Source organism: Rattus norvegicus, chromosome X (genome assembly GCF_021556685.1).
Source record: "Rattus norvegicus strain SHRSP/BbbUtx chromosome X, alternate assembly SHRSP_T2T, whole genome shotgun sequence".
In the NCBI taxonomy this organism is placed as follows: Eukaryota; Metazoa; Chordata; class Mammalia; order Rodentia; family Muridae; genus Rattus; species Rattus norvegicus.
The window spans coordinates 15983535-16271892 of NC_141554.1; the positions used below are offsets into that span (position 1 = coordinate 15983535).

At 40.7% G+C, this 288358-nt stretch overlaps 3 protein-coding genes, 1 long non-coding RNA gene and 2 pseudogenes across 14 annotated transcripts; 3 read left to right on the plus strand and 3 right to left on the minus strand.

Moving 5' to 3' along the window:
• Nucleotides 1-3570: 3570 nt before the first annotated feature.
• On the minus strand, nt 3571-17102 carry Ddx3x (DEAD-box helicase 3, X-linked). Of its 2 annotated transcripts, none has more exons than NM_001398751.1 (17): nt 16966-17102; nt 13741-13798; nt 12896-12940; nt 11632-11764; nt 10619-10777; nt 10443-10542; nt 10086-10221; nt 9660-9745; nt 9280-9378; nt 9010-9170; nt 8450-8594; nt 7788-7932; nt 7405-7586; nt 7199-7316; nt 6704-6857; nt 6356-6495; nt 3571-6211 (listed from the first exon to the last, which is right to left on the minus strand). In NM_001398751.1, exons 1-17 carry the CDS (start codon nt 17008-17010, stop codon nt 6132-6134), a joined length of 1986 nt encoding a protein of 661 aa, NP_001385680.1. In that variant the 5' UTR covers nt 17011-17102; the 3' UTR covers nt 3571-6131. The 2 variants fall into 2 exon arrangements, with proteins under 2 accessions (NP_001385680.1, NP_001385681.1); NM_001398752.1 differs by having other exon boundaries at nt 12896-12943.
• LOC102547042 (uncharacterized) lies at nt 16721-61648 on the plus strand. Of its 9 annotated transcripts, none has more exons than XR_015646893.1 (8): nt 53746-54187; nt 54892-55111; nt 55702-55876; nt 56507-56650; nt 57709-57858; nt 60787-60866; nt 61072-61193; nt 61334-61648. It is a non-coding gene; the product is annotated as an uncharacterized LOC102547042 (long non-coding RNA). The 9 variants fall into 9 exon arrangements; XR_015646894.1 differs by having other exon boundaries at nt 54892-55057; XR_015646895.1 differs by having other exon boundaries at nt 53746-53989.
• LOC134484054 (large ribosomal subunit protein eL21) lies at nt 34129-34661 on the plus strand. The gene has a single exon (XM_087601153.1). It carries the CDS (start codon nt 34169-34171, stop codon nt 34649-34651), a length of 483 nt encoding a protein of 160 aa, XP_087457279.1. The 5' UTR covers nt 34129-34168; the 3' UTR covers nt 34652-34661.
• Nucleotides 56718-57289, minus strand: LOC147998144 (ATP-binding cassette sub-family F member 2 pseudogene; annotated as a pseudogene).
• A 51332-nt stretch (nt 61649-112980) lies between the features above and the next one.
• On the minus strand, nt 112981-220509 carry Usp9x (ubiquitin specific peptidase 9, X-linked). Of its 2 annotated transcripts, none has more exon segments than NM_001135923.2 (45): nt 112981-117094; nt 118338-118433; nt 119192-119404; nt 119798-119954; nt 122702-122790; nt 122878-123098; nt 123453-123638; nt 125498-125627; nt 126359-126584; nt 127583-127706; nt 128451-129204; nt 130019-130160; nt 132062-132235; nt 135226-135416; nt 138170-138390; nt 140537-140759; nt 141589-141735; nt 142511-142657; nt 142854-142962; nt 145021-145187; nt 147175-147300; nt 148536-148661; nt 150916-151194; nt 151371-151501; nt 154367-154487; nt 155267-155416; nt 155895-156135; nt 158596-158807; nt 159345-159440; nt 160691-161033; nt 162434-162521; nt 173173-173306; nt 174926-175062; nt 175796-176002; nt 177797-177901; nt 179376-179528; nt 181472-181610; nt 181685-181936; nt 182274-182389; nt 186253-186471; nt 187586-187698; nt 193001-193080; nt 195141-195286; nt 197682-197935; nt 220296-220509. In NM_001135923.2, coding segments are annotated over 44 exon segments (7665 nt in total). In that variant the 5' UTR covers nt 197778-197935; nt 220296-220509; the 3' UTR covers nt 112981-116956.
• Nucleotides 201026-201466, plus strand: Rps19-ps3 (ribosomal protein S19, pseudogene 3; annotated as a pseudogene).
• Nucleotides 220510-288358: the final 67849 nt, after the last annotated feature.

Consider the following 288358-nt stretch of genomic DNA (forward strand, 5'->3'; position numbering starts at 1 on the left):
CAACAACCATATTTTAAAAACCTCAATCTAAGCTTTCTACCATTGTAACAGATTCCAAAGTAAACTGGAGGTGGTGACAAACACTGCTAATCCCAGGACTCAAGAGGTTGGTGAAGGATCAGGAGCTGCATAGTGAGACTTGTCTTAAACACAGCCTGGCCAGATTAGTCGTGCATGCTGTGTGAGCATGAGGGCCTGAGTTTGGTACCCCAGAACCCATGTAAAAAGGCTCTGTGTGGCCAGGCATGTGCTGTGGCGGTTGTGGGGACAGACAGGAAGATTCTGCCATTTGCTAGCCAGTCAGTCTAGATGAACCGGCAAGCTCCAGGTTCACTGAGCTTACCCTGTCCATAGGATGGCTCAGGGGTAAAGGCGCCTGCCCCCATGACAGACGACCTGAGTTTGATTCCTGGGACCTATATGGTAGAAGGAGAAAACTTCGTCGTTGTGTGACCTCCACACATGCATTGGCTGGCAAGCCCATACACATATATAAACAATAAATGTAGCACATTTTGTTTCTTGTTTGTTATGTTGTTCTTGAGACAGGGTTTCTCTATGTACCCCTGGCTGTCCTGGAACTTGCTGTGTAGGCCAAGTTGGCCTCAAACTCAGACAGCCACCAGCCTCTGCCATTAATCCCAAGTGCATGGCATTAAAGGCATGCACCACTATGCCTGGCATACACAACTTGTTTAATATTAATTTTTTTAAAGGTGGAGAGTAACTGAGAAAGACACCTGATGGCAATGTCTGGTGTCCAAATGCCAGTGTACACATGTGTATGCATACCCATATACATACATACATATACAAAGCACACACACCGGGTAAATGGAGAGGGGAAAGTACCTGGGAACTTCAAATCATAGATTTCCACGTAAAACTACAAAATTAGAGGCAAAAATAGACAATCTTTATGACCTAGAGCTAAAGCTGTTAGATGTGACACTGGTGAAATATTGACAAATTAGACTGCAGGAGAGACTGGATTTCCTCCACATATACGCTGAGAAAAAGCCAGATGTCCAGCCTAGGAAATAGCTCTGCTATTTCTTCTTGCTCTTTAAGGCGTCACACACACACTCCAGGACCCACAAAAAACCATTCGTAAATTCATATGCAGCTCAATGAAGAGACCTTTTATTTGCCCGTTAAAAATTGGAAAGAAGCCGAGTGCCTCCCTCTCACAGGCTGAACAAATACCGAAGCTTTAAAGACCTGCATCACTCAGCAGGGAAAGCAAAAAGGAACAATTTGTAACGATCTGATGAAGGATATCAGCCAAGGCTCACATATTTCGTTATGTAACACTTGTGAGACTTGTAAACAAATGAGAGGATGTCAGAAGTTAGGGACAAGGCAGACAAACAGGGCGAGTAGGCAGTTGTGGCTCTAAATACAAGAGATAGAGCACAAGACTGTAAGACCGTGCCATGTAGCCATCCTGTGGGTCACACAAATGTACATGTGACTGTACAGCTCCACACACAAGTACAGGTAACACATGCAAAATTGAAGCCAAGGGTCTTAGGACAGGCTGCCCTGCAGTCTTTACCCAGGTCCTCCTCTTAGACCATAAAGTTGATAACCAAAAAAAGGAAAGTTAAGCTCTTGGAATTGATGGATTAATCTGAATTCATACTTTCGCCACTGGGCCAGGTGAAATCAATAGACTGGATCCCCTCAACTGGAGGTTCTCAACCTATGCATCTTGACCCCTTTGAGGGTTGAATGACTCTTCACAGGGGACTTGTGTCAGCTACCCTGCACATATTTACAACTCAGAACAGTAACAGAATTAGTTATGAAGTAGCAACAAAAATAATCTACAGCAGGGAGTCACCACAGCATGAGGAACCATATTAAAGGGTGGAAACATAGAGAAGCTCTGCCCTAAGTGACTCTTAGGTGCTTGGGATGAGAACAGAAGTTTATCCACAGAACACTATAGGCAGGGTAAGTGTCACAGTAGTCATGCCACATGCCCACATAAGATCCTTTAAAAAGAAGGGATTGAGGACATAGCTTGGTCCCTCAGGATAGAATTCATCTACTTGCTTCAGTTTGGGACAATCAATAGTGCTGCTATCACACAAACATCCTATGTGTTTTCACCTTACCTGAGGAGCAGCTCAGAATTGGGAGTTAGTTACATGGCAGATAACTCTTAAAACTCCTCAGACATTTTCGGGCTCCCAAATCTTGTTTTTTTCTACAGTGAACATCTTTCCAGGTCACAAAAATACCCTTTTCCACACTATGTAACACCAACCACAAACGGAAATAAGGGCAAGAAATGGAAACGTGCTTAATCAGTTGTGTTGTCAGAAATGGAACAAAGCCAACTCATGTGGCCAGCACTTCATAGGGGAGGTGGCCTACAAGATAAAGGCAAAAAGGAAACACACAATGTTGGTGCCCACAAGGACACACCTATTAACACACGCTTTGAGCCTCTGCCTGACAATCTCGGGAGGCTACTCTTGGTTCAAGGCTAAGGCAGTTAGATGGTGACCTTAAAGATCAGGTCTTGAGTGAATAACTCCTACACTCCAGCTTGTTACACAAGTGTGAAGTGCATGACGGGATGCAGAATCCAACGATGACCAGATGGGGCCAAGCAAAATCGGTGGTCTATCCTTGCCAGCTTTGAAGAAATCTGAAATAGTCATGTTGGCCAAACTTGGGGTCCACTGCAGTGGAAGTGACACTGAATTGAACAGAGTATACAAAAACAAAAAACAAAAAACACTCGTCTGCACTCCAGGCATCCTTGACCCAGGTGATTCTGATAATAGACGCATGTCAGAATAGACTGGTGGGGAGTAAAGCAGGCAAGTTCCTACTATAATTTGTTACAGCTTAAACAGGAAGGTAGTTCTCACACCTGTAACTCAAAAGTCCTGAGGCTGAAAAGTCCAGTGGCGGCAGCTCCACTTTCACTCCCAGCAGACTTTGTCTAGAGTTCTAACCACAGCAATATTACAATTTTCTCCAGAAAATTCCCGGCTATACCAAATTACCTTTGTACCTAACCCTCAGAATCACAGAAATGCTTTTCAACTTTTCTCACTTTATGCATTTTTTCAAACTACAATTTCATTCTTTTTTCATAAATCAAAAGCCTTGGAATCATTAAGCACTAATACTGTGAGAACTGGACTATTAACAAACTTCTCACCACTTTTTGGATCTTCTTTAAAACACGAATACACCTTTTACCCAACTGTTCCTTGCACTGTTCAGCTACGTTTCCTACCAAATATTTCAATATTCAAATTAAGATTCCTAACAGCCCCCGGTGGTTGGTGCATGCCTTTAATCCCAGCACTCGGGGACACAGAAGCTGATGAGGGGGTTCTCTACAAATCTGAGGCTGGCCAAGTCTACAAAGCAAAACTAGAAACCTTTTTCCCAAAAGGCAAACTATAAAAACACGTTTTCTTTCAACACCCATTTAGCACAAAAAATGGAATTGCACTGTATCCCAACACTGCTTTAGCCAGGGCACTCATTCTGCCTACGAGAGGCATTTTTAAAAATGGACAATCAAATGACACGTTGCAATTCAGGCAAGAGCACAACTTTATTTTCACCTCTAAAAGTAAACCACAATTGACAACAACAAAGGAGACTGTGCAGTTCAACTTTTTATTTTAATAAAACCAGAATATGCAGAGCACATGCGGTGCTAGCATCTAAACTAATACAATAAGCAAGTACTAAAGCTACAGTGACTTGAGGGTCAATCTTTACGTTCAGCAAGTTTAAACCCATTCTTAACTTTGAAACATAACTGAAAACATTGCTTGCTGATAAGACTTGCTCCAATGCTATCGCTGAATGTCCAAGTCACTGAATATGCCAATACAACAAAGATAACCACATGTTTGAGGATTGCAATGTGCCAGACATTCACTGAAAAAAAATACAACTAAACAAAACTCACACAACAAACATCTGAGAATCTGGACACTTTGTATCAGTGTTTTTGAAGTGTTTCATTAATATCTTAAGACAAGTGTATCAAAACCTTGGCATGATTTAGTTTCAAGTCGCCAATTTTGTTTTTACTAACATCAGAAAGTTATGGCTACACCGCCAATGCCGGGTCTGCTTAATTTGACTTAAGAGTTTATTATGACTTAACATTAAAAGCTCACACTACCCCGAAATATATAATTTCACGCATACGGTGACATTCAACATTCAAGTGCCAGTGTTTTTGTACTGTCTTTTGGTCAAGTTTCTTTAAACTTTCAAAGAATCACTTTTAGGCTTACAAAAATAAATATTTGTCAAAATGTTCAATAAATATTACATAAAACTAGCAGCAAAAAGTATCTAGAAATCTGTCGTGTGCAAAGTTTTCTTCCCAACTATCATTCCCATGGTCCCAAATAAATTTTAGAATCTAGTCCCATCCCTTTCCTAGACAAGCTGCGTTCAACAATCTCCAAGAGACAAAATAAGATTGGAAGTTTAAGGACACGCACACAAGACATATATATAAAATTCTCTGAATGTGCAATAAAAGAAGTACTTTGTAAAAAGTTATGGGCAAAATGTACAAGGGCCTAAACCTAGACTAATTGAAATAGCACCATAACAAATGACCTCAATACTGTCAAGTGCACCTACTTAATAAAAGTTTTAGAACAAGGCACAATACACTTGAAAATCTATTGCACTTTAGGAAATTTTTGCCGTCTTCCTATGCCACTGTAAAAAGATTGAGCGTTTTGATCACTGCATTCTGGTCACAAAATTAGCCCAGAATTCCAAGTGGCATAGGCATTTTAGTGGTGGACAATGCTCATCTTTGGCCAGATTTAGCATAAACAGACTATAAATACAATGGAAACCTATGCAACTAAAACTGACTAAACTGCACTGTAGAGCAGAACTGACACCTTGTGCAGTTATGTACATATTTCCAACCTGTGTGATCTCAGATTTCAGTTTGGTATTCTTCTGGAGCCATTTGTTTTTGTTTTTTACAAAGTCTATAGTAAGCCAGTTTAACATCTCAACGCAGCTTGAACAGAGTAATGTGAATCGGCATTTAAAATAAAGCCTGCTGCATAATTCTTCCTGTTCATCCCCATCTTGACCAAAAAACATCAACACTAGCATGCGTTATTAGACCAAAAAATCATCCAGAGCCCTGAGTGAGGGCTGGTCATTGCTGTGGTCAGCCATTCTACCATTTCAATTTCTTGTATGGCAGGCATTTAAAAAGTCTAAGTAGATGAATTCTCCTAAAAACCTATTTCAAGTTATCAGACCTTTAAACTTTCCCTGTAATAACATGCCCACATTTGGCTAGCTCATAGTTAACGATCTGCCTAAACATTGAAAGAGGAATTGCTGTATTTACTTGCATTAACTTTGAGAACAGTGCTTTGAATGTATGCATGTATTCATACATCACCTCATCATGACTGGAATGGCTTGTTTAAAGACTATTATCAGGTTCTAAATACCTATCCAGGATAGAGTGAGCAAATCAGAACTTTAACTTAATACAGTTTGCCACATTAGAAACTAATTCCATTAATATGCTTCAAGACGTTTGTTGTTTGATTTCCCCAATCTGCAAGTATCAAAAGCCCTTAGGCAGGCTACCACTTGAGTTTTTCCTTATATTAGTTATGGATGAATCGATGATTCCTGTTAAGTTGTATCACACCTGTGTGCCAAGGTTTGATTTTAGCCCAAGTTCAGTAAATTTATTTTGTCAAAAACAATTGGAATCTTGAGCATTACTGAGCCAACAGGACATCAAAATAAAAAGTTGTCTAAAGTTAAAGGCACAGTACATTAACAAACAAATGATCCTCAGTCACAAAATTATAAATGCAGTTTGGGATAGGGGTAGGCGGGAGGGGAGTTAATCCAAACTACAGCAATGAAGTCTTCAAACCACCTTCAGAACAGGGCTGCTGATTGTTCCTTTCATCTTTACTTGTGACCTTGAGCTCCCTTAAAAAAAAAAAAATTTCAGTGGAGAATCACAGCTGGTAATGTACTGCGAGTTCTTGAAGCTACACAAGGTATAGTCTGGCTAAGTTACATGTGGTTTCCATATTAGCTTGTTTGGCAGGGTGACCTACTACAAAGCAGGCTCAGTTTCCCCACCAGTCAACCCCCTGGGAGTTGTAATTTCCTCCGTATCCATCACTGTTGTAAAAGCCTCCATAGCCACCTAGTGAGAGATTTAAAAATAAAAGAAATTAATTAAGTCATCCATTGTTAGCAACAATCTTATAAGCTGCTATACAGTGTTGAATTTCCCCAAATCGTCTTATCTGTGTTTAAGGCGGAAAGGTTTAGAACAAATGAACACTACCTCCACCAAATCCTCTGCTGCTGCCATGGCCACCTCCACCACTCCGGCTGCTGCTTGCGCGGCTGCTGCTGAAGCTGGAACTGCTGGCGCCGCTACTCTGTCGATAGTCTCTGGCACCAAACCCTCCACTAAATCGACTGCTGCAAGGGGCAGAGGAAAGTCATGCTGCTTTACAAGACGGAAGATATTCAACTCAACTATTAAAAACCAATTTCTATCTTTATCATTTATACTTTTTCCAAGTGTCTTCAAAGGTATAAGCATTGATAGGCCAACACTAACTAATTTTAAGCAATAAATAAGTAAGTTCTCATGCCCCAATCATGCATCATGTGTATACCTCCTTACCTCTTAGAACGTCCACGGCTGCTACCCTTATAGTGGTGTTCAAAAGCCATGTTTTCCAACCAAGATGGCACTTCTTGTTTTGCTTCAACAAGAAGATCCAGTAAATCCTTAGTAATATTTATATTTCTTTCATTAAAGAATGAGGTGGCAAGACCTGAAACAGTTCACACACAAAAAACCACGCATAAACAAAAAGTACTCCAGAAAAGTAGCTTATCATTCTTAGATAATAAAAATATTACCATCAGCTATTTAATCAAAAAGTCCTGACTGTATTATATGAAAATAGGAATCATAATATTTAAGGTACTATAAATTGTAGGCGGGCATGCACGGTCGTTAATCCAGCACTCTGGAGGCAGAGATAGCCAGATTCTATTGAGGTCAAGGCCAACCTGATCTAAAGCAAAAAGCTATAAAGTTCTTTCCTGTGCTGTCACAGTAAAACAAAAAACCCAATCAGGATATCCGGTAACTAAGTAACTAAACACTCACCAAGGTTTCCTACACGCCCTGTACGGCCTATGCGATGCACATATTCTTCGATATCACTAGGCAGGTCAAAATTAATAACATGCTTCACATTTGAAATATCCAGTCCTCTTGCTGCTACCTGAAATACAACTTTTGTTATAGATGGCCCACTAAAAGCAAGTATTTAAATGAAATAAAAGAGAAAATATACAAAGTATTATACATACTGCTGTAGCTACTAGAATTGGGCTTTTTCCTGAGCGGAACTGGTGAAGGGCCTCTTCCCTATCTCTCTGAGAACGGTCTCCATGGATACTGGTACAGGCATATCCTTCATGGTATAAGAAATCCTCCAGCGAATCTGCACCCTTTTTGGTCTCCACAAACACTAGAGTCAGGGAATCCTTGCCTGAATTTGAAAATAAGGTTAACCACTATTAGTAAACAATACTTTGTAAGTACGTATGTAGACAATTAAAATGGACATATGACAATGTTTTAAATAGGGCAGTAAATAATGACAATACAAACAATTCTCTTTACATAGTCAGAGAGCTAATGACTATTCTCATTACATACCCATTACATAGTCGGAGAGAGCTAGTTTTACCTGTTGCATTTAGGAGGTCAAGCAGAAATGATCTTTTGTCTATCTCCTCCACCCAAACCACTTTTTGTGTGATGTTCTCTGAAGTAGACCCAACTCTTCCTACAGCCAGAAATATGTACTCATCTAAGAAATCACGGGCCAGCATCTAAGGAAAAAAGTCATTCCTTCTTTAATCTTGCAGTTTTATTACTTGTGTGGATCTCAAAAAGAATACTGTTGAGAAGTTGGTTCTCCTTTCTCATCATATAGGTTCTAGGGACTAAATTCAGGTAGCAAGCAATTATATTCATCGGACCATTTTGCCAGCCCCCCATTCCCCACTATTTCTGGTCAAGTGTGGTAGCAGTAGAACATCTTTTTTTTTTAAAAGATTAATTTATGTGAGTACACCATCACTGTCTTCAGACACACCAGAAAAGGGCGGCAGATCTCATTACAGATGGTTGTGAGCCACCATGTGGTTGCTGGGAATTGAACTCAGGACCTCTGGAAGAGCAGTCAGTGCTCTTAACCACTGAGCCACCTCTGCAGCCCCAGCATACTCCTTTAAGCCTAGCACCAGGAGGGTCAGAGGGCAGCCTGATTAACATAACAAAACCCTGACAAAAAACATGTACCGAAATAAGGAAATCTTTAAATAAGTTGAAGTTGCATATTAGTACCTGTATTTCCTTAGGAAAAGTAGCACTAAACATCATAGTGTGGCGGACACCTTTTGGAGGCATAGTGTCTTGTTCAACTATTCTACGTATCTGAGGTTCAAACCCCATATCTAACATCCGGTCAGCTTCATCTAACACCAGGTATCTGTCATGAAAAAAATTTAGTTAAGATTTTGAGAGAAAAAAGAAGGCAATTTATGGTTTTATCTGCTAATTAATTTAAATGATAATCAATGTAGTTAACACTGTTTAACAGTTACATAGGGGGAAAAAAAAACCAAAGAATTCTTGCTCCAAAGAATTCTCATCCAAGACCACAGCGCCAACTAGCTTACTTTTTAAATTAATGGTTAAGTTTTGTGTGTATGTGCACATGTACAAGGCAGGCAGGACCAATCTGCAAAAGTAAATTTCCCTCCATCATGATGTTCGGGCAATAGAATGAGTCGTGCCATCAGGTCATCTTGCTGAGTGAAGTGGGTTACAAAATATTTAACATTATTCCAATCAACATTGAAAAAAGTCAGCTAATGCTTTAGTAGAGGAGAGCTAACACGTACTTGCAGAAGTCTAGCCCGATCTTCCCTCTCTCCATCATGTCCACTAGACGTCCTGGAGTGGCTACTAACAAGTGGCATCCACGTTCTAAGTCTCGAATCTGCTGACCAATTTCAGCACCACCATAAACCACGCAAGGACGGACTCTAGACCGGTATGAGAACTATAAACAAAGAGCCTCCATCAAATTCAATGTCAAGATTCTTTACATGGCTATAAAATAATTTATTAGAATCAATGGACAAGATAATCAATCACTGAAATGGACTTACTTTTCTGGCTTCCTCATAGATCTGCACTGCCAATTCTCTCGTTGGTGCCAGTACCAAGGAGATTGGATACTGTTTACGACGCCCATATCTTCCATTTTCCTAAGAAATAGAAATTTTTGTTAATTAATTAATTAATCTGCATGTCAAGTTATATCAAATTAATATATAAAAATTCATTTCCCTTTGCAATTTATATACTATACCATAAAACTTCATTAGACTAGTCTTAGCACCACTTGGAATGCTCTTGATCGCTTCCTACAAGCTTCATAAACTGCTTTATAAGCAAACCACTGCAATGAGCATACAGCTCAATGACAGGAGCACCTGCTTAGCATACAGAAGCCCTAGGCCTCATTCCCAGCACCAATGAAAATCACCTTCATGGCCCTCAGAGCCTCTCCGGGACCATCAGCATAAATCTGACTCAAGATGGGCAAGAGAAATGCTGCAGTTTTTCCAGAGCCTGTTAAGAGAAATATGTTCATCAGTAGACCATAATAAAACCCTCCTTTTTACTTCTGAATTAACACTGCTAGCTAATTAGTACTTTTACTTTATGCCCAAACTTCCCAGAAATTTCACATAACCTCTTTCCACTGACTAAAACAAGAATTAACAAATTTAGGAACAAGCTACTATTTTTAAATAAAAATAAGGGTTTATAGAATACAGCCATATTTATGTATCATCTATGGCCTCCAACAACAGAATTCAGTATTGCCAAATGTTCATTGTATATAAACCCATAAATATCTAGTGTTTCTTTACTAGAAAAAAAATAACATTTACTCAAATGAGCTTACCTGTTTGAGCACAAGCCATCAAGTCTCTTTTCTCTTTGATAATAGGAATAGCATGCTTCTGCACTGGAGTTGGACGAGTATAACGAGTAAGCTCAATGTTTCCCATAATAATTTCTCCCATCTCAACATCACTGAACTGTCAAATTCAATGACATGAAATAAGTAGAAATGTTACGGAAGCTGTTTTATATTAATTTGTGAATGATAATAGCAAAGTTTTAACATGATTACTAAGTTGGGCTTTTACATTGGACCTATTTCCTATTTCAAAAAGCAAATTACTTAATGCAACCAATGTCTCCCTTCCCAAACTCTAATGGTTATATTATATTCTTCTGTAGTTTAATAAGTACTTACACTTTCAATATGTGGAGGACAGTTGTTGCCTGTTGCTTCAACTGGAATGTCATCATATTTCTCAAAGTTAATCCCAGTATTGCCTCCAGAAAAGAGTTCCCTGAAATAGATCGGTAAGTTCACATGGAATACCAATAAGAAAGATTTCACCGCAAATAGCATACTTCAAAACTTACTGTTCCAAGCGTTCACTTGGTGGGAGTGGCTTTGACCAGTCATCTTCATCTGATTTATCACACCAGCGACTATTTCCACCTCTTTCAAATTTGCCAAAGCCACTCCTATCTCCACGGCCACCAATGCCATCATAGTCTCCCCGTCCACGATCATCAAACCTGAGTAGCATAAGTAATAAATTAAAATCTTAACCATCATTATCAGTCCAGCAAACTACCTCTCAGAGGAATGAATCAACTACAAGATGTGAACAGTTCAAGCTACAGATTGTAACATCTAAAATCAGTATCTTTTATTTCTAAAGTCATATAACAAAGTCTTGTCATACATTCTACCGTTAAAAAAAAATTAAAGCTTTAAAAAAAATTTAAATGGGCACAAGCCCATGCCTTCAAAGTGTTTGTCAAAATATATGATTAAAAGCAATAGCACCTCCCAAACACCAATTATTCAGATTATAGTCATTTAGGAAAGATTCATGTGACTTTTTAAAAAAGTTTTGTTTTGTTTTTTTAAAAATCCTTACCCGAATAAATAATTTTAGTTTTAAGTCTGTTTGCCAAAAATCTGGGCACAGACTAACCATAGCTATTAAGCACATGAGGTCAATTTACCACATTTGTATAATTACTATAAAGCATTTACTTATTTTGCCTAAGAGTTTATAAAGATCTCAAGCAAATTAGGCCAATCACTGTATGAAATTACTTCTAAAAGATATTAAAACTAGAAAAATAGAAAAAAATGACTTCATATTTACTTTTCTGGGCTTTTTTAGAACAGGACTTCTGTTTTGGTTGTCCTAGAACTCAAGGATCTACCTGCCTCTGACTCCCGAGAGTACTGGGATTAAATACAAACAATGCACTTTCATCTGACTTCTATGTAATAGGATCAGCTAAGAAAATGTAGTGAGTTACGTAGATATAATAGCTGACATCCACTTTATCCTGATAGTCAGGATAGAAATGTTTAAAGTACTATTGTAAATGTGTAAAATGGTTTCATTTACCTTCCCCTTGATCCACTTCCACGATCACCAAAGAAGCTAGACTTCCCTCGTGAGTCACCCCGGGATCCAAAGCTGCTGTATGCATCTTTATCTTTACTAGAACTCCACCCTGAACTGTCTTTGTCATAGAATCCTAGAAAGAAAAAACAAATAACCAAACTGTAAAGAATCCTAACACATGCTATTAACCTTTTTAAATGTTAAGCCTACTGAGCTCTCATCTCTCTGGTATCAAATGTCAATGCAAATATTCTAAAGATGACCCTAAAAGACTCCAAAAAAGTCTCCAATTCTCCCCACTAGAAAATACTGTATAGCAGATCATGCAATCTGACAGGCTAAGAATATTCTGAATGAACATCTCTAAGGTCAATAACTTTGCCTTTAGCAAGATGACTGTGGTACTGTCTCCTATCACTTAACTATGTTCTGCCATTCACTTTGTAGATGTCAATGATTTTACAAGGAAATAGTCACTTAGCACCTCGGACTATTTGATTTAGTATTTTTTTCAGTTCCAATAGCAAAACTACAATGACTTGTACATGTGAATCATAGTTCAAATGGTATTTTAGTAGTTTATTTACAAGCTTAGTGTCAAAAATATTAAAAAAAAACAAACTCCCCTAATATGCTCCCAATGCAAAGTCAAATACAAATATTTAACAAACAGGGATCACCAATGACAGTTACATTTAAGACAAGATTGAAGTGGTGTCAATGACATCCTATTAGTCAGAGACCTTTACAAGCTACTTTCCTTCTTTACTCAGTCATGTGCTTTCCCTAGCAAACCAGAACTTAATTGCTTCTCCAGATCTTTCTTCTAGCAGTAAAAGGTCCTGCCTCTTTTAATTTCTTTTTAACAAAGAATTCTTGTTTATCCTGCATCAGAGAACCACTTCCAATTCACTAGAATGTATGTGCCTGATAGCTTAACTTATCCTGTGCTAAGTCCATCTTCTTGTTATATGTTAAGACAAAAACGATCTATTTTCAAATAGTTTGTACTACACACCATGGTATCCACCCATTTTCAAATTAAAAGCAAGATGTAATTAAGAGACTAATAAATCATCCAAAAACCATGACACCGAAGGAAGGCAACTGTCCGTGGTGTGGCACCAGTCAAGGTTTTTCCCGGTACTAAATCCATCATGGTAGAAATGTGTGGGTTTCCCAAGCTGCTTTGCCTCCCCTAGGCTTTGACTTATTTCTAAATGGATCAAGAATTAGATTTACCAAATTGGTATTAAGGACTTACCTTTAGTAGCTTCTCTGTTCCTTAAATGAGGAGGGATATAGCGCCCTTCTAAAAGAACACAAAATTAATAAAAAATGCCATATATCTTCACAGTAAAGCTTTCATCAAAATCCCTATTAAAAAATTAAATACAACGTTAAAGGGCCAGTGAACAAGATAGATACCTTTAAGGTAGGCATTATGCCTGTGATCCTAGCTAAACAGGGGACATCACCTCTAGGCTCAAGACCAGCCTAGGCTACATTAGAAACAGCCAACTTTAAGCCTGGTTAGGCTGGGTATGGTGGTACTTTCCTTTAATTCCAGCAAAGGCAGGCGAATCTGATTTGAAAGATTTATTACAATGATGGGTTAAAAAGACTCTCAGACTGGCAAAAACCATGAAATTTAAAGAAAGTACCAAAGTAAACTTGTGGCTTTGCTTTAAAATGTCTATGTAAAAAAAACCTTATTTATGGGTAGGAATAAGTATACACACACACACCCCTAAGTATCAAAGGGCATCCCTGTACACATACATACAATGTTCTGAGGCAACTAAAACTTTCTAGCAGTGATAGATGGAACCAGGGCTTTGCATATACCATTCAAGGACTTCACTGACCTATATGACCAGCATTTCTAACTTCTCGCCAGTGAAAGTGCATTCTAATGTGTTCATTAAATTCTTTTTTCTTTTTTGGTTCTTTTTTTCGGAGCTGGGGACCGAACCCTGGGCCTTGCACTTCCTAGGTAAGCGCTCTACCACTGAGCTAAATCCCCAGCCCATTAAATTCTTAACATTCAAGGAAATATTAAGCTATCTACTTCTGATACTCAATAGATCTATAAAATGTTTTACTTACTGCTTGCTGTACTTCCTCCAGTCTGATTATCTGAAGAGTTCAGGTCTAGGCCAGCAAACTAGAAGGAAATCAGATTGTTTTTAGTTTCAGTGTTGAATGAAATGAAAGAAAATATGCCTGCTTCCTGGTCCCACATTCAAATAGTTGTCTCTCAGAGCCCACACAGCGATTAATAAAATTTAGAATGTGGCCGAGAATGCACTAAACTGTAGAGTTCTAGCACAAAGTAGTGCCATTATACATACCACAGAAAGCAAGTTACAAAATCAGGAACTGGATCCAAATTCAATTCCATCTTTCAAAATATTTATTCTGTAAACATTTTCCATAGTAAAGTTCCTTATTTGAGAAACTAAAACCTAGTTATGTTAAATTAGATCTCAGAATTTTAGCCAGACATGGTGTAATCCAAGTATTCAAGTGGCTAAAAACTGTACCCAACTCCAGTTCCAGATCGGCCGTTCTCTTCTGGCCTCCAAAGATATTATGGCACAACATACATACAAGGTATAAAAACATTTGAGGTGAGGGCAGCCAAAAAATTGTTTTAAAACATTAACTAGATTAGGTGCAAGAACTTCGGTAGAGTGGTAGAGTGCTAGCTAGCCCATGCTGAAGGATGAAGTCCTGAGTTCTAATCCCTAGTACCACATAATGTATGATGATTCACGGCTGTAGTCCCAGTTTTGGAGAGGTGGAGGCAGGAGGGGATCAGGAGTTTAAAGTCTTTCTCAGCAACATACCTGGGCTAAATCAGACCCTGTCTTAAAAACAAAAACCACATGTTATGAGTGTAGGATTCATTTTAGCCATTTAAAAAAAATTTTTATAAACGCCAACTTTATACTTGGGTGTTATTTTAAACCTAAAAGCATAAAGGCAAACTTTGAAACTATTGTTTAGTTCCTTTATTCTCAAATACAGCACAAGTATATTAAATTGGGGCAATACACTCACCACTTAGCTATCGAATAAAACGGAAATAATTCCTGTTCTCCATTTAACTGTAGATTCACAGAACTAGTCATGACTATCCTTTTATGTTCTTACTAAAGAACATTTCACTGGCTTTAACCTCCCGTCTACTCATCCCCTTATACAGTTAACAAGATGCTACAAAAATTAAGTTCTTAAAAATTTATTTATGTGTGTGCCTGCTCACGCGCCCTCACACAAGCTCTCGCTGTGTGTGTGTGTGTGTGTGTGTGTGTGTGTGTGTGTGTGTGTGTGTGCGCGCGATGGTTCTCACTATGTAGTCTTGTCTGGCCTCAAACTCATCCAAGACCAACCAAGCTGATCAAAAATTCAGGTAGCTGCTGCAGTCACCTCGCTTTATGGCGGATGCCTTTACACACTGAGCACTATTGTCAATATGGCTTATCTACTTAGGAGTATAAAGCACAAATGAAAAGGGGACCCCTCTCAAAAAAAGAAAAAACAGGAAAGATGAACTTATTACATTTTAAGGAAATGCTACTCTATAAATCTGTGCTTAAAGCTCCACAATCGCTGCGGTCCCCGAAAACAGAAAGCAGATCTAACCTCTTCGCCACTAGCTATTAATGTTGCCATGTTTGACACAATAGCTGCCATTTAAAGCTGCACTTCTTATAATCCGAATTTGGGTTTTTTTTTTAATGAGCGCTGGTAGTTTGCCTGCATGTATGTCTGTATGAGGGTGTCTGATCCCCTGGAACTGGAGTTACAGTGGAGTAGTCAGTCGTGAGCTGCCACGTGGTTGCTGGGAATTGAACCCAGTTCTTTGGAAGAGTAATCAGTGCTCTTATCCGCTGAGCAATCTCTCTAGCCCGCCGAGTTTTGTTTTCCAGTTGTTTTTCTGTTTGGCAACACTAAGAAGCAACAAAGTTGCCAAATGCACTGTTGGTATTTGTTACAAACTTAAAAGTTCAACTACCCCGAATTTCTAAGCTTTCGGAGTCAATCCATTTATGAAAGGCTCTTGGAAATTTAACTTCCAATATAATTCAACAATATCGTATCATTTGGTATAAATTAAGATCATTTAGATGAAAATGTAGCAGTGCCCTTTTAAGTTACAATGTTACAACATGGAATACTGTTGCGGGTCATTGAGGGGGAGGCCTGGCAGAAGACAACAGATCCTCATCTCCTCCTCACCTTGTAAACCTAGAAATGGAGTCTCGATTAAGGAATCAAAAACCAGGCCTGATCAATCTCCCAATTTTACTTCAACGGCAGCAACAAGTTATCTGTTGCCATATTCTGGGCATTTTGCCTCTAGACGATGCCAGAGTGGGGCGTCCCTCACAAGGCGCGTGGTCCTTCCTTGCGCCCAGGTAAAGGGCGGGTGTGCCGGGCTCGGGACCTCGGGCTGTTTCCTGGAGCCTCCTGGAGCCTAAGGCTGAGCAAGGGCCGCGCCGGGTGGCTCGCGTCACAGCCAAGCCCGGCGCTAGTGCGCACGCAGCAGCCCCGGCCTCCCTCCCCCCCCTCCCCCCGCCCGATCCGCCCTGAAATTTCTGCGTCACAAAACTTTCCACTCGGGAACCTCGGCCTCCCCTGCCGCAACACACCGGGCCCGCGGTGCCGAAGAAACCCGGCTGGCTTGCATAGGAGCCCGCTGGCCGGCAGGCCCGGGGGGATGGGGTGGGGGGGCGACCGCGCGGCACAGCTAGCCTGCGCCACACAAAGGAGGCCGCCGCCATTAGCCCGCGCTGAGGCCAGCCCCCATCCCGTGGCGCCCCCTCCCACATTCCAGCGCCGCGCGGCCACTCGGCTAGCCCGCGCGCCGCCGCTCACTCCCGGATTTAAAAAGCACAGCCACTGGAGCCATGGAGGCCCCAAGCCCCTGAAATCCGAGGCTAAAACCATCCATCCCGGCCCGCGCGCCGCCACGCGGGGCAATCTATCTACAACGCCCCCCCACCGCCGGTCACTAATCAACTAGGGTGCGCGCGCGTGCGCCCGAATGCGCGCGCCCCCTCCCCCTCGGCTCGCCTGCGCACAGACACAAAAGCCGCCATTGTGCTCGGGCCAGGGACAATACCGCGAACCGAGCCGAGCTGGAGGACCAACAGGCTCTAGCACTCCCCCTAAGCATCCAGTCCCTCCAGAACCCCTAGATACTGGCACCCGCCGGCCCGAGCCAACCGGGGAACCGGGAAGGAAAAAGCAGAACTTAAAGAGCTGCGCCACAAGGCAGGTTAGGCTAGGGGAGAAATTGATGCAGCGACCACTGCAGCTCACCTGCTGGTCCAGCCCGAGCGCATTTTCCACTGCCACATGACTCATCCCTGAAGAGTACCGAAAATTCGGAGTCTTCCGCTGCTGAGCAAGTGCTGGCTTTACCGCAAAGACCCTCTCACGGGAGAACTGCGGCTTTGAAGCGCACCGCGCGGCCACCGATCTTATATACCAACTCGGAGGACTGCTACGTCAGCACGTAAGACGTGTGCCCTCCTCTCCCAGGCGGCAGTCCCCTGCCGTTAGGATTTCTGCCTGCTTACGGTGCGTTGCTCGTCCTAGTCCCGTGAGATTTCCTAGTCAGTCCAGTTACCCACGTCGTTGTCTGCACATAGACAACTCCGCGTTATATGTGGTTCTGGTTCTCTTGGGTTTGTTTGTCCCCTGTTCTCCGCCAGTACCCGAGTCTTAGTGTTTTCTCGAGATCTCGCGAGAAGCATTTCCGTCTGTCCTCTAGCAATAAGGTCCTAGGATTTAAATTGGGCTTATTTGCTGCTGCTTCCCCTGTGCACCCAGTTTTCATCTTTCTAGCACTATTCCTTTTCTCTCCTTCCCCGGGCATGTAGTTGGCTTTGTCTGGCCTGATGAGCCCTGGCTTTCCGTGGAGGGCAGCGGGATCACGTGACCGTGGGTGTCCAGCAAGGTGGCCATTTTGTGAAAAGGGAAACTCGCTTGACTAGTGCTGGGAATGGGAGGGAGGGACGAGAAAACTGCGCGGGGGGGGGTCGAGGGGGAGAAAGGGGGAAGGGAGCTAGAACGGGGAAGGAGAAAAGTGGAAGGCTGGATGGTGGCCTGTGTCCACTTGAGCAGGGACTGTAGGGGATGTGCTGGTCGCTGGAGACTTCAGATCGCCGTTGCCTAGGTAGCGGACACGACACCCCCACACCCCCACTATGAAGGAATAATAAGACTATCTCCCGCGGATCTAGAGCCGGCAATCTAGGACCCTCCGGGGACCCTGGGCCTCCGCTGGTGTGTGAGTCATTGCAGGCCCCTGTGTCCTTCCGCGCAGTGTTTCTGACACCAGGCCGGTGGCTGCTGGCACAGCAAGGGACCCCGAATGTTTCTAGCAACTCTCCTAGGACCCCCGGGAGGCGAAGATGTGTGACTGGACACAACCTGTATCTCTGCTAGGACAGGGTTACCTGGCCGAGGTGACATGCCTCAAGCCTCTACACTAGACAGGAAATATGAAGGGAAAAGGATCTGTCATTAAAGGGGCCCATTCTGGTGGTCCCTGCTTCTAGGCGGACCACCCCAAGTGTCAGCTTCAAAAACACATACCCTTAAATAACAAAACCCAAAAGAATATATTGAGTCCTCGGCTTTTAGGCATTGGCAACACACACGTTACCTAAAAGGTACTACTCCTTTTTGACCCTCAGTTTCACAAATAAAACGCCGGACTCTCCACCCCACCGGCCACTCCAAGGGGCCTTCTGCTGCCAGAATTCAAACAATTAGCTCTCATCACGTACTTTACAATACAGCTCTTCCACTTTTCCAGTTTGTAAAATTGAAACCCAACTTTTAAAGAGATACGGAAATAATAAAACAGTCCCCGGGCAAGCTGCTTTTCGGCTTTTGTTCTCAACTTTTCTCATCTATAAAAGCGACTATTAACCTACAAAACCCTGTTGTTGCTTTTAATAGTCATTTGTGGAACAATTGGTTGTTGCTTTTCTTCTCGTTGAGGCTACATTGGCCATATTTTACTTAAAACAAATAAATATATTGTTTTGTTTCTTAATAAACCAAAAGTTTATTGGGTTTACTTAGAGGAACTGTTAACTTTTTTAACAGCCTTTTAAAACATACTAAAGTAACAAGTCAGAGATAACGCAGCCGTTTGTTACAGTTTCAAGAATCAGGAAGCTATAATAAGTATTTTTAACACTCTGTGCAACCATACTAAAATAACAAATCATAGATAATACAACTAATTTTTTTTCAGTTTCAAAAGCATGGCTAACTGTAATACCCAAACCAATGCATGTAATAAAACAATGTAATTAAAGCTGGGTGTGGTAGGTCACCCCTTTAATTCCAGCACTGGGAGACAGGCTAGTGGATCTCTGAGTTTGAGGCCGGCATGGTCTAAAATGGGAGGTCCAGTACAGTCAGAGCTGAGGAACAGACAGAGACACAGAGGCAGACAGAGGGAGAATGCAAGCTGAGCACCAGCCTTCAGAAAAACCCTGTTTTGGGGGAAAACCAAATCAAACGAAAAAGCAGTGTAATTAAAAGTTACATACTGGGCTGGAGAGATGGCTCAGCGGTTAAGAGCACTGACTGCTCTTCCAATGGTCCTGAGTTCAAATCCTAGCAACCACGTAGTGGCTCACAACCATATGTAATAGGATCTGATGCCTGCTTCTGGTGTGTCTGAAGACAGCTATAGTGTACCCATATACATTAAATAAATAATAAATAATTAAAAAAGAAAGGAATACACTTATTTTTTAGAGCTGGCTCAAGGGTTAAAGGCAGGTCTTCCATTCCTACCACATAGGTCAGGCCGGTCACAGCCCTTGCAGTTCCAGCTCCAGTATACCTCATGCCTTCTGGCCTCCTGGGCACCCACACCCTCATGCATATACCCCCACATGAACAGGCTTGCACAGGGTTTACTTTAAGTTACATATTAAAATATTTAAATTTGGGAGAGTGCTGGAGAGATGGCTCAGAGGTTAAAAGAACTGGATGCTCTTGCAGAGAACCTAAGTTTGATTCCCAACACCCACGTGGTAGTTCACAACCATTCATAAATCCAGTTCCTGGGGATCTACTGCCCTTTTCTGACCTCAGACATCAGACATGCATATAGTAGACATATACATGCAGGCAAAACACTCATACTTTTTTTTTTAATTAAAATCAGGCTGTAGTGGTATACAGCTTTAATCCCAGTTCTCGGGAGGCCTGGAGGCAAGATCATCTCTGTGAGTTCAAGGCCAGTCTAGTCTACATAGTAGACCAGGACTCAAAAGCTAAAATCAAATATAGAAATTCGGACTGCAGAGATGACTCAGCAGTTAAGAGCACTTAGACCCAGTTTGGGGGTCCCAGAACCTACATTCTGCTTCATATAACTTTATTTACAGGGGATCTAATGCTTTCTTCTGACTTTCAAGGGCACTACATGCATGTAGTACATGTCCAGGCAAGGAGCCACACACACACATACATAAATTAAAATTAAATATGTAAATTCTCCCACTCACCTACTGAGCAGCTACAAATGCAAACTAGATACACACGCTTGTTGCTTCCACACCTGAAGTACCATGAACAAACTACCACTAATGGCCTGATTTTCTCAAATAGTGAGCTCTTGGAAATATCTGAAATAAAGTAACAGTCTTCCTTTAGTTAATGAGAGCAGCTACATTTGAAGCCAACCTGGCGTGTATGGGAACAGCACATAGATGATGTGGTTTTGCATCTACATAGGTATCCCGTGGACCAATTCTCTCATCTAGGGAACTGATTAGCTTGCATCTAGCATGCCTGACTCTGATGATGACATAGCAGTAGTCCTCAGCAGTGGTTTGGCACCCCCAGGTACACACATTTCCATGGTGCCCCCTCTGAAGAGACTTAAGGATCCCTATGATCCTGTGGTGGTTTGAAGAATGACACCCACCCCCCACCCCCACCATGAGCTCAGGTTTGAATACTTGGTCATGAGTTGCTAGAACTATCTGGGGAGGATTAGGAAGTAAGGCCTTGTAGAAAGTGTGTCACTGGGAGAGGGCTTAAAAGTTTCAAAAGAATCTCCTCAATCCCAGACGTGTGTGTGTGTGTGTGTGTGTGTGTGTGTGTGTGTGTGTGTGTGTCTACCAGTGGTTCAAGATGTGAGCACTCAGCTGTCCCATAAACCCAACTGAATGCTTTCTTTTATAAGTTGCCTTGATCTTGGTGTTTTATCACAGCAAATCCAAAGAAACTAAGATGTGTCCCTTTCTCCTATGAGATTTGAGGATTCAAAAAGCATATAGAGATATGTCTAGTTTTGCTTTAGATTCCTTTTCACATAAATCTAGACAAATGGGAGCCAAAAGCTGTAGATTCTGCGCATTACTCCGATTGCTTGCAACACAGCGAGGTGAACTGACAGCCTGCTTCTGGGCTTTGTTCTACTTATGTAGAATATACCCACAGGGCATGTCAGGGGAATCCCTGCTCCCATCAAATACACAGCAGGTTCCTATCTTCAGCTAGCCCTGATTCACAGACTTAATTCAGACTTGTAGGGTGTTTTGTTAAGTTATTGTTGGAATAGCAAATGTACAGGAAATTGGGGGCTGGAGGAATGGCTTAGTGGTTAAAAGCATGTGGTGTTCTTTCAAAGGCCCCAAGTCCAGCACACACTTCAGACTGCTCACAACCTCCTGGAGCTGCAGCCCCAGGGGATCCGGAGCCCTGTTTTAGCCTCCATAGGTACCTATAGACATAATCATACATGCACACATAAATAAATAAATAAAAATCTTTTCTAAACGTACAAGAAATGGGAAAACACAAAAGATTTGTCTTCCAACATATTCGCTCTGAAAAGGAATGGTGTGCAGGCTTAGAGCCACCTTTTCCTGCTCCAAATGACTGCTCCATTAAGGAGCAATTTACATATCTTACTGTCAGTAGCTTTCTTAGTGTTCTATTGCTGTGAAGAAACACTGTGACCGTGGCAACTTTTATAAAAGAAAGCATTTACCCGGAGGCTTGCTTAAAGTCTCAGAGGCTTAGTGGATTATCATAATGGTAAGAAGCATGGTGGCACACAGGCAGGCATGTTGCTCGAGCAGTAGCTGAGAGTTCTGCAGTATGATGTTACATCTGAAGGCAGCAAGAAGAGGACTGAGCTTGACTTTTGAAACCTCAAATTGACACAAAGTTGCACGCTTCCTTCAACAAGGTCACACTTCCTTATCCTTCTAGTCTTGTCAACAAGTTCTACTCCCTGATGACTAAGCATTCAAATATATGAGCCTATCGGGTCATTCCAATAAGAATAATAGGCTAAAAATGGTCAGAAATTACTGAAACCAGACTTTATTTCCTACCGTCACAGGCATTTTAAGTTATCAGCCTGTATTAAAGCAAATATACTATCTGCATCAAGCCCCAGAAAGCTGGACCTGAAGGTATCCTGGAGGGACGAAGATGAGAAGGCTTGGGAGCTGCAGCTCCTAGAACTAGCAATTAGCTCCCTGCTCTAGGGCCTATAAACTGTGTGAGCGGAGGCAACTCATCTGACCTCTCGGTGCTTTCGGAGAATCTACAAAGTTGGAATAAAAGCAGCTGATAGGGGCTAGAAAGATGGCGCAGCCGTCAGGAGTGCTAGCTTCCCAAGGAGCCATGTTTGGTTCCTAGCACTCACATCGAAGATTCACTCTTGCTACAGGGGATCAAATGTCCTCTGCAGGCATGGACACACACATAGCATACAATAACACATAAATCCATACGCAGAAATATACATATTTTTAAAAAGCAGTTTCTACCTCTGCTGCAGAATCTCTTATTTGCCTGATGTAATTGTCATCTGTGGGGCTTACTGTCTCAGTGTGCTAACTTGGACCTACTCCTGGGAGCTTCTAGCTTCCATACAATCTAATCTAGGCCTGGAATGTTTCAGCCTCTGAGACTTGCGGCTAAATAAACTTGCCCTTTTTTGTTCTTTCTGAACTCTAGCTGGGTGGTTCAACTTAGCTGTTCTGCCTCTAAATGCCTCTCTAAACTGACCAATTCTATCTGTTTTCTCTGAGCTTCTCCTGAATTGTTCTGCTTGGCCTCAAGCTAACTCTGGCAATCTGTTCTAATCTTCTGGCTCCTTCTCATTCTCTGGATGGTTCTATCTCCACCTGCATCTACCTTTTCTCTCTACAGCCTGTTTCTCTATAACTGTCCTGGTAAAACTGCCTCCTCTTCCTCCTCTTCCTCCTCCTCTTCCTCCTCTTCCTCCTCCTCTTCCTCCTCCTCCTCCTTCTACACTGCCCCTAAAGTAGCTTCCCTTTCCTCTCTCTTGTGAGAGTTGAGCATGTCCTATTCTATCAGCTCTTTCGCTGATTTGTCTTTTTGTCTGCTACTCAATTAGACATTACTTTCAAAGATAGGTGTTTCCTTCTACAAACTAACTTTACCTTTGATGTTTTGGATTAAAGGTATATATTAAAGGTCTGTATTCCAGCCAGAGGGATTAAGGGGGTATGCTAAGGTCCAGCCACACCACAACTAGAAACAGGTTTTTTCCAGTAAGAAACATAATCTTGGGGTTCACAGTATGATCAGATATCCTGCAACACTCCTCAAGCAATTGGGTCTAACATGGGTCTCCCAAAATAAGGCCTCACATAGAAAAGGAGTCAAACAAAGCTTGGTCCAGGGTTCCTCTGAAAACATCTCTGTGACTGGCTTCCCATCATGTAGGCAGCACACAGAGACTCAAAACCCTGCACTGTAACAACCCTGCATGGCATGAGCATTCTCTGTGAATGGCCATGCTCACAAGGGCATGCACGCACACACAGACACAGACACAGACACACACAGACACACACAGGGACACATACATACACAGAGGCTGGAATTTGTTATATTTCCATGTGCCAGGTATAACACAGATGCCCAACAGATGTTGAATTATGGGTAGACTGTGCAAGTACCTGCCCTGGACCACTGATACTGTAGGGCACAGAGGGGGATACCCATGCATTGTGTTGCTTCCACTGACAGCCTTAAACTTTCTTGCCATTCTCTGAGGCCAAGTAACCTAAAACCAAGGGCAGAACTAACTGGACTTTGCACAGCTGGAAGTTAAGCAGTAATCAAGGGATTTCCGGAGACAGATACTTCAGGATCTTTCTGGAGTGGTCACTCTTCCTTTTATCTTGGATTGGGACAAAGTTCAAGGAGAGTGCTACATCCCTATAATTGAAGGAGTGAGCATGTGTGTTGCTGGGGGAGGGTCAACCCCAGAGCCTTGTATATGCTAGGCAAGGACCCTATCACTGACTTACTTCCCAACACCCGCCTTTTGTTTTGGCTTTTTGCTTATTTGTTTGTTTGTTTGTTTGGACATAGGCTCTCATTATGAAGCCTCAAACTTGAGGCTCTCTGTCTCTCAAGTGCAGATTATAGGCCTGAGCTACCACTCCTGGCTCAGAAGGATAATTAGAAGTGTGGAGGTAAAAGTAGTTGCCTACGTCAGTATCATTTTATGTAGTTTTTGAAACAAGGTCTTCTGTAGCCGAGGCTGGTCTTGAACTCCAATGGAATGGACCTGCCTCTGCCTTCCAAGTGCTAAGATTCCAGTATACTCGCCATGCCCACCTGATTATCCTCCTCTTAGTTGGTTTTTGTTATTGTTCAGTTATTTGGAGGTTTTATTTCATATTTCATTTTTTATTATGAGCCTGGCCTTTAATGGCTAAGCCATCTCCCAAGCCCATAAACAAACAAAAACAACAAAGGGAAAAAAACCCAGGGTCTCACTATGTAGACCTTGCTGACCTCTAATTCACAGAGATCTACTTACCACTGCCTTTCAAGAGCTGGGATTAAAGGCATGCACTAACATGCTCAGCCTTCTTGTATTTTAAAATTGTAATCATCTTTTGGGGTTTTGTTTGATTGGAGCTTCAAGAAAAACAGATTGGTTTCCAAAGCTGTTAGAATACTTAGGAGAATGTAACTTCAGAGGCTAGTAACAGTTCTAAAGAGGAAAGGAGATGTCAGGACCAGCAATTATCTAATCCTGACCCTCGGGAGGCGAAAGAAGGATCTTGAGTTTGAGGACAGCCTGGCATACATAATGAAATTGATGTGCTGGGAAGGTCTCAACCAGTAAAGCTCTTGCCACCAAAACTTGTCAACCTCAGTTTAATCCATGGAACCCAAGATAGAAGGAGCAAACCACTGCCACAAAACTGCCTTCTGACCTCCATATGTAGTCCATGGCACTCGTGCCTCCATATCATACAGAGCCACAACTAATAATAATTAATAATACTAATGATAATAGTAATAATACTTAATATCATATAAACATAAATCTTTTCTATATGACCTTAGTATTAGTAGTAGTAGTATTACTATTATTATTTAGGGAGACGGTGCTAGTATAGGCTAGCGCTTCTTCCTTCTTATTGAAGGATAAGGGCTGATAAATATAGAAGCAGGAATGTTGGAGGCAATTCCTAAAATACTGACCTGGAAGCTGCCTTCCTCCCGCAAACTTGGCAAGGCCAAAACAAAATTAGATTAAAGGGTGTCTTCTCTGCCATTTAAACTGCTAAAAATATTTTCAGACAGACTAACCCAGTGACTTCTCCCTTCCTACATACAAAGTCTGAAGAGTTACAATAGAAAAGCCATGGGCAGCAGGCAGCTCTGAAGCAAAGGGTAGCCTCTGAGACTTGGAAGTATAGCCCAGGAATTTACCTGCCTGTAGGACACCATGTTGCTTATTAACTCATGGGATCTTTTTTGGCAGATCTTTATGGGTGTTGTAGAACTTGAAAATTGGCTATGCCTAGACTGCCAGTTTTATGTTGGAATTACATAGTCTGTCCTTTGGTAAAAACTAATTCATTTCCCCCCCCCCCAGCGAATATTAATGGCATTGGCCAACAAACCTTGATGGCTAGTGGGGTCTAATCACTTTTAAATTTTTAAAAATGTATTCAATGTTTTAACTTTCAAGTCTTTGACTGCTTGTCTAAACCATTAGTGTCCCTTAAGACATACAGGATTTAGCGCACACACACACACACACACACACACACACACACACACACACACACAAACTGTCATGATCATATTGCCCTATATAGAGTTTGAGGTTAACCCCATTCAAAAAATAAGATTAAATCATCATAGTCTTGGTCTCTGTCACAGTGTATCTCTGTTCCTTCCCCCACTATATGTCTATGTGTGTGTGTGTGTGTGTGTGTGTGTGTGTGTGTGTGTGTGTGTGTGTGTTTATTCCTAGAAATGGTACTCAGGGCCTATACATGATACACAAGAACATCCCCAGCCCAACTGTTGTTCTTATTTTAGACTGATATATTTTATGTTTGTGTTTTGCCTCCATGTATGTATGTGCACCATATGCATGCTTTGTGCCCACAGAGGCCAGAAGAGTGTATTAGATCTCCTGGGACTGGAGTTATACACTGTTGATAGCTACCATATAAACTCTACCGTCTGAACCTGGATCCCCTGGAAGTGTTCTTAATTGCTGCTTGGCCCAAGGAGTGGCACTATTAGGAGGTGTGGCCTTGTTGCAGTAGGTGTGTCACTGTGGGAGTGGGCTTTAAGACCCTCACCCTAGCTGCCTGGAAGTCAGTATTCTGCTAGCAGCCTTCAGATGAAGATGTAGAACTCTCAGCTCCTCCTGCACCATGCCTGCCTGGATGCTACCATGTCCCCCACCATGATGATAATGGACTGAACCTCTGAACCTGTAAGCCAGCCCCAATTAAATGCTGTCCTTATAAGAGTTGCCTTGGTCATGGTGTCTCTTCACAGCAGTAAAACCCTAACTAACACTCCCCAAGTGTCAAAATTGTTTTAATGTTGTTATATTAAAAAATGGACTGGAGAGATGGCTTAGTAATTAGAGCACTGACTAATCTTCCAGAAAACCCGTATTCAATTCCCAGCACCCATATACCAGCTAACAACCAGGTATAGCTCCAGTTCTAGGGGATCCAACACCCTCCTCTGACCTCTGAGGTCACTCCATGCATGTGGTTCATGGACATACAAGCAGGCAAAATACCCATTCACATAAAAATAAATAAATCTAAATACCATTATTTTAATTTGATATATGACATATGGAAGTCAGAGAACAGCTTATAGGAATTGGTTGTCTCCTTATACTACGTGAGTCTCAGGGATCAGACTCAGGTTGTCAGGTTTGCTGGCAGATGCCTTTACCCACTGAGCTATCTCACCAGCATATATTATATTTATATTCATACTGCCACATCTCCTTTCATGTGGATTCAACATTAAGGTGGAAAATATAATTAGATATATCTAATATAGTCTACTTGTTTTTAATATTTCTGCTTATTTTATGTGTATGGGTGTTTTGTCTGCATGTATCTTTTCACACCATGTGTGTACCTAGTGTGTAAGAAGGTCAGAAGAAGGTGTCTAGTCCCCTGGAACTGCAGTTATTAATGGCTGTGAGTCCCCGTGTAGGACTTTTAACCACTGAGCCATCTCCCTGGCTCCCTTTTTTATTTATTTGGAGTGCATTTGTGTGTATGTGTCTTAGTGTGTCTGTGTGCCTCATGTGAAGGTCAGAAGACAAGTTCTAGGCACTAATTGTGTCTTTCTATCATATGCATTCTGGGGCTCAAACTCAGGCCCTCAGGCTTTGCCTCTGTCTGCACAGGACGAATATAACAGGCATGTGCCACCACCACATCAGAACTCTTAACTGTTAGCAGCCAATCCTGAATATTTCAAAGCACTGTGTGTATCTCCAGGCTTTGGGGCAACTAGAGCTGGTCTGTCTTTCAGAACTAGTTGATGGTGTATAAGTGTCTGTGCATTTTTCCTTATGATGTATTCTGTTGCTTTGAAGAGGCACCATGACTATGGCAACTCTTATAAAAGAAAACATTTAATTGGAGCTTGGGTACAGTTTCAGAGGTTTAGTTCAGTATCATCATGGTGGGGAACAGGCATGTAGAGTTGACAGTTCTACATCCAGATCCACAGGCAGCAAGAAGAAAGAGACTTTGAGCTTGGAATGGGCTTTGAAACCTCAAAGCCCACCCCAGTGACACACTTCCTCCAACATGACCATACCTACTCCAACAAGGCCACACCTCCTAGTCCTTTCAAATAGTGCCATTCCCTAGTGACCAAGCATTCAAATCTAGGAGCCTATGGGGCCATTCCAATTCAAACTGCCACAGTCGCTTTTCATGTGCATTCAACATTAAGCTGGAAAAATCTTTAAATCCTTTATGAATTCAAGTCTACTGTATGGTTCTTACAAAATAAATATAAATTTATGGCTGTACACTTTACACTTTCACTTGAATAATAATTTCATTAGTTAAGTGTTACTTTGTGCTAATATAGAAAAAGTCTGCGATGCTATTTCTTCCACAAGAATTGGTTTATGAAAGGAAAAATGCTTCAGTTTACCAGCTGCCACCTACTCTTTCTTCCCTGGAATGGTTTTGAGTTTATCTTAAATTACCTTTCATACAGCTTGACTTTAAACAGAATGAGAAACGTTTAGTTTGTGTGAACCAAATTCATACTTTATATATGTTCCACTTCAAAGATTTGATCATCATATCCAATAGCTTGTGTGCCAAAAGTTTAATCTCTACACTCATAATGTTAGTGATATTTGGAGGTGCGGCCCTTTGGAGGGAATTAGAATTAGATGAGGTCAAAAAAGTGGTCAGGCCCTCCATTGATGGCATTGTGACTTTCTAAGAAGAGAACTAATACATTTGTTCTGTTTCAGCATGTGGTACCTCTACCATGTTACCATGCAACAGAAGGCCCTCACTAGAGGCTCACCAGATGGGAGTATCTTGTCCTTGTCAGACTCTACAACTATGAGCCAACATATTTCTATTCTGAATGAATTACCCATTCTCCAGTATTTCAATACAGCAATACCAAACAATTATACTAGGGCGTGACTTAAGAAAGAACTAGAAATGTTGGCATTATGGACACATACTAGTCTTTGATTCCAAAGTTGTGCTACACACACACACACACACACACACACACACACACACACACATTTTGAAAATGGGGTCTCATGTAGCCAGGGGCTCAAATCAGACTGAGTCTGATTGTCCTGATTGTCCTGCCCCCACCTCTCAAGTGCTAGGATTACAGGCACACCACCACACCTGCTCTCTACTGTGTCTTAGATGACTCAACTGTGATTCACTTGTGGTCTAACCCAGGTTAGTTCACCACTCTGTGCCTCCATTTTTAATTTATAAAGTAAAAGGCATATATGTTGGTACATGCCTGTAATCCCGGCTCTCAAGGTGTGGAAATAGGAGTACTGGAAGTTCAAAGTCAACTTGGCCTACATTTGATATTGTATCTTGGAAAAAAACAAAACAGATATATTAGCACTCAAATGACAGAGGCAAAAAGATTAGGAGCTCAAGATCAACTTTGGCCACATACTGAGTTCCAGACAAGTCTTGACTACAGGAGGCTGTGTCTCAAAGAAAATTAAACATTAGGTGGGCAAAGTGGTGCATGCCTTTAATCCCAGCACTCAGGAGGCAGAAGCAGGCAGATCTCTGTGAGTTCGAGACCAGCATGATTACAAAGTGAGTTTCAGGACAGCCAGAGCTTCACAGAGAAACCCTGTTTCAGAACAACAACAAAAAATAATTAATTTAAAAATACAGTATAGGAACTAGATAGATAGATAGATAGATAGATAGATAGATAGATAGATAGATAGATAGATAAGATGAGATTCCCCTCTAAGTTGAGACATTATTAGTTGAATGACGTACTAAGTCAGGGCTAGAAGACAAATAAGCTTAAAAGATGATTTGTGCTATCACAGAACTGGAGAGATAAGACACACAAATACACACGGAGATTACAACCAGCATGAAGCACTATGGGATATTTTCTATCTAGACCATGAGTTCCTCTAAAGCAGAGCCTGGGCCCTGTTTATGTCTTTAAATGTGGAGAGAATGAATGAATGCTACCAAAAATGCAATAGCTGTCCCAAGGAGGAACACATATGGTGATCTTAGAAATTCAGAAAGCTAGGGCAGGAGCAATAGCTCATCTTGTTAAAAGCACTTTCTAGTTTTACAGATAATCTGAGTTCAGTTCCCAGGTTCACAACAGGAATTCCAGATGCAAGGGATGTGCTGCCGTCTTCTAACCTCTGTAGACTCCTGCATATATGTGGTACACACACATACACACAAGTACACACTTCAACACATAAAATAAATGTCTTTTGAAAAAGCTCAGGAAGCTTTCAGACTTAGAGTTTGAGTTTAAGCTGGAGATATGAACAGGACTTAGGAAAGAAAAGGAAAGGCTATTTCCAGTAAAGGTAGCTGTGGAAATGAGGAGGTAGATACCTCATCTCTAGAATCTTGATGGTCTGGGAGGTGCAAAAGGCTGCAGAGCTCTTGAAAGCAGTAACCTCAGGAGAAAGTACTTGAAGGGAATGAATTGTTTATTCACTTGTCAAAACCACAGAATACCACCCTGATAGTTGGGAACACAGCTCCTGTGGGAATGAGAATGAGAATACCTTCTTGAGGCTCACATGCTTGAATACTTAGTTCCCAATTGATGGAACTCTTTGGAAAGGACTAAGAGATGTAGCCTTGTTAGTGGAAATGTGTCACTGGGGGATAGGCTTGGAGGTTTGAAAAGTCCACACCACCATTCCCAGTTAGGGTCTCGCCTCCCTCTCCTCCCTCTCCCTCTCCCTCTCCCTCTCCCTCTCCCTCTCCCTCTCCCTCTCCCTCTCCCTCTCCCTCTCCCTCTCCCTCTCCCTCTCCCTCTCCCTCTCCCTCTCCCTCTCTCCCTCTCTCCCTCTCTCCCTCTCCCTATCCCTCCCTCTCTCCTTCTCTCCCTCTCTCCCTCTCTCCCTCTCTCCCTCTCCCTCTCCCTGCCTCATGACTATATCAGGATGCAAACTCTCAGTCATCTCTCCAGCATCATGTTTGCCTGCCTACTGCCATGCTCTCCTCCAGGATGATCATGGACTCTAACCCTCTAGAACCATGAGCCCAAATAAACATTTTATTTTATGTTATGTTGGTCATGGTGTCTTATTATGGCATTAGAAAAGTAACTGAGATGGTGACAAAGAAGAAGGAACATGTCTTTACCTCATAGGAATGACTGTCCATTGGCTATAGTGTTTATTTTATTGTATTTATTTACTGAGATGGAATCTCAGTATGTTGTCTACATTGTTTTTGAACTCCTGGACACAAGAAATCTTGCTACCCCAGCCTCACTTGTAGCTAGGGCTACAGTAGCAGCACTGGGCCTAGCTAGCTGTCGTATTTAGAAAAAATGTGGGAGCTAAAAAGGTTAAGTGAGTCTGACCTATGGGAATGAAGTGTTTGGGCTTTCTTTTGGAAATAGCAAGTGGGGAATAGGCAGGCATTCCCTGAAAGGGACAGAAGAGGGACACACATTAGACACAGGAACAAAAAGCAATGTCGTGTTAAGCCTGTGGTACAGGCCTATAATTGTATTTTTTCAGGAAAATGAAGCAGGAGGACCACAATTTCAAGTCTCACTTCGGTGACAGAACCAGGTCAAGCCCAGTCTAAGTAATTTAGCCAGGCCCTGTCTGAAAGTTAAAAAGAAACTTGGAACAGAACTTACCTACCATGTACAAGGCCCCAAGTTTCACCCCCAGCATGGGTGGGGAGGATTCTCACATGTTGGTATTTTTGAAAATAATACTTTATATTGTGCTAACCATGGAACCTATGGCTTCATACATGTTAGGCAAACACTCTACCACTGAACTACACCTCCAGCTTTTATAAATTAATTAATACATGCAGAAGTTTGAGTTTGCAGAAGTCAGTTCTCTCCTTCCCCCTAGAAATGGAACTCAGGTTATCCAGCTAGGCAGCAAGTGCTTTTACCCACTGAACCACCTCATCAGCCCCATCCCAAACCTTTAGGCAGCCTCTGAATAAGTCTGATCAGGCCTTACACTCTCAAAAATTCTTGGAAGACAATGGTGGCCTGCATCAAAGTTCAGGACTGCTTCTCAGTAATCCAGGGGCTCCTCCCAAAGGTGTCACTTGATAGACTTTCCTAGTTGCCTGGGTAGGGAGCAGCCTACTCTACTTGGAATATAGGCCACTGCATAGCAATCTCATCTTGCTTTCCTCGAAGAGTCAGTGTGAAAATGAGGCAGCTTGTCATGTGAGGTGAGTCCTTCAGGCGTCCCAGATGAATGCTGCTATATTAGGAGCAAGAACTCTTATGCAATGAGACGTAGCTATACCTTTTCTTCATGCCATCACTTTATAGCAAAGAGTACCCAGGAAGCTAATGGGTTTCAATGTAGATTGGAAAGGAATGATCATTTCTAGTGCTGAGTTCAGCTTTAATCTCATAGGGTCTGTATTTCAGTACTAGCTATTTAGGAATGTAGTAAAAGAATATTATAATTAAGATGAAAAAACTAAATGGAAATGTTTTTATAGAATGTGCCACATGTTCATGCACTGGTACACACACACACACACACACACACACACACACACACACACACACAGAGAGAGAGCTGTAATCATAGCATGGTCTAGGCTGAGGCAGAAAGATTGCTACTTCCAAACCAACCTGGGCTACGGCAGTGAACATGCACGCATGAAAAAGTCTCTTGGAATTCACTCTGACTTATATCTAGCTAGAATAATACTAGGGTTTGAACTCGTTCCCAACTGACAATGAACAATCTTCAGCAATAATTCAGGCACAGTAGGTGCTCTATTCTGGGCTTGATTGACATCCTTTACCATACTCCAATGGGAGGCAGATGCTTACACATCCCTGTCCCTACAGGATTCTGGATACTCTGAATGCAACTGTGGTATATTCATTTTCACATCACTAGCATCTAATACTAAACTCGGGCCATAGTCAATGGACTAAATGAATGAATGCACAGACGGATGGATGGATGGATGGATGGATGGATGGATGGATGGATGGATGGATGGATGGAATATGGACATGTCATGACAGTGGATTTCAGGACAAGCTAGGAGATCACTTTGACAGAACACCTGAGATAAACATCTAAAGGACAAAAGAGTTTGTTTTGGCTTCATTGTTTCTGGGCCATGACGAGACAGAACATCATGGCAGGAAACCTCTGGTGGATAACAGTTACTTGCCCTATGATAGCCAGGAGTAGAGAAAGCAAGGAGGAAACAGAATAAATATACCCTCCAGAAGCCAGCGACTTACTTCCTCCACCTAAGCCATACTTTCCAACAGTCCATTCATCTGTAAACTCATCAATGAAAGAAGCATCGAGCAACTAAGCACGCTTCGATCCAATCACCTCCCCAAAGCTTTGCCTCCGAATATTGCTGAGTGAAGGCCAAACCTTCAACACATGAGTCTTTGGGGGATACTTCATATTGAAATCAAAATTTTGCTTTGTCAAAGACCCTTTTAGAATGATGAAAAATGAAAACTGGGGAAAATATTTGAAAAAGAACTGATACCTAGAAAATATAAAGAACTCTCAAATTAGAGATGTATCAAAGCTCACCTGCCAAGCATGTACAAGGCTCCATCCCCAGCACCGTGGAAGAGAAGGAAGGGTCAAAACTCAACTGTAAAAACTCACTAATTAGAAAATGGCCAGCCAGGTTTACAAAGTGAGTTCTAGGCTACACAAAGAAACCGTGTCAAGAAAAAAACAAACACCAACCAAAAGCTTAGTGGTGTAGGCCTTTAAACCCAACATTTGGAGGCCCAGACACGCAAATACTTTGTGAGTTTGAGGCCAGCCTGGCCTACAGAGTAAATAGTAAATTCCAGGACAGCCAGAGCTGTACAGAGAAACCCTATCTCAAAATTAAAAAAGAAAGAAAGAAAAAAGAAAGAAAAGAAAATGGCCTGAAGTGATGCAATGAGCGCAGGTGTTCATCGACAGATGACTGGATAAAGAAAAGATGCCCTGTGGAAGTTTACTTCGCTAGAAAGAATGAAATACGTTGCTTACAGGAAAGTAGATGGAACTAGAGAGCACTGTGCTAAGTGAAGTAAATCCATCTCAGAGGCAAGTATCACATGTTTTCTGACATGCCTGGAAACTGGGTGGGGGGCAGAAGGGGGCGTGAAACTAGAAGGAATGGGAAACTAAGGGTGGGAAGCACGAAGAGGAAGGATTGAGGAGGAATAGAGTGTGCCAGATGTACTGGTGTATTCCTGGAATCCTAGCACTCAGGAGGTGCAGAAATGTAGGCAGATCTCTGAAATGGAAACTTTTGATTTAAAAAAATATATATAAGTTTACAGATCTCTAAGAGTTCTAGGCCAGCCCCCTCTACACTGGGAGTTCTAATCTAGCCAGGGCAACATAATTTGACCTTACTTAAAAATTTAAAAACTGGCTTTCCTTTCCGCCGGGGCAGCCATCTTCCAGTAACTCGCCAAAATGACGAACACAAAAGGAAAGAGGAGGGGTACTCGGTATATGTTCTCTAGACCTTTTAGGAAACATGGAGTCGTTCCTTTGGCCACATACATGCGAATCTACAAGAAGGGTGATATTGTAGACATCAAGGGAATGGGCACTGTTCAAAAAGGAATGCCCCATAAGTGTTACCATGGCAAAACCGGAAGAGTCTACAATGTCACCCAGCATGCCGTGGGCATCATTGTAAACAAGCAAGTTAAAGGCAAGATTCTGGCCAAGAGGATCAATGTGCGGATTGAGCACATCAAGCACTCAAAGAGCAGAGACAGCTTCCTGAAGCGGGTGAAGGAGAACGATCAGAAGAAAAAGGAAGCCAAAGAGAAGGGCACCTGGGTTCAGCTGAAGCGCCAGCCTGCGCCACCCAGAGAAGCCCACTTTGTGAGGACTAACGGAAAGGAGCCCGAGCTGCTGGAGCCCATTCCATACGAATTCATGGCCTAATGTATACAAAGGAAATAAAGAACCTGAACTGCAAAAAAAAAAAAAAAAAAAAAAAAAAAAAAAAAAAAAAAAAAAAAAAAAATTTAAAAACTGGACTGGAGAGATGGCTCAGTGGTTAAGAGCACTGACTGCTCTTCCAGAGGTCCTGAGTTCAAATCCCAGCAACCACATGGTGCCTCACAACCATCTGTAATGGGATCTGATGCCCTCTTCTGGTGTGTCTGAAGACAGGGGCAGTGTACTCTCATACATACAATAAATAAATCTTAAAAAAAAAGAATTATTTAAAAATTTAAAAACTATTCACAGCTGAGAAATGCCAAATGGCTGAGAAGCACCTAAAGAAATGTTCAACATCTTTAGTCATAAGGGAAATGCAAATCAAAACAACCCTGAGATTCCACCTCACACCAGTCAGAATGGCTAAGATCAAAAACTCAGGTGACAGCAGATGCTGGCGAGGATGTGGAGAAAGAGGAACACTCCTCCATTGTTGGTGGGATTGCAGACTGGTACAACCATTCTGGAAATCAGTCTGGAGGTTCCTCAGAAAATTGGACATTGAACTACCTGAGGACCCAGCTATACCTCTCTTGGGCATATACCCACAAGATGCCCCAACATATAAAAAAGACACGTGCTCCACTATGTTCATCGCAGCCTTATTTATAATAGCCAGAAGCTGGAAAGAACCCAGATGCCCTTCAACAGAGGAATGGATACAGAAAATGTGGTACATCTACACAATGGAATATTACTCAGCTAGCAAAACAATGACTTTATGAAATTCATAGGCAAATGGATGGAACTGGAAAATATCATCCTGAGAGAGGTAACCCAATCACAGAAAAACACACATGGTATGCACTCATTGATAAGTGGATACTAGCCCAAAAGCTCAAATTACCCTAGATGCACAGAACACATGAAACTCAAGAAGGATGACCAAAATGCGAATACTTCACTCCTTCTTTAAAAGGGGAACAAGAATACCCTTGGGAGGGAATAGGGAGACAAAGTTTAGAACAGAGGCAGAAGGAACTCCCATTCAGAGCTTGTCCCACATGTGGCCCATACATATACAGCCACCAAACTAGATAAGATGGATGAAGCAAAGAAGGGCAGGCTGACAGGAACCGGATGTAGCTCTCTCCTGAGAGACACAGCCAGAATACAGCAAATACAGAGGCGAATGCCAACAGCAAACCACTGAACTGAGAACGGGACCCCCGTTGAAGGAATCAGAGAAAGGACTGAAAGAACTTGAAGGGACTTGAGACCCCATATGAACAACAACGCCAACCAACCAGAGCTTCCAGGGACTAAGCCACTACCCAAAGACTACACATGGACTGACCCTGGACTCTGATCTCATAGGTAGCAATGAATAGCCTAGTAAGGGCTCCAGTGGAAGGGGAAGCCCTTGGTCCTGCCAAGACCGAACCCTCAGTGAATGTGATTCTTGGGAGGAGGGCGGTAATGGGGGGGGGGGGGATAGAGAGGAGAACACCCATATAGAAGGGGAGGGGGAGGGATTGGGGGATGTTGGACTGGAAACTGGGAAAGGGAATAACATTTGAAATGTAAATAAGAAATACCCAATTTAATAAAGATGGAGAAAAAATTAAAATAAAATTTAAAAACTAAAAACACTGAGGATACTTGTAGTCTAAGCACTTAGGAGGCAGGCCCAGGAGCCAGTCTCCGCTGTGTAAGACCCTGTCTCAAATATCAGACCAAACAACTACAATATGACGTCACGATCAACTCAGTAGACTGACAAAAATGAAAAATGCTGACACTACCAAATGCTACAGAGACTGTAGGGAAACTGGGTTACTTGCTGGAGGGAAGGGAAAACGATACTGACACTGGAAAAATTTGGCCGTTGAGTTAAGGCTGAAAATAGATTTATCCTATGACCCAGCATTTGTACTTTTTGGGCATTCGTCCCGGAGAAATAAAAACTTATTTTCACACAAATCCTCTTACACAAATGTTTGTAATGGTGTTATCTGTAATAGCCTGAAACTGCAAGTATCCTATAATGTCCTTCAGAGGACAAATGGTCACCCCCCACCACCCCACCTCTCACCCTCCCCACCACCCCACCTCTCACCCTCCCCCCACCCCACCTCTCACCCTCCCCACCACCCTACCTCTCACCCTCCCCACCACCACCTACCTGATATATTCAAAACATAGATGACTCAGCAATAAAAGGCAGACCTGTGGGGACTGAGAGTAGTGATTCTGTCTGTGATGCCAACACTTGAAAGGCTGAGGCAGGAGGATTGCCCCAAGTTGGAGGTCAGCCTGGGATACAGAGTGAAAAGGAGACCCAGGCTTTAAAAGGAAAGCCAGTGAGATGGCTTAGTAGGTAAAGATATTTGCCGACAGGGGTTGGGGATTTAGCTCAGTGGTAGAGCGCTTGCCTAGCAAGCACAAGGCCCTGGGTTCGGTCCCCAGCTCCGAAAAAAAAAAAAGATTTATTTAAAAAAAGATATTTGCCAACAATCCTGACTTGAGCCCCAGAACCCACATGGTAGAGGGAGAAAACCAATTCTCACACGTTATCCCCTGCCTCCAAACCCATGCCTGTGGAGTGCACTACCATATACATAAACACCAAAGAAACGAGAGAGAGAGAGAGAGAGAGAGAGAGAGAGAGAGAGAGAGAGAGAGATTGATTTAAAACTTTTGGTTTATTTATTTCATTTGCATAGTTATTTTGCCTGCATGTCTGTATGGGTACCATGTGGGTGCCTGGCATCTGTGGAGGTCAGAAAAGGGCATTGCTCCCTGGTACTGGACTTACAGATGGCTGTGAGGTACCACATAGGTTCTGGGAACTGAACCTTAGTCTTCTGCAAGAACAGCAAGTGTCTGGTCCTCAATTGTCTTAATATATACAACACTATGTATGGATGAGCCTCCAAGGAGTCATGCAGGGTGGGGAAAACCAGGCCCACCAGTCTCCAAGGGATACCCCACTTCTAGAAGGTTCACTGAACAATGTAGCTCTAGAAATGGAGGCCAGCCTCATAGGCCTGGGCTTAGGAGTAGGGAGCAGTCAGAAGGAAGGCTTGAAGGAACTTTGTGACAGATTTCCAGTTGCTACAAGCTACCGGACAAAATGACCTGGAGACAATCTTATCTCCCCAGGAGATAAACTTTACTTTGGGAAAGCTGGAAATTTAAAATTTTCAGAGGCCCCAACCAGCTTTCTAGAAGCAGCAAACAGCTACTGGGGGAGGAGACTGTGATGGGAGTTGGGGTGGGGGCTGCAGAGAAGAGACCTCTCAGACCTGTGGAGATAGATGTCTGCAAGTTGTATAGAGAGCACTATGGATACAGCTTGTATGAGTCATCTCTGGTGGACTTTTCCGTGATGCAGGTGCCTGCTCCTTCAGCCCCTCCCATACTCCTGTTAGTAACTCTAGTGAAAACTCACTGGGTAAACAAAATGTCCAGTTATTACTTTGGTCTGATCTGGGTTTTCTTTCTGGGTGAGTAGGTGTGTGTGTGTGTGTGTGTGTGTGTGTGTGTGTGTGTGTGTGTGTGTGTTGTGTTGCATCTTCCCAAAAAGCCTCTCACCACACATACACACACTAATTTTTTAAATTACGTTTGAAAAGATACCACACCAGTGTGGAGGTTAAAGGACAACTTTTGGGAGCCAGATCTCTCCTTCAGATCCCTGGGACTGAACTCAGTAGTCAGGCTTGGCAGCAAGCACTTCTGTCCACGACAGTCATCTCTCTGGCCCTGTATTTGTTTTCTACATACAATCTGTACTCCTTAAAAAACGTCTCACATCATGATTGGTGGGAACCTCAAGTGTCTTAGTCAGTGTTCTATTGTTATGAAAAGACACTATGACCATTTAATTAGGGGCTTGCTCACAGTTTCAGGGGTAAGTCCATTATCATGGTTCTGAACATTGTAGATAGGCAAGCATGGAGCTGGGAAAGTAGTTGACAGTTCTACATCCTGATCTGCAGGAGGGAGTGGGGGGGGGTGAGAGAGAGAAACCTCAAAGCCCACCCCCAGTAACATACTTCCTTTAAGAAGGCCACACTTACTACAACAAGACAACACCTTCTAAACTATCTAATCCTTTCAAAGAGTTCCAGTTGGGCAGTGGTGATACACATCAGTAATCTCAGCACTTGGGAGGCAGAGGCAAGCAGATCTCTGTGAGTTCAAGGCCAGCCTCGTCTACAGAGCAAGTTCTAGGACAGCAAAGGCCACACAGAGAATCCCTGTCTCAAAAAAAACAAAACGAAACAAAATAAAACTTCATATATATGAGCCTATAGGGCCATTCTTATTCAAGCCACCACATCAAGGCAATTAAGATCTCTCCGGGGGGCTAGAATGTATGTAGTTCCGTTGGTGGGATGGTTCCTTAGCATACAGAAAGCACAGTTCCATCCCTAGCACCTCACTGGCTAGAAGCAGCGGTGCATACCTAAAATAGAAGTGTAAACAAGAGGGTCAGAAGTTCAAAGTCATCCTCTGATACTCAGGGACTTGGAGGCCAGCCTGGGATAGGATATATTGTCTCAAAATTAAACATTATTCAGGCCTGGAGTGGTGGCCCACATCTTTAATCTTATCACCGGGAGGCAGAAACAGGAGGATCTCTGTGACCTTGAGGCCAGCCTGGTGTACAAAGCATAGGGAGTTCCAGGACAGCCAGGGCTACATGGAGAAATGTGGTCTTGAAAAAAAAAACTGAGGGGTTGGGGATTTAGCTCAGTGGTAGAGCGCTTGCCTAGCAAGCACAAGGCCCTGGGTTCGGTCCCCAGCTCCGAAAAAAAGAAAAGAAGAAAAAAAAAACCTGAATAGATAAATAACAAAAATTATCTAGAGCCTTTAAATGCAATGTACCTTTAAAATGCCTTCTGGGGTTTGTTTGTGAAGAGTAGTAGGAACAGATTTTTTATTTTAATTGTTTTTTATCTGTGTTTGTGTGCATTCACATAAGGAGTGACCTCCATGTGTATGTGTGGAGTGTGGAGGTCTTCGGTGTTGTTCCTCAGGAAAGCACCCATGTTGTTTCTTGAGCTAGGGACTGTCAGTTGGACCCGAATGTCGTCAATCACAGTAGGCTGGTTAGCAGTGAGCCCCAGGGCTCATCTGACTCACCATCCCAACTGTGCAATTGCAGACTCACACCACCAAACCCAGCCTTTCCATGTGTGTCAGGGATTGAACTCAGGCCTTCATGCTTGACCAGCAAGCACTTTACCAACTGAGCTACCTCCCTAGCCTCTAGAGTACTTTTAAAGGCTCAATACAATTCCTTCCTTTCTTCCTTTCTTCTTTCCTTCATTCACACATGCATTCCCTTCCTCCTATCCTTCCTTCCTTGGGCATGGAAATCATCATCACTATCTTCTGACCTGAATCAGATTCTAAGTTCAATGCCCAGCACTAAATAACAAAACCACTTGAGATGGCTAATCTTGGTGGTCAACTTGACTACAGCTGGAATTAACTAAAATCCAGGCGGCTAGGTACACCTGTGCCGGTTTGTTTGTTTTTGTTTGTTTTTCTTAACTAAATCACTTGAAGTGAGAAGACACTTTTAATCCAGATCTTTTGAGGTGGGGAAAAAATCTACCTTTAATCCAGGCCCCACCTTCTGCTTGCAGCCTATAGAAACAACAGGAAGGAGGCCTACTCTCTCTGCTCTCTCCTCACTGGCAAGTCCATTCCTTCAGTGGCATTAGAGCCCACTGCTTCAGTAGTCTGGTATATAATGAGATGCCCAGCCTCATGGACTAAACAACTGAATTCTTGGAGTTTCCATTGGTAGACAGTCATTGTTAGACTAGCTGACCACAGTCTGTGAGCCACACCAATAAATCCCCTTTCTAGACAGATGTTAGACAGACAGACAGACAGACAGATCTATCTCTATTCTTTCAGTTCTGAACCTCTAGAGAACTCTGACTAATATACACTTCTGACACGTGTTGGGGTGATGAGTTTTCTGAAGATCCTGGAACATTAGTGTGTCCAGAAGTGTAAACTATAAGTGGAGCACTATAAGTAGTAGCTCTCTTTTGTTGTGCTCTACAAAGGGTTACTGAACAATTATACTTTTTGTTAACCTGTTTTTATTTTTTCCAATAATTTATTTTTTATTCGCTTTATATCTGGATCACTGCCCCTGTCTCTCCTCTTTTCACAGTCCCATCTTTACAAATCCCCCCATTGCCTCCTCCCTTTCTCTCAGAGAAACGGAGCCCCCCCCCTTGGGTACCACCCCACCCTGGGGCATCTAGTTGCAGCAGGACTAGACACATCCTCTTCCACTAAGGCAGTCCAGGTAGAGGGAAGGAGATCCAGTGGTAGGGAACAGAGTCAGAGACAGCCCCCCTCCACTTGTTAGGGTACCCACTGGAAGACAAAGCTGCACATTTGTTATAAATGCGTGGAGGGGGCCTAGGTCCAGCTCCTGCATGCTTCCTGGTTGGTGGCCCAATCTCTGTGGGCCTGCATGTGCCCAGGTCAGTTGACTCTGTAGGTCTTCTTGTGGTGTCCTTAACCCCTCTGGCTCGCTCGCTTCCATCCTCCAGTCTTCCACAAGACTGCCTGAGCTCGGCCTGATGTTTGGTTGTGGTCTCTATCTGCCTCCATCCGCTGCTGAATGAAGCCTCTCAGGAGACAGTTACGCTAGGCCCCTGTCTGCAAGCAGAGCAGAGCATCAGTAATAGCGTCAGGGGTTGGCTCTCTCCCATGGGATGGGTCTCAAGTTGGGCCAGTCATTGGTTGGCTGTTCTCTCAGTCTCTGCTCCACCTTTATCCCTGCACATCTTGTAGGCAAGATAAATTTTGGGATGAAGGTTTGGTTGGTATAGTGATGTCCCCTTCCCTACTCTGGAAATCCTGCCTGGGTACAGGAGGTGGCCACATAAGGCTTTATATCTCCCTCTGGTAGAATCCAAGCTAGGGTCACCCCCATAGACTCCCAGTATCCCCTTCATCCTGGGGCTCCAGCTAGTCACCAAAGACTTCTCCTCTCCTGCCTGCTCATTTCCTAGCCCTCTCCTGCCCCTCTCTCCACCCAATCACCTTCCTTCTTCCCCTCGTCACTCCTTCTCCTACCCAGTTCCCTCCATCTACCCACCGCTGATAACTACTTCCTTTCCCCTTCTGGCTGAGATTCATACATCCGCCTTTGGGCCCTCTTTGGGTCTGTGGATTGTAGCATGGTTAACCTGCCTTTTAATGGCAGGAAAATCTTGCTTGGTAGTTAATTGAGTATCACAACCTCCTTGTCTTATTTCTTGAACTCATTACAAGGACAAGTAGAAAATATTCCTCCAAGGTCCTTCGGTTTTATTTGATATGCTAGCACCAAGATAGCTGTAAGCACCTTTGTCCCCTATAAGTTCTTCCCGTGTGGAACCCCTTAGCAACATGGACAGTAGAGTTGCTATTGTACATGATTTTACAGAAAACCTTGAAAAAATATTTTTATTTATTTATTTTTTTGGAAAAAAATTTATTTTTGTTTTTGAAACAGGGTTTTCCTTATCCCAGGCTGGTATTGAACTCCTGATCTCACCTGGACATATATGACAAGATACTCAGCCAAAAATATTTAGTTAGTTAGTCTGTTTTGGAGATGGGGGTCTCTCAGTGTGGTCCTGCTGGTGTACAATTTCTGATCTTTTACCTCAGCTTCCAGAGTGCTGGGTTGACAGGCTTCTGCCATTACTCCTGAGTATCAAAAACAATTTATTACATGCTCTGGGACCAACTGGAAACAGATCAGGAATCCTTGATATTAATGTCTAGGGTGTCAGTAAAGCCTAGAGGTACATATGGTGTCTGGTCCAGCCACTACCATGTCTGTTACTGGCATACTGTATTTTTTGCCTGGTTCCACACAAGGATGTGACACCCTATCTAGTTAGCTAAGGTGGAACTCAATACAACATGAATCTCATGAGCTTTTCAATCTCATGAGCTACCTGACTCCAGGCTACTCAGTTTCAGGGCTTCAAAGGCATAGCTCACCCATCAGGTAAGTTTTCTGAGTACTTTTGCTCAAGCTCAGGGTAAGAGAAGAAAACATCTCCTGTATCAGTCTTTAAGGAAGCCTTGACACCTGGACAGACTCTTTGTATCTTATCAGCTCTTCTAAGAAATCACCTGGTCTTTTCTTCTGAGAATCAGTAATAAACGGAACTCTGGAATGTCTTGTGTATATGAGTCTGTGACCCTGACTCATTTAACCTGTCTGATTATCCAGCCTCGAGCCAACACTGGCCCACTGAAAACTCACCAAGAACATGATGGCTCTGTTCCAGTCACCTTTGTAGCTCAAGGAATCTTAGGCAACAGGCCCAGAAGGTCTCTTTGCACAATTCTATAAGTGATACTCTCAAAAAACATGTGACTGTTCTAGGCCTCCAGAAGCAACTGATTCTTGGAAAGGAATTTTAACAACTAGCACTTTAAACTGTATAAAACACTGAGAAATGTCAGCTGTGGATCACTCACTAGTAGGGGCTTCTTCTGAGGTCCCATCAGTGCTGCCTTCTAGAATGCTCCAACTGCTCTGTCCCTTAGCTACCTTACAGGATGACTCTTTTTCAAGGGTCATGGTCCTTATCACTTCTTTCTGTATCACTTCTCTGTGTTCTATGGACCAAAGACCTTGTGCTGCTTTGAGTAAAAATGGCTCCTGTAGGCTGATATATTTCAATGTTAAATGAGTCAGGGTCACAGAGTCACACATACATAGATGGAACTGTTTGGGAAGGACTTGGGGAGGGGGTCTTGGAAGAGATATGTCACTATGAATGAGCTTTGAGGTTTCAAAAGACTAGCACCATTCCCAGAATAGCTGTCTGCCTCCTGCTTACAGCTCTAGATGTGAGCTCTCAGCTGCTCCTGCCACTGTGCCTTTGTTCTGCCATCATGGACATGGACTCTGACCCTCTGAAAGTGTAGACCCAGTTAAAAGCCCTACCACACGCCTTCTGTTTGTTTGTTTAGTTGGTTGGTTGGTTGATTGGTTGTTGATTGGTTTGGTCTTTGGGCTTTTGGGGTTTGGGGTTTTCAAGACAGGGTTGTGCTGTATAATAGCCTGGCTGTCCTGGAACTCACTCTGTAAACCAGACTGGCCTTGAATTCAAAGATCCACCTGTCTCTGCCTCTCAAATGCTGAGCCATCATACCTGGCTAAAGTGGTGTTTTATCACAGTGATAGAAAGTAACTAATACAGGCCTCAAGTTCTAAATGCCAAGCATGTTCAGAGGTTTTTGGGTTTTGGTAGTGGTGATGGTGGTGGTGATGGTGGTAGTAGTGGTGGGTTTTGTTTTGTTTTGTTTGTTTTTGTTTTTGTTTTGAGACAGAACCTTACTATGTAGCCCTGGCTGGCCTCAAACTAAGAGATCTGCCTGTCTCCACCTCCTGATGGCTGGAACTAAAAGCATGTCACTGTGCCTGTCCTATGTCCTTCACGCTAAGCATATTAAGAAGGATTAGCACATCCTCATGGGAAATATTCATTTGGAATTAAACTGTTGGTGTATTTGTAAGTAAGCACATCTGGGATTGTATTGAGTTCTGGGTATCTATTTCTAGGTAAAAATCCCTCTGTATTAATTGTTTGTATAATGGCCCAGGCAACTTAGAGAAGAAAAGGCTTTATTCAAGCTTATGGTTCAGTAGGAGTAGGAGTCCCTCACTATCACAGTGGGGAAGCATGGCAGCAGGCAGGCATAAAGGTTGGAGCAGCATGCTGACAACTCACATCTTAAATCACAAGCTCAAAACAGAAAGCTGACTAGGAATGACACATGGGTTTTAAAAACCTCTAAACCTGTTCTCAGAGACACACTTCCTCCAGCAAGGCCACATCTCCTACCCCTCTCCAGCCAGCACCACCAACTGAGAAAAAGTCTTCAAATGCCCGAGACTATAGGGGACATCTCATTTATACCACCATGCCCTCCAAAATTTAGCAGCTTAAAACAGTGTATTTACTGCTCTCCACAGTTTAAGGGATGCTAGCAGGCCCAGCTGAGCTCCTACATTTGCCTGCGGTGAGATGGTGGATAAGGCTAGAAGATGGTGGATGAGACTCTGTGGAAACCTTTTGTTGCCCAAGCTGCACTGGCTGGCAGACACCTGTAGGATTCCTTGTGCGCTAGAAGCGTTAGAGCAGTTGTGTTTCTCCCCCATCCTACTCCACCCCGCCCTCCTCCCCTCTTCCTTCCTCTTGATTTTTTTGTTTTTGTTTTGTAAGGCAAGCTATCACGGGGCTGGTCCCACATTCATAGCAATCCTCCTGCCTTAGTTCATAGTGATCACAGATGTGAGTACCATGCCCAGCTTGAAAATTTCTTCCCAGCCAGCATGTAGTTCTTCCCAAAAGTGTCCTCTTTTTTAAATCCATGGGTAAGCCCAATCCCAGCCTACCCTCAGTCATGCCCTGTCTTAAACTACAGTGACGTTAGTGCCATGGTTGTCTTTAAGAAGGCCACAGATTGTGAAGTCAACAAAACAAAAAGAGCCGCTGAGTACCAGCACAGAGTAACACCTATGACAGTCGCTCCAAACTGGCTATGTGGCAGCCGTGCCTGTATACACAGCATTTGGAAGGCTGAATGGCAACTGCAAATTCCAGGCCAGCCTGAGCCATACAAGACTCTGTCCCTATCCCCTAAGTCTGAGGGTTTTCCGTCCTAAAATTGTTTCATTTATTTATTTAGATTTAAATTATTTTATGTGTATGAGTATTCGGCCTGGATGTATGTGCATCACGTCAGTGCCTGGTGCCCTTAGGTTCAGGAGATGGCATTAGACCTCCTGAAACGGGAGTTATGGAAATGGAGGATTGTGAGCCACCATGTAGGTGCTGGGAAATGAACTCAGGTTCTCTGCAAAAATGAGTGCTCTTAACTGCAGAGCTATCTCTCAGGAGTCTATTTGTTTTTTAAAATTATTATTACTAAATGACATCTTGTTCCTGCTATTTTTTTTTTAATAAAAGAGAGCTAGGACTGGGGTGTAGTTCAGTGGGAAAGCACTTACCTAGCAAACAGAAAGTCCTAGTTCCATCCCCAGCACCACATACACTACATGCTGTGGTGCATGCGTCAAAAGTTCAAGGTCATCCTTGATTACATAATTAAATTTGAGACTAGTCTAGGCTGTTCAACACCCTGTATCAGAGAGAGGGAGGGGGAGGGAGGGACGGGGGGAGGGAGGGAGGGAGGGGGATGGTTCCGAAGATAAAAGCACTGGGTAAATCAATCCCTGGAACCCGCAAGGAGGAAGGAAAGAACTGACTCTCAAAAGTTGTCCTCTGACTTCTCCACAGGAATTCATCGCACACAAATAAACACATAAGTGTACTTTAAAATGATTTAAAGATTTAAAGAGAGAAAGCTAGATATGCTGGTACATAATATCTGTAATCCGTGCTGTTGGAAAGGAGGATTACTGGGAGTTCAAGGCTAATCACAGCTACACAGTGTGACCTTGACTCAAAAAAAAAAGAGAGGGGCGGCGGGAGAGTTAAGCATGCTATGAATTATAAAGAACTTTAAGATCTAGCTCACAAATACAACACTGTTTTAGCTTTCTCTGGCATGCGGGGGTGGAAGGGTTAGGGGACAGTCTGTGCTCCAAACAACATTCAAAGTATTATTTACAGACACACCCAGTATATAGCTGACTCTCGCCTATTTGTTGACTTCTTCTTCTGTTTGTTTTTATTTTATGTGTATGTGCATTTTGCCTGTATGTATGCCTGTGCATCACACATACATATATGTAGTGCCTGCAGAGGCCAGAAGATGTATTGGATCCTCTAGAACTGGAGTTAGAGATGGTTACCTGCCACATGGGTTCTGGACTTGAACCCCAGTCCTCCGGAAGAGCAGACAGTGCTCTTAACCAGTGAGCCGTCTCTTCAATCCTTCATTGGCATCTTTATATTGAATGATATCAAACTTGAATTGTGGTTGGTGAGATTGAAATATTGATGTTGATGTGGTTGGGGACCCAGAACATTCTGTGTGGGCTCAGGACTGTGCCGAGTACATCAGTTGAAACCTGTAGCCTGATGATCAGTAAGGCAAGGTAGGGATTTCCCTACAAGAAATGTTCTACTTAAAAAACAAAACCACCATCCCATCTGGGTGTGGTGGGACATGTTTCTAATCCCAACATTCAGGAGGCAGAAGCAGACAGACCTCTGAGTTCTGAGGTCAGCTTGATCAACAGAACAAGTTCTAGGACAGCCAGAGTTACACAGAGAAATCCTGTCTGAAAAAAACAAGGACAAAACAAATCACTGATCCACATCATGGCCAGTTTATCAGCACTGTTGACTGAGCCAGTAACCTCTGTGGTCATTGTCCACATATATCTGTTTTTTCTCTGTCCTTTCCTTTCAGAAGGTAGTACCCAAAGGCAATAGTGATGGCAGCTGTGCTCCTGCTAGGAAGGGAGGCAAGTGGACCACCCCGTGATGCCCTTTGGTCCACAGCATCATAGCAGAATGACTGCCAGGCCCCTGCCACACTCCTCAGTAAACCCCAGAGGGACTGAGACCCTTCCCTACCCAACCCTTATATGAAGCAAATTCTCTCCCATAGCCCCTAGCCTAAAGTCACATACCTTCTGTGAGGTAACAATATTAGGGAAGCAAATTAATGTTAGTGACTTCTAGCATTCCAACTGAGAAAATAGGGTCCACACATTTCTTTTCTTTTCCTTCCTTCCTTCCTTCCTTCCTTCCTTCCTTCCTGCCTGCCTGGAACAGAATCTAAAGCCTCACATATGGTAAGCAAGCACTGAACCAGCATCCTCCTTTTCTCTTCTTTATTATTATTGGTGGTGGGTGTGTATGTACACCATAGCACATGTGTTGAGGTCAGAGAACAACCTTATGAAGTCAGTTGTCTTCCTCCAGCTTATTTTTTTTTCTTTTTCTTTTTTTCGGAGCTGGGGACTGAACCCAGGGCCTTGCGCTTGCTAGGCAAGAGCTCTACCACTGAGCTAAATCCCCAGTCCTTTCCTCCAACTTATATTATTAAGCTTGCAGACCAAATGCCTTTACCTACAAAGACATTTCACAGACTCTCTTTCCTTTCTTAAAGAAAAGTATTTATTTATTATGTATAATAATAGATATTATTATATATAATAATATATTATAATATAATGTTAATATATAATATATACTTTATTATTATTATTATTATTATTATTATTATTATTATTATTATTATATAATAGATACTGTAGGTGTCTTCAGGCACACCAGAAGAGGGTATCAGATCCCACATGAGCCACCATGTGGTTGCTGGGATTTGAACTCAAGACCTACTGGAAGAATAGTCAGTGCTCTTAACCACTGAGCCAGCTCTCCAGCCCTCCTTTTCCTTTCCTTTCGTCTTCTTTTCTTTTCGAGACAGGGTTTCTCTGTGTAGCTTCCAGCTATCTTGGAACTCACTCTGTAGACCAGGCTGGCCTTGAACTCAGCTCCACCTGACTCTGCCTCCTGAGTGCTGGGATTAAAGGCATGTGTCACCACCACCCAGCTCAGGCTCTCTCTTTTTTCCTTTCTTTTCTATAACTAAAGTTGATGTGGGGATAAGCCTTTAATCCCAGCACTCCTAGGCAGAGGCGGGTGGATCTGTGTGAGTACCGGGCCAGTCTGGTCTACATGGCAAGTTCCAGACCAGCCAGAGCTATGTAGTAAGATCCTGTTTAAAGATAAATAAAAATATAGTAGCAAAAACAAAAAAGAAAACAAGTGTTTAAATGCTTAAATGCTACAAAGCCATTAAAATTGAAGAAGGCTATTTAATGGATTGGGAAAATTCCTGTGGTATCTTAAGTAAAAAGAAACAGATCACAAGGGAGCATTGCCTGCAGGTGCAGAGGGAACATGTGTGAATATTTGCACAGAAAATGTGCTGGAGGGATCCTGTCAACATGTCGGCATGTGACTCAGGACCTTTCCCTGACTAAAGTCCCCTTCCCTAGTCTGGGTGGTTTCTACCATGTGGACCTTACACCGTTTCTTACATATGTTCTTGTGGCACTGAGGTCCCCCAACCTTCTTTTCTGGCCCTTGGACCACTCTCAGAACAGGCAAGGACTGTTCCCAGTAGACAATGGACCCAAGCCAGTACTTTGAGCATGTCCTAGTTTAGTTTCTTAGAACATCACCAACTGAGAGGTATGGGTAGAGGAAGATCACAGTATTCTGGAATGCTCTCTTCAAAGCCAGAGTACTAAAGCTGAGCATATCTTCCCTGTGGTTCTGACCACTTGCTGCTCTATAGGAGACTGGGCATATATGCTCAAATGGCTGCTATTGAATGTGGCTAGCATGACCCTTGAGACTTTGAAAACTAATAGTCGGTCATCAGTGAGAACCTTGACTCACTGTAGGAATTAAGCAATATGATAAGAGCAGAATGCCCGGGGGCAGCAAAGCCTCGGTCATCAGGTCAGTATCAGAGATTAGAGTGCACAGCCTGGTAGTGAAAATGAAGGGTTTAACAGCTTCAAACCACAATTCCACTGGGCCCAAGAGGTTGGACTTCAGGGAAGATTCTGGCTATTTTTCATGTGCAGAGACTGAGCCTGAGAGAGGGAGTTGGGACCCATCTGTAAAGACGTGTGGCTCTTGGTCGTGCATTGAGAACTACTGGATCATTTGATTGGTGGAAGGACCACCAGCAGTACTAAACTGAAAAGTGGTAAGACCTGGGCTGGAAATGTGGCTCAATGGTAGAATGTTTGCTTGGCATATAGAAGACCCTGAGTTCTAGATCCAGCAAGGGGGTGGTGGTTAAGTGATGCTGTCTAAGTTGATGTAGAAGGCAGTAAGTAGGAGCAGGGAGTCCTGGGAGTCCCAGGGCTTCTGGAGTGATGGGCTAAGAACAGAGGCCATGGTTGAGTGGTAGGGAATGGTTAAGTGTTAGACATGGAATCTGGGGAGGGATGGGAGAGAGTAGGAAGAGTAGAGAAGCCTCAGAAAATGTCTGAGGTGGCCAGCCTGAGGGACTGGATGACTCCATTCACCAAGACCACAAATGCATGAGGAAGACCTCTGTGGGAGGACATAACAAGCTACTATGGGGCTTGCTAACCTGAGAAGCCTGAAGACATGGCAGTGGAAAAGTTCAGCAGGCATTAGGAAACGGGTAAGGAACAACTAACTAAGCACTTAGCTGCCAGATGATGTGGCTGCTGAAAGAGGTCCCAAAATCCATTCATAGCCGCATAGTATTTCACCAGAGGCATTTATTCATATCTTCTATCCTGAGGCTGGTACTAATAACTAAGCTCAATGGGTCCAAACGGGTCAGTGAGGGTGGTAGGAGAACTGGAAATCACAGTAGAAATACTTTTACCAAGCAAAACACTGGATATTACCATTCCCCAGAAAAGGGTTTGAACTCACAGTTCACAGTACGAAACTGGAAGGCAGGAGGATAGAGAAATGGCTCAGTCAGTAAAGCCTTTGCTGTGCAATCATGAGGACCTGAGTTCAGATCCTCAGGACCCAAATCAAGCCTGTGAGTGCCGAAGAAGGACAGTGGAGAAGCAGAGACAGGAAGATCCCTCAAACTCATGTGCTATCCAGCCTAGCTGAATTGATGATCTCCAGATTCAGTCATTGAGAGACCCAGTTTCAGAAAACAAAGTGACACTAAATGGGGAAAATATGACACTGACATCTGGCCTCCACATGAACACATACATAATACACAATAGTGTCTATGGAGACAGCAAGCCTTGGTGAAGAAGTGCCAAAGTGCCAGAGTGACATCATTTCAAAGTCAAGTTGCCAAGTAACTAGTTGCTAGATACAGACTTGCAAAAGTGGTGTGTAGGGTCTCACCAAATGAGAGTCAGGAATGAGCCGGAGAGTGAGAAGGGGAAGAAAAGTGAGGAGACTTGGGGCGGAGGGATTGTACCCCTGTGCAGGAAGGTGCAACCTCTAATCCAACACCTAATAAGGGCTCTGATGCCAAGGCCGTCTCCTCACTCCACAGCCTCTCCCAAATCCTCAAAGCAGGACCTGGTAAAAGGACGTCCTTAAAGGTACCTTATTTTGTGGACAGGTCCCATGAAATAGGAGTGAGGGACAAGAAAGAGTTCAACAGGGAAGGCGAAACAGGTCACCCCAGTGTGTAGGTAACTGGACACTCTGAGGCATCATATAAATATGCCTCGGAATTGTTGGCCTAGGTTAGGAATGAAATTGATGGCAGAGTAAATGCTAAGGACGCAGGAGGTCAGCTCCATCCCCTGTGAAGAAAACATAATTCCGTTCTATAGGGAAAAGGACAGTGTTTACCCAAGGCTCTGACAGCAGACCTGTCAAAGAGTGCCCTCAAGGCGTTTGCAAGTGTCAAAATGCTCCAGTGGGTCCTCACAGTTCTCCTAGAGAGATGTTCACTTGGGTGAGGGACGTGCTATAGTCCCCAGTTCCTCCACACCCACACTGGAGAAAGTGAAACCTACTCCAAGATGAAGCTTCTTTTTTTTTTTTTTTTTTTTGGTTCTTTTTTTCGGAGCTGGGGACCGAACCCAGGGCCTTGCGCTTCTTAGGTAAGCACTCTACCACTGAGCTAAATCCCCAGCCCCAAAGATGAAGCTTCTAAAGGGAGAAGACTATGATGGCCAAAAGAGAGTGCTGCTAACTGAGGTCAGGCTAACTCAGAAGCCACAAGACAAAAGATGCCTGAGTGCTCCCTCAGCCCCCTCAGGAGAGACACAGCCCACTCAGGGCCTTTTGAGAGACTGTCCAAGAGGACTTGCCAAGGTGGATGAGGAAGAGACCGAAAGATAAAGAGGCAGAATGGCTTCCCAGTCCTTGAAGATGATAAGATGCCATGCTTGTGCCTTTGTTGTTAAGATTTTGGGGGAGGGGGAACCCCAGGGATGGGAATCTCTGAAGAGTCCTTGGAAACTTCCTGATTCAGCTTCAGAGACCGGCCAGACTCAGAACCACTTTGTAAAAGATGCCTGGCCAGACCGACCCACCCTCCACCCACCTCTCCCTCAAGAACTTGGGGAGCAGGAAGTACAAGGTGGAGAAATTGATAGGAAGCTAGCTACACCCACTTCCTGCTGGATGATACCAAACCCAAGGGGGCCAGAGCTAGAGAGGGAAAGATAGGAAGAACGTCTTGGGCAGGCTGTTCTAATTATGGAAGAGGCTGAGTGTGGAACTTTCAGGGCCTATTAGAGTGTTTCATCGGGTTAGGGATGCAGCTAGCAGCATCTGGCTTCCATCCTCAGAACCACAAAATAAAGTACCCTCCCTGCAGAGCAAACTGAAAAAGCACGGTATCTGTTGGAGTATTTATTGAGGATCGGGTTTACTTATCCAATGTAGAGGCCACGATTCCTCAGAGACAGTAGAAGTACATGTGTGAGTTGGCTCATACACACAACTGTGCAGGCTGACAAGTCCCCAGATTTGCACTCTGCTTTGTGGGAGAGTCAGTGACATAGTTCTAACCCAAGTCCAAAGGTTTGAACTACAGGAGAGTCAGTGGCCTGGTTCCAGCCCCAGTCCAAAGGTCTGAGACCTAGAAGAGCAAATAGTGTAGTGCCAGTCCAAATGACAGCAAACCGGAGACCTAAGGTGAGCTGATGCTTCAGTGTGAGTGTGCAATCAGGAGCAAATAAGACAGATAGACTCCTCCCAGCTCAAAGATGGGAGAAGGAATTCCTTTTAAGGGTATGGGGTATGTCAGCTTTGTTTTTGCTGTAATAAAGCTCTCAGCTGATTGGATAAGGCCTGCGCACATTGTGAAGGCTAATTTGCTTAATTTAAATCTATTAATTTAAATGTTAATATTATCAAAAGATGCCTTCAGAGAAATACTTAGGATAATGTTCAGCCAAACATTTGGTTACTCTATGGCTCAGGCAAGTTTACACAAAATCATTACATCCATTTTAAGGCCACTGAGTGGATTTAACTTTATTTTTTTTATAACAGCTGTGTGTGGGGCGGGGGCAGAGACAGAGAAAGTGTGTGTGTGTGTGTGTGTGTGTGTGTGTGTGTGTGTGTGTGTGTGTGTGTGTGATGGTAAAAGTATGGCATCCAGGACAATTTGCAGAAGTAAATTGGTTCTCTCCTTCCGCCATGTGAGTTCTGAGAATCAAAGGGAAGCAGGTGGGTTTGGCAGCAAGCCCCTTTACCTGCTGAGCCATCTTACCGGCCCAACTGAATGGGCTTTAATGGGAACAGTGTCTTCATGTGTCCTCCTTCTTTACAGGTCAGGCATCGGCAGCATCCGGATCCTGTTACAGACTTACAAACTAGCACTCTTACTCTTACCCACCTTGCCCCTACCCTTCACTCTGTGGGCAGCCTTCTGCCTTCCATTTTCAGGGCAGTGTTTTTATAAGCCAGGCTAACATAGAACTCACAGCTCTCCTTCCTCAGCCTGCCAGTGCTGGGATTTCAAGTGTGCACCACCACATCCAGCTTCGTCTTCTATTTTGACACTTAGCGCTTTCCTAGTTCTTTGTCTGAGGCTCTGCCCTCTAATCTGCAGGCAGCCCTAGAGCAATGTCCCCATAGTCCTTAATGATTCTGGATGGCTGTGGTGTCAGCTCCAGCAACACTAACTCTCTTCCACTGACTGTGAGTGGTCATACCCTCTCCTAAAACAGCCCGTGATTACGTTAATGTTCAAGCAACAATCGCTCAGAGAGATCCCAGTCTGCATTCTAGTGGCTTAGCTGGCATGTGACAACCCAAGGGAACTAACTAGGTCATGTTTTTCGTTTTCCTACACAGCTTAAACCAAGATTCCAAAAGGCTTTCTTTGTACCCAGTAGCTCCAGCAGTTGCAAATCCTCTCCAGGAGTTCCTTCAAGCCAGAATCTTTTTGGCCTCATCCGTTTCAGGCTGGGGAGAGGAAAGAAATATTTATGAGACTTGGTCTCCGCCTTGGGGAGAAATAAACCCATAATCACTAGTCTGTGTTCTGAGACTTGATGATCGAGAGGAACAAAGGGCATGCGTGTGCGCATGTGCGCAGCTCCACCCCTGCCCCCAACATCCCCCCCCCCCCCAAGGGGGGCACAAATACAGCACAGCCCTCGATCTGAGATCTGCCTGAGTGACTGAGGGAGGTCTCTCTGCGACTGTTGGAGGCGGGAAAAACCAGGCAGGGACATGGTTTCTGCATCTAGACGCAGCCTGATTCCCACCAGGAGCTCAGGACTAGACCCTGCGTCCCAGCATCTACTCGACTCCATCTTAAGAGTTTCGGCGTGTTGCTGGCTCCAGAACCCAACTTTTTGATGTACTTAGAATTTTTTGGCTTTGTGCTTGCAAAGGAGTTCAGCCACTTTCTCTTTCTGATCTTGTTAGTGTGCTTGTCTCGTTTGCATTTGTGGGTTCTAATAGCGCCATCAAAATGAATTGGGCAGGAGAGGAACCCTGGGATATTCTGCCGCGCCGCAGCCGCAGCCGCAGCCGCAGCTGCACAGGAAAAGAAGTGGTGGGTAGCAAAGTCGAGCGAGACCTTGGCTGGAAACAAAGCAGGACAGGATGGAGGGAGACTAAAACAAGATCTCACTATATAGGCCAGGCTAACTTCAAACTCCTGTTCCTCCTGCCTGCCTTTGCGTCCGAGTGCTGGAATTACAGGCATGTACCGCCATGCCTGGCTTGTTACTCCATTTCTTTCTTTTAATTAAAAAAAAAAGCGCGTGTATCTCTTCCCCTGCGTGATGAGAGACTGGGTGGGGGAGGGCATGTGGAGATCAAAGAACACAGCTTTGTGCAGTTGGTTCTCTCATGTCGGTTTCAGGAATCGATTCAGGTCGTCTTTGCACTATGAGCGCTTTATCCACTGAGCTATCTGGCCGGCCCTTGATATTCTGTTTCTTATTGCTGTTATTTTACACCCAGAAGATTGTCCCTTTTATCTAATTTTCCAAATTCGCCAGCAGATTGTTCACAGCGATCACGTGCTTTCCCAGTGTCTTCTAAGTACCGCTTTCCTCCTCGCGTTGCTGCCTCCCATCCATCTTGTGGAGCTAGGGCTGCAGGGATGACTTACTGGCCATGCTTTGGAATGCTAGTCTAAATAAGCGTATTGTCCGTTTACTGATAAGATGGGAAGGGTTTACCAGATACAGGGAGGAAGCCACGGTTCTCACGGCTTGTAAAGGGCATTTAATTTAGTTCTTTCTCCGACAGGAAACAAGTCTGCAGAAAATACTGCCTGGTTTTGTCATCGCCTGGCTTAAAATGTCCCCCCAGCACTGAATCCAAATTACTTGGCCAGACTCTCAGGATCCTAAGGAATCGGCCATCCATAAATCAGCACCCGGTGTGAAACTTAGAGCTAGCAAGAATACCAGAGGCAAGGACACTTCACGGGAAGGATGCCACCAGTGAGCTTAGAAGTGAGAATAAGGCAAGCGAGGTGAACTGCATGCTAATCTGTAAAGCACAGCTGCAGACAAAGCAAGCAGGAGGGCTTTCAAAGGTGTTCTCAATCTGTGGGTCGAGACCCCTTAGTCAGATCTTATAAGAGTCGTCTAAGAGCTTCGGAAAACAGATATTTACATTACAATTCTTAACGGTAGCAACATTACAGTTACGAAGTAGCAACAAAAATAATGTTTTGGTTCTTGGTCACCACAACATGAGGAATGTATTGAAGGGTCTCAGCATTTGGAAGGCTGAGAACCACTAGTAGAGAAAGGACAGTTAGACCAGTTCCAGGAGCCAGACAAGAGGGGAGGGGAAGAGAGGATAGTGACTTTTAGGCAACAGAAACTGCTAAGTGGGGTGCAAACAGAGTAGCACAAAGGCTCCTCGGGCTAGAAGCACAGCAGGATCCCGAATAGGAGGGGCCATCCTAGAGGCCATTTTCTTATAGCTGAGAAGTGGGAAAAGAGGGGATGTGCCTGCTGGTCCCTCCTGCCTAACAGGAGTTAAATTCATCGGGAGTAAACTGGAAATTAGAAAGATTTAACAAAACTAACTGATGGTCTTTTGTAGAAGGATACCGTTGTGGGGGCTGAGGATGTAGCTCTAGTGTGAGGTTTGGTCTGCTGCTATGTATTGTAATGCTGAACACTGGCCCCCACCAAGCTCAGTTGCCTCAAGGATCAGAGAATCTTCCTGCTGACTCAGGTGACACTGTGTGACCTGCCCCCCAAGTTATCCCTGATTGGTGAGTAAAGATGCCTACAGCCTATAGCTGGGCAGAATTGAGATAGGCGGGGCTTGGGGTCGAAAGGGGAACCACAAGGAGGAGGAGGGGAGGAGAGTTAGGTGAGTCATAAAGAGCAGTCCAGGCAGAACATGGCAAATTATAATTTGGGGTTATAGATTCTAATAGCTTAGAGGGTAGGTATCTGCCCAGCTCTTGAGTTGGTTAAGGCTTTACTATAAATATAAAAGGTGTGTGCTTTTTTTTCTGGGAATTGATCAAAGGTGGGGTACAAACCCTAATTGAGATGAAATATTTTCTACAACAGTATAGTTGCGCATATTTTCTTTTGTGGTACTACCAACTAGTGAATCAATTCCAGGGCCCCACACACTAACCATACACTACCACTGAGATATACCCCAGCTTCAAGAATGTATTCTTTTTTGTCATTGTTTTTTTTTTGGGGGGGGGGGGATAGTGGCTTTCTCTATCTTTCACACCTCCCCCAAAACAGGGTTTCTCTGTGTAACAGCTCTGGCTGCCCTGGAACTTGCTTTGTAGACTAAGCTGGCTTTAAACTCACAGAGATTCCGTCTGCCTCTGCCTCCTGGGTGCCCCGCCATACCAGTACTTCCTCTTTCTTTACAGGTACCCTGGCTGTATCAGAGCAGAGTAAGCAGAAGATGGAGAACTCGGCTCCTCCAGCACCACGCCTGCCTAGATGCTGCCTGGATGCTGCCTGGATGCTGCCCTGCTCCCGCCTTGATGATAATGGACTGACCCTCTGAACCTGTAAGCCAGCCCCAATTCAATGTTGTCCTTTATAAGACTTGCCTTGGTCATTGTACCTGCTCACAGCAATGAAACCCTAAGTAAGACATTCATCCAGAAAAAGCATGTGAGGGTTCTGCCGGGCCAGCCAGGCCAGACACACTCTGCCCATGTGTCAGGTTCTAGATTGGGCTCATGTACATTTGCCCATGAGGCCATATCTCCCAATGGTCTTCCTCATCTCCTCTGTCTCCTTGATCTCTGGGTAGCACTGCATCATGTACTGCAATGGTGACAGGTCCAGGTCCAGCTGCTACAGTAAGTGGTGATGGTAACTAACACCCCATTGTGACATAAGAATGCTGCTGGATTATTCCCACTTTGGGCAGAAGCTCTCCAGTTAACAACTTCAGAACACAGGAGTCCCTGCACTGTTCTTCCTGTACTTCCAGAGCCACTCGTATGTCAAGGTCAATGCCAAATTCTAGATTATTGTAGGTATAATTACATACTGATCATAATTACCCATATGATATTTAAGTTTCTTGTTGTGTATGTGGATGATATTAGCACAGACCCATTCAGAAAGTCCTGGCAGTCTTTCAGCCACACACAAGCATCCTGGTCCAGGTGGTTAGTAGGCTCATCCAGAAGCAGCATGAAGAACCAAATAAGGAAGGCTCTGGCAGAGCTTCCAGGGACTAAGCCACTACCCAAAGACTATACATGGACTGACCCTGGACTCCAACCTCATAGGTAGCAATGAATATCCTAGTAAGAGCACCAGTGGAAGGGGAAGCCCTTGGTCCTGCTAAGACTGAACCCCCAGTGAACTAGACTATGGGGGGAGGGCAGCAATGGGGGGAGGGTTGGGAGGGGAACACCCATAAGGAAGGGGAGGGGGGAGGGGGATGTTTGCCCGGAAACTGGGAAAGGGAATAACAATCGAAATGTAAATAAGAAATACCCAAGTTAATAAAGATGAAAAAAAAAAAAAAAAAAAAAAAAAAGAAGGCTCTGGCAAGAGCAACTCTCTTCCTCCAGCCACCACTGAAGTCTTTCAGCTTCTTTCACTGCAGGGCAGGTGTGAAACCCAGTCTGTGAACAACCCTTGAGGTCCTCATCTTGGCTTTGCTGGCATCCAGCTCTTGCAGCTGCTCATCCAGTTCCATGAACATCTCACGCTCCAGATCCTCCCGACCTAACTAAGCGCTCTGCCCCCTCTCCAGGTGAGTGAGAGGTTGATACTGTCTGTACTGCTGGGGTGAGAGGCCAGGATGGCTGGCTCTGGAAGCAGTTTTCTTCAGCAAGTCCACTTCTCTACCACCCTGACACTGGCTTCCTCACTTTTCTCCTTTGTCACCTGAGGTTCTGTGACAGTATCTCCATCTTCTTCATGTCCCTTTCGGGACCACTCATCTCCAGACCTTTCTCATCTCAAACTGACACTGTCTCCACCATTTCCAATTCCTTTCTCCTCCATGACAACACTGTTCTCCATTCTGTCTTTATAAAACTGTCTATGTGAGGAGCCTCACTTAAGTCAATATTTTTCTTCAGTATATATTCATGCTATGGCAAACATGACTTTCCTTCCTTTTTTAAGGTTGGATAAAGTGGGGTGTAGTGGTGCACAGCTTTAATCCCAGCACTCGGGAGGCAGAGGCCAGCCTAGTCTACAGAGTGAGTTCCAGGACAGCCAGGGCTACACACACACACACACACACACACACACACACACACGAAACCCCTATCTCAAAAAACTACTACTACTACTACTACTACTACTAATAATAATAATAATAATAATAATAATAATAAAGTATTTAAAGACTGGAAATGTTTTTCAGTTGGTAGGGCATGTGGTCCACACCTGTAAAGCTAACACTTGGAAGCTGGGGGCAGGACAATCAGCAGTTCAAGATTAGCCTCCAGCTACATAATGACTTTGAGACTAGCATGGGTTACAAAAGACCCTATTCAAAAGGAAAAAAAAGCTAGACAGTTAGGCAGGTAAGGTAATACTAGCTACTCAGGACTCTGAGAAAGAAGAATGGGTGAATTGGAAATTCAAGAAATGTCTGGGTTATACGACAAGTTAAAAGCCAACCTATGTAACTTAGAAAGACAGAAAAGAATGGGGACAGGGGTGTGTGGTTCAGTGGTTGAGCACTTCCCTAGCATGCATATAAGAAACTGGGTTTGATCCCCCATACCACATACACAAAGACTAAAATGGAAATTTTCACATTTTAATAGTTTAAACAGTTGATAAAAGTTAAAAAAAATTAATATGTGTATTTTACCACAATAAGACACAACATTTAGGGTCATGACTAGAGTGGAGTGGCTAGTTCCTTGCTTAGCATGTGTGAGGCTAAGTTCAATTCCAACACAGGTACACAAACAAAGGGAAGTTTTAAACACTAGTTGTGGGCTGGAGAGAAGGCTCAGCGGTTAAGAGCACTGGCTGCTCTCCCAGAGGTCCTGAGTTCAATTCTCAGCAACCACATGGTGGCTCACAACCATCTGTAATGGGATCTGATGCCCTCTTCTGGTGTGTCTGAAGACAGCTACAGTGTACTTACATACATAAAATAAATAAATTTAAAAAAGACTTCCTTTAAACACTTGTTGTTTTTATTGAGAATATATTTACATATCCTGACAAATACATACTAGAGTGGGCTATGGTCATTTCCAGGTGGTAGAGGCAGAGAGAATAGTCTGTATTGGACATTTCCACCTTCGCAGACTGTATGATAATGAGCATGTAATCTTGTAATCATAAAATGATTAGAGATGGAAAAAAATCAGGCAGAGGGGGTACCAGGCAATGGATTAGCATGAGAAGTCATTGGGCTCTCCCTGTTCTGCAGGGTTTTCCTTCCTTATAGGAGAGATTTGCTTTCCCATTTGTCCTCTTGAGGACAGCCAGGGGTGAATGGGGAGCAGAGGGAAGGGTAGGGTTCTGGGGATGCTGAGTCCGAGGAGCCAATAGCAATTTTCTTTATTCGACCAAAGAGAACTTGGGGCTAGCAGACACTGGAGCAGGAATACCCAGTCTCCACTCTTCCTAACCCCCAACACCACCGCTACAGGCTGAAGGAGACTTGAAGCGGCTGAGGGCATTACAGCTAAGACTCACACAAACAGGGGCCCTGAGACACAGGCACCTGACTGGAAGGTGGCACCGTGGCCTCTCCACCCTATTATTGAGGACCCATCTAGACAGTCGATGTGTCTGCTGGGAAAAGCCAGCATGATGCAGGGGCTGAGAGGGAACTGGCATCGGAAATGTTTGTTCCTCTGCTTTGCTCCCAGGTTGCTAGGGTAAGATCCACAAACAATGCCTGGCTTCTGTACTTCATTACTGATTAATGAGAGCCAGCTTTATGCTTGACAATGGTTGGACAGGACCCAGGCAGCTTCCCTGTTTCTCCTAACAGAGGCCTCAAAGCTCTGCTGTACCCACACACAAAGTGCTTAATTGGGGCCTTTTCCTCTCCTGTGGCCTGGTGAATTGGCCTGGCCTTGTCACTCAGCTATCTCAAGTCATGAGTGTGTCCACCAAGTGTAGGTCCTTCCTGAAGCTGACATCTAAGTGGCAGTGTGCTTGTTGAGATCAGACTTCTGAGTCTGTCTCACTTTCTCCATTTCTTAGGCCTTTCTGTTGTTTGGTTTGGTTTCACTTTTCTGGTTTTGTTGTTTCATGTTTTGTTTTGTTTTATTTGTTCTATTTTGTTTTGGTTGCTTGGTTTTGTATGCTGTTGTTATTGTTTGTTTGTTTGTTTGTTTATTGAGACAGTTTCTCTGTGTAGTAGGCCTAGCTGGCTGTCCTGGACTTGCTTTGTAGGTCCCCCTGCCTCTGCTTCCCCCTCCCAAGTGCTAGGACTAAAGGCACCTGGCCTTTGACATTTGTTTGTGGGCTTTTTGTTGGTTTAGTTTATTGAAACAGGGTTTTATATGATGGTTCTGCTTCTACCTCTTGAATTCTAGGATTAAAAGTGTGCACTATTTCACCCAGTTTATGAGATACTAGGTCCCCAGGGTCTCTTTGTATCCTCCTCAACACCCTACTAACCCTAATGCACTCTGAGCCCCCTTAGGTCTTCCTAGATTTCCCTGATCTCTCATGTGTTCTCTCTCTCCCGCAGATGAGTCATCTTCAAAGACTGTGATCCATATTGGCTGTTCCTGAAAAACTCTTTGGCTGAGTGCTTTCCACATAGCTCAGGTTGGTCTCAAAGTCATGGCTATCCTCCTGCCTCAGATCCTCCAGTGACTGGATTACAGGCATGTGCCACATGGCACAACTTGGCCTGTTGTTTTGTTTTGTTTTGTTTTTGGTACTGGGGATTGAACCCAGACCTTTTTTGCACATGCTAGCCAAGCAATCTATTCTTTTCTTTTTTATGGATGTGTGTGGTTACCTACGTAAGGATGTGTGTGCAGGAGCGACAGAGGTCAGAAGAGAGCACCACATCCCCTGGAACTGGAGTTACAGGCAGATGCAAGCTGCCATCTTGGTGCTGGAAATAAATATGCAACTTCTATAAGAGCAGTACGTACTCTTAATGGCTGAGCTCTCTTGAGTCCCCTGCTTGGATTTTTTAAAAACTAATTTTATTAGAGAATACATTACTTCCTTTCAGACCTATGAGGATATGCCTTTTGCAAAGCATTTCCTTTATCCCTCTCCAGAAGAGAAAAGGAAACAGAAGTGGGGGCTGATACAGAACTCCAACTCCTATTAATGGATGCAAAGTACCCAGGATGTCATAAAATGAGCCCAGTCTTCGGCCATAAACAAAAGGCAGTCTTGTGTGTTGGCTGCTGCATTGCCCTGTCAGCCTACAGAAGGAAAAGGAAGGCTGGCCGTTCCGCAGGACACAGCACTAAAAGCACCCTGGTTCAAGATGAGTGGGAAGCCATCCCAGTAAACACATCATGAATTTAAAACAAAACAGCATTACTTCAAATGAGATAATTTTTAAATATATATTTTGATGAATTTGAGAGGTTTGTGGAGGTGGTGATTTGGTTTTAATTTTGATATGGAGCCTGAGTGTCAGAACATCAACCTAAAAACAAGGGCAAGGTCCTTTACACTGAACCTAAAAACAAGGGCAGGTTCCTTTCTATAGGCCGCAATACACTCCAACTAAAGGATCATGAAAGATCAAATGACTTCTGTGTGTGTGTGTGTGTGTGTGTGTGTGTGTGTGTGTGTGTGTGTGTGTGTGTAGGTGTGGTGTTAGGAATAGAACTCTGGACTCACGCATGTTAGACAAGTGTTCTACATGATCACCCTCCTCTCCGCCTTCCTCACTACCAGTACTGCAGCTTTGTGTTGAAAGAAATGGGTTTTACCAGCCTCCAACAGTTGGACATGACCACTGACATGTCAGTGAAAGTTGCTGGATGGTCCTTCTTGGACAGGCTTTCTACCATGTGTCGTGTACATTAATATGGTGAATTGATGAGGTGGCAGGAATGAAAACGCCCTCCACAGGTTCATATGTTTCAATGCTTGCTCTGCCCTTTGGGAAAAATTAGGAGGTATGGCCTTGTTGGAAGAGGTGTGTCACTGGGGCAGACTGACTTTGTGGTCCAAAAGACTTGAGTGGTCCTTAGTGTGGTTTCTGCCTCTGGTTTCTGTTTAAAGATGTGACTCGCCTGGTATTCCTACTCTGACATCACGAACTTCTGCATCAGGAAACCCCTGAAATCAGAAATCCCAAATAAATGATTTCTCCTTTTTTAAAAGATTTATTTATTATATATAAGTACACTGTAGCTGTCTTCAGACACACCAGAAGAGGGCATCAGATCTCATGACAGATGGTTGTGAGCCACCATGTGATTGCTGGGATTTGAACTCAGGACCTGTTGAAGAGCAGTCAGTGATGTAGACCTTGAACTCCCAGAGATTAGCCGGTCAGTACCTTCCATATGCTAGATTAAAGTCATGTGGTACAATACCTCCCTGAACTCATTCTTGGTTATGGTATCTTATCACAGCTTTTGGAGTCATGTATTGTTTGAGCTCACTAAGAAGCTGGCTCTGAAAGTGGGATTGAAGCTTCCATTGCAGACCCAAACAGATCCATTTCAGACCCATGTTATGTCAGGTGTTCTCCAAGAGCCCTTGTCTGGGGATTTAGCTTAGCCCCCTAAATCTGTGACAGGGAGGAAAGAGAACAGAAAAATAGTCCAAGAGTGAAATCAGCATGTCCTTGAAGACAGGTAGAAGGTAAGCCATTTCTATTGGAGGTTTGTCCATGGGAAGCTCATCCACATGAGAAATAACAGTTGGGAACCCCAGCTGGCTGTCTCCCTCCCAAAGAGGATTTCTGCTGGGGTTTGTTTTCCTGACTGATTATAAGGAGGAGAGGTGTCACTATATGGTTCTGACTGACTTAGAACTCTCTATGTAGAAGAGGCTGGCATAGAACTCACAGAGAGCTACCTCCTGCCTCCCAAGTGCAAGAATTAATGGCATGCACCACCACACTGGTTTGCTGGAAATCTTGATTACCCAGTTTTGTTTTGTTTTTTTCTTTTTTTTTTTGGAGCTGGGGACCGAACCCAGGGCCTTGCAGTTGCTAGGCAAGCGCTCTACCACTGAGCTAAATCCCCAACCCTTGATTACCCAGTTTAATGATGTTTTGCTCTCTGTCAATCAATCACCTATCACTCACTATTATTTTACTTTGGTTTGCTATATACTTCATAAACTCATCAAACCCAAAAGTATTAGCCTGGTGGTGGTGGCACACACCATTAATCCCAGAACTCTGGAGGTAGGCAGATCTCTTGAGTTCAAGGCCAGCTTAGTCTACAGAGTGAGTTCCAGGACAGCCAGGGCTACACAGAGAAATCTTGTTTTGAAAAGCCAAAAGGGGGTGGTGTTAGCATTTTGTCTAAGCTCCGCCCCACAGTTACCTGACTCCCACTTTTTGTTCCCTCCCCCTCCTCCACGTGCTCATGGCGGACCGACCTCTACTTTGCTGGCTCGCTCTCTCTCCCTCTCTCTCCCTCCCTCCCCCTCTCTCCCTCTCTCTACCCTCTGTCTCTACTACCTTCTCAGCTCCCCTCCCCATGCCCTGAATAAACTATTCTATACTATACTGTCATGTGGCTGGTCCGAAGGTAGTGACTTATCTCAGTTGATTGTTCACCGTCAGTTACAGATTAAACTCCTGTTCTACACTTTCCCCCCTTCTTACTACTGTACTTGACTAGTACACCAGCCCAGAGCTTAGCCCCCATGTGACAACCTGGTGATCTGGCCTGTCTGTCATTCTCTTGTTTCCTCAGGACGCTGGTAGGAGTGAGTAATAACCCTACTCTCACCCAATGGGTTGGTCTTTGCCGCCTCGTCCCTACTTTCTGAGGTGTCCCAGTCTAATTCACAGTGTGCAATAAGCAATATCTCTACATGGCCACTAAACTGGCACCTTAAAACAACTCTGACTAGCCGCCATAGTTTAGGCTTCCTTCTCCCCTGTCCCTCATTCTCCGGCCATTTGCTCCGCCCGGGTTTGCCTCCGAAAAAGCAGATCTGGCCCCACCCCTTGCATACTGCCGGGGTGGGGGGGAGTCTGCTGAGACACTGATTTCCTGTGCTTGCGCGACCATCCCTGCACTTGCGTTCTCTCGCGCGTGCACACACCTACATGCACAAGTCCGCCTGAGCTCTCCTCTCTCTCCCCCCCTCCTCTCTCTGCCCCGGGCTCATGAAATGAGGGCAAGCTCTGCTGCTGCGTCCGCTGCAGGAAAAGCGCGAACACAGCTCTGCGCCAGAGCTAGCACTGTTGGTCCCACATCTGAGGGGCAGCAGGACTGTTGCGGGCACACTGCAGAGCTCGCTCTCTCTCTCTCTCTCTCTCTCTCTCTCTCTCTCTCTCTCTCAGATTTATTTATTTATTATCAGTAAGTACACTGTAGCTGTCTTCAGACACACCAGAAGAGGGCATCTGATCCCATTACAGATGGTTGTGAGCCACCATGTGGTTGCTGGGATTTGAACTCAGGACCTCTGGAAGAGCAGTCGGTGCTCGAAACCTTTGGGCTACCTCTCCAGCCCCTGCAGAGCTCTCTTACGCCACCAGAGGAATTGCTAGGAATGTTACATGGACTCTGAAATGCCGGGAAGAGCAACAAGGGCCCTGGGCTGGGGCTTCGGGCTACTAGGAGGAAGCACTGGGCGGGGGCTTCCGGCTACTAGGAGGAAGCCCCGCCCCACTTGGTTTCGTCTGAGCCGCTTGCGGCTGCACTTCCCCACTCCTTGTCACTGTCGAGGCCTGTAGGTGCCATTATAGTGGCTCCATGCAGCCTGCATACATTTGTCTCCATCTCCTGCTCCCCCTTCTGCCCCACAACCACCGCTGGGTCCTCAGGCCACTGTCAGTTGCCGGGCTATCTGAGCCACTCTGACAGACTGGGAAATGGGCCTGTGCGCCTGCCCACTCAGTTAGTGTCACAGGCCTGAACCCCCCTGGACATACTTTCTGTCACCACCGTCCCATGCCACCGCATCAGCTCTCTGGTTCCTTTACATTCTGGTCTACGCCAACTCTAAGCTAAGTGTTCCTCTGCTAATGCAAAATGTGTTTTTCTCTGCTTATGCAGCCTGTCAAAGTTACTTAACAATTACGATTTTCATTCCTATCCTGCCTTGGTAAATGAATTTTACTACTACCACAAAGTTATAGTGTGCTCTATTTACTATATATGTTCTCAAACAAGTAATTTAAGAAACACAAGTTGTCTAACTCAGATATGACCAATAGATTCAGCTCTCAATTAAGTTTATGACAGACAAAATCTCCCAAAGCCTAATAGACACCCCCCAGACCCCACCCACCCACCCCCGCCAAGGTCTCGGGAAATTATGGACACAGCTTCAAGAGACTGCCTGGATTGTGGTATGAAAAGCACCACCATTGCCCTGTCTAGGCTTGGTCTACGCGGTAGACAAAACTGGATACCCTAAGAGTCAAATGACTCATACTGTCTAAATCAAGGTGAGTCATTGGTCTATTCCACAGAGAAAAAGGCTCTTCTTCTAGGCTTGAACGCCAGACTGACTGTGCCTGAGTGGCCATAGAAACCACAGGGACCTGTTTAGGTAGTGACTATAGATGAACTCTGTTATTTTTAGGTAATACATGGCTCCTAGATTATAATCTATTCTTCCCAGATTTTGACTATGTTGACAGCTAAGGTAACTAGCTTGACAGCTAGAAAACTGGCCAAGCTCCTTACCCTAAGGTAATCTACCACTACCTCTACTCATTAATTCCTTAACTAGCTAAGACTGCTACATTTCTTACAGACTTCACGATAAATGAGACACGAGTTTAGATATAAATTTTCACAGATGTAATCTGTTATTTCCTTAAACTCAGTTTCCAGCAACTAAATCAAGGTGAGTCATTGCTCTAGTCCACATTTCATATTTCCTCTTCTTTTTTTTTTTCTTTTTCTTTTTTTCAGAGCTGGGGACCGAACCCAGGGCCTTGTGCTTGCTAGGCAAGCGCTCTACCACTGAGCTAAATCCCCAACCCCCATATTTCCTCTTCTTGCTATGCCACTGTCCTAACATTATTCAAGTTCTTATAAATTTGCCTAACCCTAATGAAACATTCCACTATATGATCCAACTGTATAATCACAAATGAAATTTTTAAGTTTTCTTTAATTGTCTTTTAACTAAAATATCAACTGTATTCACAAAGTAAAGGCTTTGAATATCTTTTGTCTCTCAATTATAAACTTAAAATTGTTTCTTGGGGTTGGGGATTTAGCTCAGTGGTAGAGCGCTTGCCTAGCAAGTGCAAGGCCCTGGGTTTGGTCCCCAGCTCTGAAAAAAAGAAAAAAAATGTTTCTTGTTCATATATTTCAGTCTCCTAGACAGGAGGAAAATGCACTTCTTGCTCCTTCTGCTTCATGGTTTTTGTCCTCCATAAAGTCATCTTAAAGACTGTTCATGTTGTTAACAAATTTATCTCTTTTGTAAACTTATAAGCTACAGGAAACCCACTCAGATCTACTTCTCATGAACCAAATAGACTCCATCCAGATAAGTACATCTACCAATCAATAGCCTAAAGTTCCTCCTTAATACCTATTCCAGAGGGTGGGATTCCTGTCACCCCCAACCACCAAGACCTAAGGGTTTCAAATATATACCTAAAAAAAATTTATTCTCTCAAACGTACTTAACCTTATTCTCTACCTATAAAATGTGTGTGTGTGTGTGTGTGTGTGTGTGTGTGTGTGTGTGTGTGTGTGTGTGTGTGTGTTTCAGCATCTTGTCAAGTCCAGGCACTTATTACATCCAGGACAGCTCCAGAGAAGCAACCCCCAGATTCTCCAGTCTTCTCTCACAGACACAGATGCTTCTACTGGACCTGTTCCTTCTGACCTATCCACAGATGGTTCCACAGACCCCGGACAGCAAGGAAACAGCCAACTCTAAGACTGGACAACATTCCCAAATCCACTTTCCTAGGTTTCCTAGAGACACGTCACCCCAAAGTCAGCAGGAGGTAGCTAAAGATCACGATGACCCTATTCCTGCTCCACCACCACCTCTTTCTAATTTTTCTTTTTTAATTAAACCAAAATGGAGGAATGTTAGCATTTCGTCTAGGCTCCACCCCACAGTTACCTGACAACAGCCAGGTATGCCTGACTCACTATAAAAAGGGCTGTTTGCCCCTTCCACTGTCTCTGTCTTCTTGCTCCCACTCTGTCCTCTCATCCCCTCTTCCTCTGTCCCCATTTCCCTCCCCTTCTCTCTCCATGTGCTCTTGGCCAGCCTCTACTTCTCTGCTCTCTCTCTCTGCCTTTCTTTGTCTCTACTACTCTTTCAACTCTCCATCCCCAAGCCCTGAATAAACTCTATTCTATACTATACCTCAGGGGAATGCCTGAGCATGGGTCCACAGAGGCACCCGCTTCCCCCACACCTGCCTGCACATTCGCCACATTCCTTCTCTTCTTATTTTTTTAATAAAACACAACAGGTGGGGGTGGGGATAGTGTATTACTTCAGACATTAGTTTATTAAAGACATTGCAACCCCTTCCTGTTTTGTTCCCTCTCTGACTGCTTAGTCTAAGGAGATCCATCTGTGTGTCATAAGAAACTGAGGGCCAATCCACAGCCAGTACCATGAGATGGCCATCTTGGAAGTGGCTCCTTCAGCCTCTGTTCAGTTGTCAAGAGTATATATACATCTGTGTGTATACATATACATATGTGTATACATACACACATATATACATACACAGTCAAACTTTGAAAAGAAAAGGCAAAAATGGTTCCGGGGCTAGTGGGATAGCTTAGTTAGTAAGCTGCTTGCTATGTAATCGTGGGGATCTGAGTCTGAGCCCAGAATCTATTCAAAAGCCAGATGTAGTGGTGCACGTTTGGAGGACGGAACATGTAGATAGATCTATCCCTGGGACTTAGCAACAGTAAAATAAGAAACCCTAGCTCAAAAGCTAAGGTGGATTGTACTCCTGAGGAATGGCATGAACAGCTGGTGTCTGGCTTACACACACAGATGTGCACCCATACACATGACACACACACTCCAAATGAAAACGAAATTGAGTGTCCTTTCTACCTGGGGGATAGGTTCAGAGCAAGAGTGACTGCCTAGAAACTTTGAAACTGGAGCAATGGACAACAGAAAGAAACCATCAGGACTGCAGTGGACTCCTCTGAATGATAGAGTCGCAAGTACAACTGTTTTTGCTTGGGTAAAAGGATGAGCTCAAGTTAACAATATTCCTGTGCTTATGTGACATAGCAGCAGTGGTCTGCTTAAAGCACTATCCTTATTTTGAGACAGTTTCATAGTCCTAGCTGACCTTGAACTAACTTCTTTGAAAATAACATTGAATTCTAATTCTTCTGCCTGCACCCGCCATTTCTCCAGGGCTAATACTACAGGGCTCACCATCCCTCACTGGGTCTTTTTTTAGTCACCTTAATCTCTTTCCGCTGAGATCCTTTCTCCCCACAGGCATTTTTTTAGAGGGCTGAGGATCAGCACGGTGGCACGCACTTTACTACTGAGCTACACCCCTACTGAGCCACAGCCCTAACCCAATTTGGTGGTGATTGTTCTGAGGTGCTGAGATTAAACCCAGGACCTCCCCATGATACGTAAGCCCTTTACTGGTCCGCCCTATCCCTTATTTGTCACAGACAATCCATATGACCTCCAGTGGCCTGTGTCTCAGGCAGGGGATTCAGTTTCAGAGGTACCTGGTCCACAAAGATGAAAGGCTCACAGGTGCTTGAGCCTTTTATAGGAAATGATATAAAAACGACGTATGATTGTGCGTCTCTGTAACTGCCACACTTAAGAACTGGACACAGGAGGCTCGGGTGTTCAAGGGCACCCTGGGATACATGAAGCCTTGTTTCTAAATAAATAAGTAAACAAATAGAGGAAAATAGCATGATATTTGCTAATAACCTGTGACTATCCTCCTCGATACTTCGCTTTATTTCTAGAAATATAAAAAGAAGACAAGGTGAGGGCAGACACTATTTACTATACTGTTCAGGGAAGAATAAAAGAAGTCTCTGCATGGTCAGCAGAGATGAAATCCTTTTTTCACGAATTATTTTCAATTTTCAACGGGTTGAACCTGTAACCAGAGGCCATTGTGGTAAGGACAAAGCCCAAACAAGCTCAGCCTGAAAGACGGGAGGAAGATTTATTACTCACTGCAGGCAAGGAGAGTCGAGGGAGGGGAGTTACTGAAAAGAGGTCCTCGGGAACAAAGGAAGCCTGGGGACCGTATTCAGAGAGTCTATACATATTCATATAGGGGTTGTCCTATCATAAATATGCAGAGCAAGGAGCACAATTCCGAGCATGCCCAGTTGGGGAGTACACTCCTGAGCATGCTCAGAAGTGACCGCTGTCACTTCTGACACTTCTGAGCATGCTCAGTTAAGAAATACACGTTTAGGCATGCTCAGTGTAAGTTTCGGGACACCGCGTGTTAAAAGATTTTAAAGAGATAGGCAACAATGCCTCTGAGCATGCTCAGTTTACACCATGAAGTTTTAGCTGAAGAGAAAGGAAAGGGCGCGTTAGAAGCCCATTAATGCCGGAGTTGCCCTTGGAGTGCCTGCTAACAAATATGGATGCAATGCTTACAGCTACGGAGAGTGGATTTTATATCTGGCTCTTCGTAGGAGTGCCTGGAAAATGCATATTGTCACTTTGCATGAATTTTGCTCTACTTTGGTTTTTTTTTTTGTTTGTTTGTTTTTATTTTTTGAGTTAGGCTTGAAGCGGGGAGGCTTTTTCTGTGCTGCTGGGAATGGAACTTAGGACCCTGCACATGCTACCACTGAGCCACCGCCCTAGTCTTCTCTGTTGGTTTTTTTTTTTAACTTTAATGTAAATGTAAGAGCCATGGAATATACATCATACATGCATGGCTGATTTTCACTTCCTCCATGATGGACTGTGATCTGGAAGTGTAAGCCAAATGAACCCTTTCCTCTCCGACTTGTTCTTTGGTCGTAGGTTTTCATCACAGCAATAGAACCCCTAAGACAAAGCTTATTCTGAAAATCCCTCTGGCCCTCAGAAACTGCCCTTTTGATAGACATTGAGTCAAGTTAATAATATGCTTTGAGACCATTTAAAGCTATGTAGTCAATCTGCTACTCGGACTGTATACTCAACCTGTTTGTTTAATTTGCCTTTAAGAAAACAGTGTTGGGGTTGGAGATTTAGCTCAGTGGTAGAGTGCTTGCCTAGCAAGCCTAAGGCTCTGGGTTCAGCCCTCAACTCCAGGAAAAAAAAACAACCTAACAAAATAACGTCCCTTAAAGGGCTGTACAACCATGCCCAGCTCAACTTCTTTTGGTTTTTGAGACAGGGTCTTAGGTTAATTAATGTAGCCCAGGCCTGCCTTGAACTAATGGCAATCCTCCTGCCTTTTAGCCTTCTGAGTTCTGGGATTATAATGCTCACTACATTTGAATGAGACTTTACTGGGGCACATACAAACACTGTTCTCATGACTTCCCAGACTGCCTTGAGGAAGATTGGAGGTGGAGGCAAGAGGATTGAGAGCTTGAGTCCAGCCTGCCGAGGTGCACTACAGGGCCCATTTTTAAAAAGCACACAAGCAAGCCAGGCATGGCTGCATATGTCTTTAATCCCAGCACTTAGGAGACAGAGGCAGCCAGGACGGCCATATTGGCAGTTGGCCTTGACTTCCACCCACGCAGGTGGATTGGTGGCGGTAGTCTTTGGCTCAGGATTTCTTCAGAAGTCTCCTCAAAGGTGTTGGCATTTGACAGGTTGATTTGCTCATGAATTTGGGGTCATTTGTGTTTAGCTGGCAGGAAGATGGTGGAAGGGCTTCCGGTTGCCATGGCGAGAAGCCCATATAGCAATGGGAGCTGAACACTCTGTGCATCCGAAGCAGTGTGGGAAAGTCTGTCTACACTTATTCATTTATTGGCAGCACCTGGAATTGAACTCTGGACTTGGCGCATGATATGCAAGTGCTCTACCACTGAGCCATATCTCCAGTCCTCCTCTGTAACCATTGAATGAAGTAGGTGACAAGAGCTGACTCTCACTAAAGCTGGAAAGCAAGGCTGAAAACTTAGGCCTTTTAAAATTTTTAATAAGTCTCAAAGCAGGGTGTGTTTAATCCTCCCACTAATAAATTGTGACAGTAATACATGTGCCATACTATCTGCCAGAGCTCACTACTCAGTGTCCAGATTGTCGCTGGGGGCTGGTAGCATAGGCACTCTACCCATCAGCACAGTCCTCAGCAAGAAGCAGATGTTTAACTTTGTTTTAATCGGTTCTAGAACTGACAGGGATGTTCTCCAAATGCGTATTTCCAAACATAAGTCAGGGGCTGCTATGTCACTTGTCCTTGGGAGACATGAACAAATGTCTGTTCAACCCAATGGGGGCACCAGTGAAGACCTGTGAGGATGTCAAGTTAGGAGATGAGAAAGCATCTTTCTTTTGGAATAATTTAGGCCAAGAGTGAGTCCAAATTTGAATTCTCCACTTCTTTTCCTGCGTCTTCAGTTTGTTTGTATAGTTTTGTTATCTGTGGCCTGTCACCTATTGTGTATGTGATGTCTGTCTGTCCCTAACAAAGGACATTGTTCTGTATGGATTGAACAGCACAGAAAACTTAGTGTGAGAAAGGAATGAGGAATATGTTTATGCAGAGTTCTTTTTTGCCGTACATAGCCCTGACTATCCTGGAACCCAATATTTATGTAGCTCAGACTGATCTTGAACTGAGAGATCCAACCCCCCTTTGGCTCCTGAATGCATACAGTTCTTTCAAAGACCATACTGGGGAGGCAGAAGCAGGGGGATCTCTTGAGTTCCAGGACAGCCAGGGCTACACAGAGAAGGCCTGTCTCAGCAAACAGTTAACAAAGAAAGAAATCTCTTTACTGGTCCCCAACCAGCACTCAAAAGTAACAATATTAATGTTCCCAATGTCCACATGTTGCTTCTAATATTTATTGTGAGTGATTCTTTTGTTAATCTTTTGTCAATCTGTTAGCTGCTTTCACCTGATCATTAGCACATACACTCTTTTCAGGGTCAGGGACATGGAACTGCACAGTGCAAGTTAAAGTTATGCATTTAACTTAGGTTGTGAAAGCAGATTAATGGGAAGTACGATGCATAGAACGGTTGGTTACATTGTTTTCTTTCTTTCTAAAGAGTTTTTGTTTGTTTTCATGATAAAGGATTTCTCTGTGTCTAGTCCTAGCTGTCTGCAGCTGTGAAGACCAGGCTGGCCTCTCATTCAGAGATCCCCCTGCCTCTGCCTCCCCAGTGTGTCCTCTGAAAGAACAGTATGCATTTAGGAGGGAGAAACAGGTGGCTTTCTGAGTTCATGGTCAGCCTGGGCTACATGGATAGTGAACTCCAGGACAGCCTAGGCTATGTATAGAGACTCTGTCTCAACAAAACAAAACAACAAAAAAAAAACCCTCTAAAATAAAACTAAATAAATAAACGAAAATAAAAAACCAACCAACCAAAATCCAGACTGGAGAGATGGCTTAGAACTTAGATGGTTAAGACCTCATGCTATTCTTGCAGAAGACCCGAGTTCAGATCCTAGTACCTACATCAGGCTGCTCATAAGTGCTAATTGAGCGTGTGTGTGTGTGTGTGTGTGTGTGTGTGTGTGTGTGTGTGTCACCCCCCCCCAAAAAAAAACCTTTAAAATGCTCAGGGAACATCAAGAAGAAGGAAGAGAAAGAATGTGAGAGCCAGCAGATGGGGGCGGGGCATTCCAACTATCCTGGAATTCACACTCAGACCAAGCTGCTGCCCTTGAGCTCACAAGGGATCACCTACCTCTACCTCCCCAGTGCTGGGATTAAAGGTGCCTGCAACTATGCCTGCTTTGCTCGTTTGTCTAAAACAGGCTATGTAGTCTCACCTGGAGGCTAGACTCAAGCTCTCCATCCTCCTGTCTCTTCCCAAATCCTGGGATTACAGGTGTCTGTCACCATGCCCAACCCTGACAGACAGACAGACAGACATAATATTTGATATCTGGCTAGACTGTGGAGAAGCAGCATACACCCTACTCTAAAGGGCCGCTCTGATCCTAGTGCCCAATAACTTGGGACTCAGAACAAAAGACAGCTTTGCAACAGTTATGGCTTCAGGCCAAGTTTCTCTGCCACTTGGGAGGGTGGTACATGAAGAGTCTCTGGAATATATGGGTGTTACAGGCTAGGGAGTCCTGAAGACTTCTATGGTTTAGACAAGCTGCGCCTTCATCTACATCCAGCTGTCCTCCCACTTCACACTGGACGCCTGACCTGAGCCTAGGGAAGGGTCTCTGCTTGCTCTTAGGGACCGTTTCTACATCTGTGGCCTCAAGTTTCACCATTTTTAAATCATTATTGTAATATTTGTGTATATGTAAGAAAAGGCCTCACTATATAGCCCTGGCTGACCAGGAACTCACAGAAATCCTCCTACCTCTGCCTCCTGTACCACCTGCTGCGCTCAAGTTTCCTGCACTGACTTTGTATCTTATTCAGTAAGATGCATAGTCATTTGCCTTCTGAGTGAATCACTTGAGCTGCCTTTGTCTCCCAGATGGATGGTGTCATACAGAGCAAGTAATGAGAGTAGCAGAGCTGGTCAGGTGTGTGTGGTGTGTGTGTGTGTGTGTGTGTGGTGTGTGTGTGTGTGTATGTGTGTGTGTGTGTGTGTGTGTGTGTGTGTGTGTGTGGTGTGTTTTGCTGGGATACAATAATCCAGGCCACTGGACTGGACTGCCAGCCCTAGGCACACACCTTTGATTCCAGCAATCTGGGGGCAGAGGCAGGGAGACATCTGGTTTCAAAGCCAACCTGGTCTACAGAGTGAAAGTTCCAGGATAGCCAGAGCTACACAGAGAAACCCTGTCTCAACCCCTCCACACACACAAATAAAAACCCAATAGCAACAAAAAATTGGTGACACTGGAGCTGTAGAGATGGCTCAGTGTTAATAAGGGCATTCCAGAGGTCCTGAGTTCAATCCCCAGCAATCACGTGGTGGCTCACACGCATCTGTAATGGGATCTGATGCCCTCTTCTGGCGCACAGGCATAAACGCAGAGAAAGCACTTGAGCTTTAAGTCAAAACAAAACCATAGAAGTTGGTGAAGCCTGGTGTAGTGGATGTCTCAGGTCTTGTAGGCCTAGCACTTGGGAAGTAATCTTCTTCAGTTTCTCAACTATACAGCAAGTCTGAGGCTAGCCTGGGCTACATGAGACAGATCCACTTAGAATAGATGATTGTTATCTGGATGGATGGATAGATAGATAGATAGATAGATAGATAGATAGATAGATAGATAGATAGGAGACAGACAAAATAAAGAATAAAGCTGGGGCTAAAGAGATGGCTCAACCCCAAAAGCTCTTGCCAGATAAACCTTGTGACCTGAGTTTGATCATAGAAATCCAAGTAAGGGTAAAAAGAAAGAATTCCATGAAGTTGTTCTCTGATTACCACACCCCAGAACACACACACACACACACACACACACACACACACACACACACACACACCATAGACAGAAATACAGTTTTAATTTTTAATTTTATTAATGTATATGGGCATTTTGCTTGCATGTATGTTTGTATACTATATGTGTACCTGGTGCAGAAGCCAGAAGAGGGCTAGGATCTCCTGGGACTAGACAATTGTGAGCCACCATGTAATAATCCACCTCAGGACCTCTGGAAGAAGAGCTAGCGCTCTTAACTGCTGAGTCACTCTCCAGCCCCTAAGTAAATGTGTTTAAATTGATAGATTTTGTGTTCCGTATATCTTATTAGAAAAAAATATAGGGATAAAAAAATACACCAGGTGGTGGTAGCACAAGCCTTTAATCCCAGCCCTCAGGAGGTAAAGGCAGGAGGGTTCCTGAGTTCAAGGCTAGCCTGGTCTACAGAGTGAATTCCAGGACAGCCAGGGCTACACAGAGAAATCATGTGTCAGAAAGGGGAAAAAAGAAAGAAAAGAAAAAAGAACATAGGACCCAGGCCAGAGTAAAGACGGTTGTCACACCTCATAGACCCAACTCCACTCCCCTAAGAGCAGCAAGAACATTTTCTCTTTCTTTGGTGTCAGTCAATTAAAAATATTCCTGGAAGCATGACAACCATATGGTAGTGAAAGAAATGGAAATAATTTCTACAGAGTCATGTTCTAAATGAGTCCACATCTGTCTACAGTGCCTGGTAACTGTGTCACATACAGAGCAGGGCCTGTTGAGTGCTGACAAACACTTCCTTGAGCCTGGGTGCTTTTTTATTATTATCAGTCTGCAGGTCGTTTTTGTTTTTCTATTCATTTTTTAGTTGGTTTATTTTCCCTGTATGTGTTTGCCTGCATGTGTGTCTATATTCCCTGTATGTACAGTGCCTGACAAGGCCGGAAGAGGGCATCAGATCCACTAAGACTGGACTTACAGACAGTTGTGAGCAGCCATGCTGGTGACGGGAATTGCAAAAGCAGCCAGTACTCCTAACTGCACTGCCATCTCTGCAGCCCTCTACTTCATTTTTTTTGACACAATGTCTCTCACTGAACCTAGAGCTCATTAATTGGGTTAGCCTAGCTGGCCAGTGAGCCCCAGGGACCCTCCTATGGCCACCTCCCCCAAACTATGATTACAGACACCATAATGCCTAACCTTTTCGTGGGTAATCAAACCTAAGTCCTCAGGCTTTGAGACAAACAGCATAGCAACCTGAGCTACCTCTCTAGCTCCTAACCTTAAATTTTTGATCCTCCTGCCTTCCCAAGTGATGGGATTACACACGTGGGTCATCAGGTCCATTCTTTTTATGAGGTGCTGAGGACTGACTCCTGAGATGGGACTTTGCTCGTGCTCGGCCAGTCACAGCACCAGCCCAGTTTTTTTTTTTTTTTTTTGGTTCTTTTTTTTCGGAGCTGGAGACCGAACCCAGGGCCTTGCACTTCCTAGGTAAGCGCTCTACCACTGAGCTAAATCCCCAACCCCACCAGCCCAGTTTTGACTGGGGTCCCTGCCGAGAAGTGCAGACTAGCCTCACTGGATACCTGGTTATCAGTAAGGACCCAGGAGTCCTCTCCAGTGACAGCCACACCCCCCTGGGCTTCCTTATGTAAAGTAACCAAACTTTTTTTTTTTTTGGGGAGCTGGGAACCGAACCCAGGGCCTTGCACTTGCTAGGCAAGCGCTCTACCACTGAGCTAAATCCCCAACCCTAACCAAACTTTTCTAAGAGAATGCTGGACAATGACTCAAGCTTCTAGCTGTTAGGGGTGGGTGGTGAGATGCACTGCAGAGGGTGCACGAAGCAAGGCGGGAGGCATTAGCAGCCTTTAAACAACCTACATGTTCCACCAACATTACTTTTTTTTTTATATACAATTATTAGCGTATGGAAGTTTTCACTCTGGAGGCAAGAAGAGAATGTCAGAACGCCCGGAACTGACGTTATCTGGGAGGCGCCATGTGAGTGCAGGGAACTGAACCCAGATCCTCTGTGAGAGCCAGTGCAGCTGCTGAGCTGTCTCTCCGGTTCCTACACTCCTTTTAAAGGCACCTTATTTTTTTAGAGTAGCTTTGCTTCCCATCAGTATTGAGCAGGAAGTACAGCATTCTGCATAGCTGGTTGCTTCTCTCCTGTGCATGGCCTCCCTGTTCTTAGCAACCCTCACCAAGGGAGTGCATTGTGGCCACAAGGATCCCCCTATGAACCATTCTTATAACTCCCAGTCCACATCAGAACTCACTCACTCTCAGAGTTTCTCTGTGTAGCCTTAGCTGTCCTCAAACTCACTCTGTAGATCAGGCTGCCTTCGAACTCAGAGACACACCCGCCTCTGCCTCCCAAGTATATGCCACTACCATCCAGCCATCCACATATGATTCTTGACCTAGACTTTTAAATAAGGAATACTCTCAATGTTTGATACTCACCTGTAGTAGGTTGGCCTGATGCTGCTTGTATTTTAATGCTAATACTGGTTCCTCAAGACCTGGTTGTCCAATAATAATAATTGTTTTAATTATCAAAATGAAGGTGTTTATAAGTTTCGTGGTTATAGTGGCATTACAAATCTTCTATAAGAGAGGTCAAACTAGAGCAGACCTAAATTAAAAAGACTAGATTTCAGACATTGATGACTTCAGGTCCCTGAGCCAAACATATGCTATTTTGGGAGACAGGCTCTGTATTTGTTTTAACAGAAAAGAAAAAAAGGCTTTGGACTCCTTCCAAAGTAATAGGATAAGATTTGATGGAGGAAGACCCCCTGAAGATCTTGCCTGCAGACAAGAGCTAAAAAATAGAAAAGACCAAACAGGGCAGGTAACACGATTTGCTAATTCCTCTCCATGGGCACAACCTTGAAACAGGCTGAAACATGAAAATGTCTCTAGCCAGAACTTCAGTCATAGACAGTCTATAAATCCTGTTGGCTACAGGATCCTCAAAATTCATCATGCCATCCTTTCATGTGGCATGAAGGAAGGTTAACTACAATTTGGTCGTTCATCAAACTACCTCATTAAAAGACAATTGTCGGGCTGGAGAGTTGGCTCAGTGGTTAAGAGCACTGACTGCTCTTCCTGAGGTCCTGAGTTCAAATCCCAGCAACCACGTGGTGACTCACAACCATCTGTAAACAGCTCTGATGCCCTCTTCTGGTGTGTGAAGACAGCTACAGGGTACTTATATATAATAAATGAATAAATCTTTAAAAAAAAAAGACAGTTGTCTTTTACCTGCTCTTTTTCCAGACTGCTTCCAGAAAAACACCATGTGTCTATTCTCTTTTTTTTTTTTTTTTTTTTGGTTCTTTTTTTTCGGAGCTGGGGACCGAACCCAGGGCCTTGCACTTCCTAGGCAAGCGCTCTACCACTGAGCTAAATCCCCAACCCCCATGTGTCTATTCTCAACAAAACATCCTCTTGTAAGACAGTTTGCAGGAAAACATCACATGACACGACTGTGCTTCCAAATAAACCATAAAGGAACTTCTTTTTCTTTTCCTTTATTTGTTTATTTGAGACAGGGTTATTCTATGTAGCCCTGGTTGTCCTGAAACTCTGTAGACCAGGCTGGCCCAGAACTCAGAAATCTGCCTGCTACTGCCTCTTCGGTGCTAGGATTAAAGGCATGCACCAGCAAACCTGACTAGGAAAATCTTAATCCCAGTAAATATTTAATAATTTTTATTTTCTACCTACATTAGACAACCAAGCCTGACCACCTGAATTTGATCCCCAGAACTCACACAGTCCTTGTTAGCAAATACATACATTGATTCCTTTACTTTTGATTGTTTAAATTTATTATTATTATTATTATTATTATTAATACATACATGATTTGGAGAAAGGAGAACTGGTGGCAGCCTACATAAACAGGCATGGAAAAAGGAAGCTTTCAGGTTTTGCCTACTTGTTCTTATTCTTGCTGACAAATTCTTTTATCCTGCTATGAAGACATTAGAACCTACTTCTTCAATATTCTGGCATATACTGAACACCAGCTGAGATATTCAGTCAACTACTGGATTCTTATCCTTTCTATCAGGAGGTAGCATTGTTGGACTAGTCAGACCACAACCTGTAAGCTACTAAAATAAATCCTCTTTTTTTATTTAGAAGCATAGATTCATTCTGTTTGGTTCCTATAGAGAACCCTGACCAATATAGCAGGAGTGAGCCCAGGCTAACCTATAACTCACTGCATAGTCCATGTTGGCCTAGAACTTTCCACCTTTCTCCTGCTTCAGCCTGCCATTATTCTCCAGATCCCCAGACATAGTTGGCTGCCCACTCTCTGGCAACTGAGGTGATTGTGGATGTGACACACCACTGAAAGACCCCCGGAGAGGACCTTTCCCTCAGGAGGAGTCCCAAGCGCCCAATGACCGAGCCGAGTCCACTCGGATGCAATCAGCAAGAGGGTTTATTGGAAAACACAGGTACCTGCGGGCACACAGTCTCTTCGGAGGACTTGCGCGCCCAGCAGCTCCAGCATGGGGCTTTTATAGGTATTGGGGAAGCAGAAGCGGGCGTACAGAAGCAGATGCATAGTTACGGGGATTGGTGGATTCAAACGAGGCACATAGACATGTTCACATATGATTGGCTATTTCACATGATGAGGTAATAAGGTATAGCTACACACATTGGCAGGTTTGGGGCGTCCTGGATGTCGGGGGCTGGGGGCTTATCTCTTCCTGCCAGGTGGCCTGTGAGTCAGATCCGGTACTCCTGGTCTGTTCTGCATTCCTTTCCTTTTATGGTCTGTTAGTTCTAGCGGCAGGGCGGGGCTGCCTGGACTTGCTTTTCACAGTGTTTAGTCCTGAGTTGAAACATACTCTTTTAACTTCATATTTTTAAACCTTAAATCTGTATAATTTTCCTTTCATTCCCCTCTTCTTCTACTAAGTAATTCTAATCTTAGAATTTTGATATCAAGTCTCGTATTTGGTCTCACCAGTTGTCCTAACTGACTGGTACTGTTGTCTCAGAACCAACCACACAGCACTCACTCAATTTGTAACAAAAGCAATTAACCTGTTTGTCACGCAGGGTCCAAAAACTAAAACCAAGAAAATTATTAGTAATGGCCCATCCATATAGCAGAGAGTAGGGTAGTCATCCAGGGAGACCGAGTGAACCAAGACTCAAACCAACCTTGTTGAGCGTCTCTATCTTTTTGTAGGAGTCAAACCTATTAACTAGTTTCTCTAACACACATGGACCTATAATCAGAAGCAGAAGCAAAACTAAGAAGGGTCCCATAAGGGAAAATACCAGAGTAGTCATACAAGGAGATCTACTAAACCAGCTCTCAAACCATCCCTGATGCGCTTCTCTGTCTGCCTTTTGTCCAACCTTTCTCTAAGTTTATTCATGGAGTCTTTAATTACTCCTGAATGGCAGTTCTGAATTCTCTATAAGCCTTGCATTGCAACAGCAGATGTCCTTGTGCTGCCCGTGCAGCACCTAGATAGCCTTAGCCCTAAGTAATTCTCAACTCCTTTTTTTTTTTGTGTCTTACTAAGTCTTTAGCATCAGGATTCCAATCTGGACACTATCTAAACCTACACACCAAGGTCATGACTAGCTTTTAGAACTTCTAAACTTATACAGATTGTGATCCCTGAGGCACAGTCCCAAGAAGTGTTAGGAGTACTAACATATGCAATGTTACATCATTTGTAATAGAAATCAAGCCTATCCCCACACCTATCTTGATAAAACCCGGGGCAAACATGAAATTAAGTCTAGGGAGCTTTTTGAAGATCTGAGTTTCCCTCTAGGTCCCAGCTCTCAGCCCCAACAGCTAGTACACGGCTGGTGAGGGCTGAGAGTTGATGGCTGTCAGGGTGGTCAGCAGAACCAGGTACGGTCCTTTCCAGTGAGTATCTGGGTGCCATCGTATGTAGCCGAGTCTCTGACCTGGAACTGGTGAGATGTCTCAGGGGTCCCCAGGGCATAGGCTGCTGCCAGCTCTGAGCAGATTTCTTTCTGTATCACCTGTAGGTCTTTTAGCCTGGCACACAAATCAGTATTACTATGGCACTATGACATGTTGGTTCAGTAACATCATCTAATACAGTCAAGGGGGCTGAGGCCCCATTTAAGATCTCAAAGGGGGTAAGGCTGAATCTGGAAGGGGTATTTCTTGCTCTGAAGAGAGCAAGAGGGAAGGAGTGTCACCCAGTCTGTGCCAGTCTCCATGGTTAATTTGGTCAGGGTCTCTTTTAGAGTTCTATTTATTTACTCTACCTGTCCTGAACTTTGAGGTCTGTAAATACAATGTAATTTCCAATCGACCTCTAAATACTTGGCCACACCCTGGCTTACCTTGGCAACGAAAGTAGGGCCGTTGTCTGACCAGATTACCTTGGGCATTCCAAATCGGGGGAAGATTTCTTCCAGTATCTTCTTGATGATTGCAGAGGCCGTCTCTCGTTTGGTGAGGAAAGCTTCTATCTATTCCTGAAAAAGTATCTACAAGCACTAGGAGATACTTGTGATTATATTTTTCTGGTTTTATCTCAGTGAAGTTCACTTCGACTTTTCACCAAACTCTCTAGGTCTCTTTGCCCTGTTTGCTTGCTAAGCATTCACTTATTGACATACCTTTTACTTTCTACTGCCTCTCTGGCTAAAATCTTAAAGTCTATTACATACACTTAACTACTTGGACAAACTTTTTATCTCCTAAATGAGTCCATTTCTGTATTTGGCAAAGTGAGTCTTTTCTTTGTTCTCTGGGGGAGTATAGCTTTCCCTTCAAGTGTGCCATTGTCCTTTATCTTTTAAGCAATTTGGGCCTTTTCTAAGTGAGGCCATCCCTTAGTCCGATCCTAGTTCTCAGTGGCTGTCTCTTGCAGGCCTGCAACCAGGATAGGCTCCTGCATAGCCATTTCCCGAGCCACTTTATCTGCTTTGTTACTGCCCAATGCCACTGAATCTCTTCCCTCCTGATATCCTGAGCAATGAATAGTACTCACAGTTGTTGGCTTCACCAGGGCATCTAAGAGATGGCAAAGGCATCTGCGGCACTGATGTACTGGAGGGTTGAGGTTCAGCCATCCTAGATGACATTGTGTTGTCCACCATGGCAGCACCCACTTATCTCTGACCTTCATGAAGAGAACTGCTCCCGTCTGTGGACAAGGTAGCCTCGGCTTTCAGCAGGGGTCAATCAGCCAGTCGCAGAGGTCTTTCCTCCACCCATGGGCTTCTGCCAGTGCTTGACACTCGTGCTGTGGTGGCTCCAGGTCAGGATTGGGCAGCAAGGTGACCAGATTGCCCCCAACAGGTGGAGAATCTAGTCCATGGCAGCTGACCAGTGGTCCCATCTTTTGGGACACTCTATTCAAAGGCAAACATCAGCCACTCTATCACAGTTTAAGTCCTGGATTGGGTGATAATTGTTAGTGCCCGGCTGGCAGGAGTGATATGTTCCAAGTAGAACAGCGCTAAGCCATTCATCTCCCAGCATCAGGTACTGGTGCACTGAGACAGGTCTTAAGCTCCGCATACACAGTCTGTAGATATGCATACACATGGCCTCACCCAGCCATTTTAGCCTACGCAAGCCATTTTGGGGAGCAATTTTCTCATGAGCAAGGGATGGGGGCAGTCAGGGATGACTATGAACTAGTGGGTTACCCGGCCCACGCCAAGGTCCACTGTTCTTCGGGCAGTCCATAAGTATTGTTTGTTGCCAGTAGGCCCCTGTACCCAAGGTCTTTGGATACTGGCCCACTGGAGCATAGGAGCACAGAGCATTGGGTCCCTGTATCCATAAAACAACTGGGCAGGCTTCCCTCCTATTTCTGCACGTAGCCAGCACTCCAGGACCGAGAGGCTCTCCAGTGTCCCCTCTTGTTCTTTCTGGGGCAGTCCCTGACCCAGTGTCTTTTTTTTTCTTTGCATTAGGCACACTGATCTTTAGCCAGGAATTCTCTTCTGTTGCCAGGTACTGTCTTCCTAGATTCCCTAACTACTGTGGCCAGTATATGTTCCTCTCTTGTCTTTTATCTCTCTTTATCTCTCTAGCTTCCTCTTCTTTTTGTCTCTTTTCTTCCCTAGCTTTCTGCTCTTTTTACCTTCTTTTCTCTTTCTCTTTGTTTAACCTTACTTTCTCTGTAACTTATACTAACTCTCAGCAACTTAGCTTAACCCTTCACATTTCTGTAACTTTCTCTTCATACCCTTTCCTTATCTTAGCCAGATTGGTGGGGCATTTTCCAGCCCCTAGGAGACCCACCCTTGGAGCCTGGGGGCAGACCTGGAGCACTCCCTACCTTCAGGCGTATTGAAGTCAACAGTCAGGAGCCTTCCATCCATGTCTGGAACATTCTTTCTGGCCTCTAGCAGGATTCTGTCTTTCCTTGGTGGTAAAGAAGATCTGTAACAGTTACTAACAAGCATCTCACGTGGGATGGTGAGAAAACAAGAAGGGAATCTAGAGGAGAGAGGTCCACTGAAGAGGACAAATAGCATTTAGTCACACAGCTAAACCAGGAGGCCTTTTTTTGGACAAAAAGGCCACTGTAAATATAAGCACAAGCTTTGTCTATGAAACAGAAAGGCGAGCAGAGAGGCAGCCTAGCTGTTACCGGCTGTCTCTCTGGGCTTAGATTTTCCCTTAAGGAGTACCTACCTCCCTTCAGTGTCAGCTTGGTGGCTTTGCCTCTCAAGAGAACCAGCCTCCAAATGACACTAGGCTTCTAGTAACAACTAATAACAAAAGGATGGAGAGATGGTTAGAACCTGGGTGCTAGATACTAAGCAGCTGACAAAAGAATTGTAACCAGTTCACCTGGGGCTTTCAGGACTTTAGTAACAGCCCTTTACCAAACTGTCTCAGTGGGCTATAGGCCCATGGAAAAGAAAACATTAATCCTGACTGGCAAAACAAAGTTCTTCACAGTTGTAGATTCTTTGAAACTATTTTAGGGGCTCTTTTTGTCCCCCAACCTGGGGCATTTTAACCATAGGGGCAGGAACTGGCTGCTGTGGGGATAGGACCAAAGGCACTCTCCATGTTAATGATGATCAGCGAGAAAAGTAATTTAATGTTGGAGACTGACTCCTCCCTTGGAATAAGGACAGCAGATAAGGCAGGCTTCCTTAAAGAACTTCTCTTAATGAGCTCTCTCCTTCTGTGAGCAAATGTCAGAAATTCCTTCCTTGTTTTCCTTATAGTCCTCTCCCACCTTGCTCTCAGCCTTTTTAGATAGTTCTTCCCTTAGCATTTCTAACACCGCCTGTCCCTTTTTTTATAGCCTGTTGACAGCATTTCTGATCTTTTAGGCAGCTACGCACTAAGTGCCATACCGGCTGAAACTCCGCCTTTAAGATTCCTTACTCCCAAGGAAAATTTAAATCTTTCCCAGTTCATCACAGCTGGCTGCAAGCATAAGCACAGATAAAACACTATATGTTTTTGTTTTGTTTTTCTTTCCTTTTTTCAGAGCTGGGGACCGAACCTAGGGCCTTGCGCTTGCTAGGCAAGAGCTCTACCACTGAGCTAAATCCCCAACCCCCAAAACACTATGTTTTAAAAATTAACTTTGGCTATCAACCAACACACTGCCACTAGAGCGGGGTCTACAAAATTAAGTTTCTTACTCACTAAGCGTTAAGGGGACCAAGTAAAACTCTTCGACGAACAAAGCAAACAGTTTCATGATTTCAAACACAGTCGTCGGTCCAAGATTTTAAACACAGTCGTCAGTCCAAATTCAAACACGAAACAAAAGTCAAAAAGACACTAACAGACACAACACGTCCAGAAAACCACAGTCAGGTCACAAAGAAGACAAACAATTCCAACAGTCAAACAAGTAACAAGCAGACACGCCGCGCGGCTTCGGTACCAAACTGAAACCAAAAATTCAGACGGAGTCAGTGAGGGTCTTGGATCCTCTACTCCAATAAAATTCAGACGGAGTCATCAAGGGTGCGGATCCCTCCGAAAACGGACGGAGGTGCCACGGATCGGGATCTCCCTCTCCTCCAACCACCCTTGGAACGTCTTCCAGGGCTGCGGGGGAGAAGTCCGAGCTCATCAGCTCCTTCTCTGGCCCGCCCAGATAGTCCCCAGATCTGAGCCTATTGATCGATCGTTCACAGGACAAGACACAACAGACAAGACAAACGCCGGCCGGCTTACCTCCCGGTGGGTGGTCGGTGATCTCTGGGCGGAGGGTCTCCAAATCCCGGACGAGCCCCCATAATGAAAGACCCCCGGAGAGGACCTTTCCCTCAGGAGGAGTCCCAAGCGCCCAATGACCGAGCCGAGTCCACTCGGATGCAATCAGCAAGAGGGTTTATTGGAAAACACAGGTACCTGCGGGCACACAGTCTCTTCGGAGGACTTGCGCGCCCAGCAGCTCCAGCATGGGGCTTTTATAGGTATTGGGGAAGCAGAAGAGGGCGTACAGAAACAGATGCATAGTTACGGGGATTGGTGGATTCAAACGAGGCACATAGACATGTTCACATATGATTGGCTATTTCACATGATGAGGTAATAAGGTATAGCTACACACATTGGCAGGTTTGGGGCGTCCTGGATGTCGGGGGCTGGGGGCTTATCTCTTCCTGCCAGGTGGCCTGTGAGTCAGATCCGGTACTCCTGGTCTGTTCTGCATTCCTTTCCTTTTATGGTCTGTTAGTTCTAGCGGCAGGGCGGGGCTGCCTGGACTTGCTTTTCACAGTGTTTAGTCCTGAGTTGAAACATACTCTTTTAACTTCATATTTTTAAACCTTAAATCTGTATAATTTTCCTTTCAACCACCACCACCCCAGTAAGTAAATCTGATGGCTAGCCTTTCTGGTATGGCCTGAGGCCTACAGGAAATTAATTCCCTCTTACTGGGCCCCCTCTCCAAAGGGTTTCTTTGTTTTGTCTTGTTTATACTTTATTTTTATCTTATGTGCATTGGCATTTTGCTTATATCTACATCTGTATGAGGGTGTCAGATCCCCTGGACCTGGAGTTCCAGGCAGGTGTGAGCCACCATGTGGTTGCTGGGATTTGAACCTGGGTCTCTGGAAGAGCAGCCAGTGCTCTTAACCACTGAGCCATCTCTCTAAGCTCTTTAAATAACTTTTTTTTCTTTTCTTTTTTTTTTTTTTTTTTGGAGCTGGGGACCGAACCCAGGGCCTTGCTCTTGCTAGACAAGTGCTCTACCACTGAGCTAAATCCCCAACCCCTAAATAACTTTTAATGATTGCATTTATTTTTATTTTATGTGCATTCAAGATGGCCTTGAACTCACAGAGATCCTCCCACCTCAGTCTTCCCAGTGCTGGAATTAAAGATGTATGCCACCACCACTATTTTATCTTATTTGGTTGGTTTGGTTTGGTTTGGTTTTTTTGTTGTATTTCCTGGAACAGACTCTAAAGTCCAGGTTGGCCTTGAATTTAATAAAGTTGCTTGTTTAAGATAGGGGTGTCTGTACTGGCTGGATTTGTGTCAACTTGACACGAGCTGGAGTTATCACAGAGAAAGGAGTCTCAGTTGTGGAAATGCCTCCATGAGACCCAGCTGTAAGGCATTTTCTCAACTAGTGATCAAGGTGGGAGGACCCAGCCCATTGTGGGTGGTGCAGTCCCTGGGCTGGTGCTCCTGGGATCTACAAGAAAACAGGCTGAGCAAGCCAGGGGAAGCAAGCCAGTAAGAAACATCCCTCCATGGCCTTTGCATCAGCTCCTGCTTCCTGACCTGCTTGAGTTCCAGCCCTGACTTCCTTTGGTGATGAACAGCAATGTGGAAGTGTAAGCTGAATAAACCCTTTCCTCCACAACTTGCTTCTTGGTCATGGTGTTTATGCAGAAATAGAAACCCTGACTAAGACACTTTCTCTGCATAGACCTAGCTGTCCTGTAACTGACCAGGCTGACCTAGAACTGCACCTGCTTCCGCCTCCTGAGTGCTGGGATTAAAGGCAAGCACCACCATGCCTGGCACAAATGAATAGTTATTTAAAATTTGTTTTAAGATCTATTTTTAGACACATACAAAATAAATAAATAATTTTTTTTACCAGGGTCTCCCTATGTAGCCCTAACTGTCCTGGAACTCACCGTGTAGACCACAGTGACCTCAAACTCAATGGAGATCTTCCTGCCTCCCAAATGCTGGGACCAAAGGTGTGTACCACCATGCCCAGCTGTAAAAATAAATAAATCTTTTTCTATATTTTAAAAAAGCCAGGTGTGTGGGGTTGGGGATTTAGCTCAGTGGTAGAGCACTTGCCTAGCAAGTGCAAGGCCCTGGGTTCGGTCCCCAGCTCCAAAAAAAGAATTAAAAAAAAAAGCCAGGTGTGGTAGTACAATCATTTAATCCCAGCACTTGGGTGGTAGAGGCAGGTCTCTGGGTTCAAGGCCAGCCCCGCCTGTGTACTGAGTGGATTGCAGGCCAGCACAGGGCTACATCATGATAGCCTGTCTCAAAAAAAGTTCGTTTTTATTTATGTATGTCTAAATTTATGTCTAATTTATATATGTATGTCCAGATAAACATGGAGGTCCCTGTAAACAGCAGAAGAGGTCATCTGATCCCCTGCAAATGGAGCTATAATTAGGAGGTTATAAGATGCTTGACATGGGTGCTGGGAACTGAACTCAGGTCTACTGGAGAGCAGGAAGCTTTTTTTTTTCTGCCTTTATTTTATTTTATTTTATTTTTTTTATTAACTTGAGTATTTCTTATTTACATTTCGAATGTTATTCCCTTTCCCGGTTTCCAGGCAAACATCCCCCTAATCCCTCCCCCTCCCCTTCTTTATGGGTGTTCCCCTCCCCATCCTCCCCCCATTGCCGCCCTCCCCCCAACAATCTTATGTCGAGCAGGAAGCTCTTAAACAGTGAGCCACATCTCCAGCCCCAACTCAGGATGCTCCAGCAAGGCTTCTGGAGAGGCCTGAGAATCCTTGTCATCTTTTGTTGTTAGTGTTAAGAGCCAGCTGACTATTTTTTCTTCCTTTTCCTACTTAACCATAGTGTTAGATGTTGATTTATTTTTATATTGTTTCCTCTGGTGTTTTTTCTATGTCCCAAGCTAGAGTTAACTTGGTGTTTCTTCCTCTGTATGCTTGTGATTTCCACATTGTAAATTGTTTTCATTGTTTTGGGGTATGTTCCAAGGATTGGATGACCATAACCCTCTACAGGCAAGTGGGCTGTGTCACTAGACAGGCAAGTGGGCTGTGTCACCAGACAGGCAAGTGGGCTGTGTCACCAGACGGGCAGAGGAACTGCTGAGCTTGAATGAGCTCGAACCCCAGGAATCCGAGAGATTTGAGAACAGCAGGAGTGGAGCTGCTCCCTACCTGTCTTTGTACCTGCTCTAAACCGTAATAGCCCACTGAGAGGACCAGTCAGTCCCCTAATGTCCTTCCCCTGCAACTAGAGCATCAGCAACTTCTCCAACTCAGGCGACAGAACATTTACCCCCAAATCCCATCCCACTTCCCAAAGTTCATATACTCCCTGTCCTCGTGGATTTATGCACACAAGTTATATTTCACTGAGGATTATCTGACAATGTCTTTCTTTACTGAGCTGTAACACTTGGGGAAGAGGTCTCTCTCCCAAAGCAGTTATCACTGACTCTTGGACCCTCCAGGCTGGCCAGGGTCTCACTGCAGACCCAGGGCCTTTGTTACCTGTCCTGCAAAGACCGCTCAAACCTCTTCATTCCTCTTTATGAAGAGCTGTAATGGTAAATAAGAAGTGAACTATGGGGCTGGAGAGAAGGCTCAGTGGTTAAGAGCACTGGCTGCTCTCCTGAGGTCCTAAGCTCAAATCCCAGCAACCACATGGTGGCTCACAACCATCTGTAATGGGATCTGATGCCCTCTTCTGGTGTGTCTGAAGACAGCTACAGTGTACTTATATATAATAAATAAATAAATCTTTAAAAGAGAAGAGCTGTAATACTCCTGGCATTCCAGGCCAGACCAGAGTCTTGTGGAACCTATTGGTCCCAGGTTCTGCTTCATCCTCCTCAGTCTGGCATATAGAAACATCTGTCACATCTGAAGTGGGCAGACTGCAGACAACAGACACCCACAACATGTAGTTTTGTCATGTTCATAAAAATAAATCTACTTTTGTAATCAATTGCTATGTACCTCAGACTTGAGCTTGATTGTAAAAAGGCTGTCCTGCTTTTAGTCCTGGCTGCTTCTTTCTCCTACTTCAGAGGAGACCAAAAGTTTGGCCCAGTTTACCTTGCAACATTTTGGTTCCTGGTTTTTGACACCACAACAGAATCAAGTTCAGTGGATGCAAATGAGTTAGAGGGCTGAGAACTTCTGATGGGTTTTGATTTGTGTATTTAAAAAGGTCAAATCAAGCTGGCCCCTGTGGTGCAGGCCAACAGGACCAGACATCCTGAAAGGATCACCTTACCCTACATGAGTCAGCATCCATCAAGGCCTTCAGGCAGGCTAGTGGTCCACTGTGCTACAAGAGGACCAAGTGCCAGGATACAGACTAAATGTGGACACTCTTGTTTAGAGCTAGTTTTCTCGTCTTCTGGTATTTAACACTAGCTGACTTTTCCCATAAAGATAGCACTATTTTGGTACAAGAAACCTACTTTTCTCCATCTGGTATACACTTGTAGCTCATGTTTCTTCTTCTAGGACAACACAACTAAAAAGAGCCACCATACAGTAAAACCTTCCCACCATCATGACCTTCAAAAGGACAAGGGATCTCTCTTCAGGTTCTATTTGCTTAACTTTGAGCAACAGATTGGAGAAAACACACACACACACACACACACATACAAACACACACACACACACACACACACACACCTACCTCTCTTACAAATGTCTATAGAACACAACAAGTTAGCATATGAAACACTAATAAAAGGTGAAAGTTAAATATACTTTTCATACCAGATGACGAGTCCTTTTAAATACTCAAAAGACTAAAAAGGAAAAGACAAAAATCACCTCTTCTGTCAGACGCAATGGTGACCCAAAGCTGCCCTGTACAAATTCAAAGGCCAAAAGGTAATGTGGAAACCAACAGGAAAATTAGCTCATTAGTAAAATTAGCTTTACATAAAAACAGTTTTTCCCCAAATAAACTTTTAGCAACAAGTAATAAATCTGGGTTAAATCTGAGTCTGAATGTTCTGGAATATGTGCACATGAGAGGCTGCCTGCCTGCGTGTGTGCATATGCATGAATCCAGGCTTTGTAGTGCCTGAAGGTCTTACAATTTAGAGAACCCTTTATTAATGAATGAAGAGAAAGCCCAGCACAGTGGCCCACATCTTTAATCCCAGCACTCAGGAAGCAGAGGCAGGCAGATCTCCAAATTTGAGGTCAGCCTGGTCTCCAGAGAGAGTTTCAGGACAGCCAGGGATACATAGAGAAACCCTGTCTCCAAAAGCCAACAATCAAACAGAAAGCTGCAAAGGCTGACGATATAGTTCCTTGGGTAGAGCAGTGCTTGGCTCCATCCAACACCACATAAATCTCCGTGATGCACGCAGCTGTAACACTAGCACTCCAAAAGGAGACCATCAGGAAATCAAGGCCCCTAAACTACATGGGACTGCTTCGAAACAAAACAAAACAGGCTCCAAATTCAAGAACTGACCTTGTGCGATACTAGGGATGGACTCCAGGGCCTCCTTCCTATCAGTGTAGCATCCTACGGCTAAACTGTATCCACACCCCAGGGAGCAAACTAAAACGATTCCTTAACCAATTTGACCTTGTTATCTTTGCCAATGTCACTATTTTAGTCAAACCAGTATGAAATCAAAGTTTCCCCATTGTTCTGTCAGATAAACTATTAACCCAAAAGGCCCATATTTAAACTTTCTTTCCTCTTCACGGAGTGGTGGTTCATGTCTTTAATTCTCAGAAGGCAGAGACTGGAGGATATTGGTCAAAGTGACTAAACAGTGAGACCGTCTCTCTCTCTCTCTGTCTCTCTCTCTGTCTCTCTCTCTGTCTCTGTCTCTGTCTCTCTCTCTCTCTCTCTCTCTCTCTCTCTCTCTCTCACACACACACACACACACACACACACACACACACACACACACACACACACACACGTAGGGAGCCGTATTGGATTTGGGCCTGGCTGCTTTGTGACTATGGCTCGAAGTGGCTATGTGACTCTTGGCTGCATGGCCACAGAGGTTCAACCTTGAAATGATTGCCATAAGTCTTGAGATTGTTGGACAAAAGCCTCTCCCATGAATTTACGGCACAGAAAGATAACATTCACAGAATGTTTCAGTCTGAGCAAACACCAGACTCCCTGAGTCTCCATCACATGACCTCTTCACCTTCTGCTATCACTGCTGAAATGCCCTCCTCCCTCCATCCTTTGTGTTTCACAAAGGACACTCCCCCTACCTGAAAGCCTTAAAAGCTGTAATGCTCGCCCCATTAAACGAGACCTTGACAACAGAACTTTTGCTTGGTCTCCTTCACCCCCATTTGACCCACAGGTAGAAGGCCTCTTCGGGACCCTGAATAACTGGGTCCCCGCTGGCGGGGGCACACACACACACACACACACACACACACACACACACCCCTTTGGTCTGATCCAAAATATTGTCACAATTCATTTTTTAAATACAAAGTTTCTTTTGACAACTTACAGAAATATCTGAGGGTGTGTGTGATCTCAGCACTCAGGAGATTGAAGCACGATGGGCACTGGCACCAAGTCAGCGTGGGCTAAGCAGCAAGATCTGTCAAGAAAAACAATGATGTTGGAAAGACGGCTTAGCAGGTAAAGGCACTTGTTACCAAGTCTGATGATCTCAGTTCAGTCTCCAGGACCAGATGCTAAAAGGTGAGAACCAATTCTCAAAAGTTGTCCTCTGACCTCCACAAACTAGCTCTGTGGCACACATGCATGTGTACACAGACAAATAGATGTAATTTGTTTGCTTTAGGGTTTTTTGTTTTGTTTCGTTTTGTTTTTCTCCATCTTTATTAACTTGGGTATTTCTTATTTACATTTCCATTGTTATTCCCTTTCCTGGTTTCTGGGCAAACATCCCCCTAATCCCTCCCCCTCCCCTTCTTTATGGGTGTTCCCCTCCCCATCCTCCCCCCATTGCCGCCCTCCCCCCAACAATCTAGTTCACTGGGGGTTCAGTCTTAGCAGGACCCAGGGCTTCCCCTTCCACTGGTGATCTTACTAGAATATTCATTGCTACCTATGGGGTCAGAGTCCAGGGTCAGTCCATGTATAGTCTTTAGATAGTGGCTTAGTCCCTGGAAGCTCTGGTTGCCTGGCATTGTTGTTCATATGGGGTCTTGAGCCCCTTCAAGCTCTTCCAGTTCTTTCTCTGATTCCTTCAACGGGGGTCCTATTCTCAGTTCAGTGGTTTGCTGATGGCATTCGCCTCTGTATTTGCTGTATTCTGGCTGTGTCTCTCAGGAGCGATCTACATCCGGCTCCTGTCAGCCTGCACTTCTTTGCTTCATCCATCTTGTCTAAATGGGTGGTTGTATATGTATGGGCCACATGTGGGGCAGGCTCTGAATGGGTGTTCCTTCAGTCAGTCTCTGTTCTACACTTTGTCTCCCTACTCCCTCCCAAGGGTACTCTTGTTCCCCTTTTAAAAAAGGAGTGAAGCAGGGGTTGGTGATTTAGCTCAGTGGTAGAGCGCTTGCCTAGGAAGCACAAGGCCTTGGGTTCGGTCCCCAGCTCTGGGAAAAAAAAAAAGGAGTGAAGCATTCTCATTTTGGTCATCCTTTTTGAGTTTCATGTGTTCTGTGCATCTAGAGTAATTCAAGCATTTGGGCTAATAGCCACTTATCAATGAGTGCATACCATGTGTGTTTTTCTGTGATTGGGTTACCTCTCTCAGGATGATATTTTCCAGTTCCATCCATTTGCCTAGGAATTTCATGAAGTCATTGTTTTGATAGCTGAGTAATATTCCATTGTGTAGATGTACCACATTTTCTGTATCCATTCCTCTGTTGAAGGGCATCTGGGTTCTTTCCAGCTTCTGGCTATTATAAATAAGGCTGCGATGAACATAGTGGAGCTTGTGTCTTTTTTATATGTTGGGGCATCTTTTGGGTATATGCCCAAGAGGGATATAGCTGAGTCCTCAGGTAGTTCAATGTCCAATTTTCTGAGGAACCTCCAGACTGACTTCCAGAATGGTTGTACCAGTCTACAACCCCACCAACAATGGAGGAGTGTTCCTCTTTCTCCACATCCTCACCATCATTTGCTGTCACCTGAGTTTTTGGGGTTTTTTAGACAGGACTTCTCTGTATAACAGTCCTGGCTGCCCTGGAACTCTCTCTGTAGACCAGGTTGGCCTTGAACTCAGAGATCTGCCTGCCTCTGCCTCCCGAGTACTGGGAATAAAAGTCATGTGCCACCATGCCTGGCAATACATGTAACTTTTGAAAAAGAGAAGGCAAAACTGTTCCCCCAAATGAAAGGAAATGAGAATAAAAAGAAAAAAGGAAAAAAGTTAGATGTAAGCACTCTGATAGGGCAGAAAGGTTGCCCCAAGTTCAAGGTCAATGAGGACGGGGGTGGGGTGGGAGGGGGAGAGAGAGAGAGAGAGAGAGAGAGAGAGAGAGAGAGAGAGAGAGAGGATTTCATTGCATAGTCAGCAGCTATTATCGTATTGCATTGTTGATTTCTGCCGTGGGAGACTCTCCAGGGGAAAAAGCACACACACACAGCTCTACATACAGGGAATCCATGACAGACCGAAGTCTTTTGCACCAAAGTCCGACTTGATGAACTACTGACAACCCCGGATTTACTGGGGTTACTAACAGGAGTATGGGGGTGTTCCTTACAGGAGCAGGGGTGACTACAAATCAGATGCTTTCCAGAAAAGCCCACCCAAACACTGGTGACAATACCTGAAAGCCTAAACCCCGAAGTCCTCTTCATAATTGGACAACCGGAGAGGTCTGAGAGATCTCCTTGTAGCAGCTGCTCAGAGTTTCCTCCCCCAATAGTTGTTGGTTGCTTCTAGAAGCCGAGGAAAGAGAGCCCTTTAGAACCTTGCAAGTTTCAGCATTCAGCATATGAAGCTCACATTTCAAGTCTCCTAAGTTTCCCTGAGAGAATGTTTCCCAAGCCCTTCTGATAGTTTAAGTTTTGTTTGTTTAATTCTTATTTTATGTGTATGAGTGTCTCACCAGCATGTATGTGCACCATGTGTATGCTTGGTATCACTGAATTCCCTAAAACTGGAGTTAAAGGTGCCACATGGATCCTGGGAATCAAACCTGGGGCCTCTGCAAGAGCAGGCAGTGTTCTTGCCTGCTGAGCCATTGATGAACCATCCTGCCTCCATCCTATTTGTGGCTAAAACTGTTTCTCAAGGATTGGGCTCTGCCCCACCTGTAACCTTAACTTCAAATGGTTCTATACTGCTTGTTCCAGGAAACAGCAACTGTGCCTTTGTTCCAAAAGTTATGACCATGTTGCAACCCTATTTTTGTTTCAAAAGGTTATTATGACCACCTCACAACCATGTCTTTGTTTCAAACGTTAAGACCAATTTCATACGCTTATGCTCTGCCTGCTTGCCCATCCAATCACCCATTTGGAAACCCCTACCCCCAAGCTATAAAAACCTTGTCTCCCTCACATCCAAGGCTGACTTCTTGAACTCCACCTTAGAGGAGGCAACCTGTGTACATGAATAAAAAAAGAGCTGGCAGTGGGCTATGGTGGCCCTCACCTTTAATGCTAGTACTGGGGAGGCAGAGGCAGATAGTTCTCTGAGTTCAAAGTCAGCTTGATCTACAGAGTGAGTTCAAGGACAGTCGGGGCTGTTACACAGAAAAATTCTTTGGTGTGTGTGTTGGGGGGGGGTGCATAAGCTTGCTTTAATTAATTTGGCCGTGGTGATTTGGGTTGGTGGTCTCTCTTCAAATCTTAACACTATCCCTGGGTTTGGGGATTTAGCTCAGTGGTAGAGCGCTTGCCTAGCAAGCGCAAGGCCCTGGGTTCGGTCCCCAGCTCCGGAAAAAAAAAAAAAAACAAAACAAAAAAACCAAAAAGAATAGCCGGTACATTTAACACCATCCCTTCAGTCCTCTTTTCTTTGAATTTTTTGAGATTAGGTCTCATTGTGGATGGGTGTTTTGCCTGCACTTTCTGTCTGTGTACACGCAGATCTTGAGGAGGTCAGAAGATCCCCTGGATCCCCTGGAATTGGAGTTACAGATAGTTGTGAGTCACCATGTGGGGACCAGGAATTGAAGCCAAGTCCTTTGGAAGAGCAATTAGTACTCAAAACCACTGAGCCATCTCTCCAGTCCCCGCTCAGACAGTTTCATAACTAATAGTTGGGATCATTTTTCACAGACCCTCTTCTGGCTCTGCATACTTGAAACACTGTTTCTCTTCCACCACCCACTTCCCAACTGCTGTGGCTGACTGTGGCGCTGCCAGGTGGGCAGGCAGATTATTCCTGGAAAGCACCCCTGTCCTAAGATGGCCAGTAATTCCCATGTATGGAAATACAATGGCCCATTAGAGTCATCCCAACCGTATCTCCAACGCGACTTCTCAGGATCCAGAAGTCCCTTAGCCTGTGGGGATGGGACAAAGGGAGAGTCATAGTGCGTAGAGATAACAGTTTTGCTTTTAAACTGGGTATGTAGTCCAGGCTGGCTTCAAACTCACAGTGAACCCCCTGTCTGTGCCTCTGTGGTGTCAGGATTACAGAGGAACACCAGCCACCACTTAACCAATTAAGCCCATACCATTCCCTCTCTCCAATTTTACACACATGTATAGTATGACAGTAGCGTTCATTTCTGGGATCACTCCAAGGGTTTCCAGCAAACAAGGAGCCTGGTGCTTGAGCCTTATTTCTGGCTTCCAGCTCTGGATATGTGAGAGTGAGAAAGGTGTAGGTGGTTTTTTTTTTGTTTTTGTTTTTGTTTTTTGTTTTTGAGTTCTGGTTAACAAAGAGCAAAAAGAGCGGGGGGTGGGGGACAGCGCAGCAAAATCTGAGATGGCGTGGGTACAAAGCTCTTGACTCTGCGCAGCCGCCACAGTTCCCTTCCCCCATTCTCCTTGCCATTGAACAGACATTTTTCCCACCCCTATCCCTCGTGGTTCATGCTACCCTGGGGCCACTAGAGGGCAGCAGAACCTAACAAGCGAGGTCAGACACTAGAGCTGGGTTTCCAAGGGGATTTCCGAACCTGGCTCCCTTAGACTTCCGGTGACACCACCCATCTTTGGCAACAAAAAGTGTGCCCGCTTGGCCAGGCACAGAGCCGCAGAGTCCTGATAGATGCTATTCTGTTAAAGATCAGGTTCATGAAACATCATGGCTTCCTTGTCGCTCCTATGGGCAAAAGGTTCCTACAGGAAGGAGCACATCCTCTGTGTATCCATAACTAATCCTCGTCATCACTGAGCCCACACAGAAACATTGTGAGACCAGAGACTCCTATGGAGGTCAGGAAGAGGCCCCTGCTCCAGGCCTTTGGTGGGGACTCTTGGTTCTTTTTTTTTTTTTTTCCGGAGCTGGGGACCGAACCCAGGGCCTTGCGCTTCCTAGGTAAGCGCTCTACCGCTGAGCTAAATCCCCAGCCCCAGGTGGGGACTCTTTAATAGCAGTCAGACCCCAGGACTGAACAAATCACTCTTGCTGTTGGCTTAGTGAGTCTGGGACAGGGGGCAGGGGGACTGCGTGAGTAGATGATGCGGAGTCAGGGCTGGAGGCATCTTACTTGTGACCAGATGAGAGCATGCACCAGTGTGGGCACACCACCCCAGCCTGCAGGTCCGATACGTCTGCCAACAGATGTTTTCTGTGGCCAGTGCTGGTTGTTAGCCCCAGCCTGCCTTCAGGGCCTCAGCGCCAGCAGCTACCTGATTACCAGCTGCCGAATTCCACAAGCATACCCTTTAAAAGGCTCCCTCCATCACGGCATACTCTCCCACCCTGTCTCTCTGTCTCTTGTTCTCTGGGCCAGTCCACGTCCCCTCACCTAAGTAAACCTCGTTCAGGAGATCTATTGCATGAAGGTGCAATCTTTGTGACACACCTTAGCCCCAACCTGCCAAGGCACTCTGCTGGTTAACCCTAACACTGGTAATATGGGATCTAATGGGGACTCTTCCAAGCACTCTGCAACTGAGCTGCGCCCCCAGCTCTCTGAGGTGTATTTTTTTTTTGTTATTACTACTTTTATTTTCATTTCTGTGTATGTGGGCACATAAATACTGTGTCCTCAGAGGCATTGATAACCCTAGATCTAGAGTTAGGCTAGTCTCCTATCACCAAAATGTGCATTTTAAAGGTGGTTACGGGATAGTTCAAGACATGGCCCAGGTTCCACTCCCAGCACCCGCATAACCATTCAAAACTAGCTATAACTCCAGTTCTAGGGGATCCAACTTCCTCTTCTAATTCCAAGGCCGTACACACTCATGTGCATACATAGGTGCAAATGAAACATTTGTATCAATGAAATAAAAAAACCCAATGACTCCTGGGGTGGCAATCCTGTGATCTGTGTGATCCTGTGTTGTTTGTGGTGCTGTTTGGTTTTCCTCTTTTACAGGGTAGAAATGTAATCCAGACCTTTCAGAAGCAAACAGTCTCCCACTGAGCCACATCTCAGCTGAGGTCATCTCCTTGATTTACTTGGTTGGTTGGTTGGTTTTGAGTTATGTTCTGTATCGTTGTCTGTTTTTGTTTTGGAGACAGGATCTCACGTAGTCCAAGATGGCCCTGAACTCATTCTAATCCTCCTCCCTCCACATCCCAAGTTCTGAAATTACAGATATACGACACCACTCTCTCTTTCTCTTTCTCTTTCTCTTTCTCTTTCTCTTTCTCTTTCTCTTTCTCTTTCTCTTTCTCTTTCTCTGTCTCTTTCTCTTTCTCTGTCTCTTTCTCTTTCTCTGTCTCTGTCTCTCTCTCTGTCTCTCTCTCTGTCTCTCTCTCTCTCTATATATATATATATATATACATATATATATATGCTTATTACACTTCCTTTGTGAATACCTTTGACTTGGGGGTGGTGACTCTCCCCACATCAAAGGTACTCACAGGACTTTGATTAGAAATCACACTGCGTAAATTTCTGAGCCACTGCAGCTCACAAACTGCACAGCTACCATCAAAGGCCCTAGAAGTTGATTGGATTCCCATCCCCCTACCCCTCCCAGGGAGCTTCACTCAGATAAAACCAGCCAAATCCTTGATGTCTCAAGAAAAACTTTCAGGATGGCCCACAGTGAAAGAACTAGTGAGTTTCTTAATTATTTGGAGGAAGACATATGGGAAAAGGATAATAGAATACTCCTGACTGTTCCCACCCCAAGGGTGGATGTGGGTGTCTCAAGAGCTGTGTTTAGATGTCTTTATAGTGGCTCTGTGTGCAACTGTGGAGTTTACTAAATTGCTGTCTTCAAGGGATATCACTTACAACAAAGCTTAAAGACAAATGCGGCTTACATGTGAGTGACACTTAAAAGTTATGGAAGGACTGGATAAATGGCTTCAGAGGTTAAGAATGGATGTTGCTCTTGGACCCAAGTTAGGTTCCAATTTCCATGATAGGTGTCTTACAACTGCCTCTTAGATCTCCATGGGCACCTGAATTCATGTGCACGTGCATGAGTTTAAATATATGTTTAAGATTTATTTATTTACTTAATATATACACTGTCTTCATGCATACCAGAAGAGGGCATCAGATCCCATTACAGATGGTTGTGAGCCACCATGTGGTTGCTGGGAATTGAACTCAGGATCTCTGGAAGAGTATCCAGTGCTCTCCAGCCCAAATACATTTTTAAAAATAATTTTTAAAAAGTTATGTACAAAATATACAAGCTGGTTTACTTATTTTTTTAAAGAAATATTAATTTTTAAGTGTGTGTGTATGTCTTTGTACATGTGAATGCAGTTGTCCTTGAAGGCCAGAAGAGGACATTGGATCTCCTAGAACATTGTGACATGTGTGCCAGGAAGCAAATTCTCGTTCTCCAAGAGAGCAGCAAACTCTCTAAACTGCTGAGCCATCCCTTTAGTCCCACTTTTTTCTTAAAGAATTTCCAGGGCTACAGGCTGGAGAAATGACTTGGTGGCTAGGAGTACTTACTGGTGGTCTTCAGGAGGACCCAGGCTCAGTTCTAAGCACCTATGTGGTGACTTACAACTGTCTGGTGTCTGTCACTCCAGTTCATGGGGATCTGATCCTCTCTGTTGATCTCCACAGGCACCAGACATACAGGTAAGGCAAAACACTCATATACACAAAATAAAATAATTTAAAAGAAGGGGTGGAGGAGGAGGAAGGAGGAAGAAGGAAGAGGAAGGATAGAGAGATGGCTCAGTGGTTATGAGTACTGACTGCTCTTCCAGAGGACCTGGGCTTGATTCCCAGCAACCACATGGCAGCTCACAACTGTTTGTAACCCCAGGATACAACATCCTTACACCGATATTTATATGCAGACAAGACACCACTAATGCACATTTTAGAAGAAGAGGAGGAAGAGGAAGAGGAGGAGGAAGAGGAGGAAGAGGAGGAAGAGGAGGAAGAGGAGGAAGAGGAGGAGGAGGAACTAGAACTATTAATATCATTTTTCCAGGGCTGGAGATGTACCTCACTTACAGATGTTTGCCTAGTGTGTACAAGCCCTGCATTTGATCCCCAGCACCCAATAAAACGAGGTGTGTAAGGAAAGTCTGTAATCTCAGCAGACTGATGGTGGAGGCAGGGGAGTCAGAAAGCCATACAGCAAGCTGGAAGCAAAGCCTGGACTATATGGAACCCTGTCCAAGAAAAAAATTCCTTTTATAAATGAAATTGTGATGTGGCTTTATTGTGGTTCAGTATATGCAGATTTAGGGATGGGAAAGGAATGCTGGTCTAGTAAAGCTCTAAGTTGTACGTAAGTAAACATAGTTCACTTCTTTTTTTAAATGTACACTGTAGCTGTCTTCAGACACACCAGAAGAGGGCATCTGATCCCATTACAGATGGTTGTGAGCCACCATGTGGTTGCTGGGATTTGAACTCAGGACCTTGGGAAGAGCAGTCAGTGCTCTTAACCTCTGAGCCATCTCTCTAGCCCCATAGTTCACTTCTTATTTAGCATCTTTGTGATGTCTTTAGGAAAACATTGTCTGTATAGGCAATTTTAGCTTCACCAAGTGTGGTTGGTGGTTTTTTTTGTTTGTTTGTTTGTTTGGTTTTTTTGTTTGTGTGTTTTTGTGTGATTTTGTTTTTAATTTTTACATTTATTTTGTGTATGTGTTCACACATATGTATATGCATTGGCGAGTATATAGTATCGAATATGAGTGGAGATTAGAAGATTGTAAGACCTGTAGTTAACCTATAAGCCCTACCTGCCCAAGGACCAGTCAACATTCTGGAATTCTGGGAGTTGTAGTTCTTGGAAAATCAAAGCTATATGGGAAAATATGGTGGCTATCTGGTTTTGTCCTACAAACCTATAGCACTGGATATCCCCAGGTGGTCTCCCATCCAAGTACTAACAGGCCCGATCCTGCTTAGCTTCTGAGATCAGGCGCGTTCAAGGTGTATGGCTGTAGACATGGTTTTGTCCTTAAGAAGCCACTACAACATGTGTCTTGTGGCCATTTGATGGGAATCCCGGAGTGGTCCTGATCAGAGTCCATCCTGGTCAGTACTTTTTATCAAAGCTTACTTCAAATTTGGCTCAAAATTGTGGAACTAGTTTTTCTCTTTCAAATCTCAGGATTAACAAAAACATTTTGTGGGAATCTGCATTTTTCCTTTCCAACACATGTATCCTGGGGCTTGGACTCGGATCATCAAGTTAGGATTTGTTCTTTCTTTTCTTTCCTTCTTTCCTTCCTTCCTTTTATGATTCCGTCACCAAGAAAAGCAAACCAAATCCCAAGTTGAGGGGTGCTTTTTCCCCCTCCTGTGTCCCTTAATTTTTCCTGTCTATATTCTGCCTCAAAATCAGAACGCATCTTAGCATCTCAGAATCTCAATAGCAGTAAGCAACCTTTGCTTCTCATGTAAAGCCAGTGCAGGGACAAGCCACTGCAAGGGGACTGCTATTTATGGCCTTCTCTTATTTTCATTCTATATGCAAATAACATGGAATCCCACGGGGGTGGGGAAGTGGGGGGGATATATTTTCTTTCTGGGCAGAATCTCTGCTCAGGCCTGTGGATTTATGCTAATATGAAAACAGTCTGATCACAGCAAGATCTCTGGCGTTACACAAATGGAGTAAAAGGCATTTAGTCCCAACAGTGGATTCATTTCCCTCCTCCGGACCCAATACAGAAACCAACTAATGAAGGATTACTATTATGAAGTCTCCGTTAGCGCTCAGAGGGTCTCTGAACAGCTATAGTCTCCAGGAAGTGAGGGTTCTCTCTGTCTCTCCCTCTCCATGAGTATGTCTCTCTCTGTCTCTGTCTGTCTGTCTGTCTGTCTCTGTCTCTCTCTCTCTGTGTGGGGGGGGGGCGCAGGAAGAAGTTGCTGGCTGGTTTTTGTCAACTTGACACACCTAGACATCTCAGAAGAGGAACCCTAATTGAGAAAATGCCTTTCCCAGCTAGCCTGTAGGGCATTCTCTCAGTCTCTTGATTAATGATTGATGGAGAGGGCCCAGGCCACTGCAGGGCGCTGCACCCCTGGGCTGATGGTCCTGGGTGGTATAAGAAAGTAGGTTGAGGGCTGGAGAGTTGGCTCAGTGGTTAAGAGCACTGTCTGCTCTTCCAGAGGTCCCGAGTTCAATTCCCAGCAACTACATGGTGGCTCAAAACCATCTGTAATGGGATCCGATGCCCTCTTCTGGTGTCTGAAGACAGCTACAGTGTACTCATATAATAATAAAAAAATCTTTAAAAAAGGAGAAGAAGAAGAAGAAGAAGAAGAAGAGAGGAGGAGGAGGAGGAGGAGGAGGAGGAGGAGGAGGAGGAGGAGGAGGAGGAGGAGGAGGAGGTTGAGTAAGCCAGTAAGCAGCACTCCTCCACGCCTGCCTTTGGGAATAGTGTTTGTCACAGTGATAAAACCCCTAACAAATCCATTCACTTAATTTGAAGGTTGCTATTTTTCCAGCTAGACTATAACCCAAAGGGCTTCAGCAATCCTCCTGCTTCTGTTCTCCCTCACCTCAGAACCAGGGTTAGTAGTCTGGCCACAGCCAGCTTTTATCTGGGTGCTAGGACTGTTGTGTTTTATTAAAAAGAAAGAAAGAAAGAAAGAAAGAAAGAAAGAAAGAAAGAAAGAGAGAGAGAGAGAGAGAGAGAGAGAGAGAGAGAGAAAGAAAGAAAGGAGAAAGAAAGAGACAGGATCTGTTTGGTAGAGGCGTGTTATGGTGGGATGGAGGGGTGCTGCTGCAGACCTATGCTGATGCATCCCTTCCCCCTGGAGTGTAGGGTAGAGTTTACTTAGGGCATTCGGAGGGGAATCGAGGGGATAGTAGAGACAGAGGAAGGAAGAGAGAGAGAGAGAGAGAGAGAGAGAGAGAGAGAGAGAGAGAGAGAGGAGGAGGAAGAGGTCTGCCAGGAACTCATTGGGGTGGCGGGGGGAGGGAGGGAGGGGGACAGAGAGGGTAAGAGAGTAAGAGGGTAAGAGGGTGAGTAGAGGCCAAGCAGCCCCTGTTCTAGTCAGGCACACCTGGCTGCTGCCAGGTAACTGTGGGGTGGAGCCTAGAAGAAATGCTAACAAGGGCTCGGAATTCAGGTTCTAGTGCATGTGCAGTAAGTACTCTTATCCAGTGAGCCATCTCCCTACTCCCATCAGTTCCTTACTTGTTTTGTTTGTTTTTAGTGACAGGGTTTCTCTGTGTAGCCCTGTCTGTAACTTACTCTGTAGACCAGGCTGGCCTCGAATTCACAAAGATCTGGCCTGCCTCTCCAGTGCTGGGATTAAAGGCATGGGCCACCACTGCCTGGATACTTAAAAACAAAAACAGTCCTGAGGTTTGAATCTAGCACACACATACATATACACATAAAGTAAGTAAATGTAAAATGCTTGTAAAATTCAAACTTACTCGAAACACTCAGAGAATAAAGGAAACCCCCGTTTCAAGGCACACCTCCAGTTCTGGCTGATGCCCAGAGAAACTGGCCTCCTACAGAAAGTGTTAGCACTTTAAAGAGCCTTAGGCTTAAGCCTCTCACAGAAGCTATCACTTTTAAATCTCTTTCAGGTCTGGAACCCAAGTCACACTTTGAGCAATTTAAACAGACGGGAGACAGCAAGTCTGGCCATTTCCATAGCAAAGATACTGTAACAATTACTTTTACATATAGTAGTGTTGTCCCCTGCCCTCAATACTTGCTCTCTAGGAACATCCTGCCTACCTCCCCGACCCAGCTCCCTGATAAGAGACCAGGGACTTGATGTCTGAGCAGGACTTAACAAGGGCTGTTATCAAGTGCCAGCTCCTTTGATGCAGTCTTGGTCTTTGATGGAGGACGGACTGATATGGGCTGGTCATAAATCAGGATCGGCTCCTTTCATTATAGCAACGGAGCCTAACAGACAGGATTTGGTGAACACTTTTTTTTTTCTCGGAGCTGGGGACTGAACCCAGGGCTTTGTGCTTGCTAGGTAAGCGCTCTACCGCTGAGCTAAATCTCCAACCCTGGTGAACACTTCTTAATCAGTTTCTCTAAACCTAAATTTCTATTATGGTAGAGGTCAGAATTTCCCTTCTCACAGGACACTCAATTCCACTTTGTGTAATTTAATATTTCCTAAGCAAGTCTGTTAGTAAATCCTATATACCACCAAGTTATTGCTTCCATTTTCTCCCGTATCAACCAGAGGAAAACAGACCAGACTCTTCTGTGCCAACTCTCCATTTTTGCGGTGTGTTTACATCAGCAGTGCAAACAGCACTTTAAAAAGAAAAACTGCCTCAGAGTCTTACAAAGACACCCCTCCCCCAGCAGATTTTCCCACTGATAAAGGCCATGCTGTCTCAAGCTGCTCATTCATTTGATAAATATATCCATGACCTTTCCCCTACCTTAAAGTCATCCGTATTAGGAAAGCTGGACATCATTAAAAACTGGGCCTGCTTGATTGATATAACTCCCAGGGACTAAACCACAACCAAAGAGTGCACATGGAGGGACCCATGGCTCCAGCTGCATATGTGGCAGAGGATGGCACTGCTGGGCACCAATCGGAGGAGAAACCCTTGGTCCTGTGAGGGCTCAATTCCCAAATTAGGGGAATGCCAGGGCATTGATGTGGGAGTGGGAGCATCCTCATAGAAGCAGGGGGAGGGGCATAAGAGAGGGGGGGAAAGGGAATAACACTTGAAAAATAAATACATAAAATATCCAAGAAAAAAACCTGCCTGCAATACGGCTGGTGCACATAGGACTTCACAGTGACTGAGGCAGCTGCATATAAGACCTGGATCCCACGGGGATCCTAGAGCTGAGAGAAGTAGGCACAAGCCCCTGAGCCTAACCCTGAAGCTATCTCCAGCTGATATGTGTTCAAATATGAAAACAGAGTCTCACTTGGTATGTAAGCCACCCTTTAGGGCAGGCCCTTTACCCACAGAAGTAGACAGAAGGGCTTTGTCTCATGATGCTTTGTCTGAAGTTTTTCGTTACAGAGCTTTTCCTTACATATTAAGGCTTCCGAGTCTGTTTCTGTGTGTTTTCTGTGTGTCCAAATGTGTGTTTCTTGTGTTTTTTTCTTTGGCTCTTTTTTTCCTGTTTATTTGTTTTGGTTTATTCTGGATTGTTTGTTTTTTATTTTATCTTTTAAAAAAAGATTTATTTATTTATTTATTTTACATAAGTAAACCATTGCTGTCTTCAGACATCAGATCCCATTATAGATGGTTGTGAGCCACCATGTGGTTGCTGGGATTTGAACTCAGGACCTCTGCAAGAGCAGCCAGTGCTCTTAACCGCTGAGCCATCTCACATGACAGACAGTCAAGGAGCCAAAGTACACACTGCATGGTGGATTCAAATAATACTTTATGGGCAAACTTAAAGGAAAGGGTGGACTGTTTCTGAGTAGAGGGCTGTGGGATGACAAGGAATCTTAGGAATGGGTAGGAATTTCCGTGGAAAAAGAACCTCTCACAGGGTTTCCAGATGTATTATGGTGTCAGATGAGTCATGGTGTCAGATGCATCATGGGAGCTGGTGATTTCATAAAGCTAATGATACTGAGATACCATTACAATGAAGTTAAGGACAGTTAAGCCATCTCCTTTTGTGTCTTAGTGTTGTATTGCAGTGAGGAGAATATTGCATGAGTGAAGCAACTAATACGAGGAAGCATTTGATTGGGGCACTTACAGTTTTGGAGGGTCAGTCTGTGACCATCATGGCAGATAGTCCGGCAGCAAGCAGGCAGGCATGATGCTAGAGTAGTAGCTGAGAGCTTATATTTTGAGACAACCCAAGGCAGAGAGAAGAAAGAGAGTAAGAATAGGCTGGGCTTTTGTCTTAGGATTATCATTGCTGTGATAAAACACTGACCAAAAGCAACTTGGGAAGGAAAGGGTTTCTATAGTTTACACTTCCACATCACTGTTCATCATCAGAGGAAATCAGGACAGAAACTCAAACAGGGCAGGGACCTAGAGGCAGGAGCTGATGCAGAGGCCATGGAGGGGTGCTGCTCACTGACTTGCTCCTCATGGCTTGCTCAGCCTGTTTCCTTTTTATTCTTACCTCTTTTTGGTTTTTGTTTTATTTTTTGTTTTTCCAGACAGGGTTTCACTGTATGATGCTGGCTGTCCCGTCCTAGAACTCACTCTGTAGACCAGGCTGGCCTCAAACTCATAGAGTGCTGGGATTAAAGTCGTGCACCACCACTGCCCTGTCTCAGCCTGCTTTCTTATAGAACCCAGGACCACCAGGGCAGGGATGGCACCACCCACAATGGGCTGGGCCCTCCCCCATCAGTCACTAATTAAGAACATGTCTTACAGCTAGATCTTATGGAGGCATTTTTACATTGGGGTTCCCTCCTCTCAGATGACTCTAGCCTGTGTCAAGTTGACATAAAATTAGCCAGCACAGTTTTTGAACCTCAAAGTCCACTCCCAATGACACATGTCCTCCAACAAGACCACACCTCCTAATCCTTCACAAATAGTTCCATCAACTGAGGACCAAGCATTCAAATATGAGGGCTAGAGAGAAAAGAAAAGAATTAAAATCTTTTACACAGGCAATATGCACAGACACATACATATTCATACACAAACATACTCTGGGCCCAAACACATGTCGTATCAGCCCCACAAGTGTTTATGCATACTTACATACATACATGTATAGGTATACATGTATGTGGATCAGGCAGAGCCCCTCACACCACACACATACATTTGGTGGATGGATGGGTTAGTGCCCCAGATACCACCATTTTATTCCTTTTCTCTGGCCCTCTTATATCTTTTTAGACAAAAATTCTTTAGAAAATTACCTCACAGATAAAATGTTACACAAAAGGGGAGTTACAGAAGGATGTCAATAGTAAGTTCAAAGCAGTGTTTCATTCTAATAAGCTCATTATAAGTTCAAAGATACAGTTTCACAGGGCTTCATATTATCATAGTGCACACCCAAGGCTTCATCCTTGGACTTCACCTAGAATGAATGTTTTCCCTTCGTCATAAATTTGTCCCTATTTCTCTTTTTGGTGTAATTGTGAAAATGTATTCCTATTATGCAGCCTTTACTTATTATTCTATGAGGGGGGGCATGTTCTATTCTTGACTGTAACTTTATTACATCTTTTTGTTAAAACAATTAAAGCCATCTCTTAAAACTTTCTTTCTAAAATTATTTGAATCAAACCAGGAGTTCTATAAAATCATTAATTCAACAAAACAGCATTCATTCATGAAAGTTCATCTTTATGTTGATCTGCAGGAAATCTGCCCAATAGGGTGGGCCGATGCCCAGGAATCACTAGATTACATAATAGTAATAGGAAAAGGTTTGTTGGCTGAAAGAAGCAATCCTGAAATGAAATCTCTTGGAATCTTGCCTCTCAGAGCTCACCCATCATAAGCCATGTAAAAATGATGAGCCACCTCCAGGAAAGTCACCTGCCAGCCTTAGGCTCTCCTAGATGGCTCCTGACAGAACTTACTTTGTAGACCAGGCTGGCCTCAAACTCACAAAGATGCGCCTGCATCTGACTCCAGAGTACTGGGATTAATACCTTGCCTAGCCTGTAGTGCATGTTTTTAATCCCAGCATTCAGGAGGCAGAGGAAATTGGATCTCTGTGAATTCAAGGCTAGCCTGGTCTACATAGCAAGCTCTACACCAATCAAGGCTAAATAGTGAGACCCCCATCTCAGAAATAAACAAAAAAATAAATATTGACCATGCTCATTCTTTTTAACTCCAACACTCAGAAGGCTGAAACTAAAGAAATGCTGTGAGTTTGAGGTTAGTCTAAGTAAAACTGTTGCAAGCAAGCAAGCAAAACAACACAGCAACAAAAGTGAAGGCAAGTTAAGGTATTAAAGAGGTAACAATAGAACAAACCACCCAGGTTCTATCAACCATTCACCGGGAACCAGGCAACCCAAATTTGCCATTTTCTCTCAGTTGCTTGTCACCACCATTGTTTATTTCCTTGTAGTTCTGGGATGGAACAAGGATTCCTGCATGCTAGGCAAATATTCTCTTAGTGTGCCATGACCTGTGTCCCATGTCTGCTTCTCTCACTCAGGGTAGCCAGGCCCTTTGTGCGCAGGGCTGGACTGGAGAGAGGGAAGCTTAGCCAGGCACTGGGTGGGTGCCAGCAGGATCTTGATCGGCTGTGAGTATTCTGGCAAAGAACACTCCCTTCCCCAAGGATAGCTTTAGAAAACTGGTTCAGTTTAATGGGGGGCTGGGAGGGGGAGAAGAGGTTATTTATGCCCTCGAGGATATAGTCACAGTCTCTAGGGCAAGGTTTGTGGGACTGTGTACAATTGGGCAGGACAGGGGTGTTGGAAGACACTTCATCTGCATACTCAGGGTTTGTAGGGGTACAGGGACCGTATAAGGTCAAACAAGGAGTGAAGTCCCGATAACTGTCAGGGTGGTAAATTCTTACTAGGGTTAATGGTGGGAGAGCTAGTTTTCTGGCACCAGGTTGGGAGAAAGGGTATTTAATTATTTATTAATTAATTAATCCTGACAGCAGGTTCACTACCCACCTCAATGTTTTATGTTCCTGAGTGAAAGACTCATACACAGCCTTTATGTTTTGATATACCTTAATCACCTCAAAAGGTGGGCCACTGCCTAACCTCCACGCGGTTAATCCAGAGTTATTACTTACTAATTCTATGTAATATCTTGACTGCTCTGGACTGTCCAAATGGGCTGTGTTCTCCCAGTTCCTTCACATAGCAGCCACGCCTCTCTGTTCTGCACTCTTCTCAGGCATGGCGACTCTCCTTTCCTCCACATTCTCCTGGCCTGGTGGATCTCCTTCTTCCTCTCCTCTCCTCTGGGTCCCAAGCCTGGGAATCCTCAAGTCCCACCTCTGTCTGCCCTGCCCAGCTATTGGTTGTTGGCATCTTTATTTAGCAATCAGAACCAACTGGGGGCTGGTTCCTCCAGTGTCTGACAAATGGATTCTCTCGTGTAAACAATTTTGGGGACCCAAATTAACAGAGTTCTAGCAGCATTAGGCCAAAAACCACTAAAGAGGGGAGATAGCCGGGGCTGGGGATTTAGCTCAGTGGTAGAGCGCTTACCTAGGAAGCGCAAGGCCCTGGGTTCGGTCCCCAGCTCCAAAAAAAAAAAAGTAAGAGGGGAGATAGCCAGCTACTGCTGTCCTGTCTCTGAGGTTTCCAGGGTTGAAGCTCTCAATCCTTCCTCCATATCCTTGGGCCATTACAGTCCCACAATAACCCCCAGCCTAGTTTTGAAAATTATGTTGGAACTAACATATTTGGTTTTGTGTGCCTGCATGTGTGTATGTGTGCACATGTGCCTGCAGAGACCAGAAGATCTGGAGCTGGAGTTCCAAGTATTTGTCGGCCTGTCCATGTTGGTGCTGGGACCTGCAAAAGTAGTGGGCTTCAGCTGAGCTCTCTCTCCAGCCTCTCCACCTTATTCTTTGACAGCATCTATCTGGGATACTGATAGGCTAGATTGGCTAGACTGGTTGATCCAGGAGTTTCAGGGATCTACCTGTCACTACCTCTCTATTGTTGGGGTTATGGCCACACTGTCTGCCTCACCTTGATGGATCTTCAGACACAAGCCTCTCATGCCTGCACTGAAGAGAGGAGCGGGCAGGAGGAACAGAAGCTCAAGAGCACCCCAAGCTACATGAAACATTACCTCACCAACACAACCAAACAGAAAGTTCAGTCCTCAAGCCCATAGGTGATGGTGACCAACTTTAATCCCAGCACTTGGAAGGCAGAGGCAGGCAGATCTCTGGATTCGAGGCCATCCTGGTCTACAGAGTGAGTTTCAGGACAGCCAGGGCTACACAAAGGGAGGGAGGAAGAGACCCGTCCTCACGACTCATGAGCGGGCTGTCAACTAATATGAATAAAGCATCTTTGCATTTTATTCTGGGGGACATTTTATTCTGAGGTGAGCAGACCTACGAAGCAGGCATGAGCCAATGTCCTCCATAGAGGCACTGTTCCACTGGACAGGAGAGCTCACATGCTAGCTGTTAGATCGAGATTGATCAATGTGACCACAAATAAAGAGAAACCTGACCTCTAGAGACACAGATTGTCCTTTAATCAGAACAATAAAAAAGATGTCTCTCCAGTGGAGTGGAGACTACACCCAGGCATAGGGTCTGAAAAGGGAACCGTTGGGATAGAAGACTCCATCTGCAAGTCTATTTCCCTGTAGTGTTAAAGTTGTAGATAACAGGGGGCTGGAGAGATGGCTCAGCGGTTAAGAGCCCCCGACTGCTCTTCCAGAGGTCATGAGTTCAATTTCCAGCAACCACATGGTGGTTCACAACCATCTGTAAAGAGATCCGATGCCCTCTTCTGGTGTGTCTGAAGACAGCTACAGTGTACTTACATATAATAAATAAATAAATCTTTAAAAAAAAAAGTTGTAGATAACAACAGGTTGCTAGACTGGCTGTTCAGAAAATCCAGGGATTCCTGTTTCCTTCCCATATGCTGGGGCTGTAAACTCAAGAGGTATATTGCCAGGCAGTAGCGGTGCACGCCTTTAATCCTAGCACTTGGGAGGCAGAGGCAGGCAAACCCGCTGAGTTTGAGGCCAGCCTGGTCTACAGAGTAAGTCTCAGGGAGAGTAAGTCTCAGGGCAGCCAGGGCTACAGAGAAACCTTGTCTCAAAAATATCAATAAACTCTGCATATTAAGTCCCACTTCAAAAAAAAAAAACAAAACAATGAATCAACAACAATTTATTTGTATGTGTGTGGAAATGTGGGTCAGATGACAACTTGTTGGGTTGAGTTGGTTCTCATTCTGTGGGTCCTGGGAACAGAACTCTAGTTTCTAAATTTGGTAGCAAGCATTTTTATCTGCTAAGCCATCTTTCTGGCCTTTAACTTTTGAAAAATATTTATGAGTGTTTTGCCTGCATGTAGACCATATTATGTGCCTGGTGCCCATAGAGCTTCATACAACATGAATGGTTGTATGAAGTGGGAAAAAATATTTTCAAGATCCTGGCTGGACTTTGGGCTAAACCTGAAGCCAGCCTGACCCTTATGCATGTATGGCACTTAGAGGAACTTTTGCTAACTTGTATTTTTTTGCTGGTGTAACTGCAAGGCTCCTAATCAAACAGAAACGCTATGGTAACACAACTGTGCCCCATTCTTACTAGAAGTTCATATCCTGTCATGTTTGCTAAGTTACTGAAACTACATCAACATGGTATACCAAACCTGTGCTTTTTACTTTTATTAAAAACCTCTGCTTGGTGGATCTCTGAATTCCAGGCCAGCCTGGTCTACAGAGTAAGTTTCAGGACCGCCAGGGCTACACAGAGAAACCCTGTCTCGAAAAACAAAAACCCTAAGACAAACCCCTGCTCACTCAGTTTAGAGCCACTTCTAGACTTGTAGTCATTAGAGTGCATGGCCTGGCTGCATCTGTATGGCTCAATAAAATCTTCAGATTCATAGAGTTTATCTTCCTTAGCTTCTCTTGGGTGAGAAGAGACTGGCTATATAACCAAGAGGCCCTGGTAAGCAAACTGCAAGAACAGTAGATATTCTCAACTTGAGCCATCTTTCCAGCTCCCACCTTTAACTCTTTTTAAACTAACTTCATGTCAAGCCTTAGTATTTAGTGGGGATTTAGGTGACATCATAGTTCTTTTGGGTTCTAGCTTTGTATGTATACTTAGAACTTTATAACCACACTCACCCAGCTTTCTTTGAGTCCATTATGCACTTTAAAACACTTAAATGGTGCCAGCAATGTGGCTCAGAGCATAAAAAAAAAGCACTTGCTGCCAAGTATGACAACTTGAGCTCAGTTCCGAAGACCCATGGGGTGAAAAGGGGAGAACCGTCTTTCACAAGTTCCAGTTGTTCTCTGGCCTCCATGAGTTTAGAGTGGCATGCATGCACCCTTCCCCCATCATACACGGTAATAAATGACAGCTTTTTTTTTTTTTTTTGAGAAAGGGTCTATTACATAGTTCTGACTTTTCAGTGACTCACTTTGTAGACCAGGCTGGTCTCAACATCATAGAGATCCACCTACTTCTGCTTCCTGGTGCTGAGATTTAAAAGTATGTACCAACACGCAGGCTTCTACAATGTTTTTATTGAAAACAAGGCCTCTGGCTGACTAGTCAAGGAGCCCCAGCCTACCTTTACCTCCCTAGTCCTGGGATTACAAGTGTGGGTGATCCATACCTGACATTTTTATGTAGGTTCTGCAATTGAGCTCAGATCCTAATGCTTACTGGCAGCATTGTATTGACTGAGCCATTTTCCCAGCCTGCTAATTCTGTACCTTTATGAATTTAGTTTCTCCTTTTCTCTGAGCCTAGCTAGAGCATCAGAACACCCATCCAAAATCTCTCCTGAGCTCATTCAATGTTCCAATGGCCAGTAAAGAAATGGATGTAATCAGCAATAAGAGACAACCATCAAACAGCTCTGAAAGTGGTTTCCCCCTCCTCACTGATATCTGTGACTTGGTGAGAAAGTATGTTCTGAAGCATTAAGGAGCAGTTAGGCACAATTGTACCTTAGCTGAAATGATTCCCTAAATTTCATATATTCAAAGGGAATCTTTGAAAAATGTGCTTGAAATGTTTTGTAATGGTTACATTTTTAGGCTTAGAGTGGCTTAGTGATAGAGTGCTAGCTTACCTAGTATGTGGAAGGCCCTTTGGTTCTATGCCTGGCATGGCACACTAACAAAAACAAAACTATGGAAACTCAGCTGGGTGGGGGTGGCACATGCTTTTAATCCCAGCACTTGGGAGACAAAGGCAGGTGGATATCTATGAGTTCAAGGCCAGCCTGGTCTACAAAGAGTGCCAGTATAGTCAAGGGCTACACAGACTCTGCCTTGAAGAACCAAAATACCTCAAAGTCACATGCAAGGGACCATCACAACATCGAGCTAAAGACTGTGCATGCCACATGATTTGTGTTTGCATTAGGGTCTCATTTAAACGGAAATGGGCCAACTAGAGTTTTCTAAAAGGTAAGAATTTTGTATGTGATTTGGAACTATTATAGTTTTGAGATAGAGCCAAAATTTAAGTAGATGATGACTGTGAACTCCTGTTTCTCCTCCTAAGTGGTAGGTTCATAGGCTGTACCCTGATTCCACTTAAGATTAAAAAAAAAAAAGGTGGGGCAGGAAGGATGAACCAGAAAATCAGCTGTAAACTTGGCACTTGGGAGGCTGTGACAAAGGGTCAATTTGAGGTTACCCTGGGTTATGGTGAGTTCCAGACCAGCTTGAGCTACAGAGGTCGGTTGTGTTTCAGTAAAATCAAATGTGAGGAATATTTGGGATGCCTTTCTTTAGCAGCAATCCATAGGGAAACAGGCTGTGCTGCAGAAGACAACTGTACTTTTTCAGACACTGAAAAAGTAATTTCAGCATTTCAGATGACATGCTAAAGTGAATTTTCACACTAACAACAAAACAGGTGACTTTTCAGATTTAAGATCAAGAACCAATGTTCAAGCTGCTTGGATATAACACCTGCTGCTGTATCTATAAATGACCCACTATAAATATTTCTCTTAAAAAAATTCAAGGGCCAAATGTGGCTGAGTGATATGGCACTTGCCTATATACATTTGATGCCCTGCATGCCACCCCTAGCAATATAGGGGGAAACCTTATGTTAATAAATGAAAGAAAAACCCAAATTTAATTTATAAAGTTTTATTTTTGTATATGTGCTAGATCTTACGAATTGCAGACAATCTTTATGTCAGTCTGTTGGCTTGTAAAAGGCTAAGAAGTATGTAAGATTTGGGTGGTGAAATTTCCTCTTGGGAACCCCAATTCCAAAAAAAAATTGCACTCATTAGTGACTTTAAAATGTGGTTCACCTTTCCCCCTTACACCTGGAAGCTTGGAGGACAAGTGCAAACACAAAATAATCGTTAGAAATACAATCGGCAGCGAGTTCTTAATACATTCAGCACTTCCGTAGTGATTTATCACACCCAAACCCTTTCCAAATATGCAACACTCATGTAGGTGCAGGACCAATTCTGGTTGGGCCCTACAATGAAACCAGTACTGCGAATGGTTCTATTGGTAACACAAAAGCTGGGGCAAAGGGGTGCTGTTTTCCTTTATCAGCAGTCGGTATGTCCTCGTACCTTCAAACTAGAAATAAAAACTGGGCACTTATCACAAAAAGGCAATTTCCTAAAATCCTAAATAAGGCAGGATATAGCCACCAAATTAACCACAAAATTAACAAAGTAAAAAGTTCATGGGAAAAACATAACCTGGAAAAACACTAATAAAAACCTGAAGAACTATGCCAAAGTAGTCACCTGAATATTCAGACTGTTGCTTTCTTTTACAAAAGTAATTCAAATAAAAAAGGCTCCTCATCTTTTAACCAATATGAGGATTAAAGACTTAAGTTGTTATTGTCCCCTAATAAAAGTTAATCATGAAAATAGAAAACATTTGAATAATTCTAGGTCTGTATAATCATAGCTAAGAGACAAAAAAAAAAAAAAAAGCTGGGAAATCATCACTGAGAAAAATCAACAAAAAGAAACAAAGCCCATATATGATTATGCTTGTATTTCTGCCTCTGCGATGCTAAACACGAGAAGTCAGTAAGGTGGAGGGCTTAGAAACAGCAGCAATATGGTGTTTACCAAGTTGTACACAAAAATACTTAGATCCGACTGGGCAGAGCCCCAGTTTACACAGTTGCACAACTAAAATCTCTTCAGTCTTACGTTAACAGATTCTACTGTCTTCAATAGAGTAATCATGCCATTTAGAAACGTGGGAGTACTTCAAACGAAGACTAGTGATTCTATAACAAACATTTAAAGGAGAAAACATATGGCTCAAAAGAAATCAGTTGAGAGAATAAAATAACTTTGAGGCACTTTAAGACTTGAATTTTAAAATGTGCCACTTATGTTTTAGAGAAAGACCTCAAAATCACCACTATGTTGCTCTTACAATAACATGCATCTTAAAATTTCCGGTTATACATTAATGCTTAAAGAGTTAATATAGAAAATAATTTGCACAAACAAACAAAAATAACTCTGTTCACCTTCCCTCACTCCTGCTCACGACATAGGCCTACTCTTCCTCAAATGAAAGGGAACCATGACTCATAAGCCCTCATCATCTGGAACTGGTGGGCTTACACACTCAAAGCAACTAAAGGGGGTAGGGGGTAGAATTCCTCCAAGAAAAATTCACAGCCTTTGAAAATGTCAAGTTTTCTCTTATCTAGGAAGTCACTAAGTTTTAAGTATTTCATAATTTCCTTAAGAAGCAGAAAATCCCAAACTCGCATGTCAGATGGTAAGATACTGTAACTAGTACCAGTTACTGGTCCAAACAAAGCCAACCTACTTCACTACTTGAAGAACTTTAAAAAACTTCCAGTTGGAACTGCAAACACTGTACAATCTTTGCTCAAACTTCAACTCGGGCTGGAGGCTCAGCCTGAGTTGTAGAGCACTTGCCTGGGGGGACTTCAGGCCCTGGATCCCCAGGCTCCAAAAACCAAAACAAAAGCAAATTCTGATGTAAACAGACTCTAGCTGGTGTCAAAAGTTGCTAAAATTACAGGCAGCCTAGAAGCAGAACTGTGGAATACTGCAAATAAGACACCTAAACCTTTATCTTAAATACTGCCCCTTTTAAATCACAAAATAACATAATGCTCAATTTTGCTTCTGCTTTGATCAATGCCAACTATAGCCTTTCAACATTTTCCTATCAACTGAATCATAAAAATACAACCAAGCTTGTGCTCATTAAATACACATGTATATAAAAACATACAAAAAGTACAAGATTGATTGCTAGGGAACTTTTACAGCGTCAACATCCTGTTCTCCAAGTCTTTAGTAAAGAGCCAAAGACCCCATCTTTCTGTGCACAAAAACTTAATGAGACTTAAAATCTTCACTGTAGGTTGTGTAAACATGCTATGCACAGAATTAGCTTTCCAGAAATATGCAGTCCTCAGAGAGGGGTGGGGGGCAGGCAGACACACACACACACAGGCAGACAGAGAAGGTACCAAAACCCCCAAACACACCACAGGACAAAAAGTTCTTCTTAAATCAAATTCTATTTGCAAATTCAGCAAAATAATTTCTATAAAATAAAACAGCAAAATATTTAAATAGGGTAGGTTGTATCTGTTTGCAGGGGTATTTGGTTTTAGACAGGTTCCAAAAAATTACATATATTCAAGTCACCAATTTTCTTTGAAATACAGTTTTAACTGATTCCTTTATCTTTATTCAAATTGTTTACTCTAAAATTTAATCAGTCAATTATATTAACTACCAGTAACGTTTTAAATTAGACCCTGCTTTGAATGTTAAATTTTTTGGAATAATGGAAAAGGAGCTAGGACCATTTTGCTTTCAAGTAAAATTATGACTGAGCAGAGAAATCAGCCAGAGACCTTGGTGCAAAGGTACTCCAAAGATTGTGGGATTCTGAGGACTTCCGCATCACTGGGATCGCACAGAAGGACAGTTTGAAAAGAGTCACTTAGTAAGCTCTAGCAAAGAACGAAATAAGCACACCAAATACAGTCTACTAGGCTCCAGCCAGCATCCTGGTGTAGCAAATTTTTGCTTATTTTGTTTTAAATCTTTCAAAATTCCCATTACCAAGTTGTTAAGTTTAAGTGTTCTTTATTCCACCCAGAGATCACACTGTCAAACATGAGAAGAACATGTGTGTAATTGAGAACCGCCTGCTTGCAACAGTTCTCCCTCAGTCTGTAGTTTATAACCTAGGGTTTAAGAAGGAAAGCTCCGAGCAATGCAGATGCCATGTCAGGACAACTGCAGTCATTATGGTAATATTTCTTCACTGGCTACACTAACTTGTGTGAAGCCATGCTAAATGTTACAGCATATCTATAGCTTCAAAGTGATTAACCTAACATCAGAATAAAAAGGCAATGAAAAAGACCTAGAAACATAGTACATCACCAATTTTCCACATCAACCAAATAATTAAAAGGTAACCAGCCTTACATTGCTCATAGTAAAATTGACTCCAGTGGCAAACAATGAACACGAAACTATTGGTGTGACATGAATGAATGGGCTGTTTTGTTGATGTTGGTTTACTTTTTGTTTTTGTAAAGGAGGTGATCCAACTGCCACAAGGTAGGCAACACTGGCTGCAGAGTGCAGAGGGAGTAACAAGAAAATTAATGTAGTTTTGTAGATCTGTGAGTCTCATCAAGAAAAAAAAAAGTCTCTTGCTTAAGAATTAACAGTCAAACATTAATATACTATATACACCTTTGCCATTTACACATTAGCATCAGGCCATTTATTACAAAACACTATACACTTTCCACTGCAGGCGGGTTATATATTGACAGCAAATTTCTGCAGATAAGACAGTGAATAAACTCTCCACTCCATGTTGATTAGGAATAGTTTTCTAGTTTGAAATATTAGCCAGACACAGAAAAAAGTTGGACTGTAAGGCCTGGGTGCACAGTCTTGATGGAACCAGTTAATATGTGCATTTCACTGATCCTTGGTCTGAGGTGGGGACACTTCTTCACTGCCTTCATAATTTTCTTGTGCTCGTTGGCCAGTTCTCTGAGGGTTGTTCATGTGATGTGCGGCTGGGCCTGTATAGGGCTGTCCATGCACATGGTTATTCTGAAAGGGAAAAGAAATCTGCGTATTACAAATTTTCCATGGCTGGAGAAATGGGTCAAAGGAAAGACTATGTACTGGTACTGGTCAGACGGGAAGCACAGATGGGCTCCTAGCACCCATACCAGGTAGCTTAAACTGGCACAACTCTAGCTATAGGAGGATCTGACACCCAAGTCTCTGATATTCACTTGCATAAATGCACGATATATAATTAAACATGGCAAAATAAAGGAAAAAAACCAACCTTTACAGCAGTAAGCACATTTTAAAATCGTGAGTTGAAATTAATGGGAGCAGAAACATTTCTTTTACTTTTAGGACTTATAACATCAATTGAAAAGAGAAAAATCTTACAAGCAAATATAAACCTCGGAACCCTATAGTACACATGGCTGGGAGGTTAAGTATAAATCTTTGTCCAAAATGATTGCTTGAAGGAGCTATATTTCTCCTTCTATCATAATGATCTTAGGATATGAACTCAGGTGGGGCTTGTGTAGCAAGTGCCTTTACCCACTGACCCATTTTGTCAGCCCAGCTCCAAAAATTTAGGTGTAAGCCCAACAAATTAAAATACCCCATTACTGTTCTTCGCTGCCATACATTAGTTTTTTGTTTTTTTTTTTTTTTTGGTTCTTTTTTTTGGAGCTGGGGACCGAACCCAGGGCCTTGCGCTTCCTAGGTAAGCACTCTAACCACTGAGCTAAATCCCCAGCCCCCATACATTAGTTTTTAGACTTTACTTGCAGACTTATTCTAACAAGAAATGTCATCATAATCCTTCAGACTAAGCAATGATTATCATTCTATACTGACAGTTTTACTCATTCTATACTAGTACAAGACATACCTATTTGGTAAGGGAACCATCTTCCTGGGGCAAATTCAAATTTGTACTATGACCCCACTCCAACCCATTCTTCTGTCACGCCCTCAAAGTTAGTCCAGAGTCATGGTAAAAAGCCTTCTTTTATAATCAAGCATGAAATTGGTTCTAGAGCAGTGGTTCTCAATAACTTTGCGAGTGTGTGTTAAATAACCTTTTTATAGGACCAACATCAGATATCCTGCATATTTCAGATTTACATTATGATTCATAACAGTACAAAAGTACAGTTATGAAATAGCAATGAAAGTAATTTTATTGTTGGGGGCCACAACACAAGGAACTGTATTAAAGGGTTGCAGGTTTGAGGTTGAGAGCCACTGTAGAGGTTAACCCCACCATCTGACTCCTGTTTACCTGCTGATATTGAGATCCAGGGGAATGGGGGTATAATGGGGCATCTTCAGGTGGAGGTGATTCATGCTCATCTGGGGCATCTTGGTCATCTGGTTCCTAATTTTAAACAAAAAGAATTATGCAGGTAACATCAAGCTCACTGCTGATTTTTTTTTAACTTAGTAACAACTCTTCAAAATTGTGATTATAACTTCTATATCTAAGGCTCAAGGCACCATCCCAAACATCAAAGGGGCAGAGGATTGTAAGAGCCAGGAGGATAGGAAGTCTGGTGTGAACTACATTGCCTAGAAATGTCAGGGAAAGTGTATCCATGCAATCTCAATAACATGGCTGCCTAAACAATGGGTATGTTAACATGGATTGAGGAAGCTTCATGAGTCTTCAACCTTAGACAAACAAGGAATGCTGAAAGCAGAAAAACTATATTCCCCAGGGTAGAGTTCCCCAATTGATTAGACCCAAGTTCGAGTTCCAACACCTACATGGCAGCTCAAAACAATCTGCTAAGTCCAGTTTCAAGGGATCCAATATTCTTTCTTTAGGCCGCAATGGGTGCCAGGCAGGCACATGGTGCACAGACAATATACTCATACACATAAAGATTTAAAAAACAATTAAAAATTCCTAATTTGGGTTCTTCTGGAAGTAATTTCTAAGGTCATACATAGCACAGTAATTTCTCTAGATGGATGCATTTTCATTAATACATACATCACTACATATTAAAGCAAACACCAGTCTGGCAACACTCTTAATAAACAACACTATCATTACTACACAGTCAGTGGCCTATAGAGAATTACTTTGCTTTCTTCCATTTCTATCTCTTGTAGACTTGTGGCTTTTTTTACCTCCTCAGGACAGAGTTCACAAGCTTTTGCAAGTGTCATCCTAGCGCTATGTGATCTCTCCAAGAAGTAGCCATTTGATGTTTCATTGCTTTGCACTGGAGGAGACCAGTTGTTGTAAGTGTACTGAGGATTGCCAGTGTATGGTCTTCTTTCGAGTTCATCTCCAAGCCACTCTACTGCCCAGGTCCATTTCCTTTTAAGATCTCCATTGCCCTTTAAAAGTAAATAAAATTATGTACATTTAAGAGGACTGGGAGTATATCAAAGATAACTTAAAATGGTAACCCCACAAACTGAGGATTCTCTTTTTTTTTTCCTTGAAATAGTCTTGCTATGTAACTCAGGTTATCTGGTAATTGTTATATAGCTCAGGCTGTTGTGAAATCTGTGGTTGTCCCTTCCAGTCTTAGTCTCAAATGCTGAGATTATAGATGTGAACCCCCTCCCCCAAACCTAGATTAAAATAGGATCTTAATGCCTTTTTTCTTTCTTATTCTTTGTCATGTTGGGGAATTGTACATTCTAGGTAAGCACTATATCACAGAGCTACAGGTTTAGCCTTTTAAAACGGGATCTTTGAACTCCGAAATAAGAAAACACCCTTACTTGCAGGATTTGGTAAGCCACAGGACAACTGCTAAAGAGGGCTACCATACATTTTATACATTGGTATGCTCTTTTTTGATAGTGATTCTTAGAACGCTGAATTGTGTCAAACAGCCCATCTCGGTCATCTGGAATTCCTTTAAGGGCATTATGAATTCTGAAAAACAATCAGATGGAAAATAAAACGTCTAAAGTGAAAAGGAGCTAATAATTATTGAGTGCTCATTACATGCCACCCTGTAAAGTCTGTGGGTTCAGTTGTTTCATAACAGACAGTAAGTACTTTTATTAAACCTTTGAGCAGATGGAGAAATAGATAAAACAGCTTGCCTAGGATCAGACAGATGCTAACTAGTCTGACTCAAGTCTGTATCTTTACTAATTTTACTTGTTCAAATTGCTTTTGATATAAAGTTTAAATACATTACCAGAAGCAAATTCAGGACTCAAGAGTAAAACAAACTTTAATAAAAAAGTTAACACAGATACTGTAGTTGAAAATAATTTGATTACAATCATTTGTCTTTTGTTTTTGAGACAGGGTTTCATTATGCAACCCAGAAACGTCTTGACCTCTCAATATGACTGCCTCAGCCTCCAAACTGCTGAGATCACATGCTTATGCATCATGCCTAGTGTCTTGTTTATTTTGTTAGCTAGTACCTGCCAATAAACAAAATATGACATAGACCTGTAAGAATAAGTATTATTGAGCAGTAAAAAGGAACATGCTGGATGTAAAGGATCATTGCAATTAATTAGACACAAAATGCTAAATGTTACATTTTGGCAAAATGATTATAAAAGGCAAACTTATAGAAGCAAGCAGATTAATGGTTGCCAGGGGCAACCCAGAGTGTCTAAATGGGTATAGGTTTCTTGCTGTTTGATCTAAGATATTGCATATAAACTCTACCTCTCAAATTTTGTGTTGGGGCTAGCCTAACCCACTTTAGATAAGTGCTTTGCCACCAAGTCATCCCAACCCTACCTTTACTTTTGCCAACTGATATGAACATTACTTTGCCATATCATACTTTATTCCCACTAATATCAACAGTTTTCCAAATATCATCTTTAGTCAGTACTATCTTTGTGTTGCTTCCTCATGTCTAACAATGCAGGATATGTGGAAGACATTATAAATTCTTAAGACCTATTTACCCAACTAAAAAAAACAAAAAAAGCTACACTGAGATCATTTTCAAACTTAAGTTAATCATAAGTTTTTACTGACTACTCGAGTTATATCTCACATTTAATCCAACCAATGTTTTCATCACATCATATGCTAAAACAGAATTTAGATGAATCTATGTCCTTCTACATAGCCTTCAATTCACATGGATCTGCCTGCCTCTGTCTTGGAATACTATGATTAAAGGTCTATATATGCTATAGAATCTTATGCTATTTTTAGAAGAAAAATACTAGAAGCTAGACTGTATTGTAATCATCTGGGAAGTATTAATGGTGACAGCTTAGAATATATTGGATTCAAGAAAACTGACTTTTTGCTTACTGTCTATTTTTATAACAGCAATGTGAAATAATGATAAAAAGGATAATTTCATACAAATTCATAAATTCTGGCATTTGTAATCCATTCTAGACTAAAATTCATATTTAAAAATATTCTATTATTTTATATGTAGAAGTGTTTTTCCTGCATGTACATATATGACTGGTGGGTGCCTTAGGAGTCAGGAGAGTGCCAGATCCCAGAGAACTGCAGTTATTGAAGATTTTGAGCCATTATGTGGTATTGGGGAACCAAACCTGGTCAACTATAAGAACAAGTATTTTTAAATGGCCGAGTCATCTCTATAGCCCCTAGAATAGATAAAAATCAGTACTTAACACTCCTTAATCACAGCACTTGAGAGGGAGATACAGGCAGATCTCTGTGAGGTCTGCCTGGTCTACAGAGTGAGTTTCAGCATAGCTTTGGATATACAGCAAAACAAACAACCCCCCCCAAAACCCCAAGTACTTTAACATGCTTTGTTAACTATCTGTGACCATGTGTAAAACAGCAAATAATTCAAGTTGCCCAGAACTCCTGCTTTCCTAGCAGAGGTTGAATAATGTGACTGTCTTGTTTCAGTTTCAAAACTATCAAAAAGTCCTCTTTTGCTGTTATAATTGGCCTTCATGTATAGCACTGAAGCACTGTCTAGTGTTATCTTACAGAAAGTGTACACTAGAGAAGCTCACATTAGTTGAGAAGATACTAAAAAAACAAAACCACCAAACCCCTGACTCCCCCCTCAAACCAACCAACAAAGCCCATCACCACCACCAAAACAAAACCAAAATATCCCAAACACATGGCGTGCATGCCTGTGCGTGAGTCTGTGTCTGTGTGTTTGTGTGGTGTGGGCTCACACACACAGCTGGAGGAAACTGGTTTTCTCCTTCAACCATATGGGATTAATTCAGCTGAGCCACCTTAAAACAAGGTCTTGTTGCAGCCATGGCTGGCCTCAAACTTAAGAGATCTAATTGCCTCTATCTCCTAAGTATTGGGATTAAAACCACATCTAAGAACTATCATTAAATAACTACAAATTATGTTATGAGGTTAGTTCTAAAACTAATGTAATCTAAACCTAAAACAATCTTTGGATTTATTAATAAATTCACATGTATACAAAAAGTCTATTGCTAGTTTCCTTTAATTAAAAAACAATTCAGTTGAATGTTAATATATTATGTATGAAACCTGGGCAACGAGAAAAAAAAAACCTAACAAAATTTGGAGAACTTGGTGGTCACTTCTGTCTTGAGTTTTTTCCTATAACACTGATGTTTTATTTTGTTTTAATGTGGTGGTAGTCAATTTCAATTATATGTAACACCTGAGACTAAGTCTAATTAGCCCAATAATAAAAAAGTACCCACCTGTGAGTCTGCCAGGAGTCTTCAATCAGTAAGATTTGTAAAAGCAGATCCAAATAGGGCCGGAGTTCGTAAGTATAGGAATACGCAACCTAGAAATATGTAAGACACAGTGAATAATGTATAAATGGGTAACAAATCAAGTCACAGAGATTTAACAACGGTTATGTTTTCTTAACCTGCCAAAGAAGTTCACTCAGGACAGTAGATGAGAACTGAGGATTCTCCCAGCAGCAAAAGCGAAGCAATTTGACGGTCTCATCAGAGTTACTGCAGTCTTCAATAATTTTCTTCACATAACTTGTTCTCACAAATAAAATGTCTACCACATTTTGTTGAATTGGCATTATAGGTTGTGATAAATTAGGATCACCAAAAGGATTTGGAAGAGAAGGATTACCTACAATACAGATTTGTCAATGAACAACCAATACGTTTCTCCATAAGAACAATGTAAACTACTCAGAACATAGCCTATCAATGTGTTTTAGAAAAAATGAGCTGTAGGTCAAGCTTTCTAAGCATAACAAAGAAAAGTAGTACTGTGTATTATAATGACTAGATATCCTAACAATTTTTTTTTTACTTTAATCCAGTAGCAAGCAGAAAAAGGTCCATTAACAGGACTGCAGACATTGTAAAATGTTGCAAGAGTTCATACCCTTACTTTGTATTTAAGTGTCTTCAGAACCATATTTAATCTAGTTCTAGATATGACCCAGAGTACTCCAAACTAGTGCCAAGAATAGATTACCATTGATTGAAGACTGCATTCTTGAAGAGACATTGCAACAGCGGATTAACTGTGACACTACGGAGTATAATTTGCCTAATTCAGCATACTGATATTTAATTGGAGGACCAGGACCTTCATCTAAGGACACAAGCATAAAGGTAGCAGGTACACTCAGTTTGAGCAGCTGTGTTTTCTCTGCCACTCCTGCAGTGAAACAGAGACAGAAAACAGGGAAGGAAAACATTAGGATGGAGAGAACTTTGTGAACAAAAAGGGCAGTTATTAAAAATATTTATCCACCACCCGCTCACTCTTTTCATGTATACATGTATTCAATGATGTGCATGCCCATGGAGAACCAAAGTTGATGCTGAGAATCTTCCTAAAACCCCCCTCCACCTTCTCCTCTGTGGCAGGAATTTCTCAAATCCAGAGCTTCACCTTACTAGTCAGCTTGCTCTGTGGATCTTGTCTCAACCTTTTCAGGCTGGAATTGCAGGCAGATCATCATATCCTACTCATCATTTACATGAGGTCTGAGGATTTGAACTCTCTCTTGTACAGCAAGCACTTCGGCTGAACCATTCTTTCTAGCTCAGGTAGATCACCCTCCCCAACCCCCCGAGATAGGGTCTCTACAAATCACTACTATAGATCAGGCCAGTCTCAGATTTAAAGATCTACTTGCTTCTGTCTCCCAAAGAGCTGGGATTAAATTAAAGGTGTTAGCCACCAAGCCTAACCCTTGTCTATCACTTTAAGAACATATCACTTTTACTTGGATTCAGAATTATTTAACCAGCTAAGAAACTTACCCATTTAGCAGTTTCAATATAGCCTGGAAAAGCTAAAATCTAGATGTGAACTACACTATAGCCCCTATTAGAAGACTCCTACTAGAAGTGAGAAACAGGGTTCTGGGATACAGTGTCGGCTAAACATTATAACCAACCCTGGAGACAAATGAGAAGTAAAGTGGGCCACAAATCAGTAAGTGCTGCTTAGGCATGCAACTCAAATTTCAATGTAAAAAGTTTTGTTTTTAACTTTAAAGGAAGTTATTAAAAAATTCTCTAAGCTTCTGAACCAATTCTGAATATGGCTGAATGTAATTATTACTTATAGAATCTGTCAATAGTTATCTTATTAGCAATTTTTATAATTTCTTCTACCATAGTAAATTTATCTCCTGTCCATGCTAATTAAAATAAATAACAAAGTAAGAATTATTTGCTGCTTTTTTTGAGGCAGGGATTTCTATGTAACCCTGGCTGTCCTGGAACTCTTATCTATAGATCAAGCTAGCATTGAACTCATAGAGAGCTGTCTGCCTCCCTAGTACTGAAATTAAAGGTTTATCCCCATCCCTTGATGCTGAAAAAAATCCCATGTTCATGCTAGACAAGTATTCTCCCCCAATCCAATCTTTTGCAACAAAATAAAACAGTAGAAACAATTTGTGCATGATATTTAGGTTCAGTTATAGTAGTAACTAAACAGAAATGAGCAGGTAGTATTAGAAAGAGCAAGCTACTTTGAGAAGAAAAGCAGCATGGCAATTTAAGTCAATTCTTATTTTTAAAAACCTTTAGTGATGCTGGAAATCAAACCTGGGGTTAGTATGAGCTAAGCAAATGCTCTCCTATACCCCTGGCAGTAATTGAATGAACATGTTTTCTCCAATTTTATTTTACTTCAATTGTTTTCAGACCTTATTTCAAAACTGATGAGTCACAGTAAAAACATGGCTTCTTTGCAATAACTGTGGTTATTCTGATTCAGCTAGTGAATTGCATGAAGCCTGGGAATGAGTATGTTAATAAAGCAGATGCAGTATCATTGCTTTTGGAAGCAAAAGACAACAGAATCTCACTTGTATTTACCACGGTATTATGTACAAAATTATGAAGTGCACAGGGGTTCGGGGTATTCTGTATTTAGAGATGGTTTGATATAAAGAAAAAAGAAAAAGGAAAACAAATCCTATTTCATCATTGGACCTTCTGAATGACTATCATTTAATATAATACTTTAACAGAAATTATGAAAACCTCAATTCTTACCTAAATTGGCATACATTACAAACAAGTTGAAATACTGCTGTAAATGACGTCCATGCTCTGAAACCTCCCTCCTCAAGAGATTTAGTACTGCTCTTAGTAGGTGGTCACTCAAACTTAAGTTATCATAAGCCTGTAAAGGAGAAAACACTAGCTGATTCTTAACAAGGTACAAAGACAATTTTATGTGTATGTTGAACACAGAATACTTTCCTGGAAGGACTGATGACATGAATTCTACTCACCCTGCTTACCAGCACTAGACTGATCCAAGGACTTGTGTATGTTAATACTAGAGAAGAGCTTTGCCACTGAGCTTATCTACCAAGATCTTATTATTGAAGAAAGCATCTCAACTAAGTTGGCCAGAGCTTCTCTAGCCTTACCTTCCTAAGCAGCTGGAATTATGGGTCTGTACCACAAACTATTGCAACACCACACCCAGCTTTTGAGAATTCATTATAGATTTCACTTTGAAGCAACTAAAATCAAAAATGTTTATTAAAAAGCCACCAAAAATAAATGTTATAAAAATCCCATATGGAAACACTACTTTGTATGGTAATTAAAAAACAGGCTGGATAAAAAAACTCTATCTTCAGAAGATAATTCCCTTTTGTGCTGGTGATGATGGAAACTGGAGCCTTGTATATTTTAGGAATGTTCTCTACCACCTAACCACAACCCAGCCCAATCCACATGTTTTTAAAGGGCAAATAATCACTTGCTTTTTATCTTGTAACTTCAATGGAACTCAGGTTATCAGTCTAGGTCTGATAATGTGTGATAAACATAAGAACCACATTCAGTTTTCTCGCTTTAACTTCAGGAAAGTATATATTTTGTAAAGAAAGGTATAATTACCTGACTAGAAGGTCCAGGAGATGCAAAAGGTGAAGGACAAGGCCCATCTTGTAAGGAAAAGTGTGCAATGAAAACTATAAGTTTAGCAAATGCACCTCTCACTTCTGCACTAGGGCATTCCAAAAGGTACTCAGAGAATCGATTTGAAACATTAAAAAGCACATTGTGAGCAAACCAAAACCGCACATTCTTGCTGTGACGGAGGAGAATACACAATGCATCATACCTAAAACAAAACAAAGCGCAACTATCAGACTATCAATTCAGTTCACTTTTCCTATAGTAAAGGGATGGAGACTTGGATCAAAACAAACAAACAAAAAAAGCAAGTATCTTTTTTCACTGGAGAGAACAGCAGTAGTGACAACTTCTAGTATTATCATTAAAATGACTGATATGAGCTAGGTGTGGTGGTGCATGTCTATATCCTCCAGGCAGATCTGAGTTTAAGGCTAGTCTGGTTTTACGGAGAGTTCCAGGCCAGCCAGGTCTGTTTTCACAGAGAAACCCTGTGTGTGTGTGTGTTAGGGTAGGGTGGAGTGGAGGTTGGGGGGCAGAAGAGTGGTGACTACTATATGGACTGGTCTAATCTCATGGAATTATAAAATAGGCAAAAGCTTGTATTTGTCATTAAAAATCCATTACTACCCAGAGGTGTTAGCATATACCTTTAATCCCAGAATTTAGGAGTCTTAGTTCGAAGCCAGCTTGGTCTACAGAGCGAGTTTCAGAACACTGAGTGCTGCACAGAGTAACCTTGTCTTAAAAAATAACAAAATAACTTCTTTCCTTAACTGTAGTCATTCTCTCTACCATGTGGGTTTCAAACTCTGTTTTGTCAAGGTTTGGTGGCAAGAGCTTTCACCCACTGAGGTATCTCACTGGCCCCAAGTAAATTAACAATGGTTAAAAAGGCATTAAAGGGTTGGGGGTTTAGCTCAGAAGTAGAGCGCTTGCCAAGCAAGCCCAAGGCCCTGAGTTCAGTCCTCAGCTGGTGGTGGTGGGGGTTTAAAAAAAAGGCATTATAATGGCCTCTATACTTATTTTTACCTTTTGAATTCATGCCAACTATTTTAATATGACTTCTTATTACTATCATTTTTTTTTAAAAATTCTGCCTCTTAAGTTTGAATAATAGTCTTATGGTTCTGAAAAAAAAAACCAGAGAGCACTCTACAAAAACTACCACCAAACGTAAACAGGAAACAAAACAAAACAAGGTACCAATCACTGGCGGATCCTCGGACTATTTTCTTTGTGTGAAATCCTGTAGTAAAAAGGAACCTAGCAGCAAGCTGAATACTAATCATAGTGATTTCTTCTGCTTCAGGAGACAGGTGATCTTGCCCTAAAGAAAAAAAAAAAACACATGCACATATTTAAAAAAAAATGTCTGTTCAAGCCCCGTTTTCAAATAAGTTTGTATATTGCATTCTCAATTTGTTAAAACACTTCTTAGATTACTTATGAAATTATTATTCCTGATTTTAGAACCAAATACAATGCTTTATACTAATGTATTAAACAAAAAATTTGCTTTAACAAAAACTTGTCTCCAGACAGTATACTTAATACTCAAACACAAATCATCTTTATTTATTTATTTATTTATTTTTTAAAAGATTTATTTAATCCACATATGAGTACACTGTAGCTGTCTTCAGATACACCAGAAGAGGGCATCAGATCCCATTACAGATGGTTGTGAGTCATCATGTGGTTGGTAGCTGGGAATTGAACTCAGGACCTCTGGAAGAGCAGTCAGTACCCTTAACTGCTGAGCCATCTCTCCAGCCCCCACAAATCATCTTAAATGTAACTTTAGCCAAAAGTTACAAAATGGACTTGCATCCATTTAAAATGAAAATGTTGATTTTATATACTTAAATGGGGCGTGGTGACACACGCCTTTAATTCTAGAACTTGGGAGGCAGAGACAGGCAGATCTGAGTTCTAGGACAGCCAGGGGACAGAGAAACATTAAAAAAAAAAAGCCCAAACCAAATAAACACACACATGCACACATGGCTATGCCTACTAATAAATCTTAGAAATAAGAATTTGTTATAAGAAGCTAACTCTTGACACTTACCTGGTGGAGGGTTTAAATAAACACCATTACATGTAAGTAGCTTTTTCATAAACTGAAAATATTCCAAACTGTACTGCATTCGGTTATGCATGAATTGGACATTCTGCTTCCGCACACTTCTTTCAATGGCCGATGGCATAACAATCTGATGGGGCCTTGTGGTGATAGCAATCTCTGATATGTATCTTATCACCTCATCATCATGATCTATCGTATCCATTCTTTCATAAAAAAGTATATATGCATTCCACCACCTTTTCTGCCGCCTGTACGACATGCGCTTCATCATGTGATCAAACACTTCTCCCATGTACTCGCCACCAAAACACTGGTTTTTCATTTCTTCATCATCATCCATTTTACACTCTGTTACATCTCCATCATCAAATTTATACCAACGATTTTTTTCACCATCTCCTCCATTCCTCTGAATGATGTAAGAATAGTAATGTCCCCCACTTGCTTGACCACTGTGTACAAGCACACCCACAAGTCTGTATTTTGTGCTTCCGGCTTTTTCGCTTTCAGACTGCTCATTCTGTTGTATCAGCTGACTTTCTGGGTTGACATTATCTCCCTCTAGTTTAGCAACACCTGCAACTGTGTACGGCTCCATGTCTAACTCTCGAGGAAACTCAAAGTAATCATTGAACTTGATTGCACATTCTCTTTCCCAGTCATAATCGAATCGTTTTAGTTGGATAGCAAGAACAGGAGGCAACTTTTTAATTAGCAAGCGCTTTACAGTATCAACCTAAAATCAATAGAGAAAATTAATAGATATAATCTATTGCAAAAAGCAAACCAAAATCTAAGCAAACACCACCACCCCCAAATCAGAAAGTTAACCCAGGAAGTCACTCATGTTAGGCAAGCACTCATCCTTTAGCTCTATCTCCAATTCTCTTTTGCTCAGGCTGGCTTTCAACTTGCTCTGTGGCCCAGACAGGCCTTGAATGTATGATCTTCTTGCCTCAGTTACAGGCTTGTGCCATCAAGACCACCAGATCAAGTAAACTTTTTGTCTTGGATTTTTTTTATCTTGGGATGGGGGGGGTCTTATGTTATAGTTGCAGTTGGCTTCAGATTACTGCACTATGACACTTAGGTAAGCCTGAACCTGATACTTGAGTTTTTCTTGTGTAGTTGTAAATCACTACATGTAGCTCTTCAAGTAAATGATTTTGTGTATAAGTGTACCACATGTATGCTTGTGGCTGAGGAGGTCAGACAAGGGCGTTAAGATTCTGTGAAACTGGAACCATAGATGACTACAAGCTGCCATGTTGGTGTTTGAAACCAAATCCAAGTCCTCTACAAAAGTGGTAAGCACTTTTCATGGCTGAGCTCTTTCTCCAGCCTCTTAACACAACTAGGGAGATGTAGGAGACTATCTCAAACAAACAAAATAAATAAAACAAAGAAAACACCATCACCGACACCTCCAATTCATTAATGATAATGTATACACATATACACATACCCCTAAAGAAAACTGTTTTTCTTCACCAGAAACTATTGACTACCCATAGCTCCTCAGAAGTATTATAGTAACAGATAATTCATACCTTTTTATTGCATTTTTCACAATGATAAGCATTTGCCCCTTCTAGTAAATCTCCTTTGACATACTGTTCCAAAGAATCAAGAAGATTTTGGTGGTTTCTAATGTCTACATTCAGAGTCGTAAAAGATTCTTCACATTCATACCTAAAAAGATATCATTTAAGAAGTTATCAGAAAAGGATTCATTGTTCAGTTCTCTAAACACTTCATTACTTAAATATTTAATGAAACTAAATTTGTAATCCTTAAACTATGCAATCTCTAAGGTTATGCAATGTTACCAGTACTGACGGCATTTCCTGGTTGTTCAGACTGTGCTGGTCACTACATTAGGTTGATTACATGCTGTCCTTTGCCTTCATGACAAATTTGCTTGAGAACTATCACCACCCACGCTTGAGTGCAGTGGGAATTAAGACAGGCCAGCTGGAGGAGGCAGAGGCAGGCAAATCTCTGAGTTCAAGTTCAGCCTGTTTTAGTTCCAGGATAGTCCAGGGATACATAGAGAGAACCTATCTTGGAAAAACAAACAAAAAAACCAACCAAACAAAAAGACAGGGCTATTTGAGCTTAAGCATTTGAGCCTACCATGTTATTTTCAGGTATGATTTGTTTTGATAGTAATTCTGGGCCTCTACAGCAAGTACTCAATTCTGCCATTATAGCAGGAGTAGTTAAGTACGTATATACAGAGTGAGCAGGTTCTAATAAAACTTTATAGAAACAGGTAACTTGCTAGATAAGGCTCATGATTTAGAGGTTTTTTGACCACTACTCTGGCAAATAAAGTTCTGGAGTAGTAGACTGCTGTTTTAAAATTTTAAGTGAAAATTATTTTAAAAAATGTATTATTTATATAGTGTGCGTGGCTGCATGCACATGCTATTACATACAAAATGCATGTGAGAGGACAACTTTGTGAAGTTGGTTCTCTTTTTCCATAGTTTGTTAACTTGAGCCTCCACGTGCCTTTACCAGCTGAAACATCTCACTGCCCCCAATTAAAAAAATATTTGTTATTGTTAAAATTTACATGTAAGTTTGTGTGTCTGCCATGTGTTGCATGCCCATTGATGCTAGATAAGGGTATTGGATCCCCTGGAGTTTGAGTTGTGGGTCCTGGGAACTAAAAACTTGGGTTCTCTGGAGAGCAGCGAGAGCAGCAAGAGCAGCAAGAGCTTGTAACTGCTGAGCTCCAGTTTATTTTATGTTATTAAAAAATGTATGTGCCAGCATGTATGTCTATGTACAGTGTGCATGCTCAGTGTCCAAAGAAGCCATGAGGAGGTATCTTCATGTAGATGCTGGGAATTGAACCTGGGTCTTCTATAAGAACAGCCAGTTCTTGGTATGAATCTTTTCTTTTCTTTTTTTTCTTTTTTTCGGAGCTGGGGACCGAACCCAGGGCCTTGCATTTGCTAGGCAAGCGCTCTACCACTGAGCTAAATCCCAAACCCAGAACAGCCAGTTCTTAAACAAGCTGGATCTCCAGCACCTCCAATTTTTAAAATCACAGAGTAACACATTTCCTTATAGCACTGAAATAGAACGTTGGTGTGATTTGACAGTCAGTAATGCATATTTAATATTTTATACAGAGAAAATTAATATAGATTGTTTCCCCTTAAGTTTTATATGTATACATACCTTAAAAATGTTGATAATAGGTGTGTGTGTAAAAGATGGCAATAGCTGATACTGTTTAAAGTGATTATTTCATTTAAAAAATTAACACCTGTAGTCTATCATCCTCTAAACTCAGTGTATCTATATTATCTAAATTCTAAGATAAAGGCAAACTTGTAACATCTCTAGTCATTATATAAATTGTCATCTTAGTTCCTTACGAAAATATGAAATAGTAAGACATTAAAAGCACCAAAAAGAATCAAGTTACTTAACAAAACATCCCATAGTACTCAGATATTCACAGTACTTATTCAGTTAAAGAAGATTAATAGTGGTGTATTCCATTTTCATATTAGCACTAGTAAGAATTTTATTCTTATTAGCATATAACAGTAATATTATATATTAGCACTTACCTATGTGGGCAGCCTTGACAAATTTTCTGATCAGCGAAGGAACCTCCCAAGACTTTACTTAGCATAGCTGGATGCCCTAAGGCTTTTAAAGCTTCATCTAAACTATCCACCAATGAATTAAAGAACTCTAAAGCATCATGTTGTTCACGAAGATTAACAGGCTCACCCCAAAGCCTGAGAAATGAATGGAATATAACATGTAACATGTGACAATCACAATACATTTTGTTTTTTACCATTGTGGGTAAGGCAATTACAATGACAGCATATTGAAAAGACTACATGAGCAAGTAGGAAACACAAAAAGGCTAGCACTTTATGTTCAGAGTATTGAAGGGGACAGTGAGACCTGTAGTGAAAGCGGTAATAAAGTGGCAAAGCAATGCCATAGAACTAATGGTCTGGTCGATAGACAGCATAGCTCTGTAAGACAGGTGGTTGCTTCAGATGGTGTGACACATGAATTTTGAGCCCAGCTGTAGATGTCATTAAAATGAGATGGTCAATCTTACATGGATGCTTTCACTAAGCATTTTGCCAAATTTTGGATTACAGACAAAAAGAATGTGTATGCTTACTTTCATTAAGCTTATTTTTCTAAGTGAAAAAAAGAAAGGCTTGATTCTATAGTTAATCTCTTTTCAGTGATTTGAGGACTTAAGTTAGACAAACTAATTCCAAAACTATCATTCATACATATGTATATAACACGAAATGAGAACAGCCATTGCTTCAGTTCAGGTTCTGACAGAATCTACATGTGACCTTGTATTCATAGAATAATACACACAAAGGACCTAAGTGCATTCTTTCTAAGCAAGCAATTATGACAAATGTATTTTATATATGACACAGTACTACTCAATAAATATTTCTTGTACGTAGCAAATAATATTACATATTTTAGACAAAAAAGCCAGTGAAATGTAAATAAGAAATATCAAAAAAAAAAAACCCCAAAACCCAGACCTATCAGTTGTTACATTATTGGAAATAACAATTCGCCATACTTTAAAACATGTATGCCCCTTACAACAGAGACATCTGTTAAGACACCAAGGTTCCAGTTCTTATCATGAACAGATGCTCATGTATGTGAAATTAGATGCCAACATCATTATTAATGTGCTTTTCTCACTCTCCTCAAAGCTTAATTTGAATATAATCACAAAGAACCAATCCTACAAACCTAATCTTGAGGTTCACTAGTAGTACATGGAGCAAAAAACACCAAGGTTTCAAATCTTAAAAACTGCTCTAAATTAACTTGTTCTCTTGATAGATTAACAGCTAGAAGAATTTCATTATATAAGCTAAGTAATATGATTGCTGCCACCATCAGAGAAGAGGCAGAAAAATGCCATGTACCAGCTCCTCGTGGCGGTGAAACTGTAGCCTTGCCTATCTCCTGCTCAAAGCCAAAAATAGCATGCTAATCTGATCAAGCCTCTGGATCTGACCGGGCACCTTAAAGAACTTGCAGGGGAAAAAGTGAAAATAATTTACGGTATATGGTCCTCACATGTCTTCTGATTTGGGGAAAATTATTTGAGATGAGAAAGTTCAAATGCTGACTATATGCAATATTAAGGGAACTTTAAAAAGCATAGTAATAGATTATGTTTTAAAACAAAAAATACACAATAAAGTATTTATAGGTGAAACTCTGTTATCTGTGATTTGTCTCAAAATAACCTGGAAAGAAGTAGGAAGGAATATATGTTCCTATGATATACCCCTATGATTCTACTGTATATGCATCAGATATTTTCACAATCAAGGTAGCTATGCCTTAAGAGACTAAAGGAAGCTAGAGACTGCAGAAGATCTGGTTCATTTCCCAGCATCCACATAGCGGCTAGGAACCATTTGTAATGCCAGTTCTAGAAGATCTAACACCCTCTTCTGGCCTCCAATGGCACCAGGCATCAATATGGTACATAGTCATACATATAGGCAAAAAAATCCATATGAATAATTTTTTGGCTGGACATGATGGTGTATGCCTTTAACTCCAACATTCTGGAAGCAGAGGCAGAAGGACATCTATGAGTTTAAGGGTAGTATAGTCTACAAAGCCAAGTTCCAGGACAGCCAGGACTACAAAGAGCCGTGGTTCTCAACCTATGGGTTGTGACCTCTTTGGAAACCTTTATCTTCAAAAATATTTATAATTTATAACAATAGCAAAATTATAGTTATGAAGTAGCAATGAAAATGATTTTATGGTTGGGGGGTTACCACAACATCAGGAACCTTATATAAGGGTTGCAGCATTAGAGAGGCTGAGAACCACTAGAGACCCTGTGTCACAAGAAAAATCAAAATAAACAAAAATCAAATGTAGTGGTTTAAATGAGAATGAACCCCCATACACTCATTCATATATTTGCACGCTTAGTCCCTAGTTGATCAACTGTTTAAAGAATTAGGTACAATGGTTCTCAACCTGTGGATCATGACCCCCACAGGTTATAGATCAGATATTTATAATTTATAATAGCAAGATTATAGTAATGAAGCATTAATGAAAATAATCTCCTGGCTGGAGTCACAACATGAGGAACTGTAATAAAGGGCTGCAACATTAGGAAGGTTGAAAAAAAAAAAAACCAGTGAATTTAGAGATGTGCCCTTGTTGAAGGTATGCAGCTAGGTGGGCTTGAGGTTTCAGAAGCTACACTAGGATCAGTATATTTCTCTGCCTGCTGCCTATGGATTAGGATGTAGAGCTCTCAACTACCACTCCAGCACTATGCCTGTCAGCTTCCTACTGTGATGGAAATGGACTGATCCTTTGAAACTGTAAGCAAGCCACTTTTATAAGAGTTGCTTGGTCAAGGTGTCTTCTCACAGCAATAGAACAGTAACTAAGTCATCAAAAAAGAAAGCGACTAAAGAATGCTATCCCTACATGTATCAAAGTATCACACACTATACTATAAATCTATTTAATTTTTAACATGTCAAAAATTAACAAAACACAAAAATTGTCCTTCACTATGGATTTTTTCATGGTCAAAACAAAGAAGAAAATCTAAGGGGTAGTTAGAGGATTACTATTGCTTAAAAAACTGAACATAAAGGTTTCTTAAGATATGTATTTTAGGAATATGAGCTATTTTTCAAGTGATGTGTTTTATTACTGTCCATCCATACTTTACCTGAACTGTTTCCAAAATCCTCTGGGCACATAGTACTGTAGTCGAGAAGCAGCTAAATGGCCAAAGATAACTTGAAGGTGTCTTAGAACACCAATATTGTACTCTTTTCTATCTTCTGTTTTACTCAGTGGTGGTTTGTCTTCAAATTGTTGAGGATATCCAAACACATCATCCCTGGGATCAACATTGCTCTAGACACCAGAAAGGTATTATGAATGAGCTAATCAGAAGTTTAATAAAATATGTTGAGATAAATTCCAGTTAGTGAAAATACACTTTTACTTTAGTTCTAAGCACTTAATTTTCAAAAGGTGTACACATTTAATACATAGTCTTAGTGTTTGTTCTTGCCATTTCACATAAGTGGGAATATAGACATTAATAGTTATAAAAGAATGAAGCTGGGCCCTCCTTAATGTTACATAGAGAGAAAAAAACCCAACTCAACCTGTACCAAAGTCCTAAAAGTTAGAGCTATAAAACAATAAAACCAAACTTGAAGGCAAAATCTTCAAGAAATTGTAGCCTGTAACGATTTCTTACTATATCGAAGGCAAATGAACAATACATGGCAAATTGGATCTCAAGAAAATGGAAAAACTTTTGTGTAAATATACTGCCAAGAGAGGCAATGAATTCAGTGTGGGAGGAAAATGGAAAATCACTTATCTGACAAGGAAGTAGAATCCTGAATAGACCGAGGACTCCTTAAACCCACAATTCAATTTTTAACATACAAAAAGCTGGCAAGTCTTTAATCCTAGCACTCAGAAGGGACACCTCTGTGAGTACAAGGCCAATCTGTTCTACACAACAAGTTGCAGGCCAGCCAGAACTATATAGAGAGACACTGCTTTGAAAAAAAATAGCAGAAAGATTTAACAAGTTTTTGTTCAAAGATGTTCTACTTTAAACTCAACTAGAACACCTACTATGCTAAGAACTAAAAGCAGGGTCTAAGAGATTTCTGTATATTCATGTTCATGGCAGCAATATTCATAGTAGCTAAACCAAGGAACCAATCCAAGTGTCTGCTACAGATGAAAAGGATAAACAAAATAAGCTACATATAAGAAGGACACTCACAAGTTCCAGGTGTGTCTACTTTATTTTCAAAAAAGGCAAATGTAGTCAATCACAAAGAGCAAATGCTGTATGTTTGACTTAGGTCAAATTCATAGATAAAAGGCTTGTCAAAGGTGGTTGTCAAGTTTGGGAGGAGTTATTTAGTGGGCAGAGTTAAAGGTATGCAACAGTAAGTGCACTTTATAGTATTTAGCTGTATAAGAAAACATAGTTTAAGATCAGGTGCATTTTAAGGCCTTGGAAAATAAGTAGTAAAGCTGAGCATTACAGCATGTGCCTTGAGTCCCAGCCACTAGGGCCAGCACAGAAGGTAGTGGGCAACCTGGGAAACATAGCCAGAATCTTAAGTTAAACAAAAACAAATAGTGGTAGAAGGAAGAACATAAAAATTACCAAGGCTCAAAATTTTGAGGGCCACAGAGGAAAATTTATAGTTCAGTGGAAATCTCGTATTTGAAACCTTTAATACAGGAATAAAGTCCCCCTTCCCCTCCATGAAGCTTTGGTAGAAAGTAAAAATACTCAGTCCCCAATCCCTGGATTATTTAAGTCCAGTAGGTCTGGGGAAGAGTTGTTTTAGAAGCTCCAGAAGTGGTAAGCTGTTTCTTCAGAACAAATCCAATTTTACTGAATGAAGGGAAGAAAAGAAGTATCTAAAACATTTATGACAATAAGAATACAACTCATGGGATTCATCTAACACTACAAACAGGAATAAATAAAACAATAAATTCACATATACGCACACACAGTATGGGTACAAACAAGAGCCAACCTCAGTACTGCTCCATTCTTTTTTGAAAGTCACAGGGTTATCAACCTTTCCTGTTGCGACCACTTACATTTTTCCATTGCTTTATTTTGTTTTGGCTACTTTTCAAGAAACTTAAACTTTTGTCACAAGATCATGTAAACAGTATTTGAAGTATGTCAGAGTTTAGTTTTTAAGTAGGAAGACTTGGGGGAAAATATAAACATGTACAAAAGGGAGCAAGCACAGATGAAAGTGAAAAATACAGCTTAGTGTGGTGGTATACGCCATAATCCTACCACCATAGAAACTGAAGCTGGAGACCTTTAGAGGCCAGCTTGGATACCACAGCAAGACTATCTCAAAACAACAACAACAACAACAACAACAACAAAAAACCCCAAAAAACAACAAACAAATAAAAAAACAAAAACCAAAACAAAACATGGAAATAAAAAATTGGGCGGTGGTGGGGTGGGGTGGGGAAAGTGTAGCCTAAGACAATTCTTTGTCCTGTGTGGCTCGGAAAAGCCAAAAGGTTGGCTATCTCCATTTAAACTAGTCAAATTTCAATTTCTATCAAACACTCCTTTAAAAAAGATGGATACTTTGTAACTGCTGTAATGGAGACAACACTGTACTAAGAGGTAGCACGTGGCAGAGGCTGTGCCAACATTCAAACATACTTTTGACAGTCTAAGGAAGGAAACCACAATACGATTAAATCTTCATATCCACTAACAACATCTATGGGTTCACAAAGGTAAACTGATTCTGTACCAAATATGTCCAGACTTTTAAAATCATTACTTTTTATGTAATTCAACTATACAACATTAACAACATGGGGCATTATATGTAATCCTCAGATAACCTAAAGTGTGCAAAAAGATTTGTGTAGGTTCCATTCAGACTACCTGTATATTGGCAAATTTTGACATTTTGGGATGGGGATTTTTTGAAGGGAATCCTGGACCAGGAAGCTTTTGGGAGGGAATTCTGTGGAAACTGATTGGTGACTGTACTTATCCCCTCCATATCCAATGAGAGAATGGTATCTGTTATCAGAATTTCACACAGAGAACAGAAGTAATAAAAGAAATTTACCTCATTGTCCTGCTTCTCATCCCCAGACATATCATCATCTACATCACTACCTGTGCCTTCAATTGCAAGAATACCGTTCCTGATAGAGGGAATCATATAGAGTTGCTGAATCACAGAATTCATGTAACAAGTAGCACCAGCATTTTTCAGCCCCACAAATCCTTTTGGTGGACGGGGTCCAACAGGTGGCAGGTATTCCCACTCAGTAAGTGCCTCACAAGCTGAAAAAAAAAAAGAGTAGTTTTACAGCACAAGCAGAGATGAATGATTTTGTGCTTTTTAAGCTCTTTTAAGCTGACAAAACAGAAACACTACTACGTAAGCAGTCATACATAGGAGGCAGGGCTCTGGCTTGGCATTTCTTCATAATAAATACATTTAAGGCAGCAACCCACACCACTGCAGGCTCCTTCACCTACCAATCTATGATCCTATTTGCATGCTTATAAGACAGTGTCTCATATAGCCAGGCTAGCCTGGAACTATCAATGTAACTCTGGATGCTATTCAACTTAAGTTCTTCCTGTTTTTATAATCCTCTCAGTGCTGGGATCATAGTATGTAACACCATGCCTAGTTTATGGAATACTGGTTATCAAAGCCACTGCTTTGTGTAGGTCAAGTATGTATTCTATCAACTGAGCCACATGCCAACTCCCACTAACCCCATTATTTCTAATCTGGTGTTGCTTTTATGGCAGTTTCTTAATATATTCACATGAGATGGCATACAGCTAGCCTTTCCTTGTTAGGTTTGGTGTTATTTGTACTATTCAGTCATTATTTTTTTGGAAAAGTAATTTTATTTATATGTATGTTTGTATATACATGTATGAACAGTTCTGTACCTAGCATAAAGTTAGAAACAATATAAATATTTTCTAGAGGGCCAGCTAAATGAATGACAGTATATTGAAGTGAAAAGTTTATAGCTAATAGATGAGTAGGTAAAAACCACTTGTTTTGAACAAGGAATAATGACAGCAATATCAAGTAGAAAGCAAAGCAAAGAATAGCAGGGGCATTGACAGATGGGGTTCAGCAGTTGAGAGTATTGGCTGTTCTTTCAGAGGACCTGAATATACAGAGAAAATGACAAGAAACATAGGAGGGGTAACAATTATGACTATCAAAAGAGCCAAGGGAGGGGCTGGGGATTTAGCTCAGTGGTAGAGCGCTTACCTAGGAAGCGCAAGGCCCTGGGTTCGGTCCCCAGCTCCGAAAAAAAAAAAAGAACCAAAAAAAAAAAAAAAAAGAGCCAAGGGAACAGATAGGTAAAATGTACTGTTTTAGTGTATACTCTCTTTAGTACTTGTTTGCTTTACTTTTCTTTTCTTTTCTTTTGTTTTATGATGAAGCCTTGGTATGAAGACCTGGCTGTCCTAATTTGCTTGGAGATCAAGTGCTCTTTTAAGGATATGTATTCTGGGCATTTAACTTTACTCCTAGTCTGTGGCACTGCTTGGGTAAGTTTAGGAAGGTGTGGCCTTTTAGAGAAGTTTGTTACTCGGGGCAGGCTCTCAGGCTTTAAAAGTTATATGCCATTTCCAGTTTATTCTGCTTCCTGCTTGCAGCTCCCGGTTGTCAGTGGTACTGCTCCTGCCATGCCTACCTGCTGCCATGCTTCCTTGCTGAGATAGTGAAAGACTTTAAATATCTCTGAAAATAAACCCTTCCTTCTGTAAGTTGGCTTGCTTACTGTGGTTTATCACAGTAATAGAAAACTAACTGATAGAAACAGGTTAGCTTCAAACTCACAGCAACCTTTCAAGGTAGTAGGATTATAGGTGTGTACTGACATACCCGATTTATACTTAAATACCACCTCTGCCCTGAGACAGGGTTTCTCTGAATAGCCTTGTCTGTCCTAGAACTCACTCTGTAGACCAAGCTGGACTCAAATTCAGAGATTCGCCTGCCTCTGACCTCCTCAGTGTTGGGATTACAGGAGTGAGCCATGCTCTCCCAACCTCCAATTTTTTAACATGTAAAATTATTTCACTCAAAAGAAAAACTTCATTAAGCTAAATAAATTTTCACCTCACTACATTTAAACTTGCTGGAACGTAGTGAGAACTTTAAGAAAAAGTAGAGGCATTTCTCCGTGAGGGACGGAAAGATTTTCTGAGTCAAGAGATTATTTTAGGCTGTGGTTGCATTTATGACTACAATAGAGATAGGCTTTATTTCTGATTTGAAAGATAACATTTAATTTACCAAATACTTGTACAACCACTTATGTTCTCATATCTATTTGCTAAAAATCCTAGACTAGTTACTACCAAAACTATGACTTAAAGACATTTATAAGAAGACCAAACGATTTAAAACACAATCATTACCACAACCATGTTTTAAAGTACTTACTAGTTATTGCTGTACCAATGTAATACATTTCAGTCAAAGAATCTACTATCTGTTTGAGGTTCCTTACACAGCCAACAGCTAATGCTACAAGTAACTCAAAACCAGCATTAATTGTGGCTGGTGAACCACAGACAGGAATGGCCTGCTCAGCAGGGAGTTCTCCATTTCTCATATACTGGAGGTAAACATTGGATGCAGGAAAGATGAAATCGTCGATTAATTCCTAAACAGTTCAAAGAAAGGATTAATTATTAGCAATGACATATTCTAGAAAGAGGAATATTTGTCTTAGAATTTGACTTAAGCCTTATTATCACAGAAAATTTATGTGGGTTTTCTAGTAAAAATATTCTACTTTTACCTATTTACTAGACACTTAATTTGTTTTTTAAAGGAATAAAGTCATAATTAATTTATATTTTACATTTACTTTTATTGGATACAGGAGTCTATGTAGCCCTGGCTGTCCTTGAACTCAAGAGACCCTTGTGCTTAGATCTATTTTACATTTACTTTAAAAAAATCAAATGGATACCTATAGAAGCCAATTTTGAATACAATTATATCAAAATGACAAATTTTTGTCTGAATTACCAGGTTAAAAAAATTCATCAAGAATTGATATATACGGGTGTTGGGGATTTAGCTCAGACACAGACTGCCAGGTATTCAGGAGTCAGAGGTAGGCAGATCTCTGTAAATTACAGGACAGTCCAAACTACAGAGACTCTGTCTTAAAAAAAGAAAACAAAATAAAAAAACTAAAACAGGCTTGATTCATTTAAATATCCTTAGGAACAGCTCAGATTTTTCAGAATAGAAAAATTAAGTAGCACTTTACACTTACATTTTATATGCATATAATATCTATAAACATGCCATGGTGCTTTATATATTATCTAAACAAATATTGTAACCTTGGTAAAGATTCTTAAGAGGCAGGTTTTATAAAAGGTCAAAGTAACACACCACAGACCTAGTGCTATCAATCATATTAAACAACACGTACAAGGAAAGGATATGTAGTTTAGAATCAAGAACACAGAACTTACTTTAATGAGATTAGCACCCCCCTTTTCACAACCAATATGAAACTTTTTCTCAGGGGTCTGAAAAGCCAGTAGCTCCTTTGTAACCCCAAGGTGTCCTTCTAAGATTGTCTCTTCAACGCCTGTTTCACCTGTTCTTTTAACATCATCCTGCCAAAGAGAAAAAAAAAAAAAAAAAACAAATGTTTAACTTATGGAATGGAGGAATCGGAACAAGAAAGAGGTGGAATCTTGCTGGAGGAAATAGATTAGCTACTAGAAAGGTATGTTTGTTGGTTTTGAATTTTGGACTCACTTCCTGTTCTTCCTTTCTGGCTTCATCAGTTTCAACGTTAATGGCCAGCTTCCTGCTTCTACTGCCTTACCTTTCTTGATATGGTGGACTCTTAAACCCTATCCCCTCTCCCTTGTTTTTGTTGGGATGTAGTATCACAGAAACAGAAAAGTAATCAATATAACTATAGATTTCCTCAGAAATAAATTTTCATGTGGCCTTGAAAAGACTTATGATCAAAATTAGTGTATTTGACTACTTTTTTGGTGACAGCAGGGAGGGGCAGTATTTTCTTTAATATGACAACTTGATGAAAGGCAGAAAAGCTGAACCTCAGTATGACAACTGCTCCCACCCCACTGACAAAGTCTCAGTATGTGGCCTTAAATTCACAGAAATCTGCTTGCTTCTGCCTCCCAAGTACTGGGCTTAAAAAACCATGTGGTACTATGCTTACCTTGTATTCTAAACCTTAAACACACATTTTCTGTAAGTAGTAATGCATGCATTCTATAAAGTACAACTCAACAATGTGATGTATGTTCTTTGGTCCCCTTTAACTTTGAAGCTTAAAATGTTCTGAGTTATGAACCATTTATAAATGAATCACCATTTCTTAATGATATAAACAAAGTATTAACTGCAACTTACCCTAATTCTTTTAAGCCAATCAATTTCATTATTTAGAAGAACTTCAGCATTGGGTACATTAATGTTACTGTTGTAAGCGTAATTAAGAAGATGCCTTAAAAGAGTAAAGTAGTCGCCTGAATGTTTAGCCCTCTCTCTGGCTGTGCTCTGAAAATGATAAAATACAGTATAATGAATCAATATGTTCATGCTTTGAAGTCCCCTTGTAAAAACCCCGAGTTAACTAATGTTTTATTAATTATAGATTGCCCTGACTGATTCATGCTAAACCTACAAATTCCAGAATATCCTTCCTTGTTGAAGGAGTAAGTTATGCTGTTAAACATATTTTTAAGTCTCTTACCCCCAAAACAGTAAAGAGTAGAGTAATGAAGAAAAGTAGAGGCCTGTGTCCCATGCAACATCTGGTGCACATTAAGAAGAATTGTTCCTGTGCTACTTGACGGACAGTTCTGAAATGGAAATGAATTATGTTTAATATATTGTTTTCTCTTGGGGAGGGGATGATACATTAGGAACACAAACTAACATCCACTTAAACACTCATGAAAAGCATACATGTAGATGCATTTACCACTGCATGTTTAGTGACCTCATACTGTCCCTGAAGAGTTTGAGGGATGCATTCTAACCCTTTTCTGAAGAGGATAAAAACTGTAATAGATATCAACATGCCCTATATCGAACCTTAAAACCAGTCCCCTTCCATAGAACTTTTATCCAGTTGTGCCTTAGAGGAGGGGCCAGTGGGGATTATGTTATCACAGAACGCATTCTGCTGCACCTCTTCCTTATCCAGTGGCATTGATTCCAAAAGCATGACCCCCAGATGAGCAACATCGGCATTAACTGGTAACTTCATAGAGATGCCAATTTTCGGGGCTGGAGAGATGGCTCAGCGGTTAAGAGCACCCGACTGCTCTTCCAGAGGTTCTGAGTTCAATTCCCAGCAACCACATGGTGGCTCACAACCATCTGTAATGGGATCTGATGCCCTCTTCTGGTGTGCATGAAGGCAGCTACAGCGTACTTATATATAATAAATGAATAAATTAAAAAAAAAAGAAATGCCAATTTTCAGATCCGAAGAGAAATGCTAGTAGTAGGTCTGACCAAGAATGTGTTAACAAATCTTTCAGATGATTCTGATAGTCTCTAAAGGTAGAAAACTACTGTGTTTATAATAAAATAGTTCCTTGAAGATGACTCATGATTAAATAGAACTAGAATGATTCACCCTACTTTTTTCAATGTACACAGCTGTCTAACTATGGTACAATTTTCTTAAAAAGGTAGCAAGTTTCCCCTCTTTTGTATGTGTTTGGATCTCATGAAAAAGGGTTTCTTTTCTTCCCCCAACCTCCACAGCCCTCTGGTTCCTCTGTGTAGCCCTGGCTATCCTAGAACTCACTCTGTAGAACAGGCTGGGCTCGAACTTAAGAGATATGCCTGCCACTGCCTCCCCCCCTTCCGCAGTGCTGGAATTAAAGGGATGCTACTACTACCCAGATGAAAAAGAGTTTCTTAACAGGCTAGACTGGCTATTTTCAAGGAAATCACTCAAGGTTCTTTTCTGATCACTACACATTTCTCACTTGATGCTCCACTGGATCATGTTAGTTGCTAGGACTAGGCAAGTTGTATCCAAGCCATTAATGACATCAATTAGATTTTGTGGTGGTTTTTTATTTTTCAAGACAGGGTTTCTTTGTGAAACCTTGGGTATCCTAGAACTAGCTCTGTTAAAAGAGACTGGCCTTGAACTCACAGAAATCTGTCTACCTCTACCTCCTGCCTGCCCAGTGCTAGTACTACAGGTGTATTGGGATTAGAGGTCTGTATGGTGGTGGTGCTGCAACCACCAACAGGCTGTGCTTGTTTGTTTGTTTTTTTTTTTTGCTTGTTTGTTTTGTTGTTGTTGTTACTTTGGTTTTGTTTTGAGACACGGCCTTGCTATGTTGCACTGGTTGTCTTGAAACAGAAGAGCAGCCTAGCCACAAACCTAGAGGTCCCTTTGTTCTCTGCCTGCAAAGTGCTGAGATTAAAGATGTGTGCCGTCATGTCTTGCCTAGTTAATTTTATAATTACATGTGAAGATCAGCATCAGACCGCGATAAAAGGATGTAAACCAATCTACAGATTTGAATTGCCTTAAATCCAAATTACTTGCATAAAATCAGCTTGAAACATTAGTAATACTGATTAAATGTTCTTAAAATGAAAAAATGATAGATTATAATTAACCGATCTTTTATGCTTAAATTCCTATGGTAACCCATAAAATTTCACATTAAAGTTGGCAGAGAAATACAAGACAGGAGGCCAATATCCTACCCAATTTTGCTGACTAAAATTAAACAAATTTAGGTTAGGTTAAATAGTAAGTAAAAATTTCCTCAACATTAATGTACCATGGAGAGTATTTGGTTTCTATAATACCTGTATCAACATAAATTTGATTCTACTTTACAAACATAAGATCAAGTTTCTTAAATAAAAAATAAACTTACTTGCTGTGACAGTGTAACAGTAAGTCAATAATAAATGTCTGCCAAGCCTTTTCTTTACTTAGAGCATCTAAGGCTGTTGGAATCAGGGCGAAACACAGTGTCATCACTTCCAATGCCTCACAGCAAACCTGTTCATCTTCAAGGTCTGGCTCATTGCCTGCATTGGTCTGTAAAATAATTGGGAACAAATTATTTAAAGAAGCTTTTAAAGAAAAACCATATGTAATATGAAAGTATAAGGGAAAACACCTTGTTGGGGAACAGAGAGAACAAGAAAAGGGAGGAGGAATTACACAAGATGGATGAAGCAAAGAAGTGCAGGCCGACAGGAGCCGGATATAGATCGCTCCTGAGAGACACAGCCAGAATACAGCAAATACAGAGGCGAATGCCAGCAGCAAACCACTGAACTGAGAATAGGACCCCCGTTGAAGGAATCAGAGAAAGAACTGGAAGAGCTTGAAGGGGCTCGAGACCCCATATGTACAACAATGCCAAGCAACCAGAGCTTCCAGGGACTAAGCCACTACCTAAAGACTATACATGGACTGACCCTGGACTCTGACCTCATAGGTAGCAATGAATATCCTAGTAAGAGCACCAGTGGAAGGGGAAGCCCTGGGTCCTGCTAAGACTGAACCCCCAGTGAACTAGACTATGGGGGGAGGGCGGCAATGGGGGGAGGGTTGGGAGGGGAACACCCATAAGGAAGGGGAGGGGGGAGGGGGATGTTTGCCCGGAAACCGGGAAAGGGAATAACACTTGAAATGTATATAAGAAATACTCAAGTTAATAAAAAAAATAAAAAAGAAAAGGGAGGAGGAAGGGAAGGAAAACAACAAAAACTAATGTTTGAAAAGTGCAATGAATAATCTAAATCCTTTGTAAGTTAATTTAGAAAGTGCTTAAAAGAAAATTCTATGTAACTTCAAAGCTTAGCGCTTAAAATTTACCTACCATTAAACTACATATTCCCTCTCTCTACTTATTTCTTGAGGTCTTTAGAAATAGTTTGGAAACTATAATAGAAAACTAAGTCTAATGCCAATATTTTGCTATGATCCAAAAGGGGTTGGACATATACTGAACATATATATCATTGAGCACTTTGTAGTTAAGAAGCTCCTAGAGACCTTCTGAGTTGTACACGTCTGAACCAACAACCAATCATTCCTTCTTTGTGAACCACTCTAGCACAATAGGTAGGTATATTATTGTGCTATTTAATTAAAAAAATCCAGTCTTTTTGAACAAGTGTTCAGTAAGGCTTAAACACTTTTTCCTAACTCCAAATATGCTGTGACTTTAATGTGACTGAAATGGGCTTTCATTCATTTTGCCAAATGAATATACCAAGGAGACACTATACCAAACAGATTCTACAGGAACACCAAAATAGCAGGAAGGACAAAGTATTCAATATAAAGAGGGCACTATACTGAGCAAGAAGTCCTTATTACTCAAGTTTTTCTTAAGAATGGAGAAGTGTGAGCTGGAGAGTTGACTCAGTAGTTAAGAGCTCTTGTTCTTACAGAGGAATCAGGTTCAATACATAGCACTTGTATGGTGGCTTTCAACTGCCAGGGGATCCAATCCCCTCTTCTGACCTCTGAGGGCACTAGACATTCATGGCACACATGTACACATATAGGTAAAACACTTATACACATAAAAAAATAACAAAGCAAAACTAAAAACAAAACAAAACAACAACAAACCTGTAAGAATGAAACAGTGTCTAAGGGGTAGGTACACATGACAGAACCTTAACTTACACAGGACTGAAAGGTAAAGGAAAATGCAAATTCTTTGAGACGGTCTGACTTCACTGAAATGTAAAAATCTCACTTTTATTCTAAAGTAGCCTCAGATTAAAACTCAAAATTAAACCTTTGGGGGGTTGGGGATTTAGCTCAGTGGTAGAGCGCTTGCCTAGGAAGCGCAAGGCCCTGGGTTCGGTCCCCAGCTCCGAAAAAAAAAGAACAAAAAAAACCAAAACAACAACAACAAAAAAAAACCAAAAAACAAAAAAACAAAACAAAAAAAAACTTTGTTCAGGTACAGCTGCAACTATAACTATGCAAAGTGATGTTTAGTAGTGTAGCCATATATATATTCATTTATATAGGGGTATATTTCTCTCAAAATTCTTACCTTCTCATAAATTTTTGTGACTTCCTCATTTGGGCTGAATACCAGTTGTAATCCCCCACATCCTGATGTCCAAATAATCTTTTGTATAGCTCTAATTACACAAATATCAGGCATATATCTTGAAGCCTATAAAATAATGATTAATTAAAACTGTTGAGAAGACTATTAGTGTTGATCACCACAGAAATGACAACCATTTCATGCCCAGGTATTAGAGAATAAGAAGTTCAAATATTGGTATAAAATTTTCATAGCAGTTTTATTCATATCTAAAGGGCAAAAAAAAAAAAAAACCAAGTATATTTTGTCACATATATAAACAAATCATGGAATATTCATAATGGGATTATATGTTTTATTTTATAATATATATGATCTACCTACTTTTTTTTATTTACGTGTATGTGTGTCTGAGTGTACATATATGCATGCATATATATATATTTTTTCAGACGGTCTATGCAGACCAGGCAGGCCTAGAACTCACGTAGATTTGTCTACCTCTGCCACTAAGTCCTAGGTCTATAGGTGAGCCACCACGACTAGCATACAGTGATCCCACAAAATGGAATTTATTTAACAAAATGGAATGATCTATTGGACCTTAAAACACTGACAATTCATAAAGTCATCAATAACTTTTTTTTGAGATTGGGTCTTGCAGGCTGGCCTATTTATTATCCTTTTGCTTTAGCCTCTCAAGTGTTTGGATTATAGGCACATGATCCAACTGAATAAAACTCAAGAAAATGAACACTTTCATAGGGGACAAAAAATTTAGTGGATATCTGATATTAGAACTGAAAGGAAGTACTGACTGCAAAAAACCACAAGGAATAGTTACAGAAACGGTCTGTCTTAGGGCTATATATAGGTGTGAAACGTTGGATTTGACTGTAAGTCCCAAAAGAACAGAAAACTTATTGTGTAGTGTTTGTGTGAGTGTGAAATGTTATATGTATACTCTGAAAAAATGCTGTTTATTATATAAAAAGTTGAAAAAAGTACTAAGAATATTAATTGGCATTAGAAAAACATGATCTAGGCTGAAACAGTAAGATGAGTGAATTTTTAAAAAGGGTTAGAGAGACAGCTCTAGGAGCATTGGCTGCTCTTCCAGAGGACCCAGGGTCCGACTCCCATCATCCACATGGAAGCTCAGAATGGTCTGTAGCTCCAGGTTCTGGAGGATCCAGATGCCTTCTTCTGATCTCAAAGAGCATCAGGCATGCAAGCTGTGCACAGATATATTACATGCAGGCAAAACACACAGAATAAAACCTTTTAAAATTGTATAGTAACAATTATGACCTGTAAAACATTATGTATGATGTATTCTATTTAACTCTTACAATACTAACCTCATCAGAAATCTGCTGAGCAAGACGAACAGACACGTTTCTAAGCATGCATTCAGATGATGGGTTAGGAATGCTCTGAAGGGCACTTTGTAGCACCACTGCTTGATCATGAGTTACTTGGTTGACCTGAAAAACAGTTAACCATCTTATGTCAGTATTCTGTATATAACTTGACCCAATCATTCGTACCCCATTCATCAACATTCCTAAGATGTTTTCTTTCCACATTAACACACAATATCCTGCCAACATGGTATGCAACTAGAACAGATTTCTCTACAGTCCCCTATTCTAGATTAACCTAGCCTGTCTTTCTATTAACATATCAGGTCCAAACTCATCTCAAGATGCAGTAAATCATATTTTTCACATGTGTATCCTTTTAAGCAGACCCTGCTCATAATCTCTAGTTACAAAATTCTACTTTGAAAATTAGAAAAATTATGACTATAAAAAAACAAACAAAAGATAGCAGTACTTTTACTTAATAGTATATTAAGTGTTTTAATGAGAAACAGATAATGTAGTTAGCTAAATACTTCTGATTATCTTTTGAATTGTAACTTTTCTCTATACTGTAAATGTTTAAGATATCCCTACTACTACTAAATTTGTGTTTAGCTTTTAATTGACAACAAATACTTCACAATTATAATACCTTAGTATTTACAGCTAGCAAATGGCCATGTTCTCTAAGTATTATAGAAAAGATACAAGAGGAAGCATGCTATTGCCTTTTGTGTGTTTTGTACACTTCATTAATTAGTCATGTCATGGATTAAAATAAGAATCTTTTTATCCTTACAAGAGCCCTCCCTCATTCGGTGAGATACAAGGTCTCAGGTTAAAGCTGGTGGTGGGGGAGGGGTGTTAAACTTTTTGCATACATCCTGCTTTGGCATTCCAAGTGCTGGGATTACAGGTAAGAACCATCATACCTGATAAGCATCAGTCTTTCCTTTTTAACCCATTAAAAATTATTTTAAAAATCCTAATGAAATGGACCACAGTATACAATATATAATCTTAGTCATTTTTATCTTTTATGGAAAAAGTTCACTCCTTTTGCTTCTTTTTTGTCTGTTTTTGGTCTTATGTAGCCAAGATTGGCCTTGAATATGTGATCCTTTTGTCTTAGCTTTCCAGATCCTCATGTTATGAGTCTCCACCATGCCTGGCTAGTTTACAGAAAATTTCTAACATATGAAAGTGATCAGATTAAGATAATACAATTATTATTGGGGGCTGGAGAAACAGTTCAGCAGTAGGAGTCTGTGATTCCAGCTCCAGGGAATATGACACTCGCAGACAAAAGTGCAGGCAGAACATCAATTACATAAAATAACAATAATTATTGTTAACAAGATCAAGGTCTCCATTATTCTGCCTCAACTACTGTCAATTACCTAATCACTCCCTTACTCTCCCATCTCAACTGACCTTTAAGACTGCTAGTAGGCAAATCTTAAGTATCTATCATAAAACTTCATTTATACTTGGGCACGGTGGTGCACAACTTTAATCCTAGCACTTGGGAGGCAGAGGTAGGTAGATCTTTGTGAGTTCTGAGTTGAAGGCCAGCCTGGTTTATAGATCAAGATCTAGTAGAAGCTAGGATTAAACAGAAAAACTGTCTCAAAAAAACAAAACAAAAAATCCCCAGAAAACAAAAATAAACAAAAAAGGCCCAACAAATCTAATTAAAAACTTCATTTATGAATTATTTTAGAGACTATTTTAAGAATAAAAACAGGGGGGTTGGGGATTTAGCTCAGTGGTAGAGTGCTTGCCTAGGAAGCGCAAGGCCCTGGTTTCGGTCCCCAGCTCTGTAAAAAAAAGAACCCCCCCCCCCAAAAAAAAGAATAAAAACAGGGACTCTCATTACGTAGCCCAGGCTGGCCTTGAATATGTTATAATCCTTTTGCCTCAACCCACTAAAGACTTTTGTCTTTTATCAGTAATTCAGTAACTATTTACATAGTTTAGCCTTTAACTAGTCATTAAACTCTAGCATATCTTGAGACCAGCAAAATGGCCTTCATAATTAAAGTTTAAGTCAATGAACATGGGACAAAACCTGGTAAAAGGCTAAATCAATTACAAATCTTAACATCACTTCTTATCTGCTTGGCACAAGTTAGAAATTCATTCATGTGGCATTTATTTTACATTAAGAGTGAAGCAAAACTCAAATGGTCAGAAAGGAACCGAAGGAAATGCCCTCTTAAACTAGTAGTAGCAAAGCCAGTGAAGTGTGTACTTTTAATACAAATATGAGCCAAAGTTGAACTCTACACTTTAGAATCATTGAGAAATTTAACCTTGAAAATGACTATGTACTATTAGAGATTTTAGAAACCAAAACAAAAGTCTGTATTACCGATGTCATAGGATTCACGCCTTCTACACCTGGCTGACATGCTTCTGCCACAGCCCGAACATGGCCATAGCCAATGGCAGTTAGTAACAGTTTGGCTATTTTAAGAGCATTGAGGTAGGCACCCCTTCGAGTTTCCATATCAGCATTTGGTAGGAAGTTATTTCTGGTTAGCATACTCAGAACAAGGGGCAAACCACCACTTTTCAAGAAGTGAAACTGAAAATCAGAGGAGTCATCAGCCAGGGGTGCACCAGCAGGCATTAACAGGGCATAGACTACCTGAAAATAAAAGGGGGGTGGGGAAGAGACACGGATTGAATTAAAAGGGATTTAAGACATAAGCTCCATCAAGACTGCAAAGACATTGACTACCTCAAACCCACCTTATACATCAAAGACCAAATTTAAACAAGAAGAACTAAGTCCAAAATGAAAAACAAAAACAAAAAACTAACCTCTGTTAGGTATAGCACTTGTGAGGCTGAAGGACCAAAGAAAAGTGAGTCAAGAGATGGACTAAGGCTGCTTTCTCCAAGTTTGGCATGATCTAAACAAATAGCTCTTAATTTTTCTATTGTTGTACTATCTGTAAAAGAAAGAGGCATAGTATGAAATAAAACACAATTCACATCTATATCACTTCTAGCATTTTCAAGAGCATGAAACAGCAAACAATTCAGTTAAGCTATCTATACTTGGGTTGACTTAAAAGTAAACAAATCAGAGAGAATCAAAACACCAACCAGAGCCTTTTAATCAGCCAGCCTAAACATAAGGAGCCTCCAGTCAACACGTTCTCTGTCCAATTGCAGGAGACTGATTTAAAAAAAACCCACTTCCAAAGAAGTGTAAATAACAGCAACAGTTCTTACTCCCAAGTTTATTTTGTACTTTCTGACATTACAGATCACTTTGTTTCACTGAAAGACATCACAGTACTCAAGAAACTGAACCTTATTTTAAAAAAAATCAAACATTAATACAGCGTGAAAAAAAGAGCCTGGCACTTTTGTGCAAACCTTTAATCTCAGTGCAGAGGCAGAGGCAAGCAGAGTTATGTAAGTTTGAAGTCAACCTGGAGTGGCAGGATATCCAGGATTACACAGTGACACGCTGTCTCAGAAAACAAAACAAAAAGCAGAAACCTTGAATGAAGGATGGAACCAAAAAGAAGTAAAGAAATGAGTTTAAGTGAAATTGTTCAGTAGGTAACTACCCGTACCAAACTGTGAAAGACCTGAGTTCAATTCCCAGAACCTACAAGGGGCAAAGAGGAAACTTGATTCCTGAGGCAATCTTCAGATCTCTACACAAACAAAGTGGACCCACACAAAAAATGAATATGTAAATGCAACAATTGTTTTAAAACAAAAGTTCAAGTTCATGAATGGTGGTATATGCCTTAAGTCCCAGTAAAGGCAGGCAAATCTGAGTTCAAAGCTAGCCAGGAACAATTAGCAAGACTCTGTCAAAAAACAAACAAACAAACAGACAAAAACCTTAAATAAAAGCAATGAATTCTAAATAAATCACTTAATGGTTTTAGCTTAAAATGTATGTATTTGGAGTCTTAACCAAAGGTTCGCTTTGTGGCCATTCCAGCTCTTATATGTGTAACTAAATTATTTCAGGTCCCTGATCATATATAAGCTTTTTATTATAAAATATAGATGTCAAAAAACCCTATCCATAAACTTGCTATCAATAGATGGCTATAGTTTTGGGTTATTCACTTATGTTGTGGAAGATGAAGGACAATTTTATTAGAGTGGGAAGGTAAGCTGTGAAACTTGAGTAGCTGCCTGAAGGAGAGAAATGAAGGAGAAGGAAGGTTATGCTGGCAAGGAAGTAAGACCTGTGGTAAACAAGAAACCACATGGCAGGAAAGGAAGCTTTAGAAAGTCAAATGTACTTGGGGAAAGTCCAAGTGTTAAGAAAATCACGGTTAGAAAAGTAAAGGAAAACATATTTTTTGAGCAATTCAGAAAAGTGAGCAGGCTTCCAATCATATGGATTAACTGTTTGTAAGCTTCTGCCTTAGATTATTTTTTTTCAAGTTTCTTTGAAGGATACCCAGATCCAAGTAATTATATAATTATAGCAATGCATTATTTAAAAAAGTAAATCCAGCAAAGCACAGTGGTGCAAGCCTTTAATCCAAGCACTAAGGAGGTAGAGGTAAGTGGATCTCCGTGCATTCTAAGACAGCAAACCTACATAGTAAGACCCTGTCTCAGAGAAAGAGAGCAAGAGAGAGTGCAAGAGAAAGACAGACAGAAACAGACAGAGTGAAACAGAGACAGACAGAGAAGAGAGACTATGAAGAGCTTAAGATAGACTGGCATATTTAAAAATAATCTTTAAACTCCTGGAAGGAGGTAGCTCTTAGGAAAAACAACTCATTCTGCTTGGTAAAGCAGTACAAACTTTAATCAATAGTTCACTGTTTCAAATTTGGACTATAGCTTGACTTTAAAATGTGAAGTTAATTAGTGTGTGTGTGTGTGTGTGTGTGTGTGTGTGTGTGAGAGAGAGAGAGAGAGAGAGAGAGAGAGAGAGAGAGAGAGAGAGAGAGAGAACACATGCCGTGTGTTCTCACACAGCACAGCACAAAGCTGTCTGAGTACAGCTTTGTTTATTTGTATTTGTGTGCACAACTGTTTATGTGCTTGTGCCATGGGCACCCACGTGGAGGTCAGAGTACAATGTGAAAGAATTCATCCTCTTTCCACCATGTGGGTCCCAGGGATCAAATTCAGGTCTTCAAGGTTGGTGGCAAGCATCTTTACCTACTGAGCCATCTTTACTGGTCCCAGGCAAACATATTCTGCAAATGGCCATACTACATTATTTTAGGATTTTGGGCCACATGGTCTTTGCTACTGAGCTCTCAGCTGTTGATCAACAAAAATTTGCAAAAAATATATAAATGAATGGATGTAGCTGTAAGACAGAAAAACTGAAAAGATTACAGATACTAAAATTTCACAGAATCTGGTATCAAAACTTATATTTTTTATTACATTTATTTGTAGGTGTGTATGTGTAAGTGAATGGTAAATGTATGGAGGTCAGAGGACAGCTGAAGGGAGTCAATTCTCTTCTACAGTTCATCAGACTTGCAGGCACACACCTTTATCCATTGAGCCATCTCCTAAAACTCCAAATAGATACTGTTCTGATTTTATTTTAGCCCTTGAAAAATTTAGACACTTTCTTTAGGTACTGGGCTGTATAAAAATAAGTTGTTAGAAGATTTTGGCTGGGGTTGGGGATTTAGCTCAGTGGTAAGGCAAGCTCCCAGCTCCGAAAAAAAGACAAGGAAAAAAAAAAGATTTTTGGCTTACAGGCTACTTTACTAACCACCGATATATGGTTTACTTAGAAGAGGAATTTGTTAATATACCTTCTAATGTTAGCATGCACTATGTCATCATTGAAAACACCTTACCTGGCGGCATAAGTTTCATAAGAACTCTTGCTCCATCTCTAAGAGGGGGCATATTTAGGCTGCTCCCTAAGTCTGCAACTTGCCAAAGGAAAGAGATGTATCTGGGATGAAGTGACATTATCTAGAATATAAGACACAAATAATTAGCTGAAAAATTACTCCTGGGCTTCAAAAAAGGTCTTCCTAAAATCTTATCTCCATACTTTGCTCCTGTTACTTCTGTTATTCTTGTTCATCTCATCTGTATAAATTCTTCATGGTGCAGACCTAAAACATCATCCAGGCCACATTTGTTTTATTATACTATTTCTCACCTGCATATAACTTAAGAGACTCCGAACATAGTGAAACTGCCACCATGCCATTACTAAACTTCTAACCAATTTGTTCTTATACTGGATTGACTGGTGTTACTGCAGTCATTAAAGTTCTTATGAAGTGAAAGCAGAGGTCAGTAGGGGACGCCAGTGTTTTCTTTGGATACAATGACAAAGATTACGGATATTTTCATATATACAAAGTTTTTTTAAAAAAAATCCATTTTATAAAACAAATAGGTAAGATAGTGATGGCTTTTTTTAAAAAAAAAATCCATTTTATAAAACAAATAGGTAAGATAGTGATGGCTTTCTAAATTTGTATACTGAAATGTTATAATTAAATTCCAATGGATTAATTATATGTACATATAACTAAATATTTATTAACTACAGGGAAGTTTTAGTTTAAATTTCAACTGAGTTACAATTACATTTCAGAGGGACTGAAGGATAAATGTGCAGATATTTCTTCAACAACAACAAAAGCAGTTGTTCTCCAACAAAAACATCCTGTTTATGTACTGTCTGTTCTCAGCAATTCTCAACAAATATAATGACCTGCACAACTGAATATACTTACCACTCCAGGCAAACAGCTTTCTACCTCTGGGTTGGGACCATCACTGTAATGATTACCATGGTTTCCAGGAGATCCAGTTGAGGAATCAGAGGAGCTATCAGGACTTGACGGCATATTGGAGCTGATTTGTGTAAGTTTGGCTGTAATTAGCTGAAAAGGATACAAATTGGAATCAAAGACAAGGAAAAAAAAACAAGAGAAAACTTGGAAGCTAGTGATATGTCAACAATTGAATTTAGAAAACTAGATGCTGGGGGCTGGAGAGGTAGCTCATTGATTAAGAGCACTGGCAGTTATTGTAGGGGACCTGGGTTGCATTCCCAGCACCAATATTCAGGGGATCCAATTTCCTCTGATTTTCAAGGGGCATACACATGGTACAGATATACATGCATACAAAACAATCATATACATAAAATAATTAAACAAAAATTAGATGCTAATATTTTTTAAAGTACTCTTTGTTCTAACTACTTGTTTTGATATATTCTAAGTGTTCGATGCATGTCTAAATTAGTGTTATAACCTTAGCATCTGACATTAAGAATCACATAATAAATAGTTAACAATAAAATACAGAATGAGGTTCTATTTAAAAAATTTTCAGGGGGTAACTAAATATACTTACTGATTTATCTTTTAGGTTTAATTGTCCAATCAACTTTCTGTCATCTCCAGGATCAATAAGCTCACCACCCACAAAGAGTTCAATTTTTGTATGAGCTACATTGGCTTTAATGCGATTTAGTATACATCGTCGAACTGAACCAATGGTATCATTTGTATGAGACCAAACTTCCAAGTCATCTACTTGTCTGCCCTGGTTTGGAAACCGAACTATAAAAGAGAGGTGTTTACCACGGAAAGCTCTGGTGGGGAAAAGAAATGGAAAATACTATGTTCAGCAAATCTCCAAATTTAGCTGCCAAGAAAATAAAGATGGAACTTTAACATTGAATATTTTCTTTTTTTCTTTCTTTTTTTTTTTTTTTTGGTTCTTTTTTTCAGAGCTGGGGACCGAACCCAGGGCCTTGCGCTTCCTAGGCAAGCGCGAATATTTTCTTATTAAATAAAAGTGAATTGAAGACATTATAGTGCCTTGGAAAGAAATTCTTTATCCTTTTAACTATAAATACTCTAGTATCCAAAACACAATGACTATATTCCATTGTTAGTACTTTGATGTTCACAATCATATAAAATAATGTATTGACCTAAAAAGAATTAATACAAATACCAGGCATGGTGCCTCATTCCAGAAATCCCAGCCATTGTTGAGGTAGAAGGATTACATATCTAAGGCGAGGATGAGCAACTCTAAGCAACTACATCCAATCTGCCCCACCGATTAAGATACAGATATAGTAGGAACATTTCATTCACTTCTATACTTGTAAAGCCCAAATCACTAATCCTTGCTGTTTATAAATGTGCAAGTTAAGATTTACCTTGAGAACATCAATAAAAAAGCTGTTACACATTCTGCTTGAACTTTGATTTGTGAGACTGTCTCACTGTGTAGCTTTAGCTGTCCTGAACTTGCTATGTAGACCAAGTTGCCCTCAACTGGGAGAGATCCACCACCGTTCTTTGCCTGAGTGCTGGGATTAGAGGCACGCACTACTGCCCAGAATTGCCCAAAAACCTTTTATCAAGTCATTCCAAAACTACATTATGTTGACATTTTATCTTGAAGGTATGATATAAAAAATATGAAATTATATCAAGGAACAACTTAACATAAATATTATTTGAATTATTAAATGGTAAGGCCTTGAAAGAAATATGGTTAAACTATTTGAAAGTGTGTTTTAAGTATACTGATTACCTGTCATGTGAGTTTTTAAGAATTCAATTGAAGTAATTTTCAATCTGAGTATTATTTTGTTGTTGTTTTTTTGAGACAGGGTGCAGAGGAACCAGGTTAGGTTCTTAGTACCTACATGGCAGCTCACCTTACAGGGCTCAAATGTCTTATGACTCCAGTCCCAGGGGATCTAGGGCTTGTTTCTGACCTCTAAGGGCACCAGACATACATATGGAACACATACATACATGTAAAGTAAACACTCATACACAGAAAATAAACTAAATCTGAAAAAAGGAAAAAATTAACTATGCACCATGCCCCCCCCCCCTTTTTTGTAACAGAATCTCACTATGGAGCCTTGACTGAGCTAGAACTTATGATACTGACCAGGGAAGAAGTCAGTCTCAAACTGGCAACAGTCCCCCCTGCCTATGCATCCTGAGCGTTCAGCTAAAAGGCATGCTATAATGTTTAACAGTATAAACAAGTATAAAAAAAACTGAAACTGAAGGGATGTCTCAGTGGTAAGAGTGCTTATTGTACAAGCACAAAGCACGAGGGCCCAAGTCCAAATCTCCAGCCCCTATATTAGCTTTTTAGCTAAAGGTGCTCATAATTCTAAAAGTGTGGGTGACGAAAATAAGATGATTGGGGTTTGCTGCCTGTCTAGCTCCTAGCTCATTGAGAGGACAGATTAAACGGAATAGTAAGGAGAATAACAGGACAGGACACCCAAAGTCTACTACTGGCTTCCACAAAGGAGCATGATGGGTACACCTTCACTCATAAAAATGTGTATATAAAACACAATTATATTGAAACTTGGGGCTTATGAGGTTTCTCAGTATATAAAGGGGATTGCTACCAAACCTGAAAACCCAAATGGTCCCTGGGAACCAAATGACCCAAATGGTAAACGAACAGACTCCTTTGAATTGTCCTCTGATCTCCACACTTGCACCACGGCACATGCACAGCCACATAAATGAAATAGTATTTTTTTATGTAAAAGGAAAATTAATAAAATAAAAACTGACATTGAAGGAATAAAAAGTCTGTTATTTAAAAAAGATAACATGGTGGGCATGTAATCCCTGCACAGGGGAAGCAGTGACAATCTAAGTTTAAGGCCACTCTGAACACTACACAGTGAGAAACATATTTAATCAAAACAAAATAATCACAAACTTTTTAAAAAAGCTCTAGAAACTCTGACCTACTTTCTTCCCTAATAAACTATTCTATCACAAAAATAAGCAAATATCTCCATAAGATGCTTATGTTGTTTTTTTTTTTTTTTTTCCGAACCCGGGGCCTTGAAGCTTGCTAGGCGAGCGCTCTACCACTGAGCTAAAAAAAATCCCCAACCCGATGCTTATGTTTTTAAAGGTCAAGATACATTTTCAAAAAGATAAATCTCTTTTCTTCTCTTTCCCTTGTACACATTTTTAAATAGGGAAATGGTTAGGAAAATATCAAGCAACTAAAAATTAATCCCAGGTATCAATTATTCACAAACCTTGACATAGGCAAAATTGTTCTTTCTTCATGATAATCACTGTCACATTCATTTATATATTCTCTTAAAACAGTTAATACTCGGACCATTCGAACAGCTTCCTGTCTTGCACAATTAATACTGTCTTTGTCACCATCCAAAACACACAACGTGTCATAAGAGGCTTTCAAACGATCAAAGCAAGACTGAATGAAGTCTTCATGGATCACCACCTGCAAATATAATATATAGAGGAGAACATCTAACAATGTTGCTCTAAACAATAATCATATTTTAAGCAGATAGTTTATTATTTAAAGAGAAACTAATGTCAAATAAGTTTATCAAAGGAGATAAAAAAAGAAATTCAGAGTATATGTTACTAATTACAAAAGAAACTCAGCAGAGTCTTTAGTATTTCAATACATAATAATTGACATTCAAAGTAACCCAACCTCTTCAAGATTATCATCAAGGCAAGATTCATTTAGACAGTACTTCATATAAGTATTTTATATATGTATATATTTTGAGGCAAAGTGCTACTATATAGTCCAAACTGGCTTAAAACCTATAATTTTCCTGTCCCAAGCTCTCTGATACCAAGATCATAGGCATATACCACCACACCCAACTTTTACATATGTTTTTAATAGCTGAAACAAAACAATTTCCAGTTAATTCTGAATTAAAGAGAAACATCTTATAAGGATTATAGTCCTATCAATTGGAATTCTAGCTTGTACAAGTTTTAATGCAGATCCTCTCACCTGATTGACCTGCAGTCTTGGACCAAGGTTTGTGTATATCTCTTTGAGGAGATCAATAGCTCGGCTGGCAATATCATCATTACTCTGAATTACAACCTACATTAAAAAAATTAATATTTCTCAAGAAATGTTTCATTAGTTATTTTTAATACACTATTTAACAACATAATGGTACACTGAGTAAGTAAATGAGACAAACAGATCCAAGAATAAATGCCAATTTTTAAATTTACTACAAATAAAATATGGTTTGACCAAAATATGAGGCTTTCAAGGAGGAATTTAAACTAGGTAGAAGAAAACAAGATTCTATTTGAATACAGATTTAGTATAAAAATTCTTCCGGGCTGGAGAGATGGCTCAGTGGTTAAGAGCACCGACTACTCTTCCTGAGGTCCTGAGTTCAGCAACCACATGGTGGCTCACAACCATCTGTAATGAGATCTGATGCCCTCTTCTGGTGTGTCTGAAGGCAGCTACAGTGTACTCATATACAATAAAATAAAATTAAAAAAAAATTCTTCCTTCTCTCAGTTCTATAATATTTACAATCCATACCTATTTACATTGTGGTTTTCAAACTCTGTCCTACCCTCTAGTGTTTAGATGAAATATGTCAAGGCTGATCCCTGTAGAGAGGTTTGGAGAAGGCAAGATTAAGAAAGCCTGGAGACAAGGAACAAACATATACAGGCTTCCTCTATTCAACTGTTTATATTTTTCATTATCATGTAAAGTGTGATTATTGCTGTTATTTTCAGGATCTTACTCTATATCTCTAGCCTCAGGCTGGCCTAGACCTCTACTTTTCAAATATGTGCCATCCACTCATTTTACCTGAGGCGCGAATTTGGATTTAGAGAAGGGTTTGTAACATTAAAGTATGTGCTGGAGACTGAACCTGGGGCTTAATCCACGCTTACATACGCACTGCCTTTCAAGCACTTTCACTGCTTTTAAAACAGACAAACACCCTACAACTCCAAGCTTTACTTATTTGAAGTATTAAGCACTCAAATACCACATGAAACACTTTGGTATATGTATATGATTTGCAGACATCTAAAACATAATAATACAAGCAGCTATATTTAACCAACCTAAGACTTTAAAGATAGAAATATAAAATATCATAATAGATACTTTAGACTTCAATAGATCAACACTATACTTTTCTATATTTAAAAGAATGTTAAACAATGCTAGTAAGGAACACACAAATGCAAGATAATGATAAATCCTGAGTCAAGCATCAGAACACAATTTATATGCTACATTTTTAGTTATAGTTACTTATTCATACAATATCAGGTACAATGTGGACAGAGCTCCTATTTTTGACTTACCCTCCAAAGATAGTCTAATCCTATCAATTCCAAATCATCCATCATATAGGCTCTTCTTTTTGCTACTAGTTTTCCTTCTCGACAATTCACAGCTTTGAAGAATCTCTCAAAACATTTCATTCCATTTTCAGTTAATAGTGAAGGATCAAGCTGAAGCACATTACTTTCAAAGAAGTCCTTATTGATATCAGGATCTAAGTCTGGTTCATCTCCCATTAATTTGGAATACCACTTAAAGCAGGCTTCACGGTCACAAAGATAAACCGCATTCTCTGCTAAGCACTTCCATATTTGTTTTGCCTGAGGAGCACACAGCCATAGCTGGCCATCCTTCAATAAAAATCTTAGAAAAACAAAAAATTAATTTATTTGACATTTATTCTGAAATATAACCTACCTATCTGTGTATAAAATAATATCTACACCACAATTATATATATTGAACTTGCTTCTCGGTTTTTATCTGATTTCCAAGAGTTACACAGAGAAAGCCTGTCTTGAAAATCAAAAACAAACTAAACAAAGAAAAGAACAAAGCAAAAAAAAAAAAAAAAAGACAACCATTTGTCTCACACTGGTTACTCTAAAACATCTGACTCTTGTTGATCAAATAGGAGGTAAAATATAAAATGTTTATTAGCACAGGCTAAGAGGTATTAATAAAAATAAGGTCCTTTTGCCTCTGGTAAAACTGTTGGTATACACAGGTAAGTACTAACATAAATAACCAGTCGGGACTGTAACACATCTTCGATTCCAAACTTCAATATGGCAAAGGGGCTTGCACCATTTTCTAGCTCTAGTAAGCCAAAGGGATACAGGTCATCAATAACTATGACTCACTAAGGCAACAATTATCAATGTGAGGTTGAAAAGCATCAACTTTAAACAAATGCCAATAATTCTTAAAAGATGGGAGAGGTTTTCTCAAGTTAAAATCATTATGCAATCCTATTTTCACCCCCAAACAAAAGAGCTCAATAAAATAAAGTCAACCAACAATCAAAGGGGGAAAACACAAAAATACTCTCCAGGACCTACCTATATCAGAGCAACAAATGCAACCAATTTTCAGATTTACTGATATTTAGGACTTGTCTGACTTCTTAAGATGTACCCCTTGTTATAAACCTTTAAATACAAGGGACTTTTCAAATCTTTAAAGGATTGATTATTCACTAAAAGTTGATATCATGGAGCAAATCTTTGGAAGATTCCAATGTGGTTTAATGAAACATACCCATTTTCCTCATCCTTCTTAGAGAAGATGTATTAATAACATGATTTCAAACTGCCTTTGCTGGCCACTGTAGAACAATGTACTACAGGGCTCAGACTGCTTTGGTCCAAAAGAACTTTTCTCTCAATTGTTTAGTTCTGATGGTACTAATGATAGTATGGTTCTCCATCTGGTTTGTATCAATGTATAAAAGTTTGTCCTCTAGGGAGGAGGGGTGGGGTGAAGAACTCTGGGAAGGAGGACGGGGGGGGGGGGGGTGTCAACATTTGGAATGTAAACAAAAAAATCTAAAATATTGTCCTCTAAAAGTAAACATTTCCAGCATAAACAAATATGAGAAGTCTATCCTACAGCTTAAAAAAATGAAATGAATGTTACAATCCCCTTTAACCTTATAGTATTCAGCAACATAGGAAGCTGTGGCAAAGGGAAAAATCAACAAAGACAGCATATTCAGTCAGTATACTCTGGTCAGAGACGAATACTAATTATATTAAACAAACCTAAGAAAGTTAAGACGTTCTTGGACTTCTTGAACATGACTATATCTACTTCCCACTCTCACAGTTTGTGGGTCATAGTCTTCATTGTCTGCAAATTAAGAAAATTAAAAAGATGCATTATATATATATGAATAATCATACCATTGCTGATTTCAACCAAGTAACCTGTCAGCTCAAAAGAAAAAAATCATTGATCAATCATTATATAAGGCAAGTGCAAATCTAATAACTGGTACATTGATAATTGGTGCTTTCCAACCCATCTAATATCCTAATGAAATATACATTCGTTTTATAAAACCCAAAGGAAGTGGTCTGTTAAATGTGCCACCAAAACTCTTTTTTTTTTTTTTTTGGTTCTTTTTTTTTCTTTTCGGAGCTGGGGACCGAACCCAGGGCCTTGCGCTTCCTAGGTAACCAAAACTCTTTAGAACAATCCTTTTCCTCCTTCGTATATTTGGGCTATAAATTCTAGGCAAGAGTTTTAGAGAAGTGATGCTATATCCTCCTGGTATCAACAATCAGAAGGCAGATCATGTCACTTTGTGGCAATCCTCACGATGCTCTTTGATTACATAGTTGAAATGGTTTCCACCAGGCTTCTTCACTGTCAAGATGCCATTTTTGCCCCATTGGTTTTAGCAATTCACCCTACTCCATTCTGTGTTCAATTATGAACACTTTGGACATAGAGCTTTGAAAAAGTCCAAGGAAACCCAAACAATAATCGAGAAAAGTCAAGAAATAAAGACTCTAGCTTTGTAAGACATGGGAAATGGTGGTGGACACCTATAGTCTCAGCAATGGGGAGGGGCAGAGGCAGGCAGATCTTTGTGAGTCTGAGTTCAGTTGGTGTATACAGTTGAGTTCCAGGCCAGGCATGGATACATACAAAGATCCTGTCTCAAAAACAAATATAAAAGCTGATAATTTTACTGTAAGTAGTAGTCTCAACAATTCTTTGGTTTGCTAGCAAAAAAGGAAGACAACCATTCCTGACTTGTATTATCTTATGTAGCAGGTATCCCATGGAGGAAATATATACAATCAATTAAAGAATCTTAGAAAATTGGTTGGCAGATAACCAACACAAAATCAGTTCTCATTAATTTAAGTATCAAGTTGTGAGAGTTATTTTAGAATTCATTATGAAAAATTAAGTTGGGGTTGGAGAATTGGTTCAGTGGGTAAGACTACTTGTTGCTCTTGCAGGAGCTGGGTTCATTTTCCAGCATAACACAGAGTGGCTCAAACTGGTAACTTCACTTCCAGGAGATCTGATGTCCTCTTCTGACAGCTTTATGCACCAGACATGAATATAGTGCACATACATACCTGGAAAACACTCATTCACATATAATAATAAATACATCAAAATCAATTAAGTTCATCTGTTAATAAACTTTTTTCATTTTTCAAGACAAAGTTTCTCTGTGTATCCCTGGCTGTCCTGGAACTCCCTGTATAAACTAACAGAAATCTGCCTGCTGAGTGCTGAGATTAAAGGTTATGAGCTCCCACCTCAAGCAAATAAAAATTATTTTTTTTCTTTTTTTCAGAGCTGGGGACCGAACCCAGGGCCAAGCGCTCTGGCACTGAGCTAAATCCCCAACCCCAATAAAAATTATTTTAATCACCACCAACATCATCAATTTAAAGTCTTCAGGTTTTTGAGAGAGTTGTGTAATTACCAGTCTTATAGTGTACTACATTTTTCATCTTAGAGATTATACAAATCATTTTTGTTTCCTCTCCATACACAGACAGAGTATTATCTGAGGCATTTCATATGTGTAATTATAACATAGTCATATTGGGGAGCACAAATTTATCAGTGCTCCCCCAAATTAGCAAGTTTTCAAGATTCATGTATATTATAGAATGTTATTCTTTTGACATGATGAGCAGTATTTTACTCTATGGACATATCAATTTTTATTATTTCTACTTTAGGCTATTGTAACAAGTTTGCTATAAATATTCATTTCCAAGTTTTTTTAAATAGTTTGTTTCCATTTTACTTGAGTATGAGCCATACTAGATTCTGTATAATATTTAGAAGAACTGCCAATCTAGTTAATAAATATGGTCACAAAGAATGAAGATCTAATTTCTGAATAGTCTCAGCAATACCAAAGTGTTATCCTATATCACAATATATATTCTTGCTTACCGTGGTTTTGACTTACATCTTTTTTTTTTCTTTTTTTCGGAGCTGGGGACCGAACCCAGGGCCTTGCGCTTCCTAGGCAAGCGCTCTACCACTGAGCTAAATCCCCAACCCCTTGGCTTACATTTTTAAAATTAATGATATTGAACATCTTTTAAAGTTCTTACTAGCCACCTATAGTTTCTCTGAAGAAATTTCAACCTGTTTCATATCCAGCCCTGAGTAGGTGATGTAGCATAACGCACTTACACAGCATTATTGAGTACTCTGTGAGACTGGGATCACAGAAGGGCTCATTTTGCCTTCTAGGTGGAAACTTGTTTGCTGTACCATTTCACTTGGTGACAGCAGTTAAGAGGGAGCTACAATCCTTTTAGATGTTCTTCACCCATCTCTCTGTAGACAAATTACATGACATGGAATGTTCTGGTTTCTTCAAATATAACCAACTGTGGAAACTCTGTCCCTATGCCTTCTCTCCACCCTTTGGGTAGAATGTCTGTGTTACTTAGGTAGGAATCAGAGACAAGACAGCATCCAGCTTTTTCGAGAATGATATCTGAGTTATCAATATGTGCAAGGGTAAAAATAGGGCCATTAATTTCCCCTGGTATAGACAACTGGAACCAGCTTGGGGGTGGTAATTAGTGCCCTAATGACGGCATATAATGTTTGTAGTTAAGTTTTTTTTTGTTTTTTTTTTTTTTAAAGATTTATTTATTGTATATGAGTACACTGTAGCTGTCTTCAGACACACCAGAAGAGGGCATCGAATCTCATTACAGATGGTTGTGAGCCACCATGTGGTTGCTGGGATTTGAACTCAGGACCTCAGGAAGAACAGTCGGTGCTCTTAACCACTGAGCCATCTCTCCAGCCCTGTAGTTAAGTTTTAACTTAATAGATACTGAATGGGGAGGGTAATGAAGTCACATCTGCATATTTAAGAAGGCATCTGTAACAAGGACTAAGAAAAAGAAGGCTAACAGCTTACTGTGCAAGAAACCAAGTGCAATCCTAGATTAGGAGCTGTGGGGAGGGAGACTACTCCTTAGTCAAACTAGTCCAGAATAGTTTTTTCATGGTGAACGAGTTGTAGCACAAATGCTAGTTCTGAGATCTAGATTTGTTATAACTCCTTATAACAATTTTTAAGCACTTTAAAATTATTTTTATCCATTTAAATGTTTTGTTTTGTCAAGGTCCACTGACTTTTATTTTCCTTTATGAGTTTATATTTTATTTATTCAATGTGTATAGTTATTTTAATTATTTTGTTCTAGTTTTGGCCAATAAACACCTAATTCTTCATTCTTTAAACATAAACTTGATTCTTTGATCACTTTTATACTTTTGCAAGTAAGAAGTCCTTGCTTCAGGCCCCAAAACATCCATTTCTCCAGATAAGTAGTAGGTAGAAAATGCTAACAAAGTAGTTAATACTATATTTTTAAAACCCATATACAGTTTGTACTTCATGGCTGAGAACAAGGAAAAGCGATGAGGCAAATCACATTTCTAGTAAGTGTTGAGGTCAGCACAATAACTATCCTTGCAGTGAACTAAAGCTTCAGTGACAACTGAAAGGTGGTTTACACTTTGCTATGCAGTCTGTACAGAAAAACTCAAGGAAGATGGGTAAGCACCAGCATATGAAAGCACTAGTAGTTACAACACATAGGCAAATATTGGTAAAAAAATTTTAGTAAGTTCCTCTTTCGTTACTTAAGAAAGTTGATATAGAAGATGGTGCTGGGTATAGTGGTGTAGCCTTTAGTTCCAGTACTTGGGAGGCAGAAGCAGATTTCATGGAGATCAAGGGCAGATTTGTTTACAGTTTCAAGACAGCCTGAATTATACAGTAAGATCTTTCTTTCTCTGGAGGAGGAGGAAGAGGAAGAGGAGGAGGAGGAGGAGGAGTTGGAGTTGTGAAGAACAGCAGCATTGACCAAGACAAAAACAATCCCAACGTAGAACTTGAAACATTTTAACCATTTGACTGATAAGCATTCCCATCCAAGCTGAAGATGCTTATGGTAATGAAATATAAACAGAACATATACTTAATGTTGATGCAAAGGTTACATGTAATTCAGATTATCAGTTAACTGTAGAAGTTTGATGTTATTCTGCTAAGCATCTCATTTATAATGAGAGTCACCCAACACATTCACCATGCACAAGCAACAAATTCTGTAATTTACTGCACAATTGCAAATTCAAAAATGTTGGCAGACATTACTATCACAGAAGTAACTTAATGTGCATTCAATAGGATTTTAGTAGCATTAAAAATTACCTCTTGCCCATATTGAAATAAGTATAAAACATATACTAGTGTTCCGTACAATAGTGCTATATTATAGTGAAATAGTATACAGACTAAGACAAAGAGATATGTGGTATCAATTCAGAGGAAAATATAAAAAAATCCAGTGCTTACTATGTGCCAGATATTGTTTTAGCATAAGTAACTTAGCGATGGTCATAAAAAATACTATGTTTGAGTCAGTCATTCATATATCAGACTTGGACAATATATGTGTGAACTGACACGTATTAGCAGCAAAATAGACAATATAAGAAAAAAGAAAAAAGCCTTGAAAAATGCAAGCATTCGTGTAAAATTTGACTGAAATGGAATAGAAAACGTTAGTGAGGCTGAACTGAAACTACACACCCTAACTAAAACTCCTAAGCACCCAAAAGCACATTTTCCAATTTCTGAGAAGAAAATATAGCCTGTATCATACTTACCTTGGGGCAAAGTCTGAATTGATAATTAAAAAGGCTGTATCACCAAGAGATTATAGAAAAAAGTCTGATGAATTAAATCTCAATGCTTGACTGTCTATGTACAGAGCTTATGACCTTTTCTCATCACATTTTGGTTTTCTCTGGTATAGAAAACATACCACATGGTTGTATATCTACATGGCCTTCAATGTTCGATCATGGCGATGAGAAACGATTTAAGATTAAAATGATTGAAGATCACTATTTGGTCCTTCCTCAACTGCGTAATGTTTTAAATATTTATCTGGCACCAACCACATCTAGGAGGACTCAGCTGGCCTAAAAGGGAGAAATCTAACAGCAGAGTCAACAAAATCAGTAGGACTATCTGAAGAGTTATTTTTAATTATGTTTATCGGAATTTTTAATGTTAAAACGGAAGTTTGGTAATCTATAAGCACTATGAATTTAATTGAATGTCAAGTCCATTCTTGCAACACTGAAATAGTGTTACAAATCTTCATTTTTAATATATATTCTGTAAATCTAATAACATAGCAAGTGAATGGTATATACAGGTATCATGTATAATTCAGCCTGTAGCATTGAAACTACATAAAGTTCTCTATGGTAGGGACAAACCAGAACATTAGGAAATGGCTTTTCTTTTGGGAATGCTGGACTATAAACATGACATAAAACAAAGAGTGTTTACTAAGAAGCACACTATACCCTAGCAAAAGAAAGGAAATAATTTTCAACAAATCGCAAAGAAGATAGCCACACAAACATAATTCCACCTCTAACAACAAAAATAACAGGAAACAACAACCACTATTCCTTAATATCTCTCAACATCAATGGACTCAATTCCCCAATAAAAGGACATAGACTAACAGACTGGATACGTAAACAGGACCCAGCATTTTACTGCATTATAGGAAACACACCTCAGAGACAAAGACAGACACTACCTTAGAGTAAAAGACTGGAAAACATTTTTCCTAGCAAATAGTCCCAAGAAACAAGCTGAGTAGCCATTCTAATATGGAATAAAATCGACTTTCAACCAAAAGTTATCAAAAAAGATAAGGAAGGACACTTCATAATCATCAAAGAAAAAAACTCTCAATCCTAAATATCTATGCTCCAAATGCAAGGGCACCTACATACATAAAAGAAACCTTACTAAAGCTCAAAACACACATTGCACCTCACACAATAATAGTAGGAGATTTCAACACCCCACTCTCATCAATGGACAGATCATGGAAACAGAAACTAAACAGAGACACTAACAGAAGTTATGAACCAAACGGATTTAACAGATATTTATAGAACATTTCATTCTATTTTTTTTTTCGGAGCTGGGGACCGAACCCAGGGCCTTGCGCGTGCTAGGCAAGCACTCTACTGCTGAGCTAAATCCCCAACCCGTGAACATTTCATTCTAAAACAAAAGAATATACCTTCTTCTCAGCAGCTCATGCTTCTGAAAAATTGACCATATAATTGGTCACAAAACAGGCCTCAAAAGAGACAAGAAGATTGAAAAAAATCCCATGCATCCTATCAGATCACCATGGACTAAGGCTGGTCTTCAATAACAACAAAAACAACAGAAAGCCAACATAAACATGGAAGTTGAACAATGCTCTACTCAATGATAACCTGGTCAAAGAAGAAATAAATTAAAGGCTTTTTAGAACTTAATGAAAACGAGGATACAACATACCCAAACTCATGGGACACAATGAAAGCAGTGCTAACAGGAAAACTCATAGCTCTGAGCGCCTCCAAAAAGAAACTGGAGAGTATATAGCTTGACAGCACATCTGAAAGCTCTAGAACAAAAAAGAAGCAAATACACCCAGGAGGAGTAGAAGGCAGGAAATAATCAAACTCAGAGCTGAAATCAACCAAGTAGAAACAAAAAGGACCATAGAAAGAATCAACCAAAACCTGGTTCTTTGAGAAAATCAAAAAGAGAGATAAACCCTTAGCCAGACTAACGAGAGGACACAGAGAGAATATCCAAATTAACAAAACCAGAAATGAAAAGGGAGACATAACAACAGAAACTGAGGAAATTAGAAAAATCATCAGATCCTATACAAAAGCCTATATTCAACAAAACTGGAAAATCTGGAGGAAATGGGACAATTTCCTAGACAGATACCAGGTACCAAAGTTAAATCAGGAACAGATAAACCATTTAAACAACCTCATAACCCCTAAAGAAATAGAAGCACTCATTAAAAGTCTCCCAACCAAAAAAAGCCCAGGACCAGATGGGTTCAGTGCAGAATTCTATCAGACCTTCATAGAAGACGCCAGACCAATACTGTCCAAACTATTCCACAAAATAGAAACAGACAGAACACTACCCATTCCTTCTATGAAGCCACAATTATGCTTATATCTAAACCAAATAAAGACCCAACAAAAAAAGAGAACTTCAGACCAATTTCCTTTATGAATATCGATTAAAAAAAAACAATAAAATTCTCACAAATGGAATCCCCAAGAACACATCAAAATGATCAATCACCATAATCAAGTAGGCTTCATCCCGGGGATGCAAGGATGTTTCAATATACAGAAATACATCAATGTAATCCAATATATAAACAAACTCAAAGGAAAACAAACCACATGGTCATTTCATTAGATGCTGAGAAAGCATTTGACAAAATTCAACACCCCTTCATGATAAAAGTCATGGAAAGGTCAGGAATTCAAGGCCCATATCTAAACATAGGAAAAGCAATATACAGCAAACCACAGTCAATATCAAACTAAATGGAGAGAAAGTTGAAGCAATCCCACAAAAATCAGGGACTAGACAAGGCTGCCCACTCTCTCCCTACTTATGCAATATAGTATCGAAAGTCCTAGCCAGAGCAATTAGACAACAAAAGGAGGTCAAAGGGATATAAAGTAGAAAGGAAGAAATCAAAAATGTCACTATTTGCAGATGATATGATAGTATACGTAAGTGTCCGTAAAAATTCCACCAGAGAACTCCTAAACCTCTTAACTTCAGCAAAGTGGCTGAGTATAAAATTAACTCAAAAAATCAGTAGCCTTCCTCTACTCATAGGATAATCAGGCTGAGAAAGAAATCAGGGATATGTCACCCCTCACAATAGTCCCAAATAATATAAAATATCTTGGTGTGACTCTAACCAAGCAAGTGAAAGATCTATATGACAAGAACTTCAAGTCTCTGAAGAAAGAAATCAAAGATTTCAGAATGGAAAGATCTCCCATGCTCATGGATTGGCAGGATTAATATAGTGAAAATGGCTATCCTGTCGAAAGCAATCTATAGATTCAATGTAATTTCCACCAAAATTCCAATTCAATTTTTCATACAATTAGAAAAAACAATTTGAAAAATCATTTAGAATAACAAAAAAACCTAGGATAACAAAAACTATTCTCAACAACTTCTAATAGAATTACCATCCCTGACCTCAAGCTGGATTACCAAGCAATTGTGACAAAAACTGTATGGTATTGGTATAGAGACAGGCAGGTAGATCAATGGAATAGAATTTAAGACTCAGAAATGAACCCACACACCTATGGTCACTTGACTTTGGACAAAGAAGCTAAAACCATCCAGTGGGAAAAATGATAGCATTTTCAACAAATGGTGCTGGTTCAACTGGAGGTCAGCATGTAGAAGAATGCAAATTGATCCACTTTTATCGCCTTATACAAAGCTCAAGTCCAAGTAGATCAAGGACCTCCAATCAAACCAGATACACTCAAACTAAAAGAAGAGAAAATGGGGAAAAGCCTTGAACACATGGCACAAGTGAAAATTTTCTGAACAGAAGCCAATGGCTTATGCTCTAAAGAATCAACAAACGAGACTTCATAAAATTGCAAAGCTTCTTTAAGGCAAAAGACACTGTCATCTGGACAAAATGGCAACCAACAGATAGGGAAAAGATCTTTACCAATCCTACAACTGATAGAGGGCTAATATCCAATATATACAAATAACTCAAGAGGTTAGACTCCAGAGAATCAAATAATCCTATTAAAAATGGGGTACAGAAGTAAACAAAGAATTCTTAGCTGGGAATATCGAATTCGGATGAGAAGTACCTAAAGAAATGTTCAACATCCTTAGTCATCAGGGAAATGCAAATCAAATCAACTCTGAGATTCCACCTCACACCAGTCAGAATGACTAAGATAAAAAAAGACAGGTGACAGCAGATGCTGGTGAGGATGTGGAGAAAGAGGAACATTGTTGGTGGGATTGCAAACTGGTACAACCACTCTGGCGGTTCCTCAGAAATTTGGACATAGTAAATTTGGACCTGAGGACCCAGCTATACCAACATATAACAAGGACACATGCTCTACTATGTTCATAGCAGCCTTATTTATAATAGCCAGAAGCTGGAAAGAACCTAGATATCCTTCAACAAAGGAATGGATACAAAATACATGATACATCCACACAATGGAGTACTACGCAGCTATTAAAAACAATTACTTCATAAAATTCTTAGGCAAATGGATGGGACTAGAAAATATTATCCTGAGTGAGGTAACCTAATCACAAAAAAACCACATATGGTATGCACTCATTGATAAGTGGATCTTAGCCCAAAAGCTTGGAATACCCAAGATACAATTTACACACCACATGAAGTTCAAGAAGGACACAGAGCCAAAATGTGGAGCAGAGACTAAAGGAAAGGCTATCCAGAGACTGTTCCACCACGTGATTCATCCCACATACAGTCACCAAACCCAGACACTATTTTGGATGCCAAGAAGTGCATGCTGCCAGGAGCCTGATATAGCTGTCACCTAAGAGACTGTGCCAGAGCATGACAAATACAGAGGTGGATGCTTGCAGTCAACCACTGGACTGAGAACGGGGTCACCAAAGGAAGAATTAGAGAAGGGACTAAAGGAACTGAAGGAGTTTGCGACCCCATAAGAAGAACAACAGTATCAACCAACCACAACCCCCAGAGCTCCCAGGGACTAAACTCCCAAGAGAGTATACATGGGAGCGACCAATGGTTCCTGCTGCATATGTAGAAGAGGATGGCCTTATTGGGCATCAATGGGAGGAGAACCCTTCTGGAAAGGTTCGATCCTCCAGTGTAGGGCAATGCTAGGGCAGGGAGATGGGAGTGGGTGATTGAGCACCCTTATAGAAGCAGAGGAAGGGGGGGACAAGGGGTTTCCAGAGGGGAAACCAGGAAAGGGGATAAATTTGAAATGTAAATAAAGAAAATATCCAATAAAAGAAAACAATGAGATGATATACAGAAAAAAAAGCACATTAGTAAAGAGATTCTGACATGATGTTTAGAAGTCAAAATATGTTGACATAAGGCTTCACATATAGAAGACACTTAAAAAGACTTACAGAAGCAAAAGTTTTCTTAAAATTTGATGTAGTAATAAAAGAAATCATGCACATTATCTCAAAAGGTCATAAGAAATTCTTAATACTGACTGGCAGTGCCAAGCAGAGGCAAAACAGAAACCAAACTTAACTATGAAAGGCAAACACTAAGTAAAAAGTGTTGAACATTTTATATATGTGTGTGTATGTATGTATATATGTATATATATGTGTGTATATACACATACATACGTACTTACATATATACACACATACATATATATATGAATGATCTGAGAATATATATTGATCTTAAGTCACAAAGTAAGAATTCATAAAACCAATGAATTAGTTTTTTAAAATAAAATTGTCACGCCTGCGGTAGTTTATGGAAAACACCAGTCGCTGTTTCTTCCTAAAGTTCAGATATCTTACAATACATACCTCTGCCATACAGTCTCATGCTTTCCATGTAAGTTGCAAGGTTTTCTGCTACCAAAGTAACTAGGGCATGATTGTGCTGAAGTTGATTGATTAAATCATGGCGATAAAATACATGGGGACTTCTCTGAGTTTGACTGAAACGAGAAGAACTTAACAATATAATTAGGCAATTAAACTCTTGTAATCAAGTGTTATTACAACTAAATTACTATCTACTAATTAAAAACTCAGCTTTACTCATTTACTTACTTAAAGACATTAAGCAAATTTAAAAGAAATTAATGTTAAAAAATAACTATTAGTTGAAAATCAAGATCAGTTTGTGTCTATTCTTATAGTGTGGCAATAGCAAAGCATTTTAATAAGAATACATGATTTTTTGAAAATTACAAAAATCCAAACTTCTTTGTACATACAGCTAGTATTGATTGCAATTGCTGGTCAATATTCTTTATTATTAATGAGGCCAAACAGATGGCTTAGCAGGAAAAGGCACTTGCTGCCAGTTTGGAAACTTGAGTTTGATCCCCTTATCCTCATTTTGGAAGATGAGAACATGTTGTCCTCTGACATACAAAAATAAGTTCCTATCCTCTGTTCCCCCCCAAAAAATGTAGTAAATTTTAAAAACTATTAGCTGTTTAAGTTAGTTATAGCCTGGGAACATTTGGTTTGCAGCCTAGTTGTTCTTGTCACCAGAAAGATACTTAATTCCTTTTCAATTTGTTTTGTCACAAAACAAATTTCAAAGTCAACTTTCATGGCTTGTACTACCATTCTGATATAGAGAAGGTCATTAATTTCTAGGATAGTAGCTGAATACTATGTTTAACTGAAAGTTAATAGATTTCAGAAAGGACAAGTGACATATATAGCATGGGCCAAACATACTCAAAGTAGATTACTTTGACAAACATTACTTTTTCCTCCATCTGCATCTATTACACAAGGAAACCATGATTTTTTTAAAGAATACTCCCAATTATATGATTGCATTGTTCACACTTCATTTATGAATATTAGTTCTAGTACACTCAGGCTTTCTTCCACTCCACATAATTTTTCCTTTTTATGCCAACCATTTTAACTCCTTCCCAGAAAATAAGAGGGCAATTTGTATTTATAAACAGATTTTGAAACATTAAGATAGTACATTTATTTTATCCATTAATTCATTTTCTTTTAAAAAGACTATCCGGTATTCTTAAGCACTGTACCATCTCTTCAGCACCTGATTTTTTGTGTGTTAATTTTTCATTTTTTGATTTGCTTGAGATAGGGCTTCACTCTGTAGTCCTGGCTGGTCTAGAACTCAGGTTGGCCTGGAAACTATATAAATCCATCTACCTCTGATTCCTTAATTCTTAGGTTAAGGGTACGTTTCACCATGCCTGGCCTAAGATAGTGTACTTAAGAAATGATATTAAAAAGTTCAGTGTTCTATCATGCCATCTACTATCATTTAAATTTCCATGCAATTTAATCTTCTAAATTAACTTTAAAAATTAAAAAACAACCTTTTTTTATGAAAACATCCATGAAACAGCAAGATCACTTTTGATTTAATAGCTTACCTTCCTCATCAATGAAACAGAGAAGTTAGGAATGACAAAAGATTCTTTTGTTCCAAAAGGACCCCTTTTCTTAAAGTTTCCTGTCACTCCATTTACTTTCTTTAAAATTTTCTTTTACCAACTGAAATTAACAAACCATAAATAAAAATATTTAAACTGTCTAGTTTTAAATGTCTTACCTCAAATTTTGAGGTGCTTCACCAAACAAACTGCAAATTTCTCTAATTTGTTTCAGTGCAGGAATGACCCACTTGTCATTTGTGCGAAGTTCTTCTATGAAGCGATCTATCCACTGGATCTTTTGTGTGTCCCGGTCCTTAAACAATTTCAGTATTTTATATAAATTAATACTCAGGAGAATTCTATCTCATCTAAGTCACAATGTTCAAAGATAAATGTATATTATAATGAAATTAAGCTAAATTCCAATAATCCACGGAATTATAGTCAGTTTTTCTTATAAGATTTATATAATAAATGCTATGCTGTAACTTTGAGAGTTTAATTTTTTTAAAGTGCTCTAGGTATGTCTTATCTTCACATTTACTACCAAACTCTAAATAGTAAAACACTAAAATTTATCACATACATATATACATGTAAAGTTTGACTTATAACTTACTAGGTTTAAGATTTATTGTTTTAACTTAAGAGATTCTATGTCATCACAGAATCATGCATTAACATGCAACATCCTAATGCTATGATCTACTGCCTAGAAAATTCTAATTGTTCTTAATCTTTTATGAGCAAAGAAAGTATTTATCTACAAAATTCCTAACTCAGCTATAATATTTCTATTCTATTTGATTCCTTTACTATATAGTTGACAACACTATCACTAAATGACTTCCTTTCATAGAGACTCAGATGGTTCTTAAAACATTATTGTAGAGACCTAAGAAAGGCAGGTTTACACGAACATCAATTCTTGAAGTCATTAAAAATATTAGGCTACGATAACCAAAATTATCCTGTACTTTAGCCATCCTATCTAGCACTGTAGTAACATAAAAGTCATAGAACCAAGCCAAACAACACCTGCTTACCTGGGAGCAACTATAATCTAGTATTTTGATGTGAGCACTGAGAGCCAAGTCCATGATATCCACAGGCACATCATCACTGTGAGCTAGATTCCACAGAAGGTTCAACACTTTATGTGCCATCACACCATCTTTATCATCTTCTGCAAGACGACGAATCAGCTCAAGGAGCTTTTCACGTTGCTTTTTACTTGCATTTGTCCAACTGGCCTAGAAAGACATTTAAATGACATGAAAACCCTCATTTCGTTTTTTTCCTCTTCATTTTTTAGTGTTTTAGGGTAGTGTGGTAGATCTTGAGTTTGAGGCCAACCTGGTCTATAAGCAGCCAGGGATACACAGTAAGATGCTCCCCAACTAAAAAAAAAAGTGCTTGCTGTTTGTTTAGCAAGCTCTTGATAAGCATTTATCAAAGGAGAAATCAATTAATCATTAAGCAATAATCATTAAGGAATTATCTAAAGATTATCCTGGGAGAAAGACGACCCAAAGGATGTAATAATTGCTTTATTTCTTTTCTTCTTTCAAGTCTGTCAGTGGTCATATAGCAGAACTATTCAGGACTCGCCTCAATATTAAGGATGTATGACTATTAACTTTAGGGCATTCACAATAACTTCTTACATTATTTCTACAAATGTCTTTAACATATTTCAAATGATGGGGAAAATGTATAAAGCAAGTTTATCTTTTCGTGTTAAAATGTATGATGAATTTAATAATGCATAAAACAGTCATTTAATAATTTGTTCCCTTCAAAGCAGTAAAATTTTCAACAAGATATTTGATTTACAACTTTTAATGTGTTAAAACTGATCTGAACTTAGTGAATATAGACTTTTAGACTTTATGTCTAGTGACTGACTTAATATGTCTGGGGTAGAGGGTCATTTCTTCCCTACTGTGAAATATACATTGAAGAAGATGTAAACTGGTTTCGTTATAAGAGTATTCGGTATAGACATCTATGTAACCATTGCCTACATTAAAAACCGTATGTTTGTGGTGAATAGAATCCTAGGACCCATCTGGGACTATTTCTGAAATTTATGTTAATTAATCAAGGTACAGAACTTACTACATAGTTTCAGTGCTTTTTCAGTATACTGCCAATGAGATTTACCCATGTTGCTAAATCACTCCTGTTTGCTTATTCCCATTGCCATGGAGTATTCCATCCCTTATATATCCTCTCTACTGAGCCATTTGTAAGCTACTACAAACCACTTTAGCTCATGGGTTTTTGGACATGCAATGTGGTTTGGGACTGAATGAGAGCCTCGTTATGCCAGGCAAACATTGTACTGCTGAGTTATACTGATATTCCCAGAATATTATACTTCATCAGAAATACCACACAACCTTCCAAAGTGTTATGGCAACTTATATTTAATAGTAATACTTGGTGACTAATGATATAGTGCCAATAGTTAAAAGGCCCTCCCTTTGTAAGTACTCTCATAATATCATGTTCTTAATTCACAAATTAACTAACCAGTTAACTATGCACTGAATCTCAGTGACTGATGAGAGAGATTGTTAACACTATATAAAAGGACATAACAAAACCAATGTATGACTGTATGGTCTGGCACTGCCATGTAAACCGCTACATTTCTATTAAGTTATGCTTTACCCCAGTATATATCCCCAGAACACCATTGTATTGATATTTCTTTTATTGCTCTCTCTTATGTTTCTCACAATCTTCCTTTACTACTTTTCTATACTTCAACCTATTTCCAAATAAACTGGGAAAAGAAATTCAAAACATAACCTGAACTTTGAACAAGAGTCTTTATTACAGCTAAATCTATCATGAAAAAGAAAATCAAGCTCTTAGAAAACACTGGCAAAGTCTTCCAAACCAGATAAAGTCCTTTTATATCAGAAACTGTCTCATGAGCTTTTTAAGTGTTTGTGGATTAAGAATAACTTGTAGTTGTAATAAATCAATTCTATGTAAATATAAAATGGTAATAACTCTGTTGTGTTAATAATTACCTTAAAGCAATCAAAAAGATGATCAAGTTGTTCAGGAGAAAAATCCCATGCCAATTTGGCCAGTAGATCATGGACATTCTTTACGATGGCTTCATGTTTCCCTGCCTATTGATAAAAAACAAAGATCACATAGCACACAAGACTGTGAATAATAGAAACATTATTTAGGGGGTTGGGGATTTAGTTCAGTGGTAGAGGCCCTGGATTCGGTCCTCAGCTGGGGGGGGGGGGGGCATTATCTATACTGATCGCTAATGACCACCAGGAAATCATCATTTCCATTTAATGGCTACATAAAATTCTTAACTATTGATTCTTTAGATCTAAAATCTGACAATTTCATTTCTGCATATACAGAGTTAACATGTACTTTAGGAAATATCAAAATTTTAATTAGTTTATTGAATATACTTTAATGTCATAAGTACGGCACATTATTATTATCCTTTTCCCATACTGGAACTTTAAATAGTCAAAAGCAAAGCTATTTTCTGTATTTCTAGAAAGTAAAAAACAAAAACAAAAACAAAAAAACCCAAAGCTTTTGAGATTGCTCCACCTGGGGATCCAGCCCAACCACATACAGCCACCAAACCCAATCACTATTGCTGATGCCAAGAAGTGCATGCTGACAGGAGTCTGATATAGCCGTCTCCTGAGAGGCTCTGCCAGAGCATGACAAATACAGAGGTGAATGCTCACAGCCAACCACTGAACTGAAAATGGGGTCCCCATTGGAAGAGTTAGAGAAAGGATTGAAGGAGCTGAAGGGGCTTACAACCCCATAAGAACAACAATGCCAACCAACCAGAGCTCCCAGGGACTAAACCACCATCCAAAGAGTACATAGGGACAGACCCATGGCTCCAGCTGCATATGTAGTAGAGGATGGCCTTGTTGGGCACCAATGGAAGGAGAAGCCCTTGGTTCTGCCAAGGCTGGACCCCCCCAGTGTAGGGGAATGTCAGGGTGGGGAGGTGGGAAGGGGTGAGGGGAACATCCTCACAGAAGAAGGATGAAGGGGGATGGGAGAGGAGGTTTACAGAGGGGAAACCGGGAAAGGGAATAACATTTGAAAGGTAAATAAAAAAATATCAAATAAAACAAAAAGGAAAAAAAAGCTTTGTAAATTAGAACTCAACAATGTTTCTGTAGTTTCTGGCTTTTAAAAACTTTTCAGAAAGGTTGCTAATCCTTCTGAAAAGTTTTAAGTCTTGGAATTGAGTGATTTAACTATACTGAAGGGTTTTTAAGTCTATTAAGAAGTCAATGATAAGTGTATATTTTCTCAATAGATAATATTTTATTTTTTGGCACGAAGGCAAGCACAGTGTGCCACTGAGCTGTAAGTATGTATCCGTAGCCCTTGCTTTCTAGGTCAGAAGCTTGGGCTTTGTAGCCCAAGCTACCTTCCAATACTTGATTCTCCCACTTGTAAACTTCCCATGTGCTGAGACTGCAGATATACACAAGCACAGTTTCCCTTATTTTTATTTATTTTTGCCTCTTTCATATTTGCCAAATATGAACTGTTGATGTTGAGTATTCAAACATTTGTAAGAGGTTTAAAGATTCTTACCTGTGCTGCCCAGATATTATCAAGATCTTGCAAGGTCAGAGCTTTTTCTTTTATGACAAAGCGAAGAATCTTTTCTAGTTTCTCTACATACTGTGGTTGATGAAGACTATCTCGTAAAACTATTGATAAAATATTGTTCTGCTGTATCCATTCCTAAATGGATTTTAAAAAGCAGATTTTAGAACAAAATAAAACACCTTTTTAAAGCACTAAAATATAATTTAAAGAATACATAGAACTTCAAAAGCATATTTACAAAATAATATGCAAGAATGCACTGTGTTCATAAAAAATTACTTTCTTCATGCCTCCACATCCATACCTGAGACAAAGTAATTTATTGGGGAATATCTCCATAAATTATAAACACTGAAATCATCAAAAAGATATTGTACATTCCAGCATTTACCTCATAAAAATATTATTTAAATGCATCACTTAAGGTTTAAGTAGAATAGGCACAGGGTCATCTTTGGTGTTTGCTTTCTTAAACTAATTCTTCCCCAGAATGGTTTAAGTATTAGGTTAAAAGATACTTTTAAAAAGATTTTGATTTATTAACTGACTGCCATGTATTGGATGCTAGTGTTGCTTGCATCTTTGAAATCTAATAAGAGATACATTTTCTTAGCCTAGTAAACAGGTTTTCAGATATTGATTGGCACTGGTATCTGAATCAAGTCTACACCTTCCATTGTTTGTTTCTGTATCACTGTGCTAGACTAAGCCAGCTTGACTATCATTTACCTAACTTTAAAGTAGGATCATGAATTTTTTAAAAAAAGATGATCCAGTACTCAATTTTCTTAGAATAAAGATAGAATAAAGATAGGTAGGCCCAAATGTGCTATAAATATGAATCTTTTTAACTAATATAAGTTTAAAAATTCCCAACTTGTTAAAGGATTTTTTTTCTAAAATATAACAAATATGTACCAATGTCAAACTACCACAAATTTTTATACATTTAATGATATTTTATATCTATATTTTAGGATGGTTCACACAGCTCAAGGACCGACAATATTTTCAATGCCGACAGGCACATAACATACATAAAACTAGACATCTACCACTTGACCTCCTAACCCAGGGAATGGTTTAAATATCCTGTATACTTTTCTTTCTGCTGACAACTAAACCAAAGGCCTCTATGAATAAGCTACACTTCAAACTTCATCATATTTTCTTTTTAAATCAATTCTAATCATTTCTCAAACCATTAATAGAAATAGAAGAGATTCTTGAAAGTAAAGACATTGATTTGCCATAGATGTCTCATGATTGCCACATATGTACTCAAATAACATGTGTTTTATAGTCAGTAACTTATTACAGCAGAACATAAAAGTTTTCTAAGTATTTAATGCCAAAATGATACAAAATTATGCACTTTAAAAACAAATTCTCGGGCTGGAGAGATGGCTCAGTGGCTAAGAGTCCTGAGTTCAAATCCCAGCAAACACATGGTGGCTCACAATCATCTGTAATGAGATCTGATGCCCTCTTCTGAAGGCAGCTATAGTGTACTCATATAGAATAAATGAATGAATCTTTAAAAAAAAAATCTCAAAAATCAAGATAAAAGTAATTTGTGTGGCTCTTAGTGTGTGTGCGCGCACACACACACACACAATAGACAGAGATAGAGATGGAGACAGAGAGACAGGGTTTCAATATGTAACCTTGGCTGGCCTTAAGCATGTAGCAAATATTCCTGCTACTGCTTTCGCAGTGCTAAGATTCTGGTTGTGCCTAACAATATCCTCCTGTGCATTTTCTGTCTACAAGTCATTAACTGGAATTGGTCATATGTACATGCCCCTTGTTCAATTATGTTTCAAATACTATCTCACTCATCCTCGGGCTTACTTCTACAATTTCTGTAGCAAATCTTACAATAATCTAATAATTACATTCAACAATAAATTTATCAAAGACATACTCAGCCACCAAATAAGTATGCTACTTTACAAAGTTAAAGATTAACAAAGTTGTAAATTAATCAAAATATTCAATCTTCAACTCTAATTTAGAATGCTAACATTACTAATTTTACTGACAGCCATTCCAGGATTAAGTGTTTATTTACTCACAGCCATCCTCTCTGCTGTGAGCCACTCTTCTTCCTCAGAACTGCCATGCCGATGGGTATAGTATGACACACTGGAAATCACCTTATTAACCTCATTCAGTGCATTCATCTTTCCATTGAAGGAAGAAATTTGCAATAATCTGTAAGAGAAATTCAGTTGTAGATTGATTCTAAAAATTCATGTAAACAATTATTTTCACGATAAATAACTTACCTAAGTATCATTTTTAACCTAAATATTTCTAAGTTCTTTACAGTTTCTTCCTGTCCAGGAACTCGTGAAGCTAAACTCTTCAATGATTTAATAATCATTGAGAGAGCATCATTTTTGGCTTCATTCTTTGCTTCTTTCTTCAGCTCTTCATCAGTTAAGTTTTCTAAAAACTGTGGAACCATTTCTATTATTGGAAGAAAGTATTTTTTCACCGTGTGAAGAGTAAGAAACTCATAGCACTGTCCAAATGGTCTGAAAGAAGATAGGAAACTCCTGTAAATACTTGATTTCTTAAGAGCAATTTAGTAAATTCTCATAGCACATGTATTATTTTAAAAAACATTCTGCGTGTGTATATGGATTAGGTATATGCAGATGCCCTCAGAAGCCAGAGATGCTGGATTTTCCTAGAGCTGGTGTTAAAGACAGTTATTCCCTGCCATAGACAGGTGCAGGGAATAAAGCTCAGGTGATCTGAAAAAACAGCCACTTAACCTCCAGCCCCAATTACTCCATTTCTAAATTGAGCCAAAACAAAAAAACAGAAACTAACAACATACTTAACATTTCACTTTAACATGTTACTTACTTAATAAGGGCTGCAATTATCTGAACATTTAATGCTGATCCATTAATAAAACGATCATGCAGTATCTGGAATCCATTTAAAGTGCCAAATTTGTTGAGGAGATCCACTAGCCAACCCTGCAATACAATGAACAGAAATTTACTTTCTTGGAGGATAAACAAAGTACTATTATGACTGACACATTAAAGCCAATTCATTTTAAATCATTCTTGAAAAGGCTTCAAAACATTCACAGTAATAGACCTCTGATGCAGCAGCAATAAATAGTAAGCATGAATTAGATTACAAGAACATACTGCTCATATCACTATTGCTTATTAAGCTATGTTTTGGTCTCAGCTATCCCACTTTTAAGAGTATATGGCTTTCCTAAATACCTAAAAACGCTTGTATTAAAAAATGTAAAAAGTTAAAAAGACCTTAAATAATAGATCAAAGAAAATCTAGTGTAACAAATTATGAGACAATTTCTTATTGTAGTTGTATTTAATTTTTCCAAATAATCCTGAGGCTCAAAAGTAAACTGTCACCTGAAAACTGTTGCAGAAATAGAACATTTGTCTACTATGAGCAAAGGCATAGAGAGGTTTGATAAAATACTTGCATTGCAGGATGAACAAAAAGAGAAAAAATTAAAGAGAAAACTGAATTATAATGTGGAATATATGGTAGTACTAACTAGAAAGTCTGGATGCTTTTGCTAACTTACATGAATATATTTGGTTCCCATTTTATTATTTTTCAATCAAGTTTCCAACTGAAGCAACTTAAAATTTACTAAAAGATTACAAGAGAATTAAATATATCTGAAAGCTAAGTATTAAGAGAACCTTTTTTACACTTTGCTACCCTCTAAAGAGCCATGTTTTAAAAACCAGTGAGGGGAAAGAAAGACAATTTCTTTATTAATGCCCTAAGCCAAAACAATACCTACAGCTATTTTTAAAAGGGTGACTGCTGAATAAAAGATTTTAATGTTAATATTTATTTTGTTTTGTTTGTTTGTTTTGAGACAGGCTTTCTTTGTGTAGCTGTGGCTATCCTGGAACTTGCCCTTTAGACCAGGCTGACCTCAAACCTCAGAGATCCACTACCTGCCTGTGCCTCACCAAGCCCAGCTATTAATATTTGTTTTAAAGACCAAATACAAAAAATGAATTGTAGCAATATAAATTCTAAGTTCTCTAAGAAATCTAAACTACCATTTTTTTTTACTTTTACTTTGCTCTTAGAAGCATTTCTAGGTCATTAAACACTTCTCTCTCTCTCTCTCTCTCTCTCTCTCTCTGTGTGTGTGTGTGTGTGTGTGTGTGTGTGTGTGCGCGCGCGCGCGCGCTCCTGTGTATTTGTCTGCATGCATTTGCACCATGTGCATGCCTGCTGCCCAGAGACCACAAGAGAGCTTTGGATCTACTAGAGCTGAAATTAAGGATGATTGTGGGCTACCATATGGGTGCTGTCAACAACCTAGTTCCTCTAAAGGAGCAACAAGTGCTCTTTAACCATTGAGCAATCCCTCTGTCCCCAAGTCCAAAGCTTACCAGATCTCTTTTGGGATTACTTGTAATATATTGTTAAAATTTTCTTCACTAAGGTACTGAGCATGATGGCATATGCATTTAACTATTCTAGCACTTGGGAAGCAGAGGCAGGCGGATTCCTGCAAGTTTAGGGCCAGCTTGGACCGTGAGTTCCGGGATAGCCAGAACTACACAGAGAGATATTGTCTTGGTAACTAGAATAAGACTACTGAGCTGAAATACTTTTTTTTTTCCTTTTTTCTTTTTTTCCGAACCCAGGGCATAGTTATGTATATTCTTTCTCCTTTTTAAAAAGAATTTATGTTTCCGAGTGTTTTGTCTGCACCTATGGATGTCAGGAGGAATCAGATGCCCTGGAACTGGCAACATCAAACTAGTCCTACATAGAAATTTTTTTGAAACGACTTCATAGCTTAGAATGTGCATGCACTTTTAAATGTAGTTTTACCTATATTTTTTATACATGGTTCTTTTTTAAGAATCGCATATATGCTTGGTGTAGTGAGTAGCACACCTTTAATCCCAGCACTCAGGGGCAGAAGGAGTCAGGTCTCTTAAGTCTGGTCTACATAGTGAACCTAAGGATGCTAAATCTTTGGAGAGTTTCTTTTATATCATAGTGTCTGCAACCAACTAATGACAGAGTTGAAAATTCTGACCAATACATTCTTGATAATTTTTTAAAAGTTCACAAAGGGGGTTGGGGACTTAGCTCAGCGGTAGAGTGCTTGCCTAGCAAGCGCAAGGCCCTGGGTTCGGTCCCCAGCTCCGAAAAAAAGAAAAGAAAAAAAAAAGTTCACAAAGATTCAACAATGAAAAAATATCAAAAAATTCCTCAGATTTCAGTAGCTAGCAGACAACTCTCCAGAAACATGGATTATAACTATAATCTAAAAAATATATATACTAAACTTCAAGGCTTTGTATTTATTGATTATATTTAAGTACACTGTAGCTGTCTTCAGACACACCAGAAGAGGGCATCAGATTTCATTACAGATGGTTGTGAGCCACCATGTGGTTGCTGGGATTTGAACTCAGGACTCGTACTTAGCCACTGAGCCATCTCTCCAGCTCCACTTCAAGACTTTGAATCTCTGTCATTCTTGACAGTTTTTGTATAAGAATCAGATCTCAAATACATAAAATATCTTCAGCCAGAAATCACTCCAAATCTTTGCATTAGCCATGTTAAATTGAGTTATTTTCTGTGAGCCCCTGAAGCAGATTACTGACTGAGAAACAAATGGAATAAAAGAAATAGAGGTATAGACAGACTTCTCCATGCTCATCCCCATAATCTCTCTGCATAGTCCCAGCTGTTTTGGAATTTGCTTTTATAGATGAGGCTAACCTCGAACTTAAGAGATCCAACCTGCCTCTGCCTCTGGGATTAAAAGTGTATATCACCATGCCTAGCTAGATGGAACTTTTGATTTTGAAGATCATTACTTTGATGGCAACTGGATGCTACTCAAGCAAAAACAAGTGACAACAATATGGACTGGAAAAATAACAGTTCTTAATTTAACACGATTGGTGGCTCGGCTTTGTTCTTACAGAGAAATTGGGTTCAATTCCCAGTACCCACATGGTGACTAACAACACTGTGCATCTCCAGTTACAGCAGATCCAATGCCTTCTTCTGGCCTCCGAAGAGCACCAGGCTTGCACACAGTTCAAACAAACATACAGGCAAATTACTCATGGAAATAAAATAAATAAATCTTGAAAAAGTGTCCCTAAATTTAGAAATTATGTATATGCTATCACTAAAGAAAATAAAATCTTAAAAGTATAAAATTTAAAGTGTACAGAAAAATAACTACCAAGTACAGTCTTGTTTACACTGCTATAAAAATTGTTTTCAAATATATATTTTAGTAAAATTTCAAAGACTTACTACGCTGCTTCTATTTTATAATTATATATTTTATCTATTTTGAAGTTTAAAAAATTTAGAATATAAAAAAATCATCATGGTCTTATTGATTCACACCTGAGGTTTTTAATCAGTCATAATCTCCTCTATTATTATTATAAAGGAGATCTTATATATTAACCCAATTTATGACTATTTCCAGGTTCAGTAAAAGATAACAGAAATTAAGTATAGACAATTAATATGAAGAAAAATTTTAAGAAGTCATAAGCACTGAACTAAAATGCTATGACTATGCAAAAAGGCTCCTAGTGCTATATATAAAAGTCTCAAAACACATTTGGCTGTCAGATGTCAACTATTACTACACAGAAAAACCAAATAGTATTACAAACAAAAAGTATAGCTTTGGTACAAATTAAGAATTCAAGTCATAATGCAGGACTTCTTTCAGAGTATAATTAAACCAGTCTTTTGCCAGTAGACTGAGATTAAAGTTCTGTGGTAGAACAAAATAATCTTAATATTTAGATTTGAAAACAACAAACTAACATACTTTTGGTGATCGAGGGTCTGGAGAACGAGCAAAGAGTTCATCTTCAGGCAACTGAACACTTGAGGACACTGACTCGCAGGGACGTGTACCATTGTAGATATGGAATTTGCAATGAGGATTTAAGGCCATGGCAAGAAGTTCTAGAAGTGGAAACCAGTCTTGGGCTAACTTAGCCACACACAGCTCCACCAGGCGATGAGTATTGTTAATAATACATCTCTGTTATATATGGGAGAAAGGTGATTTAGAATGTGAAAACATTGCAATTTCAAACAGATGTAACACTAATTACCCTTGATATTAAATGAGCTCCTTATTTTTTTATACTGATAGATACTAGTTTATTCACTAGTACTATGACCAAATTAATTTGCTTTTAAAAAGCTACTTGCTTAAAAATGAAATAGGTATTATGAGTAGCAAAATTCTACTCTGATGTCTTCAGACCAGATACAAATTCCCATTTTTCTAAAATTGAAACCATGTATCAGTTATCCCAGATAGAAAAGTATACACTGCCAAGCTCTACATTTCTAAATCTAAGAAATTATGTTAAACCAGATGATGGGACTTTTACCCCATAGTCGTAATTGAAAAAAAAAATGGTTCAGACCACAAACCATCATCTGCGTCATGACTATTTTCATACAGAGAAACAGGTTTGTAGCATTTACAGCACCTTCTTAGTCCAAAAACAACTTCTTTGACTGAAAGAAGTGAAATCTGATTTCATCCTACAAATAATGAGTACTGAAGTATTTGTCTTTGTCTCTGCTCAATATTTGGAGATATTAGGGACCTGAGACCACTTTAAGTAGTCTTTACTTAAAAAGAAATCACAACTGTAAATTACATCAAGACTACAGAACTATTTAAACAGTAGCTCAATAATGTAAATACTTAGGAACTTTAAGTGCCCAAATTAAAATATACATGTGAGTTCATTTCTCAATTACTTCTATAACACTGACCTTTCTGGTGCCTCCAGACCTGTGCTATATTTTCCCCTTCTTGGGCCTTTTGTCTTTAATACATAAAATAGCAGCATATTTGATAATTGATAGCATCAAATTTTCAATAAAATGTGGCAACCTGCCTAAGGTTCCAAGGCACTGGAGAACCAGGAAGAAAGATTAAACCAAGTATTTTTAACTCTAAAATCTCATGCTAATTTTAAAGGCTCATGCTGCCTGGAAAGAGATGAACTAATCTGAAATTACTTTGTTACATGTTATCTTCTAATAGGCCGATACACAAACACACACATACTTGTTCTTCCCATCTAGTGGATCACTATATAATCTGCTTTTTAAAAGTCAAATGGAAAACTCACATGAATTTCAAACTTCCAGCCACTCACTGCTTCATCTGTAAGGATTTTTGTGAATGAGATTGTTAGCCCATCTCGGAAAAATCTCTGACATGCTTCACTTTTGACATCAAGGCCTAAGAAAGGGGAGAAAAAATAATTATGCTCAACTATATGATGAAAGACATCAGAAGTAATCAGAAACCCAGATAACAAGCTTGCAGTTCCAGAGCACATCTGGGGAAAAATGCGCACAGTGAAATATTTAAAGGTTTCTGTATGTCAGAAAAGAAACGTAACTCAGAATTACTCTGTAAAGAAAAATTTAAGGATTGAAAGAGCTGAAGGGGTTTGCAACCCCATAAGAACAACAATACCAACCAACCAGAGCTCCCAGGAACTAAACCACTACCCAAAAGATTATACATGGACTGACCCTGGGCACCAGCTGCATATGTAGCAGAGGATGGCCTTGTTGGGCACCAATGGAAGGAGAAGCCCTTGGTCCTGCCAAGGCTTGATACCCCAGTGTAAGGGAATTTCAGGGCAGGGAAGTGGGATGGGGTGGGTGGTTGGGGAGGGAGAGTGACCTCCTAGAAGGGGGCTAGGGTATTTATGGACAGAAAACCAGGAAAGGGAATAATATTTGAAATATAAATTTAAAAAATTACAAGCTGGAAAAAAAAAAGAAAAATTTCAATGTGTATGTAACAGCCTGAGTTTATATCATGTTGAGTGCAGGTGTTCAAAGAGATGGTATCTTGATTCCCAGGAGCTAGTATTACAGGTAGTTGCAGGCCACCAGTCATGGGTGCTAGGAACTAAACCTGGGTTTCTTCTCCAAGAGGAGCAAGCATCCATAAATTAACTGTTTGGCTATTTCCTCAGCCCTCCCACCCCAAATAAAATTTTAAAATAATTATGCAAAAGTACATTTAATGTGATAATATTAATAACTCAGGACTGGGGATATAGCTTACTGTGAAAGCAGCTACTCTTTTTTTATTTTTTATTTTTTTATTAACTTGAGTATTTCTTATTTACATTTCGAGTGTTATTCCCTTTCCCGGTTTCCAGGCAAACATCCCCCTAATCCCTCCCCCCCCTTCTTTATGGGTGCTCCCCTCCCCCCTCCCCCCTTGTCGCCCTCCCCCCAACAATCACGTTCACTGGGGGTTCAGCCTTAGCAGGACCAAGGGCTTCCCCTTCCACTGGTGCTCTTACTAGGATATTCATTGCTACCTATGAGGTCAGAGTCCAGGGTCAGTCCATGTATAGTCTTTAGGTAGTGGCTTAGTCCCTGGAAGCTCTAGTTGCTTGGCATTGTTGTTCATAAGGGATCTCGAGCCCCTTCTAGCTCTTCCAGTTCTTTCTCTGATTCCTTCAACGGGGGTCCTATTCTCAGTTCAGTTGTTTGCTGCTGGCATTCGCCTCTGTGTCTGTATTTGCTGTATTCTGGCTGTGTCTCTCAGGAGAGATCTACATCCGGCTCCTGTTGGCCTGCACTTCTTTGCTTCATCCATCTTGTCTAATTGGGTGGCTGTATATGTATGGGCCACATGTGGGGCAGGCTCTGAATGGGTGTTCCTTCTGTCTCTGTTTTAATCTTTGCCTCTCTATTCCCTGCCAAGGGTATTCTTTTTCCTCATTTAAAGAAGGAGTGAAGCATTCACATTTTGATCATCCTTCTTGAGTTTCATGTGTTCTGTGTATCTAGGGTAATTCAAGCATTTGGGCTAATAGCCACTTATCAATGAGTGCATACCATGTGTGTTTTTCTGTGATTGGGTTACCTCACTCAGGATGATATTTTCCAGTTCCAACCATTTGTCTACGAATTTCATAAAGTCGTTGTTTTTGATAGCTGAGTAATATTCCATTGTGTAGATGTACCACATTTTCTGTATCCATTCCTCTGTTGAAGGGCATCTGGGTTCTTTCCAGCTTCTGGCTATTATAAATAAGGCTACTACAAACATAGTGGAGCATTTGTCTTTGTTATATGTTGGGGCATCTTTTGAGTATATGCCCAAGAGAGGTATAGCTGGATCCTCAGGCAGTTCAATGTCCAATTTTCTGAGGAACCTCCAGACTGATTTCCAGAATGGTTGTACCAGTCTGCAATCCCACCAACAATGGAGGAGTGTTCCTCTTTCTCCACATCCTCGCCAGCATCTGCTGTCACCTGAGTTTTTGATCTTAGCCATTCTCACTGGTGTGAGGTGAAATCTCAGGGTTGTTTTGATTTGCATTTCCCTTATGACTAAAGATGTTGAACATTTCTTTAGGTGTTTCTCAGCCATTCGGCATTCCTCAGCTGTGAATTCTTTGTTTAGTTCTGAACCCCATTTTTTAATAGGGTTATTTGTCTCCCTGCGGTCTAACTTCTTGAGTTCTCTGTATATTTTGGATATAAGGCCTCTATCTGTTGTAGGATTGGTAAAGATCTTTCCCCAATCTGTTGGTTGCTGTTTTGTCCTAACCACAGTGTCCTTTGCCTTACAGAAGCTTTGCAGTTTTATGAGATCCCATTTGTCGATTCTTGATCTTAGAGCATAAGCCATTGGTGTTTTGTTCAGGAAATTTTTTCCAGTACCCATGTGTTCCAGATGCTGCCCTAGTTTTTCTTCTACTAGTTTGAGTGTATCTGGTTTGATGTGGAGGTCCTTGATCCACTTGGACTTAAGGAAAGCAGCTACTCTTAACATGTACAAGATCTTAGGTTTGATCATTAATGAAGTAAAAATAAAAACTGAAAATGCTACAAATTATGACACTATATCTTAAACCCAAAATGATGGTCAGTATCATGTGACAGAAACTAAGTGTTTTATAATACCATCTTGTTCTGAAAATAAGCCTTAAATTTTACATTTCATAATTATTTTTTAAATATTAGTTCATAAACTATATACTTAGCACCCATTCATATTTTTACTACTCTCCAAATGACCAAGTACAATGAATTGTTTTGTCTTTTTATTTTCTATACATATCTTTCTTCTTCCAAGCCAAGGACCTATTTTATCTTCCTTTTAAAACTGCATTATTTATGCGTGTTCATGCATGCATGTATGATCTGGGAAGATGGGTGCTATGGAGTACATATGGAAATCAGAGGACAACTGTGTAATTAGTTGGCTTCTTCCACCTATAAGTGGATTCTAGGGATTGAATTCTGATCATCGGGTCATCTTGTCAACCCTACACTTTTATATACTTGCTTATCGCATCTGATTTTTTTTAAAGAAGGACAACAGAGCCAAGTGTCATCAAATACAAAATGTCTTTAACATCTCAATTTGTACAAAAAATATTTGGTTTTAATTGTACAATATGGGTGACATTAAACTGAGCCTTATGTAAAATAAATGAGTGCTAAAAATAAATATGAGCAAGGTATATAAGCCACTGAATGCCAATGGAATTAACTGAAATACTGTGTTTTTATTACACAGTTAATGCTTACACTATAACCAGCAATGCTCATTTAAATTATGGAAAATATCAAACATCTGAATAACTTATTTTATAGTTTTTTGAGATTGATAAGGCATTAATAAACATTCTTTTCTTTTTTCTTTTTTTTGAAGCTGGGGACCGAACCCAGGGCCTTGCGCTCGCTAGGCAAGCGCTGTACCACTGAGCTAAATCCCCAACCCCATAAACATTCTTTAAACAAAGGAGGAATAACTAATGTGAGATAAAATTCTCCTTGCCAGGGAATGCCACAAACCCAAGCATGGTACTATATAAAAGACGTTGATTTTTGACAATAACTAATATAAATGGATTATTGTCAGTTATAACACAGCTGTGGTGGTATGTTTTGGTTAACTGTCCTCTAACAGTTTGGTCACCACTCTGTGGTGATATGGAGACTTGCTGAATCCTCTAAGAGGCAGATTCTAGCAATAAAGAACCTGACCGGCTAGACTGATGACTCAGCGGTTAAGGGCACTGACTGTTCTTCCAGAGGTCCTGAGTTCAATTCCCAGCAACCACATGGTGGCTCACAACCATGTGTAATGAGATCTGATGCCTTCTTCTGGTGTGTCTGAAGACCGCCACAGTGTGCTCATATATAATAAATAAATAAATCTTTTTTAAAAAACTGAAAAAAGTAGTGGTTTGTCCTCAACACTGATTTGCTCCCAAAAGACTCTGAATCTTTTTCTTTTGCTTCTTAGATACTAAAAGGTGAGCCTCTTTGCTCTATTCACACTTTGCCTTGGCCCAAATTATGAAATCTTGAAAATTATGAGCCAAAATAAGTATTTTCTGTTTATAAGCTAATTTTATAAGCTGATTATTTGTTATTTTTCACAATAATAAAAAGATAATACAAAATATTTCATAAAATTAAATACTGCTCCTTTTTAATTTCCAGTGCCTTATTAGCCAGGGCAGTATTGGCATACACCTTTATACCAACGTTCAGGTGGCAGAGACAGAACTGGAATTCAGGAACAGCCAAGGCTACTTAGAGAATCCCTGTCTCAAAAAATAAAACAAAACAGTTCTAGTGCCTTAAAAAAATGAACTGACACCATAGCCATAGCCCTCTACTAAGAGAATTCTACAGCACCAGAAATAGACAAGAGTAATTTAATGAAATTGTTCAATTTCAACGTTAACATTTTACTTCTGGACAACTGAGTATCAGATTCCTTTTATTGGGTTTTTAGTGTATCTTTTAATCACAGAACAACTTTACAAGTCTTTTTTCTTTTAGAGAAAAAAATTACATGTATAACTTTTTAAAAGGTAGTTTTATTTAAGAAACACATTACTGGGCTAGCCATATGGCTCAGTCTATAAACACATTTGGCTCCCAGGGACCTACAGGGTGGATGGAAAAGAATCAACTCTTGCAAGTTCTTGATTGTACATGTATCCCACCCCAAACCACAATGAATACATAAATTGAAAAAAAAAATCAACAAAATAGTCATCTTCATTCAAAGAATCATAGATTAGGCATCATGTACCTTTGCTTCAGGAAAGCTTAAGTAATTTATAGGTTTACACATGACTCATCTCAAGATCAGAAATCCCTTTGGATACTCACTATCCCCTTCCCACTTCTGCAACTACTTAAACCTGAGTGATATTTGTACTAGGCATCACCTACGGATTATTTAATTGTAAAACCTTTGTGTACATTATGGAATTCCCATAACAGAAATGTTTTAAATCATTGGCTGATTGCAAATCTAAACAATGGGCTTACTCTTTATAGACATATGAATAATACATATACATTTTATATCTACCACTCTTGAGCTTGCATTCTTTTAAAAAGGACAATCCTCTATTTGTAAGCTTAATATATACTTACTTAAACACTTTGTTTTAACAGGAAAATGAAGTTTTCAAGAATACAGTGAAAATCTATTTAGCAGCATGCATTTAGAAAAGCATCACACCAAGACATACCTTTCTTACTAAGATCAATAGCAGCTTCTAAAAGCACTTCTAATTCCCCTTTCGGCAAAACTGGAACGACCCAGCGAGGCCTAGGAATTTATAAAATAAAGAGGCTTACTGGTTATGCACTAAATGAAAGAGGTACTACAGTCAGTTACTAAATACAATTATTTATCTCACTATGAAAATATTAAATATTAACTAAAATAGCATTAGATATGAAAACATTGGTGCTGGCTGGAGTTTTTTACAATTATCATTTGTTGTCTCTACAAGCAGAATTTTAAATAGTAATATAAACTACTACAATAAAATATCATTTAGGTACCACAGAGGCCTGTTATGAAAACTTCACAGGAAAGAGCTTTCAGGATTCAGATTTTAAAAAGTCTTGAACTTCCTCACAAACAAAAACTGCTGGAGGCCAAAACTGATTTATGCTTGATAATCTGTCAACTTTTTCTAACGACCAATTAGAAACAAATAACTACCCATTGTTTATTTATAAACATTCTTTGTCTTTTTTTTCCATCAAGAATTGTTTTTATGCAGCCTGGTATCTAATCTGCATATTTTACCAATCACCAGGCAAATCTGAAATGTAACAATGCAACTGTTATGTCATCTGAGAACAATCAAGGGTTGTTATAAATATATACTTTCAATAGTTCATTGCATGTGATTAATATACATATGCTGCTACTAGAAGCATATATGTTCTCTTAAATGTTACTTTGAAAATGAGTCAATTGGAAGAATATTTCAAACAAGTTACAAAATTATAGTAAAATTTTTATGTGTAGAAAAATCAGTAATACATAACAAACAGAAATATATGAAAATGTACTCCCAATTATTAAAAAATTTTGGTTGGAATACATGAAAACAGGGGAATAAAGCTGGGGGGTTATGAGGGAGGGGTCAGAGAGAGAAGCGATCTATTTACTGTATATAACACAACATAGTTCGATACTTAGCAATGCACACTTATTACTAAGAAAATCAGACATTTGTTTGCGTGCTTTTTCCAGACCAAGCCTCACTATGTGGCTCTGGCTGTCCTAGAATTCACTATGTAAACCAGGCTGGCCTTGAACTCAGAAATCTGCCTACTCCTACCGATTGTTGAGATTAATGATGTGGGACCCTATAACCAACTCAGTTTTATTTTAATGCAAAGGCTTTTTATTTCCCTGTGCATGTACTGGTTTTGACTTTAAAGTAAAAATATACCAAAAAGTAAAGCAAAGTACCTATAAGAAAGTGTATTTTCGGGGGTTGGGGATTTAGCTCAGTGGCAGAGTGCTTGCCTAGCAAACACAAGGCCCTGGGTTCGGTCCCCAGCTCCGAAAAAAAAAAAAAAAAAAAAAGAACAAAAAAAAAAAAAAAAGAAAGTGTATTTTCATTATTCTTTTAAAAATATTCTCATTTTTAATTAATTTATATGTATGATGCCATGTAGGTACCAGGAATTAAACCCAGGTCCTCTGGAAAAGCAGCAAGCACTCTTTTTTTTTTCTTTCTTTCTTTTTTTCGGAGCTGGGGACTGAACCCAGGGCCTTGAGCTTGCTAGGCAAGCGCTCTACCACTGAGCTAAATCCCCAACCAGCAGCAAGCACTCTTAATGGCTGAGCCATCACTCCAGTGTCCAGTTTTTGAGTGGCCCTTTTGTTGAACTCACACTGCCCACTGAGGACAATGCTCAGATGGAGTTTTTTTTTTGTTTGTTTTTTTGGTTTTTTTTTTTTTTTGGATATGTTCTTCTTGGTTCTTTACAAACTTTTCTTACTCTACAGAACATCATGAAGGGCAGGCTAAGAAACTCCTTATAACTTGGATTTGCTTCAGAGCCACCCTACATTATTAAAGTCAGTCAAGACCATGCCAATTGTAAAGAAGCTTCATCGACTCTTAAAAAGGCAAACTATATATATATATATATAAATAAAGTTACTAATGTTCTTTCTCCTTTTCATTAGACCCATAAAGAACCATGGGTTGAAAAGTACTTGGCAGTGACTATGATGGGAAAATCAAGGCAACAGGTTCCTCTTCATTGTCTTTGTGTTACCCACCACACATAATGCTATAAAAAAACCAACCTTGCTTTTCTTATATATTACATAAATTAGAAACAAAACCAACTGACCTGTTGATCATATCATCTAACTTTGCCAGGTCAGTGTGTGGAAATGCAGGTTCCTCATCTTCAATCTGGGGAGGAGCATCACCTTGGCCTTGCTCATCAGGAGGAGTTGCAGGGGAATTTTCATTGGATGAATCAGGCGATGAAGTCTTGATTAAAATATAACATTACAGATATAAGTTTCTATTAACACACACACAAACACTAATATATTAGCATTATTTTAAAAGAATATTAGTAACAAAATTCTACAAGGATATCATTGAAAGCTTATGACTTAATATGTTCTCCTTTCAAAGTTTATGCTGAACTTCCAAGACAGACTAGCAACCTGTTGGTAAACTTTCACACTTAAAATGGAGAACACCTCAGTTACCAAACAGCTAAGTTGCCAGGCAAAGAATTCAAGAGCTAGAAACCCCACACAAAAGCTATCTGAAGCATGTAACTTTAGAAGCCTGTTTTAAACAACCAATAAAACACTGTCCCGTGTATTCCCATTCTTACAGAAAACACTGACAAAAATAACTGTAAACATCTATATAACACCACACCAACAAATAAAACACCAGTGATGACATTTTAATTAACCCCTTGTGATCTTTTTATGAGCTAAATAAAAACTGGCCATGTATGCATAAATTTCATAAAACTGGAACTATATTTGTCCTTTATCATTCAATATCTAAGTATTCAAATTCTTCAGCATTACATAAATTAAAAATAACATGAATAAATGGCAAGTATAAATCTTCTTGCAAAAAACATTTTTTTCTTTAGGATACTAGAAATATAACTACAACAGTATAGATAATTACTTTTAAAGCTATTGGCACAGGTTGCCAAATTATAATCCAGATCCTTCTCAGATACCACATCTGAGGAATATTCATGCCACTTGTTAGTGATTTTTATGACTTAAAATTTCTTCTATATGTACAGATTTTAAAGTTAAAATTTTGATTAAGAAATTCCCTTTATGGGCTGTAACAAGATGGCTTAATGAGTAAGGAAGACACTTGCTGCTGAGTCTGATACCTTGAATTAAATACCCAGAACGCATACAGTGCAGAGAACTGACTCGCTTGAGTTGTTATTTCTATTTTCCTTTTAAGTAAATATATGCAAAGCTTATGAGAAACTGAGTGCTGGGCTGGAGGGATTACTCAGAAGTTAAGAGAGTGTACTGCTGTTCCAGAGGAACAGAGTTAAATTCCTGGGACCTGGACAAGGCAGTTCACAATCACCTTTCATACCAGCTCCAGGGAGATCTTACACCAACCTCTCTGTACCGCAACCTGCACTTATGTGCACATACCCATACCCAGATATACACACACATATATTTAAAAATAATGAGAAGGAAAACCAAACTAAAAAATTAAGCCCTAACTAACTTGGGCTCTGATTAAAGCTTTGGTTGTTCCTTTGTGATCCAACAGTATCAGATTTTATGAAGTACTTAAAACACATTAAAGAATAACAATAAGAAAGAATGAGAAATTCTAAGGTAAACAGAGTGATTCTAAAAGCAAGAGTATAATTTGCTTTTTTTCTTTTGTTTTAAAATTACCAGCCATCTTAATACATTGTGCATATATAATACCCAACAGACATATAATATTAATGTCACAAACCTAAAACTTCTAAAAAGATCAAGTAGATTTTAAAATAAAAGTTAACATATGCTTTTAATCTCAGCATATGGGAGACAGAGACATGAGATCTGAGATTGAGGCCAGTCTGGTTTACATAAAGGGTTCCAGGCCAGCCAAAGCTGCATAGTGAGAGAACAAATCTCAAAATGAGTGTAATGTTAACAACTAGGATATTTTTTCACTGAACCATAAACATTGCACAAGCGGTTAGAGTCCATGTACAATGCAGGTTAGCAGAAAAGACACGAGAAAGATGAACTACTAGCTCCTGGTTTAAAAATAAGCCATCATTAGTATCCAACAGCCCGTTGACTATGCTTAAAGAAACTTGAATACCGGCCTTCAAATTTATGATCCCAACTTCTATGACCATTTTATGTCTTAAATGAGAATTGTAAGAGAAAATGAATTAACAAAGTTGCCACATTTGAGTGAGGGTATCTGGCTTGCTCATTTCTCTCAACTGGGAAAGGAAGGGAAGTCAGAGGGGGAAAAAGTCAGATGAGAGTAATGATAGAATAGATAACCTGTAATGGCGGAATAGTAAATAAATAAATCCTAATGATTTTATGTATATGGCACACAAAATGGAATTATAATTTACTTGGTCCCATAGGCTACACTAAATCATGCAATGGTTTCTCCCAGAATTGACACCAAGCTTAATTTGTTCATTTTATTGAATACTGATAATCTAAGTCATCTGAAAAAAAAAATGTTGCTTTCAGCACCTATGGTTTTTGGCTACTGAAAACTTGTATTTACTTTTTTAAAAACATTCCTTTTATGGTTACTTGACAATTCTTTCTAGCACATTTCCTTCTTTAGCACTCAAGAGTTTAGGAGACATAGCAATGTGACTTTAACTAGATCTTTAATTTCTTACCTGATTCTGTTGGAGGGGGGGCTGAGACTGTCCATCAGGAGCTTGGCCCTGGTTGTCATTCCCTCCAACTGGAGAGCCACGAGTCGTGGCTGTCATACTCGACACAGGGCAGATCTTTGCAATTTTGTCTGCTTATGTAGTTGTCTTAAGAAAAGAAATTATAGTCCACTTATAGAAGACGAAGTACCAGCATTTGTCAGTCTTAAAAGGTTCCAATTCAAGAATAAAACATCTTGCAGAGACCATTGCATAACCTACAAGTAAAAGAGAAAAGAGAATATTTTATTTTAGATATAATGAACATGAACTAAAAATACTATTCAAGTTTAGTATCACCAGTGAATCGAGTCAAGAGAGCATGGCTATATAAATGACAGGTAAATAAATAAATGACAGGTACTACGTTCAACTTAAACTAATAATGGTAGTACGGCAGTGATTATACCACAAAACCCATACAAGTTTAGCTATATCAAGTAATTTCAATTTTCCTCTGGAACTTCAAAGGCAAGTGTATCAAGAAGTTAGTTGCCGCTGGGATTTAGCTCAGTGGTAGAGCGCTTACCTAGGAAGCCCAAGGCAAGACCAACCAGCGCAAGGCCCTGGGTTCGGTCCCCAGCTCCGGAAAAAAAGAACCAAAAAAAAAAAAAAAAAGAAAGCTGAAAGAAGTTAGTTGCCACTTGTTAAATCGTGGAATGGGGCAAACTGACCTTAACTGGCTAATGCCTTAAGTATATTGCAAAAGCATGCATACTCAGGACATAAAGCACAAACTGACTTGTCAATTTTAAGACACACTACTCATCTAACAAAGACAACAAGTTCTCCAACACACACGACAGACACACACCTAAAACAGAAAACAAGCATCAACACCTAGACTTTGAATTTTAGATTCCATAATTGTAAGAAATCTACACTTATTATTTATATCCCATCCTTATTCCCAAACCAAAGACCTCAAACCTCATCACACCTTTTGAAGGGAATTTTTCTTTGTAAAGAGTAAACTGTAACCTACTACTCCAGTACAACTGAATTCATCAAGTAATTGTAGCATTCTACTTTTGATAAGGTTTTCATTACAAGCACTCCTGAAGCCCTCTCAAGGCAACAGGTCCCAATCACTTAGTAGCAAGCATTCTTTATAATCTAACAAAAGTGCACAGAATACAAAGCAAACTTTAATTCCAATTATTATACCACTGAGTTTCCTTTTCGTCTTCAAGAGTAAAAGTAAAAGTACCCCTGGTCTTTTTCAAGAGGTACTTTTTTTAATAGTGCTGATGTCCAGATTCCTCATTAGGTACAATCAGGCCTATATAAAGAACAAACCAACCAACTTCCTGTGAATGAGTCTAATGTGCTACTAGATTGAGAAACTGGGTTGTTATCTGTATTTAGGTCTAATTTTTACCACTCTCACGTTCCCCAGAACAGCCCATGTACTCTAAAATTGAAATTTAACCTAAGCCAGTCAAGGTTCTTACTCACTGGCTCGTAGAGAGACTGCTAGAAGCATTTTGCAAAATTTCTACTCATAACCTGGCTTAAGCCATTCAAGTTCATCATGGCATATAAAACATATTTGGAGCTCTTATACTACAGATAAAACATGCAGATAAAACACCCAGGCACATAATTTTTAAAATTAAAAAGTATTATTATTAAAATAATTAAAACCTTTTTTAATTAAAAAAAAATAAGGTACAAAGTGAGAAAGATAAGTCAATATCAACCTCCAGCATCCACATACAAAAATTTATAAAAATTATTATTCAACGAGGAGATGAAAGGTCATGCTGCAAAGTTGGAAAGACAGCACATTTTTTAATTTTTTAGGTATATTTATTTTGTGTGTATGAGTGTTCTACTTGCATGTATACCTCGTGCCAAAGGGGACATCAGATCCCACTATAGATTGTTGTGAGCTACCTACCATGTGGTTGCTGGGAATTGAACTCAGGACCTCTGGATGAGCAGACCTTAAATGCTCTTAACCTCTAAGCCATCTCTCCAGCCCAAGACAGTACATTTATAATTTAACAGTTTAGTCCATAGTCAAGAATGCAAATATCTCTATGCAATTTTATTTAAAATTTTTTAAAGTTTTCTGGTGGTGGTAGTACATGCCTTTAATCCCAGAACTCAGGAGGCAGAGGCAGGCAGATCTCTTGAGCTTGAGACCAGCCTTGACTACAGAGTAAGTTACAGGACAGTCAGGGCTGCACAGAGAAACCCTGCTCAAAGAAATAAAAAAAATGGGGCTGGAGAGATGGCTCAGCGGTTAAGAGCACACGACTGCTCTTCCAGAGGTCCTGAGTTCAATTCCCAGCAACCACATGGTGGCTCACAACCATCTGTAAAGAGATCCAATGCCCTCTTCTGGTGTATCTGAAGACAGCTACAGTGTACTTATATATAATAAAATGAATAAATCTTTAAAAAAAAGAAATAAAAAAATTACATTTTAATTTTCTTGGGTGGAGGTATGAGATGCTAAGGTACACAAACAAAGCTCAGGTAGCAATTTGCTAAGACTCATGTAGGTCATGGAGACTGAACTTCGGTTGTCAGGTTTGATGGCAGGGACCTTTATCTGATGAATTATCTCACTGGTCCCTCTAAGCAATTTTTGAATTTAATCTTTCTTCAAGAATAAAATATTTCATTGTCCTAGCCCCCAATACTCCTCCCATAATTATCAGTATATGAAGTCATCATTCTGAATTCTTATTGGTTCCCAACATTAAGAACAAGGTTCTAAGTGTGATGCCAGTTCTAGACAACTTCACAACCAATCAATTCAGAAACTGAAAATGAAGATGTTCAAGTTATTCCCATGTCAACCTTATGTTCATAATCTATTCTCAATACTACTTAAAATTCTCTTCATATATTTTGTAACTAAGTCACTATATCTATCTAGGAGTAGTTTCTAAGGATAACTTCCTAGAAGTCACTGCAACAGACCTGCACCCTGCATTTGAAATTCCTTATAGCAACTGAAATGTGTTCACTTAGAAATGCTTGATAATTAACTAAATACTCTTATTCAGACCTCCTGGAATCCATATTAAGGTTTGTCAAGTCCTATATACACGATTACAGTACTGGAAACTTCAGTGAATGTTAGCATCCTTTCTATGCATTATTTTCAAAACCAACATTTTAGTGATTATTGTCAAACTGAAGAATTTTAAATTAAAAATGACTTTTAAGAATGGTGACATCAGAAGCTCTGTGGGCAGTTTCCTCAGTAAAACATCACCAGCAGGTAAAAAAAAAAACTAATCAAACAAACAAACAAAAAACAAAACAACCCCTTTCCCCTGGCTGGCAGCGCGATGCCTGGAGTTACTGTAAAAGACATTAACCAGCAGGAGTTCGTCAGAGCTCTGGCAGCCTTCCTCAAAAAGTCTGGGAAGCTGAAAGTCCCCGAATGGGTGGACACAGTCAAGCTGGCCAAACATAAAGAGCTTGCCCCATATGATGAGAACTGGTTCTACACATGAGCTGCTTCCACAGCACGGCATCTGTACCTCCGTGGTGGTGCAGGGGTTGGTTCCATGACCAAGATCTATGGAGGCAGAGAAACGGTGTCAGGCCCAGCCACTTCAGCAGAGGCTGGCTCTAAGAGTGTGGCCCGCTGGGTCCTCCTAGCCCTGGAGGGGCTGAAAATGGTGGAAAAGGACCAAGATGGGGGCCGCAAGCTAACACCTCAGGGACAGAGAGATCTGGACAGGATCGCTGGACAGGTGGCAGCTGCTAACAAGAAGCATTAGAACAAAGCATGCTGGGTTAATAAATTGCCTCCTTCATAAAAACAAACAAACAAACAAAAACAAAACAAAACTAAGTCTCTAGAAATTGTCCTAAGGCATATAACAAAAATTTTGATCACAACAAACTATATCAGTAAGGACAGAACCTGGCATTTAAATCACCATGGTTTCATTCCAGAGAAGCATATTGAAGAACATTGGGCTCTCCCCTCCAAGCTAATGCTATCTTCCTGGGAGAAAAAAGCAGCTAGATTTCTCATCACATCCAGCAAGAGGCTCTATTGCAGGAAGACTGACTGGACTCTTTTGTTCCATCTAGGCCCTACCTAAGGGGCAAAATTCTACTCCAAGGGCACAAGCCAAGAATACTACAGTCCTAATGGCTCTCATCCTGTCTCATCCATAGGTTCAAGATCCCAAGGCAGGAGATAGGCTAAAAGTCACAGAGTAGATGCTGCCTCCACACAGATGTCTGCTAAGGAAGTAGGGGCTTTAACTATAAGAGAATCCAGCTATAGCCTGCTTCTTCAGTTCTGAAGAGGGATAAAGGTTCTACCAGGGAGGAAGAAAATATAAACAAAAATTAAATTTCTTTCATAGTAAACTGGCTTTATTTCAATTAAGATTCTGGTAACTCCATAAATGCCAATAAAAACCACCCAGCGAGCAGTTTATCAAAGACAACCAGAGAATGGAGCTGCAACCAACCATCCTGAGTCAAAAACAAAGCCCCAAGAACCAGCACAAAGGATTATCCCTGGAAAATGAGAATTTAATTGGATCAGGGATCAGACTGGGGAATTTTATAACCTAAAGCATCACGTAAAACAATAGAGCAACCAGTAGGTAATTAGTAAAAGCTAATATCTGGGTGGAAGAGTGGGCAGGCAAAGACACACACACTGCTTGTTGAAACACTCAACAGAGAGACCACAGAGATTCTAAAAATGACAGGAAGATTTATTAAAATTGTTCCCCTAGTTATTACATAAATAAACCAAACAAAAAAACAAAGCTCTGGATGTGGCAAGGTAAGTAAAAAATCATATACTACATTATATGAAGTGTCCATTTTTACATTAGAAATCAAAATACATGAAAACAGGGGGCTGGAGAGATGGCTCAGCGGTTAAGAGCACCTGACTACTCTTCCAGAGGTCCTGAGTTCAATTCCCAGCAACCACATGGTGGCTCACAACCATCTGTAAAGAGATCCGATGACCTCTTCTGGTGTATCTGAAGGCAGCTACAGTGTACTTATATATAATAAATGAATAAATCTTTAAAAAAAATACATGAAAACAGGAATGTGTCATCCACCTACAGGGACAAAAAACCTTCAAAGAGTCCAGATGTCCAACTTAGCAAGACTTCAAAACAGCTCTTGCATGTATGCTCAAAAAATTAAAGGAAAGCATGATACTAGGAAAGGAAAATGTGATTATATCCTTTGAGGGTGTACTATTAAAAAATATACAAAAAGGACATTGAAAAACAAAATCCAAGAGCCAAGTCAAAGGTCTGGACTTGAAAAGTATAAGGGGGGGGGGGGTTGGGGATTTAGCTCAGTGGTAGAGCGCTTGCCTAGCAAGCGCAAGGCCCTGGGTTCCGTCCCCAGCTCCGAAAAAAGGAAAAGAAAAAAAAAAAAGAAAAGTATAAGGGAAATTAAAAATTTACTACAATCAGCAAATTTGCAGATTGTTACATAGCAGTCTGAAAAACAAAACAAAAAAAAAAAAACCAACAGATTATCAGAGCAATAATATATCACTCATCAACATAGAGTAATGAATAAGAAAAGATCTGTGATGAAATTATGGTCAAAATCTCACCCCAAATTTAATGAAAGAACATCAAAGAGTTTCAATAAATTCCAAGTGGAATACATGTAAAGATCTGGACCAAGAAATTACTATAATCAAACTGACACCTTGAAACAGAAAATTTTGGTGTGAAAATATTTTGTTTATTCTTCACTGATTTAAAGCATAAAAAGCAAATTTCAGTAGCCATTTGGCAATGGATTTTCCTAATAGCACAAGCAACAAAATGAACAGACAAACTAGACTTAACCAAAATCACAAACTTTGAAGGCTTGGGTTGTAGCACAATGGGAGAATGTAAGCACTGTATGTGAATGCTCAATCTCTAGTACCCAAAATAATAATTAAAGGGCCAGCCACATTCCTGAGCTTTAATGAAGATCGGGGGAGAGTGATAATAAAGATGGGGAGAAATTAGAACCATTGTGTGCTGCTTTTAAAGAAAGGTAATTTACCAAGTGTGGTGGCACATACCTTTAATCCTAGCACTCTGGAGGCAGACGCAGATAGATCTCTCAGCTTGAGACTAGCTCACTCTACAAAGTTCCAGGCTAGCAAACGCCAGCTTGTATACTGTCTTAAAAAAAGATTTTTATAAGCCATGGCATGCATGAAAATTTGAGTGTATTATTTTATGAAATAAAATATGAAATAAGCCACTAAGAAAAAGATACAAATACTATATTTATGAGATAGTCATCAAATTCATAAAGCAGAATTGTGGCTGTTGCCAGCCTTCCTCAATCATACTATTTTGTAGCCATAAGTTTATTGTCCCACATTCTTCTTGGCTTTGTCTAGCCACATGCTCTGCCTTTAGAATTTTTTTCTTGCAGTTCTACCTGATTTTTATATGTACTTTAATCTTGTATCCTAACTCAGGAACTTCGACCCTTCCATATACCCCTTCCCTTTTGTTACCTTTAAAGGGTCTTATACTTTGTCAGGAATTGAGGACCTTTTCAAATGTGCTATTTATGTATGTATTAAGTTTTGTTACTGTTTTTTGGTTTTTTGAGACAATTTTTTTTTCTCTGTAGCCCTGGCACTCTCTGGAACTAGCTTTGCAGACCATGCTGGCCTTAAACTCATAAATCCACATGCCTCTGCCTCTCAAGTGTTAGGACTAAAGGTGTATGCCACTACAACTATTAGAATTTTTAACTGTTACTAATTACAAAGTAAGATAGCTTTCAGTTAACCAAACTGTTCTTAATTTCACTGTTTCTCATGAATCTCATTTTTCCAAGGCTGATTTTGCAGAACATAGGGGTTTTTTTTTCTTTTTCCAGCAATGCATAGTACAATATAACAGGACCACACATTCCAAGTATCCTCTTACTCTCTCCAGGTGGCTAAACACCTCCAGAGATTATTAGAAAACTTTAACGAGAGGATGTACAAGGGCCAGGAACATACAGAAGGGACCCAGTAAAAATATTTTTCAAAATGCTGATTAGATTATTACTCACTCTTGACAATTCTTATTTTTGAACCTTTGTTCAAAGGCTCTTAATTAGAATAGGATTTCTAGGCTGATGATGGAGGATAGAGGGAGGGAATCTCCAAATTATATACATTGTCAAGATTTTCCGCTTTTGATATACATTGTCACAATTGCTATGGATAACTGGTGAAATACACAATTTCAACATTTTTATATAACATAGCTGTATATTATGTGCATTAGCCCAAAACTCTATTACAGTTGACAGTTACATTGTCCTTTGTGAATACTGAATTTTTGAGTAAAAAAGTTACCTTCTACAATATTAATTCATAGCATCATAATATTCCTATCAGAGAGTTTGTTCTGGCTCTAAAAAAATTTTGATAGCAGGGAAATTAAGCCAGTAACAAGATGACATCAAAATTATGCAGTTGAACACAACTTGCTAATTATCTGTTGAATGAAAGAAAATATAAACAAACCACCCTTTGAGGTACAATTGTATCTTTCCCATTTAATAGAGAAATGACTTAGTAATAAGTATCTAATTGTGGTTCTAATTCATTTGATTACACCTGCTAGGTTTCTATCAATACTAAGCTGGCTTAAGTTGGCTACAGTTAAGTTCTGGGTCTACATTTAGAGAATCTTTTAATTACTTCCTAAATATAAATATTGCTTAGGGAATCTGGGCGTGGTAACACACCCCTTTAATTAAAACACTCAGGAGGCAGAGGTAGTTTGCTAAGTTCGGGACCAGTTGGGGCTACAAAACAAGTTCCAGAACAGCCAGGACTACATAGAGAAACCTTTGTGGGGGGTGGGGGGACAAAATTAAAAATCAAATGTTGGGTTGGGGATTTAGCTCAGTGGTAGAGCGCTTGCCTAGCAAGCGCAAGGTCCTGGGTTTGGTCCCCAGCTCCGAAAAAAAAAAAAAAAAAAAAAAAGAAAAACAAATTTATAAAAAAAAAATCAAATGTTACTTAAATATATAAACAAAATTAAAAATCAAACTTATTTGTAGTTATATAAAACCAAGCAATATATATGCATATGTATATATTAACTAAGTCCAAACAAACCCATGAATATAACACATGCAGATTTAGAAGTAGTTGTGACAGCTAGGTTTGAATTCTTCAGCCTAGCATGGGTATACCAAAACTGTCATATGCCATGTGGAAGACAGTTTTCTTACTTCTACTTCAATTACTATATCACTCTGTACACATGTTATGCTATGATATCATTTGCTCCTGGCACTAACTAATATATACCATTCATATGTAAAATTTGCCTGCTAGTCTCATTATCCCAGAAATCAACAGATGAAAAGATTTATGTTTTAAAAGGTAAACTGAAGAGGTAAAACTTTAAAAGGTAAACTTTAAAAGGTTTCCTGAAAAACACACCAACAAAATCTACAGAAAGCTACAACTTTCAGGGAGGGATGGCTCAAAGAAAAATTAGGATTTGGAAATAACCAGCCAAAATGAAGGTGAGTCTACATCTATCCTTTCCCTAGACACGTTAACATTGCAACGCTCACCATACAAAGTTTTTTTTCCTATCATCAAAATGCTATTTTAGCTTGTCATTGGTTTATTAATTACAGTTCTGCTTCCTGAAACATAATATAAAGTTAAATTCACCACTATCTACCTTATCATCTTTCCAAAAGAAAAAAACCAGACTTATTGTATATACAGTTCAGGGTATATTTACAACAGAAAGATATACTTTTACCTAAAATTTATTAAATCCTTGCAAAAGGTACAAGAACACAATAAACCTCAGTCCCCAAAACATCACCAGCCAACATACATGAGAAATATTGATTTAAACTACTAAATCACACATCAAGCAATAAACCTTTCTGTAATATGTAATACCCTACTCTTGAAATGACTGCCTAAGATGAACTCAAAGTTACTAGCTAACAGACTTTGCTTTTCCAGACAGGGTTTCTCTGTGTAGCCTTAGCTGTCCTGGAACTCAAGAAAACCACCTACCTCTGCCTCCCGAGTGCTGAATTAAAGGTGCCCTACCACTGCCAGGCTGTCAAAACACTTTACAAGTGACTAATCGAACAGAATGACTTCAGAGCAACAAAGACTTCATTCAATAAACATCTTAATCAAGGCAGATAGATCATTAATAACATTATTTATATATCTATCTATATCCATCTTCCATAACTGGACTGGTTAAACAACAGTTGTAGGAGAGTAAAAGGTGTGACAAAGGAAACTAAACAATTTCAAACTGTTTCCCATTAATAAGAATATCTCATTGTATTATTCAGAAGTCAAAATCCAAATCACTTTATCTGAACTATACAATTGAATGTGTCTTTCTATATTTAGAATTGTACAATTACAATTCCAGAATATTTTTGTCACCCACAAGAGAAAAATCATACCAAAGCTAAGGAGTAGCTCAGTAGCAAATACTATGCAAGAAGCAAGAAGCCCTGGACTCCATTTCCAGCACCAAAAAGAAAGAAACCATACTCCCATTGTTAAGCAGCCAATCCCTATTCCCTATATCCTCAATCTACTTTTTTTGCAACTGGTTTCTTTCACTTCAGAATGCTTTCAAATTTCATGAAAATTGAAGCATATTATCAGTACTTCGCCTTTTATTGTTAATATTCCATTGTATGGTATATATTTTATGAATATATTTATTATATGAGGGCATTTGGGTTTATTTTGTTTTGTTTTTTAAGACAGCGTCTCTATGAAGCCCCTGCTGCCCTGAAACTCACTCTTTAGATCAGGCTGGTCTCAAACACAAGAGATCCACCTGCCCCCCAAGTGCTGGGATTAAAAGGGTATGCTACCATGCCAGGCTCTGTGCCAACATTTGTATTAGTACAAAAAAAGATCACTGAAATCCAAGTGTCTACCAACAGAAGAATGGATAAATTAACAATACATTGATATATGTGCACATAACTAGCAGAAAGGTCAAAATATATTTGAGTAATAAGGAAACCTTCTAGACTACTACTAAAAATGTTCTGTATAATAACCTGATTGGTGACTATACAGGTAAATTATCTGTTATAAAGTAAAATTTTTTAGTAAATTAGATGCCATTCTAAAAATCTGAACTTTCTTGTCTACAGTAGCCTTGTATGCTACTGATAATCCACTGGTGTTCTTGAGAATTCTTATTTTGGGGGAAGTCTTTTCATAAATACATTTACACTGATGGGGAATAAGTTATTCTTAATTAGCTTTTATTGGTTATATGCATGCACTCATGGATACCTATGGAGGCCAGAGGGTGATTGATCTGCTAGAACAGGGTTATTTATACCTGGTTATGAGACACCCAAAACAAATCTTTGGAAATTATTAGGCTAAGAAATATAAGCTTTCCAGCACTTGAGAGGTAGAAGCAGTTGGAGCTCTATGAGTTCAAGGCCAACATAGACTACAGAGAGAGTTCCAAGACAGCCAGAGCTACACAAAGAAACCCTGTCTCAAAAAACAAAAAACAAAAACAAAACCCAAAAAAGATATACAATAAAAACCAATAAGCTTGTTAGGTTAGTTCCCTTTAAAAAATAATCAAAAATTAGGTATCGCTATTTTCTCTGAAATCATGTTAGACGAAAATCACTGCTACTTCATTTACCTGTGCACATTCATCTTCTACTCAGAAAAAATAACTTCCCCTTAAATATTATTTGTTTTCCTAGCAGACTACCAACTTTAAGCTGCATTAATATTCTTGAAGCTTAAGCTAGATTTCAGATGAAAGAAAATTTCCCCAAGTTTTGGGCTAGGGACGTACCTCAGTAATAGGAAGCTTGCCCATAGAGGACAAAGGTGATAAATATATTTAGATAATTCACCCTTTAATGTATGTAAAGGTGCACATTGTGAGAGTAGTCCTTCTATAACCCAGATTCTGCTCTGTGACCTCAACATGTCTTAGCAGTCAGCAGCTCCTACTGAGAGGGAACTGAAGTTAGGAGAAGTTAAAAGAGGTGTTTTGCCTTAGAATCCATACAGAGACAAAGACAGAACCCTGGGGGATCCCATTCTTTTATTTCATTGTCAAAATCTTTATTATCCAACTGAACTATTATAATACTATCTCAAGTCTCTGCTACATTTCTACTTCAATATATCTACCATGCTATTCTCAGAATCTTTATGTTTTGTGTATGCAGGGGAGTGTATACATAGGCCGGTGGAACTTATTTTTTGAGACAGGGTTTCTCACCTGCCTGGAACTGTCCAGTGAGCCCTAGGATTCATCTATATTTCCTCACTGCTGAAATTAGCAGGTACATGCTATAGCTGGCTTTATGTGAGGTCTCTGGATTTAACTCCATTCTTCATATTTAATGATTGGCCTATATCCCCAACCCCCTCAGAATTTCCTTAAAAAGCAAACTCTTTCACTTAAAGGCCATTCACTTATTATAAAACCCAAACTTAAATTAAATTCCCTAACATATTATCTTATAACCTAGCCTAAACGAAGTCTCATCTCCCATAACTCCTCCTGACTCACTGCACTCTTCCTTCAAGTAATGGGTCTCAATTTTGCATTTGGTGCACACTTTTCCAATTCCTGAAGCCATTACTAGTCATCACAATGCAGAGAAGGGTCCTACTAAAATTTTATAGGTAGAGATCAGACATGATTAGTAATTAGTACAGCATGCCTCAAGGAAGTGTCTGGTCAAATAGCATGTGGTCACCAACATCAAGGTTAAGAAACACCACCTGAAGGTCCCTACTCTAATTCTGGTGGCATCAAAGTGACATTTTTGAAGATTTGCAAACCCCATTTAAAAAATCCAAACAAACTGAGCAATCTCTCCTAACACTACATTTTTATGGTTGGTTTTTGGTGCTGAGAATGATCACAAAAGCTTCATGCTTAGTAAATACCAAGCATACTATCACTTAGCTACACCCTCAGCCCCTTGCACAAGATACAGCTCTTATGTAACTGTCTGGCCCTAGATATCCTAGAGTCTTTTTTTTTTTTTTTGGTTCTTTTTTTCGGAGCGGGGGACCAAACCCAGGGCCCTTGCGCTTCCTAGGCAAGCGCTCTACCACTGAGCTAAATCCCCAACCCCTAGAGTCTTTTAAGGTAGACGTTAATCACCATCCTTATATCTCCCTACACCTATAATGGTGTTAAAATGAATGAATTTAAGTCAATCATCACAGCAAGACAGCAATCAGAGTTTGTTTGAATTCCTTTTACAATTTCACCAAGATCCAATACTTGCTCACCACTTAGCAGTTACAACTATAATCTAAGCCTCTAGGATTATTGAGGGTATGGTAGGTGGGAAAGAAAGACATTCCTATTAACCTGTTACAACACCTAATACACAGAGGAAGGGGTGGAGATACAGGGATTATGAAAGGCTGGAGTACTACTTACTATACCAACTACTGACCAATTAACTTGGAGAATGAGAAAAAACCTTACAAAAGTAGACTATGTCAAAATGACTTTGTTTCTCATGGAACTGACACAGTAAACATTTTGAGAAGTATTTGTGGAGAGCAGGAAGAAATAAGGGCATTAAAACAACCCCCACCTTACATTTAACTAATGTAATGACTAATTAACTTCAATGCATAGTAGGAAAGGAAAGTGCTCACAAAAAATAAATTCATGGGAAGATTCTTCGATCTTCACTCAGCTACACAACCACAATCCCTTTCCCCAGTCAGGCCTGGTGGCTCCTGACTGTAACCCTAGCTAGCACTCTTGAGGCTGAAGCAAGAAGATCACAGGGAGCTGGAGGCCAGAAGAGATTACATATAAGCTACTGGCTGTAAGAGGGGGAAAAAAAAACAGACAGGCATGGTGGTGCAGGCCTGTATTCTCTACCAGCACTTGGAAAGCTGAGGCAGGAGTGTCAGGAGTTTGAGATCAGAAACATGAAAGCCTGTCTCAAAAAGTCAACAATGAAAAGAAAACAAATTAAAAAAAAATACCCCTTCCTCAAGTGTACTTCATTATCCTTCAAGAATTCAAATCTCTCAAAGATAAACAACAGTGTTTCCCCACTATCAAAATGAAGGAATTTATAAAATTCCTGGTTACCTTCAACTGTCAAATAGAAACCATGGGCTGGGAATATAGCTCAGTTGGTGCAGTACTTGTCTGGTATTAGTACAGCCCTGGCTTAATACCCAGCACTGCATAAACCAAAAATGGCAACACACTCCTGGGATCACTCCTGGGATCCCGGCATTCAGGCGGAGGTAGGAGGTGTAAGGTAGCACTCACCTACACAATGAGTCACAGCCTAACTTGGTATACATAAAACTATGTTTCAAAAAACAAACTACTACTACAAAAAATAGAAACCCTCTTTAAAAAGGAGAAAATGAGGATATGGGAAATAAATCTTAAGAGTGAATAGGACATTTTTAAAGTGGGAAACAAAGTTATAAAGTCATATTAAAATCAACTTTATGATAAGGTTTAAAAGTATCTATGAAAGTGTAGTAAAAAGATAAAACTAATGACTGGCAAGGATGACAGACGACTGTATTTCCAGCTACCTGAAATAAGACTAAATTTCATAATCAGAAAAAATTAAAGTATAACACCCCTGAAAGCTTTCCATCAAATATTAAATTGCAACTTAACTGGCTTGAAAGAGAACTTTTGATATTTTAAATTTTTTTTATCAAATGAAGTTTCACTGTATTCCCTAATATAGTTTTCAAATTTAGCATACACTTCACTGGCCTCCTTTCAAAACTGTACTGGCTCAAAGATTCTAATGAAGTAAATATGGAGACTAATTTTAAATTCATTTTAATATAGTGTGGAACAATTCTGTTTTTTTAAATCTTGTATTCTTATTACCTGATACAGTTCCCAATACACAGTACAACCCAGTACATAACAGGTATTTACTATATAATTAAACTTGAAGCACAAAGCAGAATATTCAAGATAGAACTAGACTGCAATAGAGCAATAAAGTAGGATATGCTAGAATTAATGGAGTAATTCTCTTGGGGTAATTCCCTACCAGGGAACTTTTTAGAAGCACACTCTAGATCTTCACTGCAGACTAACTGAATTAAACTCTGGGGATGATCAGAGAAATTTTTGGATTAACCCTCCAGGTCTGGGAACCACTTCTCTAAACCAGCTCAGGCAAACTAGGGTGACAAACTAAATCCAACCTCTTGGTTTGTTTCTTGTTCAACCTACAACATTAAGAATGACTTAACACTGAAATATTTGCAATCAACTTGAGAACACTAGCTTTAAATCCCAATTAAACAAAATACTATATTATACTCTCAAACCAAGTCTTATTTTCTTCTCATTAGACCTATATTATACTTAATGTGTCTAGTTACATTTTTATTTCAACATACAATTCAATGTCCTCAATTTTACCTCTTGGCCCACAAAGTCCAAACCATTATTATCTGGCCTCTTATAGAAAAAGTTTTGCTTAAGTTATTATAAGGAAGAGCAACCCAATCCTTTTGCACTACTGTGCTCAGAAACAAACCACTCTGTTAAGGCTAGAATACAGGTCTAAGCATCAACTGTCATGTTCTCTGGTGTCAAAGTTACTAAAACAGACTCAAGGAGCTCATATAATTGAGAGTAAACACAAGAAAAAGAGACCTGTAACCAACCACCAAAATGTGTTGACTTTCAAAAGCCACCAGTCAGCAAAATACACGGCACTAAGACAGGAATGGGAGTGTTCCCCTTCTCTACCTTCTTTCCTGTCTTTCCCTTCCACACTCAGAATATACAGGTTGAGATTTAACATCTCTGTGCCTACTCTTTAAGCATTCTACTGGCCCAGTGATCCTGGCTATTGTTCACTTCATTTCATTGCCTCAGTTTCTTGGGTGGTGCAAGGAATGACCAAAGTAATGACAACAATTATCATTTATCCCACATCTCAAGCCAGTGATACTTTGATATGAATTAAAAATTAAGACATTTTCAAATGCAGCTTGGTCTTCATATGGGTCCCCCAACAACTGAAGCAGAGGCTGTTCATGAATCTGTTGCCTTCCTGTAGAATCCCATTCCCCTAGCTGGACCACCTTTTGCCTAGCCTCAGAGGAGGAAGATGCACCAGCAATAACCTGGTGTGTGTGGAGGGGGATAACCAGGGAGGTCTCCCCATTCTCAGAGAAGGGGAAGGGGAGATGGGGGAAGAGGGGGTACTGGGAGGAGAAGCTGATATTGGGATGTAAAGTGAATAAATAAGAAAATTAAGGAACTTTCAAGCCAACAACAAGATAAGCTAAATTATAAAATATTGAACAAAGAAGGGCAACTACTTGGAAAAAGAATGAGAAAGGAGACAAAGGCAAGAACTGATAATAAAGAGGTATAAAGATCAAAGTACACAATAAACATTTAGAAATAATGAAATTTATATTGTACAATAAAATAAACTAATTTTTAAAAACTTAAGAACAAATACAGTTTTGTTTTGGCTTCTTTATTTTTTGAGACATGTTGCTATGTAGCCATTAGTGGCTAGCCTTGAACTCAAGAGCACTGGTCTTTCTGCCTCTGCCTCCCAGGTGCTGGGATTAAAGGTTTGCAACACCAAGCCCAGCTGAAGTTTTCCTTTTGTTCAAGTGTCAGCTAACCCTGCGTAATAAGCATGCAACATTTAAAAAAAATTCTTTCAGACTATCAGCCCTGTGACACTTATTTTTACAATCAGTAAAAAGAAAATGAATTTAACTAAAAACAGCCTGAGTAAGTCTGCGAGACCCTGTCTCAAAATAAAAAGTAAATAAAAGATGGAAGAATGGCACTGGGGATACATACAGGTTAGTGGCAAAGAGAAAGCTTGCTAAAGCATATTCAAGGCCCTAGTTTCAATCCCTGGTACTGCAAGCAAATCAAATAGGACACCGATTTTGCCATTGAGAGAAATCAATAACGTTGTAGGTGTTCTGCAAATACTGAAAGGTAAAAGGCAAAATCTCTGACCTTAATATCCATTAACTTATGAATGATGGCAAAGCTATTGGTTTAAAAAACAACTGGCATTTGTTAATTATGGAAATAGCTTCATGAAGAAGGTAGTCTATATTATACATGCTATCTTGGTTATGTTTCTTCGCCTCACTGGGCCATTTCCTTCTTTGTTAAGAAGGTCTAGGTTCAACAGTACAGTGGTGGTGCATACCTTTAAGCCCAGCACTGGGAAGGCAGAGACAGGCAGATCTACCAGCCTGGTCTACAGTCAGGATTGTTACACAGAGAAACCCTTTGTCTTGAAACAAACAAACAAAAGACTAGATTCATTCCAGAATTCATCATATAAGGACTATCAAAGCTCAGCAGTTAAGAGTACTTGCTCTTGCAGAGGACCAAGGTTTAGTTTCCAGTAAGCTATCTTGTGGCTTACAACTGTAACTCCAGTTCCAAGGGATCCTATGTCTTCTTTTGGCCCTGAGGGCACTGAATCAATGTGTGCATTTAACACTCACACACATTAGATAGATAGATGGATGGATGGATGGTTGGTTGGTTGACCCATGTCTGAGTTCCAGGCCAGCCTGGTCTACACAGCAAGGACCAGGCTAACCAAGTGATTGACACAGAGTAAATAAAAGATAAGAGGAGGATTATCAGCTTAAGTGACTCCTTCTTTAACCAGCATTCTCCCATGCCAAGAATGTTCAAAGAATTCATTTCCAGCTGGGCATAACAGACTGGTATCCTAGCACTGGGAGGCAGAGGCAAGTGGATCTCTTAAGTTTAAGGCCAACCTGGTCCATCTATCAAGTTCCAGGACAGCCTAGGTTATACACCTGCTGAGACCTTGTCTAAAAAAAAAAAAAAACCAAAAAACTCATTTACACTATCCTTGATACATCCTTCACTAGAGAAAATAAATCCAGATGAAATAACACCTATTTTAAAGAAACTAAAAATAGGACAATCCCGAATTGGTTTACACCTTAAGAGGGTCTACTACTTATATCTACCTAAATCAGTTTCTATGAGACACATAAAAATTATGCCAATTAGAGCCTAGGAGGGACTTTAGAGATAACTAATCTGGTGCCTTTCCTTTTATACAATAGTAGTTGCTAGATCAATGCCTAGGACATAGCAGATACCAAATAATTATCTGTGAATAGATAAAAATAGTCAATGCATTAAAAGATATTAAAAACATTAACTCTGGAGCCAGAAACCTTAATTCTTGAGAAGGTTCTCAAAACTAATGAATGTGTGAAATAATAATTTGAGTCATACCTGTGCAATCACTGCCTCATATACCTAATTAATCTAAGTGCTGAACTTCTCCCCATGTTTGGGTTTGAGTCAGAAATTTTTGATTGACAAAATTAGGTTCAAGTGTATTACTAACAGAATACAAAACGCACAGGGCTGCAAATCCTCCCCTTTCCCTAAAATGAACTGCAAAATAACTCTGCTGTCCTGGGTTGCCAAGACAGAACTCTAATCATTAGGCTTGTACTCCAAGCACATTTACTTTGTCCGCCTTTTTCTTTAAATGTCCAGTTCCTTCTCCAAACTTTACTTGTAAGCCATAGAATAAAACCAAGACAAACATACTTTGAAAATGTTCCACAAATGATTCTGACACACAGTTGAGGCAGAGAAATAACTGTTAGGCAATCACCCAGAATAAAATTGGAAACTACTCAGTGTGGCATGGCAGGTCTATACTCTCATGTACTTAGGCTGAGGCCAATCTGCTTCATGGGGGACCAGTCAGAAAACACCAAACAACCAAAAGTTATTTGCTAAATATACATGTAAGGTATACATGTACCTATGATGGGTACAGGACTTTGCATAGGTGTGCTTGAAAAATAAAGTTTAATCATTTCTAAGCCTTTTGGCCAAGATCAAGCGTAATTTTAGGTAAATATTTCATTTTAACAGTATAATACTTTCCCATATCTTTTCCCTAAAAATACACTAGTCATTTTAGCACCAATGACATGTGTCAGAAAATGTCATAGTCTTTTCTTTACTTAGGAAAAATCAGAGACAGATGATGTACCAGCAAATACCTGCAATCCTAGCACTTGGAAGGTGGAGGCAGAAGGATCAGGAATTTAAAGTCACCTTTGGCTATACAGCCAGTTTATATGCAGCCTAGGTTTATGAGCTCCTGTCTCAAAACACGCAAACAAAAATAATACAAAAGATCTTTAAATATCACTAAAATCCCATTTCTAAAATTCACTAAAGTTATTTGAGGATTCTTATGTCACATTAAGAATGATGATAGAGATGTAACTTGGTGGTAGCATTTAACTGCCCTAGGATTGATGTGTTCCTAAGGAAATGGGGCACATAAACCCAACATCTGTTGTGGCTATTTTCATTCCATAATTATCAACCAACGCCACAAAAATGCTAAAAGAAATCCTTAGTCTTAAACTTTTTACTGAAAGTAAAATTTTAAATTAAATGAAACTCAAGAGAGTTCTCAAACTGAAATTACAATTTCACTGTATGTTGAGATAATATGAATTCCCAAGAAACAAGTATCTTTTCATTTCAGGGATGTAAAAGTTGCCTAGTATTATTTTAGTCATAAAGTCACTCACTAGTAACCTATTACTCTGAACATTTTGGTAGAGGTATGGAAGACACCTATTTGTTCTATTTTCCATGGTCAATCAAGCTATTTTTCAAATGTCAGACTGTTTTGACAGTCTAAAAATAAAACTAATCTAAAGCTACTCTCTTACAGTCAACAAACTAAAGGGTCTAAATTTCTTTTAAAATAGTAGTCAGTATCATTTCACTAATATGGCACCTAAGTTAAAGTACCACTAGCTAAGTATGACAGATGTTAAGCCCTCCACTGCTATAATACCTATATAGTGTATAAATGAGAATGTTTAAATGTTTAATAGTGTAATTAATACTAAATAAGTGCTAATTATGCTGAAAATGGAAAACAGTTAGAAAAAACATTTTTATCTATAAAAGTTCTATAATAATATGCAACAATAGCCCCACAGTTTAAACTCTGATACAGTATCAAAATCATAGGCAATACTCTTAAAATATAGCTTTTATTCAGTCCCATATCAGATAAACAACAAAACCACTCCCAAGTGATTCTAATATCCAGAGTTGAGTATGAATGCAGTAAATCCTTCCCAAACACTGTTAGAACATGTAAAATCACAAGAGACGTCAACAAATAACATGGTTCTCAACGATGCAGATCCCAAAACAATGAAATGGAAACTAGACTTGTTTATCAATTTTTGAGAACTATTTCAAGATTCAGAATATTTATCAGCAAGAAAATATAATATACGAAATAATAAAAGTATTGTGTGCTTTTCAAATAAAGTTCAAGTAGTTCAACAACCACAGAATATCTCACTTCATAGGGGATCAAAGTCAAAGACTAATCCATATATAAATATGTGTGTATACACACAAACACACACAAGTGCAAGCACGCATGTGTCTTTGTGTTAATATTAGTGGTCGTGTGTGTGTGTGTGTGTGTGTGTGTGTGTGTGTGTGTGTGTGTGTAGGTCAGAGGGGTGTCAGATCCCCTTGAGCTGAAGTTACAGTCTGTGGGCTGCCTGATGTGGGTGCTAGGAATCCAACTTGGATTCTCTGAAAGAACAGTATGTGCCCTTAACTACTGAGCCATTTCTCCAGCCTTATATATTTCAAATATTTTTCTCTCACCTGCTTTAAACAAATACTGGTTCTAATAATAAAATTCTAGAAATATAAAAATTTTAAAAGTTGATCCATTAAATAGAAAAAATAAACGAATAGAATGTTTTCATGTGTCCAACCAATCAATAACTAAATGACTGGCATATGACAAACATCCATGAATAGCTTTATTAATATGTCAAAAAATAATTTAAAGAGACACCACTAAATCACTCTTCTAGAGATTATCATAAAATGTATTTCAAGATGCTAGAAAACAAAAGAACCAAAGTAAATCCTACTGGATGGAGCATTCCACTGACAGGCAGAAAATGAAGGGATCCCCATGAAATGCTACATAATTTAAGGAAAAAATCTGCTTCAAAGTTACTTTTAGAAAAAGAAAAAGAACAAACAAACAAACAACACTAAGATTCTTGTCCATGCTGTTCTGGTCCTTCCAGACAGTCCCTTAGATTCTACCAAGGTCAGCAAACAAAAGGAACAGCAGAACATTAAGATAACCTATTTGGGGGGAGAAAAAGCTATATATATATATATATATATATAGCTTAAAAGATGGACTTTTTAGTGAGAGAAAACATACTTTTTTTTTCACCCTTGAAACATTAAATTCCAAATACTTCCGGCTTTCATTCTACCAAACACTGGAACAATAAAGTATAATAATAAATAAACAGTAAAGGGGTTAAAGTTGCAAGTTTGACAAAGCAAGTTTAAACATTGCAAAAATAAATGTTGCTATCTCTGTATATTTAATACCTAAATCTTCTAAGAATTGGAAGGCATTTTGCTGAAGCCAAAATGGCAGCCTGGTGATTCAGTAGACCAGAACGATCTAAAGAAAGAGTTTGTAGTCTCTATTTTTAATTAAGTTCAAGTGTACGGCCTGGCCATGGCTAACCAATCCTTATAATAAAGAAAGCTAATGAGATCCCTTATTACCCGCTGCAGAATTCCCACGTTAAGTACACCCAAAATAATTCTTTGTAAGTCAAATTATACAAAGAAGAGAGATGGAAGTCTGGTAGGTTTTAAGGTAAAAAAAAAAATTACTACAAATGCCTCTCCTACCAAAAGAAACGAAAATATTACCAAACCCCACAATTCCTTCATTTACAACCAACGACCCTCTGCAGCAATTACACACACCTGTAAACTGTGGCTGTGAAAATTCAATTAACGGTGTAACTACAGAATTTCTAAAGTAATAATTTAAGTACCTTGTCTCGAAAAATCTTATTCCAGTCTCTGAAGAAACCCAAACAGAAACAAACCCCCAGCTTCGCACCTGTTTAACTTAAATATTTCACAATGAATGAAAAACAATCCATTTATCAAGCCTGAAGCCTCACACCACAAGCATCTGAAGGTTTTATTAGACACAAATTTGCACATACTAGTATTTTCTTTCTTCGTCTTCTTTTTTCTTGTTCTTCAGGAACAGCTAAAAATACAAAGGTGGTAGGTCTACTCTCGCTTGGAAGCGATTTCGGCATCAAGACATCCTTCCAGGCCTTTGGCCTTGAGCAGATGAAGCGGGGTGAGGGAGGTGTGGGAGAGCGATAACCGGCTCAGACTTCCCAGGGCACTGGGCCACCGAGCGACTGCAGGTTATCGCGGGAGGGCGGAGAGGAGACAAACTAGTCCGCAGGCCTGATAGCCAGGCGTCGCCGGCGTCGCCTAGGCCTAGCTCTCCCGCTCCAAATCACTCCACCTCAGTAATGGCGTTCGGTGTCAAGTGGAACAGGCTGAGGGCGTCCGCGGCCGGGTTAAGGGGCGCGCGAACCAACCGTCCCCGCCCCCACCCCCGGCGCGCCCGCGCGCCGTCGCGCGCTCCGAGCCGACCTCCCGCGCGGGTGGAGGGGCCGCACGCCGCGCACGGAGTCTCCATCCTCCTCCTCTCCACTCTAGTCAGGACGGGAAGGGGGAGGAAGGGGAGGGCCAGAGCCGTCAGCCATTTTCCCTGCCAGTCCAAAACACACTCACACACACCGACACGCTCATTCACAGACACGGACACGCGCTCACGGGACACCTACCGCGCGCACGACGGAGGCTCGCGCGCGTTCGCGTTGGCCTGGCCCCCGGGTGACAAGGGAAGCCCCCCACACCAACAGCCAGTGACCCCCAAGGGAGGGACCTCTTACGCACGCACACCCCCTCGCGCCGTCCTCCCCACCCCTCCAGCCAGCTGTAGGCCCCAGAAAGGCGAGTGGCCCGGCATCGCCAAGCTAACTACTCACCAAACACAACACAGGAGTCTTCTAAGAAGCAGGACACGCGGAGGCGGGAGACGAAATGCAAAAGCTCGATCCTGGGACGAGGCCTAACCTGGGAGCATCCCAAGCCAGGGGCTGACGAGGGACAAAAATATGAGGAGAGGCTGCGGATGCCGGGCTCACAGCGCTCTACGCGAACCGACAAGGGGTCGGCCCCTCACCCTAGCCGCCCTAGGGCAGCGGTGGCCACGGCCGCCTCCTCCTCCCTCTCAGCCGGCGGCGGCCCTCTTCCCCCTTCTCCCCTCAGGCTGGGGCGCTCTCTGAGCTCAGTCAGGCTCCGGGCAGTGCGTTTCTCCTGCGTCACCTCCTCCTGCTCCTCCTCCTGCAGCGGCAGTTTCACCTTCCCCTAGTCGCCGCCTCTGTCCCCCCACTCCGGGCCTGCTCGCTTGGCTGCGGCTCCTCTCCTCACTCCCGTCACCGACTCCAACCCCTGGGGCGGTAAAGGCAGCCGCCTCCCTTGAGGGAGAGGCGGCGGCGGCGGCCGGCTCCCGCGAGGCCTGGGAGCGGGTGCAAGGCAGGGAGGGGGTTCGGTAGGACAGAGAGGAGGGCCCGAACGGGCCGTTTACCGAGAGGTTGCGGCTCCGCCACCGGCGGAGTCTAGCTTCCGCAGCTTTGAGTACCACAGCCTCGTCAATATGGCGGATCCAACAAATCAAAAAAGAAAAGAGAAAAAGAAAAAGAAAAAGAAAACCCGCACGGCCAGTGGCAGTGTCGGCGGCGGCAGCGGCAGCAGCGACAGCGACAGCAGCGGCAGCAGCGGCAGCAGCGCAGACTCCCACTAGTCTCAGCGCCGCCCAGGCTCAGAACTTCCCCGCCCCCGTCAGGCCCCTCCCCCTCCAAACCCCGCCCCTCCGCGCTGGGCCCGGCCCCTCCCCCTGCCCAGCCCCCATCTGGGCCAGCTGCCCCCTCTCCCTGTCCACTTCGGGTTGGTGAGGGAAGGAAAGGAAGAACGCTCTGGGCCACTAGGGGGCCCGGACAAGGCGGTGGAAGGCTGTAACACAGCAAACTGGGTGGGGGAGGAGAAAACAATGCTAGGGAAAGATTATTCAGCTCTACCGTCGCTTCCGGACGGCCTGTCCAGGGTATCTTGCGAGAGCCAGAGACTCTTACATACCCCTCAGCTAGGGGACCTGGCCGAAGGCTGACGAAGGACCCAGAACACTCCAAAGAGGAGGGTGGGGTGGGGTGGGGGAAGGGAGAAACCCAGCAGGCAGCCTGAGCAAAGGGACTAGTCTGTCAGTAATGGTGGGGATGTGGACAGGAGAGGGTTAAGCACAGAAGCTGCAGCCTTGTCGCCGAGTTTGACTAGGGCTGCTTGTTTTTGTTCCATTGTGAACCGTGGCCCCACCATGGAGTGCCCGGATGGTGACGTCACCCGCCTCCCCCTTTTCCGGAATGGTTGGGGGGGTTGGGGGAGGACCGAAAGAAGAGATTCCTGGGTCCCAATGCTAGGCGTTTGCACCCGCGTCGCTTGAGGGTCTTGACTGCGCAGCTGACCCGCGTCACGTGACACGAGGACAGGACAGGTGGTGCCAGGTCCTGAGGGTTTGGCCACCTGCACCCGGCCGATAAGGGGAAGGTGTGGCTTGCACTCCAGAGCAGAGAGCCTTCCCACTCCACTTTGAGGGAGGCGCTTTAAGCAGCCCATTCACAGGATCCTGCAGCATCAGTACCTAAAAGCATTTCGTCAGTCTTAAAGGCATAGTGACTGGGACTGAGAATATTTTGGACACAGGAATCCTTACAACAGAAAAGACAAAAAATTATACACTATCCTACACACCTTAGCTACTCAGTAATACTAAGTCTAGCAAAATGAACTTCCATTGCCCTATCATCAGCACTATTCAGTGTGAGAACCTGGGAGGGACTTAGGAACTCATCCGCTATGTCAGGGACTATTTTCTGTATACTGAGAATTCAAAGTACAGGCTGCAGAGGAAAAATGTATCAGAGCAATCTCAAATGTTGGTAGGTTTGGAACAATTCCATAATTTACCTAAAATTCACAAATGAAGAGGAAATAAATCGATCACATTTCATTTTGACTTAAAAATGCCTGTTGGCAGCAAATCTCATTTAAAATCATTATAAAATACTATAAAGTCCATTATATTTCGTATAGGGTTGTTGAAGTATGCTATAAATATAGTCAATTCTAATAAATGAATGTTAAATGGAATCCCAAAGAATTCAGGTGATAGGGGTTGGGGATTTAGCTCAGTGGTAGAGCTCTTGCCTAGCAAGCGCAAGGCCCTGGGTTCGGTCCCCAGCTCCGAAAAAAAAAGAAAAGAAAAAAAAAAAGAATTCAGGTGATAATGAGTTACTGGTGTAATTTTTTAAAACCATTTCTCTATGCAGCACATGACTGTTTTCACCACAAAAACAAATAGCTTACCCTAAACCCATTATTTATAGTCCTTATTATAACTCTCAACACATGCAATCTTGTTTATGTAATTACTTCCATGCATGCTTTCCCTTGCTTATGGAGCCTCCCAAGAGAGAGGTTACCACCCATTGAACACTCTAAATTTGCTAAGCGGGGAGGGTATTTAATCCTCAGAACCCTCTGAAACAGAGGGATTAGTATCTGTAGCCTTGATTTTAAATAGAAAAACAAAACTGGTAAATCATTTGTTTAAGATCAACAGGATTGGTAAATAAATGTAGTTCTTTTGGCCACATCTAAAGTGCATCCTTAACAAAAATGTCCACAGTAGCCAATTCTATTCAGCATTATACTTGAGGTTCTAGCCAAAGAAGGAAAAGACGTGAGAGATTCCCAGATATGAAAGGAAAAATTAAAACTTTCCTTGCAAATAACATAATCTTACATAGGGAAAGTCCTAGGTAATCCTCTATTAAAAACAATAAAACTAATACATGATTTTTTTAACAAGACTGAGGCTAGAGATCTGTCTACTTCCATTCATCCTCTCAAACAAAATGCTATCACATTATACCCTAAAAATATGATTACTATGTGTCAATTTAAAATTACAATCCAACCCTTTTTAGGCAACCTACAGAATGTTTTTTTAAAAAGTCTCTGTAAATCATTTATCTAATAGGGAATTAACATCCACAATATTACCTTCAACTCAACAGCAAAACAAATAAAATCCTTCAATATAGAAAAAAACAAAAGGGTCTAGAGTGAGGGTCTAGGATGGCCAGGACTACACAGAAAGACAATGCCCAAAACACCAACAAAACCAAAAATAAAACAAAACAAAAAAAAGCAAAAGGAGCCGGTGAATAATTCACTGGGTAAAAGTGCTCGCTGTTAAGTCTGACAACCTGAGTTTGATCCTTGGAAGCCACATGGTGGAAGAAGTAAATAGGTTCCTTCAAGTTGTCCTCTGATCTCTGGTAATGCATGTACACACACACACACACACACACACACACACACACACAATTTTAAAATGTAAAAACTAAGCAAAGGAAACTGGATATAAGGCAGTTATAGTTGCCTGTAACCCCAGCACTCTGGAGGCAGAGGCAGAGTCAGGATGATGTTCAGATTGAGTCCAGCCTGGGTTACATAGTCAAACTCTATCTCAAATGGTAAAATCAAAATTTAAAAATGAAAATAGATAAAGGACTGGAACACACATTCATCAAATATGTGAATGGCTAATAAATACATGAAAAAATACCTAACTGAACCATTCATTAGAGATGTGTAAATCAAAGTCACTCAAGATAACACTTCATAGTCATTAGAAAGACTATTATAGAAAAAGCAAGCTAGCAAGCAAGGAGATAATGAGTGCCAAGATACAGAGAAATTGAAATTCTACCTTGTGGTGGAAAAGTAAAATGGTACAGCTGCTATTGAAAGCCATAGGGCAGATCTTCAAACAAACAAGCAAACATAACATTACTAATTCTACTCCTAGGTAAAACCTTAAAGAACTGAAAACAGGGGCCCAAACAATTGCTTGTATACCAAAGCTCATAGTCACAATAGCCAAATGTGGGGACCACCCAAATGTTGAGTAGATGAATAGATAAACAAAATGTGGGAGATATATACAATGAATGTTACTCAGCCTTAAAAAGGAATGAGTCTCTGACAGACATTAGAACATACATGAACCTTGGAAACATACTGAGTAAAATAAGCAGGACAGAAAAGTTCCCATGCGATTTCACTTCTGTGTGGTACCAAGAGTAGACAAAGTAGGGCTGGAGAGACGGCTCAGTGGTTACGAGCACTGACTGTTCTTCCAGAGATCCTGAGTTCAAATCCCAGCAACCACATGGTGGCTCACAACCATCTGTAATAAGATCTGATGTCCTCTTCTGGTGTGTCTGAAGACAGCTACAGTGTACTCATATATAATAAATAAATAAATCTTTTTTCTTTTCTTTTTTTCGGAGCTGGGGACCAAACCCAGGGCCTGGCGCTTCCTAGGCAAGCGCTCTACCACTGAGCTAAATCCCCAACCCCAGCACATCTAGTTTTTTTTTTTAAATATTTATTTTATATCTATGAGTACACTGTAGTTGTCTTCAGACACACCAGAAGAGGGCACCGGATCTCATTACAGATGGTTGTGAGCCACCATGTGGTTGCTGGGATTTGAACTCAGGACCTCTGGAAGAGCAGTCAGTGCTCTTAACCGCTGAGCCATCTCTCCAGCCCAGCACATCTAGTTTTAAGTCTTAGTTCTCCAGCTACTCCCCAGGAGCAAGTGTACACTTGGCTGCCAGGCTGGGTATGGCCACAGGACTGGCCCCTGGGACATCCTTCATTGTTTTTGAGACTGAATAAGAAGTAAGTCCAATGCCACAGTATAAGTGAAATGAAGACTCACTGTAGTCAAGCCCTTTCTTCTCACTTCCCCTATCTTGGTTTCTCTTTTCTAACAGTTGTCCTTTCAGGTTGAAGACTATAATTCTTTTAAACTTCCTGGTTCTTTGCCATTAGGACAAAACTTTATTATATTCCATTTCCTCATAAAATTTCTCATTGTACTCTATCCCCTCCTCACTCAACCCCAAAAATATTTGCCAAGTCTACTCATACTTATATATTCAGACATATATATTCATGTATGCTAAGTATATGCTTACTAGCATACATCCTAAAATGTAGGCTTTCTTGAGGACAAATTTCAAACAAGTTCTATAGGCAAGGGGTTAAATGATTCTCCCTATGGAAAAAAAATTTCCCATTAGAAATGATCTGTCCATCTTGCTCTGATTGGCACCTCTCTGAAACTAACCTATTTGCAGTCAAGGACTTGGCTCCAAAGTCCAGCAAGAACACCAAGAGTAACTCAGGTTGGATCATCTCTGTCTCAGGGATATACTCACAAAGAAGACATTTCCTATACCTGCCTACTTGAGAGAGCTAAAGCAAACTTTAATCTTAGAAACTGCACCAGCAGTCACCAGTGAATGTCACAGTCATTACAAGGAAAACATCAACGATAAGCTAGCTAAAGATTATTATTAAATCAAAGAATATTTAAGATTATTAAATAAATCTTCATTTTTATATAGTTTAGTTTATATATGAAATTGGATAGTTGTCTCAGATTTCATAATGAAACCTTAATATATTTCATATCAAGTTGTGAAACTGAACAAAAATGTCTAACTATTCACAAGAAAGACATTTAATCAACCATGTTTTCTCCCTCCTGAATTTTGTGCTTTTTTAATTTTTTTGGCTGTTTACAATTTGTAATTTGTGGTGATTCCTTTTCTCATTATAAATATTCACTTTTTTTGTATAGTTTGTAGAAAGCTCCCTAGATTGTGTCAGACTTCACAAAGCCCAGAGTTTTCCCCATTATCTCATTAGAAATTATGAATCAAGCCTTGCAGTGGTGGTGCACACACCTTTAACCCCAGCTCAGAGGCTGAGGCAGGCAGATCTCTGAGTTCCAGACCAGCCTTGTCTACAGAGTGAGTACCAGGACAGCTAAGGCTACACAGGGAGACATCTCTCAAGGAAAGAGAGAAAGGTGGAGGGGGTTGGGGGAATGACAGGACACTAACAGGTACACCAGCATCCATTTCTCTCAGCTTCCTGAGTGTGGATGCCTCAACCTGCCTCAAACATCATGATAGATAAATTGTATAACAATGGATCAAAATTAGTCCTTCCTGGGGTTGGGGAATTTAGCTCAGTGGTAGAGCGCTTGCCTAGGATGCGCAAGGCCCTGGGTTCGGTCCCCAGCTCCGAAAAAAAAGAACCCCCCCCCCCAAAAAAAATTAGTCCTTCCTTCCTTAAGTTGTTTTTGCTAACTCTTTTGTCATAGAAAGAAGAAACGTAAATAATTTAGTGCCAGTGTAAAGTCTGTTCGTGTTTTGTGATAGCATCTTCCAGTGACTAAACAACACGAAGTTGTTTGCAGCAACCTTTAAAAAGCCAAGGGGAAAAAAAAACAAGGCAAACACATGGAACAAGATGAAATATTTTTCACCTTGATTTTATTTCTTTTTTTTTTCTGTTTGTTTTGAAACAGGTCTCTCCATAGTCCTAGCTATCCTGAAGTTCACTATGTAGACCAGACTAGTCTCAAACTTACAGAGATCCATCAACCTCTGCCTCTTGAGGTTTAAAAGTATGGACAACCATGACAAGCTCACTTTGGTTTTCAAGCTGGTAAGGTGCCCCAAGCCTGTGCAGGAAACTGTATGGCTCTGCAGGATGCCCAAAAAGGCTCCACATGCAGGAACAAAACCAGAGGAATTACATGGCAGCAGGGCAGACCACCAAAGATAAGAAGCAACTTAGAAAAGCGCAGGTGACAAACACCTATTTCACTAAAAAGTAGCTTTTCAAACTGTTGACACTCTATAGTAGGTTCCTTGGTTAATAAACACTATACCATTGTTAATAATCATGTTGTTGACTCCTTTAAGAATGAGCTCTTCCAGTTGTGCTCTCTCTGTTAGATTTATCTATATTTGGCTATCGTGCAATAAGCACAAGAGACTAGAGAGCTGTAAGATTCGAAGCAATCTTGAATCTAGAGAGATTCAAGATTCGAAAATTGAGACCTGAAAAGGCTGGCTGAATCCCAGAGCTGACTCTCCCCACTCCCAACAGGAAGCATCAGTTAATATTTGTCCAGTGAGTCTGTGTTCTTCATTCAAAGCGTTAGGAGATTCTTTTTGCTTTAGATTATGGGGATCTTTGGATGTTCTGCTTAAAATGTGAAAGGATCAATTTCCTGTAGTCTGTGCAAACTACCACAGTGTAAAATAATTAGATCTTTTTGTGGTTTTCTTGTAAGCAAAAGATAATTCTGTGTAGCTCTAAGAAGTACAGATTTCTTTAGCCTGAGAGGGAGGATCATATTGTTTGTCACACAGCTCACACCTATTCCTGACCCTATCATGCCAGCCCCAGCTCCTCACAGAGGCATAGCTCAGAGCCCTGGTCTGGAATATTCTGAATTGTCTAGGTCTTCCCTATTGTCAACATAAGCCTCCTAAGTTTATTATACACAGAATAACAACATGACTCTTTTAATCATTTTCATAATCAAAACATGATATTCTACAGGACCACTGTCTTGATCCTTTGGGGCATTGTCATTCTGGAAACAAGAAAAAGACTGGGGCTGAAGAAATAGCATAGCAGTTTAGAATACTTGCTGTTCTTACTGAGGACCCAGATTCACTTCCCAGCACCCACATGGCAGTTCACCACTATGGGTAGCTCCAGTTCCAGGGGATCCAATGCCCTCTTCCAACATAGGCACCAGGCATTCATATAGGGCACATACATACATACATACATACATACATACATACATACATACAGGCAAAATACACACATAAAATAAACATAAATCCTTTTTCACAAAAGAAAAAATCCTTTGGCACTATTGAAATTCACAGCATAAACAAAATTATAAGGGATTTTCTTTTTTACAATCCAGTTTCCTAATAGAATTGTCTGGAAATATTTTTTAAAATGTGTTAAGATTCTGAATTCCAAAAATCATTCTTAGTATTGAAACAGCTTCTTTAGAAACCTTTGTAAATAACATAGCAATGACATGAACTCTGTTTTTTATAGAACTTTCTAGAATCAAGACTAGCAGTGCCAAGAATTCAACTAAAAGAGATGCTTCCCAGATAATTCCATGGCAGATTACTGAAGTGTGAATTCTACTTATTTCATAATTTCTAAGACATTATTCATTAACCAAGTTTGTATGTTTGAGAGTGTGGTCACAGAGTGATTATTTTATTAAAGATATCCTGCAATTCAGAACTTTTTACTGATTCAAAGAGGGCCCATTTTTTCATTTCAATTGACACTAGTAGGATCTGGGCATATGTTTATTTTTATATTGTAAATATTGCATGTTTTATTGCTAAAAACAGACATTCTTTTTTGGCTCTTAAATATCTTTTGTCTCTTACTCTTAAAGACTTCATGCCAGGTAGTGGTAGTAGTGGTGGTGGTGGTGGTACATGTCTTTAATCCCAGCACTTAGGCAGACCCAGGCACATCTCAGTGTGCTTGAGGCCAGCTTGGTCTACAGACTGAGTTCCAGGACAGCCAGGGCCCAGAGAAACCCTGTCTGAAAAAAAAATCTTTTTAGAAAAACAGGAATGGCTACCTGTCAGCTACCTAGCATAAAAGGTCTCCTTTCCACTTTTCGGTTCATCCCAGGACCTTTTGCCTTTTTGAGGGTTGACTGGGGTACGACAGCAGACATGCAGCTCTGCCCTTGCTTTAGCCAGCCCATCTGCTTGTTTCCAGGAGGTGCTGCTGTTGGAGGCTGGCTGTTCACTCTCAGTTTGCTTAAGCACTCAGCCAGCCTTTCCTTGGTCAAGTCCTTCAACAAACATGGAAGCGCCTACTGAAAGTGTGACAGATGACAGCTTTTAAATGTGTGCTACAAATGGCAATGGAACAAGCAGTGTTCTGGAAAAGGGCTTTCCATGTACTTTAGAACCTCCAAGCAAACAAAACTCTCCTATGTAGCACATAACCAAACCATTTAACAAAATATGATGACATTACAAAACTGTCTGGCCAATAGAGGAGAAACTGTCTTGTATTCTACCACCCAAATCAACAACTAATGTCATTTAAACATATTTCCTTTCAGATTTATTTCAATGAGCAGTTTTTCTAAAAATCAATTCTTTTTTTTTCTTTTTTTTTTTTTTTTTTTCTCGGAGCTGGGGACCGAACCCAGGGTCTTGCACTTGCTAGGCAAGCGCTCTACCACTGAGCTAAATCCCCAACTAAAAATCAATTCTTAAAATAATCTAACAATATTAAAAAATATTTGAAGTTTTTGTTTGCTTTGTTTTTGGGATAAGGTCACATGTAATCCGGGCTGATCTCAAATGTGCTACAGAGCTGAGGCTGACCGTGGATCATTAACCCTCCAGCCTTCCCTCTCTTCAATGCTGAGATTACAGACATGCCTTGCCACATCTGGGATAAGTTTGAAAACTGAAAGACAAAAATATTTTTCACAATTCTGAAACACAACTGCTATAATGGGTTATATATGTATTTTTTACTGATCTTCAAAGATCTCATTGTGAGAAATAGATCTCTATGAATATTCATATAGTCATTTACATGCTCTTCATCTCCTTTACCTTCTCCCCTAACTTTTAGAAAATTTTAAAATGTTTCACACATCATTCCACATCTGGGTATATTTAGAACTAAGTAGTTTTAATCAACAGTATCATACTGGGTAAATGCTGGACAACTGGATAACCAGTTGTTAAGTATTTGGTATGTTATTTAATCTTTTTGCTATGATAAGAAAATGCTGACTTTCTAAAGCGGTGCATGAGGACCTCAGGAGTCATCATTGCTGACCTTACAATAACAGAAAAGCAAACAACCTTAAAATCAACAACTCCTCTTAGAGCAATCAGAAAATTGAGGTCACAAGGTTAAAAGTGCCATTACCCCCCTACACACAGACACACAGACACACAGACACAGACACACAGACACAGACACAGACACACACACACACACACACACACACACACACACACACACACACACACGAGACAGAGGCATGAAAAGCTTAGAAAAATTACAGTTTACCAAAGCAGATGTTTGGAATAGAAGCCTGCCAGCTAGGGCCAGAACTAGGGTTAGGTATAGTTAAATTGTAATTGAAAGTGTGTATGGACAAACCTGAGAGTAAAAACTACTAGCTGGGGGCTGGGGATTCTATACAATTTTGTGAGTTTTACCTGCAGGAACTTTCCATGTTCTGAGGGTGTGCTTTTGAGTGAGTTTCGGGAGGTGATTGCCTCTTTTCAATCAGATAGGAGAAGAAACTATTTTGAAAGATTCTTAGAGGATTTTGTTCTCAACAAAGGCATGTCTACAAGGAAAAGTATTTTACCAAAGTCTAACCACCTTAGGTATGGTTCTAATCAAACTGGATGGCTTCTAGCCTTCCACATAGGGGAAAGGAATGCCTGCCAATGTAGATGGGGGTAGGGGAAGGAACATAAGCCAACTTCCCAATCCAGCCATCCAGCTGCATAAGTTCACTAAAAGACCGACAGTTAAGGCAGAAGACTGTAATATCTTTCCCATCTCCAATACTGGAGCCATATCAGTGAAGATTCAATCCTGCTAGCAATGTTTACCTTCGATATGCCTGCCTGTCAACAAGAACATTAAAAACACACTGAGAAAAATTTTAAATACAGTTTTAAGAGCTAAGTCTCAGAAGCTCATTCAGTTATTGGAGAGATACTGGTCACATCAGCAGGGATTTAAAACCACTACAATATACTAAGGGATTTAATAAAAAAAAAAAAACTGGGGGGTTGGGGATTTAGCTCAGTGGTAGAGCGCTTGCCCAGTAAGCGCAAGGCCCTGGGTTCGGTCCCCAGCTCCAAAAAAATAAAATAAAATAAAATAAAATAAAATAAATAAATAAATAAAATAAAATAAAAACTGGAATGCATTCCAAATAAAACAGATAGAACAAATAAAAAATGCTAGATATCAAAATGGGGGCTACAGATGTAGGACAGTCAGAAACTATAGACATAGTGTGAAAAAAGCCCTAGATTCAATACACACACACACACACACACACACACACACACACACACACACACACCACAAATTCTAAATAACCACGACAGAAATCAGGCGCATGCACCTTTTGAGAGGCTCAATTCTAGCCTGGTATGTGAATTCAAGGGAAATGCCAGAGAACGTGAACTCGTGCCAATAGAAACCTCTAAAATGTTAATGCAAAAAAAGAAAGAAAGGGAGGGAGGGAAGGAGGGAAGGAAGGAGGGAGAGCAAAAGGGAAAGAGGGAGGGAGGAAGGGAAGGACAGAGGGTCCTGTGGTTTGGAGAGATGGCTCAGTGGTTAAGAGCACTGGCTGCTCTTCCAGAGGACCTAGATTCAATTCCCGGTACCCACATGGCAGTTCACAGCTGTGTGTAACACCAGTTCCAGGGGATCCTACACCCTCACACAGATATACATGTACGTAAAACACCTACGCACACAAAATAAAAATAAATCTTAAAAAAGGGACCAAAAAGAAAGGAACAGAAGAAATATTTAATATTACACTGGCTGAGAATTTAACAATATTTATAATTATTTACTTTTATTTTATGTGAATACATGTTTGCCTTGACATATGAGGAATGGATACATACCACATATGTGCCTGGTGCCAAAAGAGGCTAGAAGAAGGAATCAGATGTCCTGAAACAGGAGTTATAGAGGCTAGTGTTGTACGAACAGCAGTTGTGAGGAGAACTGGAGTCGAGCTACCATGTACTTAGGGCCACATACTGGGGCTACAGCAAGAGCAGCCAATGCTCCTAACTCCTGAGCCACCTCTCTAGCCTGAAGTCCCCAGCTTTTTTTGTTTTGTTTTGAGTCAGTGTAGCCTTGAACTCTCCCCCACCCACCCCTTTTTTGGAGACAGAGTCTCTCTATTATGTAGATCTGGCTGTCCTAGAACTCACTCTATAGACCGGGCTAGTCTCTGCCTCCTGAGTGCTGGGATTAAAGCTGTGCACCACCACAACCAGACTGAATTTCTCCAAATTAATAATGATAAACACCAACTACAGGTCCAAGAGCAGAAAACAGTAAGCAGAATAAATGCCCCCCCCAAAATTGGTATCTGGGGGGGCTGGGGATTTAGCTCAGTGGTAGAGCGCTTACCTAGGAAGCGCAAGGCCCTGGGTTCGGTCCCCAGCTCCGAAAAAAAAGAACCAAAAAAAAAAATTGGTATCTGGGCATCATGTGTAATCATATAATATCAAATATCATATTCATTGTAGAAATTGTTGGAAGAAACAAGAGGACGGTGACATTAGGTTTCTCTTTGGAACCCTTGCACATGAGAGTGAAAGAAATCTTTAAAGTGCTGGGGTAGGCACACAAACTAGAATTCTGTATCTAGCCAAGTTAATCTTTAAATGTGAAGGAGAAATAAGATTTTTCTCAAAGTTCTTTGGCTGGTAGAATTATCTAAAAAGAAATGTTCAAATAAGCTTTTCAATTACATAGGTCAGAAACTCAGCTCTCTAGTGAGAGACAGTTAGAAAAGAAATAAATAAAGGTAGGATAAAGTCATTGGCATTTCTCCTTAACTGACCTAAGAATAGTTTGCTCAAATCCTAATAGTGAAAGAATATTTGGTGGCTATAGCTGATGGATAGATAACTAAAAAGAATGACAGGCATGTCATGTGCAATGGGAGAGAAGACTCGGGAATATTCTATTAGAAGTTTCTTTAATACCTGAAATAGTATAGTTATTTGGAAGTGGACTCAGATTAGCTGTAAATATATATTACAAACTCTAAGAGCAAGTTTGTTGGAGTTTGTTTCTAAGACGAGTCTCCTAATTTGGCCCAGGCTTGCCCCAAACTCACTGGGCCCAAGGGCTGGTTCTTTCTATATGAGTCACCCAAGTAGTTGGGACAGAAATATGTCATTGTCCCTGATTTTGTTTAACAAAAATTTTCCTGGGGAGACAGAATATACATGCCTATTTACTTACGTAGGTAGGGAACCCAGGACACAGCAAAGTATGGATACAACCTAGGTCCAATTTGGTGGACTGATGAGTTTTATTACAGTTACAGGAATATGGGTAAGGGGTTACTTATAGGACTAGAAATGACTCAAAGGCAGCTGCACCATCAAAGCCCACCCAGCATGGTGACAGCTCACAAAGCAGGGATCCTGGTGCACACTGCACAGCCTGCAGGCAGCTCAACAAGTTAGAAAGTGTCCTTTCCAGGTGCCTCAGTTGGTCTGAACCTCTTCCAGGCACCTTGGCTGATCTGGTCTTAGGGTCTTATTTGCAGTTTGTTTGTTTGTTTGTTTTTTACTCCAAGAGTCTTATTTGCAGGCCAGCTTCCTAGTCTGAGGGGGATGCTGCGCTTCTACTTTGGCAGGGAGGGGCCTCATGAATCTGGTCAGCTTCAGGGACTTCCTGAAGCTATTTTGAGTTATTTAATACCTTGTTTAAATTAAAGAGCTTCCCTGTAGGATGAAATGTTTCAATTTTGGAAGAAACTGTTACAAAACACATGGTTGGGAGATTTTTTAAATGGTATTATTGTTTATTCTTTGAAGATTTCATAACACTGAGAATTTCATATAATATATTTTGATCATAATCATCCCCACTCCTCCAGCCAACTCCTCAAAGATATACAACTCTACCTTGACATCCCGTCCCAACTTTCTGACCTCTTTTTTTTATTTTTCTTAAAATAACCCATCAAGTCCAATTTCAGCTAAGTATATAACCCTAGGTGTAGGCCCATCCACTGGACCATGGCTGACTACCAGGAATCACACCCTTTTAAAAAAACCTTTTTCTCCCTCCCCAGGAAGCCATCAACCGCCAATAGCTTCTCTCTTTTTTTTTTCTTTTTTTTTCTCCCCCCCCACCCCCCGGAGCTGGGGACGGAACCCAGGGCCTTGCGCTTGCTAGGCAAGCGCTCTACCACTGAGCTAAATCCCCCACCTCCCCGCCAATGTCTCAACTGAAGTGGCTGAAGTGGAGCTCATGAGCTCTTCTTTAGGTGTTTATTCTTTTTAAGTATAATTGACATGCTAAGAAAGAAGAGAAAAGGGGTTGGGGATTTAGCTCAGTGGTAGAGCGCTTGCCTAGCAGGCGCAAGGCTCTGGGTTCGGTCCTCAGCTCCGGAAAAAAAAAAGAAGAGAAAATGGAACCTTATAAAATGCTCAATTAACACCAGGAAGGGTAGGAAAAGAATGAAAGAGATCAAAGAACAAGGTCAAAGAACAGAAAGGAATAACAAACATGGGAGACAGAAATACAGCTATATTGATAGTACTAGAAGCATCAGTAGTCCAAATACACCAATTAAAAGACAGCAGAACTAGGCCTGTAGCATAGTGATAGAACCAAGGCTTACAATGTATGGTACCCTGTGCGGCATCTCCAGCACAAAAAAAGAGATCAAGCAAGCTAGGTAATGGGGTGGGAACTGGAACGAGAACCGGGAGAAAGAGCCGGAGCAAGCTAGTCAGAGGTGATCAAAAGAAAAGGCTTACTATTTGTTGTCTAAGAAGCCCATTTTAAATATTAAAGGCACTGAAAGATTAAAAGATGGCCTTGCCTTTAATCCCAGCACTTGGGAAGCAAAGACAAGTGGATCTCTGAGTTCAAAGCCAGCCAGAGAAGTAAACCACTGTCTCAAAAAAAAAAAAAAAAACAAACAATAAAAGTTAAAAATGGCATTTTTGTCTTCCTAACACTATCAAAGGAAAGCAGAAGCGTTTATTTCCAACAAAAATGTTCCAATGAATAATGGTGGCCCTAATTCACTTACGCTTATTTAGAAGGCAGAGTTTGGGTTGTACCTATAGCTCGGTAGCACACACAAAGCCCCACATTCCGTCCCAAGAATCCCCATAAAACTACACCAGGCAGAGGCCTACATCTAACCCCAGCACTGTGGAGGCAAGAGGATCAGATGTTCCAAGAGGGTCTGTCGAAAACAAAACAAAAAAGACGATCACTCTTTTGTTCTGATGTACAAAACACATTCAGTAAGTATAGAGAGACCCACAACCACTTACTGTTTGTACGCATACGTCAGTTTTCACACTTTAACACTAATGGCTATCATTTACTGTTTATTATGTACTAACTGCTCCTCTTATTGACTATATTAGCTCTTGTAGTCCTTGGAATCAACTTTAAATTAGGTACTACTGTCATTATATTTTAGATAATATAGGTTAAGCATTTAGTCAGATTTTTGTGATTTTTTTCATCTGAGAGTCAAAATTTAGCTCTATATAGTGTTTTTAGCCTTTCTGTAGGGGTTACACATATATGGGCATGTGTGTGTGTGTGTGTGTGTGTGTGTGTGTGTGTGTGTGTGTGTGCGCACGCGTCTGCCATGCATGTGCGCACATAAGAATGTGTTTTCATGTGGAAACCAGTGGACAACCTTGAGCGTGGCTCCACAGGAGGTGTCCGTGTTCTCCTCCTCCTCTTCTTCCTCCTCCTCCCCCTCCTCCTCCCTCTCCTCCTCGTCCTCTTCTTCTATTTTTTAAATTTTGATTTTTATCTATGTGTTTGTGTATGTGTATGCAACATGTGTAGGAGTCCTGTTGGAAGGCAAAAGGGTGTTTCAGATCCCTTGGAGTTGGAGTTACAGCTGGTTGTGAACTGCTTGGCATGGGTGTTGGGAATTAACTTGGGTCATCTGAAAGAGCAGCTAGTGTTCTTAATCACTGAGCTATCTTTCCAGCGCCCCACTGGAGACAGGGTCTCTCACTGACCTGGAACTTGACAAGAAAGCTACACTGGCTGGCCAGTGAGCCCCAGAAATTCATCTTTGTCCACCTTCCCATTGCCACCATTATAAGCATATACCACCATATCTGGCTTTTTCTCATGTGGGTTGGGAGATGAACTCAAGTCTTTTTAGCTATTGAGCTATCTCCTCTTTCACCGTTCTATATTGTAACTACATATAAACATAGTCATAGAGTGGACTAGGAGGTTACCTGACTACAGTAGTCAGTATTCCTTATTATCAGCCTTTTACTATTATTATATTTCATTGAACCTGGGGTACCATCTATTACAAGATACATCACTAGATCAAATGCCGCTGACAAGGAAAGAAGATGCTGCCAATCACAATGATGGAAGATTCTACTGAGTGTTGGAAAATACATTCCAGTTTCAAAGGCACGAGAAAATGTACTTTTCAGATGAATAGAATTCAGTGATTATGAAGTAAGTTCATATTTAGAGTCCAAGTGGCTTTAACAACTGCCACTGTCCCAAAGGTCCCTTACATAGCATGTTTTGAGAGTACCTTTGAGAGGTAAACTTGCTTATTTAACTGCCTATTTGATGTCTCCATGTGCATAGTTTACAGTTATCTCAAAACTGCATGAGTTTTTGTCATCCACCATCTTGTATGGTTACTTCGTTCTTTCCCATTATTCGGGTCAGATACCTTGGAGTCAACAGATTCTGGTACTTCTACCTTCCGCAAAACCTCATAGTTTGGGCATTTCTTGCCATTCTCATACACCAGAGTACCTGTAGCAGAGACGTAGCTGCTCACCTCAGCCATGCTTCCCTCTTCCTCCCGGGCACACATGTTCCAGCTTCCTTTAAGGCAGATAGAGCCATATGATGAGATTATGGCTCTTTGGTGGTGGTGCTGGTATGCATGTGTTCAGACAGGTTCTCATGTAGCCCAGGCTAGCTGGCCTGGGATTCAATATATACCTGAAGATAACTTTGAATGTCTGATCCTCCTACCTTTTACCTTCAAAGCACTGAGATGACAGGAATGCACTACCCATACTCCACATTAGCACTGCTGGATGAATCCCAAAGCTTTACATATGCTAGGTAAGCACTCTACCAACCACACTCCATTCCTAGCCCATAGATGAGGTGACAATTGGTAGAATATATGAAGACATTTTTGGCTATAAAACTCCAATAGTCTTAACTGCGTTTCTCTCCTTCCAGTTTGTTGCAACAGCAATAACTGTGGATTGTCACCTCAATGATTTGGTTGCTATGTGTTGAAAGCAACAGAGTCCATGTGAGGCAGGGTTTCTGACTGCTTAGGGGAGTGCCCTTTGACCTGTTCACCTGTCCAGTACATAAGATGAGTGATTGCAATCTGGGGGGTTCTGAGCACTGGGCAGTAAGGAAACTGATATTGGAGTTCAGAAAGATGGAGAGCCACATTACAAAGCAGCAAAATTCTTGATTAAAATGTCACCTGTGATAAATCGGGAGCCATACAAAATGCCTCCTGTGCCAATAACTTCATGGAAAGGGGACAGAAGGCAATGGGAGGTGTGCATCGGTGGTTATTTGGTGCATTTAGCAAAGGAGGGAGGAAGGCAGTGGGCAAGGGGTGGAGGGCAGCAAACGCAGGCAAGAACTGGCTGAAGAGCAGAAAGGAGAAGTCAGAGTTGGGAAATTTGGGAATTGGGTTTAAAAACTGGATTTTCGGGGCTGGGGATTTAGCTCAGTGGTAGAGCGCTTACCTAGGAAGCACAAGGCCCTGGGTTCGGTCCCCAGCTCTGAAAAAAAGAACCAAAAAAAAAAAAAAAAACAAACCCTGGATTGTCCCTTTGTCCAAAATACTAGAAGGCAGACTGAGAAATGCTTTGTGCATCCAAAATGTAAGGGAATGTATGACATGCCGATGACTTTGCACATCTTCATCTAGGCCACATGAGCAAGGCTTAACTGCAGTCTGAAAGGAGTCTTGGCAGAGTGCCCTGTGATTGCTCCTGGAACAGGCAGCGATAAGGACAGGGGCTACTGCAAGGGAGTTCCTTGTCCCTATCTTGTGGGAGACCGCCACAAGGCCATTTCTCAGCCATCTTCTTTGAGGGAGGACAGTCCTTTCCATCCTCCCTGACTCCTACCTCAAGGACATCTGTAGGCCTCTGTGGTATATGAGGATACCCCTGTTCTGCACTGAGATCTGCCTTCTGCATGGCTGAAGAACCTACCTACCGTCAGGTGGTTTGCTTTGTCCTTTGGCTCCTTGGGTCAGACATCATCCTGTAGAACTCAGATGCAGAGCACTGATGCCATGTTGATCCCATTTCCACAGCTCTTTAAGTAATAGCATTCCTACCCATTTGATCCTTGCTATGTAGGACCAGCCAAGTCAGCAAAAGAGTAGCAAGCCAGCCTAAAACCTTTCTCATTTTAAGTATACAGCAAGAAAAAAGGAACTTGGCAGTATCTCTGTATACTTAAAAACTGGAACTGTATTGTTTTCTTTTGTTTTGTTTTTTTTCAAGACAGGATTTCTCTCTGTGACAGCTTTCGCTGTTCTGGAACTTACTCTGTAGACCAGGATGGCCTTAAACTCACAGAGATCCACCTGTCTCTGCTAGGATCAAAGGCACGTGCCACTATTACTCAGCTTCTGGAACTGTATTTTAAGAGAACATATTTGTTAACATCTACTGCAATTTTTAAAATACATATTCTTTCTGACTCAATATTTCTACTACTCTGAATCTAGCCTAGAGAAACAAGAACACTGGGACTAATTATAGAACTTTTGTGACAGTTAAAACAGGGCAACCTGTGAAATAAGCCATGGCGTATACATGCTGAGGACTATTATGCATTAGTTAAAAAGAAATAATCTGTGTGAAACTTCTAAGATAAATTACTTAATGAGTAAGGGAAACTTAGAAAATGATCATTATACCGTGAACTGAAATTTAAAAACCTATAGAAATGGCATATATTTCAAAATAACAAGTGCTTATATGTTTAAAGGTGCACATAAATGCCAACCAATACAGTAGTTGCTTCATGAGAGGGATAAAGAGAAGGCAATTGGGATTGGGAGGGTGGATGGAGAGGGCTGTAGTCTTGTAATAATAAACTGTCTTCCAAAGACAATGAAGACTTGTGCAACAAGAAACCAATTGTTTTATAAAGGCCATTTGGCTGTGCTGCAGAGACTGCCCCTCTTCCTTACCAGTTTAACATGCACTGGTTCAACCTGCAACTGCTAGCAGGAATTCTAGGGGGCTAATGCAGTTCACTAGTGACTAAGAGATTCTGTCAGTCAAGAGCTAGTCAAGAATAGGAGGCCATATTAATAATTTTAAGTAACTAGCCAAGGGGATGAAAGGAACTCTATGATATTTTGGAGGCAGTAACTATAAGAAGCAGTGACTGTCTCAGGTATGGGATTTGCAAAAATGATGGAACTAGTAGAAGCTAGAAACTGGGAGGAGGAGCTCCGTGGAGCTGGGCCCAGGCTCCATGAAGGGATGCTGCTCACCTCATGCTGACATTTTCTGAAGCTCGTTAACTGCAAACAACTCAGCTGCACACCCAGGGAAGGCACAGCTGGTACCAAGGAGAAGTGTCTCTCGGGGAAGCTGAGAGACACAGGAAGCTGACAGGAAAGAAGAAGAGAAAGCATTTAAGTTCCTTCACCCCGCTTGAGCCTGTCAGTTCTTCTATGCCCCTCATAGCCCAAGTCAAGCAGGAAGCCACCAGCAAAGAAGTTATGTGGCTTACAGAGTTTCCAGTCAAAATCTAGATCATAGGTGCCGGACGGAGATCCTGGGTTCCATCCCTCGTCCCCCAAAACTGTACATGATGGCACAGGCCTGTAACTTTTAGAAATGAGGTGAAATGATTAAGGTGTCCTTTATTTAAATTAGACAGGAGGCTATTTTCAGGGAAGAAGGGGACCAACAGGTCGGGAAAAGAGGGACAGGAGAGAGTCGTGGGCTAGTGAAAATCAGTACAATGTTATATACATAAGAAACTGTCCAAATGAAGCCCGTTATTTTGTATGGTAACAATAAAAGGCCAGGTTTCAATAAAACACATAATTAGTAAACAAATGATTGGATGGATATTTATGAATTGTACAGGTCTGGGCTGTCCACACTGATGACAAAAGCATTTACATATCTCCTGCTATCCCTTCACTAAATGCTTATGTCCCAATCCTGACGCTCTTTCTGAGTCTGGATGCATTTAACATAAAACTACCATTCTGGATGCGCCAAGAGTTTATAAAATAAAGGCAAGATGCAGGCTTCCTATTCATCTGCCAACTTTGTAATTACTAGCTTGGCATCCTAGCAAACAGTGGGCTTTTTTTAAGTATCAATATGTAGATTGTTTCAAAGTTACAAGGTTTGGTTTGGTTTTGTTTTTTGTTTTTTGTTTTTTTGTTTTTGGAGGAGTGTGGTGCTGGAGTTAGATAGACCCCAGGCCTTGTGCATGCTCAGCAAGCTCTCTTCCACTGAACCACACTAACTACCATTATGCTTTCTGAAGTTCAGATTGTTCTATCTCGGGCCAGTAAGAGCTCCTTAGAAAGTGTAGTTTTCTTTTCATCCTTAATTTCTAGTAAGAGGGTCTTCCAGGTTCATCTTGTATCTATCTATTCAGCCTCAGAACTGGAAGGAGCCATTTCTCTAAGGAGCTCTGAATGGTTTTCTGTTTAAATGATATTTAAACATCATGATCTGCATGCAGTCTTGACTGACATTTTGGTATAATTTCTTTCTTGGCTCTTCATTGAACAGAACTAAGAAAGTTGTGCCTTTTAGAAAAGGAAATTATGACAAACTCCTACTTCCAGTCTAAGAAGTAAAAAGGTTTCCAGTTAATTTCCTTGAGTTATATCTCTCTTTTCATGTGTAAAATCTTAGTTCTTAATGATGTTAACATACTAAATTATCTGGTTTACTCCACTACACAAATGTAGTTCTGGGATAATATCAATGCTATTAGTGACAATTTGATCATGGAATGCCATTTAAGATTTAGCTAGTTATTTTTGTCCTTGAAACCCAGACACAGGGGGATACATAATAAAAACACTCTGTCTATAAGTCACTTTTGCCACTAGCTTTATAGTTGGGCTCCCCTTCCCCAGTTCATCTTTAAATTTTAAAAACTATCTTTTTTTTTCTTTTTTGCTTATATTCAATTTTTTAAATTATTAAAAACCAATTTTACAGTTCTCAAGCTTATATAACAAACTAGCGGTGTAAAACAACAAACATATATTCTCTCAGAGTTTTCCAAGGTCAGAAAGCTGGGGCAGCTTAGCTTAGCAGTCCTGGTTTAGAGATGCTCAAGGCAGGCTCTCTTACCAAGCTGCAAGCATCTTAAGGCTAGTTCAGAGCTGGAGGTGTGGCTTCCAAGATGGCCTCTCATAAGGCTCTCATTGAGCCTCAGATTCTCCTCATGTTCTTGACAGAGCAAAGAATTTCCCAGAGAACAAATGATCCGGGAAAGAGAAAGGGCAACAAGGAAGCTACATTGTGTCTAAAACCTAGTTGTGATGGCTTCTCCGCCTTTTGGCTAAGATCAAGTGTAAAAACCTAGTTGTGGAAAGGATCACACAGCCCAACCAGGGCACCCTGTTGGTAGGACATCACAACGGTCTGAATACTGACAGATGGTTATCATTGAAGGTTATCTTTTACATAAAACTAAAAACCAAAACAACAAAAAGTATGAAGCAAAATACATTCAAAGAAGCTAGATCCCACCTTCGTACATTCTGAACTCCCTCCCTCCACCCTTAGGAAACCACTTTTACCAATTCCTGCTTCATCTTTCCAGTCTTTTGTCTTGAAAAATATCAGAAAATAGAGACTTACAACTCTCCAAGATTGATTTGCTATAAAGCATTCCTGCACCTTGCTTTTTCTCAGCACCAGTACTGTTTTTTTTACCCCTGGGGGAGGGGGGTCATTCAAGACAGAGTTTCTCTGTGTAGTCCTGGTTGTCCTGGAACTGTAGACCAGGCTGACCTCATACCTCAGCCTGCCAAGGGCTGGGATCAAAGGCGTGTGTCACCACTGCCTGGCTCAGCACCATACTCTTAACAGCAGCATACAGATGTCATCAGTCCATTACGGTGCTTCATTCAACTCTGCTATGTAACTACTGTCCTTTAGTCACTAAAGTTTAGTGTTTCAATGCCTTCATCATTTTGCAATTATTCTTTACATTTAGGGTACCTGAATTGCTTAAATTTTTTGTCATTATAAATAAGGCTATAGTAAATATGCTTGTTGTATGAATTTTCTGGATGTGCAATTATCTTAGACAACTTGAATTAAAGGTACAGATTCATTAAGTCCAAGGCCGATACTTTTTGCCTGTTCTATACATTGTCAAATTGATCCACATTAAACATTACATATACCCCCATGACATTCCTATATAAAACAGTGTTCGTTTTGTTCTGTGCTTTTTGTTGTTGTTTTTATTTTTGTGGTTTTTTTCTTTTTGAGACAGGCTTTTACTTTGTAGCCTTGGTTGTCCCAGAACTCGCTCTGTAGACTAGGCTGGCCTCGAACTTGAAAACCCACCTGCCTTAGCCTCCCAAGTGCTGAAACTAAAGACATGCTACCATGTTTAGGCTCTTGTCTACATTCTCATCTGCATTGAGTTAATCTTTACTATTTTTACAGAAAGCTAAGTATATCTGTGTAGTTGTACATTTTTGCACCATATCTTAGTACTTAGTTTACCCTATCAGCTCTTGTCTGCATTCTCATCTGGACTGAATTAATGTGAAGGAGTCGTACATTTTTACACCATATCCTAATACTTAGTTTACCCTATCACTATGCATGTCAATGATAATGCATTACTTTTGAAATTCACACACACATATCAAATACCATTTAATTTATTCTTCCATATTTAATCTAAAGTGCATGTGGACTCCAAGAATATTTTTCTGAGCCATTAATATTTAGTATTTACATGCAAGGCTCTAATGATAGTGCAAGTAATATAAAATCCAATACAAATTATTACGATATACTTATATGCTTAGAGATCAGAAAATACTTGAAGTGTTTTGTTAGATTTACAGCATCATGGTTTTATTCTGACTGTAACAATGGTTGTTAATACCTTCTCACTAAGAAAATTTCAACTGGTAGAGCTCTATTATTCATAAGCTTTCCGTTCAGTAAATTATTTCTAAAATAGCACTGTCATGTTCCTCATCAAGATGGCCATGGTCGGGTTGGGGATTTAGCTCAGTGGTAGAGCGCTTGCCTAGGAAGTGCAAGGCCCTGGGTTCGGTCCCCAGCTCCGGAAAAAAAAAGAACCAAAAAAAAAAAAAAAGATGGCCATGGTCAGTTGTTTCTAAGTCCATGTGTCCTCATTCCCTCCTTTTACTTTCCAGAGTGACATTTCCAAAATATTTCTGGCATACATTAGCTAGCTATCCAGAGAGTGATTTATAGGTCAGAAAATAACTGTTCTTGTTGTAAAGTACTTAAGCACAGATTGCCACACTGCTACCATCAATCCTGAGAATATATCCCTAGTATTTAGACATCTAGCTAGTTTTCTGAATACCAGAGCCCTGTCCGACAAAGGTTTGTAGTAGTAAGATCGATCTCTGAGCAATCACCAATCTCATTGTTATCCATAAACAAATATAACAAACTGGGTCAACATGCCCTGAAATTCCTTGGGCTGATGCTTAAAAAGAAGCACTGTTAATTAGTGTGTTTCATGTCTTCACAAGCAAAACTAGGCAGATCTGCTAAAAATTAACCCCTGTAGTACAAAGAACACATCACACATGGTGTCTCCAAGTTTTTCAGAGTTAACAGAATGTAAAACACATTTTTGGACTATAATGCAAACAAAACAAACAAACAACAGTGAAGGCAGGGTACTTATAAAGAAAAACGAAGAATATACAACCAATGAAAATGTTAAAATCCAGTGTCTTAAAGGATGCAGGGGGAAAAATTGGTTTATTTATTTATTTTTTAATTTTCTTTTTTTTTTCCCGCTCTTAATGTATCGATCTCCCAGAACTAGGGTATTTATTTACATTTCAAATGTTATTCCCTTTCCCAATTTCCTGTCCATAAGCCCCTAACCCCTCCCCCTCTCCCTTCTATAAGGGTGTTCCCCTCCCCATACACCCCTCCTTACCAACCCCCCACCCCCGCCCCATGGCCTCTTCATTTATTGCTCAAGGAAAGCACACATAGAGGTTTCCCATGATACTCATTGGTATTCTTCATGAAACTTCTTTTAAAGGAGTACTTCCAAGTGACATACTTAGTGACTCATTCTTGCTCTGGTTACATTTTGTCACCTGGGAAGAGGAAACCTCAACTGATGGAGATCAGACTGGCCTGGAGGCATTTGGCCTGGTGGCTGTGGAGGCATTTTCTTGATCAATGATAGATGCGGGATGGCCCAGCCTACCAGTGTGGCCACCCATGGACAGGTGGCCCTAGGTGGTATAAAAACACAGGCTGAGTAAGCCCTGGGGTGCATGGCAGTAAGCAGTGCTCCTCCATGGCCTCCTACCTCCAGGTCCCTGCCTGGCTTCCCTCAGTTATGGACAATCTAAAACAAACCCCTCCAAGGTGCTTTATGTCATAGTGTTTGCCAAGAAAACAGTGGAAGATATGGGCAGGGAGAAATTACTAGGCTGTTAATATCAATACAGTGGATCACAACATAATGTTATAGACACCCAAATGCCAGTCAATATGAAATCTGTGTCATTAAAGCAGATGTAATTATTCAAAATGTTTGTATAGAACTCCATTTTGTGGCAGATACTGTCAGAAATCCTCTAAGTGCTTTTGGTATGCCGAAGTCTTGTTCTGAGTAGCAATGTTTTCTGCACAATATCAGGGCAACCCTGACCCCACTTTCCCTCTCCCCCTGCACCTAACATTTTAGTTAAGGTCATTGAATGTGAGAGCCTACTGGGCACCTCTCCAAAGGGTTTTTTTGTTTGTTTGTTTGTTTTTGTTTGTTTTTTTTTGTTTTTGTTTTGCTTTCCTCATGAAAGGGACTGATTCCTTTCTGATTCCTATTGCAAAGCTGATGAGCAAGTGGTGGATGGTGTCTTCTGCAGCTTGGAGCAAGCAGTGTCTTTAAAGGTGGTGAGCTGTAAGGTGCTTTTCAGACTCCCCTCCTTTAAGGCTCCTAGCTATCAGGAGGGTTACCAGCCTGTACCAGCCTTAATCTGCCCACTTGCTGGCTGGCTCTGGGAATGATACTCACAATAAGGCAGTTGCCCTGCCCAGTGACACCCCCGCCCAGCTCTTCTCCAGGGATAGACAGCCGGCATCAAACAAATGCCCCAGCTTTCTTTCTTCCAATGGGGACAGGGATGAAGGGAATTCTAAACCCAAGCTCCAGCCATTCTGACGACTGCAGCACTGCCTCACGTCCTCTCCAGTCTAATCCTGTTTCACTCCCTTCCCCCACTAGTGCTTGCTTGCTCTTTGGTCTCGAAAGCACTCCCGGATAAGCTTCCTGAACTCAAATCTCTTGTCTCCAGAGTCTGTTTCCCGGGAAACCCCACCCACAACACTAGCGATACATTTATTCAAATGAAAGGATGTTCAAAATATATTGCTACATAACAACAGGTTATAACGCAGTATGCATGATGTCATCCTGTTTTTGTTTTATACAGATTTCTCCATAAGCACAGAAAATACATCTGGGAAACATTTTAGTAGATAATCGAAGAATGTCTTTTTGACCATGTATATAGGATTTCGTTTCTGGTTTGGGTTTGTGTTTTCTTGAGACTAAGGGTCAAATTCAGCCCAAAACCATCACAGAATACCCTATGTAACTGCAAGTGACCTTGAACCCGAGTCCTGCCTTTGCCTCTCAGGTGCTAAGATCAAGTCTGCTTCACTCTGCCTGCCAGTTAAGGTATAATTTCTTAAATAAGACTTTAAAAGTAGAAGCCATACAGAACGGCTTATACACATTTCACATCTAAATTTTAAAAAATTATGTTAACCACAAAATGCTTCACAAAACAAAACCTTAAACCGGGAGTGGTAGCACATGCCCCCAGGAAGTGGAGGCAGGAGCATTCAGGCCAGCTAGGATTACCCAGTGAGACTCTTGTTTCAGAGAGGAAACAACAATTCTCTGGCCTAGTGTTTTGCATCTCCAACAGAACTGACAAAAGACTGAGTCTGAAGAATGTAACAAAGAGATTGGGGAAAAAATCAATTCAGAAAAGAAGGCACAGAATTTTTACAATGACAAAGCAATTTACAAAAGAAAAGCCATATTACGAATAAAATATTAAAAGACTCTCAACCTCACCAGCAAATTCAAACATTTTTTCAAACCTCAGACAGATAAAAAAATTAAAAATACTGATGATGTCCAGAGTTACCAAAGTTGTAGAGAGTATAGAGAAGCAGGTACTGACTTACCACGTTTTTAAAATAAAAAAAAAATAGTTAATTTGACCCAGCTTGTTTGGGGAGTAATTTTTTAAATTTTTATTTATACAATTGTGTGTGTGTGTGTGTGTGTAACATGAGTACATGTACAAGCATGCCATGAATGTGTGGTAGTTAGGAGTCAGTTCTTCCCTTCCACTATGTGGGGTTTGGGGATCCCATTCGGCAGCCATCGATTGCCTTTACCCGCTGGCTGTCTCCCTGGCTGAGAATAATTCACTTTCAAATGAAGTTTGTGTACACTCTAGGTCCTTTACATTGCCGTATAAACTTTTTTTTTCTTTTTTCTTTTTCTTTTTTTTTTTTTTTGGAGCTGGGGACCCAGGGCCTTGTGCTTGCTAGGCAAGCGCTCTACCACTGAGCTAAATCCCCAACCCCGCCATATAAACTTTAGAACTAGATTTTCAGTATTTACCCAAACAACTGTGGATATCTGGGTATGGATTACCTTGAATCTGGAGATCGATTTAGGGCAGACTGACATGCCAACACTTCCAGGCCTTTTGATTTGTGGGTTTGGCCTATCTCATTGTATACTTCATTTCCCTTTCCTTTCTCTAGAACATGTTTTGTTACTTTGACGTTTTGTTTATACATGTTAGCTTTATTGAATCATTTTAATGGTTTTGATGAGGTTACACATGGAATGTCATTTTTTAAATTGTATGTTTTCAATTGTTTTTTGGTAGCATGTCAAAGTAAAACTGAGTTTTAGAAACATGAACTCTGGCTTCTGTGACTTTAATGTATTCCTAAAGGTTTTCTAAAGAAATAGTCATGTCATGTGCAAACAGAACCAGTTTCTGATGTGCACGCTTTGAAGAGAAGCGGAGAGAATGAACATTATTGCCTGACTTCTACTTTAAGGAGAAAATGTCCGATACTTCTCTGTTAACTCTGATGCTATAAGGGTTTTGTTTTGTTTGTTTGTTCGTTTTGTTTATAGGTGTCATTCATCCTCTTGGAGAACAATGTGGACTTGAAGATATAGCTATATAAACTACCAAAATGTAAATGCAAAAATAAATGGGAGTCAGGTATAGGTCTACGGCTTAGTCGATAGAGGGTTTACCTAGCATGCACAGGCCCTTGGCCATATCTGAAGCACCACATAAATCTGGTGATACACGCCATAATCTCAGCACTCGAGCAGGAGAGCAAATATCAGAAATTCAAAGGCATCCGTAATTGCTAGCTAGCAACTTCAAGGTCAGCCTGGGATATTATGAGAGTCTGATCTCCAAAGAATGGAAAAGGGGGGAGGGGCTGGAGAGACGGCTCAGCGCAATTGACAGTTCAAGAAATGTTCATGTTTCTTTCAGGTAGAAGAAAATTGATAGCAGATGACAGTCTGAACATATACAAATGAACAAGCCAGAAATGCTTAACAAATTTGATAAATATAAGTTCATTTATTTCTTTTTGCACTGCTGACAATGGAATCCATGGCTTTATGGAGTCAAGTGTTCTACAACTGCGCCACACCCGAGCCCTGTAAGAATTTTCAAAATATCTTTTATTTGTGTAAATATCTTTAAAAGATTATCGTCTGTCTAAACAAAAGTCATATGACGTATGACATGGTTCAAAACACATATCGTGGGCTGGAGAAGTGGCTTAGCAGTTAAGAGGACTTGCTGCTATTGCAGAGGGCCTGAGTACAGTTCTCAGCACATCGGGTGGCTCGCCCCCACATGGAACTCCAGTTCCAGGACATCCAACACCTGCTCCACTCACTGGGGGCACTTACGACTCAGGCACACACACATAAAATAAAAATAAATCAATTTTTAATAAAAGGTAGCTTCCTTTCCTTCTTTCTTTGTATGTGTGTGAGAGATAAGCTATTGGACATTGACTAAACTTAGGTCTCAGACATGCTAGGGGAGCATTCTGGTAGTGAGCAATGTCCCTAGTCCCATCCTTTCCTTTTGCAAAACTGAAACTTTACATCCATTAAACAACAACTCCCCATTCTGCCCTCTCCACTTCCCCTAGTAGCTAGCATTCTGCTTTCTGTCTCTACGTACTTGATGATTCTACTTACCTTAGTTAAGTGTGATCAGAACATTTGTATTTTTGTCACTGGCTGATTTCACTTGGCTTAATGCTAGAGCATTTGTCAGAACGTCCTTTAAAAAAGAAAAAACAAAAACCAAAACACAGAAACAGTATTCCATTGTATGGTCACAGCACACTTTCTGTAGATATTTATCAATTTATAAACACTTAGATTGCTGTAAGTAATGATGCTATAAAACATTGCTCTGAGTCTTCATTTTCAGTTCTTTTGTATCTATATCTGAAAGTAGAACTGCTGTATTGTATAGTAATTTTAAGTGATCAGACATGCCTTTAGTATGGGATTTATGTCTAAAATATATAAAGAATGCTGAGACACTAATAAGGAACAAACACAGATACTTTGCTGAAGAAGGTACCTAAGTTGCCAAAAAGCACTTGGAAGGATGCTTGATACCATTACAATTATTAGGGAAATGTAAAAGGCACAAGATAGCACTCTACCTTATTAGAATGGCAAAACTGCAAAGAAACATACAGGGAGAGGCAAGGATACAGAAAAATGGGACCTTTCATACATCGTTGGGAGAAGTGTCAAATGAAATAATCTCACATGGCAAAATAGTTAGCAGTTTCTATGTAAGCATGAGGACCCAAGTTTGTCCCCAGAACCCAAGTAAAAAACCTAGACATGAGTGGTACATGTTTTGAATCATGGTACTCCATGGAGACAGAGGCCTGGTCTGCTTATTGAGTACTAGGGCATCCAGGGCTACAGAGTGAGACCTCATCAAAAAAAGCAAAATAACAAACCTGGGCACGGTGATACATGCATGGAATCACAATCCTGGAGAAGCTGAGGGATAGCAGGGTCCCTAGGGTTTGTTGGCTACCCAGTCAAGTTGAGTCAGTGAGCTCCAGGTTCAGTGACACACTGTGTCTCAATAAGTAAGGTGGAGACTCATTGAGAAACACTCCTCCAACCTGCATACACACGGGAAAAAAAGGAGAAGATTAAACATGTGCCATTTTGTGATCCAGCCATTTTATTCCTACACATTTAGCCACAAGCAAAGAAAGAGTTGCATATAAATGTTCAGAACCACTTGATTTATCACAGCCCTAAATTGGGAACAACTGATTCCAAATCATTAACAAATGAAAGGGATAGCCCCATTGTCATACAGTCAGACAAGAGAATCTGAAAACAGGGAGAAAAACTATCAATCAGTATAGTAATATGGATGACTTGTAACTGAGTTATCGTGTGTGAAAGAAGCCAGCCAAGAATCATTGACTACAGTTATGCAAAATTCTAAACAATACAATTTTATTTTGTGCTAGGGAAGTAGATATGGGTGTGATATGGCAAGCCTCTAATCCCAGCACCCAGGAGGCCAAAGCCTGAAGATGGTAAGTCAGAGGGGTCAGCCTGGGCTACATAGTAAGAGCCTGAGCCCTGGTTGCCTGGGGTGAGGGGTCAGGTAGGGAAGACTAAAGGAATTTGAAAGGGAAATTAGGAAATTTCTGAGGCAATAGATTTGTTCAGTTTTGGTTGTGGTGATCTATAGTGGGGTGTGTGTGTGTGTGTGTGTGTGTGTGTATGATGCAATCATATATTTTAAATATATACACGTCCTTATAAACTAATTGCACCTCAGTATAAACACAAAAACTCCCAGAACTGACTTTATAGTTCTTTCCCTGAAACCATGGTTCTTTCCTCTTACATAATCTTGAAAGCAGGGAAACAGAAAATTGTTGGCAGAGATGTATCTTTTCAAGATTTTTTTAAAGACAAAAAAATAAAAACAAAAAACCAAACCAACCAACCAAACAAAAACCCCAAAACCCAACCAAGAAACTGATTTTCTAAAATGTCTTCCTACTAATGGATTCCCATTCAGTTGAAGAGGCCTACCAAGCCTGTACACATCCTTTCATGGTGGTGATGACGTATGAAAAAACACAGTTAGGGCCCTGGGCTTCTAGAAAATGGAGTAAAATGCACCTTCCCCAGTATCACTAAGAACACCCAAAATGCCTAATTTTAGATATAAAATAAGGTGGAGAAGAAAAGCAGAGCTATTGAGGGTTACCGGACGTGATGAACACATGACTGTGGGGTTCCATACCTTCCAGACTGGTTTTGGAGAAGCCAGCACCCAAGAAAGAGCAGGCACAGACAGAAAAACGAAAAACGAAATAAACAAACAAAAAACCACCCTGCAAGAAAAATCTGCTTTTTCTATCTAGACAGAAAACATCTGCACAATAACTGCTCCATTTCAGCCAAACACTACAAGGGGAAAAAAATCTCAAAAGCCTGTGTGGCCCCACCCTTAAGCAAGAAAGGCTTGAGCCTCCAAACAGTAAAGAGACATTCCCACACACCCCTTGCCTCAGGGAGATAGCAGGGAAGGCAGGATTCCAAGCGCTGTGGCCTGCGGGCAGGCTAGGGCGCCTCCCATTCCTTGGCTCAACTGAAACAGCCCGGACTTTCCCCTCCGCCGAGAAGCACCGAGGCGCCCCGCCCCCTCGCTGACGTCACCCAGCCCAGGGTCTGAACTTTCACCCCCCTCGCAGCGCTGACGAGTTCCCCTCTACCGCCAGATTACTGGAGGCAATGTCTAGGCGCCACAGAGCGCAAGGCGACTGGCGGCCAGCGGCCTAGAGTGGAGCCAGCATCCCGTCCCGCCCCGCTCGGCCCCGCCCCGCCAGGCAGTCCCAAGCCGTCCAGGAGCGCAGGCGCAGGTGCAGGCGCGCGCGTGCGCACACGTCAGCAAACGCTGCTCTCGGAATCTGGAACTTAACCCTTCCCTGCCCGAAGTTGGTTAGTTTGAGCTGCTTAGGTGAGACTTGCTGAAACATAGTATTTGACCAATATAATGTCAATTTTTGAAAAGTACTCTCTATACTAAGAATCTGGGAATTCTCAGCTTGAATGGGAAATGACAATTCACTAAGATGACAGGATTGTTAAAATCATCTGGCAAGAATTTAAAAAACAGCTGTCATTTAAAAAAAACACATTGGAATTTTTGTGAGCATGTTTTTTTTGAAACAAATGGAGAGGAAAGTCTCAAAACTCAAAATGCAGTTTTTTTTAACTGAAAATTACAATAGCTTACAGGCAAAAATAATAGACTCAATAGCAGAACTTAAAAGTCTGAGGAGAAAATCAGAATTGGATGTTAAAATAGAATTTACTCCATTTAAGCAAGGAGAGAAAATAGACTGGAAGAAAAGACCAGACCTTCAGGGACATGAAAGATAATATTTTAAAAATCTATTTTTTTAACATGAGAATGTCAAGAGAGAAAGATGAAACTAAAGTAGTAGTCAAAGAATTAATGCCTGAAATTTTCTGAAATTTGCCAAAAAGGCATAAACATATAGATACAAGAGTGTGTGTCTGTGTTGGTTTTGGGGGCATAGTTTCTGTGTAGCTCTGGCTCTCCTGGAACTCGCTCTACCTGTAGACCAGGCTGGCCTCCAACTTACAGAGATCCTCCTGCCTCAGCCTCAAGTGCCAGGATTAAACGCACTCACCACCATTGTAGTGAGAACATTTTAACCAGGATAAACAACAACAAAAATCTTTGGTTTATTAGAGCCAAGCTTCTGAAAATTAATACAAACTAATCTAAGCACCTAGAGGAAACCATGTTATCTAAAGAGGGAAAATAGGAGAAAGCCAAAAACAGTGGAAGAAGTTTAGTCAGGCCTGGTGGGTCTCATGAGCCACACGAGGCAGTCTGAGGGAGGAGGCTTTCAATTCAGAAACCAACCTGGGTTACACAGGGAGACCCTAAATAAAAACAACAAAAATACCTTCAAATGTAGATTTATATAGCTTGCAAACATAGCCTTCAGGAATGAAAGGGAAATTAAGATATATTTTCTTATGACAAAACCAAAACAACAACAACATCAAACAAACAACAAAGAATTTGCTGCTGACATATCCTAAAGAATGGCTAAAGAAAGTTTTTTTGACAAAAAGAAACTGATATAACTCCAGGGTAGAGCACCTGCCTCGCACGCACAAGCCCCTGGGCTTGATTTTCCAGAATAGCAAATAGGAACCATGATAATCTTGATAAACATAAATGACAAGTCTTGGCAATCAGAAAGGAAGGAAGAATGAAAGAATAAAAGGGGAGATAAATACAATAGACATTTTTCTCTCATCGTGGTCTTTCTAAATCATGCTTAACAGTTAAAGCAACAGTTACAGCACTGGCTTTTATAGTTCTTAATATATGTAGAGGAAATCGTTAACATAATTATATTATGAATGGGGGAGTGTTGAGTTATCAAGAGGTAAGATTTCTACGCTTCATTCAAACTGTTAAAATGGAGAGTCCAGTATATTAACTCGTGTGTGTGTATGTGTGTGTATACATATGTATGTGTATATGTATATACATATGTATATATATACATATATATGAATGCTTACACATTAAAAGTACCAGGCAAAGATACACCCAGAAGGACATATTGACATGAACCTGTAGTCCCATCTACTCCCAGGCTCAAGTCATCTGACTTGAGCCTGGGCGTTTAGGAGACATGCCAGATGTCCATTTCTTGAGAGAGAGAGAGAGAGACAGAGACAGAGACAGAGACAGAGACAGAGACAGAGACAGAGACACAGAGAGAGACACACAGAGAGAGAGACACAGAGAGAGAGAGAGAGAACAAGAACAAGAAAAACACGTCGGGCGTTGTGATAGTTTCTGTAATCCCACACTCAGGAAGTAGAGGCAGGAGGATCAGACACTCAACGTCACCCTGGTCTACATTAGAAGTTTAAGGCCAGCCGGGACCACATGAGACCCTATCTGAAACAAAAGAACAACAAACTATATACAAGGAAAACTAGAGCTAAATCAACATGAAAGTACAAAATATCTATAAGAAACACATGAGGAAGGCAGGTGAAGGAGCAAATGAGAGGGTGATGGAGGTGAAAGGTCAGAGGAACCCTTTTGTCACCTAGAGCATAGTCTATCCTAGGCTTTGGGATACATCAGAAATGTGGAAAGGAAGAAGAACCTAGTGGGCTGTTCCACAGAGCTGGCATTGGCTAATAGGTTGCCAGCAGGGCTGTTTGCACTAGGACTCAAGGAGGGCTCTTCTCCAATCCTCCACCACACCAGAAGGGGCTCTTTGCCAAGGCGTGGGCTCTTCTAACTCCAGCACCGTAAGGGATCCCTGCTGGGGCAGCATGGCATTTCTGTTTTCTGATTACAAAAGCCCAAAGTACCACTGTGTGTCTGTGTGACCTACAGTGCTGGTAAAATGGAATGAAATGGCTTTGAAAAGAGCCTGATACAACTTTGGCAAGAGCTAGAAGCAAACTCAATACATTTGGAGCTCTGCCCTGTTCCAAGTCAGGCAATCTTGGCAAACTCTTCCTTCTAGATATAAAGACCCATTTTAGCAGGCATCTTTGCTCTTTGAGTCACTCAGAAGAAAACGTGAACTGAGCCCTGGAAGCGATCAACTGCCCCTTCACGCTATTGAGGAGAGGTTAGGCTATCTGGTCCTTCCTGCCAGGAGACGAGCCCCAAATCTGGTAATAGGACCACCTTCTAGGACCTATGGGCCCTCTATTTCCGGCTCCTCCAATCCTTGGTGTCCCAGAAGAATACCCCTAAAGGCTTTCCTTAGAGTTATTTGTAACTTTTATACTTTTGAAAACAGGGAAAATAAGATGGTTTAGCAAGAAAAGGCATTTGCTTTCCAGCCAGGAAACCTGAGTTGGATCCTCCAAACCCACATGGTGGAAGGAGACTCCCACAAGTTCTCCTCTGACTTCTGCACTCACTCCATGGTGCATGTGCCCTCACCCAAAAATGAGTCCAAAAAAGTTTTTTATAAACAAGAAAAATAACCAAGCATTCATCGGTGGCACACACCTTTAATCCCAGAACTTGGGAGGCAGAGACACACAGATCTCTGAGTTGGAGGCCAGCCTGGGCTACAGAGTGAGTTCCAGGGCAGCCAGGGCTACACAGAGAAACTCTGTCCAAACAAACAAAAAAACAACAAAAGCCGCCCCCCCCCAAAGAAAAGCCAAAGGGGAAAAAAGTGGCCAGACTATTAGCACAAGACAGGCCATTCATTATTCCAAACGCTGTTTTAATTAGTTTGACACCAAAGCATCATAATACCCCTAATAGTGGCACTATTACCATCGAATATTAAAATCACTTTCAGAAAAAAATTCCAACTGGATGTGGTGCCTCACACCTGTAGCCCAAAATTCAATAGGCAGAGGCAGGAGGATCACTACAAATTAGAGGCCAGCCTGATCTATATAGCGAGTTTCAGACCAGCAATGGTTGTATAAAGAGGTAGGGAAAGTCTCAAAACAAGACTAAACCAGTACAAAAGAGTAACATGGCTAACTTCCTTTTACAGACATAATAAAGAAATGACCAAATAGAGCAGATTCATGGGAAATTGATATTTTTGCAATATAAAGTTTTCCAGTCCACGTTTCCCCACTCCTTGCCAACCTTTTAGCATACACAAGTTTCCACACTGGCCATCCTCACTTCCCCATACTCATAGAGCATGGTTAATGATACTTTCTTGCCTCATCAGCTGGCTAGGAACTACATTCCAATGGTCATGAGCTTCTCCGATTTTGTGTTCAAAGCTTTTGATGTTTTTTTCTACCACACCTGTGTCATCTGAAGCCCATCTCTCATTTTGAGCTTTCAAATGATTTTTCCAATCCTGAATGGATGTATCACATTCTTTTAATTAATTTTATGAAAGTCATCTTTTATGGCCATTCTGTATTCTGTTAATGCAGTGAGTACCCTTTACTTTCAAATTGTTCAGATGTCCGGTGTTTCTGAGAGAAACACATCCTTTCATACAGAAATACAGGGCAGTCTTTGCCAGCTCTTTCCAGACTGTGTCGTGATGACTCATGGTGGCAACCCTCTAGAGCTTTGCATAGTTTTGATATTATGTGCCGGAATTTTGTAAGAAATGTCTTCTCGACACACCAGAACCTGAAGGAAACAGACCGGATAAACAGTTCTCTGCACACAAATCCCGTGAGAGGGAGAGCTGAACCTTCAGAGAGGCAGACAAGCCTGGGAAACCAGAAGAGACTTCTCTCTGCACACACATCTCGGACGCCAGAGGAAAAAGCCAAAGACCATCTGGAACCCTGGTGCACTGAAGCTCCCGGAAACGGCGGCACAGGTCTTCCTGGTTGCTGCCGCTGCAGAGAGCCCGTGGGCAGCACCCCACGAGCGAACTTGAGCCCCGGGACCACAGGTAAGACCAACTTTTCTGCTGCAAGAAAGCTGCCTGGTGAACTCAAGACACAGGCCCACAGGAACAGCTGAAGACCTGTAGAGAGGAAAAACTACACGCCGGAAAGCAGAACACTCTGTCCCCATAACTGACTGAAAGAGAGGAAAACAGGTCTACAGCACTCCTGACACACAGGCTTATAGGACAGTCTAGCCACTGTCAGAAATAGCAGAACAAAGTAACACTAGAGATAATCTGATGGCGAGAGGCAAGCGCAGGAACCCAAGCAACAGAAACCAAGACTACATGGCACCATCGGAGCCCAATTCTCCCATCAAAACAAACATGGAATATCCAAACACACCAGAAAAGCAAGATCTAGTTTCAAAATCATTTTTGATCATGATGCTGGAGGACTTCAAGAAAGACGTGAAGAACTCCCTTAGAGAACAAGTAGAAGCCTACAGAGAGGAATCGCAAAAATGCCTGAAAGAATCGCAAAAATCCCTGGAAGAATTCCAGGAAAACATAAATAAACAAGTAGAAGCCCATAGAGAGGAGACACAAAAATCCCTGAAAGAATTCCAGGAAAACATAAATAAACAAGTAGAAGCCCATAGAGAGGAGACACAAAAATCCCTGAAAGAACTCCAGGAAAACACAATCAAACAGTTGAAGGAATTAAAAATGGAAATAGAAGCAATCAAGAAAGAACACATGGAAATAACCCTGGATATAGAAAACCAAAAGAAGAGACAAGGAGCTGTAGATACAAGCTTCACCAACAGAATACAAGAGATGGAAGAGAGAATCTCGGGAGCAGAAGATTCCATAGAAATCATTGACTCAACTGTCAAAGATAATGTAAAGCGGAAAAAGCTACTGGTCCAAAACATACAGGAAATCCAGGACTCAATGAGAAGATCAAACCTAAGGATAATAGGTATAGAAGAGAGTGAAGACTCCCAGCTCAAAGGACCAGTAAATATCTTCAACAAAATCATAGAAGAAAACTTCCCTAACCTAAAGAAAGAGATACCCATAGACATACAAGAAGCCTACAGAACTCCAAATAGATTGGACCAGAAAAGAAACACCTCCCGTCACATAATTGTCAAAACACCAAACGCACAAAATAAAGAAAGAATATTAAAAGCAGTAAGGGGAAAAGGTCAAGTAACATATAAAGGGAGACCTATCAGAATCACACCAGACTTCTCGCCAGAAACTATGAAGGCCAGAAGATCCTGGACTGATGTCATACAGACCCTAAGAGAACACAACTGCCAGCCCAGGTTACTGTATCCAGAAAAACTCTCAATTAACATTGATGGAGAAACCAAGATATTCCATGACAAAACCAAATTTACACAATATCTTTCTACAAATCCAGCACTACAAAGGATAATAAATGGTAAAGCCCAACATAAGGAGGCAAGCTATACCCTAGAAGAAGCAAGAAACTAATCGTCTTGGCAACAAAACAAAGAGAATGAAAGCACACAAACATAACCTCACATCCAAATATGAATATAATGGGAAGCAATAATCACTATTCCTTAATATCTCTCAATATCAATGGCCTCAACTCCCCAATAAAAAGACATAGATTAACAAACTGGATACGCAACGAGGACCCTGCATTCTGCTGCCTACAGGAAACACACCTCACAGACAAAGACAGATACTACCTCAGAGTGAAAGGCTGGAAAACAACTTTCCAAGCAAATGGTCAGAAGAAGCAAGCTGGAGTAGCCATTCTAATATCAAATAAAATCAATTTCCAACTAAAAGTCATCAAAAAAGATAAGGAAGGACACTTCATATTCATCAAAGGAAAAATCCACCAAGATGAACTCTCAATCCTAAATATCTATGCCCCAAATACAAGGGCACCTACATACGTAAAAGAAACCTTACTAAAGCTCAAAACACACATTGCACCTCACACAATAATAGTGGGAGATTTCAACACCCCACTCTCATCAATGGACAGATCATGGAAACAGAAATTAAACAGTGATGTCGACAGACTAAGAGAAGTCATGAAGGGCTGGGGATTTAGCTCAGTGGTAGAGCACTTACCTAGGAAGCGCAAGGCCCTGGGTTTGGTCCCCAGCTCCGAAAAAAAGAACAAAAAAAAAAAAAAAAAAGAGAAGTCATGAGCCAAATGGACTTAACGGATATTTATAGAACATTCTATCCTAAAGCAAAAGGATATACCTTCTTCTCAGCTCCTCATGGTACTTTCTCCAAAATTGACCATATAATTGGTCAAAAAACGGGCCTCAACATGTACAGAAAGATAGAAATAATCCCATGCGTGCTATCAGACCACCACGGCCTAAAACTGGTCTTCAATAACAATAAGGGAAGAATGCCCACATATACGTGGAAATTGAACAATGCTCTACTCAATGATAACCTGGTCAAGGAAGAAATAAAGAAAGAAATTAAAAACTTTTTAGAATTTAATGAAAATGAAGATACAACATACCCAAACTTATGGGACACAATGAAAGCTGTGCTAAGAGGAAAACTCATAGCGCTGAGTGCCTGCAGAAAGAAACAGGAAAGAGCATATGTCAGCAGCTTGACAGCACACCTAAAAGCTCTAGAACAAAAAGAAGCAAATACACCCAGGAGGAGTAGAAGGCAGGAAATAATCAAACTCAGAGCTGAAATCAACCAAGTAGAAACAAAAAGGACCACAGAAAGAATCAACAGAACCAAAAGCTGGTTCTTTGAGAAAATCAACAAGATAGATAAACCCTTAGCCAGACTAACGAGAGGACACAGAGAGTGCGTCCAAATTAACAAAATCAGAAATGAAAAGGGAGACATAACTACAGATTCCGAGGAAATTCAAAAAATCATCAGATCTTACTATAAAAACCTATATTCAACAAAACTTGAAAATCTTCAGGAAATGGACAATTTCCTAGACAGATACCAGGTATCGAAGTTAAATCAGGAACAGATAAACCAGTTAAACAACCCCATAACTCCTAAGGAAATAGAAGCAGTCATTAAAGGTCTCCCAACCAAAAAGAGCCCAGGTCCAGACGGGTTTAGTGCAGAATTCTATCAAACCTTCATAGAAGACCTCATACCAATATTATCCAAACTATTCCACAAAATTGAAACAGATGGAGCACTACCTAATTCCTTCTACGAAGCCACAATTACTCTTATACCTAAACCACACAAAGACACAACAAAGAAAGAGAACTTCAGACCAATTTCCCTTATGAATATCGACGCAAAAATACTCAATAAAATTCTGGCAAACCGAATTCAAGAGCACATCAAAACAATCATCCACCATGATCAAGTAGGCTTCATCCCAGGCATGCAGGGATGGTTTAATATACGGAAAACCATCAACGTGATCCATTATATAAACAAACTGAAAGAACAGAACCACATGATCATTTCATTAGATGCTGAGAAAGCATTTGACAAAATTCAACACCCCTTCATGATAAAAGTCCTGGAAAGAATAGGAATTCAAGGCCCATACCTAAACATAGTAAAAGCCATATACAGCAAACCAGTTGCTAACATTAAACTAAATGGAGAGAAACTTGAAGCAATCCCACTAAAATCAGGGACTAGACAAGGCTGCCCACTCTCTCCCTACTTATTCAATATAGTTCTTGAAGTTCTAGCCAGAGCAATCAGACAACAAAAGGAGATCAAGGGGATACAGATCGGAAAAGAAGAGGTCAAAATATCACTATTTGCAGATGACATGATAGTATATTTAAGTGATCCCAAAAGTTCCACCAGAGAACTACTAAAGCTGATAAACAACTTCAGCAAAGTGGCTGGGTATAAAATTAACTCAAATAGATCAGTTGCCTTCCTCTATACAAAAGAGAAACAAGCCGAGAAAGAAATTAGGGAAACGACACCCTTCATAATAGACCCAAATAATATAAAGTACCTCGGTGTGACTTTAACCAAGCAAGTAAAAGATCTGTACAATAAGAACTTCAAGACACTGAGGAAAGAAATTGAAGAAGACCTCAGAAGATGGAAAGATCTCCCATGCTCATGGATTGGCAGGATTAATATAGTAAAAATGGCCATTTTACCAAAAGCAATCTACAGATTCAATGCAATCCCCATCAAAATACCAATCCAATTCTTCAAAGAGTTAGACAGAACAATTTGCAAATTCATCTGGAATAACAAAAAACCCAGGATAGCTAAAACTATCCTCAACAATAAAAGGACTTCAGGGGGAATCACTATCCCTGAACTCAAGCAGTATTACAGAGCAATAGTGATAAAAACTGCATGGTATTGGTACAGAGACAGACAGATAGACCAATGGAACAGAATTGAAGACCCAGAAATGAACCCACACACCTATGGTCACTTGATTTTTGACAAAGGAGCCAAAACCATCCAATGGAAAAAAGATAGCATTTTCAGCAAATGGTGCTGGTTCAACTGGAGGGCAACATGTAGAAGAATGCAGATCGATCCATCCTTATCACCCTGTACAAAGCTTAAGTCCAAGTGGATCAAGGACCTCCACATCAAACCAGACACACTCAAACTAATAGAAGAAAAACTAGGGAAGCATCTGGAACACATGGGCACTGGAAAAAATTTCCTGAACAAAACACCAATGGCTTATGCTCTAAGATCAAGAATCGACAAATGGGATCTCATAAAACTGCAAAGCTTCTGTAAGGCAAAGGACACGGTGGTTAGGACAAAACGGCAACCAACAGATTGGGAAAAGATCTTTACCAATCCTACAACAGATAGAGGCCTTATATCCAAAATATACAAAGAACTCAAGAAGTTAGACCGCAGGGAAACAAATAACCCTATTAAAAAATGGGGTTCAAAGCTAAACAAAGAATTCACAGCTGAGGAATGCCGAATGGCTGAGAAACACCTAAAGAAATGTTCAACATCTTTAGTCATAAGGGAAATGCAAATCAAAACAACCCTGAGATTTCACCTCACACCAGTGAGAATGGCTAAGATCAAAAACTCAGGTGACAGCAGATGCTGGCGAGGATGTGGAGAAAGAGGAACACTCCTCCATTGTTGGTGGGATTGCAGACTGGTAAAACCATTCTGGAAATCAGTCTGGAGGTTCCTCAGAAAATTGGACATTGAACTGCCTGAGGATCCAGCTATACCTCTCTTGGGCATATACCCAAAAGATGCCTCAACATATAAAAGAGACACGTGCTCCACTATGTTCATCGCAGCCTTATTTATAATAGCCAGAAGCTGGAAAGAACCCAGATGCCCTTCAACAGAGGAATGGATACAGAAAATGTGGTACATCTACACAATGGAATATTACTCAGCTATCAAAAACAACGAGTTTATGAAATTCGTAGGCAAATGGTTGGAACTGGAAAATATCATCCTGAGTGAGCTAACCCAATCACAGAAAGACATACATGGTATGCACTCATTGATAAGTGGCTATTAGCCCAAATGCTTGAATTACCCTAGATCCCTAGAACAAACGAAACTCAAGACGGATGATCAAAATGTGAATGCTTCACTCCTTCTTTAAATGAGGAAAAAGAATACCCTTGGCAGGGAAGGGAGAGGCAAAGATTAAAACAGAGACTGAAGGAACACCCATTCAGAGCCTGCCCCACATGTGTCCCATACATATACAGCCACCCAATTAGACAAGATGGATGAAGCAAAGAAGTGCAGACCGACAGGAGCCGGATGTAGATCGCTCCTGAGAGACACAGCCAGAATACAGCAAATACAGAGGCGAATGCCAGCAGCAAACCAGTGAACTGAGAATAGGTCCCCCGTTGAAGGAATCAGAGAAAGAACTGGAAGAGCTTGAAGGGGCTCGAGACCCCATATGTACAACAATGCCAAGCAACCAGAGCTTCCAGGGACTAAGCCACTACCTAAAGACTATACATGGACTGACCCTGGACTCTGACCCCATAGGTAGCAATGAATATCCTAGTAAGAGCACCAGTGGAAGGGGAAGCCCTGGGTCCTGCTAAGACTGAACCCCCAGTGAACTAGACTATGGGGGGAGGGCGGCAACGGGGGGAGGGTTGGGAGGGGAACACCCATAAGGAAGGGGGGGGAGGGGGATGTTTGCCCGGAAACCGGGAAAGGGAATAACACTTGAAATGTATATAAGAAATACTCAAGTTAATAAAAAAAAAAAAGAAATGTCTTCTCTAAGAGCTAGTGACCTGAATCAGAAAAATCTTAAAAATCCCCAGGTTGCTTGTTGCACAAGTGCAGGTATGTCTGTCTCTTCAGTTTAAGAAACTTCACAGTTTCCCAGCCTTCTCTTGTGAATATAGTTATAATTTTTTTTTATGCATTGCTACATACACATAACAAAGCACACACCAGACACATATATAATCACCATCATCTATATGATGTGTCTTCCTTTATTCCTGATAGAGATTCTATTTATCTTCTTCACTTTTCTCCTCCATCAGTCTACCTAGAGTTTTATCTAGTTTATAGATGGTCTCAAAGAGCCAGCTTTAGGTTTATTGATCTTTGTATTATTTGTCCATATTCTATTATTTATTATTGTGTGTATACGATGTGCAGGGAGTGCACACACATGCCTTGGAGCATGTGTGGAAGATAAACTTGTGGAGTCAGTTCCCTACTTCACCTTCACATGAGCTTCAGGGATTGAACTCGGGTCATCAGGTTTGTGCCATTTAGTCTGTCCCCATTTTCTATTTTATTGCTTTTAGCGGGCAGCCTCACTTTTTCTTGGCGTCTTACTCCAGGTTTAATATGTTCTTGTTCTAGCTTTTTATTTATTTTTATTATTTTTTGGAGATTATAATATAATTTCATCCTTTCCCCCGTCCCCCCTCCAAGCCCACCCATGTACCTCCCCTCTGCTGCTCTTTCTCAATTTCATGACCTTCTTTTCTTTAATTGGTGTGTGTGTGTGTGTGTGTGTGTGTGTGTGTGTGTGTGTGTGTGTTAGGCTCAGTCTGTATACTGTTACTTGCGTGTATGTATGCTTTCATGGCTGACCATTTGGTATTGAATAACCAATTGTCATGCTCTTCCCTGGGGAAGACTACTTCTGTTCTCCGCATTTCATAGTTACCTGTAGTTTTTTGTGTAGGGTTGATGCCTAATGGCTTTTCCCATCTGCTTTAGTTCCAGCCCCACAACTGGATTCGTGTGTATTTGTGAGTGGCATGTTCTGAGTACTGGTGTGCATACCAGAAGGGCATGTGAAGTGGCCAGAGGTTAAAGTGAGAATTTCTTCATCAAGCACTTCTTTACCTTGTTTATTCAGTTTCATTGATTGATTGAAAATCTCTCACTACGTAGCCCTGGCTGGCCTAGAACTCACTATGTAAGTAGGCCAGGCTGACCTCAAACTCACAGAGATCCTCCTGTCTCCACCAAGACTAGAGATCTGTGCCTCCTTGTTTTTTGAGGCAGTGTCTCACTGAAGCATGACACTTGGGTCTTTGTGTTGGGCAACAAGCATTTTACCCACTGAGCTATCTCCCCAAACCCATACTCCTGTGTTTTTGAAGGCTATGTTTCCTGAGAAGAAAATTGTAAGAAGATGCATTTCCCTCTATTCCAGCTCATTAAGGAACTATTTATAATGCCTTTCACAGTTAGAGAAGTCTACAGAGACTTTGTGTACAGCTTTGATCACCTGTATGTAGTGTAATGTGCTTGTCTTCCCTTGTGCCTTCTCAGGTTTTCTTTATCGCTGGTTTTCAGCAACGACCTGGCTGTGTTTTGATGTGGTGGCGCTCTTTGTGTTTTATGTTGTTATTCTTTGTGCAATTTAGATGGGTGGCTTTATGGGATTTCTAAAATTGAATTTGGAAACTCTGTGAAATGTACATTATATTGGTAAATTGTCATGTACTGTGTGTGCTCACTCAGAAGCTGGCTCTAGAAGCATCCCCCACGCCCCATTTCAGACCCAACCATGTTTGTCTCAGTGTCCCCCAAAGCTGATTATCTGAGCACAGGCTATCTGCTCAAACTGTGACAGGGAGGAGAGAGAACAGCAAAACAACCTGGGAATACAAACATCACATCCTTGACAACAGTACAAGGTAAAACATTTCCTACAGAAGTTGCTGTTGTTTGTGGTATAAAATTGCCTGCAGTGGGAAAGGGAGGCCAGAAGCCAGCCATGGGGAACTCAGCCATGGGAAACACTGCATGGAAGGAACGCTCTATTAGGAATGCCAACCAACTGTCTCCATTCCCCAGTTGGTTTGTGCTGGGTGTTGTGAGCACCTGATTTGATGATGTTATCTTTATGTTGCTATTATTCTTTCCCTTGGAAGCCTCACCTAAGGAGATACTCTACTTTGCCCAGGAATCTCTGTATCTGGAACTCTATCCGGGTCCTGGGTTGGCAATATTCTGTATCTATCAATGCAACTATCGCTTGCAGTTCATTCTTTTGCTTTGACTTCCTGTATGCATAATAAACTCACTCATTGAGAACCAGAAGTAGCTACCGTAGATCATTTTTGGAACCTTACAGAATGCTTTGGGCCATTTTAAAAAATATTTTTGGGTGCCCAGCTTTTCTCCCCTCTTGGGATTCTAACTGTACATACACAAAGCTTCTTGATTCTGTCACTGAAGGTATGCATATTGTTTTGTAACAGTTTTCCTCATTGTTCTTTATTTTAGATGCATTTTTGTTGCTTAAGATCTCTGGTGTTGGTGCCTGGGGAGGTGGCTCCATACCTAGCATGCTTGCTGTACAAATATGAGAACCTGAGATTGCTTCTCTGGCAATCATGTAAAAGCTAGGTGGCCTGTGTCTGAACCCGAGTGCTGGGAAGGTGGAGACCAGAGGATCTCTGGAACTTGTCAGCTAGCCACTGTAGTCAAACTGAGTAGTGTGGAGTGAGAGACATTGTCTCAAAAGCAGAAATGGATGCTATTCCCAAAATAAACAAATGAGATTAATAGCAAATTAGGAGACAGATAGGTGTTCTTAATCTCATGCAAGAGACTATAAATGTGGATATTATAGTTTTCCTACTTAAAATTTTCACTTAGTTATTTTTGCATAGCAGTTATTTCTGCTTTCATTGTGTCCAGGTTCCTTTACTATACTTTCTACTTTCCATTTTTATAATGGCTGTGCTTTGCTTGATGAGTTGTATCCTGTGGATGTGATGGTCAAGGGAAATTTCTGGAACTTCTTTTTTTTTTTTTTTTTTGGTTCTTTTTTTTCGGAGCTGGGGACTGAACCCAGGGCCTTGCGCTTCCTAGGCAAGCGCTCTACCACTGAGCTAAATCCCCAACCCCTTCTGGAACTTCTAGAATCTTCCTATCATGTCATTATATTAACCCATGGATTTTTATTTCATAGGCCATTGCCCTGAACTACAGTGAAGGTGACATTCTGTCAATGTTCTATACTGTCTATTTAATGACATATCCAGTAGTAATAAGTCACCGTTTGTTTTGGAGTGCCATTTTGGTCTCCTGTTCTAAGTACTATCAAACCAAGTTTCATAGGACAATGAAAACAAAACACAAACACATCATGACTATCACATTTGGTCACATTTTGGTTAAGACTAGAATTATTCATCATGTTCGTTTCACCAAAGGTCACACTAGTTATATATGTAACAGCTGCCCAGTTTGATGATACAGAACAGAGCTTGTGTGTGTGGAGAGAACTTACTTACAACTCATTAGTGTGTCAAGATGGTTTCTAGGAGCTTTCTAAACTTGCCTCCTAGTCTAAATAACTCTAAAGATTTGTTGATGAAGTAAAGATAAAGTGTTGTGCCAGAGACAAATTAATGATTGGCCAGTCCTTAGTGCAAGTATGAGAAAGTCATCTGGGATTGCACTTTATAAAACATACACTAATTACTAATAGATAAAGGATTGAGTTAAAACACAAAAGATGATTATTTTCCCATCTTGGGTACGCAAATGACTGCTTTACCTGTCAGTAAAATTTAGTGATGCTTCAAAGACTTTTGTTTTACCTGTATGATAGTGCCATAACTTTTGACATATTTCTCAAGGAAGAAATAGTATTTCTCTATTCTTAATCATGTAATTGTGGGAATAAGTTGCTGGTAAGGTACATAATTGTGAGAGTGAAGAAGACTGTTGCTGCCTTATCTGCATTTCTCACTTCTAGTTTTGCAAATGCATAAAGACTCCATTGTGAAAACTGTTACAAGGTGCCATGGAAGGTTTTAACAGACTCATTGCCAATGAAACGAGGGGATTGCATTAAACTAAACTACTATCAGCTATAAAGTTTAAAATTATTTGTCATTTTGCTGTGTGGAATAGAGGCTTTCTCTCAGTGCATTGTCTATACTTTTGACAATCACCATCTTCGATTACCAATCAGATGATAAACATATTATATAGAAAGACTGAAAATCATTGAAATTATTTAAGGAACCATTTAACAGATCATAACATTAGACCTTCAAGACTCTCAGGATGCAGGGAAAAATTGCTAAAAATATTTAACCCTGTTCATTCACAATGATTATTTTAAAATAATCATAGATTATAAGTTTACCTATAATTTGATTGTCTGCTTTTATCAAAAAGAGTATAATGATGTTGTGATGGTTCCAGAGTCAAAGTTCTGGTTTAAACTATGTTTCTGACATTCACTGACTATGTGACTTTGGGAAAGCCACAAGTCCCTACAACTGGATCAGGAACATTGGGGCCTAGGACCTTGTCAAAAGTCTGTATGTATTCAGAACTTTTGGGCCAGGCTACACATGCTGGGCTTTCATAAGGCCTACCTCTTGATCAGAAGTTGAGTGTCTGTGGTGTATGGGTGTGTGCACATGTGTATCCCGGTGCACGTGATACGTGTTTGTAGAGGCCAGAGGTCAATGCCAGGAGTCTGCCTCTGTTGTTCTCTACCTGTTGTTTTGAGGAAAGTTTGAGAACCACTGGTGCCAGTCACTATCATGCCTTCCATTCCATCCCTGCTAATTTCTTAAGAAAGTATATGCTGGCTAGGTTGTTTGCTTGCTTGCTTGCTTGCTTGCTTTTTGTCAACTTGACTCTGTCACCTGGAAAGAGGGAACTATACTTGAGACAAATGCCTCCATCACAATGGCCTGTACATAAATTTAGGAGGCATTTTCTTGATTAATGATTGATACAGAAGAACTTAGCCCACTAAGGGCAGTGCTATGCCTGGGCAGATGGTCCAGGGATTGTATAAGAGTGCAAACTAAGCAAGTCATAGGGAGTAAGCCAGTAAGTAGCATTCTTCTGCGGCTTGTGCTTCAGTTCCTGCTTCCAGGTTCCTGTCCTGACCTTCCCACAATGATGGACTGTGCTGGAGACTTACAAGCCAAATAAACCCTTAACTTTTCCAAATTGGGTTTGATGAACAATTTATCACAGCAACAGAAACCTAACTAGAAAGAAACCTAATTAGAAAAAAGTACATATAGCTGACCTACTTTCTTCTTCCCTCCATTCTTCCTCCTTCCTTCTTTTTTTTGAATAGTCACTTGCTGGTTGTTTGTTTGGTTTTACAAGACAAGGTTTCTCTGTGTAAGTGCCTTGTCTGTCCTGGAAACTGTCTTTGGACAGTCCAGGCTGGTCTCAAACTCACAAATATCTACCTGTCTCTGCCTCCTGAGTGCTGGGATTATAGGTGTATACCACCACTGCCTGGCTTGAATAGTCACTTTAAAAATATATATGTATGTGCAAGTTTTAATTTTTATTAATTCTGTTAGGTACTGGAGATCAAATCCCAGGCCTTGTACACACTAGACAGTGTTCTACCACTCAGCCATACCCTTGACCTTTTGTTTTTCATTCTTCACTAATGCATGATAACCGTGTTTTTCCTGAAGAACAGTATGGTGTTTCAGTATATACACATCAAAGAAAATGATCAGATCAGGATTATTGGTTTCATCACCTCAGACATTTAGTGTTCTAATTCTTTGTATTGGGAACATTAAAAAAATCTCTCTTAGCAAATGCTTTTGAAATACACAACCAATTGCTGACATAGTTATCATGTTCATCATGAGACAGAACACTAAAAGTTCTTCCTCCTAGCCAACTGCAACCTTGTGCCTGTTAGCCATCCTTTCTATGTGATTACTGCTCCTTATTGTTCCCAGTCTATGGCAACTATGATGGGTATTGGTGATCAACTGGACTACATCTGGAATTAACTAAAACCCAAGTGGCTAGGTACACCTGTAAGGGATGTTTTCCCATTTGCATGGGAAGATCCACTTTTAATCCAGTTCTCTTGGGGAGGGAAGATCCATCTTTAATCTGGGTCACACCTTCTGCTGGCAGCCTAGATAGCAGACATGGAAGAAAGAAGCTTGTTCATTGCCTTCTTGCTCTTGCTCTCAGTAGCAAGTTCATTTCTTCACTGGCATTAGAACCTACTTCTTTGGGGTTCTGTTTTATGCTAAAGACGAGCTGAGACTTACAGTCTCGTGGACTGAGCAACTACTGGAATTTTGGACTTTCCCTTCGTAACAGCCATTGTTGGACTAGCCTGTAATTGTGTGTGTGTGTGTGTGTGTGTGTGTGTGTGTGTGTGTGTAGAACCTTACTCTCCTCTAGAGAACCCTGATTTTGAAGTAACCATTATACCATTATTTTTACCTACTTCTATGAGATCAGTTGAGGCTAGAACTGTAACTAAGTTTAGAATGATTACTTAACCTTGGATTTGTTTCCTAACACACACACACACACACACACACACACACACACACACACACACACACCACACCACACCACACCACACCACACCAAACTGTAAAATCTGTGCATTTATTTCTTGGCAGTTGTCTCGTCACTTAGATACTTTGTCCCAATTTTTCATTCCTAATAGAAGATTCATTAAGACTCAGTAGGTCTTCTTACTGAGACTTCTAAGCTTAGGAGGTAAGAACTCATAGACTTTAGAAAGTTCCTGATACTTAGAACACTCACAAGACCCCTTTCCCCAAGATTATACAAGAATAACAATTTCTGGAAAGGAGAGATGATCCATGGCTCAAGCTGCCTGTAAGTCATGTAGGAAGCTGCTTGGATGCTTCTTTTGTGAGTCATCACCATGCTGGGGAGGTTTTGTAGTGACACATTGCCTTTGACTCACTCTGCTCCTGTAAGTAATCCCAATAATGTCTCAGGTTCACAGAGCTCCACTTAGGTAAAATCATTTATTTCATCTGTTGTTGATGAATAAACATTTGTTCAGATTTCCTCAAGTGTCATGCAACCTCACATGCACATATGCGTGGGTGCGTGTGCGTGTGTGTGTGCGTGTGTGTGTGTGTGTATGTGTATGTGTGTGTGTGCATGCACTCGTGTTTGTGTGTATGTTTGTGTTTGTGTGACTTGTGTATCTGGGTACATATGCACACATGCGCAGAGGCCTCCACATTACTGTTTTTTTTTTTCTTTTTTTTGGAGCTGGGGACCGAACCCAGGACCTTGCGCTTGCTAGGCAAGCACTCTACCACTGAGCTAAATCCCCAACCCCCACATTACTGTTTTGAGGCAGCATCTTTCACTGAAACTGGAGCTCACCAATCAGTTAGGCTGGCTGGCCACTGAGCTCCCAACTCATCTGTTTCTGCCTCCCCAACACTGACATTACGGATGCCTGTCACCACCCCCAATTTTTTGTTTTACTTGGTGTTTTGGTTTGCCCAGAAGTTATCTGTATTTTGATGCTAATTCCACTGCCCCAAGGACAGCTACCTAGTCAAGGACTCAGAACTCAGGTGACTTCAGCAGAACCACCTCCCCATTGAATTTGTAAAGTACAGGTGAGGGGCAGGTACAGGTTAGAAGGAGGCCTGTCATTGGAGGAGAAGGAAGGATGGGCGGGAGAGAAGTTTGAAGGAAGAGGAGGAGAGAGAGAAAGGAAGAGACAAGAGGAGGAGAGAGTGAGAAGCCCTGGCAGGTGACCTTAAGATTCTGCTCTGTGTATTTACAGGTTGTTATCAATGTTCCTAAGGGATGGATGGTACCAGGCTTTGTATGTTTAAGTGGGCAATTATATCTTACCAATTGGGTCAAAGATTATTGTGTTGTGTGTTCTTTTATGTGAGGGTTTGAGTGTAGGAAAATGTGCGGCAGCAGGAGACACTGGGCCGCCAAGGAGTTGGGATGTGATTCCACCAAGATATCTAGCAGATACCTTGGGCACTGCGGTGCGGACCTAGTGGGATAAAAGACAACTATACTTTTTTATTTTTTATATTTTTACAACAACAACAACTTGGATGCTAAAGATTGAACTCAGGTCCTCATGTCCACAAGCACATTACTGACCAAGCCAAGTCCCACACAACATCTTTAAAAGTTAAAAGCTTTTCTTAAAATTAGTTCTTTTTTGAGAACACCTCCATTTCCTCCCATGCCCTCCCTCTCAAATGCATAATCTTTAAGTATTATTATTATATGTATGTGTACAAGTATATGTATATATGTAACATGTATGTACATATGTATATATAACCTACTAAATCTAGGTAGCTTTATTCTTGCGTTCATGGGCCCAAGGTGAATGATTTGAGATTGCAAAGCTATGTGGGAGCTTGGTCCTGGAAAAAACTGATTCTCCCTCTCTCATTATCTGTAGCTCTCCACCCAGGTTTGCGACCACCCAGTTTCCCCTCTTCGAATGAGCATCTTAATTGGTGATGTCCTTATGCTGGTCTGGTTCAAGCAATTACCATTGTTGAGAGTTCATGGGTGCGTTTTGCCTGCTGTGTCCGGGGGAAGAATTGAAATCGTAAGCTGTGGTAGTACATGTCTCAGACAAGTTTTAAGAACGAGGATTCGAGAATTCCAGGACAGCCTTGGCTACATAATGGGAGGCCAGCCTGAGCTACATGAAACTGCTTTCAAAGCATAAAACAAAACAAAAACATCAAAAAATGTGAAATGGTAAGCCTCTCTTATTCTCAGGGAGGTCTATGAAGCCCATGAGCAACAATTAACAGATTATAAACGTTCGAACAAAAAGTCAAGCAGACTAAACTTCAGAGACCAATTAAACATACCCATTCCTTCTCTACTTTTCTTTTATGTGCTGAGGTTCAGACCTTGGCTCCTGTAGCAAACATTGTCACCTGAGCAACATCCCCAGGCCTGCAATGGAGGTTTTTTAACAGTAGGCTTTCTTTGGCCTCCTGAATGTCTGGCAATGGAATGGGATGGACTGGAAAGGGCCGAGCTGCCCTTTGCACCTTGTACTCTTCTTGCTCAAGGCAAATTTCATTCCAGCAGGTATGACTCTGTTTGAAAGTCAGCATACTAAGGAGTCTGGAGGGGCAAAACAAATAAAATGATCAGCATGGAGGAGGTGAGACTTGGGAATGGAACGCCGGGCTTTTTCGGTAAGAGGCCAGAAGATGGCCAAACATCATTGGGTGCCGCACACCTGTATGTAATCCCAGCACTCTGGAGGCAGAGGCAGGCGGATCTCAGTTCGAGGCCAGCTTGGTCTACAGAGTGAGTTCCAAGACAACTAGAGATACACGGAGAAACCATGTTTTGTAGAAAAAAAACAAGCAAATAAACTACCTGCCTCCCCAAGAAAAGGGGCCAGAGGATGGCTACCAAGACTCCAGGACTGAATCCTTGAGCTCTGAGACTCGGTAAATAAAATGGAGAATGACCATCAGACTCTGGCTTCCACACAAATACATGCACATACACATGTGTGCCCATGCACATGTGAATATGCATACACACACACACACACACACACACACACACACACACACACACACACACACACCAAAACAATTTATGATCATCCTTGGCTACAAGGACCAGCTTGGGCTACAAGCAACCCTGTCTCAAAAGAGAGAAAAACAAGCAAACAAACAAAACCCCAAATCAACAAGTAAATAAATGTCACTAACCCATGTTGCCTTTTCTCATTAATAATACATGTTGGATGTATTCCTATACTGCTACATGGGTGCTTTCCACCCTCAAAGTTATGAGTACTTCCTGACTGAACTATAACTTAGATAACTGGCCTCCCACTAAAGGACACAGACTACTTCCAGTCTTTAGTGCTCAGTGTTTTGTTGTATATACATAAAATTTTGCACATGTGTAAATATTTCTCGAAGGTAATCAGATAGGGTTGGAATTAATGCTCAAAAGGTTTGTATGTTTACAAATTTGATACTTTGGGGGTTATGTGTTGTGCACATGTGTGGACACACGTATGCACAGGTGTACACATGTGCCAGAGGAGGACATCAGATGTCTTCTCTCTTACTGCTTTATTCCTTTGAAACAGGGTCTCTCACTGAAGTTTTCCGGCCAGGGTGGTGGCCAGCAGGTCCCACCCCCACATCTCTAACCCCTTCTTCCAGTGGCAGAATTCATTTCCTTTGGCCACACCTGACTTTTTACACAGATACTGGTGTTCTGGACTCAGGTCCTCATCCAAGCTCTGAGACATTTACGTAGTTTTGATAACTTTCGTAAAACTATCCTTTGTGGTTTTTACCAATTTATACTCCCACAGGCAGGGTTTGAGAAAATCTAACACAGGAATATTTTCACTCTATACTTTGTGTCAGAAAGGTTGACACTGTTGCTTCAGGAAACGAGCTCACGGAAATGTTTCCTGTCGGCCCAGGTTTCCAGGTCAGGCCAAAGCCAGAGGCAGCTAGGTCACGTCTCTCATGAAGTTGTATGAAACTGTTAACTTTATTTATAGAAGTTCATTAAATAATCCCTATAGTTTGGAACATTATATTCCCTATATTTCCAGTCTCCTGAAATGTGAACTCTAACCCCATGATGATGGCCAAAATAAATATGCTGCTTTATAGCCTGTTTTTGAATTGGACCTTTTATTGATTCTCTGAATTTCACATTATGTGTCCCAACCCCACTCATCTCCCTGTCTCTTCATAACCACCCCAAACACATAACGTGTTGATAGACTGACTTATTTTCTTGGAGGATGGTGCTTGGGATCAAGTCCACATGTTTAACCACTGAACTACTACGCACATAGTCCTTGCAATAGTTCAGTATTTAAGAACGTGTACTGATCTTGCAGAGAACCTGCGGTCACTTCCCAGTACATACATAGGTTGGGAAGTTCATAGCAGCCCATAACTCGTTCCAGGGGGAATTTGTGGCTTCTGGCCTCCAAGGGCACAGTTCATACATACATATACACATGCATACATACATACATACATACATACATACATACATACATACATAAGGTTAAAATAAATGTTTAAACCTTACATATACATATGCGTCTGTGCATATATATATATATATATATATGGGGTGGGGCACATGAGTGTCACAGCATGTGTGTGGCGGTCATAGGATAACGTGTGAGAGTGGAGCCTCTTTTACCATGTGGGTTCTGGGGATGAAATTCAGGTGGTTGGGTTTGTCAACAAGCATTTTGTCCACTGAGTCATTTCATGGGCCCCTACATGTATTTTAAATGTAAATGTTATGTTGAATTTGACGAATGTTGGCTCAGAAATTCTAGAAAAGTCAAAAGTGAGCAGGAGCACTAAATCATCTATCAGATTACTCCGGCATGTTTCTCATGTCTTCAGGCTCAGTTCTGTACTTGGGAGCAGCGATTTTTCTCTCTAATAGTGTTAGGAATTCTGAGTAGCTCTTGAGTCCCAGCCTTTGTATTCAAACTGAATAACAATACCCTATTATCATAGCTGATTCCTGCTTTAATCTTTCTCACAGCACCTCTTCACATTGCAAGACAATGCAAAATGCAGATAGAAAGAGCTGAGTTAAGGTTTAATTCTCTAGGGTGCTCCTTTTGTTCGCATTAAGCTCTGTGGACCCTGTCGGCCAAGGAGATTGAGTAACAACACACACTCTGGAAGAACAGAACATTACGGACAAACAACTGCGTGCTGCTTGAAGCGAAGGCTCGACTAGGATCTTTGTATGGAATTGTTTACCCACCCATTTACTTAGCACAGGTCATGTGTCCATCTCTGCAGCTTGTGGGAGAGGAACAGAATTTGCTTGTGCACTGTACTGTAGCAACCTAAAAGAGATTTATTCCCGCCCCCGCCACCTTTTGCAAAGTCCATGGTCACAGGACTCTTCAAAAGCCTCTCAACAGCAGATAGTGTTATTTATTCATCTGGAAAATAACCAGAGCCTGTTTTTCTGGAATGATTTGCCCCCCGGATGTTTCTGAAAATAGACAGTACAATACATCAGTCATGTAATCCTAGGACTGCACAAGATACATTGTTAAAGGTCCTCTCAAGTAGAACATTCCACATCTGCATGGAATAACGGCAGTAATCTAGTCTTCCTTCATATCTTATATTCAGGTTGGCATTATTATTATTATTATTATTATTATTATTATTATTATTATTATTATTATTTTATCATCAATATTATTATTTTGCCGGTAGTTGGAGATGGAGTCCAAGTTATTGAGCTCTGCCACTGACCTATATCTCAAGCCCTTGTTTTTGTTTTTCTTGGGGACAAGGTCCCACTCTATACCTTAGGATAACCTTGAATCCACAGATTCATTTGCCTTTGCACCCCAAGTACTGGGATTACAGGTGTAGGCCACGCCACACCCAACACTTGATCTTATTTCTTCCTTATGTTTTTTTTCCTTTCCCAATACCAGTGGCCAACGACTCACTAGTACTCAGGGTTACAGTCCCAGAGCAGGCCTGAGGTTGGTCAGGAAAATGAAGTGTCTGTGTGTTCTTAAAATGCACACTCTGCTGCAATGAGTCCCGGTAGAGCTTGATGGTCCACATTTCTAATACACTAGAGGTGATGGATGCCTTGCTGTTCATCTGAGGACCACATGTTGATGGCAAGGGTGTCTGCCCTATAACCTCAGAGAGGATAAAGCATTTACAGCCCGACTCAAAGTGCAAAAGCAATAAGGAAAAATATTTGATAAACTTGGTTGCACTAAAATAACCCATTGCATGCAGAAATGCCTGCAATAGGACAAAAAGGAAAAAAAAGGGGAAACACAGTTCCAGCTTGTATCATGAAGGGTTCCTATCTCCAGTACTCGAGAGGCTTTTAAAATGGGAGAAGACTAAAACTCCTAGGAAATGGTCTAATAGTAGGAGAAATAAGTTGAAGCAAAAGAAATGCAAATGTTCTGAGCCACGTAGCAAGGAAATCTTATTCGCAGCAAGAGAAATGCAGCATGCATTGTTGTGAAATGTTCTCTGGCATGGAATGTTAAGTATATACCAAAAAAAGCAAGGCAGGAAAATAAAAGGATGGAATTTACTACTTTAGTAAGCAAAGGAAAACACATAAGGCAGAGACATGGTCGCACATTTTCATCACAGCACTATGAAGGTGGAGGCAGGATGTGTAGATTCAAGATTATCCTAGGTTATACAGTAAGACCTTGTTGGTCCCCCTCCCCCCAAAAGAATTTCCGCCACCACTACCAAGAGCTGGGGATATAGGTCACTGGCAATGGAGATAACAGCAAGGTAAAAGTCGTGGGAAGGAGAAAATGGAAAAAAATGGGGCATGGGGTAGTTAATTGGGAGTGGGGAAGAAGGTCAACACATACACACATGTACACATACATATACAGCTTAAATGGAAATTTCCCAGCTGAAGCAGTAAAGTGGTAATGCTGCACCCAAGAGGCATAGACTATCTAACAAAAGCCACGACACCAGACACAAGAAGCCTTGATAAGTCATTGGTCAAGGGAGGTCAAGAGGACATTATTATAGGCTATTGTTGTTGCCCTTTATTGTCCCCTAGACCTTGAAGGACCCAGGGAATCTGAGAGGACCTGACAAGAAAGCCTGAGGACTAGCTTTAATGGAAACAGAAGGTGCCATGTAAGCTTCCAAGGGAGGGAAGCAACCCATAGTCTTACTCGGCACACCTGTAAACTCCAATGGCCAACACTAACTCTAAAGGGGCAATAACGTCACTCATACGTCGGGCACAACCTATTGGATTGGGCTCTCCAATTGGATTTAAGGTTCACTCAACAGCAAGGAAACCATCTCTGGCCAACTACTCAGGGCTAGTGAGGCTACGGATCTTGGGAGAGAAGTTACAACTGCCACTTTACTAAACTAGCACAATTCCTAACTGCATTTTTCTGTATACCCATGGACAGATGTAATCATCACCTCTCATCAAAGAAACTTCTCTTTGCAACAGATGGAGACCATTACAGGAAACCATAGCCAACCAGAATGCAGCGAATGAGTAACCGGTTGTGTGGTGCCCAGCCCCAACTGATTGATCTACAATACAACTGAGATCCAGAAAGATTGGAGTATGAAAGGATATCTTCTGATGGAGGTGATTCATGCGCATCTGGGGGCATCTTAGTAATATGGTTCCTAATTTTAAAGAAAAAGAATTATGCAGGCAACATCAAGCTCACTGCTAACTTTCCTGTTGATTTAACAATTTTTTTTTTCCGGAGCTGGGGACCGAACTCAGGGCCTTGCGCTTGCTAGGCAAGCGCTCTACCACTGAGCTAAATCCCCAACCCCTTAGTAACAATTTTTAAAAACTCTGTTTATAACTCCTGTATCTAAGGCTCAGGGAACCTCTCTAACCATTGAGGGGGCAGAAAGATTTTAAGAGCCTGAGAAACAGGATGTCTGCTGGGAGATTGCATCTCCTAGAAATATAAGAGAAGTCACACCCATGAACTTTCAACATGTCTGCCTAAACAAGACCTGAACAAGGACACCACCAATAGACATGCAAGAGAAAAATACCAGAGAGCCCTAACCCTAGACCAAGAGTTATATACAGCTAAGGAATGCTGAAGAGCGCCCCCACACATCGTGATCAGCCCTGAAATCATATACACACAAGTAACATTAAACGAGTTGAGAAGATTGCGCACGTGTGTATATCAATTAAAGAAAATGAGGTCAGAAGTTATGAATTTGAGAAAGAGTAAGCAGGGTATGGGGAACATGGGAGAAGTTAGAGGGAGGAAAAGGAAAGGGGAAAATAATGTAGATATATTTCATTTTGAAAAATGTTTAATAAAAAACTTGCATAAGACTGAGCTCACCAAAGGTCCATCATGGATGGGGGAGGGGCTCATAAGGTCACCGCCCTCCCAACAAGTTATTGGCAGTTAATGGTTCCTGGGAGAGGGGGAGGCATTTTCTTCAGTGGAGTAGCCATTGGTAAATGGCTCAAGTGCTAATGAATAACCTCCTACCCAAGTTCAAGCAAGCAATTCTAAATAAACTCCTTGGCTCGCACCCCAAAACTGGAATCCAGGGAAGGGGGAAGGGAATAGTTTCAAAGAAGGGTTTCAGTTGCAGGGAGCAAGGGCCAAGAGAAGGTAATGGGGTGAACATGACTAAAATATATTATACACATGTATGAAATCATCCAAAACTACACTGATGATAAAAGCAGAAGGAAACAAATAGATTTTTTGTAGTGACTTGTTGGCTTAGCCAAATAGAAATTATTGCAAGTAAACTTTTTATCTTTTAGAAAAATTATTTTATATTTTATGTGTATGGGTGTTTTGCCTGCATGTATGTTTGTGCACCACGTGCATGCCTGGTGTCTGTGTTTGGTCCCCTGAGGAGACCAGAAGAAGATGTCAGATCCCATAGATTTAGAGTTACAGAAGGCTACCATATAGGTGCTGAAACTCAAACTCATGTGTTCTGTAGGAATAGTCAGTGCTCTTAACCACTGAGCCGTCTCTTCCACTCCTCAAGTGAGCTTTAAGAGATAGTTATTTGATTCAGTTTGTTTTTTTCAAGACAGGGTTTCTCTGTATAGCCCTGGCTGTCCTGGAACTCACTCTGTAGACCAGGCTGGCCTAAAATTCACAGGGATCCACCTGCCTCTTCCTCCCAAGTGCTGGGATTAAGTAAGAGTGTGCCACCATTGCCCAGGCTTGATTCATACTGTCTAATGAGATATACTGTAACTATAAAAAGAAAATTCAGAAAAAAATCCAATATCTTTTTTTTTCTGGTACTATAAATAGGCTTATATTATGTAATAACACAAATGTGGCTATAAAGTTTATAATTATATCCATAAATTATACCTACAATTATAAAAGCTTATAATAGTGTTAAGATTTTTAACATAGGGGAGAAAAAAATCTAAAATTAAACTCGGATTCTATGAATAGGCACTACCAGGATAGATGATGTTTTTTGTGTATGTATGTTTGTATGTACATGTCCAACATGTACATACAACACATGTGTGTTTGCACAAATGTACACGTGTCTGAAGGCCCTAACTTGAAGTTTTGTGTCTTTTTCCATCACTTTCAACTTTATTTACCGAGACTGTTTTTCACTGAACTTAGAGCTTGCCAATTCTGGCTACTCTAACCACCCAACTTGTCCTGTGGCCCATCTCTGTCTCTGCCTCTCTGGAGCTGAGATCTTTAGGCAGTCACCATCCCTGTCCCACTGCTATGGGGGTTCTGGAAATCTGAACTCCAGGTCTTACAATTGTGGGGAAAACATTTGAAATGCTGAACCATCTCCCCAGACCTATGATGTATTACTCTGAACCCTTCAGCACAGGACATTGACATAATGAAATAGAAAATATACAAAGAAAATTCTGAGTTATGAAAACTCCAGGAACGGCAACAGTGAAGTCAGCAAAGCTGAGAGCTTAGCCAATCTCTCAGTCTCTGTCTCTGTCTCTGTCTCTGTCTCTCTGTCTCTGTCTCTGTCTCTGTCTCTCTCTCTCTCTCTCTCTCTGTGTGTGTGTGTGTGTGTGTGTGTGTGTGTGTGTGTGTGTGAGTGTGAGAATAGTTATTTTGCCAGCATGCATGGCTATGCTTGGTGCCCTCAGAGGCCAGAAGAGGACTTCAGATCTTCTAAAGAAGATGTGGGTGCTGGGAGTCAAACCTGGGAGTGTTTTTAACCACTGAGCAATCTCTAGTACCCAAGCTACTCTTTTATTTATTATTCTTTTTTGTACTTATTCACTTTAAACCTACTTTCTTGTAAAGCATGATTTTTCCTTGTAAGAACCACTGACAGTCAAACTCTATTTATTCAGATACCAGTACTTGACAGCCATTTTCTTGAAATTAAGTGAGCCTGTCACTTCAAGGAAAATAATTTGACAGTTGTTGTTGCCAATGATAAAATTCAGCTTTCAAGAGAAAAATGTAATTTTAGAAATCTTGTATATACTCCTGTGAGTTTTATATCCTTTCAATATTTAAAGACTTTCCTGATGAGATTGGTGATGATATTCATAAATGTGTGTGTGTGTGTGTGTGTGTGTGTGTGTGTGTGTGTGTTTAAGAATTGGTGTAACTGTATGTGGTGGCACATACCATTAATCCCAGAACTTGGGAGGTAGAGGCAGATGGATCTCTGTGAGTTCCAGGCTAAGTCAGTCTGATTTATATACATAGTGAGCTCCAAGACAGCTAGGGCATTACATAGGGGGACCCTGAACTATTGCTTTTGAAATGACTCATGCATGATATTACAAAATTGTAGATGGATAAAAGATCTGTTCAAAGTACATGATAGATTTTAATGGAGCAATATAAAAAGTATCTTGGTGTAGTTTCAAGTTCCACATTGCAATTACCCTTTAAAATGCTCCCACTTCCTTCTGGAAAGAATGCCCACAATGGTCTGTAGAGGTTATTTAAATGTTCCCTCTGAGCTGGGGCTGTGGGTGCAGCTCAGTAGAAGAGCAAGTGCATTTCCAAGACTGTAGCTCCAAGCTGGAGAGATGGCTCAGTGGTGGAGAGCGCTTGCTCATGTGAGGGACCTGGATTCAGTTCTCAGCACTCACATGGTAGCTCGCAGCCATGTGTAAATCCTATTCCAGGAGGCTCCCTTCTAGTTTCCATGCAGGCAAAACACTCATAAATAAAAAAAATCAATAAATCTAAAAAAATTAAGACTCATGGCTCCTATCCCCAGCAGGATGCTCCTTTATTTTCCAACTCTGTATGAATCTGCATATTTCTTAGATATTAATATTAATACTTCAACTAAAGCAATGCATCCAATAGACTGAATATAAACGACATGAGAATCCACCCCACCCATCATCTAAGCCACAAATTAAAGACATGTACTCAAATGTACAGTGTCAATTTTTCTCCATGATTGTTTTGTTTTGGAGAATATCATAAATTATATTTCTCATGCTATACTCATGATTTTTAATGTATGCCTTCCTTATCTAATTTGAAATAAGATCTCAAGTAGCCTTGAAGTGGAAACTTCTAGTTCTTTTGGAAAGTTAGTTATGCATTTGACATATTTGATGTTTTGCTGGGATAAACAGGTGAAAGGATGTCTTGCCAAAGTAAACACTTAAAAGATTGTTTCCTAAGCAGACTCAGGTGAAAGGATGTTTGGCTATAGCAGACTCATGAAAGGACCCTTGATGAAGAAGTATAGACATGACTCTACAGACAAGTGCTGAGCCTTGGTTTGGTTTGTTACACCTCCTCATTATTCTTTGATAATACATGAGTTGGTTCACCTTCCATAGAATGCCACCATTGAGAGAATAAACTCGCCCAAGAACACTTGTGAGGTTCCTGTGGCAGCTTGCTGCTTCTGCAGCCTCACCTCAGGCTGGTTGGTGAGCCTGGTGGTTTCTTCAGGATTGAACTACTGCTGCCAGTTTCTACCTGGTGTCTGGTTGCTGAAAGGACTGGACTGTAGCTGCTAGTTCGTGCCTGGTGTCTGCCTGCCTAGAGGACCTGTCTGCAGCTGCTGAATTGTATTTGGTGTTTGCTATGGGACTGAACTGCTGCCCAAGAATATCAAGCTCACCCCCAAAGAACCATTGCTGAACAGGTCCACTTCCCCCATATCCTGATAACTTTTCTCTTTCATTACCTTTGCTGGGTGGTGACCTAGAGGAGAGGTTGAATCCTTATTAAAAGTAGGCTGCAATAACTTTATGCCTAAGTAGCCCAAACTGGCATCAAACAGTCTTATGTATCCTAGGATAGCTTTGAATTGCTGATCTTCCCTAAAGGCTGGGATTACAGGTAAGGACCACTTCTGTTTTATGCAGTGCTGAGAATCACATTAGGGCCTAGTATATTCCAGGAAAGCACTGATTAAACTACATCTCCATACCTCACCGTTACTCTTTTTTTTAAAGATGATGTTTACTATGTGGTCCTGGCTGGGCTAGAACTCTCTATGTAGTCCAAGTTGACTGTAGTTCACACAGATCGACTTGCTTCTGCCCCTTTCATTCTGTGATTATTATTTAAAATAATAAATTCTAAAATGTCACAGTTTCAGCATTAAACATAGTAAGCCATATCCAATGTAAAGAACCTTTTTTGAACCTGGCAGTGGTGGTGCACACCTTTAATCCCAGCACTCGGGACGCAGAGACAGGTGAATCTCTGATTTCAAGGCTGCCTGGTCTACAGAGTGAGGTCTGGGACAGCCATAGCTATACACAGAAACCCTGTCTCAAAACAAAACAAAACAAACAAAACAAAAACAACAACAAAGAAAGTTCTTTGGTGTCATAATAAAATATGGTATAATGAAATAAGTATGAAAGAATTGTGAGTTCCAAAGGTTTGAGACCTTTGAATTTGAATATCGTTTTCCAAATGGTTAACAAAGGCAGAGAGCTATTAGATATTGATCCCTAGCCCCTACGTGACACAAATGACACTATCCTTTACATCTTGTCTTAGCTATTTTCTCACTGCTGTTACAGAACATCTGTGCAAGCAACTTAACTCGGGTCCACAGTCTGTCATGGCTGGGAACCAATGGTGGTGAGAGAGGTTCTGGCTGGGCAAGGGTGTGAAGAGGCATGTCATATTTTTGTCCTGAGTCAGGGGAGAGAGAGATGAATGCTGGTGCTCAGTTTGATTTGTTCTTTTTTTGTGTGTGTGACAATTCTGGAATTTGGTTTCTTTAAAAAAAACACATAAATATAGAATGTGTGTTGATTTTAATCTCAGGTGCAGATATATGTGGCTATGGAGCTGCCTCAGACTGACCGTAGCAGCTGACTGTGATTCGCCTCATGCTCTAGCAGAGGCACCGTTTTGCCAGCTGCAGATAATTTCTACAGTTGGGCGTAGATTGGGAACCTGGAAATTTTTCAGAGGGTACATAAATGCCAGAACCCTGCTGGGGGTGGGTGGTTGGTGATTGTTCAGGGGGGTTGTTTGCAGTTTGTTAGTAGTTGTGCTCAGAGAAGAAACTGAAGGAAAGAAATTAGATCCAGGGATTTCACTCTCTTCCATCCTTCTTTATCTCCTATCTAGTAACGGGGGTGAAGCGGGGGTGGGGGAGCAAAGGGTGGGAAAAAGAATCCACAAAATAGCAAAGACCAGCTACAAGAGTAAGGCTATGTGTGGGAGTGAGAGTGGCAGGTACTTTAGCTGGCTACTCTTCAGAAAATAGGTGGCCTATTGGCCACCTTTCAATGGAGCCTGGTGAACATGGCTTTTTATGGAAGAAAAGCTGAAAAGTTCTTCCAAATTTTTACCTTTGGGCACTGGAAACAATAAGTTCAAAGGACCTGGGGCAGGCAAGAGCTCGGTGGTGATGGAAGGCTAAGGTGACTAGAGAGAGTAATGCAGATGAGGAGATCGCAGATCATGGAGGTAGGAATGCACCAGAGCCCTGGCTACCAGCTCTTTAGATTTCTCTGGAAGACCAATGGGAACTGAGGGGTTTCAAGCAAGTAAACACCCTGGGCTAGGTCAGGTAGGTTACTGTGCATGCTGCCTGGGTCAAGGGTGACTGGTCAGGTGGGCAAGTGTGGAACAACTAAACCATCCAGGAGGCTCTCTTACCAGAAGTCCAAGGGAAGATGCTAATGACAGCAAGGTGCCCAGACCTGTGGGAGAACTCAATGCTAGTGTGTGCCCACATGGTACCCAGAGTACTGTACTCTTGCAACCCATGAGTGCTAACCTGGAATCTACCATGTCCCAGGAGATCCTTGGATGAATTTGCCAAGGAGCCCGCCACCCGTTGGAAAGGTGTCTGACCATTGTTCTGGCAGATGTGGCAATATGGGGGTCACAGTTTCCAATGGGTTCTCAAAGGTGACAGAGACAATGAGAAATGTCAAAGGTTACTATAGCTGAGTGAAGGGTACACAGAGGAGGTGGGTGGGGCTCGGCTTTCCTTTGGGAACTTTGACAATGACAAAAACAAAGAAGCCCTGTCTGGTAAAGTTTGATAGCTCAAGGTCAGTGCTTTTTCAAAGATCTCTGATCACGCCTGACAGATTGGATGGCTTCAGTGCTCCCTCATGGTGCTGCTTCCCAGGGTGGGCCTTCCTTATGAAGCTTCACTTAGAAGTGAAGTTTAGAAACAGGAAGTATATTAGCATCACTTTATACCCGTTTGATTGGTTCTTGTTTGTTTTGTTGTTGAGATAGATTCTCATTATGTATTCCTGCCTGGCCTGGAACTTGATATTTAGACTATTAAGGCCTCCAATTTAAGAGATTGCCCTGCCTCTCCCTCCTAAGTGCCAGGATTAAAGGCCTGCACCTGCATCAGACCACTGTTTTGCTTTTTTAAAATTTGTTTTTATTCTTTTTGATTTGTGCATATGCAAGTGAGTGTGTGTGTGTGTGTGTGTGTGTGTGAGAGAGAGAGAGGGGGGGGGAGGGGGAGAGAGAGAGAGAGACAGAGATAGAGACAGACAGGCAGACAGACACTTGGCCATTTAGGCTATTGTCAAATGCCTGGCCTCAAATGATTCAGTGTCACTCCTCTGTGTAGCTGGGACTCAAGATATATTCCACTGAGTTCTGGCTCTAGAGTCTATCAAGTTGTGTGTGTGTGTGTGTGTGTGTGTGTGTGTGTGTGTGTGTCTGCGCGCGCGCGCGCGCGCGCGTGTGTGTGTGTGTGTGTGTGTGTGTGTGTGTGTGTGTTTGAGACAGGGACTTCTGTAATTTAGGCTGGCCACATAGCCAAGGCTGGCCTTGAACTCCTGATCTTTCCAGCTTCCATCTCCGGAGCACTGCTCTAGAGTCATTTTAAATAGATTTTTACAGTAAGTGTAGGGTGGGGCTGGAGAAGGTGTGCATCAGTTAAGAACGTTCAACCAGCTGCCCTGCCAGATTCTCAGCACCCACAAGTCACCTCACAAAGATCTGTAACTCTGCTTTCAGGGGGGAAACCATACTCGGGCTCACATACCCACACAGACAAACACACACACCTAAAAATGATACAAATCTACAGAGAAAAAGGGAAATACTCATTGCACCTCAAATTCTTCTGTGTAGGAGGAAGATGGGGTTAAAACTGGGATTCTGTGGGTGACCATAGCCTAGGCCTTGGGTTCCAGGTCTAGCACTGCAAAGAAAGCAGTATAGCATTTTCATTCTTTATTATTATTGAGGATGTGTACAGTGGATGGGTGGTGATATATGGCTCGTGTATGGAAGTCTGAGGAAAACTTTGTAGCATTGGTTATCTCCCTCCACCCTTCCATGAATTCTGGAGACCAAATTTGGCTTGTCAGGCATACACACAACAAGCTATTTTTCCCATTTTGCTGCCTTAAAAAAAACCATTAACGGGGTTGGGGATATAGCTCAGTGGTAGAGCGCTTGCCTAGCAAGCGCAAGGCCCTGGGTTCAGTCCCCAGCTCCGAAAAAAAAGAAAAGAAAAAAAAAAAAAAAACAAACCATTAACTTGCTATGTAGCCAAGACTGAACTAGAACTCACTAAATAGCCCAGGCTGGCCTTGAACTTTGGCTTTCCAAGTATTGAGCTCGCATTCATAAGCCACCAAGTTGGGCCAAATACTTTGACTGCATTTAAATAAACTTGTGAGAAACACTTCTCCCTGATCTCCATAACTGTGAGCCCACACCCTTCCTTTGTTCGCACTGCGGAAGAATAGCACAAAAATGCATAGCTGGACTTTCTCATGCATCAGTCAGAGGTCAAATTTAAATGTGAGCCTAGGAGAGGACTAATCTCCATACAGAAAGCCATTTATTACGTGGAGTACTTTTGTCCCCAGCTAGTTAGAACCATCTCCAAGGTCAAGTTCCTTCCTCCCTTCTTTCTTCCTTCCTTCTTCCTTCCTTCCTTCCTTCCTTCCTTCCTTCCTTCCTTCCTTCCTTCCTTCTTTCTTTCCTTCCTTCCTTCCTCCCTTCCTTCTGTTCTTCCATCTGTCCATCTGTCTGTCCTCTGGCCCTTCCTTCCTGTTTGTTTTTGAGACAGATTCTCACTATGTAGCCCTGAATGGTCTGTAATTCACTCTGTAGACCAGGCTGGCTTGGAACTCACAGACATCTGGCTACTCTGCCTCCTGAGTGTTAGAATTAAAGGCCTGTGCTAGCACTGGGTTGGCAGCTCTTTCATATCAAGGATGTTCCCTGACTCTTCTAGTGACTTTGTAGCATAGGTGACTCAAGTCTACCTTTGAGAAAAGGTTCCTACAGCCTGGTATGGTGGCATTTGCCTGTAATCTCAGAACTTGGGAGGCTGAAGGAGGAGGATTTAGAAGTTCATTTGACTACATAGTGAGGTGGAGGTCATCTCGAGTTACTGGAGATATTGTCTAAAAGAAGGGAGGAGAAAGAAGAGAAGAAAGAGGTGAGGAGGAGAGGAGGTATATATTACCATCTGGTATTTGCTTGTGGCCTGGTGGCAGCAAATCCAGGGCCTATCATTTTGCTCACTTTCCAACCTCAGCCCTTTTCCCTCTAGCTATGACAAAAACTGTTCCCAAAGCATTTTTGTGCCTGTCCTCAGTGTCCCAGGTTAGCCCATGGTTCTTCCTTGTGTGGTCCAGATTCTCCTCTGTTATCATTCTTTCTCTCCAGAGCCACTGGCCACATCCACTGTGGTCTATGAAGAAAGCCTGTCTTTGCTGGCTTAATGGTCAGCAGAGAAACACTGTTTCTAATATAAGGATGTCCCCTTTGGGTCCTATTTGACTCTTAAAATAAAAGGACAATCCTGCACAACTGTGGGAGACTGTACAGGACAGTGGTAAAGAAAGCAAGCTCTGTCTCCACGAACTGATCTCCTTCGGCTAAGTCAGTATCTCTTGGTTACCAGTTTCCCTCCACATCTAAAGCAGGGGAGGTGCTCCTTTACCTGCAAGGCTTCTGACAGTTCAACACACAACTGGATTCGAAGGTTCAACTGGTGAAAATCCTTGGGCACTTCAGGAGAGCTTCTGTAGCCCCTTCAGACCATTCTCCTCTCCATTCTGTTCCACCCTGGCTCCCTGTCTCACTTCTCCGTGGCTTTGGCCAAAGGTAATCCCCAGCAGGACATGCAAGGAAGATGTTTGGGAAGCAAAGGTTCTGGTTCCCTGGCCTATTCCTCTCCTGCATGTGTTGTCTTCCCTAAGAGAAGGCTGTGACTCTTCCCAAGGAGGCCACTGGGCAAGACTTTCTTCTGGGTTCTAGTAGCACAGTGGGAACTTTCAAAGGGGCCCCTTCTTGATGACCTCCTTCTTTAAGTTCTGGTAGTCACTTCCTTACAAGGACTTTAGGAAACAGCAAAGTCAAATACTGTTTGTTTGTTTGTTTGTCTTGTTTTTGAGACAGAATCTCATGTAGCTAGGCTGGGCTCAAATGCAATATGTAACTGAGAATAACTTTGAACTCTCAAGCCTCCTAGCTCTACATTCCCAGTGCTAGGAATGCCGACATGAGCCACCATGTTCTGCTTTGCTATGCTCTCTAGATATTTGGTTCATAAACAAAATAAGACAGTGTCACGTGGTGGTATATGGGAGATGGGGCTGGGGAGATGGCTCAGCAGTTAGGGGTGTTCACTGTTCTTGGCTACCAGAATCCTCTGTACTTCCAGTCCAGGATACTCAACACCTTCTGACCTCTTCCAGCTCCTGCATGCATGTGGCACACATATACTCAGGTACATACACACTAAAATAAATGTTTTTCAAGAACAACAACAAAGTACCAGGGCATGGCGGTGCATGTTTTTTTATCCTAGCATCCTAGAAGCTAAGGTGGGTGGATCTTTGTGAGTTCAAGACCAGCCTGGTCTACAGTGTGAGACTCTGTTTCAAACAATCAAACAAAAAATAATGTGTGAGTGCAAGGTAGTTATTACTGTGATTACTTGGCTAATGCCTAGTGGGTAGGAAAATGACTATAAAAGTTATACAGGAGCTGGGGCTGGGGCCGGGACTCAGCCAAGGAGAGGTATTTGTTTGTGGCCTGGTGTCAGCAAATCCAGGGCCTATCGTTTTGCTCACTTTCCAACCTTGACTAGCATGTAGAAGGCCCTGAGATCCATCCCCAGCACTGCATAAACCCTGCAAGGCACACAGCTGACTGCAATAAAAGCACTAAAGGGTGGAGACAGGAGGATAAGGAATTTGAAGCCACCTTTGGCAACATGGGAGTTCAAGACCATCTGGGCTACATGAGATCCTGTCTCAAGAACGAAGCAAAGACAAGACAAAACAAGAGCCATGTAGGAAGCCATCTGACTACTCTTTACCTCCAGCGTTTCTCCCATTTCATAGATTACAATGTGAAAACACAGCACAATTACGAAGAATCTGAGAAAAGAATATTTTTTAGGTATGTGAATTTTGGGAAAAGGCCTTCTGTGGCAGCCTCTTTTTCCATCACAGGACAATTTAGGAGCCATATTTTCTTTCTGTTTTGTTTTAAAGACAAGGTTTTTTTTTTCTGTGTAGCTCAGGATGGCCTTAAACTCATGCCCTCCCTGATCCTACTGTCTCAGCCTTTCCAGTTGCTAAGGTTACAGACTCCTACACTTAGCTCAGGACTAATATTGTCTTTAGGCTATGCCCCATAGTCTTATTTAGGACTCCAGCTGCTGTGCTTTGATTCTGGGAACACTGGTTGTATCAAACTGTGAGGAAGTCTGGGATATAAGCTCTGTCTTCTTGGTCTATGAATTGTACAAACTTTGACACAACGAAGATGTCTGCCACTTTTTTCATTTCTGGTCTGTTTTCCCCTCTGGCAACCTGACTAAGTCTTAGTGCTGGTGATTAGAGACAGCCCATCCCCTTCAGCACTGGTTCAAGAGTGTAATTAAACATGTGGTGGCCTTATACTTGAAGGTAGCAGCTTCTGTGACCTGAACAGACATCTGTACAAAATGTCAATGTGTTTGTGGTGTCTTCTCTTTAAATTTCACCCACCTCTTCTTGATTGCCATGCAACTTCCTTCCTACTTGCATAAGAAATGTTACCACTGGTTCTGACTTTTCATGTGTGCATGCATCCCTATATGTGTGTGTCCAAGCACGCACGCACAAGTCTGCATGTGCATGTGGAGGTCACAGGATGATGGTGAATGTCTTTCTATCTCTTTTTCCACCTTGTTGCTTTGAGGCAGGCTCTCTCACTGAACCTGGCATTTGACAATTAGGCTTAGCTGACTGGCCTGCAAGTCCTAGGAATCCTCCTGCCTCTGTCTCTCTGGTGCTAGGATTACAAGAACCGTCTTCCGTGACTGTTTTTATACATGCATGGTAGAGATCTGAACTCAGGTCCTCATATTCACCTGACTGTCCTATTGGTTTACCAGCTGAGCAATCTCCCCAGGCCCTGGTTCTAGCTTTCCTAGGATGAATTCTCTACTATAATTTGGTTCTGGAGTGTCCCCGCAAAAGCCCATGCATCAAAGGCTTGGTCTCCAGCCCATTGATAATCCTTTGACAGCAACATAGGCCCTTTCTCAGTCTAGATATGCATGACCTAGGGACTTAGGGTGCTAGACACTCAGTGTTCCCCAAATGTCAACCTGAAGCAGTGGCTTGCCAATTCATTTCCTCACATTAAAGATGTGGCTATACATGATAAAGCAATGTAAAACGAAGCTTTTATTTTTAAGGCGAATTAAAGGTTAGAGAAAGGCCCAAGAGTGTTGAGAGGACGGATGCTGGCAGGGAAAAGCCATACAGCTTCTCTAGTTTGGAGACCTGAGTAGGTGGCTGCTGGGATACTTGTCTAGCAATTTTTATA

Coding starts and splice junctions, on each gene's coding strand:
- Ddx3x (NM_001398752.1), bottom strand. CDS start 17,010: ATGAGTCATGTGGCAGTGGAAAATGCGCTCGGGCTGGACCAGCAG. Junction 11,765..12,895: donor GAACAGAGAAGCTACTAAAG/GTAAGTCCTTAA, acceptor TTTTCTTTCTAG/GATTCTATGACAAAGACAGT. Junction 8,595..9,009: donor ATCGGGCTAGACTTCTGCAA/GTACGTGTTAGC, acceptor TTTTCATGACAG/ATACCTGGTGTTAGATGAAG.
- LOC134484054 (XM_087601153.1), top strand. CDS start 34,169: ATGACGAACACAAAAGGAAAGAGGAGGGGTACTCGGTATATGTTCTCT.